At 39.9% G+C, this 288,358-nt stretch overlaps 16 protein-coding genes and 1 non-coding gene across 26 annotated transcripts in view; 9 read left to right on the top strand and 8 right to left on the bottom strand.

Moving 5' to 3' along the window:
* The first annotated feature begins 1,283 nt into the window (after positions 1 to 1,283).
* On the top strand, positions 1,284 to 30,432 carry LOC119739555 (serine/threonine-protein kinase H1-like). The gene is made up of 3 exons (XM_038214538.1): positions 1,284 to 2,349; positions 26,606 to 26,932; positions 28,650 to 30,432. The coding sequence occupies exons 1-3, from the start codon at positions 1,489 to 1,491 to the stop codon at positions 28,659 to 28,661; spliced, it is 1,200 nt and encodes a 399-aa protein (XP_038070466.1). The 5' UTR covers positions 1,284 to 1,488; the 3' UTR covers positions 28,662 to 30,432.
* Positions 30,433 to 31,725: 1,293 nt separating this feature from the next.
* LOC119739181 (pyruvate dehydrogenase phosphatase regulatory subunit, mitochondrial-like) lies at positions 31,726 to 42,315 on the top strand. Of its 2 annotated transcripts, none has more exons than XM_038214011.1 (17): positions 31,726 to 31,856; positions 32,558 to 32,849; positions 33,326 to 33,456; positions 33,909 to 33,990; positions 34,712 to 34,875; positions 35,176 to 35,297; positions 35,543 to 35,663; positions 36,374 to 36,526; positions 36,808 to 36,932; positions 37,565 to 37,757; positions 38,124 to 38,282; positions 38,703 to 38,839; positions 39,129 to 39,271; positions 39,528 to 39,735; positions 39,960 to 40,049; positions 40,333 to 40,515; positions 40,931 to 42,315. In XM_038214011.1, the coding sequence occupies exons 2-17, from the start codon at positions 32,602 to 32,604 to the stop codon at positions 41,273 to 41,275; spliced, it is 2,604 nt and encodes an 867-aa protein (XP_038069939.1). In that variant the 5' UTR covers positions 31,726 to 31,856; positions 32,558 to 32,601; the 3' UTR covers positions 41,276 to 42,315. The 2 variants fall into 2 exon arrangements, with proteins under 2 accessions (XP_038069939.1, XP_038069940.1); XM_038214012.1 differs by having other exon boundaries at positions 31,732 to 31,800.
* Positions 42,316 to 42,655: 340 nt separating this feature from the next.
* LOC119739182 (cyclin-D1-binding protein 1 homolog) lies at positions 42,656 to 49,200 on the top strand. Its single transcript, XM_038214013.1, has 7 exons — positions 42,656 to 43,017; positions 44,537 to 44,599; positions 44,932 to 45,093; positions 46,137 to 46,233; positions 46,894 to 47,041; positions 47,420 to 47,749; positions 48,446 to 49,200. Exons 1-7 carry the CDS (start codon positions 42,942 to 42,944, stop codon positions 48,611 to 48,613), a joined length of 1,044 nt encoding a protein of 347 aa, XP_038069941.1. The 5' UTR covers positions 42,656 to 42,941; the 3' UTR covers positions 48,614 to 49,200.
* Positions 49,201 to 64,352: 15,152 nt separating this feature from the next.
* LOC119739183 (sorting nexin-16-like) lies at positions 64,353 to 72,598 on the bottom strand. Of its 3 annotated transcripts, none has more exons than XM_038214015.1 (8): positions 72,323 to 72,598; positions 71,119 to 71,570; positions 70,747 to 70,833; positions 69,437 to 69,585; positions 68,574 to 68,643; positions 68,101 to 68,231; positions 67,640 to 67,780; positions 64,353 to 67,123 (listed from the first exon to the last, which is right to left on the bottom strand). In XM_038214015.1, exons 1-8 carry the CDS (start codon positions 72,339 to 72,341, stop codon positions 66,976 to 66,978), a joined length of 1,197 nt encoding a protein of 398 aa, XP_038069943.1. In that variant the 5' UTR covers positions 72,342 to 72,598; the 3' UTR covers positions 64,353 to 66,975. The 3 variants fall into 3 exon arrangements, with proteins under 3 accessions (XP_038069943.1, XP_038069942.1, XP_038069944.1); XM_038214014.1 differs by having other exon boundaries at positions 67,640 to 67,783; XM_038214016.1 differs by having other exon boundaries at positions 67,640 to 67,783; positions 71,119 to 71,574.
* Positions 72,599 to 73,562: 964 nt separating this feature from the next.
* Positions 73,563 to 82,866, top strand: LOC119739119 (deleted in malignant brain tumors 1 protein-like). The gene is made up of 12 exons (XM_038213947.1): positions 73,563 to 73,626; positions 75,359 to 75,682; positions 76,031 to 76,348; positions 76,459 to 76,773; positions 76,923 to 77,243; positions 77,693 to 78,013; positions 78,534 to 78,857; positions 79,407 to 79,733; positions 80,675 to 80,848; positions 81,088 to 81,255; positions 81,652 to 81,746; positions 82,798 to 82,866. Exons 1-12 carry the CDS (start codon positions 73,563 to 73,565, stop codon positions 82,864 to 82,866), a joined length of 2,820 nt encoding a protein of 939 aa, XP_038069875.1.
* A 3,328-nt stretch (positions 82,867 to 86,194) lies between these two features.
* Positions 86,195 to 88,046, bottom strand: LOC119739503 (branched-chain-amino-acid aminotransferase-like protein 2). The gene is made up of 2 exons (XM_038214477.1): positions 88,023 to 88,046; positions 86,195 to 87,123 (listed from the first exon to the last, which is right to left on the bottom strand). The coding sequence occupies exon 2, from the start codon at positions 87,121 to 87,123 to the stop codon at positions 86,233 to 86,235; it is 891 nt and encodes a 296-aa protein (XP_038070405.1). The 5' UTR covers positions 88,023 to 88,046; the 3' UTR covers positions 86,195 to 86,232.
* Positions 88,047 to 91,195: 3,149 nt separating this feature from the next.
* On the bottom strand, positions 91,196 to 105,325 carry LOC119739467 (lipopolysaccharide-binding protein-like). Its single transcript, XM_038214434.1, has 19 exons — positions 102,099 to 105,325; positions 101,790 to 101,929; positions 101,532 to 101,604; positions 100,076 to 100,428; positions 99,700 to 99,814; positions 98,179 to 98,307; positions 97,724 to 97,797; positions 97,276 to 97,372; positions 96,849 to 96,912; positions 96,271 to 96,334; positions 95,775 to 95,863; positions 95,316 to 95,495; positions 94,731 to 94,793; positions 94,031 to 94,198; positions 93,445 to 93,512; positions 92,872 to 92,914; positions 92,665 to 92,728; positions 91,768 to 91,844; positions 91,196 to 91,563 (listed from the first exon to the last, which is right to left on the bottom strand). The coding sequence occupies exons 4-19, from the start codon at positions 100,215 to 100,217 to the stop codon at positions 91,516 to 91,518; spliced, it is 1,485 nt and encodes a 494-aa protein (XP_038070362.1). The 5' UTR covers positions 100,218 to 100,428; positions 101,532 to 101,604; positions 101,790 to 101,929; positions 102,099 to 105,325; the 3' UTR covers positions 91,196 to 91,515.
* An 11,143-nt stretch (positions 105,326 to 116,468) lies between these two features.
* LOC119739180 (branched-chain-amino-acid aminotransferase-like protein 1) lies at positions 116,469 to 117,814 on the top strand. Its single transcript, XM_038214010.1, has 2 exons — positions 116,469 to 116,660; positions 116,885 to 117,814. The coding sequence occupies exon 2, from the start codon at positions 116,885 to 116,887 to the stop codon at positions 117,764 to 117,766; it is 882 nt and encodes a 293-aa protein (XP_038069938.1). The 5' UTR covers positions 116,469 to 116,660; the 3' UTR covers positions 117,767 to 117,814.
* A 9,722-nt stretch (positions 117,815 to 127,536) lies between these two features.
* On the bottom strand, positions 127,537 to 154,617 carry LOC119739120 (deleted in malignant brain tumors 1 protein-like). Its single transcript, XM_038213948.1, has 19 exons — positions 154,247 to 154,617; positions 151,144 to 151,467; positions 149,785 to 150,111; positions 149,016 to 149,333; positions 147,807 to 148,133; positions 147,166 to 147,489; positions 146,401 to 146,715; positions 145,642 to 145,968; positions 144,875 to 145,039; positions 142,978 to 143,130; positions 142,153 to 142,271; positions 141,231 to 141,750; positions 135,734 to 135,895; positions 132,668 to 132,991; positions 131,633 to 131,974; positions 130,876 to 131,187; positions 129,327 to 129,653; positions 128,689 to 129,012; positions 127,537 to 128,331 (listed from the first exon to the last, which is right to left on the bottom strand). The coding sequence occupies exons 1-19, from the start codon at positions 154,314 to 154,316 to the stop codon at positions 127,766 to 127,768; spliced, it is 5,646 nt and encodes a 1,881-aa protein (XP_038069876.1). The 5' UTR covers positions 154,317 to 154,617; the 3' UTR covers positions 127,537 to 127,765.
* A 1,849-nt stretch (positions 154,618 to 156,466) lies between these two features.
* Positions 156,467 to 167,872, top strand: LOC119739391 (poly [ADP-ribose] polymerase 2-like). Its single transcript, XM_038214326.1, has 16 exons — positions 156,467 to 156,655; positions 157,474 to 157,729; positions 158,384 to 158,590; positions 158,991 to 159,182; positions 159,864 to 159,988; positions 160,108 to 160,204; positions 160,777 to 160,955; positions 161,352 to 161,426; positions 162,473 to 162,696; positions 163,371 to 163,434; positions 163,950 to 164,084; positions 164,356 to 164,480; positions 164,725 to 164,824; positions 165,280 to 165,378; positions 165,553 to 165,677; positions 166,436 to 167,872. Exons 2-16 carry the CDS (start codon positions 157,480 to 157,482, stop codon positions 166,587 to 166,589), a joined length of 2,151 nt encoding a protein of 716 aa, XP_038070254.1. The 5' UTR covers positions 156,467 to 156,655; positions 157,474 to 157,479; the 3' UTR covers positions 166,590 to 167,872.
* LOC119739392 (mitochondrial ribosome-associated GTPase 2-like) lies at positions 167,870 to 179,492 on the bottom strand. 2 transcript variants are annotated; one of them, XM_038214327.1, is made up of 8 exons: positions 179,284 to 179,492; positions 172,853 to 173,041; positions 172,060 to 172,207; positions 170,909 to 171,024; positions 170,476 to 170,544; positions 169,928 to 170,077; positions 169,299 to 169,437; positions 167,870 to 168,809 (listed from the first exon to the last, which is right to left on the bottom strand). In XM_038214327.1, the coding sequence occupies exons 1-8, from the start codon at positions 179,434 to 179,436 to the stop codon at positions 168,403 to 168,405; spliced, it is 1,371 nt and encodes a 456-aa protein (XP_038070255.1). In that variant the 5' UTR covers positions 179,437 to 179,492; the 3' UTR covers positions 167,870 to 168,402. The 2 variants fall into 2 exon arrangements, with proteins under 2 accessions (XP_038070255.1, XP_038070256.1); XM_038214328.1 differs by lacking the exon at positions 179,284 to 179,492 and adding an exon at positions 173,798 to 173,902.
* Positions 169,705 to 169,777, top strand: Trnaa-agc. The gene has a single exon. It is a non-coding gene; the product is annotated as a tRNA-Ala (tRNA).
* Positions 177,084 to 197,211, top strand: LOC119739390. Of its 2 annotated transcripts, none has more exons than XM_038214325.1 (3): positions 177,084 to 177,103; positions 186,030 to 186,089; positions 186,616 to 197,211. In XM_038214325.1, exon 3 carries the CDS (start codon positions 186,678 to 186,680, stop codon positions 194,604 to 194,606), a length of 7,929 nt encoding a protein of 2,642 aa, XP_038070253.1. In that variant the 5' UTR covers positions 177,084 to 177,103; positions 186,030 to 186,089; positions 186,616 to 186,677; the 3' UTR covers positions 194,607 to 197,211. The 2 variants fall into 2 exon arrangements, with proteins under 2 accessions (XP_038070253.1, XP_038070252.1); XM_038214324.1 differs by lacking the exon at positions 177,084 to 177,103 and adding an exon at positions 178,927 to 179,175.
* A 1,662-nt stretch (positions 197,212 to 198,873) lies between these two features.
* LOC119739443 (biogenesis of lysosome-related organelles complex 1 subunit 4-like) lies at positions 198,874 to 203,226 on the bottom strand. Its single transcript, XM_038214398.1, has 5 exons — positions 203,073 to 203,226; positions 201,195 to 201,266; positions 200,884 to 200,985; positions 200,299 to 200,424; positions 198,874 to 199,972 (listed from the first exon to the last, which is right to left on the bottom strand). Exons 1-5 carry the CDS (start codon positions 203,187 to 203,189, stop codon positions 199,844 to 199,846), a joined length of 546 nt encoding a protein of 181 aa, XP_038070326.1. The 5' UTR covers positions 203,190 to 203,226; the 3' UTR covers positions 198,874 to 199,843.
* A 71-nt stretch (positions 203,227 to 203,297) lies between these two features.
* On the top strand, positions 203,298 to 254,857 carry LOC119739441 (NACHT domain- and WD repeat-containing protein 1-like). 3 transcript variants are annotated; one of them, XM_038214395.1, is made up of 12 exons: positions 203,298 to 203,389; positions 210,768 to 211,609; positions 241,168 to 241,562; positions 244,487 to 244,689; positions 245,229 to 245,484; positions 246,226 to 246,609; positions 248,949 to 249,289; positions 249,756 to 249,968; positions 250,340 to 252,073; positions 252,673 to 252,857; positions 253,742 to 253,866; positions 254,116 to 254,857. In XM_038214395.1, the coding sequence occupies exons 2-12, from the start codon at positions 211,554 to 211,556 to the stop codon at positions 254,328 to 254,330; spliced, it is 4,107 nt and encodes a 1,368-aa protein (XP_038070323.1). In that variant the 5' UTR covers positions 203,298 to 203,389; positions 210,768 to 211,553; the 3' UTR covers positions 254,331 to 254,857. The 3 variants fall into 3 exon arrangements, with proteins under 3 accessions (XP_038070323.1, XP_038070324.1, XP_038070325.1); XM_038214396.1 differs by lacking the exon at positions 203,298 to 203,389 and adding an exon at positions 208,689 to 208,870; XM_038214397.1 differs by lacking the exons at positions 203,298 to 203,389; positions 210,768 to 211,609 and adding an exon at positions 221,381 to 221,841.
* Positions 254,858 to 259,820: 4,963 nt separating this feature from the next.
* Positions 259,821 to 280,447, bottom strand: LOC119739444 (monocarboxylate transporter 13-like). Its single transcript, XM_038214399.1, has 5 exons — positions 280,290 to 280,447; positions 278,989 to 279,289; positions 262,448 to 262,588; positions 261,183 to 262,061; positions 259,821 to 260,959 (listed from the first exon to the last, which is right to left on the bottom strand). The coding sequence occupies exons 1-5, from the start codon at positions 280,383 to 280,385 to the stop codon at positions 260,808 to 260,810; spliced, it is 1,569 nt and encodes a 522-aa protein (XP_038070327.1). The 5' UTR covers positions 280,386 to 280,447; the 3' UTR covers positions 259,821 to 260,807.
* A 2,264-nt stretch (positions 280,448 to 282,711) lies between these two features.
* LOC119739357 (serine/threonine-protein phosphatase 4 regulatory subunit 1-like) overlaps positions 282,712 to 288,358 on the bottom strand; it is a 57,356-nt gene continuing 51,709 nt past the window's right edge. For all 3 annotated transcript variants that reach the window (XM_038214257.1, XM_038214256.1, XM_038214255.1), the window contains 4 exons: positions 288,122 to 288,237; positions 287,389 to 287,549; positions 286,667 to 286,803; positions 282,712 to 286,184 (listed from right to left, as the gene is read on the bottom strand). In XM_038214257.1, the coding sequence (XP_038070185.1) occupies positions 286,170 to 286,184; positions 286,667 to 286,803; positions 287,389 to 287,549; positions 288,122 to 288,237 (429 nt within the window). In that variant the 3' untranslated portion in view covers positions 282,712 to 286,169. The remainder of the gene's footprint in view (positions 286,185 to 286,666; positions 286,804 to 287,388; positions 287,550 to 288,121; positions 288,238 to 288,358) is intronic.

The following is a 288,358-nucleotide window of genomic DNA, read 5'->3' on the forward strand; positions in this document are numbered from 1 at the left end:
ACGTCCTTGTCGATAACAACTTATCGATTTCTTGTGCCTCAGCGTGTAAAACGGCCTTGGAGAAACTAAAAACCGATCAGCTTTGCACCGACTGGGCCAAGATTCGATAATTTACAATGACCAAGGGATGTAGAGGGTTGTCCTGAAGAGTGGGCAAGTTCGACCGCTTGATGACAGAAAAAGAACCGGTAGAAATGGTGACGTCATCGCTACCATGGCGGCTGCCTTTTCGAGGTCCCCGGTCCGAACTGAAAAGACTGAAACTGGGACTGGGCGTGGAAAACATGGAGAGAGGACAAAAAGGAGGGGGGGGGGGAATGTCATCTAGATACGTGTATTTGGAATTTGCGCGGTTTGGAAGTGAGAGAGAATTACATGGTATATTACAAATGGTCAGCTTCTTTCCCGTGCTCTGCAACAAAGTATATATTATTCTTCCTAAGGATTTTTCAATGTTTATATTAATTTTAATAATGGAAAAGAAAAAACTATTTTATTTTTGGCGTCTGCATCTATATCTCCTTCAAAACACCCTTAGGCCTACTTCAGCTCGATTTGGTGCCTCTGAAACACGTGACGATCAGCTTGCATTATTGTCACGGGTCGCAAATAAGTCGAAATATAATTACTCTAAAATAATTACTTAATTAAATTCATTTAATTATTCTTAAGTGAATAACTTTGCAATGTATCGATACAAAAATAACGATTGAAAATTCCTTGTTTGTTTGTTTTGTGAAGAAACCCGAAGATCGTTCAAGGTGAACCGACACTGGGGTATATTGTTAAGCTGTGTAACTGACATCGTAGATATTTCATAAATCATCTGACTGACAGAGATGCAGTTTTTATCTCTTCTTATAATTAATGCCATTTGCCACTTGGTGCAAACTCGAGCTCACGTCTATTGTGAAATGGATGAGATGGGTGTTTTCAGTTTTAATATTTTTCAAAGTTTAATTCCAGGGGAAAGACCATGTGGGCGGGGAACGAGGTGGAGGGGCATTGGCTCTTGAGGACAACCCTTTTATACAGAAACGTTTGCATATATAAAAGGGGAGAACATAGCACAGGCGGAATAGTGACATTATTTAATGGTGCAAACATCCAGGTAGAAAATGTGACCCTTGTAAGTTGTTCCGCCCACTGGTCCGCAGTTCTCTCGGCTTGCCTGGCTTCGTAGGAATCAAAAGTTGCTTGTACCGGAAGGACAGTGGTAAAAAGAATATTGTAGTCGTACACGCTCGAGCGCGCTTTACCCACAAGTCTCCGGATTCAATCACTTATGTTGTGAACCTGTTGTTCCGAACTCTCGCACGCAAAGCCGGTCAGTACACACGGTGAGATGGTTGCTGTGAGAGGAAGTTGTATTGTAGCACTATCTTTTCTCAAAATTCCAATCATGGAAGTCACAATTTCGGAGTGATCGTTGGTTTAAGTGTTCCCTGGCCGATGTAGAGTACTAGAGTACCGATCCATGGTGTAACCATGGGCTGTGGCGGTGGGAAACTCGCCCCAGAAACGCCAATAGATCGCCACATCGACTGGGTAAAAACGGTGGAAACCGGCGGTGGAGGGGGCCCATCGACTGTCAAGAACCAGTACCGGAAGAGTGAGGTGAGCAAAGTGCACCGCAAGCCCAAATACAAGGCCAAGTTCGACCCCCGTGTGACTGCTAAATATGACATCAAGGCATTGATCGGGACGGGGAGTTTTAGCCGAGTTGTGCGAGTGGAGCACCGGTCTACTCGCAATCCTTATGCCATCAAGATGGTGGAGAAGAGGCGAGAGGGCAAACAGTGCTGGGAGGTTGAACTCAATATTCTCCGTAGGGTACGGCACACGAATATTATACAACTCATTGAGGTGTTTGACAGTAAGGAACGGTTGTATATGGTGATGGAGTTGGCCACAGGAGGAGAACTCTTCGACAGGATTGTCTCAAAGGGGAGTTTCAATGAACGGGATGCAACCAGGGTGCTCCAGATGGTCCTGGAAGCAGTGCGCTACCTCCACAGTCTTGGGATAACTCATCGCGACATCAAACCGGAGAATTTGCTCTACTACCATCCCGGTACGGACTCAAAGATCATGATCACGGACTTTGGACTGGCGAGCTGCCGGAAGGGTACCGGCGATCAAGACGAAGCAATGAGAACAATATGTGGGACTCCTGAATACATCGCTCCGGAGATCCTATTGAAGAAGTCGTACAATCAGTCGGTGGACATTTGGGCAATCGGTGTCGTGACGTACATTTTGCTCAGTGGTAGAATGCCGTTTGATGACGATAACAGAACTCGCTTATATCGCAAGATTCTGAGAGCAAAATACTCCTTTGCACATGAGGTAGGTATAGATGCTTCAAGTTCAGTAGGAATAACCCTTTTCTTTACAGGAACTCTAGTTGTGAAAGTTACAACATCAGTTGTCCTTGAAGTTCCAACTTGTAGAAAGAAGTCCTGTCATCCACAAGATTGCAGGAATAATTTTGAATTTTCCCTTTTTTTCAGCAAGCAGGTGCACTGAACGATTTCTTCTATTACAAGATGTAATTTTATTTGATAAAAAAAACTTTTGTAGGAAAGAAAATGTTGCATCCTGACGCAACCCTTTTCATCATATCATCTCAAAGGAGGTCAGTCCTTGCAAAAATGTTGAAAAGACATGAATCTGGGACTGAGAAACATTTCCAATTTTGTTAGGAAATACTTTGAAAATATTCTTGACTCTCCATAGACTTTGTACACAACTGCTGAAGTGGTGTCTTGATTTTACATTCTTTCCAAAGTAAATTTCACCATTAATCAACCTAAATTTGGCAACAACAGTTTCATGATGAAAATGAAACTTCATTTCCATTTAAGGTACATATATTTATGTGCTAAACATTGGCCAATTATTTTTTCCTTTTGGGGCCAGTTTAAAGTTCTAATCGGTCACATTTTACCCAAAATATTGGTTCCCATTTTTTTTTAAACAGAATTAATTGTAGGGCCTATCCCTTGGATCCCAGTTGCGGATCCCGGAGGGGGCGCCGCCTAGCAGTGACCAAAATGTTCTCGAATATGGCAATTTTTCACTTGAGAGAGACCCCCCCCCCGGCACACCCCTCCCCCCCCCCCCAACCCCCAGCAGTAACCTCTCTGAATCCACCCTTGGGTTGTCCTACATGTATCTTACGTTTTTTCTTACTGTTGCCGGGTACTGACCATTCCTGGTGCTTAAAATAGACTGAATATTTTTGAGTAGATATTTTAATATCTTTGAACATCCGACATGATCACATGCACGAGCTGCATGCAATAAGCAGGTCGGGTCATGGTATAACATTCTCAAATAATCTCACATTTCACTCGAGTCATGTAGATAATTTTACTATTGGACAGTGATATTCCACACCACCAAAGATTAATGCAGAATATTTGAACCAACATGATGTGGACATGTTACATTCTGTATCTTTACATTGTGTGATTGAAATCAAAGGATATAAAAAAATCTTTGAACACCAATAATTAAAAGGTGCTTTAATTCCATAGAAAAAAAAGTAATCAGCAGTAATGGAAAAAACCCTGTTTATAGCTTTAATTGCAAAAACAAACTTTTGTTCATTGAAGCTGTCAAAATGTGAACCTTTTTTTTGGCTGATCATTCATCAAATCTTTCAAGATTGTAAATTGCAGAGCCTCCCATTCTATCCAAACTGTTACATTACGGAAGTGAGTGGGCCAATCCCAGCATTCTTAGGATTGCGTGCCAGTAATGACCTGCCCGAAGGCCCTACATCAGCAGACAACAATAGCAACATCGCGTGTGTCTCAGACGTACCACTGAGCAATTCATTGTCTCCCAAGTGTTTTGCCAGTGCGAAGTCAAAAATTCCCTCCATCTGCAAGTCAGTCACTCGGCTATAACCTCAATTCTTATTTTGTCTCATGTCTTATTTGAGTGGAGGAAATTAGGCTTGAGTTATTTGGAGACCCGGTTTGGGGTCGGATGCGAAGAAGAACAAGTCATACTTTTGAGGCTGCAAACTGGGCTCTGTGTTTGTGCTGCATTGTGATGTGCATCCTTAGGAGTGAGAGTGATTTGTGATCAGGTCTATGTGTTTGCTCTACGGTAACAAACCCTGCCTCTCCTCATTTCGTTTTACTCTCCCTCCATAACTCTCTTTCTGGCTTTCTGTTGCCGGCGGGCAGCGTTCGTTTGTTCTTAGCGGTGAGATGGCCATTAGGGTATTTTGAGGGCTAACAATGGCGGGCTGGTGAGGGTATTGTCTATTCGCACGCAAGGGAGTAAAGAGGACGTGGTTTGTTGGGGCTGGTGACTCAGGGAGAAATCTTCAAGGCTTCCGCTTCCATGGGCTTCTTGAGTCGTTTTTCTTGAGAGTGTGATCTCTGACGCCATACGACGAAGACGTACATGGCTCGAATCTTTGACTTTCTTGGAACTGTGGCACCTTAGGGGACTGATATTGAACACAGTGTCTCATGAACTGAATTGTGTTTTGATTTTCTGTAATCCAGATAGTCACAACTTCTGAGTTGAATCCTTTTTTTTGCATCAAACTCTGCAAAGTTTTTCAGTAGTTAGTGCCAATGAATTTATTTTGCATGATCCGTGATTTGATTCACAAGATTCAGATGAATTTACTCCCTACAATTAGAGAGTAGCCTTAATTTAAGTAATCTTGTAATTTTCCAATTTTTGTTAAAGAACTTTTGCTTTAAAGGCATATAGAATCATTTGCTTTTCATGCATTTTGTTAATTTCCAATAATCACACCACTTGAAATCCAAGAATGAAATGTTCAAAACCTAACCTGTTGAAGTTTCAGCTCAGTGAATTTTTAAATTTTCGAGGAAACATTTGAAAACCATGCACAAGTTTTTGACTGCAAAACATGATTTCTTAATTAGCACTCAAATTGACTGGTCATTGGAAAATTGGAAATCACTTACATTTCTTGATTTTCTTCAAAATGGCAGCAAACAAGACAGACTAATTCATGGGGGTTTAGTACTGGTATGATCTCTAATCAAAGTATAAAAGCTTTTTGATAATAATTTGGTAGGTTACTTTTTGGATAAATGCAAATGATCCTATAGGCCTATGCCTTTAAAGTCTGAAGTAGGCCCTATAAGAAAAATACACCTTGCTTTTCACTCATTGGATTCAAATTACTCATAATAAGTAGGTTTTATGATTAATGTATTCCAATCACATATAACTGTATTGGAAAGAGATCTTTAAAGTCTGTGTTTTGTTTTGTATGTTCAAGAATGTCCCCTGATACCTACATACAAAAACAACAACAAAAAGGTGTGCAGTTTAATCACAGTGCCATAAATAGCAGCAGCATAAAAGCAGAAGCCTTTAATGTCGTACTGCAAATTTAGTTTATTGGCCTACATTGTAAAAACTGATTGGTTGAAACTCACTCAAGGCCAGTAATTCACCACCAGTTGTTGCGGACTTTTTTTGAATTATGGAACTTTGTACTCGGCTTTTCTTCTTAGCCCTGTATTGCTCAAGCACAAAGTTTAAACCTGCAACCTGTAACCGTGGGCCTTATTTACGAGTTGGCCATTTTTGTCAAGTTCCCTGAGTTTATTTCATTAATTGTTAACTGTTGAATGAGATGGCCCCAGACTATTTATGCAGGCACAATGCAGCCTTATTTTACTGTGATTTTTTTTTTAAACATGGCTTTAAACATTGGGGAATGTTTAATTACACATTTTTGAAGCAGACTGGAATTTATTATATATTAACTTGCTTTCATCTCTCTTCGCAAGTTCCAAAAATTAAGATTTTACCTAACTTTCAATTCAATATGGCCGACTCGTGAATAAGGCCCATTACCTAAAGAAATCTGATCAGTAAACTTGTAAAGTTGGCTGTGCTTTCAAATTAGGTGTAGCTCCAATTTGTACTTTTTTCCTGTATAGTTTCTATTCCTCTGTTAAGCCATTCCCATTTCTAAATTATTTTTACAGAGAATTTTGAGACATTGTATGGTTACATGTTGCGTGCCCAGTTCGGTCAACTCCGCTCCACTTCAGTTTTCCTTTAGAGATTAGTCATTGGGCAATGGAGGTCTTAGTGTTGAGTTTCTATTGATATGTAAATGAGTTGCTTTGTGTGGTGGCCGAGACAACAATAAGTGGGCTATGGGTTGAGGTGTGAGGGGCTGTATTGGGGCCAACCCTACACAGGAGATTTCTGATCGCATCAGAATGACGTTGGAGTTGGTCAGTTTGGAGGGGTCAACTAGGGTGTAAATTGACATTTTTACTAAGGCTAAAGAATAAAGATATTTACTGTAACATTTCAAAGGCAAAAAGCCAAACACATAACTGCCAATTTGGGTATTCTATAAATTTGGTGTACACTTTTTTTCCTGTCCTTGTTTCATCTGACATCAATGATTTTATAAATTCTGATGCACTCCGTATTGCTGTCGTCCTCCAAAAGTGATTGTGAAGTACCCAGCAAATAAATGTTTGAAGTCATTCTTAATGATACGTGAATGGCAAATTTAAAAGTACCAAGGTAACAGGGACAGGAAAATGTCACACTTATAGCACCTACATTTTGTAAAATTGTAGAATGGCCCATACCAGTACTATAGCAAAAAAACATCTAAATGTGCTGGACCTTCCAATTGTGACAGTTTCATTGGAGAGTTTAAATCAAGCTTAAATCTATCGATGGGAACAAGGTATATGCGCTCAAATAAGTTCCTCAGAAACGTTAGTCTTTCTCTTTCATAATTCCTCTGTTTCAAGTGTTTGCCCAGCTACATGTACGTCATCCCGAAATCCTTCAGGGGTCTTAAAAAAGAAACTCATTGTTTGAATGCTTCAAGAGGCAAAAATCCCGCCATTCAGTTTGACTCCGCAAACCCCGTCCATCGCGTGACTGTACAGTACCTGAACAAACTGTAAAATAAACCATGTTTGTTTAGTTTTAAAATATTCCAACCAAAAGCTTTTGTAAACAGTTGCAGCTGCATAACTTGAATGTTTCAGCAAGTTCTTCAAGTCCATCCTTCGTGTTTGTTTTTTCTGCATACTCTTCGCAAACCGGAAACACTTCAAGCTGAGAATTGTAGAATATTCTCTCAGACTCATAAACTCAAAACAGAAAGTTTGTTGAAGAAACTAAAGGAACGGGAGCTAAATTTGTGTTAAAGTTCTTACGGAGGAGTATTTAAGCGATGCACATTCTAAAATGTGTTCGTTTGAGAAGCAAACATTTGCATTTGCCGGATTTGTTGGAACTTCGGATAGAGCCCTGCGATGGCAGCACATATTGACAATGCCAACAGGAAGAGCCATTGCATTGTTTAGGCCCAAGTTTCATGTTGTCCGCATTGCAATGCTTTTAGTCACAACATCTTTTTTGTTAGCCCAAGTTGACTAGTCCTTTTGTGTCATATAACCTCAAGAGCCTTAAAACCTTAACATTGTTTGACATGTTAATGTAGTTTTAAGATAAAAAGCACTCATTTGTGTCCATGCTCATTTTTTTTAAGCATGCATGTTGTTCTGCTGTCTTGTGTGTTGTTTATTCTGCTTGTTTGAAAGTTTGTGGCCTGTACACTAGAAATTTCTTGTCACTTTTTGTCACACACTGCAAAATCTTTGGTTTAATGGTTTTTTTTTTTATAAAGGTTTGACATATCGTTTACCTTTTTGACAAGTTAAGAATATCCAGTAACCAATGCTTTGCATATAGCTGCGCATACTATTACATTTTTCAAACATTGTTTTCGTGAAAAAGAAGCAAAAGACTTGCAAAACTGTGCATAATGATCCTCCATAGTTCAAACTTTATGGAGAATGATTCCATCAATTCATTTGTCAGTTAAAAGCAACCATTGTCTCAGAATGCTTCATTACATTCTGTGCTTCAGCGGATTAGTGGCCCTAAATATGAATAATTAATGCTGTGCATATAAAGTAACCAGGCTACAATGACGTGCCTCGTCATGTTGTTTGTTGCTGTTGAGTTTCGGAAGCACGTCAAGTAGACATACAAATGTAGCTCCTTTCCGATCAATAATTGGAAAACAAAGTTACACACCATCAGAATGTTCGTACTAGTAAAAGTACAAGGCGTTGGTTAAGGGGGCTTTGTAGTGAGAACTTAAAGCCCAAAACATTAAATAAAACTGAGTCTTTGTCGGCATTTGTCAAGGTAAAGTTTAGAAGCACAGGTGCTTGTAAAACAAAATGATGCAGAGATTGAGATCCTTTTTCAAACTTTGTTGAATGAGTTTTCATTTTGATTTTAATCTCTAAATTAATTTCATTTATTGTGTTTTTGTAATAGACCCAGCTTGTGCGCAATTTTAATGTAGAGCAATGTCCACCGCAATGCGGATGTGGTAAAAAGTTTCGTTTACATTTTATGGTTGATTGTGGTTCATGTAAGTGTATGTTCAACCGAGGTGACATTGGATTGGTGATGTATTCCTTTCCTCCACACCCCCCCCCCCCTCCATGCAAACAAAAATAGTCGGTATTATATTAGGTCAAAAAAAAAAGTCTCCGGTTTCTAGTATGGAGCTTGCCCAAAAAGTGGTGCGGCAACGCGGCTTTTTTTTTTTTTTTACCTGATTTTTTTGCTTCAAATGTCGGCTGATGACTGCAAATGGTGCCCGACTAAACTTAGTGCAAATATATGGGAGTCCAGAGAGGCCACATAAAGCTTATTCTCGACCATAACCCAATCTAAAAACACGTTAAAATTGTGCAGCAGCAGGATTCCAGTCAAACCAGTGAGTTTGGCGGTTTTGAGCATCATCTTTCATTGAAAAAAAAACCTTTTTCATTTTGCCGACGCGCATGTCTACGGCGACGCGCGCGCATACCAGAAACCGGAGACTTTTTTTTTTGGCCTTACACGCACATTGTGCTTTTCTACAATGTCCCTGTAGGAGGTACATGTACATTTCAGAGGTGTTTCAAAAGAAAGAAAGGAAAAACCACACAGGAAACGACATTCACTCCAGTTGAATTATATCATGTTCATCTTTTCAACAAACAGCCAAACGTGCCAACCCAGCTCATGCATCACAATGGACTGTTTTGTTCGCTTGCTCAATAGTGGCTCCATTGTACTATTGTGCTCTCCCCTGTAGGATTATTGTATTCCTCGAATTAAAATACAGAAAGGACAAAAATAGTGTGGTGTTGGTGGGAAAAAAAACCTCTTTTGTTGCGAGAACAAGGGGATTTAGTCAATGTGCTTTGAATGTGCTGCTTAAATGTTTCCGTTGCTAGGGATCTGGGGCAGTTGTATAGCATTAGGGGTAAGGCGGAGATTTTCATCTGTAATCGTTTTTGGAGAAAGCTTGTTCGCCTTGTTTTTTTCTCTTCTATCTGCTGGACATTAGTAGAGGAAAAATATAAAGGGCAAGGGGTATTTTATCCAAACTTGGCTAAGATTGCGTGTCTTGGGTATGCATACATGTACTTGTAGTTCATCAGGTTTCATGTTCTTTATGTACCATGTGTTGATGGTAATCTTATTTCATGCTAGTTGTCGTAAACAACACCTGACCAGAATATTGAAGTTCGTAGCCAAAACTGTTCAGACGCTATGGAGAGATAAACTTTTGCAATGAGAAGTTTTGTGCTGGGGAGATCGGATGTGAATTTGATGGTGGGTTTTGCTTTTCACTGGTGTAATATGCCCCTCCTAATACCCAAAGCTGGCGACGGTGCTGGTAGTAAAGAAAATCCAAGTTCTGGAGAGAAAAAATCCCCCAAAAGCCCACAATTTTCTACAAACTCATCCTTATTGTATAGGGCCTATTGCCTAAGTATGCCATTTTTTGGAGGGAGGATGGTTCCCTCTTTCTGTGCCAAATTAAACTTCATCCATATTTCACCGTGATTTAAGTTGAATTGTCTGCCATAATTATCAAGCCTAACACTGTAAGGATTCATCATTGCATTATCTGACATCACAATGCACAGCCATGATTAGTTTGTCTCAAGAATCTTAAGATAATTTTAAGATTTCTTAGATTTTAAGGTAAAGAAACTGTCCGCAACTTAAGCCTTAACATGACATCTGCATTCTGACCTTTTCTTTCCAAAAAGTTGAGCTCATACGTGTGCATGTTTTGGACTCAAAACTTTCACAAGCTGGGTTAATGCCAACGTTGTGAAAGGAAATGTAATGTCACTCAGTGACAGGGCCAATTTACCATGATATGTAATTAATTGTTCGGAGAATTGATCCACAACTCCTAGTCTGTAATCTCCTCAACCATTACTAGATGATGGATGTATAAGATTTGAAAAATACATTATCAGGCTTATTCACTGAGCTCTTAAAAGCCGTCATGGACATTACTTTACGCTAAAATTGCCCGGTTGTAAACAACCCTGAAGTACTACATCGTAAACAGTAATTTACAAAATAAGATAAACATTCACTGGAACCATTTGATAACTGTCGGCAATTTCGAGATTGAACACTGGCGGCTTGAAAGAGCAGATGATTAATGTAAAGACGTTTTAGTGGCTTCGCGGGTTGCGTGCGGAATCGTAACGGAGGTGTCGCACACGTAATTCCACACTGCGGCTCGGAAAGCAAAACGTTAGAAGTTGAGTGGAGCCGGTCCTGTAATGAATAGTGACATCATTTGGTGGGTTTCCCTTCCAGAACCACATTCCCATGTGGGAATAACAAGTTGTGGCCACACATACAGGTTATAAGATGCCCAATTTGCTTAATGAATTCCCATGCGTGATGCTTGAATCCCTAATGAGCATGAACAAGTGTTGGAGAGATTTAAAGAGGGTTGTTGAGGGTGGGGGTGGGAGGAGGGTTGGTAGTGAATTCAATTACTCGGGTAATTTTTTCTCAAACCTTGGATATTTGGGGCTTAAGTAGTAGATGGACTTGGATGTGATTTATATATGCATGCTTTGAAAACTCTAACTTTGAAAACCGTAAATAACCTGCACATAAGATTGTTTTACTCCTGGTTAGGGTTAGGATTAGGAATAGGAATATGTGCAGTCGGAACATAGGGGTGTTGGAACATAGAGGTGTAATGTGAAAACTCTGTGTTGTCTGTGAGCTTGTGGAAAAGAAATTTCAAGCTTCCTTGGTAAGGACGGCTTTCTTGGACTCAAATCAGTCAGACTTCTGATGCACTAAGTAAGCACGATCGAGGTTTATCAAGGTTCGAGTCCCATCCATTTGATTTTCTCACACAAACTCTTAAAAGTAGCATGGAGCAAGTTATGGAATTAGTGATGGGATGGGCAGAACCTATGCCTGGGACCTTTCCTTCTCCATGCTCGGAGAGATATTCAACCAGTAATATATTCAGTGGTACCGGTACATGTACTGTATGTGAACTTTCTGTGTAGTACAAAACCATTAACCTACATTATGAACAGACTTTGCGTACTTTGTTGTATTTTGTTACCCAACAAAGGCAAAATTGTGCCGGTTCATTTTCGGAAGCAGTCTACAGGCAGTGCAGGTGTGCATGCCCCCAACAAACTTGTGTGTGTGCTTTAGATCGGCGACGGAACAACGCCGCAGAATAGAAATAATAGTATATCAGTCATCAGCCGGAAACTCAATCTGCTTCGGAAAGGGAATGTTGATGCTCCCCCCTCGGTTTGACAAAACATAGGGGGTTAGAGGTGCTGCCCCCTAGGCTTTGGACACCCTTTGGTTCTTTCCGTTCCGATTTTGTGTGTTGGGGGGGGGGGTGTCTTCACAAGATGTTAGAAACGGCGCAGGCGACTTTCACTTTGTTCCAAGAGGCCATGGTTGGTTGACAAGTTTTGTAATTTACAGACTTCGAACTTGTGCCGATAAAGGAAAGACTTTCCATGCAATGACATTGACAGATGGACTTGTTCATTCCTATTGTTCATTTTGATGTCTAAAAACCAAGGTTCTTGGGATTGAAGTTACGTGTAAGTCCAAAGTTCAGTGGAGGGAGTTCTACTATCAGTTTTATGACTTAGTGTTCTCTGTAATGTACCTGCAAGAGTATTTTATTTGCAGACATTGACGTTGGAAACCATTAGCCCTAACCCCCTAGTCTTTTTTTTGCTAGGAACCATCCTCAATCCTCCAAAATCCTCCAAAATCTTTGCACTTACATTTGTACACAGGCCTGCCAACTCTCACGTATTGAGCGTGAGACTCACGCATTGCAGGTTGTTTTCACGCTCTCGCAGGATTTCTCAACCTAGAGAAAATAAATAAATAAAACTCAAAAATGATGTTTAAATGATGATCTTTTGCTAAAAAGAATTGGTTAAAGTGGTCAGAATTTGCCTCAGATCGCACCACAGAGCATCTAGAATCCAAACTTTTTCGGGATGACGTGTATCACGCAAAGGTTTTGATTCACAACAAATTAAATCAGACACATTTACTTTCCAAACCCCTCCCCCTCTCCCTAAGAAAAACAGGTGTTTTATGGAGACTTTACCAGAGAGAAAGACGGTGTTTATTCTGTCCCCGATTGCGTGACAAGAGAACAGAAGAAGGAACACAAGAGACCCCTAAGAGTCTAGGCAATGCCACCGCAGTTTAATTCCATGGTGTCAGCCACTGAGTATTGTTTGCTCCTATTGTGCTTGTCAAACCAGACCTATTGTTAGCGGCATAAAAGGGGATTGATGCTTCGAGTTAATTGATGCCGCGGCAAAACGCAGTTGGCAGTTTGCTGTTAAATTTTACTCTTTCGGTTGTTTTTTTTGTGTCGGTGCAATGTGTTCGGCAAGTTACAAAAGAGATTTAAACTTGATGTGTGTATCGAGAAATTCCGAATGTCTTTGGATTTTTTTATTTGATCCATGGTGTCCAACCTTGCTTAAACCTCTCTGCGCACCGAAAACATGCTTGAGGTTTTTCCTAATCCTTACATGACATGGGTCTTGTAAGATTTTGCCAGAATTGTGATTTTGGGGGTTTTTTTTGGTGGGGGGGGGGGGGGTGGAGGGGGTTAGAGTTATAAGCTTTGAGTATTTGATTTCATTTCATTTTGTGATCTTGATCATAGTCATCAAGTGTAGGCATCTGTCAAACCTTGGTTTTATCTGCAGCTCCGGCTTTAATCTGTAACTTCAGAGTCATTAGTACAACTTTGAAACCGGAGCCCTAGGCAAAGCCAGAGACGAGGCCATTGTTTGAGAAATGAACATAGGAATGCAAACTGCTACTATTTCACCGAAAATTTAACGCAAAGAAATATCAGTAAGCAATTGTGTTACTCATGAATCTTCAATTTTATTTGTGTCTGTCTTTGAATAAAGACAAAATGCCTAAAACGTTGTTTAGTCTTTTTTTGTCCTATTGGTGAGCTATCGTGCGTGCATTCATTAGTCGGGAAGGAATCAAATAAGTTCACGCTTACACATGACCAAGGATTGATTCCATAGGTAAACATTGCACAGGAAGCAACCGGATCAGTTTTCCGCGTCATTTAGCGCCGCGACACAGAAAGGCCGAATCACACACTTCCGTGGAGAAGTCGGACTACTTTCTGATCATGGTCGGGCTGAAATCTCAAACAATAGCTCACCTATCCCAAGTCTTATGGCTCAGTCACTTACATTCTTCTCAAGGATTCAAGTGTTAAATCTAAACATATTTGTTGTCGTTGGTAACAGCAATCAACAAGTTAATTGCATAACCTGTGTCACTCTGTTGACTGTTGTGCTCATTATACAATTAGCCTTTTTTGAGAGCAGTAGCGTAACTACATTGTACATGCAGGTCTGTTTGAAAAATTGTGAAAAATAGATTGGTTCATTAGATGGAATTTGTGTTGGAGTGATGTAAATTAATATTAGGTTTTGCGCTTCAGTTTTGTAGTCAGTTGGAACAGTTTTTTAAACTGCAGTGGGGAAAATTGTACCAGTTGGTTTGTTAACTCAGCTAACAAAAGAAACATTGAAAAGGGAAAAGTCGTCAGTTTTGACTTTTTGTTTCCACATGAACTTGGTGCTTAAGAGTTGAAGAATTCTTGGCTGAATGTGGTCTTCAAATTTCAAAACAACAAAACGCAGGAATCAGGGACAGGAAAATGGCACATTTGGAACCCGAATTGTATAGAATGACCCATGTGTCGACTCGAGTATAAAAACTTGGCTTGTGTTCTACATGTACCTTTTTCTTTTTGAATATCCTATTTCCTACAATAAGTTTGGCATTTTTTTGGTGAGATTTCTTTGACCCAAACCTTCAAAGAATACCAGATCAAAACACCAAGGTTTCCTCCCTGAGATTTCAGGACAGTCCATGGGAAAGTTGGACTAAGGTGAGCATAGGTCGTAACAATTAACATGAGGCAACCCACATGTTACTTATTGTGGTCCAGCAAATGACAAATTACTCGCTGAAACTTTAATTGGAAAACACCCCATGGGGCCCCAATTATTGCCGCCTCCTAGGGCTCTGGGGGAATTGTTTGGGACATTTACTTGGAACATAGAGCAAAGGACCTTACAGGTTAAAACATGGAGCTATTAAAACAGGATCCTTGGTAAATGGACATGTTTACCAGTAGACATGTCATCAGTCCAGCTCTGCAGATATCAATATTCGTTTGTTTATCAGTTGGGACTTGGGAGATTTTGAAACTCGAATTCAACAGAAGTAGGTCTAAAACAGACTTTTATTTAAAATTGAAAAGCAACGTTTTGAAAGCCTGCCAAAGAATGAGATCTTAGGAATTGAGTGTTTTGGAGGATATTTTGTAATAGGTAACCATACATGGAATATTAGGTAACTTTTCAACAAAATTAACTGGATGAATCTTGTAGGTTTGCATGGTGAACATGAACAAAGTATGGAAGGTTTGCGTATTAAACACCATGTGAACATTATCTCTTTTGAGATGTGTGGTTCTGAGAAGATCCAGTTGCTTTACATTGATGTTTCAGAACAGTGTGCTCTGTTCTGTTCGTCATCAGGAGACTCCTGTCTTAAGTCTTAAGCAAGACCTTTCTCTTTTATATGTTGATAAATATGGAAAAGTAGCCTAATGTTTTTGATTTGAATGACATCTGCAAAACTGAAAGTTTCAGTGAAATGGGACTGCAACAATCTGTAGAGCTGTGATGGAATGTAGGGCCTATAGGTCTACAATAAAAGTACAAATGCTTTATTTGAATCTCTTTTTATCCACTGGCTGTCTGGCTGTCACTTCACATCAAACATTTGCATTACACCAATTTGTTTCCTTTTTTTGTTTTCCTTTTTTTCCCCTCCTGTTTTGACTCTCGCAGAAGGCAATCTATTTTGGGCAAGCAACTTGTCACCTATTGTGTATCAACAAATGAAGAAAAAGTTATTTTTACAGAAAAAAAGAGAGCCTTGTGTGCATTGTATTTGCTGTGACTTTTTTGTTTTCTCGCTGGTAAATACACTCCCTGCCGTGTTGTTCTCCGACACTGTATTTTCTGTTGTGTGTGTCACGCAGAGTCTCTGACGGCTGATCAGAAAACACCCCCCCCCCCCTCGCGTGCAACCTGACCAATCCATTTTCCCCCCACCCCCCTCGGCCACCAGTTGACGTCTGAGTAGGAACAATGGTAGCTTAATCCAGCCACTGGCGTTCAAAGCTCCCAGTCTTCCTTGCCCCTCATCTCCCCCCCCCCCCCCAAGAAAAAAATCAGCACAGGTTCTGATTTGGCCCACATGCCTTGCGTGTGTACAGTATAGTTTACCAAAGCACCTGTAAGTGTGCTAGCGTGCAAAGAGCAGGTAGAGCCCGTAGGCTGCCTATTGTCCCTGCATTCCAAGCTTTGTCCGGCCACAAAGCCAAAAGACAAAGCTGTAGTCTGTGTTTGTTGTTCTTGAGGTGCTTAAAGTTCTTGCTCTGCACGCAACCCATGGCTTGCTTGACTGCACACGGTTCTGGCTCTAGACTCCTTCGTCCCACCGAACGGCCTCTCTGGATCTGACTCGTCTTGAGTCACAAGGACCAGCTCGGCTGTGTGGCATTGAGAGGCTAATCCGTGGTGCTGATGATTGGACTAGAAGGAGGGGGGGGGGGGGGGAACTGTTACAATCATTCAGTATGAGTTGGAAGTCCCTATAGTTCACCAGATTGCTTGAATGACGCAGTGATTCAGGGCTATTGTGCTTACTATTGTGCTTAATTTTGTGCTTACGTAAGGACCCAGTTGTTTGCTTGAAATATCTGATGAGCTGCACTTGTTTGAATGGGCTTGTAAAAAAAAACTTGAAAAAAAAAGTTTCTAAATATGGTTATATGGCTTCAAGGCTACGAATGTGGGCATTACATTGAAATCTTTCATCACAAGTACCAAATAAGGAGGTGCAGGGATACATTTTGAAACTTGGATGGTCTTCAACTTTTGCTCTACATGCAGGCCTTGATTATGATACATAAAGTTCTTCGAAGGGTGGAGAAATTGTGTTACAGATTAATGGATTTCGATTTCACAAAACACAAATTGAATTTTTTTTTTAGAATTAACATAAAAGTGACACACAGGTGTAAAACATTATTTAGACATGCCGATATAGGTATGCCTCTGACCTGCTGACCATACTGGGTATAGAGCCCTATCCCCTAATCTTTCTGATCCCTCTAAAGCCCAAGTCATCCATTCTGAACTTGTTTTCTTATAAGTGTCACATAAAACAGACCTAACAGACTTCAGCTGTCACTGAAGTAAATGTAGCTGGCCCAGCTGAAACGGTAGGTGGGTTGGAATGGGGGGGGGGGAGGTTCCATCTCTAACTTGATGGTCTTCAGTTTTTTTGAGGTATGCAAATAAATTCTGGATCTTTTTAAGTGGGGGTGGGTGCTTATGACAAGGTGGAAAAATGGGTAAAGGGATGCCACGGAAGGAGCCATCTACATGTATGCACAAGAAAAAATTCTGCTTTACATGTACTTTTTAAGGACCTTTCAGGGTTGCTGGTTCAAGAGGGAGGTGCCAGTAGTCAGATTGTACAAGTTTTGTGTTTCACATGCGAAAGTTAATAATGCTTTTAGGTAATGAAAAATTTGCAAACTTCAAAAAAATATATTGAATTATTATGAAATTTAACTGTAACAGAATAACAGTCTCAAGCATCCTGTGAAATCGTGGCACCTCGGTGTGCTGTCATTTTCAGGGAAAGTGCAATTTTTGTATCAGCTTCCAACGACGGTTGGCCGACCATCTTTGGAAAAAACTGATCTTTTGTTTTCTTCAAATACTGCCCCCAATTTATGTAGTCAGTCCACATTTTGTTTGCATTGGTTATACATCCATGAACAGATGCAAGCTAGCTACAGTAAATGTCTATAAATTGCTCTATTTTGTCTGAAGTAGGGTAAGGGAATCAGACTACGAGAACAGCAATTTTTTTTCTTGGTTTTTCCAGCATCTGTGAACACAAAACTAGTCGGTGTAACATTATTTTTGCTATAAAACAATAACCCCCAAATCCATCCATTTCTGAAAATTACAGCAAAAGCTGATCTATGTTTTATATAAGACAAAAGTTGTAAAAGGATTGACCCCATTTCCCAATTCACAAACCCTATACTTTATTATAACAACTGAAACTACGTAATACAAGTCCACCCATAGCCTTGACCAAGGCTATCAGCTTGTTCCCATACGAACTTGTTCCCGCTACCGCACACCGCGCGCGCCGCGACACAATCACTAGTTGTACTATACCGTTAGCCTCAACGACCCTTGCGTGTGCTTTGTGTGCATGTACGTACGCCCCACACACACTTCCGCAAACAGCCGTACAGTAAGTCGAGGTGGAAGATAGCCTTGACGCAACCGTGGCGAATTCCTTATGTGTTTCTTTATAGTTTCGACCGAAATCGGCCGAAAATTTCTGATGCGCATATATTACACGATATCCAATCAAAGCCCGTAAACTTTGACCCGCGATATACATATTCATGACCCGCAAATTACAGGTCCCATTTTAAACCATTTCTCCAGTTTTATTACAAACAAATAAAATATGCCGCTATATGAGTGAACAATTGTTCAAAATGATATATTTCCAATGTATTGCGAATTGGACAGTTCAAGACAGTCCGCCGACGTTTTGTCGGTGCAACAGCGTACATTATCACGCCGCTACCTGCCCGTGCTATTCTGACAGCGAATGTAGGGAACAGGTCAACTCGGACCCAGGTCAAATCGTACCCATTTAATCGAATGCAGGTTAACTCGTATCAATAAGCACCCGTATGAATTAAGTGCAAGAAACGAGCTATTGACTTTGAGATGGAAATATACGAAACTGTCAGGTACATGGTGAAAAAAAAACTCTCCCTGAATTCGTACCATGTGCAACATACATGTACATCTCATACGTACGACACATGTACATGTAGTTTAACGCGTACGTATGAATCGTATGTCGTACCTACGACATACATACGACATGTAAGTCGTAGATGTAAATCGCACGAGATACAAGTCGTTCTCACAAGATATGTTGTATGTACGACATAATCGACAAACAAGTCGAACATACGAGTTACAATTCATATTTTGTACACACGAGATATTAAGTCGTACTTATATATACGACTTCGTCGTTTGCGACATATATCGTACCCTGTCGACTCGACTTACGCACGACATATATATCGTACCGGCACCTGTCGACATTATGTCATATTTTTGATCGTACCCTGTCGATGTATTAGTCGTACATACGACATATAACTTATAAGTTGTTCATACAAGTTAAAATCAGTCTTACAGAATAAGTTTGCTGAAGGAGAGATACCCCTCCCCCCAAAAAAAAGTCAGCGGTAGATACATACTCAATAGTGTGAGCGCTTTTTTGGCCGCTGAACGTGAAAGCGCAGCGTGTCTCACTGCATGGCGCCAGCCGGGCCGGTGCCTACAGTGGACGGCCCCAACGTGGCCTCTGTGCATGGTGACATCGTTTTTGCCGGCGTGCGGTTTTGTACCGTTTGCTGTTTTTTGAAGGTCTAATTTTTCATCCTTTTCATTTCATTTTCGACCCAAACTATGTGTAACTTTACAAATATTATTCTACTATTATTTAAGATTTTAAGGGGGTGTTTTACAATAATTATTGTTACCACAGGGCCGTCTGGTTTATAAACCTTTGGTCGTATTATGCAATTTAATAAATATTCATATTTTTGTCAGCCGTTATCCAATGAGAGAAGACGATTTACCATAGCGCGAACTAATTATCATATTCAGCATACACGGTTGCGTCAAGGCTATCTTCTGCCTCGACTTACTGTACGGCTGTTTGCGTAAGTGAGTGTGGGGCGTACGTACATGCACACAAAGCACACGCAAGGGTCGTTGGGGCTAACGGTATAGTACAACATTGTGTTGCTGGGCGCGCCGTGTGCGGTAGCGGGAAGCGATATTTTTTTTTACACAACTATCTGGGGTACTTTGTGCGCTTTCCTATGGGGCTTGGTTTTTATAACCAGGCTTGAGTGGAGGCTACTATTTTTCAACTTAGTACGGATTTCGGACTTTATTTCCCTTTTTTTTTAAAATCCTCCAGAGCCTCAGATCAGGAAAAGAAAAAGGAATTTGCTGCTATACAAGTAGTATCCGACTGAAAAATAACGTTTTTAAGATACAATCCTATAACCTTGATTCAAGTCGCCTGAAAAATGGGTACCCCAGATAGTTGTGTAAAAAAAAATATCGCTAGCGGGAACAAGCTCATATGGGAACAAGCTGATAGCCTTGGTCAAGGCTAGTCCACCCACTGCAGCACTTCATTTCGCAGAATCGGGCTTTATTCTTAAGTCCTAGCCTTGTTTGCTTGGCAGATATAATCTTTTATCTGGCCTGCTTTTGCATCTCTCCAGGGTCTCAAGTCTTGAGTCAGGCCTACATATCAGGTCTCCAGGGACAACTGAAGCCTTTAAATACATTTCAAAGGATCGGTTTTCAGCAGTGGAACGGATCTTTTTAAACAAGGAGTAAATTCTCAGGAATTTGTGACCTGCATTGTTTGCTCTTGTCTGGGTAGCAGATTTGATACCACAGCACTTTCTCTGTGGATTGACATTGTAATATTTCACATTTTAGTAGGCACTTTCACATTATCCAAAATATCTGAGTTGGACCCAGGTCGAACTTGGAGATTTCCGGAAGCCCTTTCATCTATAGTGGTGGGAGAAAACGGAGAATTCAAAATCCTTTATCCAAATTATTTTCACTGATTTCACCGGAAGTTCCCATTCAGCTTACAGCCATGCCAACAAAAAGTGATGGGTGAGGTGCTGCATGCAACGGCCACCCATTGATTGGGTATAGTTTGTAGGATTCAGTGACCACGGGGCCTTTACAAAAACACTCTCTGACAAGGAACTCTCTGACAAGTTGAATGGGCAGGCTGTTCAAAAAGCTAAGAAGACAAGTAGGAAGTGAACACAGAGACGACAGAGCAAATTGGAGGATGTTCCAGTTGCTTTCTGTAGCCGCGTCACAAAAAATGGAAGGCTTAATTTTTTTTAAAGGTTGGTTCGAATATCCGGTTTTCAACATAAACCGAATAGTGGAATTCAAACCAAATTTTTGAAAATCGGGATTTCCATCCCACCACTACATTCTTCAACATGGTTTCAACATGGGTCTGGCACTTTCTTTAGGCAGGAAAAATCCAACCCTGGACGTGACCAGGCTCTACCAAGGTAGAAAATCCAAAATCTATCCCCTGAAGGTGGACCTTGTTGATTTCAACATGAGTGAGCGAGACAATACTGAGAAAAGGCCCAGTGCTTTAGGGGATATGCCGACTTGCACATGAAGTCCTTTATGTCACACTATTGTTGAAATCAATTTTATGGCCCAGAAAAATGTAGGTATACAATTGATGAAATTCTGTGGCCAACTGTTACCGTGTTTCAGGCACTGCTCATGCAATAACACTCGGCCCAGACAATACCCCAAAAAAGGAGTTCCTCGATGCAGCTTTGGACATTATTTGCATTCTTTTAAATCTTTTACAACCAACTTGTTTTGATTCTTGTCTTGGGTTTAGTCATGTGGTCTTGTGACAGCAAACCACTCAAGCAATTGGCTGAAAATATTGCCAAACATGCATTTTTCTCTGTGCTGCTCTAAAGTGCTCTTTTTACATCATAACAGGTCAACTGTCAACAATCTGCAAGTTAAAAAAAAAGGCCTGGCGTTTTTGGAATTGGCCATAGATGTTGCCCAATCTTCTGACCTCCTTTTGTGATTCCTGACCTTCTGAACTTTTATCCAGGAAAGCCCTCTTGATCCTTGGTTTTATGGTCTGGTCTCCTGAGACCTCTACCCTGATCCCCTTGTGCCTGTTTATGACAGGAGGTGACCTGATTTCTGTGGTTTGAGGTCAAGGGTCAAGGTTGAGCCATTGCCAAGCATTGTTAGTAACCATGGTAACATGTTTGTGACGGTGAGTGAGTAGGAGACCCATTGTGGCTGTGAATTGCTAAGTACAAGGGATTCTGATAGTACGATACACATGTTGGAATTCAATCACATTTATGAAAAAGCTGTAATCTGTTATTTGTTGTTTACATATAAGCTTCCCTCCATAATTGCAATGAAGTCTTAAATTCTTACAATGCGTATGTACCTTGAGTTGTTGGTGCATTGCTGATTTGCGGCACACAGATTGATGCCCCAAAAAGGTGCGCTTATAGGCATGATATTTTCATGTCCATCAGGGGTATGAAATGATTAAGAAATAATCATTACTTTTTATATTCCAAATAGCATGCTGTTTCTACTTTAGTAGATTGACACCTAAACGTATACTTGCTTGCTGTACTTGGCAAAGGGTATGAAGGATGGGGATAGGGACAGATATCTAGATGCCCCCTCTCCATCGGCAGAAGACTGGCGCAGTACGTTGCACTGTTGAAAGATCCTGGATCTATATCGGCTGACCCAAATTCTGTGCCCTTCACAGTCATTCTGTTCAGTCAGTAGGGATTGAGTTTCACAAAGAATGTCTGTCGTTGGAATTCCTGGCCCTTTTTTTAATATCAGTCTTAACCTTTCTCTTGTTATCTGCAAGCCAGTGTCGCAGACTGACGTTTACTTCAGGGGGGTGATCCAACCGGTATTCTGATTTATCGCTTGAGCGTGAAAATGTGCCATGCGATGGCCCTAAACTCGCAGGTGGTGCATTTCCAGAATCAAAATTGGACTGCAGACGACATTTTTCGGATTCTTTATGTGCACTTTAAATAAAAACGCATTCCCTCCCCAGCCTTTTCCTGTACCGGAACCAGCACACATTTGACACCCCGAAATTTAATACAGTTTATGGATGAGTTTATGCTCCAATTTTGTTGTTAACATTTTAAACTTTACTTGAGGGTGGGAACAAGCAGCTATCCTGGGGGGAAGAATTCTTCAAAAGTGTGTCAAAATTTTGCTGTGTTTGGACTTTGGACCACTACCCAATAGATCCCCACACCTAACCCCCTGGAAAGTGGAATGCCATACCAAAGACTCAAGATCCTGGGAAAAATTCATTCTCATATTTTGTACTTTCCCAATAGATTTTACAATTTTTCCAAGTTAAAATTTGAGAAAACTTATTGTGTGTGTACCAATCAACACCCCAGCCATTCAGAAAAAAAATTCAACATTTGTTATTACATATTTTCTTGCTTGTGCTGGGTTTCACAGTCGGACAGAATAGTTTACATTCGTGCCTGGAAGACCGGATGTTTTGTTAGGACTGGCGTGATAAACGCTACTTGTCAGCTTTGCGGTTCGACAGTGAATGCATCGCTGCAGCACTTGTAGTCATCCAAACCCACGCGATCAATCATTAAATCATTGCATCCTGCATGCTGGTTGGTTGGACAAGTTGAAGTTAGGGTCAGCCCAAAGCGTCCCCAGCTCTCGTATGTTTGTATCTCAAGAGTCCGTCTGTCGGAAGTGTGTAGCAAGTGCGCTGGAAGAGGACTTTGTGTGAGAGAGAGAAAAAATGTTGAATAATTTGTTTATACATGTACACATGTGCAGTGGAAATTTGCTGTGGATAGAAATGCAGCTAGTCTACAAAATACTTATACCCTCCTTGAACTGAAATACATTCTAATATGCCAAGAATAATGTTTCCATTTTTTGTACGTTGGCTCAATTTCTACTGAGTAGCAATTCTCAAAATTCCAAGCAGATTGGAGCTTTCATCAGTGCCTCTAACAATCAAACGCTTTTTGCTTAAATCCAAAATTCGCTGTTGTCACACACATTTACAAAAACAGGTGAAACATCACACAACACTGGAATTACTCCAAGACGATCAACACGTTCCACCGCAGTGTTTTTAATTTTTTTTTTTATACCAGATAAGGCCAGCTGGCCCCATAGTCACAAAATACTATTCAATTTATTTAGAATGGCTACACACTGAGCCGGATTTAGCTCATTACAGGGTAATCCTATACAACAGCACTGCCTGGCTCTATTCACCGGCCAACAACCAGGCTATGTCACAAGTGACAATGGGGGAGTCAGTCAGTCAGTCGGCGAGATAATACAAAGAGGACTCTGGAATGCCCATTTGAGAACAGCAAAATAAGCACCAGAAACAATGCAATACAGGGTGATGGTTGCTAGCCGAGATATTTTGCTTGACCTGGAACTATGACCCCTGGACATTCCGTGATTGATGCAGTGTTATTAGTCTAGCTGTCCGATAAATCCTGGGTCAGTAAAAATAAAGTTCAGTCCCCCAGCTGGGGGGGGGGGGGGGGGACAGGAATTCCAGGAACCCAGGTTATCAATTTAAAATCAAATTTTGCTAAGTAAAGATTTACAATATCCTTAGCAAAAAAACAGGTTACTTAATTGTAATGCTGTATACATACATATTCATATTTTGCATAGGAAATATCGCTTAGCACTTCCACAAAATATGAGTGCAGTTAATACCTTAATAGAATAAAGTGACAATTTGTCTTTCAGATACATGTATGTAATTTAATAATAATGGAATAAACAATTAAAAAGATTCTGGTACTTTGTGTGGTGCATATACTGTAGAATCTTAGTGTGCAACTGTGCATGTATACAACCAGATCAGGAAATATGCACTAATAAGGACATATTCACTAAATTTCTCTGTAAAGATTGGACTATACATTTATGTACAAAAGCATGTATTGGGATGAGTACTCATAATGAGAAGAAAAAACCTGAGATTATTAGATCACACATAAATTGTTTACAACATTGTTGACAGTATTTAGTTTTGGTAGGTCAATAAGTTTTAAACTGAATTTGACAAAGTAATGGTGGTTATTTTCTTTAAAACAAACATACACAAAATATTCGCCCAATAAACTCTTCCTGCATAAAAAAGAGTGTAGAGGAATATAATACACATAAAATATCACTGATTTAATTTCGTTCTGTAATTTTTCAAGAAGATTCATAGCTCGGTGAGTATTGTCACAACGTGATGTCCATTCGGTCAATGCCCGGACACGGCTGAAATGTCACCAAACTCCTCAAAAGGTCAAAGGTTACCGGCCTCAGGGGGCAGAAATCGTTTTAGTTCCACCTTGCCCGCTGATTTTTGGCCTTTTCTCCGCGGGAGGCAACGGTTGGAGACAGAAAACAACATTCCTCAAGAAAGATTAAAAATATGTAATTAACAGCTTAGATGTTGTTTCATGTCTTTAAAATCAATTTACAAATTTTAATTTTTTTTGTTGTTATTAAACAGAGGAAACATGAACGGGTGCTAAGCTTACTTAGTCATGTATGTTTTGTCCCATTTTATTAACCATTCTTCACACTTCATATCAGATAATTGAAATTCTTGTTCATCATTGTTAGAAATGGACAGGTTTGATAAGATAAAAAGCTGGAATGTCGGCCGCTGATAATAAACTAGACCAAAGTTGATGTCTATCTGAGAGTACGGGGCAATAGCATAAAAAAGCTTGAAATGAAGTTGACACTCATTTTGTGCAGTACCTGTATATCCCTGTCTGTGGAGTGTGGATTGTACTGTATGTTAATTGTGGAGTAAACTTTCTTGGGGCTCAGAATGGTCGAATTTGTTAGTGCTGCTGGCTGTCACTATTTCTTGTCTGGGTTACCTGAGATTCAAAGGTTGAACTTCTGTTCCTTGCTCTATGAACTTACAAATCGAAAGTTATGCATTTACAGCCCTGGGTTTTAGCCGCTTTTCTGATATTGAATCGTCCATGTTATTCTTCAGCTGTTGATTACACCAAAAAAACCTGAGCTTGGTGAATGGTGAGTTTTTATTTACCCAAAAGCTACTCCTTTCCAAGTTTTTTTCGCTGTTGATTTCCAATTGTTGGACAGCACACTGAAAACCTGTTTTTCTGTGGTTCAGAAGTAGCTTGGGGCTACCATCAGATCCTTGGCAAAAACCAACCGGACTTAATCTTGTTTGTTTCCTTGCGCTGACTCCAGACTTTCTCAGGACACCTTGAGAGGGCCTCACAGCACCTGAACCGACCTCTTTCTTGTAAACACCTCAGGAGAAAAGACGCAGGAGCGGACTTGAAGCAGTTGGCAACCCTCCAGATTTTTTTTCTTGTCTACCTCCATTCCTGGTACCTTTTGTTCCCTGTTAATGTTTGCCTATTGTTTTTGGCTGTCACGGAAGCGGTGTCGTGTTTCTCAACTTGGATTGGAGGCGAGACCCAAAGCGCTAAGATGCCGTAGCGGTCGATGACCAGTCTAGTCTGATACTTTCAGTGAACATAGGCCTGACCTAGTTTATATTGTTGATGTGAGGTCCACGTTGAAATGATTTGTAGTTGATTTATGACCTAAGGTATGTTTTTGTTTCACTTGATTTACCTGCTCTGTATTAATCTTTGTTTGGCAGGAAAAATGAAAAAAAAAAAATCTGACATATTGGTTCAATCCGAGTTCACAGTCTGTTGTGTAGTCAATCTCTCTTGTCTGGACTGGACCATTTTTTTTTTGTTCACATGATCTATTTTTGTTCCTCCACCTGTGAACTGCCATTCGGGTCGCCATGGAGACCGAGTGACCCTTGACTTGTTTGAGTGGAATATTTCAAGTCTTTGTCTAAGAACTGGGATGTGAAGTCAGCTTGGGCAAACAAAGCATAATTTTTGTTTCACCCCCAGCTGGTGTGACCTACAAGGATCACAGATATGTATGTTAAGACATGTTCACACTTTTTTTTTTTTTGGGGGGGTGATCTTTTAATACTTTGAGGAATCCTACCAATATTGCATTTATATATTGACTTGCTTTTGAATGTAAACTGAGCCATTTGCACAGTCAGTTTTTAGTGGTCACTTTCAGAGTGACAAGTTCCTTTCAAATTAAACATAGAATGCACTTGTACATGCCTGAGCACTTAGGCTGTGCATTAGTCCTAGTCCATTGCAATCATCGCTCATTTTACCCACTAGTCATCTCGGATCAGGATTTTTTTGCAGCATGGAACGTTGTTTTAATATGTATCGTGATATGTATCGTATCGTTTGGCATGTATTGTGATACGTATCATGACCCAGGTGTATCGTTTCAGCCCTACTATGTTTTGTATTGTATTTTTTATTCTGCAGCCATGGAAGGACATCACAGCATCCGGTAAGGACTTCATCGCCAAGCTACTAATCATCTCTCCTAGCGAGAGGTTACCAGCGGCCGAGGCTCTCAAACACCCATGGATTGTCACCAACGCTGCCCAGTCCAGCCTCAAAAACCTCCATCGCTCTATCAGTCATAACTGGCTGAAACGTACCTCCACGCGGAGCCGGTCAAGCAAGTCGGCGCGGTCAGCCCGGTCAGCTCGGTCCAACCGATCCAGCAGGTCCAACCGCTCAAACAAGTCGGACAAGCACCGAGTGCAGTTGAACGAACTCACAGATCTAACCAAAGATTACAAAAAGGTATGGTCCGTCTGAAGTTACGATACTCTGGTGCCAAATTAGTGGATGTAATTAGGACAAAAAATGGTTACACACAGAAAATACAAGTTGCTATAACTTTCCATTTTCGCAAAAAGCAAAATTTTCCAGCCAACTTCTGATATACAGCCAAACGTAACAAATACTGATTCGCACGAGTCATTCCAACAGTATTTGTACGATATTTCTTGCCAAAACCTCATATGTTTCAATACTCCAGGGTGTGCACTGGAGCGTAAATTGTACAACAATAGGCCGTGCACAACGGCCAATTCAAGATTAACACACGGTCCGCCTCCACAGACTTCTTGACGTCTTAACCCGTCAGCCGTGCTGTGTGTAAAAACAGCCAGTGCATGTTATTGTTATCACTGGTTAATAGCAAAATGAAGAGAAGATATTTGCCTAGCAAAAGCAGGGTTAGCAGTTGAAATGTGATGTGATATGTATTCCTTTTGACTGGTATTTAGCTGATGTTTACTAACCTAGTGCTGAAATTTGTGAAGCATTATTTTCTTAATGGGATTCCAAAAATTGGGCTCAGTCTTACTCTCATGCGATGCATGATTTTGGGCACAAAGTTTATAGCAAATAAAAAAAATTAAAAAAAATAGTATCAAAATTGTATCATTTCCAGTTTTTTTTCCCCATAATTGATTTTCTTGATAGTCTTTGCAAATGTTTTTTGCTTTTGTGGTTTAAAATAGAGGGAAATCATCAGAAATATCCCTTCTTGAATTAGGCTTAGTCTGAGCTGTGTTTGATCTGACATTGTGAACGTAAAGATAAAAGGTTTTGAATCTCTGTTCTGTAACATGGATCTGTGAAAGATAAAGTAAAATTTTGCCACAAAGACAGCTTGAAACCCCAACCACAAAAGACCCTTTTTGTGGTCTTGTCCTTGCCATATCTCAATCTAAAAATGGCTCCTTTTCAGGCCCCAAACTGATCCCTCGGTGTAGTTGCACTTTACCCATTGTTCAATCTCCGAGTGTATTTCCAAATAAAGAGATCAAGACATGATAAGAAAAAGTAAAAAAAAAAAAAAACACCTGAAAAGGATTGAGCTTGGTGGCCCAAGTATTTGGTTGAGATGCCTGAGGCTTTGCACTGTGTGAGCTTGGGTGCTAGCCAAAAAGTCCTGCAGTCCAGAAATACTGAAAAACAAGTGTTTTTCGGTCTCGCTTTTTCCAAAGGAAAAGACAGAGGACATGCCATTTTGAGTTTTGGTAGGATTAAAGCTCCGTGGGTGGATTTCTTTTTTCCCCGGACAAAATCAATCATTAAGGCTCAGTCTGGCTGCCTCTGAGGGTTCCCCCCCCCCTGTTATTGTGGGAGTATGTGTATTTCCCTGCGAGCACATTGAGATTATCCCGCCATACAAGGCTAGTTGGCCATAAAACCTCCCCCGTACCAACAAGTGATAAATTACATTTTGTGCTCAAAATCAGGACAATGCAAAATGAGATTTCATGAACCGTTGGTTCTGATCCTGTTTTGTGGGCTGAGTAAAATGGACCCAAAATGTTTCCATTCTTTCAAGCTTTTGATACAAAGAAAGGCCAAAAAAAGTGTAACATATTGAGTTTGAAAACTTTATATACAATGTATTTTACTTAAGTGTATAGATTTTAGCCTAATTGAACAAAAAATAAACAATGCCTATATTCATTTATTTTTTTTTTCTTTCTGTGCAAAGGAAACAAGGTAGCCTGAAGTACGACAAGAAGAAAGTCACACCGACAGTTCCCATCATGCACTGCAGATGACGGCAAGCTCTGGCGAGAAATTAGTGACTTTTTGGAGTCTTATACTGATTTGTCAACTTTGAGTTGTATTAGATCACTTTAGCCACCAAACCAAATGGATTAAAGGACATTAGGTTTTATGAGGGGGGGGGGGGGTGGTTACATTAATGATGGTTTGATGAGAAATTAAGGGAAAACTTGCAAAAAGTGTCCAACTGTTTTTTTTTATAATACAGTTCCTGATGTCCACTTAGTTTTGAGGTTCATTTTCAAAAGGTTTTTTTGGGGGGGGGGGGGGGGAGGTGCACTTATTGGCTAAATTAATCTTTTGGATTCATCCATTAGGAATTGAAAAATACACGGAAATACACATATGCCCAATTGCACGTACAAAAAAGAGAAATAAATCATTTTATCTAGGCTTTGAGGGTTTAGGGACTGCAAAGGTATTGAACAATATAAACCAAATCTGCTTGTTTTCTTGTAATATTCTGTACATAAGTTGTAATCAGTTTGTTAATACAGTGTCGTAATGTACATGTATGTATATCTACATAGTATTTTAGAAAAAGATATTTTTCACATAAGAAATTACTGTATCAATTTTTAAAAATCTATTTGGTTGCTTCATATATTTATATGTCACAAGTTGAACCAAAATGAACCATTTAAAGTTTTGTCTGCATTAGTTTTATGCAAGTGGGATCACTTATGATGTGATATGTCACATGTATTTTAAAGGCATATAGGATCATGTGCAGTAATCTACAATGTACCAAATTATTATTAAAAAGCTTATTTGGATTGGAGATCATACTGATACTAAACATCCCTTTACATTATTTTGTCCGGCTTGCTATCATTTAGAAGTAATCAAGAAATGTAGGCGATTTCAAACGATCAGTCACTTGACTGATTTCGTGACAAAATCGTGTTTCACGATCAAAAGGTTGTGCATGCTTTTTCACAGTTTCCTCAAAAAGTGTGTAGTATCCACTGAGCTGAAACTTCAACAGGTTTACAGGTTTTGGACATTCCTCCATGGATTTGAGTGGTGTTTTTCTTGGAAACAAATGATCCTATATGCCTTTAAGCATTTTCATCTTTCGGAGTAAGCGTAGTCTTTGCCTTGCTTACTGCTCACAGTTATTGTGAATTGTGCAAGTTTTGTTGAGCCAAAATGGAATTTCGTTCTTTGGCATTGTTCCATCTGCTCTCTAATCAGGAACCAGTGATCTCTCACTTTCAGACTGGTTTCCGCTCCAACATTTGAAGTCTTTAGTATAATGAGGAGCTGGGAACCAGTCTTCAGCTCTGCTTAATCAAACCTCAATTTCCATGGTATACGTGTATTGATTCCCACGTATAAATCAATGAACAGCCAATGTCTACCAGTGAAATCCGAGTGCCTGGTACCCACCATTCCCTGTGCCAAACAAACGGTATATGGCATAAAATGTTTAGAACAAATGCTGTGCATTTGCACAGCATTTGTGTAGATCGTTGCAACTGTGACAATTTGTTACAAAATGCCTTGGTGAGAAAAAAAAACCTATTATTTTTGCTTTTATTGAATCCATGTAATCGTTCCTTCTCTAGGACAGCATGATCCACATTTGCATGAATATTTACCTTTGTGAGAAATACATTTTCATATTTTGTTTCCAGTTAATGATTTGTAGAGCATGGCTTGACAGTGAGAATATTAAAACACAGAGATTAAAAAAAATTGAATTGCTATGTCTGTCATTTTATTTCCTTTTATTTTGTTTTTAATAACATTTAACATGATGTTAGCTTTACAAAAGATCAACAGAGAAAAGAAAATTACAAGACAGAACCCCCAAAAATACATGTTTTAGGCCAAATTAAAAAAAGACATGTTTTAGTGTCCCCGCCCACTTCCTTTTTGGAGGCCGCCTCCTTTTTTCTTTTCTTTTTTTTAATTTGAAGAAGAAAAAAAAACTGCAAAAAATTATAAATTTTAACAGTGACATCTTTTTGGCCTCTTTGTCTGTTGCATGTAGCCCATATAAAGCTGGTGTGTCTTTATCTGAGTCCAAGTGGCAGCCATTTAAAAACAAAGCTGGCGGCCATCTTGAAAAATAGCCTAGCCAGACGGCCGGTTGTTTTGGAAAAAAGTCGGCGGCCATTTTGAAAGGGCCTCCTCCTTCCTTTTTTTTTTCTCATAAAGGCAGGATGCTAAACATGTTTTTTTGTTAATTGGCCTAACTTCATAAGTTATAAAGTTTAATTATGAAAAAAAATCCACTAGGTTTAAAGGTTATTTGACTCGCCCATTAGCCAAACTTATTACTATCAGTGATGTCATGGATATAGCTTGCAGGGTACATTTCCCCTTTAACACAACTTAACGCGGTACATGACCAGATGACGAAGGGGCCTACAAAGTCAATTTACAGTAATCTTAAATTAGGACCCCGTTCCCATAGGTTGAAAGACTCACCAAAAACAACTGACTAAATGATACTTAAAAGTGATGTTCTGATATTTCTTGACACATCTGAACAGTTGGTGATGACACCTTTTTGAATATCAGCGGATTTAATTTTGTGAAAAGAAGGCAGGGCTTTGATTTTTGAGGGAAATTGTGGGTAAAAGGTAGCAACGGGCTTTCACTTGTGAGATTTACAAGAAAAAAAGTGCAGTATTAAAGAAAGTCACATTTTCTTTGAAAGTGCTTTCAAAATTACAACAAAAATGAGTTTATCTGAAGGATAAAGACTGGTTTAGCCTGCAAAAGTTTTGAACAGAACTCATAAAAACTAAAGAGGTGTCCTGATCGTGGAGGCCGAAGCATCCAGAAATACACTATTATTCTCACAGGTAGATGTTATAGAATGTCTGCTTAATTTTCTGTCAAGCTCGGTTTTTTTAAAGAAAATTCTGTCAACATGGTCAAGTTTAGCCGAAATTCGGCTAAAACGTTCACCGTTGCCAGCAGGCACCTGCTGATAGGCCGTTATCGGCGCGGCGCCCTCATGCGTCAAATAAAAAACTGGCTTATTTTTTGTGGGTGAAAGTACTGAAACACTGGCACTGACTGGTGCCGGTGGAAACTTTTGAGAATTTTCTCGGTTGATGAGTAGTCAACGATGCATGGCCTGATATTGTGATTTAAAGACTTCCAGTTTCAGGTACAATTTCACTGACAATTAACATGACATATTGGGTTTGTGAATGGTCCGTGGTGAATTGTGAATATTGTCCGAGACAGAGTGTGGGAATTATTTCCTTCCGTACCTCCACGCACGGCGCGGCGGCCGGCCAGTGAAGGCTTGGGTTGGGTGGGGCGGGGTCGGGCAGGGTAGGGGCATTTTTTTTTAGCATGTTGAGGGTGGGTGGAAGGGGTTTGAAAGTAAAGAGCGCATCTTTTACTCTTTCTCTTTTGACTTTGTACTGTGTTAATTGGATAGGCCGTCTAATTTTGTTGATTTTGATATTTTTTAATTGTTTACTTTTGTTTTCACTGGCAATAATTCGGTAATCCTTACTTTTAAGTTTTAGGACCCAGTTCCTATATAGGAAGGGAAAGACTCACCAAAACAGTTGACTAATTTTTTCTAAATGACACTCAAAATTGACATTCTGATACTTCTTGGCACATCTGAACAATTGGCAATGACACCTTCTTGACTTCTAAAGACTGCTTTAGCCTGCAAAAGTCACTTTGGAACTGGACAGACATCTGCAAAAGTCAGTTTTGAACAGAACTCGTAAAAAATAGAGGTGTCCTAAAAGTAAGGATTACCAATAATTCTCTACCCCTCCCCCACAACATCTCTATCCCCAAACTTTTTGTGCATTTTTTAAATGATCAGCTCTTTTCATATTTTAGGTTTCACAACACAAGTGACAATCAAGTAATTTGCAAGCTTGACAATGTTACGCACACAAATTGCAAGTTGGCTGACTCGGAGTCGACGAATACGACTTCCCAGCAGATATGTTGCAGACACCCCACAAGTCTACTTAACTTGCAGTAGGTTCAGCTCGACGTCGATTGATGAACAAGCCATACCCCAGCAGGCTAGAGTTGTTATCTGCGGAGGGGGCATAGCGGGTCTGTCAGCGGCCTACAACCTGGCCAAACTGGGAGAGACAGACGTTGTGCTGCTGGAACAAGGAAGGTCAGTCCAAGAACTGCCAAAAATCTACCAAAATCAGTTGCTTGGTTTTGAATGATTTTGATGTATTCAGAAAATGACTACTGCACAGACATTGTTGGAATTTAGTGGATTTGTTAAAGGAGTTCCTTTTCTTTTATGACGTGACATTTGGTTGCTTTGTGAGTTATTGTGATTGACTTATGAATGACTTGTGATTGACTTGTGATTGACTTGTTGTTGGCTTGTACTGACTTTTGATTGACTTGTGACTGACTTGTGACTGACTTGTGACTGACATGTGATTGATGTGTGATCAACTCTCAATTGACTTTTGTTCGATGGGCTTGTGAGAAACTGTTTAATTACTTATGATTGACCTGTGATGGAATTTTGATTAACTTGCGATTGACTTGTGATTGACATACGATTTACTCAGTTACATCTCTGCATATCTGTGTTTGCATCGGCGTTTTTAAGTCTCTTTTGTTTCTCTGTAGACTAACCTCTGGAACAACATGGCATTCACCCGGTATGGTCAGTCACTTCCGAAAGCCAGCATTGCACGCACTCTCAACCATAAGCGCCAGACTTTACAAAACACTGGAAGAGGAAACGGGTCTCAGTACAGGTACCGGTATGGTCTCCAAGCGGGAAGTCTAGGGCACAACGTGGACATGTTCTGGTTCATTTTGTGCATGTATGGCGTTAAGTGCGTACAACCAATTTTCTACAAAATATGCACAAATCTGTGGTGTAACAGGAACACGTCAAATTCTTAGACTTTTCAAATGTTATCAGAAAATATGAAAATGTCAATGACTCCCCCATGCATTCATCATACACAGCCACTACTTTAATTTCTGTATTACAAAAATTTGAAGAGGCGGGTTTTGTTTGTGTTTAAATGACACACATCACTGACAAGTTGATGATCTATACTCGCATTATTTGTTCCTTTGATAAAATGAAAACAGAATTTCCCTAATGTTTACATGTTTCGATTTAAAAGCAGACAATGCACTAATAATTGAGTTTTTCCTATAGTCTGAGAAAATGAAATTACAAACTTGTTCTTTGTAGGATATAGAGAGGTCGGATGCTTGCTCCTAGCACAAACCAAAGATCGCATGATTGACATCAAGAGAATTGCTGCTATGGCCAAGTAAGTAATTACTGAACAGTCGTTAATAAATTCCGCTCCAATTTCTTTGTTCACTTGTATTTCAATTATTGTTCAGACCAGATGCATAAAAGACTTTCACTGAATATCCATTCACAATCAATTTAGGTATCGTAAATCTTTTGTTATTTGTGCATTTTTTTTTCATTTGAAGCAACAAAAGTACTCCTAATTTAAAGAAGGGTGCTGATCAACTAACCTGATGAAGTTTCAGCTCAGTGAATGCTGTATATTCCAAGAAAACAGTATTCTAAGGATCTTGATTTCAAATCAAAAGTTGCTGAGTCATGTTTTGAATCGGACCTGAATTCAGCGTCCGAGACACGTTCTCACTGAGCCGATTGCAGCTACGCAATGTCACACACTGGACCTACGAATGATAGCAACCGCGAGCACATGTGAGTCATGTGCTTGTGCGCGTTTCGCCGAATTAAAAATGAACTACTAACGAAAATTTCTAAGAATGCGTCTTTAGACGCATCGTTGGAAATGGGGAGTTTAGTCCCATTACTATCTTTAAACTAAGTATGCTTTTCAACAATAATTACGTCAGTTACTTTTTTGGATCGCTGCAAATGATGGACTGTAGCTTTAAGATCATTGTGTGCACTCTGGGACCAGCTTTATTAGGCTTGCGTTATCTTGGTGACAGAACATAGCACATTTCAGTCGTGTTTTTGATGTGTGTTTCGTTTCCTCCAAGGACGAGGAATATGAACTGCTCGTTGATGGCACCCTCCGAGGTTCACTCCATTGTCCCGTGGGTAAGAACGGATGATCTTGAGGGAGCCATGTTTCTACCTGATGACGCTGTGACTGACCCAACAAACACTGCGTTGTCTCTGGCAAAGGGTGCTAAAAACAGAGGTTGGTCAGCGAGAGTCTTAACCATATTAGTTTATGTACTACATTGAACTACATGGTACTACATTGTACTACCCTTGGAAATAACACAGGGGTCTAAGCATAGCAAGAGGCACATATACCTTAAGCGGAAAAAGTTGCTTGAATCAGCGACATAACAAAAATTCTGTGGCATGTGTTTCGTCTTGCTTTTGGCTGTTGTTCTTTTAAGAGTGTGTTTGTTGTTGTCTTCACTTGGTCTGTTAGTTTGTTTGTCTGTTAGTGTGTCTTTTGATGTCTTGTTTCAAACAATTTTCTGGATAGGTGTCAAGATCTTAGAAGGGGTTCAAATCCAAGCTGTACTGTCGGAGGACGGAAAGGTTTCTCAAGTTCAGACGTCCCTCGGTGACATCCAATGTGACTACTTTGTCAATGCAGCAGGACAGGTAAGGAACTGTCAATGTGGAATGGACTCCATACAGGGACTGTAGAGGGCAGTATACAGCCTAGTTAACAAGAACGTACACATTCTGAAAAAAAAAAAAAAATTGAGCAATAGGGTCAGCTTTTTCAGTTTTTTTTTCCAATTTTGTCAACCCCAAACCAGCAATTGATTAAATGCTAATAAAATGTGTCATTACTGCCCATAATTATTTGAACCATTTTTGATTCATATTTTTTGTTGTTTCAGTGGGGTCGAGATGTTGGGTTGATGAGTCGTCCTACAGTCAATGTACCAATGCATACCAATGCACACGGATACCTGATCACCAAACCACTACCAGGAATGGATCTCAATCATATGACTCCATGTATGCACACACATCCATATTTTTATTTATGGGTGGCTTGACAAACACAAACTGATGTAATACAATGTAACAGTGACAGGTGCTAAAGGTTAATTACTACAATGTAATACAATGTGCTTAATACCTTAAAATGTAATACAATATAACACGGGTGCTAATAGTTAATACATTACAATGTGATACAATGTAACACATGTCCCAATGGTTAATACCTTACCATGTAAAACAATGTAACACATGTGCTTGTGGTTAATACCTTACAATGTAAATACAATGTGCTTCACACTTTACAATGTAATACAATATAACACAGGTGCTAACGATTAATACATTACAATGTAATACAATATAACACAGGTGCTAACGGTTAATACCTTACAATGTAAGACAATGTAACCCAGGTGCTAATGGTTAATACCTAACAATGTCATGTTCTAATGGTTATGTAACACATGCGCTAATAGTTAATACCTAACGATGTAACACAATGTAACACAGGTGCTAATAGTTAATACCTTACAATGTAAACCATGTAATGCAGCTTCTAATGGTTAATACCTAACAATGTACTACAATGTAACACAGGTGCTTATACCTAACAATGTAATTCAATAACAGGTTCTAATGGTTAATACGTTACAGTGTTATACACTGTTACACAGGTGCTAATGATTAATACCTACTCTCATCCTCCTTCAACTTTTGGACAGATGTCCGTGATTTTGATAGCCACATCTTGTTCCGTGAGTGGAGTGGTGGTCTCCTGTGCTGCCTCATTCCTCCTGTTTCCGTGCCGATCTTCCACGAAGGAATCCCAGAGAATTCGGAGTTTTTATCTCTTCCAGAGGACCCGGATCTTTTCAGTAAGTCTGTCAGAAAAATATTGTCTGATTTGTAACTCACAATTGGACCTCTTCGAGCATCCACTTTGAGTCACAATTTTTAAATTGCCACTATTGATGATTTTCTAAAATTAAGTTGCTCACTTTGGCCTTACATTCCGGACAGCCATTAATAATGGAGCTGTTTTGAAGCTCACGATGTATCTAGAGTTAAGGATCCCTTAGCTTTGGAGAATAAGCATAAAAACATTTTGACAAATACTATGACAGTGTAATTTTCTTTTCTACCTTCTTTTTCAAAGACTATGTAATGGAAAAGTTTCTCCACCGGATTCCATCGGGGGAGCAAATGGAAGTGCAGCAGTTCTTTCTAGGACCAGAGTGCTTCACTCCGGATACAAAGTTTTTTTTCGGTGAAGCTGCAGAGGTAACCATCAAACCGTCAAATCCAAAAATCTTTTTTAACCTTGACGGTGATACCATGAAGATATCAAGTAATGCCGGCCATTTTTAATTTGTCACGCTCACTCTGTATACACTTATGCATACCACATTACACTACACATGAACTCTGACCCTCCTAGATCTTTCAGAATCCAACAGAAAGGTTTGATTGGTTTTATTGGATCAATGAAAATTGAACTCCAGCCACTATTTCTTGACATGGGGCTTGATGCTCCTTGAAGCTTGGTAGGCACAAAGAGCTTGTCATTGGGTTCCTGCAAAGTGGAGGATTTTGTAGGATTGAGGAAGGTAGATAACCCCGCCACTTTTACTTTACATGGAGCTTGATGCTCCTTGAAACTTGGTAGGTACAAAGAGCTTGTCATTGGGTTCCTGCAAAGTGGAGGATTTTGTAGGATTGAGGAAGGTAGATAACCCGGCCACTTTTACTTTACATGGAGCTTGATGCTCCTTGAAACTTGGTAGGTACAAAGAGTGTGCCATTGGATTCCTGCACAGTAGAGGATTTTAGAGGACGTGGAGAAACGCCCACTAATTTTGTTGATTCAAAAATATGATGTTAAAGCTTAGCCTGTACTGCTGGCTTATTCCTAGATGAGAAACTACTACCTGATGACTGGGATAAGCATGGTTGGGGTCACCATGTCTGGGGGCTTGGGACAACTCTTAGCTGAGCTGATCGTTCACGGAGAGACTCTCCTCGGAAACTGGTCAGTCAACCCTCAACGCTTCTCACCGCAACAGAACAACAAGGCGTACCTTAGAGAGAGGGTTGCAGAAATCGAAGGTATATAGACTATTTTGGACACCACAATTCAGAAGCCATGTTGCTGAGATGGCACCATTGAGGTGTGTGTCCATTTTGGCAAGTTGTAAACATGTTTTAATTCTCTAAAATTTGGCTTCATTATCTACGATTTTATGTCCCTGAAGTGGAACACAGACCCACATTGAGCCAGACTCCCCAAATCAGGGGCCAAAATATCTTTTGAGGACAAAGACGAGGCCCAACCCAAGGTATGGAAAACCCTCTAAAACCGAGCAGGCAAACATAGCAACAATCTGTGTCGGTTAGTATTATGCTCTTCCCTCCAAATTCATTTTTTTTAAAACTTTTTCCTGTGGATATGACGTAACTTTTTATTTTGTTCAGGAATGCCCTTCAAAATAGGCTACCCTTTTAGGCAATTGCTGACGGCAAGAAACCTACGGTGTACTACGCTGCATGACCAGCATGTGCAAGCGAGGGCGGTGTTTGAGGAGTGCATGGGAGTGGAGATACCCCAGTTGTACCTGGGCGAAAGTGCCAGTGGTATGTTTCAATTTATCCATTCTCTGTCACTCTTTCTGCATTTGAAGTCTCACTGACATAAAAACTGTAAATATGTGTTCAGCTTGACTTTTTTTGTGTGAAAAATAAGTGGAAATGGACATTTAAACCAGGGATTCAAATTTGAGTTGTCTTGTTTCAGAGGCCATGGTTGAGGACATACAGAAATTCAAATTTGAGTGGTCTTGTTTCAGAGGCCATGGTTGAGGACATACAGAAATTCAAATTTGAGTGGTCTTGTTTCAGAGGCCATGGTTGAGGACATACAGAAATTCAAATTTGAGTGGTCTTGTTTCAGAGGCCATGGTTGAGGACATACAGAAATTCAAATTTGAGTGGTCTTGTTTCAAAGGCCATGGTTGAGAACATACAGAAATTCAAATTTGAGTGGTCTTGTTTCAGAGGCCATGGTTGAGGACATACAGCTAGGGACGTTTTACAAACCAGTCTGGTTTGATCAGGTCAAGGCAGAGTATCTAGCTTGCCGTGAGGCGGTCGCTGTGATCGATGTGTCGTCTGTAACAACATTTGAGTTGGAGGTATGAAAACTAAAAGAAATTGCTGCTGCTTATACTTCTATAATAAAGCCTGGCAAAAGTCCAGTTTAAAGGCTTATTTTGTTCATCATGCTTTTACAAACTGCTACTTTCAGTGCTTGTTTTTAGAATTCACTCCTGATCAGTAAAACAAACGACTAATCTAAGCCCATTCACAAAAAAATTATTTAGAATTGGAAAACAGAACTGTCATTTTTGCCTTACCAGAATGTTAGCATTGTTGAGTTCTCAGAACTGTTTAATGTTTGGCATTTTTTTCCTAATTTGTTAGGGTGAGATGGCAACATCCCTACTTCAGACATTGTGTGCCAATGACGTAGACGTTCCTGTAGGAAGTGTGGTGCATTCTGGGATGCTCAATGAGCATGGTGGTTATGAGGTCTGTTGCAGTGTAGCTCGCTTGAAGGAAGATAGGTTGGTCATTTTGAAATCCCATCCCCCCCCCTTTTCACCTTGCCTCGCGGCCTTTTCATAATCAGCACAAATGGAAATGCATTGTATCATGTTTTTATTGTGTCATGTTTTTACTTTAGACATTTGCAACAGTTGAACACATTTCAACGGCAGTTTTTACAAGATCCCTTCAGCTGTCTAAAACAGTTATTCCTTTGAGTGCTGTAGTCTAAATCAAATCTCAACTGATGGATTTTCATTTTGTCTTCAATTCTAGGTATTTCATCGTCTGTCCCACTATTCAGCAAGTCAAGGGATTTCACTGGATCACCAGGCAGCTGCCTAAAGACGGCTCGGTCAAGCTACGAGATGTGTCCGGTCAGTACACCGGTCTGAATGTCCTGGGACCAAAAGCCAGAGATGTCCTGCAGAAATTGACCAACACGCCACTCGACACAGCAAGCTTCAAACCAGCCTGTTACAAGGTCAGATGGAAGTTGTTGCTGTCATTGCTTGTCCATTACTGTCATTGCTATTTATGTAGAATAAGACAGAAGTGTCACTTCTCGTCACTGCTTGTCCATCTGAAAACTTGGAACTCTGCTTGGTCCTAAAAGCCCATCTTTTTAAACAGCATGCAAGAAAGTTTTAAGACAATTTAAAAATGGATGACTTTCTTTCAATTTAAAAATGTCTTCTTTTTTTTCAGGAGCTAAACTTTGGTTTTGCGTCAGGGGTTCGCGCCATGACAGTAACAGACACAGATGAGGATGGAATGATGCTGTTTATTCCTAATGAGGTATGGGAGTTGCTCTTCTTGAACTTCTGTGTTACCATGAATGTCTTGGGCAATTCTAAGAGTCTATTGTAATGGCTTTGTCATGGTGTATTGTAGATCTTTCTTGTGGAGACATTAATATCAGGAAGTGCATGAGTTCATACTTGGCACAAGGATAAACGGCGAATTGACACTTATGCCGCTTACAGTTGTAACTTCATTTTGACATCTTTCATAATGATAACCAGGCCAGCATCTTCAATCAAAGTATCAATCTTGATTTTCAACTTGTTTCTCCCTCAAGTCTGCCAGGCATGTATACGCCACATTGATGTCTGCCGGCAGCGAGTACGGCATACGCCCAGCTGGGTACCACGCCCTAAGATGGCTGACTGTGGAACAGTTCTACCCGAACTGGGGCGTCGACTTCGACAACGAACACACCCCGCTGGAAATTGGACATGAGACGGCAGTGAAATATGACAAAGTAAGATTTGGGGAGCAAGCAACGGGGGCCATTGGCTCTCCCACTTTTTCCACCGGGGTGGGGGGGGGGGGGGTGGGGGATCCTCTTGGCAGATCACAAAATAGTGTACCTAAGGCCCTATATTTGGATCAACATAAAAAAAGAGAAATTCTGTAGTCTATTGTCTCTGGAAGTAACAGGATGAAATATTCGCTTTTGATTATCAGGAAGGTCGACATATGCTGCAGTCCCCCCCCCCCACTTTCAAAATGTTTGCGCTGCCACTGGGAGCAAGTGTTGTTGCATGGTTCCTCATTTCAGAATAAACCTAAATACATGTATTTCTTTGCATAACTAAGTCTAAAAGTTGTTGCACATTCAGTTTGGATTTGGCATTTGATTGAATCTGATTTTTTTGTTTCTGTTTTGGAATTAGAAACTAGAGTTCATAGGTCAGTCAGCGTTGCTAAGGCAACAAGGTGAGGGCGTCCATCATCGGTTAGCCACATTCGTCATGGAGGATCACAAAGTGGACAAAGATCTCTGGTGTTGGGGCAGTGAACCCATCTATCGTAACGGTCAGTTGGCCGGAATGACCACGTCCAGTAGCTTCAGCCCCACCTTAGGCTCCATGCTGTGTCTAGGCTGGCTGAACAATACTGACCCTCAGACCGGTCAGACGCAAGTGGTCACTCACGACTATGTGACCAAGGCTAAGTATGAGATTGATATCGCTGGACAGATGTTCCCAGCTAAGGCCAACCTCTACCCACCTAAATAATTCACCAAACTTCATGGTAACAGTCTAATATCAAAATAAGTTGAAGAAATCAGGAAAAAAAGTTATCCGGTATTTTGACAAACTTGAATCTTGTTTGTTTTAACTTTTATTTCCTACAAAAGATTTCTTCCAGTTCAAAATCTGTACCCACCGACTGAATTCACCAAACTTTATGTGTAAAAGTCTTTGCAAACAATATGTCAAAGAAATCGGGGAAAACATATTTTATCCAGTATTTTGATTCACTTGAATCATTTTGTCTTTTTCATTTATCAGTCTAGAATTCAAAATTGTATTCGAAATTGGATGTATTTCTTGAAAGTATGCTTTTAAATGTTAAATCGGATTATATTTTTTATATATTGTTTTCTTATAATTTAATGACGGGAATCATGGTGATTGTGGTTTGTTTTTTTGATAAATTACACAACTGTACTCAGCTGCTTCATCTTTGTTAGCTTTTTGCACAGACTGGTCGATTCTGTGTGAAAAAAAATGCAAACTTATGTACTGCAGACTGGTATGTCAAGACAGTATTGAGTCCAAGACTTTTGTAATAAATAGTTAATACGGATTATTCTTTAAGAAACGTATTCCTTGTTGTAAATTTTCCAAAAGCCCCTCTTATGTAAGAAGCTATTATTTCCTACACATTAAGAAATGGTTTAAGGGTATTTAATTTTGATTAATGTTGAGTATGTGGAAGTGAGGAAAATGGCTTTATTTTTGTACAATTTTTTACGTATTTTTAATATGGTGCATTTTAAATTAAAAAAAAAATGGTATCTGGCTTTCGTAATTCACACTAAATGTGTATATATGCAAAACGACAGCAGTTTTATATTTATACAAAGATATCTTTTTGATGGACTAATGTTTCTGATCAAGTAATTAATGCTTGAAAATAGTGTTTGATCACAATTTGATTTTTAAGGTTATGGTGCATAATTTACGTTATAATATTTTGTTGTAATAACAGCCTTCTTGTTTAATTTTCAAAATTACTAAAAGCAAAAAATAAAAATAAATGATGGACATTGCATTATCAATTTGTTTAATTTCTGGTTTGTCTTTTTCTCTAGCTAGCATAGCATTTTAATAGTTTGCAACCGTACGCCCAAACAACAAAGATATCCCGAAAGTTGGGAACTTCTCAGCTATCGTTGGGATGATGCTTTTACGTGAATTTTAGTTAAATATAAACTAATAAAAAGTTAATTTACTAAATTCCATCGTTGACCTACAATCCCTCCGCCCACCAAAATTACAAACCATTTCCCCTCAATGTTCCTAATACATTTACATACCCTTCCCTCCCCCTGCCACACGCCCCGCCCCCGATCGACAAGAGCCGCCATACGTACGTTTATTGAGGGCGCTGTTTACAATTAGCAGACCACGCACGCATTTATTATGAAAATATGAGACGGAGTGTTGATGAAATGTGTTGACTTTTGCAAGTTCTTGTGCAATACATTCCCAATAAATTTACTTACTTCAGTTCTTGACATTGATAACTGAATTCGTACTTGGAGTTTAGACTGAAGCCACACTAACTTGAACTCGACAACGTCAAAGAAACATCTTCGAAAAATCTGAAAACTGTCAGTGTCACAGTGTCAATTGAACTTGAAGTTGTAAGATTATATCAGCGAGTCCTGTGAGTATGGCTTCATCACAGCTGGACAACATCTTTGATACATTCATTGAGAATCTAGATATGGTGATCAACAAGCTGAAGGGTAAATGTATTTTCTTTCTTTGCTCTTTTAGTTTTAAACGCCAATGTGGACATGGTGGAGGTTGGATATTGCCGAACCAATGATGGGTGTGGTGGGACCACTGGGATGTCGGTAACAGGTCATCTCGTAGCTTGGGCAACTCGTACCTTGGACAACTCGTACCTTCAACTCGACGTCATTATACCGAGTCGTACCTTGGACAACTCGTACCTTTGGCAAGTCGTACCTTCAGTTAAGACGACTCGTACCATCACGCGTAAGTCAAGTCGTACCGTCAATCAGGATAATGATCCGAGGCTGAATAAAGTGGACCGTAACTCATTGAAAGTGGACTGCTTATTAAAAAAAAGGTGAATCTCTTTTTGGTATGGGCTCTCTTTCCCCCCCCCCCCCCCAAAAAAGAGGAATTTATTTAGCGCGAAGCCGGCCGCGGCAGCTTACTGTGTGCGCGGCATGCCACGCGGCATCCGTGCAAAGTGACACGGTTCTTGCGCCGCGCTGACCGGTCAATATGGACGTCTGTGCACGGTGACATTGATGCAGTCTGCCGTTACGTTTAGAGACTTAGGCTACGTGAAAATATTATGGAACTGATGTTTTTATCCAAGATTCACGTCTTACCATTATTTTTGCAATGAATGACCATCATTGAGATGATATATATATATATGAAGAAAAAAGTGGCGTCAGGTTGCAACATTTTTCCTATTATTGATCCCTATAATCGCCTGAACTACTTTTTTTTTTCCCGCAAAAATGATAAGACGTGAATCTTGGACTGACAAATATTTCCAATTACACCAAATCCGCATCTGAAGTTTCTCCACTGTAAAATTCAATCTATCTTAACTTATCCATTAAAAACAGAATGGCACTGCCGCGCGCGGCGCGCAGCTCGCAGGCCGGCCGCTTCCGAGTCACCGGCATCGGTACCGCGCACGACCGACCGCTGCTCGCGCCCTCGGAGGCCGGCCCGCCAGGCCTAATGCGGAAAATCATGCTGCCTGGCAAAGCCATTAGATCTTGAATGTGGTTCTGTGAGATAGAAATTAACTTTGACTTGAAAAGAATCATATCCGGCGTTTCGGAGTCAAGGAACCACACACTAAGTCACGCACATACAGTGTACTCTACTTTTTATTCTGATGGTACGAGTCGTCTTAATTGAAGGTACGAGTTGTCCAAGGTACGAGTTATCCAAGGTACGAGATGTCCAAGGTACGAGTTGTCCAAGGTACGAGTTGTCCAAGGTACGAGTCGCCCAAGGTACGAGTTGACTCGAAAGCGGGATGTCGCACTAAAATTCTGAAATTTCATCTTTGACTTTTTTTTTGTGGAAAGAATATGTTTTGAAAAACTTATTACTTTTAGTCACACTGAGGGGGATTTAATGTAGGTTCCGCCTTCATCATTGTTCTAAAAAAGAAAATTTATTAATTCATATTTGACATGTTCAGGAGGCCTATAACGTTAACTTTGTATTTTGTTTTAAGACCATTTTATCAATATTTTTTGGCAGAAGAGGACTCGCCTCGACCTACATCACCTTCTTACAACTTAGAAGATTTCTGGAAGAAACTTGGTGAGTTTCTTTACAAATATCATTTATAATCTGCATACTTTACATGATATGTTAACTTAAAGTACTTCTTTGTAGACAAAAACATTGTTAAAACTAAAAGCATTGAACTTTTAAAGATGCGATTTGGAAAAGTAAAAAAAAAGAACATGCATTTGTCTGGTTAGAAGTTGGATGTAACTGGCAAACTTGTTTTTCTTTATGATGCTTTCTGTAAAGACATTTTTCTGTAAAGACTTTATAAACCATGTTGGTTTTGCCATACCACTTCTTTGTACAACACCAGATTCTTAAAATAGTTTCTGATATCAATGTTTTTTCTCTTTGCTGTACAGGAACTGCGTTTGAGTCCGTTTCAACGGAAGCCACAAAGCTAGCCGTTTGGTTTAGTAAGCCGCCATTACCCAAGCCAGACGAATGCCAGTCGCTTATCGCCAGCGTTGAGATGTCAGCCATAGCCTTAGTGTCTGCTTTCTACGGGCTGCCTAAAGAGAAAGGTAATGTAGAAGCAGTAAATGGTGCTAGAATTATGGAAACCAGCGGGCAGCGTGATACTTCCTTCCTTCTTTGAAAGTACAGTCTCATATGTATGAGGATAAATGCACTGCCAGAAACACCGGGACGAACCCCTTCTCTTAGTGATAAGTGTTACTGGGTTCTTTTACGTGCATTATACAACTCACGGGAACTGCGGCTGTATGTCCCATCCGAAGGATGAGGCAATAATGGTTAAGTGTTTGGTTAATTATAAGGAAACAAGTGTCAAGACCGAGACTAGAACCCACACTCTTCTGATCAGAAACACCAGAGCTTGAGTCTGGTGCTCTTATCCGAAGCAATAATGGTTAAGTGTCTTGCTGAAGGACACAGGTGTCAATTCCGGGACTCAAACCCACACGCTGATGATCAGAACAACCAGAGCGTGAGTCCAGAGCTCTTAACCACTCGGCCATGACACTCCATCACAAGCCCAGTCACAAGTAACAGGGGATGAACAGTATCAAAGGATTGCCATTTTCAGCTTATGACTTGTGATGGACTTGTGATGGACTTGTGATGGACTTGTGATGGACTTGTGATGGACTTGTGATGACTTGTGATGGACTTGTGATCCATTACAACACCGTCAGTGAGTGAGACACATGTGCAGTGTGCATGACCAACTTTCACGTGCCGAAACCCATAGCATCTTTTCAGTTGCAGTCACATGTGGGTTCTTCTATAAATTTCGAGTCCAAAGTGTGACATTTTTCCTGTCCCTGTTACCTTGGTACTTTGTAATTTGCCATTCAAGTATCATTAAGAATGACTTCAACTGATTTTTTTTTTGCATTTGTTGGGTAGGTTGTCTGTTATTCATAATCACTCTTGGAGGACGACTGCATTAAGAATTGCATCTGAATTATAAAATCATAGATCTTAGATGTAACAGGGACAGGGAAAAAGTGGACCCCAAAGTTGTAGAATGACCCATCATAGCATAATTCACTGTCTTGACATTTGTTCTTGTGCTCTTTCTCCTCCAATTATGACGAACCAGGAGTAATTCTCCGCAAAGGCACACGGCATGCAGTGACTGAAGTAGTGGAAGGAATGAAGGCGCTCACCAAGCAAATCAAAGATGACCATTATCACAGGTCGGTCTGTTTCTTGCAATTGCCAGAAGTTGGTCTAAATCTAACCCTGCATAACATTGCTTAGTTTGCAAACCAGTCCAGTACCCCCTCAACGGTTGCAAAGGTTGAGTTGGGGCAGACTACTGGGAGGGACATTCGAATGCATTGCCTGTGGCACCTGACTCTCGCGCCAAGACGCTCACGCCAAGACGCTCACGCCAAGATGCTGGTGCCTGACTCTCACGCCAGGATGCTCATGCCAAGACGCTCACGCCAAGATGCTGGTGCCTGACTCTCACGCCAGGATGCTCGCACCAAGAGGCTCACGCCAAGATGCTGGCGCCTGACGCTCGCGCGAAGATGCTATGCTTTGTGCACATGCAAAATAAGTCATGCATACTAAGCATCTCACACGCGCAAACCAAAGCGTACACATGGTGTGCCCCTCCCACCAGGGCTCTCAGAAGAGATCACAAAGCGCCCTCTATTGTGTTTGTTCACAGAGCCAATAGACTTATCGTTCAACCCCACAAGTCCATACTATTGCTGTAACACTGATCGAGCTGTCTGGCCAAATATTTGGGGATTCCCTGTTTCTGAATATCTTTGTTATGTTCTGTCTAAGTCAGAAGCTTTTAGGTTTAATTAATTGTCCTTTTTAAAAACAATTACAATAACCAGTAGTGAGAGCCAGCTGCGTCGGACAGGCAATGTGTGGGAGTGTTGCGATGCAATCAAGATGCTCCCAAGGAACAACAGGGATGCCCTCCTAGGAGTGCTGAGGGATGCGGGAGGACTTGTCAAAGATGCAGTGGAAGAACTCACAGAGGTATAAAAAAAATAGAGGATTTACTGACAATAAAGTAATTAACCTTCCTAGATCAAGTTCCCTAGGGAAAAACTATAATGTCTTGCAGTTCATATTTGAAGTGAAAAGTTTTCCAACAAGCTCTTGGAAAGCGCAGCACTGAGTATTCAATATATTTGGAATACACTAAATGCGCCCAGAACCTGTCCGAAACTATTCTAGTTGAGGGAAAGAATTAACGCTCTCCTTATTTAGTAATAGCTGTAGAGCCATGTAGCTATAGAGCTACGTCGATTGTCAGGATGTTCCCATGCAGTTGTAATTGGTGAAGACCTAGACAGTAGTTCTAAGAGATATGGGCAGGGCCATACTCAGAATCAATCACTCTCCACCCTGTAGCTCCAGGAAACAGGCGGCCAATCACAAGGCTGGGAAGACCTTGACCCGGTTATCAGCGGGACGCCCTCTAGTGACTCCAACCTGCAGGAGGAGGGCTGGAGCGAGCATGACAGGACCCTGCTCCCTCCCAGCATGGGACTCCTGAAAGCCGCCAAGTCCTGCGTCAAGAAAGTCTCTGGTGCAGTGCGAGCTAACGGTCAGTGGGAGGAGGAATCATTGGCGGCACAGCTGGATGATTTGGGCGAGATCGCTGAGCGGATCAGCCCGGCTGCCGACGACATGGTCATGTGCTTGTATCCACAAATCAGACATCAGGATGTCAGGCAGAACGTAAGCTCTCAAAATTATGATGACTAATTATTGCTGGAAAGTTACTCTATGAACCAGAAATATCTGGAACGCTTTTGTTCCAGACAAAATGTCTGAGACGTTAACCTGTCAAAACCACTAACGTTTCCGACATTCTATTCACCTAAAAATATCTGAAATGAAGCCCGTCAAGAAACTGGCCATGTTATGTTTCAGAAATTTCCCGGGGATTTCCAGGAAATTTCCAGGAAATGTCCAGACATTTGAAATGTCTGAAACAAAGAGGAGATTAAAAAACGGTGACTAAATGTATGAAATATATTCACCATTGTTCTCGTTTCAGACGTTTTGTCCAGAGCAAAAGCATTTCAGACATTTCTGATTCATAGTGTTATGACCAACTATTTCTTCAGTTGACGTGGAATATTTTCTGTTAACCTAATACCAAAATTTAAGGCTAGTTCATACTTCACACGAATGTCAAATCGAAGCAGATTTCATGGAGTCAAGTTTCATTTGACATTGGCTATTATCCTGGGGAGTTTGCGTCACGATGCAATTTGCATATTGAACCAGCCATTATGAACCAGCTGTTAAGGAGGGTTTTTAGTCGTCCTTTAAGTTGTTGTCCATTTAGGATTTTTGTCATCTTTTCAATTCACACTAAGCCCCTGTCTTCAAGACATCATTCACTGATTTTTGTTTTCTCTGTCTCAGGCTAACAAACTGGCTGAGGTCCTCCTGAGTCTTCTGGATAGAACCAAGACGTCTCATGTTGCTAAGGAGGCGGACAACGCCTGGCTGACCTTCCTAAGCAAAGCCGTCGACCACAACCTGGAGAAAATCACGCATCTGACTGCCCCTGCACCGAACGACGACACATAAGGGAAGCAGCCAAGCCCCAATGGACCAGGCAATGCATTTTAACTCATGTTATCTTAGCACAAGTCAGCTGGACATGCCAAGTTGCCAACCCACTCCAGCTGAAGTGTATTGGCAGATGCTTTGACTCACCAGGCAAATGAATTCTGGTGCGCATAAAAAAAATGCCAATAGAGGCCTTATTATCTGTCAGTCCGGTAATGATCTGGAGCCATATTCATGAAACCTTACTAACTTAGCAGCCAACTAGACCTTAGAAAGGTTTCATGAATATGGTGCCAGGAGGGATAAGGCAAAATGTTCCACCTGTTGGCTGAATATGCCAATATGTGTGGAGTACATTGGAGGATGCAAACCTCACTCAGCAAGCATTTCCTGTGGAATCATATGGATGTTCATCTGATGTTCAGAGGTTAAGCTTGGGAGTTTTGAATGCTCACCGCTGTGTCTATGTCCATGTCCAAGGGCATTCTCTTGGCGGACGTTGAAATGTTTTGGAGGGTGGTAGTAGATCAAGAGTTAAAGAATATTATTTATATAATCTGAGTGGTTTTTGAGACATATGTGGGTTCTCAGACAAAAAGGACTTTGTAACATCGTAACAAAGAATAGAGCCAAAGATGTCACATTCTCTAGTGTTTAAATGTATACATTATGTATACACCAAACTTGGTCGGTCAGGTTAATACCAGAAACAGACCACTTTTTTTGACAAAACAGGGCAAGGCACATATCCAAACAAAATTTCAATAATAAAATATGGATTGTATTTATTCATCTGTTCAGTCCTGATTCCAGTTGACGTTTTAGACATTTCATTTCTAATAGGCACACAATTTCTCTTGGAATTTTGGAACAATTTTCACTAAAAATTGATCACTTGGGATATTCCTAAAGAACAGCCATTAAGTGGTAGGCCTACAGTTGTACATCATTGGTTCTAAAACTGCTTGCAAAATGAAAAACCCTAGAAATGTCTGTAATAAAACATCAATGAAATAATATCTTTTATTAATGTTTTTCTTTTATTACTTTTTTGGTACCAATTCATAACACCCTCATCAGTAAAAGTACTTTAAGTACATGGAATTACAATTTTCCAAAGCAATAAACACGAAGTTACAAAGTCTACAATCTTGCTGTTTTGCGTAAACCAAATGTGAACAAAAACACGGCAATACAAGTACAAAGGACCAATGAAAAAGACCAAAAACAAATAAAACTTATGATGATGCTAAAAACCATAAACAAATACCAAATCATAATGCTGACTCAAAAATATACAAAATATTTGTGCCAAACACAGCTTTGCTTGCAGTGATAATCTGCTAGTCATTACATTGCGCGTTATTTCATGAATTTTTAACTTGGAGTTTTTAACTTGGAGTAAGTGTGTACTCAAATTTGGCAAGTGTTTTACTCCTTTTAAGGAGTTTTCTACAACAAAACATGAAGCACGCTAATCTTAAAGATTGTTTTGTTTACTCAACACGATTGCACCACTTTGGTAATACTTAATTCTGTTGTAATAGGAATGCTTTCTCCCCCTTCGCATTTAGTGACAAAAATGTGTACATGTATTAGACTTTACTAACCCGAATCCAACAAAAGCAAACACATTATTTGAAATTTTTTAAAGCATGCTAGAATGTTGCCAAACCCATCAAAACTAAAGCTTAGAATGAATGTCTGCAAAGCATACTTGTACATGTAAGTCTCGCCAGTCCACGTTCACTTTTTCTGTGAACGTCTTGGTACCAAACACTGACTTTATTGAAATTTATGTTTAAATGTACTACCCAATTGTGTGCGTGATCGGAAGTTGAGGTCAACAATTTTACAAAAGTCATCAATTCGAAATATTTGCAATACTTTATTTAATATGTTATATATATAAAATTGTAATGCCTTCTTTTCTTTCAAAGTACCCATTTATTGCCCTTGATTGGATTGGTCCTGTCAAGACACAAAACTAAATTCAAAAACTAGGATGCTACAAAAGCTCTATTCTCATTCGTAAAACAAAGCACAAAATTACAAACTTTTACAAACAATATTTGGCACTTTTCCGGCAACTCCAAAATTGTAAAGGGTCAACCTTGCATTTTCATCAAAATAGGGCAAAATTTGACTTTTCTTGGAAAAGTTAAATTGTAAGGGGTAAACCTTGCATTTTCATCAAAATAGGGCAAAATGTGACTTTTCTTGGAAAACTTTAGTTGTAAGGGGTTAACCTTGCATTGTTATCAAAATTTGACTTTTCTAGGAAATTTCAAGTTGTAAGGGCTTAACCTTGCATTTTCATCAAAATTGGGCTCAAAAAAATTGATATTTTCTGGGAAATTAAAAATTGTAAGGAGATAACCTTGTGTTTTCCTTAAAATTTGGCAAAATTGAACTTTTGTTGGAAAATTTAAATTGTAAGGGGTAAACCTTGCATTTTCATCAAAATAGGGCAAAATTTGACTTTTCTTGGAAAATTTGAATTGTAGGGGGATAACCTAGCATTTTCATCAAAATAGGGCAAAATTTGACTTTTCTTGGAAAACTAAAATTGTAAGGGGTTAACCTTGCATTTTTATCAAAATTGGGCAAAATTTGACTTTTCTTGGAAAATTTAAATTGTAGGGGGATAACCTAGCATTTTCATCAAAATAGGGCAAAATTTGACTTTTCTTGGAAAACTTTACTCGTAAGGGGTTAACCTTGCATTTTTATCAAAATTTGGCAAAATTTGACTTTTCTAGAAAATTTGAATTGTAAGGGGTTAACCTTGCATTTTCATCAAAATAGGGCAAAATTTGACTTTTCTTGGAAAATTTAATTAGTAAGGGGTAAACCTTGCATTTTCATCAAAATAGGGCAAAATTTGACTTTTCTTGAAAAATTTGGATTGTAAGGGGTAAACCTTGCATTTTCATCAAAATTGGGCAAAATTGGACTTTTGTTGGAAAATTTAAATTGTAAGGGGTAAACCTTACATTTTCATCAAAATAGGGCAAAATTGACTTTTCCTGGAAATTTTAATTGTAAGGGGTTAACCTTGCATTTTCATCAAAATAGGGCAAAATTTGACTTTTCCTGGAAATTTTAATTGAAAGGGGTTAACCTTGCATTTTCATCAAAATAGGGCAAAATTGGATTTTGTTGGAAAATTTAAATTGTAAGGGGTAAACCTTACATTTTCATCAAAATAGGGCAAAATTGACTTTTCCTGGAAATTTAAATTGTAAGGGGTAAACCTTGCATTTTCATCAAAATAGGGCAAAATTGGACTTTTCTTGGCAAATTTAAAATGTAAGGGGTAAACCTTGCATTTTCATCAAAATAGGGCAAAATTGGACTTTTTTGGAAAATTAAAATTGTAAGGGGTTAACCTTGCATTTTCATCAAAATTGGGCAAAATTTGACTTTTGTTGGAAAATTTAAATTGTAAGGGCTTACATTTTCATCAAATAAAGGGCAAAATTGACTTTTTCTGGAAATTTTAATTGAAAGGGGTTAACCTTACATTTTCATCAAAATAGGGCAAAATTGACTTTTCCTGGAAATTTAAATTGTAAGGGGTAAACCTTGCATTTTCATCAAAATAGGGCAAAATTTGACTTTTTTGGATAATTAAAATTGTAAAGGGTTAACCTTGCATTTTCATCAAAATAGGGCAAAATTTGACTTTTCTTGAAAAATTTGGATTGTCAGGGGTAAACCTTGCATTTTCATCAAAATAGGGCAAAATTTGACTTTTCTTGGAAAATTTAAATTGTAAGGGGTTAACCTTGCATTTTCATCAAAATAGGGCAAAATTTGACTTTTCCTGGAAATTTTAATTGAAAGGGGTTAACCTTGCATTTTCATCAAAATAGGGCAAAATTGGATTTTAGTTGGAAAATTTAAATTGTAAGGGGTTAACCTTGCATTTTCATCAAAATAGGGCAAAATTGACTTTTCCTGGAAATTTAAATTGTAAGGGGTAAACCTTGCATTTTCATCAAAATAGGGCAAAATTGGACTTTTCTTGGCAAATTTAAAATGTAAGGGGTAAACCTTGCATTTTCATCAAAATAGGGCAAAATTGGACTTTTTTGGAAAATTAAAATTGTAAGGGGTTAACCTTGCATTTTCATCAAAATTGGGCAAAATTTGACTTTTGTTGGAAAATTTAAATTGTAAGGGCTTACATTTTCATCAAATAAAGGGCAAAATTGACTTTTTCTGGAAATTTTAATTGAAAGGGGTTAACCTTACATTTTCATCAAAATAGGGCAAAATTGACTTTTCCTGGAAATTTAAATTGTAAGGGGTAAACCTTGCATTTTCATCAAAATAGGGCAAAATTTGACTTTTTTGGATAATTAAAATTGTAAAGGGTTAACCTTGCATTTTCATCAAAATAGGGCAAAATTTGACTTTTCTTGAAAAATTTGGATTGTCAGGGGTAAACCTTGCATTTTCATCAAAATAGGGCAAAATTTGACTTTTCTTGGAAAATTTAAATTGTAAGGGGTTAACCTTGCATTTTCATCAAAATAGGGCAAAATTTGACTTTTCCTGGAAATTTTAATTGAAAGGGGTTAACCTTGCATTTTCATCAAAATAGGGCAAAATTGGATTTTAGTTGGAAAATTTAAATTGTAAGGGGTTAACCTTGCATTTTCATCAAAATAGGGCAAAATTTGATTTTTTTTGGAAAATTTAAAATGTAAGGGGTAAACCTTGCATTTTCATCAAAATAGGGCAAAATTTGACTTTTCTTGGAAAATTTAAATTGTAAGGGGTTAACCTTGCATTTTCATCAAGATTGGGCAAAATTGGACTTTTGTTGGAAAATTTAAATTGTAAGGGGTTAACCTTGCATTTTCATCAAAATAGGGCAAAATTTGACTTTTCTTGGAAAATTTAAATTGTAAGGGGTTAACCTTGCATTTTCATCAAAATTGGGCAAAATTGGACTTTTGTTGGAAAATTTAAATTGTAAGGGGTTAACCTTGCATTTTCATCAAAATAGGGCAAAATTTGACTTTTCTTGAAAAATTTGGATTGTCAGGGGTAAACCTTGCATTTTCATCAAAATAGGGCAAAATTTGACTTTTCTTGGAAAATTTAAATTGTAAGGGGTTAACCTTGCATTTTCATCAAAATAGGGCAAAATTTGACTTTTCTTGGAAAACTTTACTCGTAAGGGGTTAACCTTGCATTTTTATCAAAATTTGGCAAAATTTGACTTTTCTAGAAAATTTGAATTGTAAGGGGTTAACCTTGCATTTTCATCAAAATAGGGCAAAATTTGACTTTTCTTGGAAAATTTAATTAGTAAGGGGTAAACCTTGCATTTTCATCAAAATAGGGCAAAATTTGACTTTTCTTGAAAAATTTGGATTGCATTTTCATCAAAATTGGGCAAAATTGGACTTTTGTTGGAAAATTTAAATTGTAAGGGGTAAACCTTACATTTTCATCAAAATAGGGCAAAATTGACTTTTCCTGGAAATTTTAATTGTAAGGGGTTAACCTTGCATTTTCATCAAAATAGGGCAAAATTTGACTTTTCCTGGAAATTTTAATTGAAAGGGGTTAACCTTGCATTTTCATCAAAATAGGGCAAAATTGGATTTTGTTGGAAAATTTAAATTGTAAGGGGTAAACCTTACATTTTCATCAAAATAGGGCAAAATTGACTTTTCCTGGAAATTTAAATTGTAAGGGGTAAACCTTGCATTTTCATCAAAATAGGGCAAAATTTGACTTTTCTTGGCAAATTTAAAATGTAAGGGGTAAACCTTGCATTTTCATCAAAATAGGGCAAAATTGGACTTTTTTGGAAAATTAAAATTGTAAGGGGTTAACCTTGCATTTTCATCAAAATTGGGCAAAATTTGACTTTTGTTGGAAAATTTAAATTGTAAGGGGTTAACCTTACATTTTCATCAAATAAAGGGCAAAATTGACTTTTTCTGGAAATTTTAATTGAAAGGGGTTAACCTTACATTTTCATCAAATAAAGGGCAAAATTGACTTTTTCTGGAAATTTTAATTGAAAGGGGTTAACCTTACATTTTCATCAAAATAGGGCAAAATTGACTTTTCCTGGAAATTTAAATTGAAAGGGGTTAACCTTGCATTTTCATCAAAATAGGGCAAAATTGGATTTTTCTTGGAAAATTTAAATTGTAAGGGATTAACCTTGCATTTTCATCAAAATAGGGCAAAATTTGACTTTTGTTGGAAAATTTAAATTGTAAGGGATTAACCTTGCATTTTCATCAAAATAGGGCAAAATTGGACTTATGTTGGAAAATTTAAATTGTAAGGGGTAAACCTTGCATTTTCATCAAAATAGGGCAAAATTTGACTTTTCTTGGAAAATTTAAAATGTAAGGGGTAAACCTTGCATATTCATCAAAATTGGGCAAAATTTGACTTTTGTTGGAAAATTTAAATTGTAAGGGGTTAACCTTACATTTCCATCAAAATAGGGCAAAATTGACTTTTTCTGGAAATTTTCATTGAAAGGGTTAACCTTACATTTTCATCAAAATAGGGCAAAATTTGACTTTTCTTGGAAAATTTAAATTGTAAGGGGTTAACCTTGCATTTTCATCAAAATTGGGCAAAATTGGACTTTTGTTGGAAAATTTAAATTGTAAAGGGTTAACCTTGCATTTTCATCAAAATAGGGCAAAATTGGACTTTTCTTGGAAAATTTAAATTGAAAGGGGTTAACCTTGCATTTTCATCAAGATTGGGCAAAATTGGACTTTTGTTGGAAAATTTAAATTGTAAGGGGTAAACCTTGCATTTTCATCAAAATAGGGCAAAATTTGACTTTTCTTGAAAAATTTGGATTGTAAGGGGTAAACCTTGCATTTTCATCAAAATAGGGCAAAATTGGACTTTTGTTGGAAAATTTAAATTGTAAGGGATTAACCTTGCATTTTCATCAAAATAGGGCAAAATTGGACTTTTGTTGGAAAATTTAAATTGTAAGGGTTAACCTTGCATTTTTATCTAAATTGGGCAAAATTGGATTTTCTTGGAAAATTTGGATTGTAAGGGGTAAACCTTGCATTTTTATCAAAATAGGGCAAAATTTGACTTTTCTTGAAAAATTTGGATTGTCAGGGGTAAACCTTGCATTTTCATCAAAATAGGGCAAAATTTGACTTTTCTTGGAAAATTTAAATTGTAAGGGGTTAACCTTGCATTTTCATCAAAATAGGGCAAAATTTGACTTTTCCTGGAAATTTTAATTGAAAGGGGTTAACCTTGCATTTTCATCAAAATAGGGCAAAATTGGATTTTTGTTGGAAAATTTAAATTGTAAGGTGTTAACCTTGCATTTTCATCAAAATAGGGCAAAATTTGATTTTTTTTTGAAAATTTAAAATGTAAGGGGTAAACCTTGCATTTTCATCAAAATAGGGCAAAATTTGACTTTTCTTGGAAAATTTAAATTGTAAGGGGTTAACCTTGCATTTTCATCAAGATTGGGCAAAATTGGACTTTTGTTGGAAAATTTAAATTGTAAGGGGTTAACCTTGCATTTTCATCAAAATTGGGCAAAATTGGACTTTTGTTGGAAAATTTAAATTGTAAGGGGTTAACCTTGCATTTTCATCAAAATAGGGCAAAATTTGACTTTTCTTGAAAAATTTGGATTGTAAGGGGTAAACCTTGTTTTTTCATCAAAATAGGGCAAAATTGGACTTTTGTTGGAAAATTAAAATTGTAAGGGGTAAACCTTGCATTTTCATCAAAATAGGGCAAAATTTGACCTTTCTTGGAAAATTTAAAATGTAAGGGGTAAACCTTGCATTTTCATCAAAATTGGGCAAAATTGGACTTTTGTTGGAAAATTTAAATTGTAAGGGGTTAACCTTGCATTTTCATCAAAATTGGGCAAAATTGGACTTTTGTTGGAAAATTTAAATTGTAAAGGGTTAACCTTGCATTTTCATCAAAATAGGGCAAAATTGGACTTTTCTTGGAAAATTTAAATTGAAAGGGGTTAACCTTGCATTTTCATCAAGATTGGGCAAAATTGGACTTTTGTTGGAAAATTTAAATTGTAAGGGGTTAACCTTGCATTTTCATCAAAATAGGGCAAAATTTGACTTTTCTTGAAAAATTTGGATTGTAAGGGGTAAACCTTGCATTTTCATCAAAATAGGGCAAAATTGGACTTTTGTTGGAAAATTTAAATTGTAAGGGATTAACCTTGCATTTTCATCAAAATAGGGCAAAATTGGACTTTTGTTGGAAAATTTAAATTGTAAGGGTTAACCTTGCATTTTTATCTAAATTGGGCAAAATTGGATTTTCTTGGAAAATTTGGATTGTAAGGGGTAAACCTTGCATTTTTATCAAAATAGGGCAAAATTTGACTTTTCTTGAAAAATTTGGATTGTCAGGGGTAAACCTTGCATTTTCATCAAAATAGGGCAAAATTTGACTTTTCTTGGAAAATTTAAATTGTAAGGGGTTAACCTTGCATTTTCATCAAAATAGGGCAAAATTTGACTTTTCCTGGAAATTTTAATTGAAAGGGGTTAACCTTGCATTTTCATCAAAATAGGGCAAAATTGGATTTTTGTTGGAAAATTTAAATTGTAAGGTGTTAACCTTGCATTTTCATCAAAATAGGGCAAAATTTGATTTTTTTTGGAAAATTTAAAATGTAAGGGGTAAACCTTGCATTTTCATCAAAATAGGGCAAAATTTGACTTTTCTTGGAAAATTTAAATTGTAAGGGGTTAACCTTGCATTTTCATCAAGATTGGGCAAAATTGGACTTTTGTTGGAAAATTTAAATTGTAAGGGGTTAACCTTGCATTTTCATCAAAATTGGGCAAAATTGGACTTTTGTTGGAAAATTTAAATTGTAAGGGTTAACCTTGCATTTTCATCAAAATAGGGCAAAATTTGACTTTTCTTGAAAAATTTGGATTGTAAGGGGTAAACCTTGTTTTTTCATCAAAATAGGGCAAAATTGGACTTTTGTTGGAAAATTAAAATTGTAAGGGGTAAACCTTGCATTTTCATCAAAATAGGGCAAAATTTGACTTTTCTTGGAAAATTTAAAATGTAAGGGGTAAACCTTGCATTTTCATCAAAATTGGGCAAAATTGGACTTTTGTTGGAAAATTTAAATTGTAAGGGGTTAACCTTGCATTTTCATCAAAATTGGGCAAAATTGGACTTTTGTTGGAAAATTTAAATTGTAAAGGGTTAACCTTGCATTTTCATCAAAATAGGGCAAAATTGGACTTTTCTTGGAAAATTTAAATTGAAAGGGGTTAACCTTGCATTTTCATCAAGATTGGGCAAAATTGGACTTTTGTTGGAAAATTTAAATTGTAAGGGGTTAACCTTGCATTTTCATCAAAATAGGGCAAAATTTGACTTTTCTTGGAAAATTTAAATTGAAAGGGGTTAACCTTGCATTTTCATCAAGATTGGGCAAAATTGGACTTTTGTTGGAAAATTTAAATTGTAAGGGGTTAACCTTGCATTTTCATCAAAATAGGGCAAAATTTGACTTTTCTTGAAAAATTTGGATTGTAAGGGGTAAACCTTGCATTTTCATCAAAATAGGGCAAAATTGGACTTTTGTTGGAAAATTTAAATTGTAAGGGATTAACCTTGCATTTTCATCAAAATAGGGCAAAATTGGACTTTTGTTGGAAAATTTAAATTGTAAGGGTTAACCTTGCATTTTTATCTAAATTGGGCAAAATTGGATTTTCTTGGAAAATTTGGATTGTAAGGGGTAAACCTTGCATTTTTATCAAAATAGGGCAAAATTTGACTTTTCTTGAAAAATTTGGATTGTCAGGGGTAAACCTTGCATTTTCATCAAAATAGGGCAAAATTTGACTTTTCTTGGAAAATTTAAATTGTAAGGGGTTAACCTTGCATTTTCATCAAAATAGGGCAAAATTTGACTTTTCCTGGAAATTTTAATTGAAAGGGGTTAACCTTGCATTTTCATCAAAATAGGGCAAAATTGGATTTTTGTTGGAAAATTTAAATTGTAAGGTGTTAACCTTGCATTTTCATCAAAATAGGGCAAAATTTGATTTTTTTTGGAAAATTTAAAATGTAAGGGGTAAACCTTGCATTTTCATCAAAATAGGGCAAAATTTGACTTTTCTTGGAAAATTTAAATTGTAAGGGGTTAACCTTGCATTTTCATCAAGATTGGGCAAAATTGGACTTTTGTTGGAAAATTTAAATTGTAAGGGGTTAACCTTGCATTTTCATCAAAATTGGGCAAAATTGGACTTTTGTTGGAAAATTTAAATTGTAAGGGGTTAACCTTGCATTTTCATCAAAATAGGGCAAAATTTGACTTTTCTTGAAAAATTTGGATTGTAAGGGGTAAACCTTGTTTTTTCATCAAAATAGGGCAAAATTGGACTTTTGTTGGAAAATTAAAATTGTAAGGGGTAAACCTTGCATTTTCATCAAAATAGGGCAAAATTTGACTTTTCTTGGAAAATTTAAAATGTAAGGGGTAAACCTTGCATTTTCATCAAAATTGGGCAAAATTGGACTTTTGTTGGAAAATTTAAATTGTAAGGGGTTAACCTTGCATTTTCATCAAAATAGGGCAAAATTTGACTTTTCTTGGAAAATTTAAAATGTAAGGGGTAAACCTTGCATTTTCATCAAAATAGGGCAAAATTTGACTTTTCTTGGAAAATTTAAATTGTAAGGGGTTAACCTTGCATTTTCATCAAAATTGGGCAAAATTGGACTTTTGTTGGAAAATTTAAATTGTAAAGGGTTAACCTTGCATTTTCATCAAAATAGGGCAAAATTTGACTTTTCTTGAAAAATTTGGATTGTAAGGGGTAAACCTTGCATTTTCATCAAAATAGGGCAAAATTGGATTTTTCTTGGAAAATTTAAATTGTAAGGGATTAACCTTGCATTTTCATCAAAATAGGGCAAAATTTGACTTTTGTTGGAAAATTTAAATTGTAAGGGATTAACCTTGCATTTTCATCAAAATAGGGCAAAATTGGACTTTTCTTGGAAAATTTAAAATGTAAGGGGTAAACCTTGCATATTCATCAAAATTGGGCAAAATTTGACTTTTGTTGGAAAATTTAAATTGTAAGGGGTTAACCTTACATTTCCATCAAAATAGGGCAAAATTGACTTTTTCTGGAAATTTTCATTGAAAGGGGTTAACCTTACATTTTCATCAAAATAGGGCAAAATTTGACTTTTCTTGGAAAATTTAAATTGTAAGGGGTTAACCTTGCATTTTCATCAAAATTGGGCAAAATTGGACTTTTGTTGGAAAATTTAAATTGTAAAGGGTTAACCTTGCATTTTTATCAAAATAGGGCAAAATTGGACTTTTCTTGGAAAATTTAAATTGAAAGGGGTTAACCTTGCATTTTCATCAAGATTGGGCAAAATTGGACTTTTGTTGGAAAATTTAAATTGTAAGGGGTTAACCTTGCATTTTCATCAAAATAGGGCAAAATTTGACTTTTCTTGAAAAATTTGGATTGTAAGGGGTAAACCTTGCATTTTCATCAAAATAGGGCAAAATTGGACTTTTGTTGGAAAATTTAAATTGTAAGGGATTAACCTTGCATTTTCATCAAAATAGGGCAAAATTGGACTTTTGTTGGAAAATTTAAATTGTAAGGGTTAACCTTGCATTTTTATCTAAATTGGGCAAAATTGGATTTTCTTGGAAAATTTAAATTGTAAGGGGTAAACCTTACATTTTTATCAAAATAGGGCAAAATTGAATTTTCCTGGAAATTTTAATTGTAAGGGGTTAACCTTGCATTTTCATGAAAATAGGGCAAAATTTGACTTTTCCTGAAAAATTTGGATTGTAAGGGGTAAACCTTGCATTTTCATCAAAATAGGGCAAAATTGGACTTTTCTTGGAAAATTAAAATTGTAAGGGGTTAACCTTGCATTTTCATCAAGATTGGGCAAAATTGGACTTTTGTTGGAAAATTTAAATTGTAAGGGGTTAACCTTGCATTTTCATCAAAATAGGGCAAAATTTGACTTTTCTTGAAAAATTTGGATTGTAAGGGGTAAACCTTGCATTTTCATCAAAATAGGGCAAAATTTGACTTTTCCTGAAAAATTTGGATTGTAAGGGGTAAACCTTGCATTTTCATCAAAATAGGGCAAAATTTGACTTTTCTTGGAAAATTTAAATTGTAAGGGGTTAACCTTGCATTTTCATCAAGATTGGGCAAAATTGGACTTTTGTTGGAAAATTTAAATTGTAAGGGGTTAACCTTGCATTTTCATCAAAATAGGGCAAAATTTGACTTTTCTTGAAAAATTTGGATTGTAAGGGGTAAACCTTGCATTTTCATCAAAATAGGGCAAAATTGGACTTTTGTTGGAAAATTTAAATTGTAAGGGATTAACCTTGCATTTTCATCAAAATAGGGCAAAATTGGACTTTTGTTGGAAAATTTAAATTGTAAGGGTTAACCTTGCATTTTTATCTAAATTGGGCAAAATTGGATTTTCTTGGAAAATTTAAATTGTAAGGGGTAAACCTTACATTTTTATCAAAATAGGGCAAAATTGAATTTTCCTGGAAATTTTAATTGTAAGGGGTTAACCTTGCATTTTCATCAAAATAGGGCAAAATTTGACTTTTCCTGAAAAATTTGGATTGTAAGGGGTAAACCTTGCATTTTCATCAAAATAGGGCAAAATTGGACTTTTCTTGGAAAATTAAAATTGTAAGGGGTTAACCTTGCATTTTCATCAAGATTGGGCAAAATTGGACTTTTGTTGGAAAATTTAAATTGTAAGGGGTTAACCTTGCATTTTCATCAAAATAGGGCAAAATTTGACTTTTCTTGAAAAATTTGGATTGTAAGGGGTAAACCTTGCATTTTCATCAAAATAGGGCAAAATTTGACTTTTCCTGAAAAATTTGGATTGTAAGGGGTAAACCTTGCATTTTCATCAAAATAGGGCAAAATTTGACTTTTCTTGGAAAATTTAAATTGTAAGGGGTTAACCTTGCATTTTCATCAAGATTGGGCAAAATTGGACTTTTGTTGGAAAATTTAAATTGTAAGGGGTTAACCTTGCATTTTCATCAAAATAGGGCAAAATTTGACTTTTCTTGAAAAATTTGGATTGTAAGGGGTAAACCTTGCATTTTCATCAAAATAGGGCAAAATTGGACTTTTCTTGGAAAATTGAAATTGTAAGGGATTAACCTTGCATTTTCATCAAAATAGGGCAACATTTGACTTTTCTTGGAAAATTTAAAATGTAAGGGGTAAACCTTGCATTTTCATCAAAATAGGGCAAAATTTGACTTTTCTTGGAAATTTTGATTGTAAGGGGTAAACCTTGCATTTTCATCAAAATAGGGCAAAATTTGACTTTTCTTGGAAAATTTAAATTGTAAGGGATTAACCTTGCATTTTCATCAAAATAGGGCAAAATTTGACTTTTCTTGGAAAATTTAAATTGTTAGGGGTAAACCTTACATTTTTATCAAAATAGGGCAAAATTGAATTTTCCTGGAAATTTTAATTGTAAGGGGTTAACCTTGCATTTTCATCAAAATAGGGCAAAATTTGACTTTTCCTGAAAAATTTGGATTGTAAGGGGTAAACCTTGCATTTTCATCAAAATAGGGCAAAATTGGACTTTTCTTGGAAAATTAAGATTGTAAGGGGTTAACCTTGCATTTTCATCAAAATAGGGCAAAATTTGACTTTTCTTGGAAAATTTAAATTGTAAGGGATTAACCTTGCATTTTCATCAAAATAGGGCAAAATTGGACTTTTGTTGGAAAATTTAAATTGTAAGGGATTAACCTTGCATTTTCATCAAAATAGGGCAAAATTGGACTTTTGTTGGAAAATTTAAATTGTAAGGGTTAACCTTGCATTTTTATCTAAATTGGGCAAAATTGGATTTTCTTGGAAAATTTAAATTGTAAGGGGTAAACCTTACATTTTTATCAAAATAGGGCAAAATTGAATTTTCCTGGAAATTTTAATTGTAAGGGGTTAACCTTGCATTTTCATGAAAATAGGGCAAAATTTGACTTTTCCTGAAAAATTTGGATTGTAAGGGGTAAACCTTGCATTTTCATCAAAATAGGGCAAAATTGGACTTTTCTTGGAAAATTAAAATTGTAAGGGGTTAACCTTGCATTTTCATCAAGATTGGGCAAAATTGGACTTTTGTTGGAAAATTTAAATTGTAAGGGGTTAACCTTGCATTTTCATCAAAATAGGGCAAAATTTGACTTTTCTTGAAAAATTTGGATTGTAAGGGGTAAACCTTGCATTTTCATCAAAATAGGGCAAAATTTGACTTTTCCTGAAAAATTTGGATTGTAAGGGGTAAACCTTGCATTTTCATCAAAATAGGGCAAAATTTGACTTTTCTTGGAAAATTTAAATTGTAAGGGGTTAACCTTGCATTTTCATCAAGATTGGGCAAAATTGGACTTTTGTTGGAAAATTTAAATTGTAAGGGGTTAACCTTGCATTTTCATCAAAATAGGGCAAAATTTGACTTTTCTTGAAAAATTTGGATTGTAAGGGGTAAACCTTGCATTTTCATCAAAATAGGGCAAAATTGGACTTTTCTTGGAAAATTGAAATTGTAAGGGATTAACCTTGCATTTTCATCAAAATAGGGCAACATTTGACTTTTCTTGGAAAATTTAAAATGTAAGGGGTAAACCTTGCATTTTCATCAAAATAGGGCAAAATTTGACTTTTCTTGGAAATTTTGATTGTAAGGGGTAAACCTTGCATTTTCATCAAAATAGGGCAAAATTTGACTTTTCTTGGAAAATTTAAATTGTAAGGGATTAACCTTGCATTTTCATCAAAATAGGGCAAAATTTGACTTTTCTTGGAAAATTTAAATTGTTAGGGGTAAACCTTACATTTTTATCAAAATAGGGCAAAATTGAATTTTCCTGGAAATTTTAATTGTAAGGGGTTAACCTTGCATTTTCATCAAAATAGGGCAAAATTTGACTTTTCCTGAAAAATTTGGATTGTAAGGGGTAAACCTTGCATTTTCATCAAAATAGGGCAAAATTGGACTTTTCTTGGAAAATTAAAATTGTAAGGGGTTAACCTTGCATTTTCATCAAAATAGGGCAAAATTGGACTTTTGTTGGAAAATTTAAATTGTAAGGGGTTAACCTTGCATTTTTATCTAAATTGGGCAAAATTGGATTTTCTTAGAAAATTTAAATTGTAAGGCCAAAAAAAAAAAGTCTCCGGTTTCTGGTATGCGCGCGCGTCGCCGTAGCCATGCGCGTCGGCAAAATGAAAAAGTTTTATTTTCAATACAAGATGATGTTTCAAAACCGCCAAACTCACTGGTTTGACTGGAATTCTGCTGCTGCACAATTTTAACGTGTTTTTAGAAGGGGTTATGATCGAGAATAAGAATTATGTGGCCTCTCTGGACTCCCATATATTTGCACTTAGTTTAGTCGGGCACCATTTGCAGTCATCAGCCGACATTTGAAGCCAAAAAAAAAAAAAAACAGGTAAAAAAAAAAAAAAAAGCCGCGTCGCCGCACCACTTTTGGGGCAAGCTCCATACCAGAAACCGGAGACTTTTTTTTTTTTGGCCTAAGGGGTAAAGCTTACATTTTTATCAAAATAGGGCAAAATTGACTTTTCCTGGAAATTTTGATTGTAAGGGGTTAACCTTGCATTTTAACCTTTTAGGATATAAGACAAATTAAGCACAAATACCTTTTTTATAAGCACCAAATCTGCTTGGTTTGCCGAGATGGAATCCAAGGCTGAAACTTGAAGTGTTCCAGCAGAACAAACCGAAGCCACAAGAAAGCAGTCATGAAAAAGTGATGTAAATTTTCCCTGTATTTCCCCCTCGCCAACTTCGATCTTTTCTTGGCTCATGAAAATTCTCAGGATTTATAACACTAAAAATATTCACTGTTAATTATTTAAAATCTATTGCAATGTTACACAATAAACCATCGCTCGATAATTGGTTTATAATACATGTACAGTGTACTCAAAAAACACATAACACCACATAAATTATACCCTACAACAGATTGCCTTGACCACTTCGCGCCGAGATTATTTTTGCCAAAAATTTCGCCAAAGGAGAAATTTTTTAGCCAACTTCTGATAAACAGCCAAACGCCACAGATGCTGATTCGCAAGAGTCATTTCAACTGTGTTTGTACGATATTTCTTGCCAAAACCTCATATGTTACAATACTCCGTGGTGTGCACTTGAGCGTAAATTGTACAACGGTGCACAACGGCCAATTCAAGATCAACACACGGTCCGCCTCCACAGACTTCACGCCTTCACAGACTTTGTACGTGTGTACAAAAGACACGAGGAATCACGCGGAGGCGAGTCGAGGCAATCTTGATGTTTTCACACAATACAGCCAGTGAGTGTTATTACGTCCTCCGACGCGAATTGGTTAATGGCATTATAGGCTCCGTGCACAAGTACCCCCTCAATGTTTATAAATGGAGAGTTGGGAGGGCCTCATGTTTAAACGCATTGCAGAGGGCGCCTGACGCTCATGCCAAAGCGCTATGGGGTTGTGCACATTTTTTTCACAACAAAAGCACATACTGTGTGGCACAAGTACACGAACCAGTACGCACGGTCGTGAATTTCTATATGCTCGAGGACAATGCTTTGTGTTCCCCTTTGTCCCTGTAATATAACACTCTCCCATAGACTAAGCACATAACCGTATGATCGAGGACCATTTTAAACAAAAAACCCAACGCTCGAGGACTGAATGGATCTTTTGTTCTCTTTTTGTGTGTCTGTCCTCGAACGTAAAGCCATACAAGAGCGCACACATTGTGTGTCCTTCCCATGGGTGCTCTCAAAAGAGGTCAAAGAGCGCCCTCTATGTTTGTGCACGGCGTCTATAGTGGTTCCAGAAAGTGTACTACTCACAGGTAAGCATTGCTTTGTTAAACGTGACTCAAATTACATATATTAATTGAAAAATCAAAAGGCAAGACAGGTTATTTTTCAAATATACACAGCTGTTTGCATTTTTAAGTAATAGCAAAATTTAAGAACCACAAAATATAAGTTGATATTCATTTTTATCCTTGTTCGATACTTTACAGGCACTTTTAAGACATACTTTTATACAAATTGTTATATTTCATTGCATTGTTGTGAAGGTGCTTTTTTGATTAAACGCTATTGTGCATTCACAGATATTGTTAACCTTTTAATATATATACATGTAGGTAAGAGTGCATGATGGGTAATTTGTGACAATCATCGCTACTCTCAGATTCTCCTTAAATTGGCTAGAAAAGTTTGGTCGTAATGATTAGAAAACCCCAAATCCAAAATTGTATTAGTTTGGGCCATGCGGTATGCGAGATATTTAATGAACTTTTGACTTATGTCGATGAACTTTCAAGACTGAAAAGATGAATCTATATCAAAAATAATTTTGTGATCTACTGAAGTTACATAAAACATTTTGGTTTTTTTTAAAGCGGAAAAGATTGTGAGATCAGCACTGGTTGAAAGCATCCTTTACTTAATGTTTACTTCGCTCAATTTCTGCTTCACTGAATTGGAAGCAAAGCAGATACTTTTTTACGTTAAGAGCTTTAATTTAAATAAAAATCATCTTTATCTGATATTACTGGCAGTGCATGTTGATATCAAAATGACATCCAAATTTCAAGTTTTCTCAAACGACCAAACTTTTTTAAGCTTGGTTTAACGCAAATTTAAGAAAAGCGCTAATATATCTCTGGCATTGACCTCAGATGACCTTTTGGCCTTAACTGATTGATATGACCCTGTTTTACATATTCAAATGTTAACAATACTTGACAACAGAAATCATAAATCTTTCGGTTTTATTTAATCCCGAAAATGCAGAGAGGCGTACATACATAGGAGGCCTGTATGGTAATTACCAAAATCTTACTGCTGGTCGATGTTGGAAATGTGTTTACTTTAGAAAAACACAGATACATCACATAGATTGCTCACGTACCAAATTGCACTTGCACAAAACAAAACAGCACCAAAAGACAAAACAAACACACAAAATGAAAAAAAAAATCACCCTTTTCATGTACAACATTACATGAATATTTTAAGCACTGCTGGAACTAAAAAAACCAAAAGTTTATCGGATCTTATTTCCCACCCCAAAAAGGGGCATTTTGGAGGAATATTTAAGTTTTCCAACCCTGATTTTTAACAACCTTGCAGTTTTTAGTGGGGATGCTTCCATGGTTTACCAGCCACCCCAGCACCATTGCTTACCTCCAGTCAATCTCTGGCGATTCCCTTCGTGCAGGAGGACCCTTTGTTGCCGACTATGTGACACTGATGATGTTGTTTGTCTGTTGGTCGTCCTGTCTCGTCCCACCCTGTTTGTGACCGGTCCCCTTCCTTGGTGTCGGGGAAGCCTTGCTTTCTGTGTCGTTGGCTGAAATTGAACCCTTGTTGAGCGACGTTTCTGGACTATAAAAACCACGAAAATCAAGTTTAATATGAGCAAAAGGCCAACACACGAAAATTTGTCGATGATTCAACACAACTCTAAAAGGAAATGAGACAAAAGTGAAGCTGGAGGTAAGCAGGCACTAAAAAGCCACGCCGTGTCAGTAGATATGAGGTCCGCAGGCCCCAATCTTGAGAAATAGCATAATTCATTACAAAGATCAAATTACCACCCCCCCCCGATAAAATAATGAGAATGGTACAAAAGATGATCAAGCCTGTTTTAGACTTCATTTCAGAGTCAAACAAACAACAGTATTCTGCAGATTTGAATTATGTTCATGAAATGTTCAATATCTGAAACAATTAGGAGCAACTGTTGGGGTCTAGTTAACGGAAAATGTGTTCAACTGTCTCAAACCAAAATCTATTTCGGTCGTACTAAAGTATAAAACAGGTGTCAGTTTGACACCCCCCCCCCCCCCCTCGTTTAAAAAAAAGGCAACAGGCAAATTGTGATTGCCTGTGTAGGCATACCTATGCTGAATTTCTGACTGTGGAAATGACATCGACTGATCGGCCTCGGCTTGGGAATGAAGGTCGCCCTCTATGGTCGAGCTTTCACCAGAGACTGGGGTGGAGGAGTTCGGAACGTTCTCAGTTTTACTCTTACCACCACTGCTACAGAAATGAACGAAAACGTTGCAAGAAAAATAAATTAATTTGAAGGTTCAAGATGCATTTTAATCAATGCTAGCAACAAATAAACCAATAAATCAAAAGGAGAATTGAATCAGCACATTTTCCATTAATTTCCAAATTGACTGGACCCCACATTCATCTGACCACTGCGCTGGTGTTGTGCGATTCCCCTGCCTGCAGTTTCAAAAGTTGCTAATTGTTTATGCTATGAGTGTCGCAGTGAGTGATTTCATATACAATTTTGCAAAGCAAAATTCGGTTTTGTTTGTTTATTTCCAGACTGATTTTTGCGGTACCTGTTTTGCAGTTGACTGATGTGTTCTTGAGCAGTTTCTAGTTCGGCACTCAGGGAAACAATCTGACGGTCTCGTTCGGCTAATTCCAGGCGGAGGTTGTACACAGTCTCATCCAACGACTCACACAATGCCTAAGGACGTATCATGGCAAAAAATGCGATTTACTTCTCAATGTTACTTATTTATAGAAGGGTCTACAATAAGGTCTCAAGAAGGCCACTTCATAATTGATTTCTAATGCATAATAACCTGCAGTTAATGATAGCCTAGTGTTGTTATTTTTGATAACACACAAAAACAAATACATTGTGAAGCTTGTTATATAAAAACTCCAACTGAATAAAACAGACACTGCCACAGACCTTGACGCCTAGTTACAAAATGAAAACACATCAAGGCAGGGTTTGTGCCTCTCAAGGCACCTCTCTGTTTTTTTGAATCGTTAAAATCAGACATGTTTCACTTGCACTTACCCTACTTTCCTCTAGATTATCGTAGGGGCCGGGCGGATCGTCTAGACAGAGAAACTCCCTCACTGGACCACTAGAGTTGAAATATCAGAAATATTCAAACATATATTTCAAACAGCAAAGTTTATTTAAACTACTATGACTTTACAATAATTTGACCAGCATAATGGCATACAAACTTAATTGATGGCCCATTTACATAAGTCTGAATGGATTATTAAAATTGGCTATTGAGCAACATTTACAGCTAAGTAATTTGAAATCTGAGCCTAGCAAATTTTATTTAACATTTTTATTTTTAAGAGCACTTTTGGTCCATTGCAGGGTTATTCTTATTGTCTATACATGTACATAGGCTTAACTATGTGTGCTCATTAAAATGCGCTTTACACTGTACAAAAACACCCTTAAAATGAAAGAAATTTGTACATAAAGGCCATTTCTGTTTTGTTTTTTTTTGGACGGAAATGCATCACAGAAACATCTGCCTCGAAATTCGCCAAAGTTGAAATGTGTTCAACTTTGTGAATTTGCAGTGTGACTATTTGCTGTGACATCACAAATTTGCGCTTGCGTTGGCTTTCACATCAAGTTTGAACCGGCCTTGAAGGTGGTGTTAAATTTGCCCCCCAACAATGGCTACAGTTTGTGGACTAAGCATCTATGACTACTACTCAACTAAGTACAATATCTTGTGACCAATGATGCTATCGATGAAAGCATCTATGACTACTACTCACCTAAGTACGATATCTTTGTGACCAATGATGTTATCAATGAGAGCATCTATGACTACTACTCACCTAAGTACGAAATCTTTGTGACCAATAATGTTATCAATGAGAGCATCTATGACTACTACTCACCTAAGTACGATATCTTTGTGACCAATGATGTTATCGATGAAAGCCTGCAGGCCCAGCTGCCGGTCCTCCAGGAAGTTGGGATCAAAGTTGCTTCCAAACCACCTCTTGGGTGGCAAGGCCAGTCTGAAGATGGGGAAGATATGTCGCAACTGCAAAAGAATCAACAAAGGGAAAGGTTGTTACTTTAAACAATTCTGACAATGTATTAACCCTAACCGCCCTGAATCCTCCAAAATCCTTTTTGCAAATTGGAGGAATTTGCAGGATTGAGGTTACATGGCAAAAGTGCGTTGCTGATTTCGGAGTATGCACTGTGACAAGGTCTTGGGCCGGACCTTGTGTTGTTTATGCTCAGCCGTGCATAAATTTAGTCCTTGATTATACTTGACATCCTCCACACTGCTCCAGGATGTCACTGCCTCTGCCTCAGCCTATTGACAGACATAGCCGGAGGATTTTGCAGGATTCAGGCAGTGGTCAACTCTCCACGGACCAAATTCAAGAAATAACGGAGGAATTTGCAGGATTGAGGCTATATGCTATTTTTCCATGAGGCCAATTGGAGGATTTTGCAGGATTGAGGCTACATCCTAGCAAAAAGGCCTAGGGAGTTAGGGTTAAGGGAATAATTGTGTGGCAGGGCAGTTTTAAATGTCTGGTTTATAACAGGGTAGGGGCCGGGCTGCTGATAATGGCCAGACGGCGAGGGCCATTATTGGCAACCAGGCCCCTAGCCGGGTTTATTTCAGATGTTTACAACTGCTCCACCACACTAGAAAATTTTTCCAACAAAATTGGAAATGTTTCTCTGTCCCATATATTCATGTCTTATCATCATTTTTGCAATGACAGACCTTCATTGAGATGATGTATGAAGAAAAAAAGTGGCATCAGATTGCAACATTTTTTCCAAAATAAGTTTAAGGGCAACATTCAGATGATGTTTTGTCTATGTTTAGGCCAATTCTGTGGTGCGAGTCGTGTGGTTTGCTCGACATGTCATTCTCCTCATAGATATAAACAGATAATAACAGTGCTTCTCAAGCACCCCGTTGTAGTAGGCGGCAAGGCGCGTACTGTGCACATGTGGCACGAGTGCAGCATCTTGAGACCAGTTTTAAACATCGCTAGCCGGCGTTTCAACGGCCATTTCAGACCACCCACGTGACAGGGTATTCGATACCAGTCTTTTCGTCACTTCAAGCAAGGTACAATTTTTTTATTTTTTTTTTATTTTGCAAGGTGTTTTTCATTTCAGGTAAATACCAACATTTGTTCCCACATGCCTTTAAACAGTACAAGAGTCTTACCTTTGCGTTGACTCGCACAAAATCTGTATACCTGCGGAATAAGAACCAGCTGTCCTGCTCTGACTTTCGGACAAGGATCTTGAAAACCTTCAAAGAATAAGAATTCATCCAATTCAAAATTTACAAAAATTATTTTCAATCTGTCATCCAGTGCTCGATTGACTGGTCAAAACAGAAAATAAACTGATAGAACAGTCTAAAATGTTTTTGCAAAAAGAACCAAGATTTTTTTTAGAAAACATGGTATATTCCTCCGGTACTTAGTCCTTTAAAATAAAGTATTTTCTGTGCACATTCCATGAATTTCATATTGATTCAAATCATAAAACCCACGCCCATTTCAACCAAACTGCTCCGCAGCATCCAACCTACCGTGAATTTAGCTCTCTGTTCCATGACTTCATAGCCAACAATCGGTGCTCTGAGAGTGATCTCTTCCCCGGCCGGATCCTCCACAGCGACATTCACGCACGTACCCACGCCAAGACTGCTGGCACTGTAACCCGAGCTCCTGTGTTGGCCGCTGGTACCCGGCGCAGCAACCAGTCTACCGGGTAAATTCCTGGGTCGCTGTGCTGCGGAGGAGGAATTCGGGGTAGATGTCATCAAGGTACTGGCCTCCGGCTGGCCGTCGACAATTTCCCTGGGTAACGATTGGACGTCTGGATCGTTAACTGACGACGGCATTGACATGGACAGAGCTGCCAGGGCTGCTGCAGTTTTTTGAGGACGTGTTTCTGACGATGCGTCCACTGCCACATCTGTCATTGCAGAAGTACCATCAATGCGTTGGTGATCTATTTCTCTTTCCATTCTTTCACAGGCTACCTGAAAGTATCAAAAAGAATATATCCATAGAAATATACTTCACTGAGGAGGAAATAGCCAAACATTTGAGACAACAGAAATTGGAAATATGCTTTATATAAACCTAGTTATAGGGGCGTGGGAGCATCACAATGCTATATTGCAAAACACTTTTTTGCATGCACAGCTTCAACACTATTAAATTTCATGAAAATCTGATCCAGTGACCAGTGTTTGTGTAAAATGAACAATTTTGATGGAAAAAATATTTAGTTTTCCATAACCCTAACCTTCCCAACTCCATCAAAATCCCCCCCCCCCCCTTTTTGGGGGGATATTTTGCAGATAAGCCGTGTGTACCAAGTCCATCAAGATAATAATATTATGATTATTAATTATCAATATTAATGTTGTTCATGTTGTTAATGAGGCGTATTAAACTAACGGAAAGATTCCCATATCTGGCCATCACTTATCACCCTGTGCACAAACCCTATGAGAGTGAGACTGGTCTGAAAATTTTTAAGTGTTTTCTCAGTAAATAGGGCCTACTTAAATATTTGCCCTGCTAAATTGGACTTTTTATGACATATTGTCACTTTCTGATGGCTGACGATAGGTCACTGAAGGGACAATTTAGTGATGGCCAGATATGGGAATCTTTCCGAAAAGTTGAGCATGTATTCATAATTGTTAGTTCTTGGCTACAGAATGGGGCTAAAGTAAAAGTAAAACTAAAGCTAAGTAAACAAAGGAAATAAGCACCAACCTTTTCTAGGACTTGGCATAAAATAACCGGCCAAACATGCCAAAATGTTTCTCAAATCCACCGTTGTTTAAGGGGTGGTCAACACATGAATGACACTTCAGGACCGACGAAAGTCAAAATTAAGTAGTCGTAATGCTGATGATACTAATACAAAGGTCGGGACGTCCTAACAATGAATTTTGTATCTATTAAGCGGCACGGTATGTGATTATTGATATTTTTTGTACGCACGGTACGGAAGTAAAACAACAACAAAATCACATGTCAACCCAGATACCTAGAGGGCGCTATCGTCTGAAGGTGGACTTGTATGGTGGCCCCAACAGAACACCGTAGGTGTGATTTCTTTCGCGACGCTGTCAATTATACGGAATCGTGCATGTATTTTGGGAAAATATCGAAAATATCCCTCAGTACATATATTTTCTTTACTTAAAAATACATATGCATCCAATATGACCACATTATTTGTGGGATGTTTACTGCCTGAAATAGATTTTCTGTCAGTGAAGTATAATATAGCTGCATGCAGTGTAAAGAAAAAAAAGCATGCACTAAATAAAGGTTTCAAAGATTCTCCGCGGAGCACAGACGTTTTCGAGTCGATCCAGCCGTCATTTTCCGGCGGCAGATCTGCTCCCGAAGTTTACCAAGAGGATCAGGAGGCCGCGCCCATGGGCATTTGAGCATACCGATCGGGGTGAGTGTGTGAAGGCAAAAACGGCAGGGGGCGCCTTCAACCCCTCTGCCTCCGAACGCGATCCAAACCCTTGGATAAAGGAAATCAGTGTAACTAATTTAAACATTTCCAATATAACTGGCAGGATTTGCCAAATGCCACGTCAAAATTTGCTGATTAAATAACCTAAAGATTAAACTACTGAAAACATGTCATTTGGTTGTACATGCAATCATTTCCCCCCTTTAATATTTCAATTAATATCGATCCATACCGGTGGAAAATGATTTGGTATTCTGACCAAAATACAAAATACGTGTAATTAAAAAAAATAAATGACGTGTGTGCGTCATGGACATTGTGTTAATACTTGAACTTTGGTCTGTTTGCCACGATCAGGCTTCATAAGGTCAATCACGACAAAAGCTCCACCTATGGAAAATTGTCCTTTATTTGTCGCAACAAACTTTTAGTCTACGAGAAAAGCTTAAAGAACTCGGGTGGAAGGGGATTTTGCTGCCGTTTCTAGATAAAGTAGAGGTCGGCATTTTGAGAAAAAAAATGAAGATACTGATGTTGATGGCCGTTTTGATCACGCTCATCGTGGGAACGTGGGGCCGACTTAGTAAGTATGATTGATTTCTAACAGTTCAATTCACAGGCTAGTCTGTAGTTATTTTTCTTATTTCAGTCTTATTTTAACTTTTAACCGAGTATAGCTCTTTCACTTTCAGTGGAAACCACTGGGCTCCCATGGGGCCCCAGTAAAGAGAAGACAGTGTGAAAAAACAAGTTTTAGAGGATGTGACCTGAAACTACATTCTGCGGAATATAGAAAGGGCCGATTTATTGGTCAAAATCTATAGGTCAAGAAGCGGTTGTCTTGCATAATCAGCAACATCATCTGCTCAAATATCATAGATCATGGCTAAGGATGCAGACCAAAAAGTAAATAGGCCCAAAATTGCCTACGCGTGCCTTCACTGGCAATTAAATTTTGTTTGCTATTAGACATTTTGTGGGCCATGATAACTTGAAGGATTGTCAAAAATAGGCCGGGTGGAGGCCGTGCACTGGATTGCGAGCATGTATTTCTATGTGAAATTCGGAATTGGTGCCATAAGATTCCGTGCTCTATTTTGCAATGGGGCGTTGCCATCATTTTTCAAAATGGCGATGGGCCACAGGACTAGTTAGGGGTGATCATCTCTGGATAAAAGTTTCTCTCAAAAGTAATCGGATTACCACTCAAACCTTGAACAGAAAATGAAAGATGATGAAAAAACTGTAATTTGATGGGTGTCTCAAACACTTTGTGTAGAGTTATGAGTATTTTTAAATAATTTGTGTTAGTGCGCATAATTATCAGGGAGTCGATTTACTGGTTTGCACAGTAGAATTGCTGGTGGACAACTTGTCTCCCTGCAGCAATATGGTGTGATTTCATCTGAGAAACTGGGACAACATAATGCGGAATTTTTTTGCCTCTGGAGGGTATCTATAAGTCAACTTTAACGTTGGTATTTCCACCTTACGCAAGGAAAATATTCTTTGCCTTTCTTTTCTGAATTTCAATCTGCAAAATCTAATCAGCATTTGCGCAGTGACATATGTTGACGTCAACGCGATTCTCATTAGGATTTGAAGCAAAACGAAAACACAAAACCAAAACTGAAAATATAAAGATTTTGCCTTTGGACCAAGATCTCAATATCTCTGTTATAAAGATAGCATGTTGATACAGTCATGCATTGACGCAAATTGCAAACTATGGTCTAAAAGTATCAGAGTCAAGTGAAAGATATAAATGGGTATTCAATGTTTGGTTTCTGATAAGCGACCGAAAAACATTAGGTAGCCTGCAGTGGCATACCATCTAGGTGATAGGCTAGTGCACTTTTTTCACGACCACAAAATGCGCCACCTATTGTCCTATAGTGCCTCAGATTGTCGGGTTGAACAGCGCCGCCATAGGAAATAGTGCCCAGCCACCCCCCCCCCACCCCCACCCCCCCCCCCCCCCACTCCATTCAATTTTACAGGTGGAAAAATCCCTGTCTACCTCTGCTCGTCCTCGAGGGGCAACATAATACAATAGAAATTTTAGAAATAAAATTGTTCAATAAAACGCCTGGAAATTGACCTCATGAGGTACACAATTTAACTTTAAAATACCAAAATAACTACAGTGTACCTGATCAGCCCAAATAAATACAACTATAACACGAAAGTGATTCAAAAATTATAACTATTTACTCACCCTATAATCGCAGTCAAACTAATATCAAGGGAACACATGCGGATTGCATTAATTTGTTTTGGTATGCATTAAACTTTGTTTCAATATTTTCTTGTAGAGGACTATGATGTACGTCTTGTGCAAGGACACCTTATTACTAGGGGCCGGGTGGAGGTGTACATGAACGGTTCTTGGGCAACCGTCTGCGGTAACGATTGGGATATGAACGATGCAATCGTAGTCTGCCAACAGTTGGGCTTCGGCATGGCTGCGTCAGCCCCAGGTGGGGCGTATTTTGGCGAGGGCAAAGGGCGGATATTGGACGTGGACTGTACGGGGTTAGAAAGCAACTTGTCTGGCTGCTCGGTGACGTTCAACAATGTGTCATCTTGCAATCACTCCCAAGATGCTGGCGTCGTCTGCCAGGGACCCAAACTGCCGAGTATGTTGATCTATTCCCCTCACATAATATGTTTTTAATTACAATTTCAATTTTATTTTAAACAAAAATTAAAGAAAAAATAAGAGCTAATCAGTTCCCGAACAAATGTTTCATTATACTGGCACAATTTTGAATTACATTTCCACAGCTTTTGCAGAACTTGTTCCACTCTTTCATCCTACCAGAAAAAAATAAAGAGTCCTCCAAATTTAGTTAACTTGGTCAAGCGGAACTATCGTGAATACTCGTACTCGCAAAGCCATCGATGTTATACATCTGTAAAAGTATTAAGCGTTCTGTTTGCATAATCGAAATCATTATTTCCTTCTCTGTCAACTACCTCCTCAGGTCAATATGACTTGCGTCTCGTTAATGGTAGCACTGGCGTATCGGGTAGGGTGGAGGTGTATGTAGACGAATCTTGGGGGACAATCTGTGACCATGGATGGGACATCCAAGACGCTACAGTGGTATGCCAACAACTGGGATACGGCATGGCCTCAGCAGCTGAGTCTAACGCTCACTTTGGCCAAGGAAGCGGCGACATTGTTTTTGATGATGTTGCCTGCACAGGGACGGAGACACATCTGTACGGCTGCCCGCTAGATATGAATAAAGACTGCAGCCACTCGGAGGATGCTGGCGTTATCTGTACTGGCAAACCTGGTAAGAGACCATTCTGCACGTCCTCGAACAAAACCGAATCTCCATGAAAAAGCTGTAAACGGATGCGCCAAAAAAATGCAAAATTATGTTCCTTTTTCTCATTTTAATAGGTATACGAAATTTCGAAGGCCAGATTCGTCTCGTGAATGGTACCGATAACCTTCAGGGGCGCGTGGAGGTGTACGTAAACGAGACTTGGGGAACAGTCTGCGGAAGTGGCTGGGATATCAACGATGCTACGGTTGTCTGTTCGCAGTTGGGCTACGGTAAGGCTGTATCAGCATATGCTGGTCAAGGCAACGAAGATGTAGCATTAGATGGCGTCTCATGTGCAGGGCTAGAGAGTAGCTTACTGGAATGTCCACGGAACTCCAACGTCAGCTGTACCCAATCCACTACCGCTTGGGTTACCTGTGCACTCCCAGGTAGGTAAAAAAGGGACTTCTTAATTAAGACCAAATCCATTTACCTGCCTAATTTATAGCAGAAAGCTTAGTGCTTAGCACATTGCTAAATTAATCAGTCACATGCTGATAACACTGCTTGGCTTTATACTTTGTTCAATTTCTTTTAGAGAAATTTGACTTACGGTTGAGGAACGGCAGTAGTCATATGGAGGGCCGGGTGGAGATGTATTTAAACGATGCTTGGGGAACAGTCTGCGATGATGGATGGGACATGACAGATGCTACCGTGGCATGTTGGCAGCTAGGTTACGGCAAGGCAACCTCAGCCCCTGGATCGGCGTTCTTTGGCCAGGGCAGCGGGGACATAGTTCTTGGCAATGTTGACTGCAAGGGGACAGAAAAGCAGTTGGGTCTCTGCAAAGGCCAGGAAAGCGACGCTCCTGTCTGTCTCCACTATAGAGATGCTGGGGTTGTTTGCAGTCAACCAGGTACGATCCAGGTTTCTTAGAGGGATGGAACTCTGGTGCTTCATTTCTGTCAAAGTCTGAAGCACTTCAGTTTATTGTTATCCCTTGTTTGTCAGACCATGATGCCAGTTATCTGCAGCAGCAGCTCGAGATCAGCGCAATCTGGTTTCCACCCACACCCATTTGTACTCCTGGGTGGAGAGAGAGGAAAGTGAAGTAAAGTGTCTTGCCCAAGAACACAAACAATATGATCCTCATCAGGGTTCACATTCACGCACCATTGTACATTAATCGGACACATATTTACATAATGCCTTGCCTGCCAAATAGTGTTTTGATATTAACCAGCTGATTTTTTCGTAAGTGTATCAGATTGTTTCACATTCAGTACCATTTTTAATTGCAGTCACTTCGTTTGGCTCCACAGGTAATTTCTGATGTATCTTAACTTCTTGTCTTTTTTTCCTCAGACGAATATGACATAAGACTCATCGATGGAAGCAACACTATGGAAGGCCGCGTGGAAGTTTATGTGAATGGTAGTTGGGGAACGGTCTGTGATAATCAATGGGGGATGAATAATGGCGAAGTGGTGTGTCGGCAGTTAGGCTTTCAGAGTGTTACTGCAGCACCCTGGTCGGCATATTTCGGTCAGGGCAGCGGGGATGTTGTTCTAGATAAGGTTGCCTGCAAAGGTACGGAGAGTAGCTTGCAGTACTGCCCAAAACAGAGGAACACCACCTGCAAACACTGGCAAGACGCAAGTGTCGTCTGTAGTAACGATCCTACTGGTATGCAACCAATTCAACCTTAGACGTCCTCCCTCATAACTCAGCACCACAAGTCAATATCAAGTCATCACATGTCAATCACAAGCCACCATAAGTCGAATCACAGTCTCATGGTCACAAGTCATCACAATTCAATCACCAGTCAGTTGCAAGCAAATCGCAAGTCATCATAAGTGAATCACACACCATCACAAGTCAATCACATTGCCATCACCAGTCATCAAAGGTCGAATCGCAAGCAAAACTATATGGAAATTTAATGTCGTAATACTCACCCCGTTACTTAAGTCAGCCACAAGTCATTCAAAACTTAGTTGCAATTAATTCAGTCACAAGTCATCCAAAATCAACCACAAGTCATCAAAGGTCAATCACAAGTTATCACAAGTCTTAGGAATTGCTTGTGATTGACTCGTGATTGACTTTTCATTTACTCGATTTTGTTTTTTTTAACCGAGCAAAGTCGATATAAGATGGCGCCGAACTTAGTGTCTGTCTGTCTCCTCGTTTATTTCTGTAGAGGAATATGATGTTTCTCTCAGCAATCTGGTGCCTGATGACAGCGTTCCACAGGGTACTGTGGAGGTGTACGTGAACGGTGTGTGGGGCACAATCTGCGATGATGGGTGGGATATCAACGATGCTTCGGTGATTTGCCGGCAATTGGGTTACGTCAAAGCATCCTCGGCCCCTGGATCGGCGTTTTTTGGTCAGGGCAGCGGGGAAATTGTTCTTCACAATGTTAACTGTACAGGCATAGAGAACAACTTACGTGACTGCCCATCAGAGACAACTAACAACTGCAACCACGCTGAAGATTCTGGTGCAAAGTGTACTTCGTTAGGTAAAAATTGCTCCGCAATTTGGTGGAAGTGTCCGTGGTGCATTATGTATTTTGTTTTATTAGGGATGGGGCGTTGAGACCGATAGGGGATATTTCCACACCTGAAACATGAGCCAATAGCGCTTCTTTCATTGGTCAATGTTCCAGCGCTTCAACAGCTACCCCCTGGAAGTGTAAGGAATTAGTACCAAGATATGTAACGGTTGTAACCGCCCGTCAGTTGCAAGACTGTAGCCCTCACGACAGGCGAATTAGTGCATATACACGCATTCATGGGAGGGATTTCCAACGGAACTTTGTCGAACATTGATAATTGACGGATGACGAGGTATAATAAAAACAAGCAATGCATGATATATTTCAAGTAAGTAGTGTGAAATTATACTGCATGGTCCCTCGGTGTTGGTTGATTTTGACTGAACCTTCCTCCGCTTCGTGTTGGGAGGCGGTCAAATATCAGCCAACAATTCGAGACCATGCCCTTACCATGTTAACTGTGCACATCTCAGTGATGATAGTGACGATCTCCAACGTGTTTTGATATTTTAGAGCTATATGACGTACGTGTAGTGAATGGTAGCAGCGCTATGGAAGGCCGGGTGGAAGTGTACCTAGGCGGTTTTTGGGAAACAGTCTGCGATGACCAATGGGACATCAACGATGCTACGGTTGTGTGTTGGCAGCTTGGCTTCTCTAAGGCCATCTCAGCCCCGGGATCGGCGTATTTTGGCCGGGGCAGCGGGAAGACACTTTGGACGAAGATGGATTGCTCGGGGGCGGAGGACAGATTAGAAGACTGCAATAAGGGACATGATACAAGTACCTGCACTCCCAGTGACAATGCTGGGGTCATCTGCGGTGAGGACAAACCAGCAGGTATGTCTATTAGTCAACCCCCCCCCCCCTCCTGAGGTGCATCTTCATCAGCCAACAGTGCGCAGTCATATTGTCAGTTAGAAAGCATTTATTTTTGTTAAAGGCAGTGTACATAAATATTTTTGCAAACATCAAAAAGCAAAAGTATGAAACTATTATGAAATACCGGTTGTTAGTTAATTATAGTCTAAAACATCCTGTGAAAGCATGGCACCAAATGGTGTGCTGTCATTTTCAAGAAAAGTGATTTTTTTAAAAATTTGTATCGATTTCAAACGATGGTCAAAACCCGACTTTTTTTTGGAAATACTGCCCTCAATTTACCAAATTTAGTTAGTCAACATGTTGTTTGAATCCTACATACGTGAATAGGTGCAAGGCTTTCAGTCTGGTTCCCTGACCTGACAATCTATAAACTGCTCCGTTTTGTCTGAAGTAGGGTCGATCAGGGAACCAGACTACAATAACATCACTTTTTTTCCCAGAGAAGGTCAGTGTATCCAGTGCCACACCCAAGGAATCCCCCTTTTTTTTTTAGTCCCACAGTTTAACCGTGGTGATGCGTATGTGGCTTATTTTCGAGTAGTATAATAGGGGCAAATGGCGCAACTAACGTCAAAATAGTCGTCCCCCCCAAAAAAAAAAAATCTGCGGCAGCATTTTTGAGAAAAAATCTAACTTCTAAAAAAGATTGAAAAAAAATTGTGAGCGCCCCCAGCCTTATCATGGGTGCGCCACTTTACTAGTGTATCAACATTTGTCATAACATAATAACCCCGAAACCATCCCTTTCTGGAAATTACAGCAAAAGCAAATGTATATTAAATTCGACAAGAACACTCAGGGGCCTAGACACGGTTAAAGTACCCTTGCCCAATCACCCCGGCCGTTATAATGACAAAACTCAGCTTTTAGTTTGTTTTACCTTTACTCGTATACAGAAGAAGGATCCGTGCGACTTGTAGATGGGGCTACACAGTACGAAGGGCGCGTGGAGATACATCTCAACGGTCGATGGGGCACAGTTTGTGATACTGATTCGGATTGGAATAACAACGCGGCTAATGTCGTTTGCAGACAACTGGGTTATGGAAATGCCCTATCCTCTGGAAAGGGTAAGTGATGGACAAAACCCGCCTTGTTAAACTTGAATTGACGTTTGACGAGTGTCCAGAGACTTTCTTATAACTTTTTGTTGTTTTAATCGACGTCGACCTAAGATCTGTCCTGTTTCAAGAGGAATGTTAATTCCTACCTTCTTTGCTCAGTGCAAATATGCATTAAAAAAGAGCTGTTTTTACGGTGAGCTGAAATCTTTACGATGACACATTCTCCTTTCCTTCTCTGATTTCAGTTTACACCAACGTGGGAACTGGCGCCATCTTGATTGACAGTGTTGTATGCTTCGGGTCTGAGTCGAGGTTGGAATATTGTGGGTACGACACGTCTATGGTACGTTTCTCTTGTACACATCAAGATGACGTTGGAGCCAGATGCAAAGAAACACCAGACGTACCCGGATGTAAGTATGCCACTGGAATAGACCAAAGACATCAGCCTCATTCACGTGGAAGAGGTCATCAGGCAACGACCTTCTCTGTATTCTAATTGGTCTGTTAAAGTTTTTAAGTAGTGTGAACATATATTTTCTACTTTTAACGATCTTTCAAACCATTATTTTGTGAGAAAGGTAGAGCCCAAAAGGGCCACATTTCGAACGATAGTTCCCTTTAATGATTAACTCGCACTCTCACACATACACTGTGCTGTTAATAAGTAATGCTCAATTTTTTTCAACTTAGATGTTGTTGTATTGTGCTTGGACGTTCATATGGACCAAATGTTATCACACCACACTGGGCTTAACCTCAGGGATCCCTCACTAATCATGTTTCCTTTTTTCTCCTTCTACTTGAAGCCGGGCTTTCTACGCAAAACATCATAATCATTGTTGTTTCGTTGGTGTCAGTCATGGGCCTTGCATCACTTGCAGTTGTCATCTATGTGCGACGGGTAAGTACGCTACGACTTAACATAGTCCTTACAGGTCTACATTTAACGATCTTTCCAACCATTATTTTGAGAGAAAGGCAGACAGAGCCCAAAAATTGTTTCAGACTCACGTTAATGTGTTGTTTCAAGAGGCCACATTTTGCTGAGCAAATTTTCACCGGTAGAAACATATCACCTTTATTGCAGCATATATGATTGAAGCAATTCAATTGCTTTACTTCAATCTACAAATACAGATCGACCGTTGTAATCTTGTTTATTTATAAAGTAACATATAAAATGGCGTCCAGTACCCATGAAAATGGTTTGTTTGTTTGTTTGTTATATAGCGCCCTCTGTCGCTCAGGAATATGGCCTATTGGAAATCTTTGGCCGTCACTACTTGTCATTAGCGGTGCTTTAGTCGAATTCCTTTTTGAAGGTTAATCAAAGTAAAATTGAGGACTTATGAATGGAAATAAAACTGGACACCATGGCGGGTTGATGATTTAGATGAAAGGTACACAGTCGTCCGCAGGACACCAACGTGTAGCTCTCGAGAGAGGAATTTAGGTGTCCGTCTTTTGGAGCGTTCCCCCCCCCCCCCCACACTATACAGTGTAATGGGCCAAAGTGAAAACCACTCTAAAAGGTTGCAACTTCACTCTTTCAAAGATCCAAATTCCGCACTATTCTTTTCTACTGGTGCACTCTTTTGAGGATAATGACTTACCCTTCAGGAGAAAATGTTTCAAAGTTAAACTTTTCTTTCCAAGCTATTTTTTCCTTGCGTATTTTCAACCACAGTTAATGTTTATCGGTCGAATTATGAGCTAGCCTTTAGTCAAGTCCCACGCGCTTTACCCGGACACGTGACGCAACCCGGATGCTGGCACGTAAAAAAAAGACTAGCCACGCGTCAGGTAGACAGTAGACACGCACGCCTGATAAAGGCTAATTATGAGCCAACTTCGTGTTCTTGCATCCCAAGCTGTTCAATTCACAACACACCATAAAAACATTGGTGAGCGGGGATGAAAAATGAATTTCTTTGTATTTTCTGCCTCCACAGATGAGACGACGGTCAGCCAGACACTGTGATCATGCGACATTGATCCAAGAGGAATACTGCCATCAATAGACCAGTATACCAATATTGAGTGGCTCAGAGTGAAATGGGAGGAATATTATCGCACTAGGTAAAGTTTGGACTTTTTCATTTCACGAGGCTAAGCCGATCTGGAAAAGTCCAGATTTTACCGAGCGATAATATTTCTCCCAGTACAGAGGCTTATTCTCACCCAAGTAAAGGAGTTTTAACTCTTCTGAAACAATAGAGTGTTGGCCAGAGAAACCCCACAAAACCCCTCAAAACCCTTACTGCTGGCGGAAACGTACTGGTCAACAAAATCCATTACTGGCATTCATTATAAAACCATTCTTGTAAGTATGTACATGTAATCGCCACCTTAGGATTCTAAACCTATCCATTGAAGGGTCAGTAGTTTTAACCACTGAGTCGCCCCAATTGTTGTACTCTTGAATATCGCTAACAAATTGGAAATGTTTCAATAATTAGGAAAGCATTTACTATTAAAGTTGGTTGACTGTATAATGCTAAAGACAGTTTTTTATATATAGGAAATTGATAAAAGACCCACTGTCACAGAGTGACTTTATTTTAATAAAACGAATTTACTCTTTATTGGTTGTAGAAACAAGTTTATTTTTATGTGGCCTGAATCTAGTACATTAGAGTTGTAGAAACAACATTTATTTTATGTGGCCTGAATCTAGTACATTGGAAGTTGGAATTTGGAATGTGTTTTATGTAGAGGGTAACACAATGTACTTTTATTGAGGCTCTCATACCCAACATTCCGGGGATAGCTCACCTATCCCCGGAATGTTGGGTATGAGAGCCTCAATAAAAGTACATTGTGTTACCCTCTACATAAAACACATTCCAAATTCCAACTTCCAATGTACTAGATTCAGGCCACATAAAATAAATGTTGTTTCTACAACTCTAATGTACTAGATTCAGGCCACATAAAAATAAACTTGTTTCTACAACCAATAAGGAGTAAATTCGTTTTATTAAAATAAAGTCAAGGCTAGCCAACATATGTTTTATGGAGCCTGTGACGTTTAAATAATTAAGCCACACCTAGTTTGTTATTGGTCAATGGGGCTTACGTAATACTCATGTGAATTTTAAATAGGCAATGAGAAGCCTGAGTGGACAGAATAAAATTATCATGTTAATTTATGCATAGGACTAATTTTATTTTGGGTATACAAGCGTGGGCAACTGTAAGGGAAAGGACTTGCTAAGAGAAATTCCGAGTAGAAGGCAGTGGCCAGACTCGAAGTGATTTTTGAGACTAAGAAGCCAAGGGAGATAGGGCAATGCATAGCCAGCCTGCGGCAGAGCTAATGAGAGCTCATTGAGTCTGAACTAATGAGAGTTCACGAACCAGCGTATAGAAAATTCAGCAGCGTATAAGCCAGGAGTCCTTCAATTCCTGTAAGTTAAACTATAAATGTAATTATTGTTGTATTAAACTTTGCTTAATTTATTCATTTTGTGGGAAACATAATATCACTTTAATAACTGGAGACTAATTTTTATGAGATTTTGGAAAGATGTATGAAATGTATTAAGTGTGAAATGTATTGGCTAGAACTTGGCATTAATTTTGTATAAAATACAATAAGGCTTATATTGCATAAACAAACGACAAGTGTTGGCCTACGAAGGTGCTAGTTGCGTTTGAGGAAATTTGGCCAAACACATAATTTTGTTACGCAGAAATGTTTGGATATTTTGGCGAACAAATCTGATATTGCTTGATTAGTTATTGTACAATATTAACATATTGGCAAACTATATAGAGAACACGTCCTTGTTATTGCTATGTTTTCAGGGCTTTTAATCTTGGTTTTGGGATTGCGTCTCCGTGACCAGAGGAGTGAGACCGGACCGCAGCGGCGGGACCAGAGGACCGTGTGGACTCCGCTGGCCAAGTGGGAAAGCTACGGGCATAGCGCATTTGCTGGACACGAGACAACAAGAGACACTCGGACACTTCTCTGTTCTATGCTGTAACTAATATTTGTGATTGTACTAAATACTGGAAGTTGCCCCTTAATCTGAATTCAATAAGGAATATAAATCGTGTGTATGATAAGTCTGTAAATAAATATAAATATTGTAAAGAGAAGAGTGAAGGCCTAGTTTTCTCTGAGTGTCAGTACTGTTTATTGGATGGTGACTATAACCAAAGGTCCATTTCATGGGGTGGGCAAACCCTGGGATGTGACACCCACACATCTAAGTGCAGAGTATGCACGTTACCACATTGACCAGAGCTGACATTATTTTGTGTTAGATAACCGACATCCATGCTGGGAAGATGTCTGGTGTTTTGATGTGAATTTTGTTTTATTCCAAAAACACCTGAAAACAATCCTGAATATATTTCAATATTTGAGAGAAGACAATGTCACCTAAATTGGTCTGAAGCACTACAGATAATTTGCACAAACATCTAGGTGCGGATTATTTAAAATAAATGACCAACGTTGACCCGCATAAGAAGGTACAAACAGTATTTGAAGACTACGGAATAAATTATGAAAAACAAATCAATTATGCGTCTACAAAACAAGAAATGTTTTACTTGCCAAAAAAATTATAATTTTATTGCTTAGAAACGTTTCAGTTGCGTATAATTCTAAAAAGACATTTCATTATCTTTATCGACAGGCTTTGTTTAGTAAGTAAAATATTTTTGATGTCAGTGACATATAATGTATGAAAAATTAGGTCATAAAACATGAAATGCTTCAAATGATATATGCTTCACATGAGTATAATAATTTGTCTACTTAAATTAATATTACATCATTATATACGTTGTCCAGTAGAAGTATAAAGGTCCTCCTTCCGTGGAGCTGAAAACAACATCATGGTCCCATTTTTTTGACAGTTGAGTTTATTTGTTCCGTGAATATAAGTCTGTCAGTTTAAGAAATACAGTGGGGGTGCGCCCAATATCATCTGTGCTGAAACTTTAGTGAAAGGTAGATTTTTTTTCTCCGGTGACACCTGGCCTCCATAAAATAGAAAACAAAAAGCGGGGAGGTGGGTGAAGAGGGGCATCTTCCCAATGGGGTCGCTTTTCACTTTTCAAAACTGACATCATGGTCAATATCAGACAATAGGTGGCGCTATTAGCTTTTCCTGGTTCGTTAAAATAAACAGCCAATCGCAAAAAAAAACAAAAAAAAAACTGTCGTTATCATTAACAGAAAACATGAAAAAAGGCACTATGTAAAACCCACTATTCATGTTACCGTAACTTATAGGACTGTGCTCTTCTCCCGGTTCCCAAATTTCCAGTGGGGGACAATATATTATGGGGCCCCTTGTAGCTACGCCGTTGCAAACGACTCCCCCCCCCCCCCCCCCCCACCACCCTAAAAAAAAAAGCCAAACAATCTACTTTTCAGCTGTCAAGCGCCGTGCGTGCATTTTGTTGTAGTAAGGAATGGAAGCATCGACACAGCGAAGGATGTCAGGTGACAGAGAACGGCGATCTGGTAGAGGGCGTGGCTTCGTAAAACACGTGCTGTCAAAGGCAGTATTGTACATATGCCCGACCTGGTTTACCTCTAGGCAATGCTTTGCGACTACCCATTCCCGAGTGATGGCATCACCCGCTTCCCAGCTCAGAAGCCTCTCCTCAAAAGGCATCCCGATGACCTTGAAGAGAGCCGAGAGGATACCCTTAGGGTCTTGAAGAAGGTCATCCGCATCGATGATGATCACCTCTTGGTTCCGGGTCTCCTTAAGATACTCGATCAAATCATTTATCTCTTTATAACCCCGACCTTCAGGGAACAGTCCTGGAGGCAGTTTATCAAGCTCATACTCATCCATCGACACGCGTCTTATCTGCCGAAACAGTATCTTCCAAGATGGGAAGACCTTCAAAGGATTGCGAATTAGGACAAGATGCTGGTAGTTCTCAGGGAGGAACGCAAAGCGATCTGAGACAGTGTATGCCATGTCCTTGCAGAGAATGAACTTCTTGCCATCGTGGGTTCCTTCAAGTTGCTCCTTCACCCACTTATAGGTGCACTGAGAAGCATCGAACCATCCTACGAACTCCTCCTTCAAGGCTGGATAGCTGTCCCCTCTCTCATTGGGGGAAACACTTTTATCAGGTCCCATGAAGTATGCAGTTAAGTACGGTTCGAAGAATACTTTGGAGTCTTTAACGAAGCTCAGACATTTGGTCAGGGCAGTGGAGGTTGTGCGAGGGGTGGTCCATATCATCAACCGTACCTGTTGCTCCTTTGGGGAGGGAGATTTCTCGCAGTTGGCCATCTGTTTTGGAATAATCAAACTCTCAAAAATGTAACGACGACGAACGACAAACATGTGACAGGCGTGTTAACACACAATATTAATTGTGTAGTCAAATGAAACCTTCCTATTATTAAGGGGGACAAAATTGGGGAAAAAATATCGGGGTCCGAAATCTGCGCCTTGCCACGCTGTATGTACATGATCAACAGAGTTCGTGGCCATTTTTCTGGACAACACTCTGGTTGTTTACATGCAAACAAAATGTTAGGGAATTGTTCGCATCAGTGATGTAGTGCCTTGATGCTTGGACTTTAGGGCCTTGGCCTTGGCCTCGAGGCTTGAGGGCAAAAGCCTTGGCCTTGACCTTGACCTTGAGTGATCAGTGCCTTGCAATTTGAGTCAAGGCTCTTCAAGGCCCAATGATTTTTGCATTTTCCAGATAAATTTGTTTGAAATTTTGCTGTTGCCATTTCAATCGTGTTACCATGGAGGAGGGAAACATATGGAGGTGTTACCATGGAGGAGTGATTTTTGTTCTCCTTTCGGGTGAGTTTTGCGTCTTAAGAAATCATCCTGCAGGCATAGTTTTTAATCAACTTGAACGTTACAGGGAAAATATCAGACTTTACTCGGGGATGTCTTGGTCAAACATGAATAAACCACATCCCGCCTACCGCGATAGTCCACCTCCGTGCGCACCGAGCATGTCTATTTTCATAGTACACGGAATAACCACCGTCGGATTTGTTTTATATCAATTTACAAAAGTCGAGTGCTTGTACACCACCACACAAAAGACTGGACAATTGGGAGGTCGAGGTTATAGCATAGTGGGCAGTCTCTATTGAATTGAGCGGGAAACGTGATAAGTGCATGTACATTGTACCGCGATTATATAGGGCGTCCATCCTACTTACCGTATACTATTTTGACAAAAAGAATTAACGTCCAACTTGGCAGTAATCCTCAAACTTCGCACGATGATTCCACACGGACGTTCAGCCAGACAACTTTCCTCCCGGAACTTCGAAAGTGGTACTCTCTGAAACTTCCGAAAATAACTCGTGCATGGAGTCTTAGTATAGCGCGAACTCAGCTCGCTTACCGTGCAAGCTTGTAGTACCAATGTCCGCTGAGGTCATGGTCAGCAGTAGATTGGCCGGAGTTAGTATACGAACCAGTTGCTCCTTCGGGGCCCGGAGGGCCGGGGTGCACACCGGTGAATAGGCCTAAATCCATCGCGCTATTTAGCCATGTTGTGGAGGGGTCGTTTTTCAAGATGGCTACTTTTCCGCTTTGGGGAAAATAGGGGTCGTCTTCTTTGGGTGAGAATTTCTCGAAAAGTCAATGGTCAACCCACCAAAAATTGAAAGGAAAATGAAAGATGACGCATGGATCATCATTTTTCTGTGCAGCTTGAATACCTGTGAGAGTTCTGAGTGTTTTTAAAAGAATTTTGAAATATGCGCTTTTAGCACTTGTGTCTTTTGGACTTTTAATACAATCGTACTTGCTCTCAATTTCATCACGATAAATAAAGTCTATTTCTAAAAACAGTTTATTTCTTATACAGTACGTTTCAGTGCATTAGTTTTACAAGTTTCAGGTAAAATCAAGTAAGGAACTGTGTGTAAGTTGTCTTGGCAAACGACACGCTTTTGCCCCGGCTTCGGATCCAACTCAGACACGCCAGAAATATTTTGGTATTAATACAATTTGATATTACAGAAAAAAATATTTTCTAGATTTTGCAATTAAATTTGCAAGCGAACCAGTTTACGAAATTCAACAAACATCCCTATAAATTCTCAGCTGTCAAGCACCGTGTGTGCATCTTTTTGTAGTAGGACATGACAGCATCGACACAGCGAAGGATGTCAGGTGACAGAGAACGGCGATCTGGCAGAGGGCGTGGCTTCGTAAAACACGTGCTGTCAAAGGCAGTATTGTACAAATGCCCGTCCTGGTTTATAATGTGGTGCTTTACAGTGGCGGATTTTTTTTAACGATATTTTTTTCAGTAACTATTTCCATAAATGGTTAGAGAGTTCTGACATGAAAAAAGAAAAGAGAGCCAAGCTCCAAAACCACGACAATGTGCCGTAAAAATCGGCATATATTTTCCAGTTTGTATAATGGTAAGTTTTGAAGAGCGCCCGCCCCCATTTGGAAGATGGGTACCAGCCCCCCCCCCCCTTTTTTATTTTACGGAGGCCAAGTGTCCAGAGAAGAAAAAAAAAACGTCTACATTTCGGCGCGGATGTTCGAGTGTGGTTGCCTCCCCCGACATCAAAAGCTGGGTACGCCACTGGAGCTTTATAGAAAATTAAGTTGTAAATATAGGAAAATGATTATTAGAAAAAAATTATAAGTGTGGATGATATAATTATTTTAACCAAAAATGATCAGCACTGAACTTTGTGTTAGAAAATTCAAGAAAGAATCAAAAGAAGGCTAAGCGAAATCTGTGGAAACGTTTATAAAAAATATATAGGCCTACACGCATTGTAAAAAGATATTTCGTTTTCTAAACAAAAGCAAATGCTCTGCCAGTTTGAAAGAGAGTCGAGGGCGGATCCAGAACACAATTTTGGTCCCCCCCCCCAAAAAGTGGGTCAACAAAAATTACGGCGTGGGGTTCGGGGCCCGCTTAAGGGCCCCGAAATTTTTTTGGATTCTAGATGCTCTGTGGTGCAATCTGAGGCAATTTCTGACTACTTTAACCAATGTTTTTTTGAGGAAAAGATGGTGGTGTACTCATTGCCTGCCTTTATTGCGATGTCACATAAAACAAAACAAAAAAAATGGTTTCGTTAGGGGGGGGGGGCGCCATGGCCCCCCCCCCCTGGAAAGAGAGTCAGTTAGAAAAGTATAGAAGTGCGAATAAATTAAAGCAGTTTTGTTTACAAGTGACTACTACTGAAATTTGCAAAAGGAAGTGCAATTGAATAAAAATCAAAAATCCATGCGGCAAACAATAATCAAATGATACCGGTACTCTTTATTCTTAACAAACCACAGCTTCGCCTGCCTAATTTGTAAAAATGTGATTCAGAAAGTAATCGACGTGAAGATAATTCAAAGCAGTTTTTTGCAAATTTACCATCACTGACAGTTTGTTTAATACAGTGCACTAATGAAGCAAAGTCATTGCGAAATACATTTATATATGGAAACAATAATAAAAAGAAGTTTCATCTGCTGAAAATGTCCAAGCTCTTTCATTATTTTGCAACGAAACAATATAATGATGGACACATGCTTACGAAGGCCTAGGCTTCTGTAATTTTAAGTAAATAAATTAATTTCATATGATTTATTTCAAATCGAACCTTCTTTCCGGACGCCACCGTTTTTGTATTTCGGACTACAATTCATTAAAATAACATAATGTTATGTTCATAAGAGTTCAACAGCAAGAATTATTAAGGTTATAGTGAAGTGAATTTTTCTTAGGAACATATTTTCTGCAACCTTCTACTCCTCTTAAATGTATGAGAAATATTTAACATCCATCTTTGGTTAATTCTATCAAAAAGTGCACTTCTGCATGTTTTTCTGGACAACTGAGGGCGCTGTTACTGTGATGTCATTCGGGAAGAAACTGTTCGGTTTAGGAGTTTTCTGTTCAAATTGTGAACCAAAAAATGTGCTTATTGGAAATATTTATGAGAAAGGTTTGCTCATTACCTTACTGCCATGTACTGACACAACGACATATCACCAAAGAACATTTACGATTATTATAGGGAAATATCCAAACTTATGGCAACTTTGGTGTTGACATAGCTGCAACATTGAGGTTTCTGCCTAAATTACATCACATGTTTGCTTATGAATATGGAAATTCGCAAAATACCCTTGAAAATGGCAAAACGAAAATAAGATTAAACGGGACACAAAGGTGCATTTTAAGGATTCCATTACACCAAAATTACATTAAATTGTTGTCAAATTTAGTTTTCAATTATAGTGGTATGATGCCTTCTTCATTAAAATAGCTCACTGTGTATATAACTTAGTGCCACTCTTCTTACAAAAAAGTTTATTGTGCTTTGGTTAAAACCATATACATTGTTCGTCATCGATTACACGATACAAGGACAATAATTCTCATCTACATGCACGTTTCTCAAACGTCATTCTGCAATAATTTACAGGCTTTGGATAATGTTTTACAAACATACAAAAACCACCTCAAAAAAGACCCAATAATTGATATAACTATCTGCGTAAATGCGCTGTTTCATAGTTTCTAATCACACTGGAATTATATTCCATTTCCAAATGAACCATTTGTAATGGCTGTAATATAGATGGCACGGGCCGCATTTCCATTAGACTCAGACGAGTTTCTATCCAATTAATTTGATCTTATGGACCCTGTGCTATCTTCCCGCTCTAGAGCAGTTAAGCTGAAGAGGTGAATTTGATGTCAGCAGCAAGTTTGATGAAGCCCTGGAAGAGGGGGAAAAGAAAAGAAAATGTAAAAAACAAAATCTCGCATTTAAAAAACAACTTTGCTGTACTGTACCCGACTCCAAAAATCGTCTGAATTCAAGACTTTGATCACGTGACACCGTTGCATATGGTTCATAAAACCCCCACAAAAAAAACCCAGAATTACACACAAACAAAGAAAACAAAACCATGTGATCATACCTTTCTTTGCTTGAGGACTGTATTTTCCAACTTGATGTTAGGACTGTCAAGCAAAGGGAAACCCTTCTTTCCTTCATCTGTTTAAAGACAAAAAAGGCAAAAATGTAATTGTGAAATTTGTTTTTGAAAACATCACTACGGCCTTCTGAAGTATCATTCGAAAGGGCCATGTAAACAAAAACAAGGACAAAAATGGCCTCTGAATCTTGTTTGAAATGATGATTCTGTAGAGGGGACATGTTCCCTTAGTCTATGGAATATCCCCTTGCACGGGCAAGGTTCTTTAAAATGTCATTCGAGGAGATTTGGCAATGACTTATGCAAAACAAGACTGGTCTGGACATCTACATTCTGACTATTTAGTGGGCACCTTCTGTATCCGTTGTTGTTTTACAAATCTATTGACCAATCAACAGCTTAGTCCACAGTTCTGATCAAAATGACGTCACAGTTTGTAAAATCGACTCCGATTGGCTGGCGCGCGGAGTCGCATAACATTTGCATGTTAGGATATATCAGACGTTAGACCGTGGCTCTGCACACGTGAATGTTTGATCCTCAGAATAATGCTTTCTGCGCCCCTGAGCTAAATTGAAAACAAAAAATGTTACCCCTCCCCTCAAAAAAAATTGTATCAATAAAAACTACAGGAAACGGTGAGTGCCTTCATATATTTCGCCAGAGGGCAAGTGTTTTTTTCTCTATCACTTGGATAAGTAAACATTATGTGCATTCATTGTATAACTAAAACATAATACGAAAGAACACTCTTTAAGACACCTGCAACGCATGAGGTATAAACCTTAATGAGTTATGACTAAAATGTTAACAGTCTATTAAAAGTCCGTGTTTATAACGAAACAGGAAAACAAATAATCGTGAATCGAAGTCACTTACCGTTGATCCATGGAATGAGGTAGAAACTTGTCAGGGCGTTTACTGCCTCACTGATCGGTTTCATCTAGAAATTTACAAAGACAACGGGCAGACAAAAAATATGGCTGGTCAAAAGTGGAAGCAAAAATGCATTCAGTAATAGAGTAGATCTTATGACCATACGTCCGTATCTGATTTTTTTTCTTCTAATTTTCGTAAACTTCTTACCCTGATATTTCCGATGGCGGTTCGTTTCAAAGCAACAGCAACACTAAAAACAAAACACACGATATTATTTGATCAATAACGACAAATCTCACAATACTAAATGGTGGCAGAAAAAAAACAATGTTAGTGCCCATTGTCATTGTCACTATGGGCGATAATTTCAAAGTCACTCAAATAGAAACAATTTCAGAAACAAAACAGATTTTTTTATTTCATATTTCTTGAAACTATTTGAAATAGGCCCTATCTTTTCCTATTTTAAGATTTTGAGGCTTTTTTCACTTGTTATTTATTAACTTCTACGTATTATTTGGAGCTCCTAAAAAGACATACAAAATAAGCCTTTTTTAAGTTAAGAATATTTTTACCGACAGTTGAAAGTGAAAGTATTTATTGCATTATATTTCAGCATCACCCAAAACTGCCAGTACATTTCTTAGTAGTAAATGTGTATCTGTGCATTTTATCGTGTCTTATGTACATCCCGGCTCGCAAACTGATGGGGTTATAGTTTTGAAGTCTTAAAGTAATCGTCCATAGTGCACCTTTTCAGACCAACTTGTCGAGACTCACCGCAAGGAGTCGGTCATCCATTTGATACTTCTGCCATCACTCGACAGCAAGGTCGATCCACTGATGGTCTGTGAGCAATAAAGAGTATAAGGTTATCAGCTTCTTTGCGTGGAATGGCACAGCAAGGCTTCATTCGCAAAGAATGCTTACTTGGCCTTAGGCTAGTTGGTTCCCTTTTGTGTATTTCTTTTTTCTGCGAGGGGCCCAAGGGCGGATCGGGGGGGGGGGGGAAGGCCAACGGGGACTATGCCCCCCCCCCCTCAAAAAGAACTCGGTGTTTTTGTTTTTTAATTTTTTAAGTGACCTCTCAATAAAGGCAGTCACTGCCTATACCACCATCTTTTCCTCAAAAACTTGGTTAAAGTGGTCAGAAATTGCCTCAGTTCGTAGAATCCAAACATTCTTCGGGGCCCTTGAGCGGGCCCCGAACCCCACGCCGGAATTTTTGGACCCTCTTTTTGGGTGACCATCATTTTTGTTGGTCCCCCAAATTGTGTTCTGGAACCGCACTTGCAAAGGCGGGGGAGGGGGAGTTTCTTTGCTCGAAGGTGTCATTTTTTATTGGTGCAAATTGTAAATCGCCTACCGAGTTCAAGGTGAAGAGATACTTCAGACTTTTGCTGGGCAAGGTGACGAAAAAATCCAAGTCAACCTTAAGGGAGACGTTGACCTGGCCCTCGCCGAAGTTAATCGCTGGCGGCGCTGTCGCATTGGCGTTTACTTGCATCAGCATGTTCGGATACTTCTGGGACACCTGCAAGAACACATGGATGGATGATGTCCGAGATATTATCATGGGATGACAAAAGCTGGATTTATCGTTTTAACTAAATATTTGACTGTCGGCGAGGTTTGGAATACACAGCAGCTTATTCCAGACTGAAAGCACTCTGTTAAAAGACATCATTTTAGCAACCAGCCTGTTAGGGTGTTGCCGAAAGGGGTGGGGCACAAGGGGTGTGGCCGAAGGGGGCGGGACCTTCCTCCTCGGAATTTCACCACCACCTCGAAGTTTCACCACATCGACATACAAACCACTTAGGTGCCCTCTGTCCGTTATACCTCAATAAGCACGACATGCAATTTAAACAATGTTTGAAGATCCAGGGGGAAAATGATGACCATACATTTTGACTTTAAGAAAGGTGATGCCTGCACCAAAACCAAGGCATTTATGTCGAAGCGAAAATGCAACATCATTCCTCTACTATATCGATTAGATCAGCAAAATCAAACCTTCGATCTGGACAGGTTTTGGTGGGCTTTTACAAGGTAACTTTACTTACATCAGGCAAAGTAGAACTCACAAGGAACGAGGAAGTATTTAGGTTGTATCTACCAGGAGGCAGCTGTAAATAAAAAAAAAGCAAATCCAATGTGACTTTACCTTTTAAAAACATTGTCTAAAATTTGATAACGAGACGTCAGAAAACGGTAAATAATGGAACTCGGTAGGTTTTTTTTCTGCAGTTAAACTACTCTCTTTTTGCCATAGAATGCAAATTCACTCCATTAATAGTAAGAATTTACTAAAATTGAAATTTTAAGGAAAAGATAATTTAAGTGAAATTTATTCCAAACAGGTTATTGAATGGATCGAGTTTTTACTCGCGAAGTAATAATTTTTCAGTCTACAGTTAGTGATTTCTAAAAAAAAATGTCCTTCTAAAAATGTCTTTTAATTGAATTAATTAATTTAAGTTTTCAATGATTAAATTTCATCAAGTACTTTTACTATAAATGAAAAAGGAATAAGCGTCCTTAGTTAGAAAGAAATTGGTTAACAGCACTAGGTAAATGTTTTAATACATATCTTTTTATTTTTTTAAGGCAGCCAAAATGAGATAAAAATATCTTTGCAGTCAATTTACATTGTCCTGTGTAACGGTGAACCTAAACCTGCCCGCCTCGTAGTACACGTTGGCAGCTGTCTGGAACAGGTAATCGGTGACCCAGAGAAAAACGTGCCGGGAAACGTCAGGATCCGACGGTATGACGGGCACTGTGTACGGCGCCTCCTTACGGGGCGAGTCCCTCAGAAACACCTCTCCCTATTGGCAGAAATGTTCATAACGTCATCATCGTGTCATCATCGTGTCATAATAATTAGTCAAATCAAGTGTCAAAGTAGTGGGCAAAACAATAATATGCATGTATGGGATGAATACCACTAAAACGTGACGTCAGAGGTCAGAGGAGGTAGTCAACGGGGAAAATGATTCAAACTTAGCACAGCTTTTAACAGAAAATACCGAGACCTTTCCACACATCTTAATAATATTTTGATCAATTGTTTTGTTGGAACGGATAATTGCAGTTTCTATGGTCACCTTGTGGGCGGTGTCGACGTGGCCGGAGAATTGGGGAGTTGTCACGAAGGAGTAGTCAATCACGGCCCACTGGTCGATGATGGCTTGGGCTGGAAGAAGGGGTAGAATACATGAGAATCATGGACATCTAGAGCACAGCTTGAAGTGTTGATATCTCTATTTTGTTTAATGAACAGTTAATTCTCTCTTGTTCATAGGGGGAGCTTCTTTAAGGTGGCTTGTTCGTTTGGTCCGAATTGTCTTAGAGTTTTCATTACCATGAAATATAAGGTCCACAAATGGAGAAACAAAAAAGCTACACGTGGAGACACCAAAATGTTGTTTTATGCAAGAGGCCAGTAGAGATAGCAATAACTGTGATGAGGGGCGTATAATGAGGGTTTTTTTGTATAGGGAACATCTGGTTCTATATATAACAACCGGAAGATAAATATAGCTTTGGATTTGTCAATTTAAAAAGAGAATGAATATCCTCGATCGTGAGAGTTGAACTTACTTTGCAGATTGGAAAACTGCCTCTGTAGATCCGTATTGACCTCGCGGGTTATCATGGAACATGTCTGTCAAAATCAATCATTTTTGAGCTATAGGTTAATACTGCTGATCATCTTGTCAGGGAACGTGTGCTTATTAAGGGCGGGTTCATATTTTGTTCGAAAGAGAAAATGAACGCGATTTCGTGACGTCACGGCCTATATACAGAAATGCAAAGTAGGACTCACTTAAATTCCAAAGGCTTTCGCAACAAAGTAAAATAAACATTCCCTGCGTATACAGGAGGGTATGTTATACGCCTAAGTGTTAATGCGAATTTGAACTTTAACATAGTTGATAACAATTCTGAGATTGCAATAATGTCAGATTTTGATGTGCGAATACTTGCAGTGATATCACTAATTCGCGTTCGCGCCGAGTTTGTCATTTGTCCATCGATTTTCTTGTTTGCATTACAGAGAACATTCAGCTGTAATTCTATTTTCATTATTCACCATTCCCCTCTTGATGTTGGAGCTAATAGTGGGGTTTAGTCTCTCCTTTGAAATCAGTGTAAGTTGTACTATGTCATCAACATACCTGTTCGTTGAGCGCACCTTTGATGGAGTTGCTGATGCTTCCAGAAAACATATTGTACAACCAGCTGAAATTGTGGACAATAATAAGCAGCTTTAAGTGATCAGTGAAGTTACATTTTCCGTTGCAGAATATAGCATAAGCCACACTAAAGGCGGTGTATGTCTCATCAAGGTTTCAGTCTCTATTCAACTTCAGTCATTTCTCGATGTATGAGTTATCAACTGGTTTCTTAGGAACTTTGGAAAGACTTGTTTTCTGGTTTAGAATTCCATTATTGAAAATTACAATTAAATATTTTTTTTATCAATTGGCCATGTATCAGCTCTGCCTCTCCATTAACCAAACATTACAATGACCCACAAGGCTTACTTATTGCACTTTTGTTGATCACGAAGATGCATGTTTCCCCCTTTTTATTTAGGCCTACCTGGCACCTCCATGAAACGTGACGTGAACCCTGCCCGCATCGAAGGAACAATCGGAACCGGTCGAGCTGACAGTTGGGCGTCCAGCCTGGTCCTTGCCTTAAAAATATCCAAATATGTCAAGAAGTAACATTTGGAGTTTGACAAGGAAATGTCTTTGTTGTCGCATGACCTTTAAAAGTTTCTCACAACCTCGGACCCCATGCTTTGTGCGTCGTAAAGTGTTCATCAAATTTCCTCCATCACACTAATATTGTCTCACTATGGGATTCCTTGCAAGAATCCAGCTATCTCTCTCCATGTAGTTTATCACAACGAAATCTAAAAGATTCCGTCTTGAAGTCTAATTTCATTTTTCTCTATATTGTTGTATAGAGCCGCCATATTGATTATGAATGGTCTTTGGTCGTTTAATTACGGAATTTCATTACATTTTCGAGTTCGACTTACCAATTCTGAGCGTCAGGTCGAGAGAGGCGCCGGACATGCTTGCATCAAAGCTACCACCATCTCTGATAGGAATGCTATTATATAGCAGAGATAACATAGTGGAATTATTGTGATCAACTCATTTAAATTACTTCATTTCTGTAAGTTTTACGAGGTCGAATAAACTTTCACGGTTTTGTTTTGTTGATCAATTCACAAGAATAGAAAATTATTGGTACTAAATAAATTGCGCGAATTGCTTCTCGGTAAATTCGTGACCCCTAAATATAGGTGGTTTTTCAAATGAAAATGGAGATTAAATTTGAGTGTTTGTTTTTCCGGGTCCAACGCCCCCAAAGCACACAAAATACAAATTTAAACAAACAGCGGCAATTTAAAATCATAACTATGATATTTGGAATCTACAGGAGATAATATCTTCTCTAAAACCCAAGATGGCGGTGTCAAGGTCTTACATCCAGTGGTTTCTGTAATGCCAGTCTCCGGTCGAAGGCACTGTGATCCCGCTGGCTCGCAGGACGAGTCCGACTCCAGATTGGGTGGTGAGTGTGGCTGATGAGGTGGCGAAGCTTGTGATTCGCATGCTGGACAACAGAGTCATGGAAAGAGGGGGAAAATAATTGCTTTGTGGTAGTGAAACCCGAGCATGAAACTCAACAACAATAAAAATTATAGGCCAGCCCATTCAAGCTGGTACAGGAACAGTCTAAGTCAGAGTGCACGAAACTCAATTCAACTGATTCAGAATGACTATAGGATAGCACTGCTCGGTTCCCCTTCAATACCCCATACAATCATAAGTCAATCAATCAGCCAGCCAGCCAGCCAGCCGGATGGTTTCAGATGGGACCAGAAAAAAAACCACGATGCTATTTTCTCGAACTAAAAATGTAGACAATACTTGGTGTAAATCTCAATTATTTCAGTTGAATGCATAATTGTATTATATTGAATAGCAAGAATGAGATATACCAGTCCTACATTAATTTTGGACAATGACACACAAGGAAGTCATTTTCAATATTTATGGAATAGGAAACGAAAGAATAAATCCATTTGCCTAGACAAACACGCATGACCCGAGATTTTGTTTGCTTACGGAAGAGAGCGTGCCAAATCATATTTTCCTAAATGAATACGAGTGACTATCAAATAAATTTGACAAGAACAGCTCTATTGATAGTCATGGGTGACGAACATTGTGTTTCTAATGTTTATTACAATTGACTGCTGATAACAGTTATCCACGGAGTTTATACATGTAGTTCTATATACCCTTACGGCATCATTTTTTCGAAGGGGGGGGGGGGAATTTTATACATTCCCCCCCCCCCCAAAAAAAATTGCCCGTTTGGTTATTTTTGAAAAACCATGAAGTCAATTTTAAAATTGTTTAATTGTGCAGATAAAACTTATCCTTGGCCTAAACCCCTATGAGTTTCATTTAATTTTCATCACGCCTCACTAAACAAAGATCAATTGATCACACTAACATTTTTGGATCATATGACCAAGTTCTTTGCCTTATTCAATTTCAGTACTGTGTTAAGTAGGCTGTGTAAAATCCTGCATGTTGTGAAAAGGGCTGCGGTTGGGATTGGAATCATTTGTCTGGCTATTGTCATGGCAAGACCTCAGTTTAATGCTAAAGGGCAAATGATTCCAATCCCAAACCACATCAGCCCCTTTTTCACAACATGCAGGATTTCACACAACTTTAATACATAGCACAGCACTGAAATTGATCAAGGCAAGGAACTTGGTCACAGTGTCCAAAAATGTTGTGGTAATCAGTTGATCATTGTGCAATGAGGCGTGAGGAAAATTAAATGAAATTCATAGGGATTTAAACCAAGGTTAAGCAGTATCTGCTCAAACATTTTTTTTTTCAAGTTTTACTTCATGGTTTTGTAGTTATTTCAAGAATAGTCAAACGGACACTCTTTTTTTTTTAGAAATACCGTAGTTTTTCTTACTTTGAGATTGTGTAGTCAATGCCGCCAAGAATAGGCACATTAGCCTTGCCACTGATATCGGGGATTGACAGATGTTTGATTTCTTCCTTCAGAATGGCTAGCCCAGCATCTCGCACTGTCGAAAAGAATGAAAATCAATTCATAAATTACACTATGCTGTGTGGATGCAATTTTTTTCGTGACACCATCACCCATTGATGAGCGCATGATGAAACCTTGAGAATCACTGAACTGTGCAAAAATCCTGCACAGATGGCGCAGTTCATGAACTTTAGCAACACTGAATTCACTCATTTCAACTCCAGCCAAAAAAAGCCTTGCCTTGCTCAAATAATAAAACACCCTTGTAAAGAAAGTCAATCAACCTTGTACTTACGATAATTCAGCCCGGACTGGCTGATCCTGGCTTGGAAGCCGGGACGCGCTGTGGCTTTGGCCATGGAGCTATAGCTCCATGCTTTGACAGATGGACCCATACACACCGCTATCAGCAGGAACAGGACAATCTTGAGCACCATGGCTACCCGCAACACTTGACGCGAAGTTCAAAGGCTTCGGTGATGACCAGCACGCGGTCCTCTTGCACTATACCGTTCGAACACTGCTTGGGACGGTATCAAAGCCTCGGCGACTCGGCACTGAGTGTTCAAGATCGACGGTGGATGTTGGTGGGTTGAAACCAAAGCTCCGTCTGCCTTGAATCTTTCCGCTCGGGCGTTTATCAGACCACTGCAATTGCACAATGTCTGGATGTGAACCAGGGAAATCCCGCAAGAAGTACATGTATAAAGCTATGCTGAATGGACCGATCCAGTGAGCACCGCCCCATTGTGTTCTGACCAACCACAGCCGTGATTTATGTCCGACGTGCGTGCACAAAAGTCCGACATGCGTGCACGCGCGTATGATGCGCGCAAGGAAAATGCAGTGTGGCATTGGAGAGGAGCACGTGTTTATTTGCCAGGTGCGCAGTGGGAGGGGCTTACTGGATCGGCCCATTACAAAATGCGAAGATGGGGAAGTTCATGACGAAGTGTTTGGCTAAGAACATCTATTTCCTGGGTGATTCCCCAAAAACCCTTACCTCACTGTCATGGGATGTTGTTATCAAGATGTGTACTTACATCGCCATTGTCCCACCGAATAAAATCCCACGGTTCCGCAAGGTGTACAATAATACACCTTTTGTTAAACTCAAAAGGTGCAGTTGACATTGGAAAATCCCATTTTAGTACAGACTGCCTTTGCTTTGATTTGATTCTATTGTCAATCACCAGTCACCAGATCGTATGTTGCAGTGACATATCAATCTGACACAGTCCATGTAGTTCCTGTTAGTTTTGTGTTGGGTAAGAGTCAAGGTGTATTGGCCAACTATACACTCAACCAAAAAAGAAAGTCCCCCCTTCCAATACTTTTTTGTCTAACTCAAAAACTACTGAGCACCTCTCGCTCAATTAACGACTAATCAGTACAGAAATTCATTAGCAATCCAGCCATACTCTTTATTTGGCCCAAAACGGTAACAATGCGTACAAATTAATGCAATTTATGACAAAATGATACCGAAAACAGTTGCACTTTTGTATACGTGCATGTTGCGGTTCAAACTCACCTTGCAAGTGCACAAAAGTGTAACTTTTGGGGGGCACCATTTTTCGGCATCATTTTGTACACATTGTCACTGTTTTCGGCCAAACAAAGAGTATGGCTGGATTGCTAAGGAATTTCTGTACTGATTAGTTGTTATTTGAGCGAGAGGTGCTCAGTAGTTTTTGGATTAGTAAAATGAAAAACGTATGGGAACTTTGAGGAGCCATTGTAAAACTTACAGTTGAGTGTTGCTACGTTTCGTGTTGATTCCTCCCTAGTGAATAACTGCACTCAAGAGGAAGCAAGTGGAATCTGCAAAGATAAAAAAAATAAGGTTGAATGTATTAAATTGTTTGCAAGCGAAGCACAAACCACCTATCGGATTGATGCACGTACAGTGGCTACATCATAAAAAAAATGGACGTGCCACTGCCCGAAGATGAAGACAAAAATTGAAAAAGAAAAAAAATACACACTGAATCTCTTTTTCTATTTACCTCAATAAGTGGTGAAGACTTGCTCTGCAAGCAGGTCATCAGTTCTTCCGTCGGTCCTCCTCCCTGCTTCCGGTTCCTTGAGATTCGGAATCGATTGTGACTTCGTCCAGAATGACATCTCATCTGGTAGACTCTCATTTCTGTCAGAAGATTAGAAGGAAAACGTGTAAGGAAAATGTGTGTGACACTAATGCGCCTGATGGTTTTCTTTTAGTAGAACCACTTTAAAGTAGAACCACTTTAAAGTAGAACCACTTTAGACAACCTAAGACGTTTTTCGAAAGGAAAGTATATCATTAATGTTTATACCCAAGAAAGCAGAAATGGGATGCCCGGCAAGCAGGGTCCTCAGTCATCCGTTGTTCCTCCTCCCTGCTTCCGGTTCCTCCGCATCTGGCCGGAACAGTCGGGCTTCCATGTCCCCATATCTAACTGCAAGTGGCTAAGAATGGACTTACAAAAAAGAAGAAGAAAATGTCCACCTAGCGGAGCTAGGTTAGGTCAGTAAATATACAGTGATTTCTTGGTCAAATTAGTGACCGGTATTGTGGCGAAACAAGGGAAAATGTGGTCCTTACCTGACCACTAATGAAAGATACAACCATAGAAAAGAAATTGCAAGGCCTAACTAGGTATAGACTCATTTAGTGGCCCTTACCTGGCCACTGTAATAGGTAGTACCACAGAAAAAGGGAAACTTAGTTAAGTCTTCCCTTCCAAGATTACTAGGCCTAACTGGCTGCGCAGTCTCATACATACAGACGGTGAAGGTAATGTAATTAGTGGCCCTTACCTGACCACATCGTTACTAGTGGCCCTTACCTGACCACATAGTAATGGGTACTACCGTAGAGAAAGGGAACACGTAGGTAAGGACTTACTCAAGATGAATGGGCATACTGGTCGCGAAGTTCCAGTTTGCCAAAAGCAGCGCGCACCTGTTCAGAGGGAAACAATATTCACATTGCCGACCTGAGTGTGCTGATCGGACTTATCGGAATTGAGAAGTTATGTCGATCAAAAACCTCACTTGTTTTGCAGGTCTTAAAATATATCAATGAATCCATTTTATTTTACTCTGTATAGACTCAGACGACACTTCACAAAGTGATTATGGGGCGTATCCAATATAACAGGTGTCATCAAGCTTAGTATCATTGTCACCATGGCCCTAACACAACAATTATAGGCATATTACCGATTGCTGTGGATCAGATTTAATAGATCGGATTTATTGGAATGGAAACGGTTAATGTCAATCAAAACCTCCACTTGTTTTGCAGGTCTTAAAATATCAATGAACCTAGTTGGTTGTACTCTGTATAGACGCAGATGACGATTCACAGAGTGATCACCTGATTATTAGCAACATTGTCACCATGGCCCTAACACAACAATTATAGGCATATACCGATCCCTGTTGATCGGATTTAATAGATCGGATTTATTGGAATGGAACGTTAGTGTCAATCAAAACCTCCACTTTTTTTACAGGTCTCAACGATTCCATTTTGTTTCACTACTTTATAGACTCAGACGACACTTTACAACTGTGCATCCGACGTAATAGGTGTCATCACCTGATTATTAACAGCATTGTCACCATGGCCCTAACACAACAGCATTACCGATCTTTAATAGAAGTTAACATAAGAACATTATACTATGTCAATATGACATATTAAGGATCAAAGACTATTTCATGTCACAAAATAACTGTGGATACACCATCTCTGTGATTGCATGTTACACAATCATTACGTCAAGTCTACTCTGTAAGATCTGCACACATGGCCCTTTACATGCACATCATGAAGAATAACTCTCGGTGTTATAGTTACGAGGGCGGTGCATGGCGTTGCAATTGAGGAAATTACTGCAAATATGATAGATTTGTAAACGTGCATGTCCCTAGCGTATTTCATTCAATGAATCCCAATTAACAAGTCAGGGATACACAGAATTCATACACAAGAAAACTTAGATCTAGATCTTAAACTTCAAAATAGCTATGGAAACGTATTACATTGTTCTAGAGAATTTTACACAATGAAACTCACTCAAGGTGGAAAGAAGGGACAAGTAGTTTGCAAGGAATACATGTCCGGCAATTACAGAAGTTTCTATACAAAACGAAGGAAGTACATCACACGACCCTGCAATAATTTTGCATAGGCCTAATACGATTAAAGGAATTTAAGACGAAGTAAGATTAGTTTACATGGCCCTAGAATCCTGTAACATAGTCGGTCACATCACAGAAGAAAACACAAGACATAATATGGGATTCGCAGAAATTTCTTCGAAACGGCGATGAAAGGTTTTGTAAACACATGGCCCTAGATTTATTTTTTACAAGGAGTATCAACGTAGAAAGACGAGAAAACATATAGATATGACTAAAATTTCAAAGCTTGATTTTTACACATGGCCCTAAAAAAATGTCACAAAGGGAAATCGCAACAAGTGTCAACAAGTCGTCAATTGTCATGCAGAAGGTGGAAGATTAAACAACAACTCAAGTGCAAATGTTGCAATTTGGAAAAGAAATACGCAAAACGGCGAAATAAAATTATTGCTACACATGACCCCACCATACTTGCCTAAACAAATACTTCAAGCTTGGCTGGTGGTGGTTAAACCGTTTAAATACTCTTACCCATATACATGTACACATTTTGTACTCGAACTCGTAGTTTTGTACTCGTATATCAATTTTGTACCCGTGCACTCCATCTCGAACTCAATATCGTTTTTCGGCGTACTCGAATCTGAAATCGAACTCGCGTATTGTTCGCACTCGAGCTCAAATGCGAACTTGGTTCGCACTTAAACTCGAACGCGAATTCGTACCCCTTGTAGCGTTTTTCGCACTCGTACTCGTCTTATTTTTGCCGAACTCGAAATCAAACACGAACTCGTGTAACTTCGTTCGCACTCGAGTTCGAAACCGAATTCGCACCCGTGTAACTCTCGCTCAACCCTCTCGCTTAACGCACATATATTTCTAACTCGAACTCGTGTAATTTTAATCGCACTTGAGATCAAACACGAACTTTGTTCGCACTCAAACTCGTGTTACTTCACAATCGAACGGTTCAATGGCACGATCAGAGAATATTCTACACAACATCATATTTGCAAACGTCATGACCCTATATTAGTTGACAACATGATCTTACTGAATTATACATTATGGAAATTTAAATGTAAATAGTGAGATTTGTGTCCATGATCCTAGATATTTACAATTTATTTTTAAACCGTGATCTCACGTGCAGGTGGCTATTGCAAGGAGAGTGGTGTGTCATTCGAAGACGTTTCTACACGAGTGAAAGGAACGTTTCAACCCATGGCCTTAGTTATTCTGTACAGGGAACAGACACTAGTTGAATTTTAAAAAGTTAAATTATTGATTAGAGAAACTTCCACAAAACGACTAAAAGCACACACATGTCCCTAGATTTTGCCACAAGAATGGGTTACACACACAGAAAATCGGTCGGATGTGACAAAAAAAGGGAAATTTCTATCAAACTATACAAAGACAGATTTGCGCACATGCCCCTACAATATTGTATCTCGCCTCTGTCCACAACCGCATTTGCTTTCCGTACTCAATTCCAAAAAGAGGGCGCACTCATAATATCTGCTGATTTCGATTTTTCCGTATCCGATAATCCGACATTTTACAATCTTAATACTAATTTCCGTTAACAGCGAATTTTTCGTTTTCACATTTCACAATTGGTATTCCAAACCGGTCGTTTACTATTTTTTTCAACTCAAGAATGTAAGAGATGCAACACCAAATCGATGATATCGCTAACACCGTACATTAATTTTGTGTTTGCCGTTTCGATTTTTTTTCAGGGTAACTTTTGTTTCCGTTTCTTCTACTTCGACGACCGATGATTTCAAGAATTTATTTGGCAGTGTGCAACCGCCTAATTTCGTGTTTTAATCCGTGCCCGCGTAGGTCGAGATCTGTGTTATATTTTCTCCTTACACATATCGGACAAATGATTGACAGTCATTTCATACAATTTATCATTCAGATATTGTTTTGCGATTGAAAGGTTCGGCAACTATAATCGTCATTGATTTTATTTCACCCTTCGAATTTAAATGTCATTCTTTTAAAGTTCATTTCAATCAATGGAGAGCGCGCTCCTCAATTCGAATACATAATTATTTTCGGAAATCGTGCATGACTGACACCGGACAACGTTCGCATTTCGTAAATCTTCGATCTATTTTGCACATCCAAGCGGCGGCAATTTTATTCCTTTCCCGCCTGATGCTTGGTAAGATTGGGTCTTGAGAATCATGCGGAGAGGTTCCTTGGAATTATGTTTGTCTTCTTTACAAAACACAATATCTTACTGGTTTTAAACCTTTATACATGCATGAATAATTCTGTTGAATTAATTGTTGGCGATGTCACCCATCAAGGGTGTCGTGTTTCTTAATAGTAGCACCCATCAAGGGTGTGGCCTTTCTCAGTAGAAGCACCCATCAAGGGTGTGGTCTTTCTCAATAGTAGCACCCATCAAGGGTGTCGTCTCTCTCAATAGTAGCACCCATCAAGGGTGTCGTCTCTCTCAATAGTAGCACCCATCAAGGGTGTTATACAAAATATGTTACTGGTTTTACAACTTTATACATAATAATTCTGTTGAATTGTTGGCGATGAAGCACCCATCAAGGGTGTGGTCTTTCGCAATAGTAGCACCTATCAAGGGTGTCGTCTCTCTCAATAGTAGCACCCATCAAGGGTGTGGTCTTTCTCAATAGTAGCACCCATCAAGGGCGTCGTCTCTCTCAATAGTAGCACCCATCAAGGGTGTCGTCTCTCTCAATAGTAGCACCCATCAAGGGTGTTAAAGCAAAATATGTTACTGGTTTTACAACTTAATACATAATAATTCTGTTGAATTGTTGGCGATGAAGCACCCATCAAGGGTGTGGTCTTTCTCAATAGTAACACCCATCAAGGGTGTCGTCTCTCTCAATAGTAGCACCCATCAAGGATGTCGTCTTTCTCAATAGTAGCACCCATCAAGGGTGTCGTCTCTCTCAATAGTAGCACCCATCAAGGGTGTTAAAGCAAAATATGTTACTGGTTTTACAACTTAATACATAATAATTCTGTTGAATTGTTGGCGATGAAGCACCCATCAAGGGTGTGGTCTTTCTCAATAGTAGCACCCATCAAGGGTGTGGTCTTTCTCAATAGTAGCACCCATCAAGGGTGTCGTCCCTCTCAATAGTAGCACCCATCAAGGATGTCGTATCTCTCAATAGTAGCACCCATCAAGGGTGTTTAAGCAAAATATGTTACTGGTTTTACAACTTAATACATAATAATTCTGTTGAATTGTTGGCGATGTAGCACCCATCAAGGGTGTGGTCTTTCTCAACAGTAGCACCCATCAAGGGTGTCGTCTTTCTCAACAGTAGCACCCATCAAGGGTGTCGTCCTCCTTGAGGTAGCACCCATCAAGGGTGTCGTGTTTCTCAAAAGTACGATGGCGGTATTCCAATAGACACTACCCAACATGCAACAACCTACAGGTTTATTTCGACAAACTTTAAAAGGAATGCATAATTACCAACTTTACACCATTATTTTTAAAGGCAATACTTTTTCTTTATGGTTTTACAACTTTATACATTAATAATTCTGTTGAGTTCTTGGCGATGTAGCACCCATCAAGGGTGTCGTCTTTCTCAATAGTAGCACCCATCAAGGGCGTCGTCTCTCTCAATAGTATCACCCATCAAGGGTGTCGTCTTTCTCAATAGTATCACCCATCAAGGGTGTCGTCGTTCTCAATAGTAGCACCCATCAAGGGTGTTATACAAAATATGTTACTGGTTTTACAACTTTATACATAATAATTCTGTTGAATTGTTGGCGATGAAGCACCCATCAAGGGTGTGGTCTTTCGCAATAGTAGCACCCATCAAGGGTGTCGTCTCTCTCAATAGTAGCACCCATCAAGGGTGTCGTCTCTCTCAATAGTAGCACCCATCAAGGGTGTTAAAGCAAAATATGTTACTGGTTTTACAACTTTATACATAATAATTCTGTTGAAATGTGGCGATGTAGCACCCATCAAGGGCGTCATCTCTCTCAATAGTATCACCCATCAAGGGTGTCGTCTTTCTCAATAGTAGCACCCATCAAGGGTGTCGTCGTTCTCAATAGTAGCACCCATCAAGGGTGTTAAAACAAAATATGTTACTGGTTTTACAACTTTATACATAATAATTCTGTTGAATTGTTGGCGATGTAGCACCCATCAAGGGCGTCGTCTCTCTCAATAGTATCACCCATCAAGGGTGTCGTCTTTCTCAATAGTAGCACCCATCAAGGGTGTCGTCGTTCTCAATAGTAGCACCCATCAAGGGTGTCGTCGTTCTCAATAGTAGCACCCATCAAGGGTGTTAAAACAAAATATGTTACTGGTTTTACAACTTTATACATAATAATTATGTTGAATTGTTGGCGATGTAGCACCCATCAAGGGCGTCGTCTCTCTCAATAGTATCACCCATCAAGGGTGTCGTCGTTCTCAATAGTAGCACCCATCAAGGGTGTTAAAACAACATATGTTACTGGTTTTACAACTTTATACATAATAATTCTGTTGAATTGTTGGCGATGTAGCACCCATCAAGGGCGTCGTCTCTCTCAATAGTAGCACCCATCAAGGGTGTTAACACACAATATGTTACTGGTTTTATAACTTTATACATAATAATTCTGTTGAATTGTTGGCGATGTAGCACCCATCAAGGGCGTCGTCTCTCTCAATAGTAGCACCCATCAAGGGTGTCGTCGTTCTCAATAGTAGCACCCATCAAGGGTGTCGTCTCTCTCAATAGTAGCACCCATCAAGGGTGTTAACACACAACATGTTACTGGTTTTACAACTTAATACATTAATAATTCTGTTGAATTGTTGGCGATGTAGCACCCATCAAGGGTGTCGTCTTTCTCAATAATAGCACCCATCAAGGGTGTCGTCGTTCTCAATAGTAGCACCCATCAAGGGTGTCGTCGTTCTCAATAGTAGCACCCATCAAGGGTATCGGCCTTCTCAATATAGTAGCACCCATCAAGGGCGTCGTCTCTCTCAATAGTAGCACCCATCAAGGGTGTCGTCTTTCGCAAAAGTAGCAGCAATCACGGGTGTTCATACACAATAATTATGTTACTGGTTTTACAACTTAATACATAATAATTCTGTTGAATTGTTGGCGATGTAGCACCCATCAAGGGTGTCGTCTTTCTCAATATAGTAGCACCCATCAAGGACCTCGTGTTTCTCAAAATATAGCACCCATCAAACTATTTTCTATTCTCCAACTGGCATTATTATTCTCAAAGCACTAGGCCTGAATGATTCTAAAGATGGAAAGAATTTATAATTATTTTCATTCCCCTTCCTCGCTTTCCGCTCAGTTCGCAGTACGCTATAGCTCCTTAAAACTTCCAAATATTTATTATCCACACTCGATCCCAGCCATGATTAACATTTGAATTGGCTATACATTTTCCTTAAAGGGAATATACAACATTTGCAAACATCGAAAAATAAAACTACCAAGTTTTTGCGAAATACCTTAATAGGATGTTGGTAAATGACAGTCTAAAGCATCCTGTAAAATTATGGCACCTGGTATACTGTCATTTTCAAGAAAAGTGGTATTTTTGTATCAATTTCCAACGCTGATCGGCCGATCAGCGTTGGAAACAACTGGCTTTTTTTTCAAATACTGGCCCCAATTGACCATTGCACTTGTTTGCAATCGATTACAAACCTATGAACGGGTACGAGCCAGCTAGACTGGTTCCCTGACCTTACAATTCCCCAATGTATGTAAACTGCTCTGTTTCTTCTTATATGGAGTCAGGGGACCAGACTACAGGAAAATGATCGTTTTTCTTGGTTTTTATAGCATTTTCGAACCCAAAACCTCCAAAAAGTCAGTGTAACTATATTTGCTTTATATTTCCAACCCCCCAATTCCATCCATTTCTGAAAATTACAGCAAAAGCAAATGATGTATATTCCCTTTAAACTTTGTCATCGACTTCCCCTTTTATTATAGTTTAAAACAGTACAACATATCAGGTTTTTCTTCTTTCAATAGTTAACTTCTGATTCATATTTTCATTTTTTGTTAAGTTCATGTGTAATTTTTAAAGGCTGTGTTTATGATTTTTATTCAGATAAAATACTATTATTTACAATAATTATATTTACAGAGCTTCGTTGTAGCCATGAGTTAATAAGATCATTTTTTGTGTCTCGGCAGGTAGCCATCTGTCATCTGTTTTTAATTAAGTAATTAACTGAGTTGGTATCTGCAAATATAAATATACATATATCGTAAACCCGTGACCAGTTATCTCGGGAAGACGATATATACAAGATATCACCAACCCGAGAATATTTTTTCCCGGAAAGACGATATCTCTGAAGATATCACCAACCCGTCATGAAACATTATCTCGGGAAGACGATATCTACCCTAAAAGATATCATCAACCCGAGAAATATTTTTATCCCGGAAAGACGATATCTCACCCACAAGATATCATCAACTCGTGAAATATTTATATCTCGGGAAGACGATATCCCCCCTACAAGATATAATCAACCCGAAAAATACTTTATCTCGGGAAGACGATATCTCACCTACAGGATATCATCAACCCGAGAAATATTTTTATCTCGGGCAGACGGTATCTAACATGAAAGATATAGTAGCACCCATCAAGGGTGTCGTTTTTCTTAATAGTAGCACCCATCAAGGGTGTCGTCTTACTCAATAGTAACATACATCAAGCGTGTCGTCTTTTGAAATAGTAGCACCCAAAGATATTATTAACCCGAGAAATGATTTTCATCTCGGGAAGACAATATCTCACCAACAAGATATCATCAACCAGAGAAATATTTTGTTTCCATGGAAGTCGATATCTCACCTACAAGATATCATCAACCCGAGAAATAAACTGTTATCTCGGGAAGACGGCATCTCACCTAAAAGATTTAGAAGCACCCATCAAAGGTGTTGTTTTTCTTAATAACATAGCACCCATCAAATGTTTTGTCTTTCTTAATAACAAAGCACCCATCAACGTGTCGTCTTTTCAAATAGTATTAGCACCCATCAAGATATCATTTATCTAAGAAATATATTTATCTCGGAAAGACGATATTTCACCTACAAGATATCATCAACCCGAGAAATAGTTTTATCCTGGAAAGACGATATCTCACCTACAAGATATCATCAACCCGTGAAATATTTTTACTCTCGGGAAGACGATATCACCTATACGATATCATCGACCCGACAAATATTTTATTTCGGGAAGACGAAAAACTTTAAAAGATTAAAAAATAATTTTACCTGCAAGACAACATGTTTGCAACCTGCTCCTAAAATGTCCTTCAGTGATACATGTTTAAAGATCCTATTAACCCATGTGCCATTCAAAAGCTCTGATATCCATATCCACTGATTTCAAAACCTAATTTTATAAAAAAAAAAAATCCCAGATATTATTGTAATTAATTGTCAATCCTTGGAATGCGTTTACTCGGAAAAAAATGTTTAATTGACTAACTTGTATTATTATCGTTTATGTATCGAACTTAGATTACCAATTAGTTGCTATTTTTCTTCCTTTTTGACCGACTTGGAAAATTTATTTTTTTTAGAAAATTTTCATGGTATTTTAATTATTAAATTTGTACACCATGGCTGTGCCAGGCTATGATTATGTTACTGTTTACGCTGCTGCTGGTGTCATCGGCTGCCTGTGCGCGCCATGTGCCTATACCCTACCCCACCCCGCCTTAATCCTACACCTTAACCTTATAAAGTCGTAATCATTCATTTAATACAATCATAATCTTTGGATTATTTTCCTTCTTCCAAACGTCGACTCATCGCTGGTTATCCATCCTCAACAGCAGATTTTCTCCAATTATTCTTACGAGCTTCAAATATTTCCGTTGGCTATCTTTTAAACCCAAATTTATACAATCATAATCAAAAACATTCAGCCGTCAATAAATATGTTGTCTTCAACTGTCTTCTTGAACTTAGTAGCATTTATAATATGTACAAGTTACCTTTAAAAGTTAATGGTGTAAAGTTCATTATTTTGAGCAATTTGAAAAATAATTTGAAATCTGTGGATACTGTATCCATAAAATTGATGTTGGTCCATTGGAATGCCGCCCTGAGTCTAAATAATATACTTGCATTAGATATATCGTGTCATAAAAATCCGTTGGCTCCGTTGTTAGCTCCTCGATTTCATGGTGTTCAGGTTTTTCAAATTTATGTCATCTTTCAAGAATAATATAAAAGCTCGAAGCTATTTCTTCTCATAAGTAAGTCTCTAAACCAGTAATTTTAATACAATTATAACAGCAAAGGCAAACTAAATTCCAAGGAACCCTCCTATTCAAACGAATATATAAACTTGTTTACTCCAACGTTTGAGTAAATCTCTAAATGCCCCTCTTTGGAATGTCTTTGAAAGTTTAGCAACAACGGTGCACCTGGCCGCATACCGCGCGTGGCCGTCGACCAATAAGAATCAGCGGCGCCTATGACCACGCCCAATGCGCCGGGCGCCGGCCACGTGCGGCCTACGTGACCGACTCGCGCCACTCGCTAGTCGTTTTAAATGGCTTTTGTAACCACGTGTACAAAAGGCATGTCAATCAAACAAAAAAGCCACGGTGTATTACACAATTGTGTGTAAAAAACTATGGATTGTGCGTAAAAACTATGGATTGTGTGTAAAACCTATGGATTGTGTGTAAAACCTATGGATTGTGTGTAAAACCTATGGATTGTGTGTAAAACCTATGGATTGTGTGTAAAACCTATGGATTGTGTGTAAAACCTATGGATTGTGTGTAAAACCTATGGATTGTGTGTAAAACCTATGGATTGTGTGCAAAAACTAGGAGAATATCAATTTTCACTCACCTCGATATTTCCATTAATACAGTGGGACTTACCCCCGACGAACTCCAAAAGCTTGACGAGTATTTCCAAAACCGTCATTCAGATCATTCGACAAAATTATGAGTTCACACAAATCTCATGAGTGCATTCAGTTCAGTTCAGCACAAATTGAGTCTTCAAATGAATGCAGTTGCAAGGTCCAGTTCAGTAACACAACACATTTTTATGACAAGTTCTGTAGGCCTAGGGCCTACAGCAAAGTTCAAGTCAGTATTTGTGACGACGACCAAACAAGTCGGCGTCGAAATGTTGCAGTGGCCCCGTTCATAAGGCCGGATTTTTGGTCGACTTGCCACACTCCAAGCATCCAAAATCGTCGTTTTTCGCGCACGGGAAGACCCCATGGTAAGAGTTTCCGCGTTGGTGTATGGCTTCCAGTTGGACGGCGCGGCCGATTCAAGACAAATGTAAACGTTTTGCTTGTGCAGTCATGGTACAGTGAGCATGCAGATAGGTCACATGTCGTGAATATTTTCGCCTCGCCCACTGGCACCTACGTGGGAACTTAAATCCGGCATTGACACGTGTGTAATGGCAATTAAAGGCGTGGCCAAGTAATTCGGACACGGATTATGTACGACACGAGCTGAAAACGGGAGGAATGCCTCCCATTTCCGAAAATGCCCGACGTTTGCCGAACTGGCGTTTTGTGGACATTCTCGGATAGCGCCTGTGTATTTCTGGGTATAAAAGACATTTTATTTACCTGCCATGCTTATTTTTTAAAAATGTGTTGAAAATTAATATTCATTGCTGGTATAAAAAAAACCCATGAAATTCAATGACAATTTTCTGAATCAAGTATATACGCACTCGCATCGTGTACACCAGGGCAGTAGCGTATCCAGCTTTGGATGTCGGGGGGGGGGGGGGGGGGGGCAACCGCACATCCGCACCCAAATGTAGATTTTTTCCCCTGGACACTTGGCCTCCACAAATTATAGGCCCCCCCCCCCATACCCATTTTCACGGCGCATTATTATGGTTTTTGAGCAGGTTTTCTTTTTTTTGGGAATGAAATGTCGGAACTCTCAAACTATTTATTGAAATAATTGCTTAAAATAACTGTGTGAAACAAAATCCGCCATAGTGCCCCCTCTGCCCCCCCCCCCCCCCCCGCCTCTGGATACGCCACTGCACCAGGGGCCGGGGCGAGCTTTGCTGGGTTATTGTAATTCTGATGATGGTTACCTGTAGTCTGAGTATCACCCGTAAAACTCCCGAGTCGAAATTGACCCAGAATCTGCGTCCATATCTGCATATCACTTTTCCAGGTCACAGTTACTCTTTTCTGGTCAAAATGAACTTTTTTCTGGGTCAAAAATGACATATTTCTGGATCATTTTGACCTAGAAAAGCCTCATTTGTTTGACCCTGAAAAGACGGCAGATATAGACTCATATCGGCCTCGGGGTCAATTGACCCTGGAGTCTTTAGAGTGCACGGAGCCCAGTCTCCTGTTTAACGTCTGATATATATCCATATATGATTTATCCATGTCTATGACGCCACAACGGTGAATGACCGAAGACCCGACACATAGAAAGCGCCCGCTGATTGGTCAAAATCTAGAGGTCAAGATGCGGTTGTCCTGCATAATTATGCAACGAATCTGCTCTGCCATGGTCTATTACATAGACTAGGTTACCTGGGGGTATTCCAAAATTGGGAGTCGTTTCCATTTCGGCTTAACCTGCAATGGGTCCTAACTTTGAAGATTCCAACAACTCAATATTGGCCGATGTTTCTTACAGAAATACTAAAGTATGTGAGGTAATGGAGGTAGGAATAGAATTAATTAAATTTTTTATTTGGGTTACCTGGGGGTATTCCAAAATTGGGAGTCGTTTCCATTTCGGCTTCACCTGCAATGGGTCCCTAACTTTGAAGATTCCAACAACTCAATATTGGCCGATGTTTCTTACAGAAATACTAAAGTGTGTGAGATATCATGGAGGTAGGAATAGAAGTAATTAACTTTTTTATTTGATCGGAAATAAGGATATAACCCCCACCCCCACCCCCGGATTTACGCCCCTGGTCCGTCAAACCTGTACTCTGACTGACTGACTCCCCGACTCCCCGATTGACCACAACTTTTGAATCATGTCTCGCCTTGGTTCAAAAGCTTAAAATAGGATTAACACGAAACGAATAGCTTAATTCGGCCCATTTGAATAGCACAATGGAAAGTTTCCACTGAATACCCATTAATCGATTGAGAGGAATTTTGTCGTTTTAATTGTCGATATTAGTCAAAATTTGCATAGAAGTTAAGATTTGAAAGTTTTCATGCTGAAGATATAGCCATACAATTTACGGTAATTGCACCATGTACCAAATCTCTGTGGTGAGTGAGGTTTAAAGGTTCACGAACGAGATTTGTGAAATGGAGCAACCGCAAACCTTATCTTATTGCTTAGTAATTGCTGATATTATGCTTTAATCCAGCTTTGGTAGGCTTGATATAATTACGGTTAAAAAATGGGTCCTATTTGCCTGAGAAAGTGGAAGGATGCCACCTGTAAAATAGCTACATGCAGACTTGGGAACTACCACTTTTCCGGAGGTGATTTTGTTTTGGTGTGAATATTAAAAAAAAAAAAAAATGCAATGTAGTCTACCCAAAATTGAAAAGAAATGAAAACATGAAGGACAATACACTATGATTTAATTTTGGTTTGAGAAACCCCAGTGATGTTGGCTTGCATGTTAGGCCAAAAAAAAAAATATGTCGGTCTCTGGTCAGCGCGCGCGTCGATTTTAATCATGCGCGTCAATCTTTTTTCCCCCAAAATGTTCCATGGTAGCTTCAACAGCGCCCTCTATTACCGCACCTCCTCATTTTTTTTTATTTTTTTTTTACCAAAGAGCACCAAGGAATGGGAAATTGCACCAAGGCAAATGATCGAGAGCACCCAGGAAAATTATGGAGGACACCAATTAATGTACATGAGGACACCAAAAAAGCAAAATAGTAGCCCACCCTGTCTGTACAATCCAAGCTTGAAGAAAAAAAAAGCAAAAAAAGAAAAGAAAAAAAGCCGCGTCGCCGCGTCAATTCCGGAACATTGGTCTGACCGGACCAAAGACCGAATATGTTTTTTGGCCTTATTTGGCCTAGCCTTGACCAAGGCTATCAGCTTGTTCCCATACGAGCTTGCTCCCGCTACCGCACACCGCGCGCGCCGCGACACAATCACTAGTTTTACTATACCGTTAGCCTCAACGACCCTTGCATGTGCTTTGTGTGCATGTACGTACGCCCCACACACACTTCCGCAAACAGCCGTACAGTCAGTCGAGGATCTTCTGCCTCGATTTACTGTACGGCTGTTTGCGGAAGTGAGTGTGGGGCGTACGTACATGCACACAAAGCACACGCAAGGGTCGTTGGGCAAACGGTATATAGTACAACATTGTGTTGCTGTGCGCGCGGTGTGCGGTAGCGAGAACAAACTCATATGGGAACAAGCTGATAGCCTTGGTCAAGGCTATATTTGGCCCTGAGCTTTGTTAATTTGACACTGATTTCAATGGGGCTTGAATTGGTTCAGTGCACCCTTATGGAAATCAATTCATGCACATCACTCGCACCACGTTAAATGCTGCGTGTACGCGCCATCCTGTGGACGTGCTGTACATTGCACTCATTATCTTCCGCTGTCCTTTGATCAGAGGAATGCGCCACAGGTGCTCAAAACAAAAACTAACTGCTCTGAGCTGCGTTATCGTCTCGGATATTCTGAGTGATATTGCACAGAAATCACGAACATCAACGTCATTGATCGCCGTAAGGTAGGCTATGAAGACCGTCGACATTTTTTATGAAGTTTGGTTTTCAATATTTTTGAAACCTCGAACTGAAATCATGACACAAGAGCTGTTATTGAAGGTTATCGATTGATGGTGTATGAGGCTGGCAAAACTCACTGAATTATGTGTTTTGAGTGTTGACATCCATGTTAGTCGTTCATATCGTCGTCGTTACCTCTTTTGTGATTTTGATTATTTCAAAACAGATGGCCGGCTGTGAGAAATCTCCCTCCTCGAAGGAGCAACAAGTACGACTCATGATATGGACCACCCCTCGCTCAACATCCACTGCCCTGACTAAATGTCTGAGCTTCGTTGAAGACTCAAAAGTATTCCTTGAACCGTACGTAGCTGCCTTCCACGTGGGGACTGATAAAGGTGCTGCCTCCCATGAGGAAGTAGACAGGAATACGACACGGAAGGAGGCTGTAGGAGTGACCGATGATTCTCAGTTCACCTACAAGTGGGTGAAGGAGCAACTTGAAGAGACCCACGATGGCAAGAAGTTCATTCTCTGCAAGGACATGGCATACGCTGTCTCAGATCGCTTTGCATTCCTCCCTGAGAACTACCAGCATCTTTTTCTTATCCGCAATCCTCTGAAGGTCTTTCCATCTTGGAAAAAAGTGTATCATCTTGCAATGGGCCGTTCGATGGATGAGTTTGAGCTTGATAAACTGCCTCCAGGACTGTTCCCTCAAGGTCGGGGTTATAAAGAGATAAATGATTTGATCGAGTATCTTAAGGAGACCCAGGATCAAGAGCCGATCATCATCGATACGGATGACCTTCTTCAAGACCCTAAGGGTATCCTCTCGGCTCTCTTCAAGGCCATCAGGATGCCTTTTGAGGAGAGGCTTCTGAGATGGGGAGCAGGTGATGCCATCACTCGGGAATGGGTAGTCGCAAGGCATTTCCTGGAGGTAAACCAAATCGGGCATATTTACAAGACCGCCTTTGACAGCACGTGTTTTACGAAGCCACGCCCTCTGCCCGATCGCACTCCTCTGTCACCTGACATCCTTCGCTGTGTCGATGCTACCATGCCCTACTATGACAAGATGCACGCCCAGCGCTTGACAACTTAGTCTGGTTCCCCGACCTGACAATTTCCCCCGACGTCTACACGTCTAAATTGTAGGTCAAGCAGCCTCCGTGGCTTAAAATAAACATGACGACATTGACGGCCCTTTTTCAAAGCTCGGCTTCGTTTCCAAATTCGCTTTATCACATAAAGCTTTTAATGTTCCGATCATTTTTTTTTTAAATAAACCACTTGCTTCATATATCATACAGTTATGATATACAGTTTAATACTTCTGTAAGAAAACATTGACTAATTTTGACCTGGAATCTTCAAAGTTAGACACCCAAACAGCACTGTGAGCAGGCGGAGCCGAATTGAGACCACGCCGAGTTTTGGAAAATGCCGGTAACGGTCGTCAAATTCAAACTAGTGCATGACGCAGCAAAAAGTTCGCCCCTCGTATACGATCCGAGTGCAAAATCGTCGTTGAATTTCAAGTTTTCTAAATAAAAGCAATAGATATTAATTATCAACTATATAGCTAGTTTTTTTTAAGTTTTTAATAAGCAATTAGCAGTTAATAAAACCTTTATTGTACTCGGACACTATCCGATAGTCGACGAAACTTAACTTGTCGGTCTTCCTCTTTTATGTGATAAAATTATGTGATACCTCACCAACAAGTATCTTTTAACGAAATTCAATCAGAATATTTATCATTTTTTAAAAAAAATGTTTAGTTGTTGTGTTACTTGTTGGTGTCCCTGCCACACTGTACGATGGTGTAGCCGTGCGTTATGCACGTGGATTGATTACTTTCGTTTTGACGGGGACTTTACTGAATAGAGTCTGGTGACTGTACATTGAAATTTCTTTGAATAAAAGTCGAATCGTTCATTCATGTGCACTTGTTATGCAAAGCAGGGGCAGTGGTTCAAGGATATCTATGTCGACTTGCAAAAAGTGTGCAAGAACGCGACTTGAATGCTTTTATGTGTTCACAATACAAAATGTACAACGACGCTGTTTAGATATTTCACTGTGTGACAGTGAGAAACTTAAGAATCATAATGGCGTCAGCGATACTGGCTGGGGAGCTCTTGCGTACGACTTTCTGTACTTTGGTACTGTTGTTTCCAGGACAATTGTGTGTACGGTAACCCGACGTACCCAGATTTGTAAAGACGAAATTGCCGACCTCAAACTTGTTAGTGCCATATTTGGCAACTATATGTGCGTTATTAGTTTAATTAAACAAATGAACAGCTTAATTAAACATAGTACCATTGAAGGTACCTGAAAGTAAACATAACAGCATAGAAGACCGACAGACGGCGACAGCCCCCCCCCCCATGAAACCTTGTCGCCCCCCCCCAGTCGCCTCCCCACTGAGGTTTTGAGTTTCTAAAAAAATTATCATTGATCTACATGACGCCCCCCCCCCATACATGTTCCAGCCCCCCCCCCCCCCCCCCAGCGCCCCCCCCCCCCCGAAAAATTCCTGGCTACGCCACTGACAGTACATACAGGGGACGAAGTTGAAAAAGAAACACGCATCGCGATATTGGAACGTTTGCGCGTAGTTCAGGCAAGTCAAAAGATCTATCTTTCTTTTGTTTTTTATCTTTTTTTCTATGGAAAGTGAATTTCGATTTTCAATTATTTAGCTTGACCCACCCACCCACAATTTGGAAAAAAGATCGAAATTTTAAAACATTGAAAATTCTGAATGGCCCCTAAGATTCATCAGGAATAGTCGGAATCTTTTGGTCTGGGAACCAGACTATTGACAACTCAGGAGTAGTTGTTCATCGTCCATGGTGTATCCGCTGTGTACAAGACGTATTGACTGACCGTCACCCATTGACTTAGCCTTGTTCAATGCGGTCTCTCGGCTTTTTGTCGAAGGGAGATAATCGGGCCCTGCACCCACAATCAACGCGGCTACGTGCGTGTACCGCCGACCCTTGTCCGTACGAACGGTTACGCGGACTAGCTCATGCATGTACATGTACTGTGTGTGCGTGGCTGTTGTACGAGTACGTGTGTGTACGTGCGTACGTACAAGCATAGCCTCTCGCTGTACAAGTTACTTTCTCACTAGCAGCGTACGGACATCGATATGTGGGGTCCTACTAAAGCGCGTCAACAAGCGTCAACAAGCGTCAACAAGCGTCAACAAATTTTAGTAGTCGTTAAGTGCGCGTCAACAAATTTTGTATAGGCCTTTGAACAATAAAAACAGCTTTATATGGTAGAAAAAGCAATACTGAACATCTTCTGCATATCAATTAAAGTTAAAATTATTTTAAAACTTGGTTTTTTGAACGCGAAATGTACGACGAATTTGTCGATAAAAGTAGGCCGCCATCTTGTTTGGATGGCGCTGTAGACTTCGCGCATGCGTAGTATTGCTCTTTACACTTCACGCATGCGTAGTACGGCTAGCTACACATAAACAAGATGGCGGCCAACTTTTATCGACAAATTCGTCGTACATTTCGCGTTCAAAAAACCAAGTTTTAAAAAAAATTTAACTTTAATTGATATGCAGAAGATGTTCATTATTGCTTGTTCTACCATATAAAGCTGTTTTTATTGTTCAAAGGCCTATACAAAATTTGTTGACGCGCACTTAACGACTACTAAAACTTGTTGACGCTTGTTGACGCTTGTTGACGCTTGTTGACGCGCTTTAGTAGGACCGGATATGTGCACGCAATGCCTTGCCAAGTTGATTAGGGATTTTCTTATAGGCAATTTTTTTTTATCGGCGAATCGATAAGCCCAACGCCTTGGTAAAGGCTACCATTGACTCGGGTAAACAGTATTAGGTTGTGCCCTTCACCGACGTTTATACTCAGTCGATGAAACGCCAAACCTATTATTGATTTACATCACCCTGACGCAAAAAGAGTGGATCCAGAACAATTTTTTTTTTTTGGACGGGGGGCAAAAAAAATGGTGGTCCCAAAAATTAGTGGGTCAAAAAAATTACGGCGTGTGGTTCGGGGCCCGCTGAAGAGCCCCTAATTTTGTTTGGATTCTGGATGCTCTGTGGTGAGACCACTTTAACCAATTTTTTAAGGACAAGACGGTGGCGTACGCAGTGCCCGCCTTAATTGCGACGTTCACTTCAAACAAAAAATGGGTTCGGGGTTTTTTTTTTTTTGGGGGGGGGCATTGCCCCCGTTGGACACCCAGGCTCCGCCCTGAATAGTATTAGGCTTCCTATCAAAATCATTAATCTCTCATCAACACAGTTACGGTGTCTCTCAGAAAATTACACAAAAGGTTTTTTTTTAAGAAGCTGAGGCATTTTTGTTTAATAAAGAGAGTGATAGTTTCTATAGAATCCGCATAGATTTATTCGACTTAATTTCAATAATGTCAATCACAGTCAGTAAATTCTCTTTTCACAGAACATCGCATGGAATTATGCCGTTAGAGGAGTTTTTTTACAGGGCGAGTCAAATAGACAGTGACTACATGAGAAAAAAATATTTAAAAAAATAAGTCTCGCTCCATTTAATAAAAATAACATAGGGATAAAGTACATATTGACTAGTAACTGTGAGAATTTCATGTAATTTGCGTACTACGTTCACAAGTTATGTCTATTTTAATACAAACGTCACAGAATTCAGCTGTCCACCAGTGGTCATTTACCGTTCAAATACAATGAAACAAGTGCCTTTCCCTGTCTTCACGAATGAACGAAAATTGCACAGGAAAACAGACAAAAATTACTACTATTATATTAGAAAATAACATTTCTTCCTGTTCAAAACACAAAATCTGACACTAAAAATAATATTTCAGTCTTGACAAAAAGATTATAAAAATCTCAGTTGTATCTGAATGTCTATGTGTAATCTTTGGTTTTTTGTACTGAGCTCTATATTCATAGCGTCCATGGCATTCTATGGACAGCGGTAAAATGGATTTATTTTTGTGATATTTTGATAACGTCTCATGACATGGATCAGTTTCAGTTATATATTTTTTTTCAAATGAGTGGAAAACATGTTTGTCATATGCTTTGTTGGTGTGTCAAATTTAATTGCTTTTTGAGCCTTGACTCGGCGGAGGGGAAACTTTAATCTTAAATGTGGGTCACTTTCTTTTTGACCTTATAGTTAACATAGATCCCACATCGACTATTCTTCTTAGGAGATAGTTTTGGTTTTCTAATCTCCTAATTACAACTTTTGTTTTTGTTTACAACATAAAGTAACATTTTTTAACTATATCCATAATTTTGAGGAGGCTGTTTTGTGGGTCTTTTATGGTACATTATTTTCACAAGTTTTATTACTAATCAATTCTAAAATATACTAAACTAAAATTATCTGCACGCATGGATTCCTTTGTTTAAATTTCATTATAATTTGCTGGCAGACAAATTTGGTTGGTGTTGCTCACTCCCCTTATGTACAAAACATTGGAAATATTTCCTGGTCGAAATACAAGATTATATCTAGATTATTTGCGATTTAAATATAGCCAAGAAAGTAATTTATTTCTTTGGACGCTTCATCTTGGTTTTTATTTACATTACTTTGCTGAAATTCACTACATGTAACATTGCAATTTTCTTGATATATATATATAAACACTAGAAACATCATGTTAATTTTTGCACTTTATTTAGTACCTTTATATTAATCTAAATAACATTTGTATAATTGCAACTTTTTAAAAATATTTTAGCATCATGTTAACTTGCGCCAACTACTTTGGATACACATCATTTGTATGTATACCCAAAACAGTGCCCTCAGTCAAGAATAAAGCCCTAGATACAGTTGCTTATTACCTTAATGTTTACAACGAAATTGGATTTCGAGGGTGATTTGGTAAGGCAATGGATGCTGATTAAATGACAATAATAATAATAACAATGAACATTTATATAGCTCCGGTATCTGCCAGGTGAGATGCTCATGATTCATTTTACATCAATAAACAGTTATGATTTATACAGCAAAATTAAACAAACTGAAAAAACGTAAGGTGAATATGTCTTAAGAGATGATTTCAATAATTGCAATGAAGAACACTTGTCGTAATTCAAGTGGAAGATTGGTCCAGAGTTTGGGAGCAGCGTGTGAGAATGAACGATCCCCCCATGAGTGATGTGTCCAGGGGACAATCAGCTGTAGTGTTGAGGCTGAATGAAAGCTGCATGACGGTCTGTATAGTTGGATGAGATCTGACATGTAAACTGGTGTGGGTCCATGGATTGGGCCAGCATTGATGTTTGATAGAGAAGTTTATTCCTTTAAAGTGGATTGGTCAGAGGTTTGGTCAGAGGTTTGGGCAGTAGGCTTTTGCTGGGCAGCTGGGTTCTGCTGGCCAGGGTAGGTTTGCTGGCCTGCAGGGTTTAGCTGACCAGTAAGATTCTGCTGACCAGTAAGATTCTGCTGGCCAGTAAGATTCTGCTGGCCAGTAAGATTCTGCTGGCCAGTAAGATTCTGCTGACCAGTAAGATTCTGCTGACCAGTAAGATTCTGCTGGCCAGTAAGATTCTGCTGACCAGTAAGATTCTGGCCTGGAGGATATTGCAGGGTGGCTGGATAGCCTTGGCCCGAGGGATATGATGGATTGGGCGTGGTGAGGTACGGACCACTAGGATGGGCCTGGGGACGGTCCGATGGGTGACCGATGACGTCACTATACTGGGGAGGCAGGTCACCTCCATGAGGGTCATACATTGCGTGGACAAGCGTCGCTCTCATTCCATCACCGGTCATCTGACCTCCACTCACACTCTATCAAAAAAAAAGACATTACACCAATGTTTTTTCCTTCTTGCAGATTTTTTTTTATCGTTTTCGAACAGTGGCTTAAGGCAAACGTTCTCATGTTTGCAGAAACAGGAAAATGACCAAGTCTGCTGAAATAACGCGTTGTTTGTGGTACAACGCTTGAAAGACTTTTGATCATGGTTTCTGAGTTTTCAAACACTCGTGTCATTCTAAAAGAAAACCACTACAACATAATGATCACTGCAGTTCAGCCCTTTCTCAAACTTTAAACTTTGCAGCTCAATTTTAATTTGATTGCGGACTCGACTACAATACAAAGAAATACCCCCAAAAAAGAACAAAATTGGTCGGAGGTAACTGTTCATCAGAGGTCAAAGTTCAGAATGTTGAAAGAGGAAGAAACATTTACCTGCGAAGCGCAGGAACGTCTGGACGAGAAGCGCCAATACTTGATGGCTAAAAGGACGAGAATGCCAGCTGCAAATACCGATCCAAACACAATGAAGGCAATTGCAACAGCAGACAGAGCTACAAATGGAAAGATAGAACAAACGGATCTGTCAGGTAAAGTCGGGTGTTACATGCAACATTTTGTTATCATTAAAAAATGTGTCTTTGATCACATTGTGCATATCTCAGCTCACAAAAAAATGAGATTATCATGCATTAAGCAGAGTAAACGTGTGAACATAAGAGCCTTTACAGACTTTATTCACAAGTCCTCCATATTAAATTGAAATATTAAATATTAAAGAAATGAATTAAAGTTCATAATACAAAGTAATACCAGTCTGCTGTGATGATATGCATAATTTTGCATCTGTGATTAAACATACCCAAATGATTTAAGCCAAATTTAAAAAAATCAGAGGCTTACAGAATGCACTCCAATTATCAAATAGTTTGGCACCATCCCATTCAATAGTTTACAATTTATAAAAGAGATTTGGGAAACACAATCAAAATGGCATCTTCGTGAATCAGGTCTATAAGGATGCAGGATGGGGATAGAAATAATTGATTGACAATACACCACTTCACAACAAACAAATCTCGCTTGCACAAAAAATAGAAAAGAGCAAGCGTGTCATTTGTCTCGTGACATCTGAAGCCAGGTCAACTGAAATATTTTACTCTTAGACATTAGACATTCTTTCCTACTTGAGAAATGGGCCAAGATTGTCTTCATGCGCAATGCCTGAGTACATATCCATTCTACATCTCTGTCCTACTTACTTCCGGGTGCATTGCATTTTGCTCCAGCATCGTCTGTGTGGGTACAGAAGGAACTTACTGACGTGTCGTATGAGCAATACCACAACCGACTCTCTCCCCCATAGCAGAGAACAGAGTCGATCAAAATGGCACCAGTTCCCACTTTGGTATACACTAAAATTCAGGGAAGGAAAAGACAGCATGCGTCAGTGTGAAGAAGGAACACTCACGTTCCTTCAAACATGAAGCCTGATTTACTTTTCTAATATAACAATAAGCGTGTGAGAGGGCCTCGCGGTCACCCTCGGCTTACAATGCTCCAGCAGACAGCGGATAATTGCAGCGATTACCAAGTGACTGCTGGACTCGAGCGCTTGACCAGAGAAGTTAAAGGTCACTACAACCCTTTGATGGTTAGGTGCGGCAGTGAGGGATCTTTGATTATTATTTCTGGCAAAGAAACTTAAGTTCAGCCCAAAGCACACGTAACTAAAAGCGCTGGAGAAATCTTGAGAAATATTGGTCCTATCGCTGACTAAAAATCATAGAAACGGGGTTGGCGGAATTAAAGTTTGCCGAACATAGAAATAGACTTGCCCCAGCCTCTGAAGGACCGGCTGAGCTGACACGATGCTTTGATCGATACGCCATCCAAATACCCGGATCAAAATAGGTGCTACCCCACTTGCACAACTCTTCCTCTGGTGGTTCATGCTTTCTGCACACAGACTCCGCTGCTGGCAGCTTTACGTATAGGTTATGACTAAAGCCCTGTCCGCACTGGACTTTTTTTGGTCAAACTAACCGAGACTATGGGTACTTTTCCCATTTTAAGTCCAGTGCGGACAGCCTAGGACGTTTTCCTCTCGGTTAATTTTCCTGAGTCCAGCGGTTACTTTTACTGGCCAACTGCTGCCCAGGAAAACTTCCCACGCGCCCAGGAAAACTGATCAGGTCACTTTTCCCGAGACGATAAGTCCAGTGCGAGTCAGTAAAAGCGGCTCAGGAAAGCGTACATCCGGCCCGAGTGCCCTGTTATGCATACAGAGACCGCACGAACCCGCACGTGCAGTGGCCGAACATTTTGTAGAAACACGCTGCGGTGTATCATCAAGTCCGAGCGGTAAAATCTCGTTAAAATATATATTTCAACGGACAAATACACTGTGACAGCTCGGTTACTTCTCCCACGCGGTCTGGGTAAATTTTCCCGTGTCGAAAGTCCAAGTTCGGACAGTGGTCACATTTGACCATTTCTCATTTTACCATCGTCTCGGTAAAACCTTCCAAAAAAGAAAGTCCAGTGCAGACACGGCTTAAGTTTGCAGTTACTAAATGTTGATGTTAGGAGTTAATTACAAACCAACAAATATGACGGGTTGTTTCGTCAAGACTCAAACCAACGGTGACTTTTGGGGAAGGAATCCAAAGGAAAGGTTTGTGTGTTTTATCGTTTATACTCACCATATGATGCTGCATCTCCAAAACCAAGTTGTTTGCAGACAACATCAGCCGCGTCATTATCCCAACCGTACCGACCACAAACTGTCCCCCATCGACCATTCAGATATATCTCCACACGCCCTTCATACTGTGTACTACCATCCACAAGTCGCACAGATCCTTCTCCTGTAAAAGTAAACCAAAAATGTACGCATTATTTCCCTTCCAGTCGCCTATAAAGCAAAGACAAAAACTATTAATGGGATCGGCGAGGAACCTGTCATATTTCTAGTCGACTGGTCGAAATTCCCTGCAACAATGAAGGGCAATTGATGACCAGCATTCATCGTATGCGCAGGGCCACCATCTATATCCGAATAGGTGTGGGTGGGATGGGAGCAACATACATCTTGTACGAAAGGGTCATGTAACATACGGAAGAGTAAATACTTTGTCCAATGAGAGCTGAGAATGCGTTGACCCCAGATCATCAGGTAAACAAAAATCGTCCAATGAGAGTATGCATCAGAGCCCTCAGTGATAGGGTGGAGACATGTGATATCACGTCTCTCCTTTAAAGATTACGCGAAAATTTAAGATTACGCAAGAAGAAATTGCTAAGCACAAACACACATGCCCATGATTGGCCCTTATGGACTGCACAGTGCCTGAATAAAGCGTGGGTCATTCGAATAAGCTGCGTGCTCCCATGCATACAAGAATTGTGCGATCAATATTCGCTGCAGTTCGTTTTGGGCAGTGTAACATTGTCATGCAGCAATTTCCTCCTATACATCCATCCTTAAACACAATAGAACAACTTTAGAAATCAATCCAACCCATAAGGGAAATGCTATGGAGTTTGAGATTTCAATAGCAACAAGCGTTTTCATGAAGTGGCAAATTTCAGGCGCGTGCGATGTAGCGTTTGCCTCTTCGTGAAAACGGTGACGATATAAATGACGTCATCATAAGACGATCAGATTCACAATTACGACCCCTCCAATGAGTGTTGACTTCTTTTTTTTGGTGAAGTGCAAAGTAATCCCATGAAAACAATTGGACATACCAGCCATTTCCTCTTCACCGCAGATGACGCCAGCGTCTTCATAATGACTGCAAGAACCCACAGAAGAACTCCAATGACAGCTGTCCAGGGTGCTTTCAGACCCTGTGCAGGCCACCTCTGTCATAGCTATCTCCCCGCTGCCCCGGCCAAAGTACGCCGATCCAGGGGCTGAGATGGCCTTAGAGTAGCCAAGCTGCCAACACACCACCGTAGCATCGTTGATGCCCCATTGGTCATCGCAGACTGTTTCCCAAGAACCGCCTACGTACACCTCCACCCGGCCTTCCATAGCGTTACTACCACTCACTAGATGTACATCATATAGCTCTAAAAAAAAAAAATGAAGGGAAACCGTCATAAAGCTGTTTCCCAAATTGGTCTTAATCCAGGCAGACCAGACTGACCGAACCGACTGACTAAACTGACTGACTGAACCAACTGACCGAACCGACTGAACCAAACTGACCGATACGATCAACATTTATTCTGATTATATAATCTATGTGATATCTTAAGAGTTTACTTAACCAATTTGTGGTAAAATGAAGATTGCACATGACACTCAAATGGTACAGTGAGCTTCAGCGGATTCACACTGGTTAGTTTTGAGATTTTTTTCAGATTTTTTTTTCGGTTTTGAGATGTTTATTTCCTGGACTCCGTCGATCGTACAGTGTACGTTGACAGAGTCTTTAATACAAGCTATTAGTCGCCAATACCCAAGGAGTGAAACTTTGTAGATAGGATAGTAACCTAGTGATTTGCAGATGATGCCAGCATCTTCAGCGTGGCTGCAGTCGGTGGTGGTATCTAACGGACAGTCATGTAAACGGTTTTCTGTGCCTTTACAAGCAACATTATCGAAAACTATTTTCTCAGTGCCCTGGCCGAAAACAGAGCTAACGGCTGACTTAGCCTTTGTAAAACCCAGCTGTCGGCACACAACTGTAGCATCGGCGATGTCCCATCCATCATCGCAGACTGTTCCCCATGCTCCGTTCACGTACACCTCCACACGACCCTCTTCATCGGTGCCGGCACCCCTAAGACGTACGTCATATTCCTCTTTTTGTATTTTCCTTATGTCTAAAAAAACAATCTTCTTCACTTTAGGTAATGTTTTTTTTATTAACTATCGTTTTCGGGTAATTTCCAATTCTGTTCCTATGTGCCTTTGGATTCAGGCGCATCTGCTACCGTCATAAAGCGAGACGCAAATTAGACCCTTTCGAGGTAATTGCAGAGCTGTCATCGAGTGACAAGATAGTCGCATGCCAATCACAAGTCAGAGCAGTTCACAACAGGGGTAGAACAATGACAAAGAAAAGCCTTTGTCACTTTTCCGCTTATTAATAATTCGTCACTTGACTTGAGACCGGATGATTGTGATCGACTTGTGATGGACTTGTGATTGACCCTTGATGACTTGTGATGGACTTGTGGAGACTTGCGATGACTTTCTGTGCGAAGTTCAACTATACCTACCTGGTGGATCGATGTTACTACAGACAACGCCAGCATCTTGGTCATGTTGACAGATGGGATTCATGTCCCTCGGACAGTAACCCAGCCTGCTCTCCGTTCCACTACAGGCAACATTACCTAGGGTGACGTACCCGCTGCCCTGTCCAAAGTGTGCCGACCCTGGAGCTGCAGTAGCCTGTTTGAAGCCCAGCTGCCGACACACCACGCTTGCATCATCCATATCCCAACTATGATCACAGACCGTGCCCCAACGACCATTGACATAAACCTCTACGCGGCCTTCCATAGAGTTGCTACCATTGATAAGCCGTATGTCAAAATCACCTGAAAAAAAGTCAGACACTGTGAACTCAATCAAAGTGTATGTGTAAGCCAATTTGATTTGATTATAATCACCCTTAAAGAGTAATTAGGTTTAGCCAAGCGGACAACAACTGGTGCATTAATGTGACAGCTTTCTTGTCAAATACAAGTCCCTGTTCAGCATAATATAAACAGACGTTGCGAGTGAACAACGTGACTTTTGTCTTTTCACTAATCATGATATATTCAACCTCTTTGATCAGTCATTACATCATCATCAACTCTTTCTGTCAGGTGAGACATTCAACCTCCAATCCTTCTTACTTTGGCCATACCTGGTCGAGAACAAAAAACCCCAGCGTCCTCATCATGTGTACAGAATTTGGTGCTCCCGCGTTGGCAATCATGTAGGCTGTTTTCTGTCCCCTTGCAGCCAACATTGCCAAAAGCTATCGTGATGTTCCCGATGCCCTGGCCCTGGCCAAAGTATCCCGATCCGGGGGCTGAGGTTGCCTGGCCGTAACCTAGCTGCCAACACACCACGGTAGCATCTGTGATGTCCCATCCATCATCACAGACTGTTCCCCAAGTACCGTTTTCGTATACCTCAACCCTGCCCTCTAGATGGTTGGTACCGTAGCGCAACCGTAAGTCATGTTCGTCTAAAAAAAAAACAAGAGTATGCTTTAGTTTAAACGTCCCAAACTGAAGAAAAAAAATGAGCATGATGCTGGTACATTCAGAGGAAAGTTCACATGCATAGCTAGTTCACTTGGCTAGTGAATCCGCTAAATTCCACACATTTCATGGCAAAATAATCGATGGGGGTATAGTTTAGGGAGGATGATTTCTAAAACATAAGCATGTGGTCTTTTTCTCACGTTGAGTCTTTTCTACACTAAGGTGTGTGGTAGACAAGCTACATAAGGAAACACCCTGTGGTGGACTAGTTTGCCGAAGCAGCTAAATTGCCTACAGTACATAGACTTGAATAAGATTTGTTTTACGGCGGTAGTGTAGTGAGGGTTTGCAGTGCTACCACGTGGAAGAACCTCTTTTGAGAAGACGTGAGAAGACACACAGAATACGTACCGACACACGTAAATTATTGTAATGTGTAATGCATATTCATATCAGTTGAGATGAGATTATTTAAAGTAATTGGTATTAATCAACATGCATGTTGGGACTGAGGACGCACAAAGCGTCCCCACAAGCCATACCGCATGCTACACGTATACCCTGGGACGGTACGTTGTATCTGTCCTAGCCCCATAAATGTGGCCTATTTACTGGACTGCCTCCGTAAACATAGGCCACACATCCACATGTACAAAAATCGTGTCGACGGAGCCAAATTTTGATTTTCACATTTAGGCTTAGTTTGTAGGTTTTTTTTGCTTTAGAAGCATACTCACCCTCTTTACAGGCTAATCAGAAAGTGCTGCCTTTTTCAGATGTCTAATTTTTGTGAAATTTCATGTTGAAATTTTGATACGCAAACGTGTAAAAATGAATCTGGAAATTTCACGAAAAATATACATCTGAAAAAGGCAGCACTTAGTCTGATTAGCCTATAAAGAGGGTGAGTATGCTTCTAAAGCAAAAAAACCCTACAAACTAAGCCTAAATGTGAAAATCAAAATTTGGCTCCGTCGACACGATTTTTGTACATGTGGATGTGTGGCCTATGTTTACGGAGGCAGTCCAGTAAATAGGCCACATTTATGGGGCTATATCTGTCCATGCTGCGCTGGTACGCGGTAGGCGAACTAAGCCTAGCAAATCACAGACTCCATTTCAAGTCTATACTGAATATAATAATAACCGGCTTACCGGTCGAGCTGTTATGCAATGTACATTGCATTGTATCTTCTTACCTACCTGGGAGAGCACAGGTAACCCAGGGGGTAAGGGACTGGGTACAGCTGGTGTTGGCGTTCCGTGGACATTCCAGTAAGCTGTTCTCTAGCCCTGCACATGAGACGCCATGCAATGCTACGTCCTCGTCGCCTTGACCAAGCTTATAATATGATCCCTCAGCCTTAAAGCCCAACTGCGAACAGACAACTATAGCATCGTGGAAATCCCAGCTATCGCTGCAGACTGTTCCCCACTGAGTCTCGTTATTAGCAGATACGCCTACCTCCACTCGACCTTCTAAGGTATTGGTACCGTTTACAAGACGTATCTGACCTGTGTCATTATGATTGGATACAAGAAAAGAAACCACATTTTTAAATATTTATTTTCATTATTTTATTCAATGTTCAGTACAAGAAGGTCTGATCACCATGATCAAACCTTTGGTGACATTTTGAAACGATCATCATTGTGATTTTGGCATTATCATTTACCCAGAAAGCATGGTCATGGTGCTTAGTATTCAATATTCTCTCAAATAGATCAAAATCACTTGCTGAGAACATATCTTCGGATTAACACGATATGTGCATCTTAAATTTTGAGATATTTCTCTCATCGACTCCATCAACGTTTAGACAGTCAGAGTACATATGATTATTGTCAGACCCTCTAAAGCTACGCGATCCTATTTGACGCACTCACCTTTAATTTGCATTTTGCCAACGTGCGCGCATGCAAAGTGTTATCTGTGCAGATGATGGAGGATCGAGCATACCTGTGTAATTGTTTCCAGCACAGATGACCCCAGCACTAACAACAATATGATGAGACGTGCAGGACCAGGGGCTCCCTACATGTACGTAGTTCAGCAGGCAATCCATCAGGCGTTCCTCCTTCCCAGTGCAGGCAACCACAGCAAAAAGCACATCGAAAAAATCCACGCCAAAATAAGAGTCGGGAACAACTGCCAAGGGTACACCATACCCCAGCTGCCTGCACACGACTGTGGCATCATCCAGGCTCCAATATTCATTGCAGATTGTTCCCCAATTATTGCTGACGTTGACCTGCACCAGACCCTCCAGAGGGGTGCGACCACCCACTAGACGTAATTGACCTAAAGTGACAATTTAAAGAGGCAAATGAAAGTTTTATTTAGAACCTTTAAAACAGATGTAAGCTACAGTTGTTTCCATATGAGTAGAGTTGCACGTTCGATCTGTCACTGTACTGTATGGGCGTGCGCAAACAAGACCAGAATTAGAAGCCACCAGAATTACTAGAAGCTTTTAATGCGGTGGTGTCACACTCAATTACTGTCTTTGTTCTTGAAGACAAGGCGCACACGCATTTTGGTATTCCTCATTGGTCGGAGTAGCCCGCGGTTCATGCGTATACTACCCGAGTGCGAATCGCGCCTGGTGCCACGTCCTGCAAAAAAATGGCTGCCACCGGATTTCCCGAGCGCGTTTACATAATTATGACGAAGTCATAACGAACCGCGGATTGCCCCGTGGACGAGACACGTACATCGCATGTGCCTACAGGTTCGCACGCTTATGGCGTGAAGTATGCATGTATGGTTATCTGAATGTGCACAAAGTAGAGCGTCTTCGCGCGAGTGTCAGGCGTCGTCAGTAATGCGTTCCAGTGTCAGTCCAAGCGGTCTCATACTCCCCCTCTCTCGCTGTTAAGAAGTACTTGTGCACGGAGCTGAGAATGGCTTCTGGAAATGAATGCTTTTTGAACTGAACGAACACTCATACATGTGCTATGTGCAATTTATAGTTGAAAACAACGATAGACCTACCGGTGGTTTCTCCAGTGCAGATGACCCCGCCATCATCATTGTGGTTGCAAAGATTCCCAAAACTATTTGTTAACTTGCAGCCTCCAGATAAGTCTTCTTCAAACCCTTGGCAGTCCACGTTCAGTATATTCCCTTTACCTGGGCCAAAGAATGCCGATCCAGGAACCGATGATGCAATGCCATAACCCAGTTGCCGGCAAACAACGGTGCCATCATTGAGATCCCACGAGGCATCACACACTGTCCCCCATGATCCGTACCGGTATATCTCCACCCTACCCTCTAGAGCGCTGCCACCATTCACAAGACGTACATCATAGTCGTCTAAAATAAAACAAATAAATGAATAAGAAGAAATTAACTGACATAGGCCTAAATGAAATGGAGACAGTGCTTCTTGAATATAGCATGATTATGGACATGTTCTCTTGTCACACACACAGTGTTAGCTAGCCCCACTAGTCATGCTAGTGTCGCTCAGGTACTGGCTGCAGAGCTGTACCTATAACGCCCCGGCCACACATGATGAATTTTTTTTATTATTATATTAATCATTTATGAAACCAAGGATTCCTCAAAAGCGCCCCACTGTAGCTCGCAAGCCTGAAGAAACCTGTGGAGAGAAGACAATGAGAAGAATTTACAGTTTTAGAGGTGGGAGGAAAAGCTCAGAAGAATATTCTAGGGAAAACCCACGGAATCAGGCAGGGACTGAAAACCCAATCCACATATTGGCCCAGGCGGGATTCGAACCCGGGTCACAGCGATGGACTAGGCGAGGAAAGTACCGCTACGCCAACCTGACTCCACCATGCCCATGGTAGCCTTCCTCAGAAGCATGGTCTGAGGAAGCGGTCAACCTTTGTGCGCACAAAACATGCGAAAAGTTTACAGGTTCAAATCTCACTCCAGTCAATTTCTCTGTTCTACTTTGAAATTTGTTTTTCGTGAGTAAACAACGAAATCCAATAACACAGACACCCCTCCCTACGGCACCCCCCCCCCCATAAAAAAAACACCAAAGACTTAAATGCCTCATAATCTTTCTCAAAATCCAGTCCAGTGTTGGAGTCGAGTCCTCAAAGCCGAGTACAGAGTACTCTGAGTACTTTAGGGACCCAGGGCTGAGTCCAAGTACACTGTTACGAGTGCGAGTACATTCAAGGCCGAGTACTGGGCCGAGTCCAAGTACCTAAATCCGAGTCCGAGTACAATATCAAAAAAGTACCCACAAAAGTTAATAAATAAAGTTAATAAAATAAAAACAAACACAACATGCAATCCACTCTTTTTTAACATCTGTAATAAACAACATTTATTAGTGTAAACAATGTAAAAATAAACAAAATACAACAAATTCATCAAATCAGTGAATGAATTGGCAGTTTTTTCTTAAAAAAGAAAAACAAGAGAAATCATGGATAGCTGGGTAGACACCTGAAGTGTTGGCACAGTATTGTGGATACCTTTTCACAAAAAAGCCAAAATTAACAAAACCAACCAAAAAACGAGGCTTAAATTGCTGGTTGTTTGTTACATATTGAAAAACTGTGAAGCATTGGGGAGGCGGGAACTAGACTAAGCCGTAATACAGACTGTAACCGCGCCATCGTGCTTTCATTGCATTCCAGGTTGAGCAATGGAATCGATTAAAATTGATGTGTACTCCCGAGTACTGGGGTCGAGTACCGAGTACCAAACCGTCCAGTCCGTGCAAAATTCGAGTACAAAGAATCGAGAACGGGCCAAGCCCAAATTGTTTTTGAGTACTGATAGTCGAGTACAGGCCACGTACTTGTGTGTACTCGAGTTGTGCTCGAGTACCAGTATGAGTACGCTTACTCCAACACTGGTATCCACTAGGCAAACAGTTATATAGGTCTGTTGTAATGTATCCCAATTAAGATTCTGAGTAATTTGTTGCTTATAAACAAAAAGTAAGACAAAACTGATCGCTTCTAACATGAAAGTACACGTATAACACTGGCTGTATACGTAAGAGCTAGGAGTCTTGGATTTATAAGGCCCTAAATTTATCCGACAATCAATGGTTCTTGGTCAATTATCTGAAAGTAAACATGGAATACTCATTATCAGACACTTGACTCCAATATTTTGGAGTCTGCCCTGGTTAATTAACGTGTTGACACACATCCACAAGAAAATTCTTTTAATGCAATGTGCGTCAGTACCAACACGGAGATAGCAGGGGAATAAAGTCCCAATGGAAAATTTTGGATTTCAGTTTAGTTTCGCTTTAATGCACTGTCAATCTCCTAGTCATGTGATACATGTATGTCACACGAACAGTCACATGAAGAATCACAGGGAGGTGTGATAAGATTTTTTTGAGGTAAAGTAGCTGTAAATCGAGGCTGTCTCCAAAGAGTCAAGTTAAAGAGAAATGCAACCATAGAATCCAATATTGCTGAAATGATTGGAAGGGCGTCAAATATCAGTGTAGTGTACTCGTACTTGAGTACATTTCTTTGGTACTCGTACTGGTATGAATGTACTTGTACTCTTACTCTAGCTTGCTGTTTTCCCTCAAGAATTTACCCCCAAAATTCCAGTGGTATATGCAGGGAAAGAACCAATTTTCTTCTGTTTGGGAGGCCTCTGCATTTGTTAATGCCTAGTTCGACAGCAAAATAAAAGCAGACTTTAACAAAACAAAAGTGAACTGAACTTAATGAGAATTTAAGGGATGGGAATGTTCAGCATGCTATGCCACTGCACTGAGGTATTTTGCTCATATTCAAGGAAAATCCCGGTACTACATATTATTGGTATTTGTACTCTTAGAAAAGAATATCCTTAAAAAGAGAGCTGCCATATTGCTCGTCTCATAAAACAGAATGTCATCACATGTGCTTTGAAAATCATTGTTTGACGATCCAAATCAACGGAATAGAAACCAAATGCACAATCAGAAAGTAGAAGTATCAAATAATATGTGCATATGGAATCAGCAACATCAACAACTGTTAATATACATGTAGTACTATTTTAGTAGAATATTCATAAAGAGACTAACTTAATAATTTATATAGCGTGACTACTAACCCTGTCCCCACACATCCACGACGACAGCAGTCAAAATGCATACAAACGCTACCAACTTCATGATGGCCATGCACTTAAACGTTGTCACTACTGACTGCACTGCAAATGCTGCAAACCTTTCTGGTGCAATACAAGAATGTTGCCGGCTGTAGCTTGATTGTGCTTTATATCAGCACGGACTGAAGTTCAAGTATCACATCACACACACCCTTATTTGCTGTCTAACCTTTGACCGTTTTAATAAAATGCACTACAGATGTTGGTAATCACAACCCAATCATGCATCCGTCTATAGCTAATCTGCCCCATCTATTGGATCCACTTTAGGCCTAGATTATCCATGTACCCAATCCATTTAATCCACTGTACACCAATATTCGATATTGTAATTAAGGTGATGGTTCTGGTGTTTCCTACCTCGAGCCATGGTAATATCATCCTAAGGTAAACCAATTAATCCACAGAAGGTAATCCAACCTAGTAATCTTGCAACCAATCTAAAGGTAAAGGTAATCTTTAAACCAATCCCCTATAGGTAATCCAACCAAATCCACAAAATGTAATCCATCCAATCCTATGAAGGTAAGCCAACAAATCCCCAAAGGTAATCCAACCAATCCCCGAAGGTAATCCAACCAATCCCTGAATGTAATCTAACCAATTAATCCCCTACAGGCCACCAAATAATCAGGTCACAAATTAATTCTCTAAAGGTCACTAATCAATCCCTAAAGGTAATCCAAACAATCCATAAAAGTAAAGATAATCCAACCAATCCCCCTGCATCCAACCAATCCCCCGAAAGTAATCCAACCATCCCCTAAAGTATTCAACCAATAAAGGTAATTCTACCTCCATGATCCAACCAATTCTGGGCCACCAGATTATGCTACATCCCGTAATCCAAGTCAATCTGAGGGGTACTTTGTCCACAGCCACAGAGTCCACCGGAGTCAGGATGAATTCTAGCTTGAGTAACTCCCGTTCATATAGCCCGACTGCGTCTGGCTGTAGAGTAGGCGATAGTACGTAGGCTACTGTACGGCCAGACGCACTCGGGCTACAGTTCATCATGCTCATCGCTTATTCCTCCATGCTAGAACTATACTGAAGGACAAGCATGCAAGGCGCGTCACTCATCACTGTAAAGTAGCAAACTCACTAGGCCCCCTTAAATGGCTTTTATTGTCAGCTATCTTGCAAATAGATACTTACCCCATATTGATCATGTTTTATAGCTCCATGATCATACGGACGGATTTTATCTCCCAAGACCATGGCGCTAAAATGCCAAGACCAACTAAACTTGGCAACCAAAGCAGCGCTCCCAGGCTGACTGCGCACGTGGCTCACACTGAACACGTGTCACGTGTGTGACATTTGCACGCGTGCATGCAGTTGAGGCACGGCGCGCGACTCGACTGTAAAGTGTAAGTGTTTGCTTTTGCCGTGACAGTTGTGGGCCACCGTAGGTACGGTACCCGGAGTCTAGTATTTTTTACAGGGCCAGGGCCAACCTCGTCCCCAGTGCTTACTTCATTTCCAACCGCGTTTCCAATAGTAAATGAGAGAGCAGGTAGTGGTGGGCGCGTACTGCTCGACACCCTGGGGACGAGGTTGGGCCAGGGCGGCAGCGCACATGATGACGTCACAAACTTGTTTTGGCATGTTGAGCTCGCGCGGTTTTTTTGCAGCTTCATAAAACAATTTCACATTTTCATCTGCGGGCATACTCGTTTTGGGAGAGCTAAAGATTTATTACGGTAGCACATTTCAGGTTTTATTTCGCTTTCCCCAAGCAATCTTTTAGAGGTAAGTTGAACGACACTGATGGACAATTTTATGGAGCAAAGTCCAATAATTAATGTTCACCGTGTAGAAATAGCCTTTACTGGTTATGGTAATGGTATAGCCCTGGTGGACTCCCTTTCCTCCCTACGTTAGTCGTATTGCAATGAAGACTTCGTCCAACCTGGGCTAGGTAATGGTATTACACATTACAGTCATTTTTCTAGTTCCGGATCTCAAACATTATGCTTTTGGCTCAACTAATCCACAAATTCAAGTGACATTGTTTAAAAAAATTACCTCGAGCACGTAACACGGATAAACTGCAGCCTAATTATAATGTGCCATATTTTGACACATTTAAATACACAATTCCAGGGGTTGAAATCGTGCAAGGGTTGAGATCGTGCAAGGCATGATGGGAAACAACTAGCCCGACTGCGTCTGGCCGTACTTTTTACTATCGCAAGCTCTGTAGTACGGCCAGACGCTCAATGCTTCCCCACAGACTGAATTTTTTTTCACTCTGATGTAGCGATTTTGCTACAGATTTTGATCAAGATTATCTTCTCGTCTAGTCCGAGTAACTTGGACCCAACTTATCGCCTTTTTTAACATTTGGACATGGTCTGGCGATGTCCAAATGTTAAAAAAGGCGATAAGTTGGGTCCAAGCATGGTCCAAGTTACTCGGACTACTTCTCGTCCAGGACAGAAATATCCAAAGTTAAGGTTCTTAGTCGTAGAGGGACTCATACCTTTTTGAAAAAAATGTTCTTTGGTCCCAATATTTTCATCAATCTGGCCAAAAGACGACTTTCAGTCATCATCTTCCACAAATATCACCCTGAAAATGTCCTCCATGCGATTTCAAAATGGCGGCCGCGTTGTAATGTATGCATTATGCGGGCATGCTTAGGCAAGATAATGAATATGCATCATAGTTTATGACGTTTGTCGGGCGCGTGGCGCGGCTGGCCGCGTAATTTTTTTTCTAGGAGGGTTAGGGGCAATGTCATGAATAATTCAGTTTTTCCTTTGAATCATTGCAAGACTTAAGTTCTTGTCTATTTTCCCCTTAATTTAAAATTATCTCAGTGATAAATTTGGAGAAGAAAAATAGCTGATGAAAATGAGCAGCGACGACGTGGATTCGAACCAGGGATCTTTGTATCCATAGCTCATCTCGCTATCCACTAGGCTACTGTGTGGTAGCTCAACGACAACCGTTCTTTAAAATGCTTTAATGTATTGTAACTAGTTGAGTAAACTAACAACAATGCTGTTGATGTCATTGTCCGTTCTCATGGATAAACATGACTTATTCATGACATTGCCCCTAACCCTCCTAGGAATAAAAATTACGCCGGCTGGCCATACAAACATGAGGTCATGAACTAAATAATGCTTTTTTTTTTTTTTGCTTTTTTTTTTTTCTTCAAGCTTGGATTGATAGACAAGGTGGGGTACTATTTTGCTTTTTTGGTGTCCTCATGTACATTGGTGTCCTCCATAATTTGCCTTGGTGCTCTCGATCATTTGCCTTGGTGCAATTTCCCATTCCTTGGTGCTTTTTGGTAAAAAAAAATTGAGCAGGTGCGGCAATAGAGGGCGCTGTTTGAGCTACCGCAGAACATTTTGGGGAAAAAAAGATTGACGCGCATGATTAAAATCGACGCGCGCGCTGACCAGACACCGACTTATTTTTTTTTTGGCCTAACAATAATATAGAATTTATTTAAGCCATGCGAAGAAAGAAAATGGCATCCTGCTTTTTTAGAAATATCATCTTTGATTTCACAATTCATGTGGTAAATATGCTTGAAAATCAGTCAGTGAATTCTCTTTTCACAGAACGTCGCTTGGAACTATCCCGTTACAGGAGGTTTTTTTTTTTACAGGGCGAGTCAAAAAGACGGTGACTACATGAGAAAAAAAAATAAAAACAAATATGTGGCTCGCTCCATTTAATAAAAATAACATAGGGATAAAGTACATATTGACTAGTAACTGTGAGAATTTCATGTAATTTGCGTACTACGTTCACAAGTTATGTCTAGTTTAATACAAACGTCACAGAATTCAGCTGTCCACCAATGGTCATTTACCGTTCAAATACAATGAAACAAGTGCCTTTCCCTGTCTTCATGAATGAACGAAAATTGCACAGGAAAACAGACAAAAATTACTACTATTATTTTAGAAAAGAACATTTCTTCCCGTTCAAAACACAAAATCTGACACTAAAAATAATATTTCAGTCTTGACAATTTTTTTTTTTAAATCTCATTTGTATCTGAATGTGTGTGTGTGTGATCTCTGGTTCTTGTACTGAGCTCTATATTCATAGCGTCCATGGCATTCTATGGACAGCGGTAAAATGGATTCTTTTAGTGATATTTTTATAACGTTTCATGACATGGATCAGTTTCAGTAATATATTTTTTTTTCAAATGAGTGGAAAAACATGTTTGTCATATGCTTTGTTGGTGTGTCAAATTTAATTGCTTTTTGAGCCTTGACTCGGCGGAGGGGAAACTTTAATCTTAAATGTGGGTCACTTTCTTTTTGACTTTATATTATTAACATAGATCCCGCATCGACTATTCTTCTTAGGGGGTAGTTTTGGCTTTCTAATCTCCTAATTACAACTTCTGTTTTTGTTTACAACATAAAGTAACATTTTTCTAGTGTTTATATATATACCAAGAAAATTGCAATGTTACAAGCAGTGAATTTCAGCAAATAAAAAAAACAAGATGAAGCGTCCAAAATTAATTTTCTGGGCTATAATTAAATCGCAAATAATCTACATAAAATCTTGTATTTCGACCAGGATATTTTCAATGTTTTGTACATAATTGGAGTGAACAACACCAACCAAATTTGTCTGCCGGCAAATTATAAGGAAATTTAAACAAAGGAATCCATGCGTGCAGATAATTTTGGTTTAGTATATTTTAGAATTGATTAGTAATGAAACTTGTGAAAAGAATGTACCATAAAAAAGCCACAAAACAGCCTCCCCAAAATTATGGATGTAGTTAAAAAATCATGTTAATTTTCGTAGTTTATTTAGTACCTTTATATTAATCTAAATAAAAATTGTACAATTGTAACTTTTAAAAAAATACTTTTAGCATCATGTTTAACTTGCGCCAACTACCTTGGATACACGTCATTTGTATGTATACCCAAAACAGTGCCCTCAGTCAAGAATAAAGCCCTAAATACAGTTGCTTATTACCTTAATGTTTATGACGAAACTGGATTCGAGGGTGATTTGGTAAGGCAATGGGTGCTGATTAAATGACAATAATAATAATAACAATTAACATTTATATAGCGCCAGTATCCCCCAAGTGAGATGCTCATGGCTCATCATACATCAATAAACAGTTATGATTTATACAGCAAAATTAAACAAACTGAAAAAACGTGAGGTGAATATGTCTTAAGGGATGATTTGAATGATTGCAATGAAGAACACTTGTCATAATTCAAGTGGAAGATTGTTCCAGAGTTTGGGAGCGGCGTGTGAGAATGAACGATCCCCCCATGAGTGATGCTTCCAGGGGACAATCAGCTGTAGTGTTGAGGCTGAATTAAAGCTGCATGACGGTCTGTATTGTTGGATGACTGATCTGACATGTAAACTGGTGTGGGTCCATGGATTAAGGGGCCAGCATTGATGTTTGATAGAGAAGTTTATTCCTTTAAAGTGGATTGGTCAGAGGTTTGGGCAGTAGGCTCTTGCTGGTCAGCTGGGTTTTGTTCGCCAGGGTAAGTTTGCTGGCCTGCAGGGTTTAGCTGACCAGCAGGGTTTAGCTGACCAGTAAGATTCTGCTGGCCAGTAAGATTCTGCTGGCCAGTAAGATTCTGCTGGCCAGTAAGATTCTGCTGGCCAGTAAGTTTCTGCTGGCCAGTAAGATTCTGCTGGCCAGTAAGATTCTGCTGGCCAGTAAGATTCTGCTGACCAGTAAGATTCTGCTGACCAGTAAGATTCTGGCCTGGAGGATATTGCAGGGTGGCTGGATAGGCTTGGCCCGAGGGATATGATGGATTGGGAGTGGTGAGGTACGGACCACTAGGATTGGCCTGGAGACGGTCCGATGGGTGACCGATGACGTCACTACACTGGGGAGGCAGGTCATCTGTATGAGGGTCATACACTGCGTGGACAAGCGTCGCTCTCATTCCATCACCGGTCATCTGACCTCCACTCACACTCTGTCCGAAAAAAAAAGACAATTTACACCAATGTTTTTTCCTGCTTGCAGAATTTTTTTTATCGTTTTCGAACAGTGGCTTAAGGCAAACGTTCGCAGAAACAGGAAAATGACCAAGTCTGCTGAAATAACGCGTGGTTTGTGGTACAACGCTTGAAAGACTTTTGATCATGGTTTCTGAGTTTTCAAACACTAGTGTCATTCTAAAAGAAAACCACTACAATCTAATGATCACTGCAGTTCAGCCCTTTCTCAAACTTTAAACTTTGCAGCTCAATTTTAATTTGATTACGGACTCGACTACAATTCAAAGAAATACCCCCCAAAAAGAACAAAATTGGTCGGAGGTAACTGTTCATCAGAGGTCAAAGTTCAGAATGTTGAAAGAGGAAGAAACATTTACCTGCGGAGCGCGGGAACGTCTGGACAAGAAGCGCCAACAGTTGATGGCTAAAAGGCCGAGAAAGCCAGCTGCTAATACTGATCCAAACACAATGAAGGCAACTGCAACACCAGACAGAGCTACAAATGGAAAGATAGGACAAACGGATCTTTCAGGTAAAGTCGGGTGTTACAGGCAACATTTTGTTATCATTAAAAAATGTGTCTTTGACTTTGTGCATATCTCAGCTCACAAAAAAAAATGAGAATATTATCATGCATTAAGCAGAGTAAACGTGTGAAAGTAAGAGCCTATACTTTATTCACAAGTCTTCCATATTAAATTGAAATATTAAATATTAAAGCAATGAAGTAAAGTTCATAATACCAAGTTATGCCAGTCTGCTGTGATGATATGAATAATTTTGCATCTGTGATTAAACATACCCAAATGATTTAAGCCAAATTAAAAAAACAGAAGGCTTACAGAATGCACTCCAATTATCAAATAGTTTGGCACCATCCCATTCAATAGTCTACAATTTATAAAAAAGATTCGGGAAACACAGTAAAAAATGGCGTCTTCCTGAATCAGGTCTATGAGGATGCAGGATGGGGATTGAAATAATTGATTGATAATACACCACTTCACAACAAACAAATCTCGCTTGCACAAAAAATAGAAAAGAGCAAGCGCGTCATTTGTCTCGTGACATCTGACGCCAGGTCAACTGAAATATTTTACTCTTAGACATTGAAAATTCTTTCCTACTTGAGAAATGGGCCAAGATTGTCTTCATGCGCAATGCATGAGTACATATCCATTCTACATCTCTGTCCTACTTACATCCAGTTGCATAGCATTTTGCTCCAGCATCGTCTGAGTGGATACAGAAGGAACTTACTGACGTGTCGTACGAGCAATCCTTCAACTGACTCTCTCTCCCATTGCAGAAAACAGAGTCAATCAAAATGGCACCAGTTCCCACTTTGGTATACACTAAAATTCAGGGAAGGAAAAGACAGCATGCGTCAGTGTGAAGAAGGAACACTCACCTTCCTTCAAACATGAAGCCTGATTTACTTTTCTAATATAACAATAAGCGTGTGAGAGGGCCTCGCGGTCACCCTCGGCTTACAATGCTCCAGCAGACAGCGGATGATTGCAGCGATTACCAAGAGACTGCTGGACTCGAGCGCTTGACCAGAGAAGTTAAAGGTCACTACAACCCTTTGATGGTTAGGTGCGGCAGTGAGGGATCTGTGATTATTATTTCTAGCAAAGAAACTTAAGTTCAGCCCAAAGCACACGTAACTAAAAGCGCTGGAGAAATCTTCAGAAATATTGGTCCTATCGCTGACTAAAAATCATAGAAACGGGGTTGGCGGAATTAAAGTTTGCCGAACATAGAAATAGACTCGCCCCAGCCTCTGAATGACCGGCTGAGCTGACACGATGCTTTGATCGAAACGCCATCCCAATACCCGGATCAAAATAGGTGCTACCCCACTTGCACAACTCTTCCTCTGGTGGTTCATGCTTTCTGCACACAGACTCCGCTGCTGGCAGCTTTACGTATATAGGTTATGACTAAAGCCCTGTCCGCACTGGACTTTTTTTGGTCAAACTAACCGAGACTATGGGTACTTTTCCCATTTTAAGTCCAGTGCGGACAGCCTAGGACGTTTTCCTCTCGGTTAATTTTCCTGAGTCCAGCGGTTACTTTTACTGGCCAACTGCTGCCCAGGAAAACTTCCCACGCGCCCAGGAAAACTGATCAGGTCACTTTTCCCGAGACGATAAGTCCAGTGCGAGTCGTAAAAAGCAGCTCAGGAAAGCGTACATCCTGCCCGAGTGCCCTGTTATGCATACAGAGACCGCACGAACCCGCACGTGCAGTGGCCGAACATTTTGTAGAAACACGCTGCGGTGTATCATCAAGTCCGAGCGGTAAAATCTCGTTAAAATATATATTTCAACGGACAAATACATACACAGAGAAGAGAGATCACGTTCTGAGAATTAATTTGCGGAAATTCTCTTTCTCCACCGATGTATGTTATTTTCTACGATCCAAATTCGTCCTGATACGCTACTGTAGTCATGCACAGAACATCATGGTCCAGTACCGTGCGTAGGCCGTAGTCACTGGTTCCTGGCCCACATCATAGCTTCGATTCTGTAAGCATGCGATGGGAACCAACGAACACTGATGGCACTGGTGCCGCACGGAACATCGTACAGCAGCATGGCTTTGACAAAGTGCATCACAAATGCGTCAGAATTATAGGCCTTTTCGTCAAGATTTAGCGTGTCAAGATGAAATAACATCGTGTAAACGATTATGTTGTGCATGCAAATGGCGTGTGTAATATTGCTGTGCGTAACGGCGGCTGAAAATGTGATCGGCAATTTGTTTTCTGTGTACGGTGAGTCATTATACTGACACTGTGACAGCTCGGTTACTTCTCCCACGCGGTCTGGGTAAATTTTCCCGTGTCGAAAGTCCAAGTGCGGACAGTGGTCACATTTGACCATTTCTCATTTTACCATCGTCTCGGTAAAACCTTCCAAAAAAGAAAGTCCAGTGCGGACACGGCTTAAGTTTGCAGTTACTAAATGTTGATGTTAGGAGTTACAAACCAATAAATATGACGGGTTGTTCCGTCAAGACTCAAACCAACGGTGACTTTGGGGAAGGAATCCAAAGGAAAGGTTTGTGTGTTTTATCATTAATACTCACAATATGTTGCTGCATCTCCAAAACCAAGTTGTTTGCAGACAACATCAGCCGCGTCGTTATCCCAACCCGACCGATCACAAACTGTCCCCCATCGACCATTCAGATATATCTCCACGCGCCCTTCATACTGTGTACTACCATCCACAAGTCGCACAGATCCTTCTTCTGTAAAAGTAGACCCAAAGTGTACGCATTATTTCCCTTCCAGTCGCGTATTAGCACAAAGCGTATTAGCACGAAGGGGTGTATTTTAGGGCCCACGTGCAGAAGAGCTATATCTGCGCGTACTGTACACAACATGCATTGACTCAGACCGCAGTAGGGCAAATCTGCGCGTACTGACTCTAGCATTTTCACGAAGGGGCAAATTTCACAGCCAGAGGGGCCAATTTGCTAATTGGTGGTTTTTTCGTTTTCATGAACAGCCACTTCTCTTAATTGATTAATTCTGCAAAACTAATCACCTATTTTACTTAAAGTTTGCTACATTTAGGAAGATTAGAATCTCTTCTTTTCTCTGATACCTAAATCTTGCATATTTTATGCATCTTTACGTTTCAAATTGTTAAATGAAAAAAGACCAACTTTAAACAAAATTTTCTCGAATGTTTGTTCAGACAGTGAAAGACTCAATTTTCCACTTCGTGAAAACAGTGACGATATGAATGGCGTTATCATAAGACGATTGGATTCACAATTACGACCCCTCCAATGAGTGTTGACTTTTGTGAAGTGCAAAGTAATCCCATGAAAACAATTGGACATACCAGCCATTTCCTCTTCACCGCAGATGACGCCAGCATCTTCATAATGACTGCAAGAACCCACAAAAGAACTCCAATGACAGCTGTCCAAGGTGCTTTCAGACCCTGTACAGGTCACCTCTGTCATAGCTATATCCCCGCTGCCCCGGCCAAAGTACGCCGATCCAGGGGCTAAGATGGCCTTAGAGTAGCCAAGCTGCCAACACACCACTGTACCATCGTTGATGCCCCATTGGTCATCGCAGACTGTTCCCCAAGAACCGCCTACGTACACCTCCACCCGGCCTTTCATAGCGTTGCTACCACTCACTAGACGTACGTCATATAGCTCTATAAAAAAAAAAAATGAAGGGAAACCGTCATAAAGCTGTTTCCCTAATTGGTCTTAATCCACGCAGACCAGACTGACCGAACCGACTGACTAAACTGACTGACTGAACCAACTGACCGAATTGACTGAACCAAACTGACCGATACGATCAAAATTTATTCTGATTATATAATCTATGTGATATCTTAAGAGTTTACTTAACCAATTTGTGGTAAAATGAAGACTGCACATGACACTCAAACGGTACAGTGAGTTTCAGCTGATTCACACTGGTAAGTTTTGAGATTTTTTTTGGAATTTGTTTCTCACGGTTTTGAGATGTTCATTTCCTGGACTCCTTTGATCGTACAGTGTACGTTGACAGAGTCTTTAATACAAGCTATTAGTCGCCAATACCCAAGGAGTGAAAACGTTGTAGATAGGATAGTAACCTAGTGATTTGCAGATGACGCCAGCATCTTCAGAGTGGCTGCAGTCGTTGGTGATAAAATACGGACAGTCATGTAAACGGTTTTCTGTGCCTTTACAAGCAACATTATCGAAAACTATATTCCCGGTGCCCTGGCCGAAAGCCGCAGAGCTAACGGCTGACTTAGCCTTTGTAAAACCCAGCTGTCGGCACACAACTGTAGCATCGGCGATGTCCCATCCATCATCGCAGACTGTTCCCCAAGCTCCGTTCACGTACACCTCCACACGACCCTCATCATCGGCGCCGGCACCCCTAAGACGTACGTCATATTCCTCTGAGAAAGAAAGCAAAGAAGAAAGTCGTTACCAGTATATTAAGATCATTTGCTCTTTTTGTATTTTCCTTATGTCTTATAAAAACAATCTCCTTCACTTTAGGTAATGTTTTTTCATTAACTTTCGTTTTCGGGTAATTTCCAATTCTGTTCCTATGCCCCTTTGGATTCAGGCGCATCTGCTACCGTCATAAAGCGAGACGCAAATCAGACCCTTTCGAGGTAATTGCAGAGCTGTCATCGAGTGACAAGATAGTCGCATGCCAATCACAAGTCGGAACAGTTCACAACAGGGGTAGAACAATGACAAAGAAAAGCCTTCGTCATTTGACTTGAGACCGGATGATTGTAATTGACTTGTGATAGACTTGTAATTGACCCTTGATGACTTGTGATGGACTTGTGGAGACTTGCGATGACTTTCTCTGCGAGGTTCAACTGAATACCTACCTGGTGGATCGACGTTACTACAGACAACGCCAGCATCTTGGTCATGTTGACAGATGGGATTCATGTCCCTCGGACAGTAACCCAGCCTGCTCTCCGTTCCTCTACAGGCAACATTACCTAGGATGACGTACCCGCTGCCCTGTCCGAAGTGTGCCGACCCTGGAGCTGCAGTAGCCTGTTTGAAGCCCAGCTGCCGACACACCACGCTTGCATCATCCATATCCCAACTATGATCACAGACCGTGCCCCAACGACCATTGTCATAAACCTCTACGCGGCCTTCCATAGAGTTGCTACCATTGATAAGCCGTATGTCAAAAACACCTGAAAAAAAGTCAGACACTGTGAACTCAATCAAAGTGTATGTGTAAGCCAATTTGATTTGATTATAATCACCCTTAAAGAGTAATTAGGTTTAGCCAAGCGGACAACAACTGGTGCATTAATGTGACAGCTTTCTTGTCAAATACAAGTCCCTGTTCAGCATAATATAAACAGACGTTGCGAGTGAACAACGTGACTCTTGTCTTTTCACTAATCATGATATATTCAACCTCTTTGATCAGTCATTACAACATCTTCATCAACTCTTTCTGTCAGGTGAGACATTCAACCTCCAATCCATCTTACTTGGGCCATACCTGGTCGAGAACAAAAAACCCCAGCGTCCTCATCATGTGTACAGTATTTGGTGCTCCCGCGTTGGCAATCATGTAGGCTGTTTTCTGTCCCCTTGCAGCCAACATTGCCTAAAGCTATCGTGATGTTCCCGATGCCCTGGCCATGGCCAAAGTATCCCGATCCGGGGGCTGAGGTTGCCTTGCCGTAACCTAGCTGCCAACAAGCCACGGTAGCATCTGTGATGTCCCATCCATCATCACAGACTGTTCCCCAAGTACCATTTTCGTAAACCTCAACCCTGCCCTCTAGATGGTTGGTACCATAGCGCAACCGTAAGTCATGTTCGTCTAAAAAAAACACCAAGAGTATGCTTTAGTTTAAACGTCCCAAACTGACAAAAAAATGAGCACGATGCTGGTACATTCAGAGGAAAGTTCACATGCATAGCTAGTTCACTTGGCTAGTGAATCTGCTAAATTCCACACATTTCATGGCATAATAATCGACGGGGTATAGTTTAGGGAGGATGATTTCTAAAACATAAACATGTGGTCTTTTTCTCACGTTGAGTCTTTTCTACACTAAGGTGTGTGGTAGACAAGCTACATAATGAAACACCCTGTGGTGGACTAGTTTGCCGGAGTAGCTAAATTGCCTGTAGTACATCCGGTTCGTTAGTGTGACGTCACCTCCAGCACTTTCTGCACGATTGGAACCGGAAGTTAACGCAGCTCGAGCGTTTGCAGCCAATGGGCGCTAGTAATCAGGGTACGTGTGCGCGCGTGTATGACGTTTTTACTATGAACCGGATAGACTTGAATAAGATTTGTTTTACGGCGGTAGTGTAGTGAGAGTTTGCGGTGCTACCACGTGAAAGATTTTGAGAAGACGTGAGAAGACACACAGAATACGTACCGACACACGTAATTATTGTAATGTGTAATGCATATTCATATCAGTTGAGATGAGATTATTTAAAGTAATTGGTATTAATCAACATGCATGTTGGGACTGAGGATGCACAAAGCGTCCCAACAAGCCATACCGCATGCTACACGTATACCCTGGGACGGTATGTTGTATCTGTCCATGCTGCGCTGGTACGCGGTAGGCGAACTAAGCCTAGCCAATCACAGACTCCATTTCAAGTCTATACTGAATATAATAATAACCGGCTTATCGGTCGAGCTGTTATGCAATGTACATTGCATGACTGGTATCTAACCTACCTGGGAGTGCACAGGTAACCCAGGGGGTATAGGACTGGGTACGAGTGCAGCTGATGTTGGCGTTCCGTGGACATTCCAGTAAGCTGTTCTCTAGCCCTGCACATGAGACGCCATGCAATGCTACGTCCTCGTCGCCTTGACCAAGCTTATAATATGATTCCTCAGCCTTAAAGCCCAACTGCGAACAGACAACTATAGCATCGTGGAAATCCCAGATATCGCTGCAGACTGTTCCCCACTGAGTCTCGTTATTAGCAGATAGGCCTACCTCCACTCGACCTTTTAAGGTATTGGTACCGTTTACAAGACGTATCTGACCTGTGTCATTATGATTGGATACAAGAAAAGAAACCACATTGTTAGATATTTTTGTTCCATTATTTTATTCAACGTTCAGTACAAGAAGGTCTGATCACCATGATCAAACCTTTGGTGACATTTTGAAACGATCATCATTGTGATTTTGGCATTATCATTTACCCAGAAAGCATGGTCATGGTGCTTAGTATTTAATATCGCTTTCAAATAGATCAAAATCACTTGCTGAGAACATATCTTCGGATTGACACGATATGTGCATCTTAAATTTTGAGATATTTTTCTCATCGACTCCATCAACGTTTAGACAGTCAGAGTACGTATGGTTATCGTCAGACCCTCTAAAGCTACGCGATCCCATTTGACACACTCATCTTTAATTTGCGTTTTGCCAATTAACGTGCGCGCATGCAAAGTGTTATCTGTGCAGATGATGGAGGATCGAGCATACCTGTGTAATTGTTTCCAGTACAGATGACCCCAGCAGTAGGAGAATGGCAGGAGTCGCCCCCTGAATGTACGTAGTTCAGCAGGCAATCCAGCAGGCGTTCCTCCTTCCCAGTGCAGGCAACCACAGCAAAAAGCAAATGGTAATCACCCATGCCAAAATAAGAGCTGGGAACAACTGCCAAGGGTACACCATATCCCAGCTGCCTGCACACGACTGTGGCATCATCCAGGCTCCAATATTCATTGCAGATTGTTCCCCAAGTATTGCTGACGTTGACCTGCACCTGACCCTCCAGAGGGGTGCGACCACCCACTAGACGTAATTGACCTAAAGTGGCAGTTTTAAACAGGTAAATGAAAGTTTTATTTAGAACCTTTAAAACAGATGTAAGCTACAGTTGTTTCCATACGAGTAGATTTGCACGTTTGATCTGTCACTGTACTGTATGGGCATGTGCATGTCAAGGGCGGATCCAGAACACAATTTTGGGGGGGGCCAAAAAAATTTGTGGTCCCCCAAAAAAGTGGGTCTAAAAAATTACGGCGTGGGGTTCGGGGCCCGCGAGGGCCCCGAAAAATTTTTGGATTCTAGATGCTCTGTGGTGCGATCTGAGGCAATTTCTGACCACTTTAACCAATTTTTTTGAGGAAAAGATGGTGGTGTACTCATTGCCTGCCTTTATTGCGATGTCACATTAAAAAAAAAAAAAAATTGGTTTCGTTTTGGGGGGGGCCATGGCCCCCTTTGGCCCCCCCCTGGATCCGCCCTTGGTGCATGTGTGCGCAAACAAGACCAGAATTAGAAGCCACCAGAATTAGAAGCTTTTAATGCGGTGGTGTCACACTCAATTATACTGTCTTTGTTCTTATAAACACAAGGCGCACGCGCATTTTGGTATTCCTCATTGGTCGGAGTAGCCCGGGGTGCGTGCATACTACCCGAGTGCGATTTGTGCGTGGTGACACGTCCCGCAAAAAAATGGCTGCCACCGGATTTCCCGAGCGCGTTTACATAATTATGACGAAGTCACTAACGAACCGGATTGCCCCATGGACGAGGGACACACCGCATGTGCCTATGGTTCGCACGCGCTGGCGTGAAGTATGCATGTATGGTTATCTGAATGTGCACAAAGCAGAGCGTCTTCGCGTGAGTGTCGGGCGTCGTCAGTAATGCGTTCCAGTGTCAGTCCAAGTGGTCTCAAATTACGTCTACTCCCCCCTCTCTCGCTGTTGAGAAGTACTTGTGCACGGAGCCCATAGCTGAGAATGGCTTCTAGAAATAAATGCTTTTTGAACTGAACGTAACACTCATGTGCTATGTGCAATTTAGTTCCATGAAAACAAAGATATGACCTACCGGTGGTTTCTCCAGTGCAGATGACCCCGCCATCGTCATTGTGATTGCAAAGATCCGCACTGCTATTTGTAAACTTACAGCCTCCAGATAAGACTTCTTCAAACCCTTGGCAGTCCACGTTCAGTATCTTCCCTTTACCTGGGCCAAAGAATGCCGATCTAGGAACCGATGATGCAATGCCATAACCCAGTTGCCGGCAAACAACGGTGCCATCATTGAGATCCCACGAGGCATCACACACTGTCCACCATGATCCGTACAGGTATATCTCCACCCTACCCTCTAGAGCGCTGCCACCATTCACAAGACGTACATCATAGTCATCTAAAATAAAACAAATAAATGAATAAGAAGAAATTAACTGACATAGGCCTAAATGAAATGGAGACGGTGCTTCTTGAATATAGCATGATTATGGACATGTTGTCTTGTCACACACACAGTGTTAGCTAGCCCCACTAGTCATGCTAGTGTCGCTCAGGTACTGGCTGCAGAGCTGTACCTATAACGCCCCGGCCACACATGATGCATTTTTTTTTATTATTATATTAATCATTTATGAAACCAAGGATTCCTCAAAAGCGCCCCACTGTAGCTCGCAAGCCTGAAGAAACCTGTGGAGAGAAGACAATGAGAAGAATTTACAGTTTTAGAGGTGGGAGGAAAAGCTCAGAAGAATATTCTAGGGAAAACCCACGGAATCAGGCAGGGACTGAAAACCCAATCCACATATTGGCCCAGGCGGGATTCGAACCCGGGTCACAGTGGTGGAAGGCGAGGAAAGTACCGCTACGCCAACCTGACTCCACCATGCCCACGGTGACCTTCCTCAGAAGCATGGTCTAAGGAAGTGGTCAAACTTTGTGCGCACAAAACTAGCGAAAAGTTTACAGGTTCAAATCTCACTCCAGTCAATTTCTCTGTTCTACTTTGAAATTTGTTTTTCGTGACTAAACAACAAAATCCAATAACACAGACACCCCTCCCTACGGCACCCCCCCCCCATAAAAAAAACACCAAAGACTTAAATGCCTCATAATCTTTCTCAAAATCCAGTCCAGTGTTGGAGTCCAGTCCTCAAAGCCGAGTACAGAGTATACTCTGAGTACTTTAGGGACCCAGGGCTGAGTCCAAGTACACTGTTACGAGTGCGAGTCCAAAGCACCGAGTGCGAGTACATTCAAGGCCGAGTACTGGGCCGAGTCCAAGAACCTAAATCCGAGTCCGAGTACAATACCAAAAAAGTACCCACAAAAGTTAATAAATAAAGTTAATAAAATAAAACAAACACAACATGCAATCCACTCTTTTTTAACATCTGTTCTGAACAACATTTATTAGTGTAAACAATGTAAAAATAAAAAAATAAAACAAAATTCATCAAATCAGTGAGTGAATCGGCAGTTTTTTCTTAAAAAAGAAAGAAGAGAAATCATGGATAGCTGGGTAGACACCTGAAGTGTTGGCACAGTATTGTGGGAACTTTTTCACAAAAAAGCCAAAATTAACAAAACCAACCAAAAAACGAGGCTTAAATTGCTGGTTGTTTGTTACATATTGAAAACTGTGAAGCGACGAGCGAACATAAAAAGCATGAGCTTGGCTGGTTCCTGATTCATGCATCCTCCAGTGCTACGACTTCAAATGCAGTAACATTGGGGAGGGGGAACTAGACTAAGCTGTAATACAGACTGCAACCGAGCCATCGTGCTTTCATTGCGTTCCAGGTTGAGCAATGGAATCGATTAAAATTGATTAAAAAGAAATGTAATCGATGTGTGCTCCCGAGTACTGGGGTCGAGTACCGAGTACCAAACCGTCGAGTCCGTGCAAAATTCGAGTACGAAGAATCGAGTACGGGCCAAGTCCATTTTTTTGGAGTACTGATAGTCGAGTAGTTGTACTCGAGTATGAGTATGAGTACTCGATCGTACTCCAATACTGGTATCCACTACTCTAGGCAAAAAGTTGTACAGGTCTGTTGTAATGTATATCCCAATTAAGATTTTGAGTAATTTAGTTACTTATAAACAAAAAGTAAGACAAAACTGATCGCTTCTAACTTGAAAGTACACGTATAACACTGGCTGTATACGTAAGAGCTAGGAGTCATGGATTTATAAGGCCATCGGACAATTAATGGTTCTTGGTCGGTTATCTGAAAGTAAACATGGAATACTCATTATCAGACACTTGACTCCAATATTTTGGAGTCTGCCCTGGTTAATTAACGTGTTGACGCACATCCACAAGATAATTCTTTTAATGCAATGTGCGTCAGTACCAACACGGAAATAGCAGGGGAATAAAGTCCCAAATTTTGGATTTAAGTTTTAGTTTCGCTTTAATGCACTGTCAATCTCCTAGTCATGTGATATGTCACATGAAGAATCACAAGGAGGTACATGTATGATAAGATTTTTTGTGGTAAAGTAGCTGTAAATCGAGGCAGTCTCCAAAGAAATGCAACTATAGAATCCAATATTGCTGAAATGATTGGAAGGGTGTCAAAAGTGTACTTGTACTTGAGTACATTTCTTTGGTACTCGTACTGGTACTCATGAGAATGTACTTGTACTTTTCTAGCTTGCTGTTTTCCCTAAAGAATTTACCCTCCAAAATTCCTGTGGTACATGCAGGAAAAGAATCAATTTTCTTCTGTTTGGGAGGCCTCTGCATTTGTTAATGCCTATAGTTCGACAGCAAAATGAAAGCAGACTTTAACAAAACAAAAGTGAACTTAATGAGAATTTAAGGGATTGGAATGTTCAGCATGCTATGCCACTGCAGGTATTTTGCTCGTATTCAAGGAAAATCCCAGTACTACATATTGGTATTTGTACTCTTAGAAAAAAATATCCTTAAAAAGAGCCGCCATATTGCTCGTCTCAAAAAACAGAATGTCATCACATGTGCTTTGAATATCATTGTGTGATGATCCAAATCAACGGGAATAGAAACCAAATGCACAATCAGAAAGTAGAAGTATCAAATAATATGTGCATATGGAATCAGCAACATCAACAACTGTTAATATAGTACTTTTTTAGTAGAATATTCATAAAGAGACTAACTTAATAATTTATATAGCGTGACTACTAACCCTGTCCCCACACATCCACGATGACAGCAGTCAAAATGCATACAAACGCTACCAACTTCATGATGGCCATGCACTTAACGTTGTCACTACTGACTGCACTGCAAATGCTGCAAACCTTTCTGGTGCAATACAAGAATGTTGCCGGCTGTGGCGCGGCGAAGCTTGATTGTGCTTTATATCAGCACGGACTGAAGTTCAAGTATCACATCACACACACCCTTATTTGCTGTCTAACCTTTGACCGTTTTAATAAAATGCACTACAGATGTTGGTAATCACAACCCAATCATGCATCCGTCTATAGCTAATCCGCCCCATCTATTGGATCCACTTTAGGTTATCCATGCATCCAATCCGATATGATCATGTTTCTGGTGTTTCCTACCTCCAGCCATGGTAATATCATCATAGGTAAAACAACCAATCCACAGAAGGTAATCCAACCTAGTAATCTTGCAACCAATCTAAAGGTAAAGGTAATCTTTAAACCAATCCCCTATAGGTAATCCAACCAAATCCACAAAATGTAATCCATCCAATCTTATGAAGGTAAGCCAACAAATCCCCAAAGGTAATCCAACCAATCCCCGAAGGTAATCCAACCAATCCCTGAATGTAATCTAACCAATTAATCCCCTACAGGCCACCAATTAATCAGGTCACAAATTAATTCTCTAAAGGTCACCAATCAATCCCCTAAAGGTAATTCCATAAAACTAAAGTTAATCCAACCAATCCCCCTACATCCAACCAATCCCCCGAAGGTAATCCAACCATCCCCTAAAGTATTCAACCAATAAAGGTAATTCTACCTCCATGATCCAACCAATTCTGGGCTACGTACCAGATTATGCTACATCCCGTAATCCAAGTCAATCTGAGGGGTACTTTGTGCACAGCCACGGAGTCCACCGGAGTCAGGATGAATTCTAGCTTGAGTAACTCCCGTTCTTATAGCCTGACTGCGTCTGGCTGTAGAGTAGGCGATAGTACTGTACGGCAGGACGCACTCGGGCTACAGTTCATCATGCTCATCGCTTCGGAACTATACTGAAGGACAAGCATGCAAGGCGCGTCACTCATCACTGTAAAGTAGCAAACTCACTAGGCCCCCTGAAATGGCTTTTCATTGTCAGCTATCGTGCAAATAGATACTTACCCCATATTGATCATACGGACGGATTTTATCTCCCAAGACCATGGCGCTAAAAATGCCAAGACCAACTTGGTAACCAAAGTAGCGCTCCCAGGCTGACTGCGCACGTGGCTCACACTGAACACGTGTCACGTGTGTGGCGTTTGCACGCGTGCGCGTGCGCGACTCGACTGAGCTGCAAAGTGCAAGTGTTTGCTTTTTTTACAGGGCCAGGGCTAGTCTGGTTCCCAGACCAAAAGATTCCGACTATTCCTGATGAATCTTAGGTCAGGTAGCCTCCGGTAATACAATGTATTACAATTTACATCACGTGACTAAAACGGGAGGAATTCCTCCTTTTTCCGAAACTGTCCGAAGTTTGCCGAATTCATTTCGTCGACAATCAGATAGTGTCCGAGTATTTCCGAGTATAATATAGGTTTTATTAACTGCTAATTGCTTATTAAAAACTTAAAAAACTAGTTGATAATTAATATCCATGGCTTTTATTTAGAAAACTTGAAATTCAACGACGATTTTGCACTCGGATCGTATACGAGGGGCGAACTTTTTGCTGCGTCATGCACTAGTTTGAATTTGACGACCGTTACCGGCATTTTCCAAAACGCGGCGTGGTCTCAATTCGGCTCCGCCTGCTAACAGTGCTGTTTGGGTGTCCAACTTTGAAGATTCCAGGTTAAAATTAGTCAATGTTTTTTAACAGAAGTATTATATTGTATATCATAACTGTATGATATATTAAGCAAGTGATTTATTTTAAAAAAAAATTATCGGAACATTAAAAGCTTTATGCGATAAAGCGAATTCGGAAACGAAGTCGAGCTTTAAAAAAGGGCCGTCAATGTCGTCATGTTTATTTTTAGCTACGGAGGCTGCCTGACCTACAATTTAGACGTGTAGACGTCGGGGGAAATTGTCAGGTCGGGGGACCAGACTAGGCCAGGGCCAACCTCGTCCCCAGTGATTCACTTTATTTCCAACCGCGTTTCCAATAGTAAATGAGAGAGCCGGTAGTGGTGGGCGCGTACTGCTCAACACCCTGGGGACGAAGTTGGGTCAGGGCGGCAGCGCACATGATGACGTCACAAACTTGTTTCGGCATGCTGAGCTCGCGCGGTTTTTTTGCAGCTTCATAAAAGTTAAAACAATTTCATATTTTCAACTGCGAGCATACTCTTTCTGGGAGAGCTAAAGATTTATTACGGTAGCACATTTCAGGTTTTATTTCGCTTTTCACAAGCAATCTTTGAGAGGTAAGTTGAACGACACTGACGGAAAATTTTATGGAGCAAAGTCCAATATTGTTTACCGTGTAGAAATAGCCTTTACTGGTTATGGTATTACACATTACAGTCGTTTTTTTTCTAGTTCCGGATCTCAAACATTATTTAGTCTGCTTTTGGCTCAACTAATCCACAAATTCAAGTGACATTGTTTAAAAAAAATTACCTCGAGCATGTAAAACGGATAGGAACGAGGTTGATAAGACATAGGCTTTCGGAGATTGGCCGGGATTGATTTGTGCATGGCGCCTGGCTAAGAAGTATTGCAGTGAAAACGATAATGGAGACAGGGAACCAGACTTAGCTCCCGGCTAGTGTCAGACATGTCCGTCAAACCAATCACAGGGCGCTTTGATTGGTCGTCGTGGACTGGAGATGCCCAATCAAGACGCCATGTGATTGGCCAGTTGAGGGACCTTGCCATGGCGACCAATAAAAAAAATCTGATGATTTTGGTGGCTTTTCAGGTAGAACATTAACCTTCAGGTTGAAGTTTGTGTAAGAAACACAGCGCACTTGTGAAACTGTATGGTAACCACATCGTGTGCATGTCTCTCTATGCTGTGCGATGTATTTGGTTACTATATCAATTTCAGATGCACGCTGTGGTTTCAAACACAAACACAACACAGCTGCGACCTGACAGTTATTTGGAGCTGAGAAATAAATATATATCCTGGCTCTAAAAGAATCCATCAACTTATGGCAGTGTAGGCTAGGCTGCACCCTCGCATCGTATCGATATGATATTGATTAATTAATGTTAATTTTTTTCTCACTGGGTAAAGTTTGCCATGGCAACAGATGGTGAAGAGGATGTAGCTATTGGTTGGGAGTGGGAGGGGGACAAGCAAGTCTGGACGGCTTTCTCGGCCGAGCACAACGACGCGATCAACGACGCCCATCGCAACGGAAAGAAGAGCGTGAAGCTGACGGCTAACGACTGTAAGATTGAAGTGAAACTAAATGAGATGGTTCAGCGCAACTGCAAGACGGGATGGGAGCGTAGGATTCGTGGTGGCATAAAGGACCAGACTGGAGATTGTAAGCATTGGATCAGGCAATTTTAAAAATCATTTTGAAGGTTTTCCCCTTTAACCTAGCCCTAACCCTACCAGAGAAGGTGTAAAAGTCTGTGGGACTTTGCTGCATTGAGCCATCAACACCAGTGCATGAACGGCCAATTTCGAAAAAATCAGAGCTAGTGCCGTTGAACAATAACACAGTTGTATCCTGTAGCAGTTGGCAACTGCAGACTCTGACATCGTTTGGCCATGAGACTTTTGATCAGATACTGTAGATGATGTTCAATAATAATTAAAGAGAGAAAGTCCAACTTAGATGCCAGCTAAGGGAGAGGGAGAATCTTGTCTTTTTAATTATTTAGTGTGTATGAGCATGTAAACACCAGCAATCATGGACTAGGGACACAAGGGTTAGGGCACAAACAATACGTCCACGATTGACCAAACGTCCACGATTGAAATTCATGTACAAAACCAATGAGAGCTGTTGCTAAAAAGTACAAACAAAGGAATGAGGATTAGGAACAATTGGGGGTCAACGATTGCCAGTGTTTACAAAGATTGTGTGTGAAGGGTTAGGGTGTTGCAGAATTGTGGGTGGGTTGAATTGACAATTAATTTTCAGTCTCTGCAGCTTCTTTGCCATAAACCACGCCATTTCCCCCCTTCACAGTTTTTGTTTGGCAGTGGCAGGACGAAAAGAACAGGTGGAACGCCTACAACGTGTCAAATTGCACGGAGATTGAAGAGGCCCATCAAGGGTCCTGTGACAGCGTTGACTTGGTCATAGCCCAACGAGCCTACACGATGGATCTGAATGCCATGGAACAGGTCAACCAGACCACTAAAGTGAAACGAAAAGTCCAGCGATTACAAATAGGTATGACAATTTAGGTTGGGGAAGTAAGCTGTTTTCATTGTGTATGATTACAGGTTTTTAGTTTTGCAATACGCGAAAGACATGTTCGTTAACTGGATTAAAATAAGGCTTGAAATGAATCTTCAAATTTGGCATCTGCATGCAGTTGCGAAAGAACGATTACTTAAGTTCCGTCCCCAAGTTTTGGCCAGTCACAGCCAAGATTATGCAAATAAATGTTGGACAAAAGTCTGACACGCGTGCTCTTGCTTTGGGTGGGGAGGTAACTTGTTTTTATAAACACTTGTTCATTCATTTGCAATATAGTGCAGCAAAATGAGGATTGTTTTAACCTTCAGCAAATTCAATGAAATTTTTTTTGGAAAAGAAGAGGTATTTAATTTTTCGTTATTGGCTGCAGATTACAAAGTGCCACCATCGGAACAGCCCACCAAAGCTCCGTCAAGGAAGAGGGCCCAGTCTAGTACAGCCAGTAAGCCCTCTACAAGCAAAGCTTCCACTGTGAAGGCGGAGCCTGTGGATAAAGAGGAGGAGGAGGAAGTCAAACCAGCCAAGTCTGCCAGGAAGGGGAAGAGTCAGGGACCAGGCCAAGGTAAACTGTAAACCTTGTGTTGTAATAACCGGTGCCGGGTCGATTGTCAGGAATTTGGCATAGCTGGTTGTTGCATTTTTAGGAAGCGCTAAGGAGTTGTAATCAAGTCCCACGTCAAATCACAAGTCAATGAAATGCTCATATTGTGCATTTCCGTTTCGGGCATATCGGCTTCGATAATGCACCTGTGTAGAATACAGATGCAGATATGCAAATAGCCATACAAAAGCCGTACAAAATTTTGAGTTTTCCCATAGGTCTGTGTACAAACATGGATGCGCCCAGCAGGCATCACTTTGTACATTGTACATCGAGTCAGCGCTCCGGTAATTTAATGTAGCTCTATGGTCACAAGTCAAATCACAAGTCAATCACAAGGCAAATCACAAGGCAAATCACAAGGCAATCAAAACTCGGATAACAAGTTAATTATAAGTAAAATAACAAGTCCATGACAAATCAGATCATATTGTCAATCACAAGACCATCCCAAGAGAGTTAACATGAACAGAGGATGAACAGTGCATGACAAAAGAAATGTTCTTGTCGCAAATTATTATGAAAAGCTTGTGATCTGACTTCAGACTGAAGGACGCGTGAGGGGCTTGTGAGTACTTTTTGGACTTGACGCCAGCCATGACAACATTATACATAATCGTCGTTTTGGCTTTACTCACGCAGATGTCAAAACTGTTCGGATCGCCACCGGCCACAAGGTACCAGTTGACAGTGAATGTTACCAGATGCATGGAAAGGCACACGTGTTCATCGACGGAGACGACATCTATGACGCAATGCTCAATCAGGTACGCTAAACAGAAACTAATTGCTTAGCTGGTTTATGTGTGAAACAAATGATTAATTTAGCTAATAACCTGTTTTTGCTGAGCAATTAAGAATTGTTTTTGTTTCCCTCCTTTTCCAGACCAATCTGAAGAACAACAACAATAAATATTACATCATCCAGCTGCTGGAGGAAAATACTAAGAAAATATACTCCGTTTGGTTCCGCTGGGGACGAGGTAAGGTGTTATTTATTAACCCTAACTCCCTTGGCATTTTTGCTAGGATGCAACCTCAATCCTGCAAAATCCTCCGCTATTTCTTGAATGTGGTCCTTAGAGGGGTGACCTCTGCCTGAATCCTGCAAAATCCTCCAGCAATCACTGTCGATATGCTGAGGCAGAGCCTGTGACATCCTGGAGCAGTGTAATCTGGGCCTATATTTATGCATGGCTGAGCATAAACAACACAATGTCTGGCCCAAGACCTTGACACAGTGCATCCTCCAAAATCAGCCATATTCTACCTGAAAATTGTACGTGTGGAGTTAGCGTAATTAAAAACCAGTTCACACTGTGCTTGAAATGTTTGTAAAATCTACAGCTGGTTCTGAAACAGTGACAAATATTGTGAGCGGAATAGAGAGTTTGGACCATTTTGTGGTTAAGTAATTATTGACGTCCAAGAAAGAAAATCATTTTCTTGTTCTGCCTTCAAAAAACATTCCTCTCTGACTGTGAGTCATGTAGAAGATAACATACAGCTCCGGGCATAAATGGGTGCGTAAGTGTGTCTTGTTCCTTTCGTTTAGTTGGAAAAGCCGGTCAGAACTCCATGGTAGCCTGCGGTCATGACCTGACGGAAGCTAAGAGCGTGTTTGAGAAGAAATTCTACGACAAGACGAGGAACGAGTGGTCATTTAGAGACAGCTTTGAGAAGGTTTCTGGGAAGTATGACATCCTGAAGATGGACTACTCGGTTGATGACAAGGTGAGACCAAAATTTAAAATATATTGAATTGCAAAATGCAAAAAGTAAAATCTCACATAAAAGATGAATCCTATACTCTTGAGAAACAAATGCAGATGTCTATAAGAAATAGAACGTCTTGTAAAATCGGCAATATATAATGACTAATAATATATATAATGCTTTGACACATGAGTTTGTTATAACTTTGTATGAAATATACCTTATATTTGTTGCTCTTTTGCAATTAGTCTAAAAATCTCAATTGTTAGAAATAACAAAGCCTGGTTTTTTTAAATTGAATGAAAAGGACAAGAATGTTTGCCAGTCAACAAAAAAGAGCGATTAGTTAAGGCAAGTTGTGTGGAAAACAAAAAACATAAAGAGAGGGGTGTGTAATTTTTCTTGTTTCTTCAGGGCAAAGGAGACGAACCTGACGCGGGAAAGGTGAAGAAAGAGAAAGTGGCTTCCAAACTGGACAAGAAGGTTCAAGTAAGTGGTTCATAATCGGAGCTTATATTCATAAGACTCGAGTTCACATTGCACTTATTTTGGTAAAACCAACGGTGACTGTTGTCAAATTTACGGAGACTGTTTTGTCAATTTGACCAAATTAAGTCCAGTGCGACAAACAGTAAACTACCCAAAGTGTCAACTGTCGATTGTTAGTTGTACAGTCTGCAGTGGTAAGTTTTATAGGGACAACTGGGTCACAAAGGGATTACATTGTTAGTTTTACATCAATGAAACCTCCGTGCGGACAGAGGTTGTAAAGCTAATGTTATGAATTACGTGACTTCCCTGTAGGTCAAGTAATAAGCACACGTTGGCCTACAAACTGTATTTGAGTTTGTACTGTATTTCTGCTGTGTGCTGCAATATTATTTTCTCCCACAACCGCATCAGGGGTTAGGTGAAAAGGTCAATAGTAGGGCGCCCTCATCAGATTCTAAACAAGAACGGTATGGCAACATTTATGCAACGAACGACTTTCCACGGGCTGAAATTAATCCACGTGCGGACACACGGTAGAATAAATACAATCGAATGTTAACAGTAATAATAATAATACCGGATATTTATAAAGCGCACGTATCCACCAGGACTGGTGCTCAAGGCGCTACATCATTATTATCCCTGCTCATTGGGCACATGAAGCATTCCAAATACCATCTCAGCTCCCTGGGGAGTATACAGCTCGATGCAGCCTGTTAGGCGCAAGGAAGCTAATTCAATCACAATAACCATCTCTGCCCTCACAGGTACCCATTTACTCCTGGGTGGAGAGAAGCAATGAGTGACAAAGTGCCTTGCCCAAGGGCACACGCACCATGACCCCGCCAGGACTCGAACCCACAACCTGCAGCTTTACCCGCAGACCACGAATCAGTGCCCTTAACCACGAGGCCACAGCACTCCACAGTCACTTGCAGTAACTTTTTACAAAATTAAATCCAATGCGAACAAAGCTTAAGTCACTTATGAGTTAATTTTCCCCCCCCCTTCACTCTCACCCCGCCCACCCCCTCCCTTAACAGGATCTGATCCAGCTTATCTGCAACATCCAAGCTATGGAGGACATGGTGGTAGAGATGAAGTATGACGCACAGAAGGCGCCGTTGGGCAAGCTGACGCAGGATCAGATCAAGGCCGGCTACTCCGCACTCAAGAAGATTGAACAGTGCATCAACAGCAAGACGGTGGGCGACAAACTCATCAAGGCTTGCGATGAGTTCTACACCAGAATCCCACACAACTTTGGGTAAATTTCAAAAACAAAACGTGCAGTTCAGCAAATCTTGTCTCAAAGTTTGATTCCTCTTGCGACCTTTCTTAACTTTAATGACTGGAAAAAAATTGTCACCTTTTTTAAGATCTTGCAAGAAAACTTGTCAGCAGTAAGGATGGAAATCATCGTTTAGTTTGGTGACATCATGTGAAACTTTAACGCACCATTTATAGTTGAAAACCTGTGATGGACGCTTTAACGAGGCTGATGCCTTCCCCAGTATGTGAACGTGAACATTGAAAACTGGAAGTCGATCGTGTGAATACAAGATCCCATGTTTGAGGAAATATTGAAAGAATATAATAATTGTCGTTAATTTTTAATATGAATAAACTTTTATTAAAAAATTAAACACTGTTTAAACGTTTCAACATTCAGCCAACGCTTCACATAGGCTGCTTTAATTTCTGCCCCAGTATTTCTGCGACATCAAGCTGATAATTGAATCTAAAAGCAAATCATATCAAAAAAATATTTCACATATAAACTGGTCAATGTCTTTGTCTGTCATAAAAGCTGTCAACAGAGGGCACAATTTACAACATTTTTCATGTTATCAGTCAAAAAGAATTGTATTTGTTCTTTTGCATTGCATATAATTTTGATTTTGTCACACGAAATTGCAAAGTGTCCTTTTTTCTTGGCAGAATGCGACGGCCACCAGTTATCAAAACGAAGGAGGAGCTGAAAGCAAAGATAGCATTGCTAGAGGTAAAAAACTAGAATTTCTTACATGAAAGCATTTGAAAAATCTCATAAACCATGAAGTACCACAAGATACCTCATTGTCTTGCTGCAATTTGTGTAAACAGTGTTGTCCAAGGTTTTCTCTTCAAAATGATTTGTAGGTTAATTGCCATATATTGGCCATTTTTCAAATCTCGGTTTCATCTCCAGCTCTGCCTCTGGCTTTGCCATCAGCTGCAGAATAAGTCAGGAGCATTTAATGCTCAAATCTAATGAACATACTGAACACACTCTGCTATTTGGCTGCATATTCTGTATGATTATATAACGAGCCTGTGACTTCCAAGTCAGAAATGAGAACTCCTGAATCAGAAGCCTAACGCCAAAGCTGTAAATTTGCCGAAGTTTAAAAAACACCATAATGCTTACACTGTGAGCTGGACTTGGTAAATTGTACCTGCCAAGAAAAGCTGTTTCATCAAATGTTCATATTTCGATGCAAAAAATGGATCACTGCTCACGTTTTGTTTTGCTTTTAGGCTCTGGGTGATATTCAGATTGCCATGACGATACTTCAAGATATTGGGGACGTGACAGAAAACCCCATCGACAGCCAGTACCATTCCCTCAAATGCGCGATGAAGCCTGTAGATAAATCACATTCAGATTTCAAGGTATGTGTTACCCCTGCCTCCCCCAGCAATCAGTCAAAATGAAATTGCTAGCATACAATATAAACAATGATGAAATATAGCCCTGGTTCAGTTGGTGGTTGAGTTGTAAAGACATCGGTACTTTTAAGCAGGAGGTGGTGGGTTCAATTCCCAACCGAGTAAGTTCATAAGTTTACCTCAAAAACCTGCGAGATTTTCGAAAGAAAGAAAGCAAATAGAAAGTGTCGCTTAGTAAGTTTAAGTAATAGTGAAACTTGTTTGCTTTTATCAGATGATTGAGCGCTATGTCCAACAGACGCACGCCAAGACTCACAATCAGTACAAGATGGCAGTCAAGGACATCTACGATTTGGAGAAGGAGGGTGAAGCAGCAAGCTTCAACGATGTCGGAAACAAGTAGGTTTCTCACCAATAACCTTACCTCCCCAAGGCATTTTAGTTGAGAACCTTCCTAAAAACCTCCCAAGTCCTTAATTGTATCGGAAAGTAATGGCACGTACCTTGTACTTTCCCATGTCAATTTATTTCAAAGTTACTACTTGGGGATTTGAGTCTCTCTGAAAATATATTGTCAGTCTTGCATTAAATATTTGTCCTGTCTCCTGGCTTTCTGAAATAACTGTATTTATTTTGTTTTTAGGATGTTACTGTGGCACGGATCTCGTCTAACAAACTGGGCTGGTATCCTGGGTCAAGGTCTGCGTATTGCACCACCCGAAGCACCGGTTACCGGTTACATGGTATGTCAAAGGGATTTGATTAAATATTTGATACAAAATAGGTACATGTACTTGTTTTAGTTGCATACTTTTGGGTCCATTTTACTCCCCTTTTAATCATTTTATTGGCATTCCAAAAGTGTTTCAGGGCCTTTTAAAGTTTTTGTGCTGTTCCAAATTTCCATGATCAGAACAGTGATACCATCTCAAGGCAACTTCATATTTCACGCAAACACAAATTAGAAGCAATTTTGACGTCACAAAACCTTAGCAGCAAAATTCAAAATGGAACAAATACTTGCAATATTCAAGTTCAAACCGGCCTTTAGGTGTTCAGAACCTTACACAGACGATTCAGTGTCACAACTTCAATTTCATTTACTAAACGAACTAAATCTTCAGAGTTCTACTGCCATGGGTGCACTGTAGAATGGAACGTTCGATTGACTTTTTCACATTGTCCTTTCATCTCGTAGTTCGGTAAGGGCGTCTACTTTGCCGACATGTCGTCCAAGTCTGCCAACTACTGCTTCGCTACCAGGTCAAAGAATGACGGACTGCTGATGCTATGCCAGGTGAGTCTTGCGTCAAAATGAATCTTGTGCCTCCTGCTTTCCCATCATGGTTTGCCCAGTCACAGGCTTCCCCCCCCCCCCCCCCCCCACGAACTCTTTTTGAGGAATGTTGAAATATTGAAGGAATTTTGAAAGAATTGTCCCCACAGATTTTTATCTTCATTATATTTCTAGGTTGCACTCGGGAATTGCAATGATCTCCTAGCAGCTGATTACAGTGCAGATAAGCTACCTCCAGGCAAACAAAGCGTCAGAGGTCTGGGAAAGATAGCACCAAATGCGAGCTCCAACCATACAATGTAAGTCTCGTTTATTATCTTTCAAAGTTGCTTGGGACATAAAAACAGTTTTCCCCACACAACTTTCAGAATGCAGGGCATTGAACATGATGTTAAATGAACAGAATATTGAACTGATGTCCCAAAATGAGGGGCCTAAAGTCTCCGGAAAAAGAAGGCCAGATACAATGCTGTGATTTGGAAACGTGCATTAGTCTGAACATGTGAAACTGGCTGCTCCATTGGTTTGTGTACAAAATGAGAACACGTTGCCTACACTGATCACAGTGTAACATAGCATTGAAAGGGTGTTTTGGTCAACCAAAGATGACATAAGTCTGTTCCGAGTCAATATGGCTCATCAAGCCAGCATTTATGTCCGGTTTCCTTGGCCTGAAATAACTGAGAATATTTCTATTGCCTCAGATGGGATGCCAGTCCATCACAGGTTACTCGCCAGCTCATGCTGGTAGGTACTGATACTCCTTAGTGGAGAGAGGCAGTGGGGGTGAAGTGGCTTGCCCAAGGACACAGCATATGACCAGTGGCTGGATTCGAACCCCTGACCCTCTGATCATGAGTCACAAGCCCTAACCACTAGGCCACACTCCCCCTCTCAACCATTGATACTAGCAAGTATTCTAGTAAACTGGCCAAGTGGATTTTCCACACTTCATAAATGTACAGTTTAGGTGACCGAGCTTCCGTAATGACGACCCAGGGCCCAAATTCATAGAGTTTGATGTTTGACGCCGTGTTTGTTCCGGCTTGATTTTCAGGGCGGACGGCACCGTCGTTCCCGTAGGCAAGGGAACAGACACTGGAGTGGTCAACCCTAAGGGCTACACCCTCAACTACAATGAGTTCATCGTCTACAACACCAACCAGATCCGAATGCGCTACTTGGTCCACATCAAGTTCAACTTCAACTAAGCAGAAAGTAGTGTTCAATTGTACGTCATGCTGCAGATTATAGTTACCTGCGTCTTTTCATTTCAGTGCTAAAAAGGGCCCAATTTTTCTGAGCTGTCAAGCAGATATTGTTCTGTAAATTTATGTGCTTGACAAAAATCATAGGGGAACCATGGATTGACAACTTACATGACTTGAACTGTAGGTCGTTAACTCGTTTCTAATTGTTTCCATCGTTAAGACTATTCTGTGCTCATATAATAAAATGAAATCGGTCGCATCTATTCGGCAGGCAAATCATTTCTGAGAAAAAAAAAAGGCTCTCCTGGATTTTTTTCAATTGGTGAATCTGTAATAAGTTAATTTCTAAAGATATTTGAAATTGCCACTCTTCATTGCCGTCTGCTCGTAGTTCCCTAGTATGCTGGTATAAGATGGCATTGAGCAGTGAACTTCCGTCAATCGTGTTGCTGGAGCGCCCTCTTGTGTTTGAAAAAAAAATTATACCCTGATATGGCTCCCAGTATTGTTTGGGTTTTTATCCATTTTTCTGTTGTAAATAGAGGAAGTTAGCTTTATGTACTTTTATTACTCATGAGATGAGATTGTTTAAAAAAAACAAGAGAATTGACTAACTAGTCATAATCAATGGTAAAGCTATCTGACGAACCTTTCAGACAAAAGCCTCACCGTGCAAGTCTCTAAACGGCATACTTGTTGCAAGTTAGTAAAATGTTATGGTCACAGACCATAATAAATATCCAGTTTAACCTCGTTCTTTGAGACATCAAGCTTCTGAATCTGAAATTTGGACAGCTAGAAGTTTCCAGGGATATAATCTGCTGCCTAATCTTTAAAAGTTAACTTAAGTTAAATGTTTGGTTTGTGTCAACTGCTTAAAATTTGTCAGAATAATCCATGATTATTGTACTTCTTTCATATATATCCAAGATATATCCAAGTTGATTGAGTTATATAGAGGATAAAGCATTTCACCATGTACATTGATTAAACTTGTAAATATGGATGATCTTTTGACAAAATAGTGTAATTTTACTTGATAGTTTTGATAAACAATTTTCTCAGTGTTGAAATTGTTAAAATGCCGAGCAGATAAACTCAGATGTTATCTTTAATTGCACAAAATTAAAGATTTGTTTTTCATCAAAAAAAAAAAATAAACATGGAATTCATATAATAAAACTTTTCTTAACTGAAATTGTAAGAACATGTATTCAGACATTTTTCTTGGAGTAGTTAAAATTGTCTACTACTTTAATGAATAAAAGCAAAAACAGCCATTTCAAATTGTAATTTTGGTTCTTTATTATTCTGTTGTCATGAACCATTCCTTGACATCAGAGCTCTAGCAAGTATGCAAATGATGCAATTTGTTCCTTGAAAATTCTCAAAGTAAGTCGGTTTATGAGAAACAGGAATGCCCATTGGGTGTATGCTAGATTTCAAAATGCTATATTTCCTGAATCTAAAATATAATGAAAAATATAATGAAATGAACGGAAGGATTACAAACTTTGTCATCCATTCATAATGCCAACTGTGTGTGTAAAAAAAACAAGCTATATCAATGGAAATTCAACTTCTCAAGCAGCATCTTTTAGTGGACCAACTGTTAATGGACCCTACCTTCCTGTCAATCAAACGGTGTGCATTGACCAATTAGATCAGTACCTTTGGTCAGGTGATCAAGGTCAAACCAAGGTGGGCGGGGCTTACTGCCGAATCTCAAACGGCCCATTGGGCTCCCACGGACTGAAAGGTAAAATCATGACCGTGCCGAAAAGTCAGTCTCGCCAATCCAGGCACTAACTCCTTATAAGATTCGCTTTTCCTCTTCTTTCACCACATTCGGTACCAGTTTGTCTTTCATATCCTTGTCGTACAGTTCCCTCAAATGCACTTTCAACTGGTCGATGTTGGTCTGATAGTGAGCTGAGATATCAATGACAGGCAGTTCCACATTCTCACGGAGTAACCTCAGGTTTTCCGCTGCTTCTGGTAGATCTATCTTGTTAGCGACCACGGCGTGAGGTCTTTGTGACAACCCTTCTTGGTATTGCTCCAGTTCGTACTGGAGATCAGAGAGCTGTGTCCAGGGTTCCTGGGCCGAGAGGTCTAAGACGTAGAGAAGACAACGGCAACGCTCGATGTGTCTGAGGAATGAGTGGCCCAGGCCGCGGTTGAGATGAGCTCCACGAATCAAACCGGGCAAGTCGGCAACTATTGAGGGAAAGTCAAATATACTCAATTATTTGTTTGAAGCACTTGTAAAACTGCCAAAATTCAGGGCAATTTGCTGAAATTCAGGCAAATTTAAAGTTTGGGACTTTTGGGTTTGAAAAATGTCTGTGCCATCACCCCCACCCCCACCCAAGTTCACAAAAGTTTCACTGCCACTGACTCCTGGCAGAGTGCTAGATAGCAACTACAGAGGAACAGCAATAAAAAGTAAGAATTTGATAAAATTTTGAAAAGTATCGAAAACTGAAAATTTTGCTTGGCTCCCATTGGTTGCACATGCAGCATCCCTATTTGTCTTGCAGAAAACCTACACACTTTTTCAAACTCTGGCCTGTAAGGCAACGCCCGAATCAGGCATTTTGGTGGCTAAGGCTTCAGTTCTTATCTTTCTTTTGTTCAGTGGCTAAAAGCCGTAGCCATTGACAATAACGCCCATCTTGGACACATCCTAAGAACAAACCTCCTCACCTGCAACTTGTTCCAGGTCGTTATATTCCACCATCCCCACGTGGGGGTTGAGTGTTGTGAAGGGGTAGGCAGCCACTGCAGGCCTGGCTCGGGATAACGCTCGGAGGAGAGTGGACTTGCCGGCATTGGGAAACCCAATCTGGAATAAAAATAGCATGCGACAAATGTGACAAGATTATGAGATTTGAAGGTTTGCATGGTGGAAAGATACTAAGACAAGATAAATTTGCGGTAGCACCATGTGAATAAATCTCTTTAGTGAGTATGTGTGGTTCTGAAAAGAACCGGAGGGACTCAACGTTTCGAACAGTATGCTCTGCCCGTCGTCAGGAGAATGAGGGATTATGACTACTGACTAGCACCCCTTCAACAAAGACATTGACAAAATGGGGAACCGCCAACGTAGGACTGGATAGCTCAGTTGGTAGAGCACCGGAACAGCAATCCAGACGTTGCAGGTTCAAACCCTGCTCCTGTCAAATTCTCTGTTCAACTTTAAATTTGACATGTGTTTACTCAGAGTGAGGTTGCTTCACAAATATCCCCTTTTGTCATATGCCATATATGGCGGGGGTGGGGGTTCGGTGGGGGTGGGGTTCGGTTGGGGTGGGGGGGGGGGGTTATCTCACCAGTCCAGCATGTGCCATGGTACGTAGCTCCATAGACACCTGTAACTCCTGACCCTGGATGCCTCGTTCTGCGATCCTAGGGGTCCTGTTAAGCGGTGTTGCAAACGATCTGTTCCCCCGGCCTCCCTGTCCCCCACGTGCAAGGATGAACTGCAACGCATGGAAAATATGCAGAGAACATTGTCAGGAATATATAACAACCTGCAAAACCGCAGAATATTTCAAGATGCGGTGTATAAACTTTGTGTGGTATTTAATCTAAATAGTGTAAATGGTGTGCAGGCAGGGACTGCTCTACAAAAAAAAATGTTTCACAAAACTGAAAGAGTAAGGAATTTTCAGCATATAAACAACTTTTTAGCTCTCTCAATTGCCTTAATTTTAAAACAAATTGTCCCACATATTAGACGATACGTTTTTCAAAAATATATCATTTCCATTTTTTGTGTGTTAAATTTGGTCCAGAACTGTGCCTGGCTTGACTTGTGATTTGACTTGTGATAGATTTGACGAAACCTCTGTCGGTTGGCTGCTATGTCTCTTCTTACCTGGTCTCCCTCTGAATCGAGATCTGCGATCACCGTTTTGCCTTCTTTGACAACTGTCCCTATTGGAACCTGCACCCAAACATAAATACTAAATATGAGCTACACCCTGGTACAAATCACCGTTCTATGGGGCTTTACAGAACTTATCCAAATCTTCTTCTGATGCACTTTCTTCCCAATTTGTCGTCTTTTTTTGTTTTAGCTCCCGATATTTCTGGACATTTTGTAATTGCTGAGCACAAATTTCCAAACATATATTCTGCAAGAAAAAAATTATCCAAATTATGTAGCAATCAAGTCCTCAAAAATTTCTCATTTCAAGCCGTTTGTTTTTTGCCTCCCAGCCCGAAAACTGAAGCAAGACTGTTTTTGATTAAGACGTCTTTGATTGACTGACCGACTGACCGACTGACTGACCGACTAGTCTACTCACTCTAATGATTGTGTGGTTGCCATTTCTTCCGCTACTGTTGTTTTTCCTGCCCGGTTCCCCATGCTGTGCTTTATACTGTGAACGGACAGGCTCCAATGATTTGACATGCCGATCAGCTGGAAATTGAAAAAAAAGCAACTTTGAACACATGGACTGGGATAGAACTGAACTAGCATTTATCAGAAAATCACACCAACACTCTACCTAAGGCCAAAAAAAAAAGTCTCCGGTTTCTGGTATGGAGCTTGCCCAAAAAGTGGTGCGGCGACGCGGCTTTTTTTTTTTTTTTACCTGATTTTTTTGCTTCAAATGTCGGCTGATGACTGCAAATGGTGCCAGACTAAACTTAGTGCAAATATATGGGAGTCCAGAGGGGCCACTTAAAGCTTATTCTCGACCATAACCCAATCTAAAAAAACGTTAAAATTGTGCAGCAGCAGGATTCCAGTCAAACCAGTGAGTTTGGCGGTTTTGAGACATCATCTTTCATTGAAAAAAAAAATGTTTTCATTTTGCCGACGCGCATGGCTCAACGACGCGCGCGCATACCAGAAACCGGAGACTTTTCTTTTTGGCCTAAGCTACTCCTATACATTGGTTGTCCCCTTCAACAAAGACACTGGCAATTTGGAAGCGTATAATCTTTAGGGGCTGATAGCTCAACTGAACGAAGCAAGTACGGTGCTCCAGAGATTGGAGGTTCGATTCCTACTGCAGTCAATTTCCTTGGTCAACCTTATTCTGGTTAAAAGTCCACATAGTCAGATTCCCTTCATGTGATGATATATAAATCAACTGGTTCAACTGTAATGATTTTACACCATTTTGATAGTCCAAATCTTTTGTTCTCCTGTTAGTTTGCCAGTTGTAAAACAAGACTCAACAAATCTTAGTAAAACTGGTCCGCAACCAACTTGTGTAAAGGGACTAGGTAGTCATCCGAGTCAAATTTGAAGGGCCAAGGAGACCAATCAAATGTGTGGGTTAAGGTGAGGTTTAAACAAGTCTAGGTCACAAGTGACAGTCAGTCAGTGAGTCCGTGCGACAGGTACACGGACGACTCTCGGCTGGCCCTCTGGGACCAGCAAGATCGATTCAGTCCTGCTTCAAGTGTCCAGTTTAGCTTCAGATTCTTTGGATGCAATTCTTACCTTCAAGAATGACATGACCACCATTCCCTCCGTCACCTCCATCAGGTCCGCCAAATTCTTTGTGAGCCTCTCGTCTCAGCGAGATGCCTCCGCTTCCACCGTTGCCTGCCGCCACACGGACTCTTCTCCAATCAACAAATCGCCTGGTCTGAATTACAAAACCAAAGGGATCAAATAAATCTAAAGCATGAAAATGAAATTAAAACAATCTGAAAAAAGGGGAGAGATAAATGTATTATATCCCAGAAATACTATTTTATGTATAGCTAAATGTTCAGGTTTCTTTGGTTGTTTTTATTATTTAGTTTATGTTTGTTTGTTTGTCTGGTTTTGTTTTTGTTTTTTTTTGTTTTTGAGGGGAGGGGTTGAAGATGAATTAAGCGATTTAATTTAGCAGCAAAAGAAACCCATTGCAATGATACATTATTACACCCTTATACATATTCATGAGCAAATGCAGTCCTTCCATTGGTCAGTTGTCTAGGAAAAGGAAGTACAGGTGTGTAATACATTCCCTCCACTTTTTTTGTAAACACAGCCGACTAGCTTAAATTGCTATTTTTCAAAAACACATTGTCAATTAACTTATTTATTTAATCAGCAAAAGAACCCCAGGGTTGAACCATGTAAATACACCTCATACATATTCATGACCAAATTCAGCTCTTTCAGAAATCAGTATTCCTCAATATATATTCAAACAGGTCAGGGATGTACAAAAATACTTCACTACTATTATTTTGTTTTTGTATACACTATTTCATTATAAACACCGCACGTTGTGATCACATACCAGTTGCTTTTCTGACAAGTCCGGTTTCCCTGTGGGTCTGTTTTTTGTTGAGTAGCAACAGGCATCTACCTGATTGGCTGACCTGGCAGCCAATCGGGTGCCTGATTGACACGCTGCTGCAAGCTGATTGGCTAGACGGCTGAACAGAAACCTTCCAATAGCAAGGGGACTGGCCATCAGGAATGAATACTACAAATTAATTGAAAAACATGAAATTGTTTTATTTCTCTCTATTTTTTTTTAATGGCTGTGCCTGTTTGGATTCGGAAAGAATGTTGGAATCTGACGCCACTTTTCTCTTCATAATATATATCATTTTAAACTTAATAAAGGTTGGTCATTGCAAAAATTGTTTGAAAAGACATGAACCTGGGACTGAGAAGTGAGAGACATTTCCAATTTTGTTAGGAAACCTTCTACTTTACTTAGAAAATTGTCTTGACTACATACAAGGCTTTGTACACAACCGTTTGGATACTATTGTTTACTTCATTCTATTTCCTTGACATTCACTGAGACAATATATGATGACTTCCGTGGCGGAAAGATTCCCATATCTGGCCATCACTAATTTTTCCCTTCAGTTACTTATCTGTCCTCAGAAAGTGACAATATGTCATATTCATAAAAAGTAAAATCTAGCAGGGAAAAATATTGAAGTAGGCCTATTTACTAAGAAAACGTCTTACTCTAGTCTTTACTCTTAGGCCTAGAAATTTTCAGACCTGTCTCTAGCTGGAGTTACCCAGCCCTGAGTTTTATCATCTGATCATTGGGTTGTCTAATAGACAACCCAATGATAAAACTCAGGGCTGGGTAACTCCAGCTAACCTGTCTCATATAATATATATGGTTTGTGCACAGGGTAACAAGTGATGGCCAGAAATGCGTCAGGATGCAACATTCTTTCCCAAACGATATCTGTTCAGCATTTTAAATACTTACTCCGAAAACTCGATGTATTTTCAGAAAAAAAATACAATGACATTTACAACACTCGGTCTATTGGTCCATTCAGCTAAATTGAAGTCATTGTATATTGCGCCCTCAAGCGACCTGTCCTTATTGTAGAGTTCGTGTAGTCACGATGTATATTATTTGCATTTTTGTCTTTTTAGTCAATGGGGGAGGGGGGAGGCACTGTAGGGGATTTCTTTTTTTTTTGAAAGTCGGAATTACCAAACCCAATATTGAATTTGTATGGGCGTCGCCAGGATTTTTTTCGGGGGGCAAATTCCGTCCAAATCCTTGTACTTTCGCTAGCATAATTCATTTTTTTTTCAAGGGTGCACTGGGCGGGGAACATTTGCCCACCCCACCCCCATTGCCGACACCCCTGCAGACGCCCATTTTGCTAAATGTAATAGAAAATATGACTTCACACCTCTTTTTCGCGGTGAGGACGGAGCAAATGGGAAAAGTTCACAAAAAAGACAGAGGAATTTCATGGAAATGGCCAGGGGACTATTAAAATCACCCCCCAAAAAATGTATGTCATGCAATCTCCAGTTAATTAAGTCCCCAGTAGCAGATATAGAAGGGGGGGGGGGGGTAATTGCAACCAGATCACCCCTGTTCACTTCAGCCACTAACTATAATAATTATGAAACTAGTGACTAAATACGACAAAAAAAATAATATTTTGCTGAAGTTCCTGATGAGTTTATTCTTGAATTGCCAGTTATAGAGACGCAGGAAAAATCATCTTAGATTTCGACATTTTTCGGGGTGCGGGATGCCTTGGACCCTATTTTAATTAGCTGGGCCTGCCGACACACTTTACACTCAACGCCCCCCCCCCCCCTTATATCCCCCCAGTTTCTTGATAGCTAGATCCGCCCCTGACCCCTAGCCCCTTGTGACGACATGATGACCACAAATTGAAACTGACGCCGAATACAGTTAAAGTATACCCCACCCCAACGGAAAATTAAGGAAAAGAAGTATGCCTATACAGAAAAGAAAAGAGTCTATTATTGTAATTTTGAATTTAATGTAAATTTATCAGACTGAGAAACACCCGGCCTTAAAGGTACATCTTACAGATTTGTAACGTAGAATAAAGTCTATAACCCTGAATTTCTCCCTTTTTTCGAATTTTCCACGGCCCACTCGAAAATGTAGAGATTTGTGTTCGCCACACCCTCCCCCTCAAACTTTCTCGTGTCGCTTCTCGCTGACTTTATTGCGCCGTGCCCTTTTAATTCATTCTGTTGTGAGTCGGCTACAGAAAAAAGTCCTGGCCAAGTGCTATAAAATCAGAGGTCCGTGTTTATAGATATCCCATCAGTAATGATATCGAGGAAACAAAATGACAAATTCCATGTTTATATAAAGCCAAGTCCAGAATAGCATAAAAAGCATTTCACCTACAGACTCTACCGGAGGAATGCGGTGAGGATGTAGATTTCGCAATTGAGGTACGGGGAATTCCGCTCTGGAAAAATACTCGCAATTGCGCGCATCATAAAAAAATTCTCACTCTTGTACCTCGAAAATTACACTTATGAATTTGTAAAACGTTCAAGTTGTTTTACCAGCAAAATTTTCTGAAGCTTCATTACTTGTCCGGCTGCTTGGGCACTGTTTAATTTGGAAATCCAGCACGTATTTCTACACTAAACTGGAAAATTGAGATTTCTTTTTGGTGTTTGGAATGCAATGAGTTTTAGGCGTTCCGTAGCACAACGAAATCGCGGGACTTTCCCTTAGATGATGTCATACGACCTGTGCATAGTGCGATCGAGTATCATGTAAACGGGTTAGCATTATAGCAGCTGAAGCAGAATCATATCCTTTTACAACCATGTGAAAGAACTGTGCTCGACCCAGCATTAAGATTCAAGTCCACAATTAATTTGAGAAGTAGATCAAGCAAAATGTAAGTATATTCTCACAATGCTTTTTTCTTAATCTTTTGTTAACATTTTATTTGCCACTTCATGCGTTTTGTTCAAAGATTAATTTCCACTTCGGGAAAAAGAAAGCTCAGTCGGAGAGCTAGAGTTAAATCGAGTCAACTTGCATATATGGTTAAAAGTAGCTTTGCCCTTTCCACTTTCTTTTCGTTTGAAGCAACACTTAATTCCCTCAAAATGTTAAGTACGGTGCATAACAATTAACTTCTTGCTGTTTTAGCTCAATGGCTGCTATAAATGTTGACAAAACAGAAAACAATACGCACCGCGTTTTTGAGGTCTGGGCGTCTAAAAAAACGAACCTTCAAAACGCCCTCTTTTTCACAGCTCAAAAAATATATATCGAAAATATCGATACCTAATTTGGAGAGTATAGTTCATTAGCTTTTCAACAACGAAAACATCTTTCCCATAAATATTTATTGAGTTATGACCAATTCAAAATAAGTGCAGATATTTCAATCTGTCCACCTTCTCAATTGTCATTTGTTATAGAATATAATGGATTTGGGGTGAGGGTAGTTTTGCTTTCTTTAATGCTTTATATTTGGTTCAATTTTAAGTTGTTATTTTTTCAACAGTGGTAATTTATCCTTCAGTTTGGAAGAAATGGTAGTCTCGAAAGGACTGTTTGGTTAACTTCTTAGATATTTACTGTGCTGCTCTGTCTCTCTGCTCTGTTTCACAAAATAATGCAAGTTTCGGCATGTGTTTTTATTGCAGCAGTCAAAATATCAGTCGCCGTGGACAAAATGAAAAAAGCGGTACTTATTTTGAATTGGCCACAACTAAATAGATATTTCCCCGATTGGAAAGATGTTTTCGTTGTTGAAAAGCTAAAGGACTTTACTCTCTAAAGTTTTTTTATAACTGTGAAAAAGAAGGCACTTTGAGGTTTCGGTGGTTTTTTTTGAAGACACCCTGGTAAATAAAAATTGTGCCTGCGGGCCCAAAAACATGAAGACTGATCATGAATTAGCTCAAGTGACAACGTAGCCCCATGCAGACACACCTCTATTCGGTTGCCTTAACTTAATTGCACGAGCTATGAATTTAAAGGTCTTGAACTATGAGCCGAATATGAGCACGTGCATTAATGATTATGTGGGCCAGGGAATTCAATGCAACGCACACTATACAACGTCAACATGGCGCGGCCTGTGGTAAGCCAGACTACATAACTTGTGCAACATAATTGAGACACGTTTGCATTTCACAACATTTTATGGTTAGGGCCTACTTGAATATCGCGTATAGGCAACAGGCATTTTGGTTGTGTAGGGCGACCGATGCAGCAAGAGAGTCACGGATTTTGCCAGACAGAACCAAGCACGTGAGTAAAGCATCGCGAGCCGAATTTAATCATTTGTTCTGAAATGAGTAACAAAATTGAGGGATGGAGAAGCGACAGTTTCGACTGAATTGAATGAACGACTGTACATCAGTGGCGTATTTAACTATGGAGGTACCTCCATGATTAATTGGATACAATTTTAATTGCAGGGGGAGGGGAGTGTGGGCGTGTCACCTTCGGGCTCATTATTGGAGGGAGTTTGGAATGGGTTTCAAAAAATGTCAAAATATGTGTTCCCTTCTCCAGCAGATTCTGAGGGGGGGGGGAGAAGGGGCCTAGACCTCGACAGGGTAGGGCAGACATTGGCCCTTTGTCCCACCCCTTTACGTCACTCGTGATGTATGGTTGATTTGGTGTAAAGCTTACCAAATGGCCAAAGATTAGGTCGCGTAAAGTTGACGAAATAATGTGATCACTAGACGAGAAAGACCTAGGCATGCCTTGACGACTTGAACAGCACTTTGTTACAAGTCAAGGTGCACTTATTATTATTATTTTAAATATTATTTAAAATTAAAAAAAAAAGGTTTGTGTGTGCGCCACGGCGCATGTGCGTACGTACGCTTCTTTGCTCATGAATTTGTATTTGGTTGTGTACCAAATTATACGTTGACCGCGTAAGTATGATCATTGACATGTCGTCATGATTTTGACGTATAAGTCTTCTATCAAGACCATGTTGGTTTTTATTCAGAGAAAGCAGATTTTTTTTAGATATTCACTCGTACAGGATATTTCACGTTTGCAGCCAAAATCGGCGCATGAAGCGAATGCTACACCAAAACACATGTGCAAGTAGCCACACATCTGAACTATGATACTATAACGAGGCACTCCCTTTTTGAATGCTTATGTATTTTGATTTTCCATATACATTCGCGTTATATGGTATACTTATACTTCTTTTCTGACACCTGAGGGCGCTGGTACTGTGACGTCGTGATAACATTGTTGTAATGTGACTCGATTAACATGTTAAAGACATCCTTTAATATACATTTAACTCGTTTTCTGACATCAAAAGGTACGCTTTGATGTCACCGTGGGCACTTGCTTTACATTTTGTATTATATAATAAAAAAACTAACAAAAAACTAACAAACATCACCAACAAACAAACAAACACCCCAACAAACAAACAATAACAGTCAGTGTACATAATTACGTAGCAGTTTGTACATTCGAAGAGGCTGCCATAAAATGTAATGAAAAGAAAATCCCACCAAAAAATGGCAAAAACAAAAAACCTCACCATTTATGAAATACCAAAAGACGGCATGATTGGGGAAGCCTCATGCATGGAAAAACCCACAAACGAACGTCGCCAAAAGACACAATATATAGTCTATTTTAATATATATTAATGGTTTGACCTATAATTATGGTGATATGAGTCGACACAACAAATATCGTCATCGTGACGTCTGTTTCATTGTTACGGAATAAACTGCAATATTCGCATTGGCATGGCAATCTTAACTCAAACCCAAAAATTAAAAATCACTTTTCAATATTTGTTTGCAAACCCGATCATTACAGTTCTAATCTGCCATAAATAATGGCTCCATCGTCATTTTTATTAATAGTAGCCATATGCAAGACGATTGAGTCACCATAATTCATAAGTCGCTCTCATAGAAATAAAATACGGAGCCATTATTCCAGAGCCTGCCTACGAGGCAACTTGCGATTGGCTAGTCGACTCCACACAACAGGCAGTTTTTCACGCTTGCTTGCACCTAGTGCAAGGTACGTCACCTGCCTATTGTGAAGCGATAACCTTTTGCTTGGCGTCGTGTGTTGTGTATGATATGAGCGCATAATACACGTGCACTACGCAACAGGTATTAAGCGGCCTTCGGTCTGGAAACTTCCTATTCAATACGGCCAAAAAAGAAACCATTATTACGCACACGTATCTGTATACCATGCCTACAGTGCGGGACTTTTGTGACTGCATGTACGTGCTATTTATAAATCCAGTGATGGTGGCAACTATGTTTTTTGAAAGATGACAACATCCACACACTAAACGGCAACGAGACTGCATGGTGCGTATTGGTATTTGTTTTAAGTGCGAAACAAAATACTGTGTAAATTATAACACAATGGCTTTTGTTTGGTTTGCATATAGGAGCTGTAACCAAAGCTGTTCTTACGTGTGTATGGTGGGAACGATCGAAAGCTTTAGTCTTGTTGTAGGCCAAGGGCAAAGTGATCATGCCATAAGTCAACAGGTTATATAGTATCGCGCATATGGCTCCATGTTCATATTTCGTGTCATGCATGCACGTGATGTTTACAGCGATCATGTCTAATGCAAGCCTGCTTGAATGATATGATATCGATGACTTAATCGGAAAACATGACAGCAACACACACAATCATGATTCCCTTCATCGCACACATGTGCTCATGTACAAAATGAACATTGTTTTCCCGGCATGATTGCGTTCGGTGTATAGCCTATACTATGGTAGAGAATTTGAAATGCAGCTAACCATGTCATGATCTCAACATGTTTAATGACGCATTAGCAACGGATGCGCTGTTGAAACCACTTTATTGCATTGAATGATGTTCTTCATTGGGCAACGCGGCCAAAGAGATTAAATATTTCAGTGCCGACTTATCTTAAATTATGTAGTCATGATTCAGACGGCTCGAGTAGAATCAGTAATCCGAATATTATAATAGACACAAAAAACACTGTACACCGAACATTGTATTAACTATTATCATCCGGAAATGAGCAGTGACATCCGTAATGGTGAACTCAGTGTAATCCCGTGCAAAACAGTTAAAGCTACATAAGCAATTTGAACACAAAGAAATTGACATCACATAATGCAACTGAAAGGCAGTTTTATTATGGACGGGAAAAACCCCTACACTGGTACTACAAAAGGACTGCTCTCTTGTTTCCAAGAATCATGAAGTAAGGTACGTGACACGAAAATTGAGGTTGGGGCCGTTGGGGGGGGGGGGGGGGCAAAACTATGTTCCGTCCGTGATGAAAGAAGTTACTTTTTTTTTATTAAGTCGCATCACCCATGATGATAACAGTATCTTATTTCTATAGGTGCAGTTCTTTTTTTTCTGTCAGAATGTTTTCGTTATGTATTCCAACTCGGTTCAGCAAGTGCAATTGTATACACCTTGATAACGTGATATGCGTCAAGAAAATGGCTATATCAGTTTACATAATTGCAAAATCACCATCAAGATCATGGAGATAACCAGTTTGCAATACGCGTGCATTGAAGTTAAACTTGCAATGCAGTGGATGTAGCCTATGTTGAAAACTCTGAAAGTTTCATCGGGCCAAGTCCAAAGGTTTAGCATATATTGTGTGCTCACCCCTGACTTTTGCCCATTATCATCAACCCCGTGCAAACACTCGACAACAAAGTAAACCTTTGTACCCATCCACATGACTTTTAAAAATAAACTTGATTCCGTTTATGTTTGTGCAATCTGTAAAAATGGCGGCCACAGAAGGCAGCTTGGTTGAGGCCTAGGCCTACACACTGTTGATTTCATTTTCAGTTCGATGTGTGACGTAAGTATGGAAATGAACGCATGCATGCATACATGCATATACGAATATGAAAGCAAAAGACAACGGGTAAATAATTATACGTTATTCAGTGCTTGGTGTATTTAATGTGGGCAGTAAGTGAATAAAAATAGCGCCAGTGTCAATAAAGATCAACAGATGATCAAGGTAGGTCTGAGTCGTGTTTAGTTGATGGGAACGCTCGTCGGATATTTTAGGGGTATGTGTTTCATTGATATTCGCTATTTTATTGGTACGTTACTTTTGCCGTTAAATGCGGCTGTCATGTTGTGATTGCATATAACATTGCGATTAAAAAGACTGACTTGCAAGCTTAACAAAGAATCACGTAATGTATAATTTCAATAGCGTGATATGTTTACGCACTCTGCGTTATTAGGGACTGAACAGTGGTGCAGAAAATAAAAAAGACTGCCTGTACCTCAATATGCTTCGTGTTTCAGAGAAATATTAACATTAGCATGGAAATTAATGACGTCGTCATGACGTCTGTTAAGGTTTCAAATATCATGATTGATCTTTTTGGCAAACTTCCTAGCATGTTTAATGACGGTAAACGGAGATGGGTAAACATGCATATGAAAAACGTACACCTTTAAGCGAATTTCTCGCACCTAGACTTTATTCCAGCTTTAACTTCGGATTCAGATTCTAGCTCGGAGCATCAGATATTAAGTGCGCTCTTGGAAAGGCTAAATTCAGGTTAGCTAGCTAGGTGTTTACGTGCCAAAGTTGACGCGGTTTTTCTTCAATTGTCCAAACCAAACAAAAAAGAAAGAAAGAGAAAAGTCACCAGGGCGGTAAGTGGACTTTCGTCCTGCGTTCGCATCAAAGTCAAATGAAGTGGATCGTTAACCCACATAATTTATTACTGCTTTAACCCAAAGCGTAACTGGGGTCCACTTTGCTGGGTGGGTGGGTGGGGGGGGGGGGGGGGGGGGGCAGGTACCCTATCTCCTTAGTTGCACCTTTTAGTTCACCTTTCACCACCACCTATATTTCCTTATTTATACCGAATTGCAAAGTGAAGCAGCTCTTTCTTATGCAGTTCAACATTAAACAACGAAGTGCCGCTGATACTCATTTTTTTGGATGAACAACAACAAGCCTTTTTGAAATTATGGCGGATACAATATAAGGTTTGTATTTCGTTTGAGTTAATTTGGGTAAAATACAAAGCGGTTTACCCAAATCAAATAGCTCCCCGTTATTGTGTCCACATTATATACTTCGAGAAGGCTTATTGTGTCAATGTAGGCTCTATACCGCCATCGAAAATGAGAGGTGACGTTTCATAAATTATAGTTTGCTACGATCGATGTGGTCTGATGAAACTAGCCTTTTGAATCTCTGCATTAATTTGGTGGGGTGATTATTGTTCCACTGTACTACGTATTGGTAATACTCATTTAAGCAGTCTTCCATGACGGCCATTATTGCAAGTATAGCTTGTTGGTCGCATACGACACATTAAAACACCGTGTGGGCCATTCTGCCAATTAGAGTCCGTTGACTCAATGTCAGTCATTGTTTGATAACAACAAAAAATCATCCCTTTCAAACTGCCAGTCAGATTTTTTTCCAACACGTACCGCTGTGACGATTTTGATAAAGCTCAGGTCAACATGCACCAAATCAGTCTGGAGCTTGGCGAGTAATTAGCAGGGCAAATTTGGTATCATTAGTTCACCGTTGACGTCATTCATTGAAAGCAATCCACCTAATTAGTATTATAGGTCTCGACACTCCTCAACGTTTCGAAACTGACATAGGATCGTATAATGGCGGTCAAAATGACTTGTGATTTGTGCCCATGGATCTATACATGTAGGCCTACTTGACTCGTGACATGCTTTTGCTGATTTCGCTTCCCATATGGTTGAGTTTCGCAAGTTTTTTTCTCGCAGCGACCTAACTGGTTTCCGGTACACGACAACAGTATTCCTCTTGGTAAGAATGGTCCCAGCCGGTATGTGAGTTATAAAAGTGGGTCGGGTTGCAGCTCACCGTTAAGGGGAGTTGTTATTGACGAAAATTACATTAGCCTAAGTTGGGGTACACATGTTGAATAAAATTGGGATTGTTAAACATAATTGGCCCGCCAATAATAATTTCCCCCCAAAGGTTTTTCACTCCAGGGTTTTCGCCCATCCCGTAATTAGTAATGTCTTATAAACATGGTGTTTTACTTTAACTTGTGTCGTGGATATAGCTTTATTTCTGTAATATTTCTGAAATACTTGTATTTGTAAGTATTAATGTTCGCCATCTGTTTTACCAATTCATTTTTTCTTTTGTTTTACATTATGTAATCATGTGTAATATACGTAGGGCCCCAATGGAAACCAGTTTTTAAACTGTTTGGGCATACACTAGGTAAAGAAATGGAATGAATGAATAAATAAATAAAAGGTATAATGGACACTATATTTTTCAAACATTCAAAAATCAAACTGTCAAAATATCACGAAATACCCCTACTTAATCGTATGTAAATAAAAGGATTAGGGCCTAAGCATCTGTGAAATCATTACACCTTTAGTATGTTGGCATTTTCGACCCACGAGTAGCAACGGAAACATAATGCTTTCGCGTCGAAAGATGCATTTTCACTGTTTTCTAAAAAGTATAAGCTGAAATTTCGACAGGTTAGTTTTTTTTTACTAACCTGATTCAGACTTATTGTATTGTTGTTCCTTGAATCGAAACAAACCCACCTGTTGCCAATGGTGACCATTACCTTTAGGCTACTATTGTAGGTTTGATAAACAATAATAAGAATTGCTAATATTTTACCGAATATATTCAACCATCGATTGGTCTGGAAAAAAATAAAATAACTTCATCTTCACATAATTGCAGAGTAGGCCTCGTATCGGGTAGGCCCATTGCCGGTTTTATTTCTGGCCTTTTTACAGTGTTTTGCAAGAGTCTGTGATATTTACAAGTCGGGCATATTTTCATTGTGCAGATTTTGTCATGCGTGTAACCACACGGGGTAAAAATATAGCAGGCCGGGTAAAAATACAATAGTCTATAAAGTCAATTCAACTCAGGTATACACCACCGCATACGGCCATACGCCATTGTGCTGTGCTTCTAAAAGCAAAGCGTGTAGCTAATAAACACTTTTCCCATGACCAAGGTGGATTTGTCCTTAGTGATCGAATGCACTACTCGCGAACACGCCGGGAAAAAATTGCGGGTAAATGTGCTTAATCGTCGCGGTAATAATTTGGCGTAGGATCGATAGTGGCTGGGAGATTTTAATAAGTTCCCGCGCGGAAAATAATAGCCTTTGTATTAAAAAAATGCCGTGCGTCTGGCCTGCTGGGATCAAGCGTTCTCAGTGTAGCCAATATTAAAGCAATTAGTAATCGTTGCAGTGTTCATCAATTAAATTTAACCAATTATTAGATTAATCAAAATGTTCAGAAAAATTAAAAGCCTCTGCTACAGAAACACTTGATATTATATAGTCAAAATTATTATCGTTATATTTCATTATCACTTTGATATCATTTAAAAAAATATCATTTCACCGTCGGATTAAACGATTAAGTCCTTAAACACTTTCTTTAAATTTATTCACAGTTACCATTTTACGCTCGCGATTTTAAGGTTGCAAAACAAATGTGTTTTGAAATTTATTAACGAGAGAACCAGTGTGCACCGTTTCGCAGGTATTGAGCATCCCCCTTTAATTTGAAAACTTCATTTACGTAATCTCATGTAGAGAAGTTGACCTCACGAAGTTACGATACTTGATCCCGGAAACGACTTTTCCGGGAATCTTTGATACACACACACACATACCAATCTTTCTTTGAATACTTTCGACCCGCGTTTTTAAAACAATCTGAATTGAATTTACTTTATGAATGAAAAAGAATGATGTTAATCTTTTTAACTTTAATTCATGCATGGCTGATCAACTGTTCGGAGGTTTTTGTTTTTGTTTTTTTTGGTTTTTTTTCGTAGGGGTGTTTGTTTGTTTTTATTTTTATGATTAATTATTTTTTATGGGGGGGGGGAGGGGTGGCCTGCCTCATTGCATCAATATTCCAACATTGCATTAATATTCCCATGGAGGAATAAGAATGTTCTTATTCCTCCATGATATTCCTGGGTTTCGGATTCCAGAAATAATTTACAGATCGCTTATATTTTCAAGCATATTTACCACATGAATTGTGAAATCAACGATGACATTTCTACAAAAGCAGGATGCCATTTTCTTTCTTCGCAATATAATTCTATATTATTGTTAGGCCAAAAAAAATAATAAGTCGGTCTCTGGTCAGCGCGCGCGTCGATTTTAATCATGCGCGTCAATATTTTTTTTTCCAAAATGTTCCGCGGTAGCTCAAACAGCGCCCTCTATTGCCGCACCTGCTCAATTTTTTTTTTACCAAAGAGCACCAAGGAATGGGAAATTGCACCAAGGCAAATGATCGAGAGCACCAAGGCAAATTATGGAGGACACCAATGTACATGTGGACACCAAAAAAGCAAAATATTACCCCACCTTGTCTGTACAATCCAAGCTTGAAGAAAAAAAAAAGCAAAAAAAAAAAAAAGCCGCGTCCCCGCGTTAATTCCGGAACTTTGGTCTGACCAGAAACCGAATATTTATTTTTTTTGGCCTTACATTCCCAGCATAATTATTATCCACATGTATTGCGAAATACCGGTGAGATTTCCAAACACTGGCAGGATATGCCATGTATTTGACAGCGATATCCGCTTTTGGAAAATAGACAACATATGAGAGTGACCACGATACGGATAGGTCTATCCGCTGTCCGGAAACAGATCGAGGACATCCGATACTTCAACAAAATGTTTAAACTAGTGAGGGTCTGCGGTAACACCATGTGGAAGAATCCCTTTTCAGAAGATGTGTGGTTCTGAAAAGCCGGTTGGTTGAAACTCTACGTTCGACGTTCCGATCAGTATGCTTTAGATTAGAAGGCGATCAGAGCATACTGATCGGAACGTCGAGTTTCACAACCATTCCGGTCTTTTCAGAACCACACACCTTCTCAAAAGAGATTCTTCCACATGCATGGCGCTACCGCAAACCGTAGTTTACATATCGCAGTGCAAAGTTACAAAAGCTTATTTAACAAACTGTTTGATACCCACCACGATAAACCTGGCGTGTTTATATCCCAAATCATTGCTATCAAATTCTCTTCAAACGACTAATAGTTTCACCACGTACAGTTTGCCATTTGTTAGTTTTCCAAAGACTCTTAAAGTAACCTACATGAGACACCACAATAAAAAAAACACTTTATTTCTTCTTTGTTTTCTTTACAGATTATGCAGATAAACAGGCCAAGCTGGTCGGCGATGGATAGATGTGGATAATTCTTTTTGGTATGTATTGAGTTGGGTTATTAATTGGCTTTACTTTTTTGTTTGATTGACAACTTATTACACGTTAAGAAATGGGTGATTTCATAGAATAGAACGAGAAGCAAAGATAGAAATACAGTGTCTGTCATACAACCAAGACTATTGTAATATTAAATATTTAAGATGATTATTGAAATACATTTTGAGTTGTTTCTGTAGGCCTCATTCTCATTGTGCTCAGATCACTTCTCACCTCCGGTTCTTATCGGAACCACACCTCTTCACAAAAGTCACGTGCCCGCAAATTACCCAGTATTACTAATACTTTCTCCTCGCCTATAATTTCCATTTCAACAGATTTATAATCTTGAAAAAATTATAAAGGAATTAATAGTTTTCGATTTGTGCACTAATGAATTAAAATTATCGAGTTATTTTTGTCATGTTTTCTTCATATTCGATGGAATTTAAGTACTATACCATAATAATTATATAAATTGACTTATTACTCTGATTTGTACTCAATTAATCTTGTTATCGTTTACAGAGAAATTATGCAAAGTACCGTGATACTGAGCTATATCAGCCTGGACTTCATGCATTGGAAGCATGAGCAATGACTGGCCTGGACCAACCACAACCATGAACTCCAGTGATGAATATTCATATCGTGAGACCAGCCTCCCGATTGATCCATATGAATTTCGTGAGACCAGCTCTCCACATGATGAATATGCATATCGTGAGACCAGCCCTCCAAGCGACAGATATGCATATCGTAGGAGCCGCCTCCCGACGAAGGAGAGCATGTTCCTGCCCTTACTTGGGGATTCCCCGGAAGATTCGTCAGATGGAGCCGACAGGGCCCAGAGGGCACCCACCTTGAGCCCCGTGCTGCTCTCCCCTGGCAGCACCACCCAGAAGCTCATCGCAGCTGGGAAGATCAAGAATTGCATCATCCTTCTACAGAAGACAAGTTTAGACCACAGCTCCTTTAGACATCTCACAGATGAAGCGACAGAGACGACCACGCTGCCTCATGAGACTGAACCGAGCAAAGATCTCCCTGCGGACAGCGCAGAAGAGTCAGGAGCAGAAGTTACCAGTTCTCCAAACTGTGAGCAAGACAACGAATTTGATTCTGAAGCATTGGATTGTGCTAAAGATCGGTGTGCATCAAACAGAAATATCTTTACTAGTTTCCTAAGTGAGTGGTCTGATGTCAAAATAGGAGACAGCACGACTGTTGAGGATCGTTCTGATGCAGAGAGCACATCAAGTACAATAATTGATGATTATACGGAAGATACAAATGGAATATCCAGTAGCAAAGAAATATGTCCATCGGTAAGCAGTTCCAACACAATCGATCCAATCACTGACAGTCAGTCAATAAACGGAGATGACGAAGTCGATCAGATGATGGATAGTCGATCAGTAAACGGTGATAATACAAGCTATCAGATAACCGATTATCAGTCAGAAATCGGTGCCAATACGATCTGTCAAATCGTTGATTGTCGATCAATAAGCACGGACAACATCGTCGATCAGACGACTGATTGTTGTTCTGTGAAAAGTGACACTGAAATAAATTACGTCGTAAATTATGGTACAATAGATCAAAACACTGATTGTCGATCAGTGAATGATGATATTGCAACAAACCATATCCCTGAATGTCATACAGAGTTGAGTACCACAACATACAATGATAACAACTGTCGATCAAGAGATACTGACCCTGCGGAAGATCGGACAGACAGCACCGTAAGCACAGTTGATCAAATCACCGACTGTCAATCATTCACCAATACCGACGTGATCGACGAGTCTCCCGTACCAGACATTTTCAAACGACGGTCGTCTTGGAATGACGATCTGATGAGTATTTCATCCACCGGCTCGAGCGAAACCATTAGATATCCCCTATCTCCTGGGGAGAATTCCCAAGAAAGATTTGAAATTTCCGAAGACGACCAGTGCTGTGTTGAGCCTGAAATTCCCAAAGATGCCGAGATAGCAGATAGAGTCTGTGACGAGCCTCCTTGTTTGGAGAGGCTGGAATCTTTACCAACGCCCGGCACCTGCCTTGATCTCCCGCCGCTGTTAAGCCCGCCAATGCTGACAAACGTCAATGATGACATTCATTCCGAGATGGGGAACCGTTCTGCCAGTCTCTATTTCAGAGCATCCCGAATGGCGTCACCCAAAGGGCCGCCAAGTGGCCACACCAGGCAGGAGTTGAAGCTCAGCATGGAAACAGCGGAACCACCCGTAATTTGTCCTGTAGGTATGACTGAAATCACTTCCCACTTGAACCAAAAACAATTAGAACCCATTAAACCCGATGAGCACATGTCTCCTGTTTCGATTGAGGTATTCTCATCTAATTCAACGGAGTGTAGCAAGACGCACTCCGAAAGAACTGAATCTTGTAGCGATTTGAAAGATCCCAATCCATCAAAAAACATTCACAATGAGTTGAGAGGTATTTCATTCGATGCATATGTGTCATTTCCTTCACCACCCACCGAGACAGCGACTGATGGTCAAGGAAGTTTTCAAGAGACGTTTCCAAATCTGATGGATTCGAGGCAAGCCCAGAAAGACAAAAGCGAAGAAGAAACGCCAGTCTCTCAAGAGGACCAGTACCAAGAGGTTGAATATCAAGAGATGTGCTTTCATGGTGTCAACAGAAGTGACGCCTGTGTCAACAAAGACGGGATCGATATTCCTCGACATGGCTCGGCTGCAGACCTTCAAATAACCGAGGTTGTCTCACTGGGAGAATGTACACCAGCAATGGGACATGAATTGCCAAACAATCTAGGGGAAAAAACAGACTTTACACCAGATATGATGCCTTGTACTGGTGTGGTTGGACAAAAAACAGACAGCACGGCGTCTTCTGTGGATCAAGGTTCCTCTGTCCACGAATGTTCCATTTGGGCTGATGACTCGTTGGATTCTGAAAGTGAAGCATCTACAGACACGGCTACTTCAATACACCCTTTCTTGTCTGACTCTGAAACTGAGAGGGCTGTTGCGTCAATCTCAGACAACCAGCAGCCGGATTTCCACAGAGAACAGGAAAACATCTTCGACGGTGGCATCCAAGTGGCTGAAGTTGTGATCGATCCCCAAGATGAAAATTCCAGTCCCTCTACCGACGGAGTTGGAATTATGTTCTCTCTGGATAAGACGATGGAAGAACGGGACAGCGAGAGTCATAACTCTGATGGAATCCCGAGCGACACTCTGGAGAATGACCAGGTTGATATTTGTCCAACTTCTGGCAATGTAATACAGACTTCGCAAGGTATCCAGAGTATCCAAGCTTCTCAATCCTATCCAGTTGCCGAATCAGTACATGAGAAACAGAGGGAAAGTCCTCCCGAGTTATCACTTAAACCGGTCGCGGAGCAGATATTCCAAGAACAGATATGTCCCGCGGGTGAAGAGAATTCGACCGAAGAAAAGGGAAAAGAATCTCAACCAGTGGAATCAGATGGACACACACAGAGGCCACCAAGTCGGTATCAGGCAGAAAACGTGCGTGAAAGGTCCGAAATGTTCGTCCCAATACAAACAATGCAAACGGCTGAAATTCAAGTCAAGGATATTTCACATACTTCTCAAATACCTCAAGGTCCAGTTTTGACGAGTGATATATTATCTCGGCATGCTAACCAAGAATTGCTGCCAAGAGGAAATATTCTCAATAATAATCAGAGTGTAAGCAGCTCCCATACTGACCGTTGCCAAGAGATTACGGTATATCGGGATGCCAGCAGCGTCAGAATCAACTCAACTGAAGTCAACCCAACAAGTCAATTGCAGACCTCGGCCCCTTTGAACAGAAATCAGAGTCGTTCTAGTGATGAAGTGAACGGCACGGGCAGGCTTACTAACAACCCTCCCTTTCTTCCCTCCGCGTCGCTTGAGATGGACACTGCCATTTCTCTGGCATTAATGTCCGAGATGGCTTCATCAGCTGGAGTCAAGGAGCCGAGAACTAATCAAGTTACTGATAAGGATAAAGCACCATCTTCTTCGGCATCATCTGTCCGTTATAACAAATCGGTAGACACAAGGACCCGCCACCTGTCTGCTCCTCGAGTGTCAGGCAGCATTCACCGTGAGGAGACTCCAGACGTTGCCACACCACAGAGACCAAACTCTGTGCACGGTGCCTCAAATCATGGCATTGGACGTTCCACAGAAATCCCTCCCGGGAATCAAAAGACATCATCTATGACCGCCAAAGGGCGTAAAGATGTTGGATACGGAGCTGGGTTCACAATTGTGGATTCATCCGGCCCGATACCACTTGCACCAGACAACGGCCTGTTTGATGAATTGAAGCGGCGATTGATGCAGGATCGCGGTGTTAATCTGAACCCAGGACAGCCAGCAAACATACTCCAACCCACAGCCTGTCAGAACCTGCCCGACTCGGCGATTGCCTACCAATCCAAGAACCGTCCGTACGAAGGGTGGAGCGGGATTCCAGTTGAGTTTCCAGATGGTAAACGTTTCATTGCCTACAATAGGGAAGCGTTTCATATCCTCCCACTGAATCAGCTTGGAAAAGGAGCAATCGGGTTGATTGGAACCCCTGATCAGTTCCCTACAGTGTCAAGCAACAATCCATCTCAGTTTGGTGGTGCTGTACAAATCATTTCGTCCCAGGTACCACACACGATACCACAAAATATCCAACTGCAGATGCCCAATACAGTTCCAAACCCGTCCCAGGTACCACACACGATAACACAAAATATCCAACTGCAGATGCCCAATACAGTTCCAAACCCTAACTCATATCAGCTGCAGATGGGATCAAATATCATGCATTCAAATCCTTCATTCCCGGTCGCTCAACAAATAGTTCAAACCTTCCGACCTCCTCCTTCCACTCCAAGTGCCGAATCTGGACTACGCAATGACTATCAACAACAGTTGCCTCCTGTTGATGTTCACAAATCTCTCAGTTTCTTTAGCTCAAAAGCACAGCAAATGTCTACCGACCATGTACAGTGTCCACCAGACCAGATTTCCATTAACAGGATGAGTCACGACTTTGGACGTTACCAATCTTCTGTCAGCTTCCAAGAAGCTTGTGAAGGTAGAACAGCCCCTCCTAGGCAATCCGTACCCATTCCAGTTCAGGGTGTAGCTCAAGCAGCTATTGCAGTGACATCAGAGAGAGGTGAGAGATACACAACAGAAGAGCAATCCATAGGAAGTGAACACCCTACGCTCCCAACAAGCATGACTAGTTCTACTCAACCTCGGAATCGTCCGGACACTGCCACTCAGGTGAGACGTGATAGCCGGGAGAGCTTTCGTACCAATCAGCAGGTACATGGAGCAAGCATGCATGCCTCAGAATGCACTAAGGATTGTGTCGAAGCTCAGCAGCGCTTATTCGGGAAGGCTAGGGGGTCCGTAGCTGCCGCTAAACCTCAAAAGGGAGGGAATTCCGGCCATGGGGTATCCGGGATTAACTCTACAGTTTTCGAGCAGAATGGGAGTAGATGTCAGGAGAACATTCCTGTAGAGCATCCGCGCTCACAAGCTACTGGAACCCCAACAAATACCTCACAAAGTGTGGGACCGGGAGCCAGTGCTTCCTCTGTGCATCATCTCCCAAGAGACGGAAATGTTAGTGACCGCAACATAGGTATCTGTGCACCTGTAACAACGGAATCCGTGGATTCTGGAGGCCTTCCTGGTAGGCCTATGTCGGCGTCTTCGTACATGTGCGATCTTGCAGAAATAAGCAGGAGACATACAATGAATCAAAACATGCATGGCAACCAAAAATTACCACTTCAGTTGCAGAGGGACAAAGTACCTGCCGAAGGACACGAACAAGTCACAAACAGATCAATGGCAAATGCCACCAATCATGCATCACAGGAACATCCGAGTGGAGCCATCAACACGGGTGCCAACCAGAGACCTGATAACCAGGATCAGGTTGCACAGGCTGAAAACAACGACCGCGCTTTAGTGACAACTATTCCCGATTTGTACTGGCAAGAAAGTGCCTTTCTGAAGTTTCTACCAATCGATCTGGCCAATTACCTCATTAAGCAGCGTGAACAAGGGATACCCATTGCCGAAGCAGCTCAAGCACTGCTTGCAGAGAGAGGTGAGACAACAGCAAGACAGCAAAAGAGAGTTTGGCGGTCTACGATCCACTACAAATCATCAGATGCTTCGCCACACAGTGGTGTCTCCAGCAGTAGTGTTTCTGAGGCATCTACTCACCCAACGCCCTTGCCGTACAACAACCATCAGAGAGCCAACAAAGCACATCCCTCTGTATCGAGAGACATTTTACAGCAGTACAGTCACAATACCAGTGTTGACAATTCTATCAATCCTGAGGCTCAGCAACAGCTCACAAAAAAATCTCAAGGTTTGCAAATAATTCCAGGAATGACCAGAAACTTCTACAATCCGCCGCCCTCTGTGACTCCTTTACTGGAAGCTGATGTTGTTGCGGAAAGTAAATCAGTGGAAGCAGGGAGTATTCAGGCGCAGACAGATATTCTTAACAGTCCAGAAGACAGTGATTCAGCTCTGGATCTAAGGACTCGGACTTTAGGAGGCGATGTGGTAGTCTTTGACGAAGACCACCCGTTGATATCTCAGTTCTCTTTGTCCAACACCAACCTCTACCACAGAGCCTACACCGCAGGGGAGCCAGGCCCCATCCGGGCATCTAGTCTTATCAACCTCTCGTCAGCCGCGATGGTAGGAGCTCCGATTATGGAAAAAAGTTTAAGCCCTACTCAGTTGCTGATCAGGAACAAACTGCTTGAAAGGAGGTTACGAATCCAGAGCAGGTCGATATCAACTCCGGACATCCTTCAGGGTTACTCGTACCCTCCCACGAGTGGAACGACAGTTGGCGAATCAAGTATTCAACCAAGAAACGTTTCATCTCCCCAAAACACTTCATCGCCCCCTTATCATGTAAGCGATAATCAAAGCCGTGAAGTTGGACGTACGCCCAATGTTGCCTCTTCACATACCGATGTTCAGTGTGTTGGCAGTGTCAACAGAGCTATCCAGAGGGAAATCCAAGGCGAAGTCGTTGCGCAAAACTTGACAATCGCCGACAACCGCGAACCTGTTTCACAGTTGAGTACATCAGCACACTACCCAAAGATGAAGGCTAGCCTTCAGAACAGGTGGGTGACGGAGACCGTCCACCCCACACCAGTGCCGGGCAGTGATCGACAAGAGAATGCACCTGCTGTGGACCAGAATGCTCATCAAGTACAGACGGCCCAAGACAATGTCCACACTTCTGCCCCCACCTTATCTGCAACTGCCATCGCTGTTGATCAACCAGCTCATTCCATAGTAGGGAGCTCTTCAGATCATGCTGCCATGCAACCATCCACTTTACCAGTTGAGGTGGCCCCAAGCGCATCCACACAAGTAGCTTATGTGAATCTGAATATGACGGGGCTAACTAGGACATCTCAACCCCCAAGAAAGCGCAAAGCTGCGGAGGTATCCCCTGATCGGGCAACTTGCCCATTTTGCTCATTTGAAGCTGTGAACAGCTGGGGTCTGCGCACGCACGTCAACCGGATACACTTCGAGAAATACTCTAAGCCTGCGCGTGGAAATGCAAAACCAAAAAGAGGCGGCGCAAAGGTAGCATCAAGAGTCCCCCGTGGCAAGACTGCCACACAGAGAAGTCCCAAAATATCGGCATCTAATGTACAGACAAATCTCAACGGACAACCAATAACTGCACCTATTCAGTCGGTTCCTCAGACAGACGGATCGGTCCCTCGTACTTCAGGTTATAATGATGTTCAAGGTCGCACCCCACAAATCGTTTCTGGTCTGACTACAACAGCTAGCATTAATACTACCCCGGCATCTTCATCAGCGTCTCTCCAGCCAATGCCCACACCAGCATATGTTCCCTACACTGACCATCGTCAGACCGATACATTACACACAACCGAAGCCACGTCCCTAGTCACTCATGCGGTGACCAACAGTAGTCACACCGTCGAACCGAACACAGCCCAGCAAGCGGACGAGCAGCTTCACTGCCGATATTGCAGCCTACCCTTCAAGACTTCCCAGGACCTGCTCATCCACCTCAAATTCCAGCACGCCAACACCAAGGGTCTATACATGTGCTTCAACTGTGGCTACTCGACCAAATCCAACTCCACACTCATGAAGCATATTCTGAAGTGGCACGGACGGGCCAAAGGAGACGACAAGACGTTCAAGTGCACGCAGTTGAAGTGCAAGGAGTCTTTCTCGACAGAGGATGAACTACAGCGCCACTACAGTTCACACGAGGCTCAGCGAACGTACGTCTGTGAATTATGTAACGCCAAGTACAAACACATCACTGGACTGAGGTACCATCAGTCGCGCCACACTATAAACTACCCTCACAAATGCCAGCAGTGCGGTCTCAAATTCAAGTCCACGGGTATGCTGCAGCGACACGAGTTCCAGAAGAAGCACTTTTCGTCCTGAGTGAGAGCCAGGTCTCATGCATGTTTTTGAAATCTCTGCCGGGTTTTTTGTAAGTGTTCGGGAACACAATGTTGTCACGTTGGGGGTCTTGGACACAACACCTTGGGGATAATTGAGAACTTCGATTCATCTGATGATATTGATGTTTCTTTTAATTGATGTTGCGCGTTTGTGATTTGGTGGTTGCAGTGACGTAGCGACGGGGTGGAGAGGGGATTGGGCTGGGTGGGGTGGGGAGGGGTCGGGATGGCGTTCGGCGGGGTGGGGTTTGGTATGGTGTGGTTGGATGACTGGGTGGGGTGGGGAGGGGTCGGGATGGCGTTCGGCGGGGTGGGGTTTGGTATGGTGTGGTTGGATGACTGCTTGACTGATGGAGCTGAGGTGGATATGAAAGTCCACATACTACAAAAAAGTGGTGTAAGTAAATATTTTATCCCTAATGGTCGATGGGAAATCACAAGCGGAACAACATTGGTCACTGATAAATTATGAATGGGTGATGGCGAAAAGACTGGGCCACGTTTCTGTGCCAAAAAAACCCCTAAAATCAAATTCGACAACTCCATGTTGGGGGTGTTCTGGGATGGCATATTCAATAAGTATGTGGACTAGGGTATAAAGACAATGAGCGTGCGACTAGACATTGAAAGAAAAAGAATGCATTGAAATGAGAATACACGGGTGAAACACATTTGAATCAAGTCTAAAATTAAAAGTTTGCCCCCACCGTGGTCTTCAACAATACAAATATCGTTTTCATTTTCTCCAAACGAAGTTTCAGTTTGTATGTTTGTATTTTTACCAAAAAACCCCCTTTGTTTTTAAATTTCTTCATTTGTTGTCTCACTAAAGAGGGAATAATCATGGGTATAACTAGAAAATAGCTATTTAAAAAAAAAAGAAATCGGGGTGAAACTCGACACGGCACGGGGAGAACAACTCAAAAGAAATTTTGTGGGAAACTGGACAACTCAAACACAAAACCTAAAGGTACATGTACTGACGACTAGTGTCGGTTTAAAGTTGTCTCTAAAGTACATACAGAATCCATGCGATCAGGTAGGGAGTTACACCTCGTGATGGAGCAGGCGGGAATCGAACCCAGGCCACCAAATGTGGGAGGCGAGAAGATCGTCTCGGCGCAAACGTGACAATGTTGGAAGGTAGACGGAACAGAAAGGAAAGGGTTATCTGGTGTAAGAGGATCGTCTTGAAGCCTGTGAAACTACATCCTATTATATATGAAAGCCGACGGAAAATTTCATGTTTGTTATTCTATATAAAAAGAGAAAGAGAGACAGACTGTTACGAAAACCCAATTGCAAATAAATTTTGGAAGAGGCTAAGTAGCAATACAAAATATGCTTTACTTGCAACATAAATCAAGTTTAATTTCAAAGAATACTAAAAGCTACTTAATAAGACACGAGTTAGTTTTGTGCCGGAGCAGACAATTGCTAACAACGAATTGTATATACATTTCATGCGCTAAAGATGTCATTATGTTAATACTGTTGGGCCTGATGAAAGTAAAACCAATCCACATTTGGGGGGGGGGGGGGCTGATAATGTACGAAAAGTTTCTCCAAGGCAAATCGAACAAAATGAAGACATAAATATTCAGTACCTTTCAAGACGATTTAGAACTCATTATTGATTTATATAAATCCGATTTACACTGTTATTTTGTATATTTTGTACGAAATGTTGCGAGCTTGGTTCATATTACGGTTAAATGTTTTGTAGCTGGACAATAATTTTAAATTAATATTCTATATTTGCTACGCATCATTTGAATACGAAGTTGAGATGATGTACATATGATTCATTTTGTATTTTGTATTCAATATCGCTGGTTTTTCCACACTGTATATAAATGGGGAAATACGTTTTTAAATACTTTTGTACATACAAGCTTGAAATGAAATTTGATGTTTAGTACGTTTGAATAATGAACTGTAAAAAAAGAAGGATGCATTTAGGCCTAATGTAATTTAAACAACGCGCTTTGTATATAATGAAAGAAGGCATTGCTTTTCAAATCTCTTTGCAAGTAATCGTATATTATAATGTATATAAATCAACATGCAAATCTGAAACCATTAGTCTTAATTGCCAATTTACAAAAGCTATGCCTCGTATAAAGGATGAAGCCACTCTGCTGAAATTTTGCCCCTTGAAATTGCCGCTTCATAGCAAATTTGGTTAACATCTTTTATTTTTTACTTAATCGTTTTGTTAGGAAAAAAACCGTTTCGGGAAGTCACAAAGAAATCTGGAGTTTCAAGGAATCAATAGTCATTAATATTACAATTATTTGAAAGTTGGGATACTAGAATTCATTTTTGTCGTAGAAACGAGGGACGGAAATCGGGTGGCAGTGATGTTTATAAGCTACCGCAAGTAACTTTCTGGACGGGTTTTGTATAAGAGTTGACCTATAGCGTAGACTTTGTTATTTGTATGATTTTGCTTGAAATATGTTATGTGTAACCATGAAATCTGTAATCTTTTAAATTGTCTCTAACAATGTGTGTCCAGATAATGCTGTTTGCTGATTCCAGTGGCGTGTGTACATTATAAATGTGCTTTACTTTTATCAAGACGATGTGGTTTGCGTGTATTTTTTGTGTTCTTGGGCAAGACACTTTACTACGATGGCCTCTGTAGCTCTCCATTTAAATGGGTAAGTATTAGTGTGGAGACCAGATTGCGCTGATCTCTAGCTGCTGCAGAAAACTGGTCTCATGGCCTGATGAACAGGGGTAATATTTGTGAAAACTTCAGTACATGTATAGGCCCCTAAAGCGCTGTAAAATAAGTTATTTTCTCCCCCGATTCATACGGTGGCATCGGGTTCGGTAATAAGCAAATTATTTCCCTTCTTGGCCGGTAGAAAAATTCAATTTCGGGGAACGGATTTGACTGGGGCCGTATCATAAGTCTGACGCCTCCGAGGTCCGACGCCTCCTAAGTCCGAAATGTCGGACTTATGAGGGTGCACACCGGTAAATAGGCCTAAACTCATCCGCCGAGCTCACGAATAAAAGTTATACCCTCAAAATATTCTATATTAGAGAGTTGTGAGAGCCATAAAATTGGGGAATTGAAGGCAATGAACCTCTGACCCGGACTTGGGGCTTCCAATTCTGAGCATTTTGGAAACAATTGGGCTCGAAAGTGGCGCTATTTTGCCATGTTGTGGAGGGATCGTTTTTCAAGATGGCTTCTTTTCCGCTTTGGGGAAAAATAGGGGTGGTCTTCTTTGGGTGAGAATATCTCGAAAAGTCAATGGTCAGCCCACACAAAAATGAAAAGAAAATGACATGTTGATAATTATTTTTCTGTGCAGCTTAAATACCTGTGAGAGTTCTGAGTATTTTTAAAAGAATTTTGAATGGGCATTTAGCACTAGTGTCTACGGGAATTTTAATACAAGGTTGCACCCATGAGGCGTCGGACCTATGAGGCGTCGGACTTATGAGGCATACATTCCACCTCATAGGTCCGACGCCTTCATGAGTCCGACGCCTCATAAGTCCGATAATGGACAAACGCTGTTTCGGACTTATGAGGCGTCGGACCTATGAGGCGTCGGACTTATGAGGCGTCGGACTTTTGAACGGACCCCATTTTATCAAAACACCCAAAAAAAACTTTTCTCTCTCTCTCTCTCTCTCTCTTTTTAATGACATAAGGTATAGGTCAAGCTGACCAATTGATACAAAATTGCGTTGTGACATTTAGATTTCATCTTTGCGAGAAAAGTAAGGTTTTCCGGATTCAAACTATCAAACGAGAGTTCTAGGATTTCATGAAATTGCAAAACACGGAAATGTAAAGAATAACACTTTAAAAAAAGGCAAATTGTCATACGAGTGAATGTATTGCTTCTCAGCCATTTTTGCGAAGCACATAAATAGTGTTACGGAAATCATGAAAACAGTCCTAAGATATATGTTTAAGGAGGCCACAAGTCATGGCGGACACTCGAAATTCCTCCAAACTCCATCCAAATTCTTCTGCTATAATGTGTAAAGTTTATCCCTTTTATGAACTAAATAGCTCCCGAGGATCGTCATATTCTGCTTGTCATATTCTGCTTGTCATATTCTGCTCGTCATATTCTGCTCGTCATATTCTGCTTGTCATATTCTGATTGTCATATTCTGATTGTCATATTCTGATTGTCATATTCTGACAATAATCTCCACAACAAGAACCAAACTTGGGCACTGCTTACAATTTCACCCACACATCATAAACCTCACTTTCGTCAGCAACATATTTTTTTATTTCATAATTGCATGTTTATAAAATCAATGCTAAAATATTTGAGATGATAATTTATCCCTCTGCACTAATTCTAAACAGCTGCTACTTAAATATATACAAGATTGCATTTCTGAGCTGTTGTATTCATTCATGTCATTCCACATTAACAGTCATTCACCATGGTTGTTGATACTTAATAATTATTTGGCCACATTTTACTAATTTTGTTTCAAAGTTACATATGTGACATCACCAGTGAATAGAATTTTGTGCACTCTGGGACCAGTTTTAACAGGCTCGAATTCCATTTTTTTCCTTCAAAGATGAATGAAGGGCAACGGTAGACTACGCTACAACTTGCCAGTTTTTGTTGTGGTGGCAAAGTCACTAACATTCATTTAATGTGTGAAGCTATGTGGTATGCATATGCAGCAGATTAATATACTTTATGCACTGGGAAGCCCTTTTGGTCATGTTCCCTGAATGTATTTTATCAATTGTAAACTGTTGAATGGGATGGTACCAGACTATTCATGCGTTCCAAGCCTCACATTTTTTTTAACGTGGCTTAAAACATTGGGGTATGTTTAATAACAAATTTTAAATTTTTCCTCCGAGCAAACTGGCATTAATTTTATGTCGTTGCTTTTATTTCTATTCGAAAGTTCCAAAAATGAAGGTTTTATCTCGCTTTCAATTTAATATGGCTAAATCTTGAATAAAACCTATTGAGACACAAAACTGTCCATACAAAAAAATCTATTTTGGGCTCTTGCATACAATCTGAATGCACTTACAGTGCAGTATTTTGTACAGAAAAATAGAGTTCATGGCTGTTCAATGTCCAATCTCCAACCACACAATCACCTTCCGAAAATAGTACCTTGTATTATCAGCTAGGGTCGCGGGATCAGATATTTTGATTTGATAAAAGAGGACCAGGACCGTGCCTTCATTTCGCATCACGTGTTCTCGCTGTTTGCTTCGGGATTTGGTGTTGCTTCAGCTGGCTCTGCCTTGATGTAATCAGAGGTTTTGAAAATCTCCAGGGGGGTGAATTTCTTTGGCGGTTTCGGACCTGTACTCCTTTTCTGAAAGACAAAGAGTTATACAGCAGAAATGAATTGATAGTTGAGCATCTTTAACGTTGAGCATTTCTTTAAAAATAAAATCAGTTTTTTGACCCCAGTGACCCCATGATGACCTTTGACCCCAGTTTGGTGACGTGACATGTTGGGCTTGGCTACTGATAATTTCGACAAAGTTTGGTTGAAATTGGTCACAATATGTGGGAGGAATAGACAATGTCAACGTTTGTTACTAACTAACAAACAGACTAACGGACAGCATGATGATTCGTTGAGCTGCTATCCCGCAGCTAAAAACAAAACAACTAAGAGGAGTGAATTGTACAAACCGTGGTGAAGACCGGCAGGGCACTCAGCAGGTTCTTGATGGAATGCAGAGTTCCTTGCTCTTTCTCAACTTCATTCACTTCCTCTTCCATGGTTGCGACATTATCACGGACGACACTAACAAACTCCTGTACAACAAAGCAGAATAAACACAAAGAAAAGGGACTTAAAAATCATTTCTTCATACTTGAAGAGGCAACTTTTCTTCTGAACATTTCTGAATAATTAAAAGGGTCCACGGAATGATTTTTTTAAAATAAAAACTGATCATAGTTCTTAAGTTCCTTTAACAAGGTTCCGTGCACATTATGGAGGTTTCTCTGATATTTCCCTGAGAAATTTTCACTTAAATGAGGTTGCTGGGAAGTCAAGAGGTGGTTGCTGCAAAGCAACTAAGATACTGATAATTAAAACCTTTTTTTAATCAAACTTTGTTTCTGATACTTCCATTTCATTTGGACTTCAGAGACTTCTAAATAGTTCTAAAATCAGGGATGAAGCCAATCCTGGAACAACCCCAAGTTATTATAAACCTCCATAGCGCCCTCTTGGTGGGATCTACAGGTCTTTGAGTCTAACGCACTCACCTCGAGTTTATCGATTCGGTGGAAGATGGCTTTGATTTCCTGAGCTTTGGCGTGGATACCTGGGAGACTTCTGTTCAGTGACAAGGAGGAATCTGTGCGAATCTACATTAGGGACAGAAGAATGTGGAATGGAGATGCAAGTGAATTCTGTGAAGGTTCTATGTACTTGTTTTGACTTTGCCAAACCTGGCTTTAGTTTTTCATCACTGTTATACTGAAATGAAATTTAGCCTTTCTGTCAGTTTTATTCACTACTTCAATCGCTGGTGCAACATTTTACAGTTTACTGGTAAATTTATCATATGTCTCACCATGTCTACAACGGCACAGAATTCATCCAGTCTCGTTAGCATTTCTTCAATCTTTTCATCCAGTTGCAGTTTCTTGAGAGGAAAGAAAAACCAATTGAAAAGGAGGGAGGAGGCGGGTTGAAAAAATTGTCAACGGACTACCCTGTGCTTAGACTTGAAATTTGCCCGGCCGCAACAGTCTGCGTATCGCCTGCCTAAAGGCTAAATGTATTGTATGATCTCAGTCATATTACTACAGTACAGTGTTAAATACAATGCAGTGGATATTGTTATGGCAGTTGACTGTCTGGCTCCCTGACCTAATTGTATTTGTTGTGCCCATTCTTGAAAATCACGCATTCTCGAGAATGGGCATGCACATTCTTGAGAATGTGCAACTGGATCCTTCCTCAATCTTGGCAAAAAATAACTCTTCCAGATTGAGCGCACATTCTCGAGAATGCGCGACAAGATAACGGTCTTGTCGATGCCGAGCACCGGCTGCGCTTGGCAAGTCTAGCTGAATCCTCGTTCACTGATTCTCAATAATTATACTGTTGCAACGCAAGGCGCTGAAAAGTTGAGTGGATATGATAAGTAAAGGCGTATTAATATGGGGGGGGGGGGGACCGGGAAAATATAAGAGACATAATAATACTAGTGCAAAGAATTCTGATTTTTGGGATAATAAAAGCGGGGGGGGGGGGGGGGGGGGGGACGTAAGAATGAAGAATGTGAAGAATGAGAATGAATACTGCGACATCCCATAGTGCTAATGCTATTTCCCATTTAAATTGCCACCAATTTATTGTTCACATCCCACCATAACGTCGCAGAGCTGGATTCTATCTAGTCAAAAGAGCAATTTTGGCAGCTTCTGGACATCGTTTTTTTTTCGTGGCACGCATATGATACATGCAGGGACTTGTAACTTGTCTAGCCTAAACAAAGCACTTCCCAGACTAGTTCCCAGTCCTCCGTTAATACAAAACTTCCCATAGTGGGCAGAAAAAAGCAATAATAACAGGTTTAATTTGATTCAAATTATCGTAGTTATACGAGTACAGAAGCATAGCACATTTTCTTTCCTCTTTATATGAATTGTTTCCCTTTTAACCGCTATACAATTCATTTAACATAATTATGTCGTGCAATGTTTGTTAAGATTGGGCAAAATTCATAAATTGTGCACGTGATATTCCCACCCAATCTTAAGAATGAGCGCTCATTCTTAAGAACGCGTGCTCGTTCTTAAGAATGGGCGCTCATTCTTAAGAATGCGCGCCCATTCTCGAGAATGTGCATGCCCATTCTCGAGAATGCGTGATTTTCAAGAATGGGCACAACATATTCAATGTCAGGATTTTTGGCTCCTCGAACAGTATCAACCAAATGGTTCTCGCACTTTATTTCCCTTTTAACAAACCCTCAAAAGCCACAGATTACGAAGAAGACAATGAAATCTGTTTCACATAAAAAGTGGGATTTGATTAAAAAACATGAAAGTAAATGAAAGTAGACATCCTAGAGCCCTATAAAAGTAAAAAAAAAAAATAGTTTGGCATTTGTTTAGGCTGATTTGATCCTTAACCAATCGAGCTACCAAAGCACTCTGGTTGGTAGGGCAGTCATAAATATTCAAAAAGATTCGTGATGGTGTTTTTGCAATGCCGTAACGATATCAGATGAAAATCGCTTTAATTCGGCTGCCGTAACGCTAGCCACTAACGCTAGCCACAATCCTGAGGCTGCGTACAGTACGGTCGGCCAGCCACGGCCGGCCACGACGACAGTGCACACTCACTCAATGACTCGAACATTAAACTGGATTTTTACTGAGAAATTTAGTTTATGAATCAATATCCCAAGACTTCATAAGTTATCTATCAAATAGCTCACCTCCCTCTGTGGATCTACCATTACATATTCCGCATAATCTCTGGCGGTTTCTTCCAAAATTTCAGCGGTTCTGTCAGGATCGCAATCCTTGTTTTCCTCCGTCACGGGGTCCGACATCTTGCTTTAAGAATCTCTCAACACTAGGTGGCGCTACAACACTTTACTGGCCTAAAATTTCACGCGACATTTTAATTTTCACTGCTTGAGCGATCGTGATGTTTAATTAGTTAGCCCTGCCTCATTGAGTGTTTAGGCTGTATTTTCGACTAGACTTCACCACTTGCATGTTCTACAACAGTCGAACGCAAACTTTACAGGTAAGCATTCAAAGATTTTGGTTCTGTTTTAACGAAAGTAAATGGAGTTTTACTCATGTTGAACGGATTGGATTGTCGCAACACGTCGTTGAGGAAAAAGTCAAAACGCTGTTCCCATGGTTCCGTTACTGCAGTCTAGTGTAGTGACTGAAAATCACTCATCATCAGACTGGTTATAAAGCATGGAGCTAAAAGTGGGACTTGTAATACAGTATCCTTGTGTCATAGGCCCAACCTCATTTTTTTTTTGCCAAATGAGACTTTTAATTTACGCAGTGGCTATTGTTACGGCAGCCGTAACGCATTTCCCATTTTCTATCGTTACGGTAGACTGCAACCTGGCAACTTTTATAAAAAAAACATGACAAGAAAATATAAAATTAGAAGGAAAAAAGTGAATTTGAACTTTATGAAATTCGGACTTTATTTCCCTTTTAAAAAAAATCCTCCAAAGCCTCAGGTTAGAAAAGGAAAAAAATTCGAGTGCAAAACTGAGATTCGAACCCGCAACCTCGCGGTGCAAAATCCTACCCTCTATCGGCTGAGCTGGCGCACTGCTCGATAAAACGTGGAGAAACAAATAATTATATACCCGCGTGCGTATCAAAAAAATATCGTAGAGGGCGCTAAACAACGAGTGCCGTAACGATAGCCACTTCGTTTAATTTATATTGCAAAGATATTGGCGACCGTGTACTACACGGTGTAGACTGTAGTGTTTAGTTTCAATCAAAATTAGAGTGAAGTCTGACATTGTCTGAAGAGTGTTTTTTATTACTAAAAAATGACCTTTTCAACTCAAAGCAGACTTCTCTCAATAAGCATGTAATGACACCTTTTTGTAATTTTTGAACAGTTTCTTGTGGTAGAAGTTACCATTTTCCTACGCTGTTTACGGTTGGTGCCGTGCGATTCAGCGCGTCTCGAGCGTTCATGTATGGAGGAAGGAATAGACTCACGGTACATCGCGCGGTGATCGCCATCTTTATTTTTGTGTTGCGTTTTGTCATTGTCATCGTCATTTTACCCCCAAATTTCCCTCAAAAATTCAAAACTCTGCCCTTTATCATGTTTATCTATGACATACATGACATACATGTACCTACCTGCGTGTTCTTAATGTTGCCAACTAGTTTGGTAGGGAAAGATTTCCATACGAAGTTCACTCATTTTCCTCTGTATTGACTAACAAGCCCCCAGATAGCAATTTCATGTCATCAAAGTCAATTTGAGCAGTGAGAAAATACAAGCATTTTCTTAGAAAACACTTAGAATTTTTCAGTCCAATCTCATAGGGTTTGTACACAGGGTGTTGAGTGAACTTCGTATATATGGAAATCTTTCCGGTGGTAGGGCAAATAATTTAAAAGTGGGTTTCGTTCCTAAGGATGCTTGAGACTATTATTATTCACGTACAGTCAAGCAAGGTATTTCGTGTCATAATAATTTGGCAGTTTTGTTTTTTGCTGTTTGCAAATGTTAACCCTAACCGCCCTGAATCCTCCAAAATCCTTTTTGCAAATTGGAGGAATTTGCAGGATTGAGGTTACATGGCAAAAGTGGGTTGCAGATTTCGGAGTACGCACTGTGTCAAGGTCTTGGGCCGGACCTTGTGTTGTTTATGCTCAGCCGTGCATAAATTTAGTCCTTGATTATACTTGACATCCTCCACACTGCTCCAGGATGTCACTGCCTCTGCCTCAGCCTATTGACAGTCATAGCTGGAGGATTTTGCAGGATTCAGGCAGTGGTCACCCCTCCATGGACCATATTCAAGAAATAGCGGAGGAATTTGCAGGATTGAGGCTATACGCTATTTTTCCATGAGGCCAATTGGAGGATTTTGCAGGATTGAGGCTACATCCTAGCAAAAAGGCCTAGGGAGTTAGGGTTTTAATTACCTTTTAAGTTACATGTAGCTAGGAAGGCCTGAAGTTTCACTCCCATCAGCATTTTCTCAGAGCCAATACTTGAGAAAGTACGATAAAGCATGCTGTACAAGATGTGACATTTGTTTACAAAATGGCATGTTGTGGTCACGTAATGCAACAGTTTTACTCATTCATCCGTAGTCACCACACCTTTTGGCAACATGATAACACATGAAGAAAGAGTAATGAAAAGTTCAATAAAAAAAGAGCCACACTTTTTGAAATTAATGTTTATTGCAGACTGCCGCGAACAGACATACAGACATAAAACACATTACGTGTGCGTTGGTTCCACTGCCGCTGGAACAAACTTTTGTCAGGGGGTGCTGGAATTTCTAAAGGACGGACAAAATTAATACGGAAGAGGAGCGCAAAGCCCTTACGTCGTGGCTTAATTTGGAATATGGATGATCTTTGGTACGGTGCAATCTGAGGCGATTCCTGGCCACTTTCATAGTTTACCTTTTTTAGCAAAAGTTTTTTTGAGATTTAAGACAATTTATTTTATTATTTTGTTTAGGATATACTATTGCTCTTAAAAACCCTGTATTTTTATCTCCATTTTTGGTTCCATTTAATTCTGGAAAAAGAATTACGCATGACATCGCATGTAAATATTATTGTTGCAAGGCTGCTTTCTTACATTTAGTAAGAGATTTAGGGCCCGCTTTAAGGCCCCGGAAAATGTTGGATTCTGGATGCACTGTGATGAAATATACTGGTAGTATACTGAAAATTATAAAACCCGAAAGGATGTCATTTTGGTTTCAGTTAAAACAAATGGTTCAACTGGAAGCAGATGAATTTCTGTTCATAAAAATATTCACTTAGTTCTAACTCACCAAACGATGTGGCTCTCGATATACATATTTGCAGTGTTATTTGTTTGTTACAGGGAATGGCAAATATAAAAGACTAAAAGACATCTAGACATAATGGGTCTCATATTTCTCATAAACTTTATTTACCTTTCTTTAATAATAGACATAATTTGCGCCATTATTTGGGGCTATAGGCAAGGATTTATCGGTCTACTGAGTTTTTATGAGGAAAAACTTGCAGAGGGTAAAACATGAATAGTGTTTTTCTATTAAAACGAAACTACATTGCAATTGGCGTAAAGCATGACTGGTTTAAATCAAAGCCCGTCCCACTCCTATTAGGTTGGGGATGTGTGTTCACCTTGCTTTTTGTTAATGTTGAGTACAGAATGCTTGCATCGTCAATGAAACTTTTAAATGAAAAGAAAAACCTTCATGGGAAAACTATGAACATTTGCCCCTATTGAAAGATCGAATGAAAAAAATCCTGGCAAGCATAATCAACTTTGCCACCATTGTCATGGCCGAGGTTATTGCTTTCGGGTCAAAGCTTCCAGTGGCGGAATATCATAGACATGTCATGATTTTAGATACCTTGAGAGAAATATCGATTCTGCACTGCCTGAAGATTTAGAAAATACCTCCTCTTGACATTTTACAGTGTTTGTGCTAGACTTTCGAAGCGCCATGCTTAACCGCTGGAACACATTTTTGCCCAGGAGTAGGGGGTGCTGAAGCATATTCCAACACCCCAATCCCAATAGTTGGGGGAGCTGCAGCACCCACAGCACCCCCCGTTCCCGCGGGCTTGGTTGGTTCTAAATGTAACTTACTCATATTGTTGAAAGTTTCATTTTGGGGGGGGGGGGGTTTAGTTACAGTTGTTTGTAGATTTAAAATAATATGGAATTAATTAATGTATGCAGTTTTTGAGGATCTTATTTAAGTTTAAGATTGGAGGGAAAATTTCAGGAGAAACTTTGGGGACGATTTTTTTTTCGATTTCAAAAAAAATTTCACCAGATATGATATGAAGAAACGAACAGGAAGTTTTCAACGTGAAAATCCTTTCTATTAATTTTGACAGGCATACATGTACATGGTGACCTCAAAAGAAAATGCAACCCTAAAACATTTGCCTTTTGAAAACAAAAAGGGATAGGTGGCTTTTTATGTTTTGGGTATCAGATTAATGCTGAGAGATTTTTCTTTCAAATGCTGAAAAAATCATGAAAATACCACTTTGGATTGCTGAGAAAATGCCAATTACGTAAAAGTACCATAGTCATTGTTCATCCTGTACACAAGAACTTCAAACAGTGAAACATTTGACTGTAAGCCTACTTTCAATTATCCTCGTTTGTGCAATTTCTTTAATATTTTGACATATTTATGATGCTGAAAAGGTTTTTTTAAAAAGATGAGATTCTTGTTCAGGTGGAAAACAAAAGGTATTTCCTTCAAATTCATTTGCACCCTTGTCATATTATGTGTTGTTTTGTACTTAGGATTAGGACATGCACAAATAAGTACAGTGAAAATCCCTTACTGTGGTAATTGTTTGAGTACAGGATGAAAAATGACTACTTTTACGTAACTGGCATTTTCTCAGCAACCCAAAGTGTATTTTCATGATTTTTTTCAGTATTTGAAAGAAAATGTTATCAGCTTTAATCTGATACCCAAAAAATAAAAATCCACAGATCCCTTTGTTTTTTAAAGGCAAATGTTTTAGGGTTGCATTTTTTTGGGTCACCCTGTATTCCATGAACATTGCAGGCACGAGATATAACTTGTGTGCTGTCCCCATGTGTAAATGTGAAGACACTTCCAAAACAGTTTATCTCACTCTACTGTCGTTAAAACATCAATCAATTAATGAAGTCCGGCCATTGTCATTAAAAATCCCCAGATCATATGAATACATCAGGATATCATTATGCGATAGCTCGTAGAAAAATACTACAAAACCCACGTGCCTGGAAAGACAATATACATGTACCTGTCACCATGACGACAAGTTGCATTGTCACCATTGACGTCATAAACAGTAGGCAGCTTAGACATCCCATTGTGCGGACAGTTTGCTTTCTATTCTTAAACTTCTTCTTTTCTTTTTTTGGAATGGGGGAGGGAAGCTTGTCAATTCTTGTCATTGTTATTGTGTTGACTTTGTAGGATCAGTAAAAGGCACTTATATGTACCGGTAAGCCGACTTGGAGATGAAAGAAGTGCGTGTGAACGAAGGATGGTTGTCATTCCAAGTGGGAGTACATGTACAAATGTACACGGGAGTGGGATTTTCATCTAGATTTTTTCTGGTTGACGGGTCTGATGCCAGGCTTCTCCTGACCAGTTGTAATCATAAGATGCAGTGTTTGTAGCAGGCTTGGAATTTCTTGTTCACTGATTCACAAAAAACAGTTTATGCTTATCTACACGTGTACATGTATGTATTTAGTGTAGCACATAAAATGTAACAAAACTGGAATGACACAGTCTGATCCAGGTTATCATATCATACGTCGTGGTTTGTACGCAAGTGTAGCACATAAAATGTAACAAAACTGGAATGACACAGTCTGATCCAGGTTATCATATCATACGTCGTGGTTTGTACGCAAGTGGACTGTGGACGAGTGTTTTTTTAATTGATGGTTGTGTGACTCAGAGCTTGGTTCTTTTCTTCATGCTAAAACAACTGCAAAGCGAATTTGATATCTCTGAAGGTAGGTTCATACTAAGAATGATGAATGTGAAGTAGTGACTTTGATGTCGCAAACATGCAATTCTCCCGAATTGAAATGTTTTGAGGAAACTTTGACGTGACGTCATGTTTGCGTTTGCATCGAGTACGATCACTCACATGTAACATTCATATGGCCAAATAAAAAAAAACAAATATGTTTAGCGTCCCCGCCGGGCTTCCTTTTTGGAGGCCACCTCTTTTTTTTTTGAAAAAAAACCCTGAAAAAATAATAAATTTTGACAAAACAGTGACATCATTTTGGCCTCTTTCTCTGTTGCATCTAGCCCATATAATATGTCATTTTCTGAGTCCAAGTGGCAGCCATTTAAAAAGAAAAGATGGCGGCCATCTTTGAAAATAGCCTGGGCGGTCGTTTTGGGGGGAAAAAAGAGAAAAAAAGGGCCTCCTCCTTCCCTTTTTTCAAAAAGGCAGGATGCTAAACATGTTTTTTTTTTAAATTTGACCTAACATGCAGATTTTTCCTCTGGAGTTAAATTGTGTTCAAATTTTATAAATCTGCAGGGCAATTAATGACAGGGTATAACAAATTTGTGATTGTCGCTGTCACCCTGAGTATGAACCATCCATAAGAGTGGGACATCAGAGTACATGTAGGTCCATTGAATAATACTGTCGGATAAAAGAAATCTTGGATTTTTGGTTTTTTGTTTGAAAGTGTATTTATGTTCTTGTTTTGAAGAGAGTTTGAAGCTTTGGATGTTTATTGTTTTCCGTCTCTCGGGGAAATTACCCGAGATTTTGTGGCAGCTGTTTCTTCCAGCTGAGTAGTCTCTGTAAAGGTCGGCTTTTTTTTTTTTTTTTTTTTACAGCTCAGTGCAGATGTGTCTTTCCAAAAGGTTAAATTATACGCTGTGTGATGTATTCAAGGCAGCGTCAACATCTTAATTAGACTGATTGTCTTGTCTTTAAAGGTTACCCATTGAGTCTCACAATTTTTTTTTTGTGAGACCTGTGAAATAGATGTTTTGCTGACATGAAAAAGATTTTATCTGACCAAGAAGTGGTATTTAAGTATGTACAATATGTAAAGTATATAGTCACAGATTATCCATTCCTAGTGTACGTGTGCATACAGTATACTGCAGTTTTTATGGACATAACTGAAATACATGTGTGAAAATAAAATTAAAATTGGTAATTAGAGGTACAATTGGTGCCTGCCTGTGCACCACTACAGCATATACATTTTGTATCTAGTTTGTCCTGTGAATCTCGGACATGACTGCCAATATCTCCTAGTCTGTAGTCACTGTTTGTAGTTCAATTTGACAAAAGTATGGTAATGGAAAAAACCATCATATTATGTTTTAAATTGACCTATTGCTGTTTGCGAGTTAGCCACGCCCCTTAGACAACCCTATGGAATTTTGTATGTACATGTACATGTTAAGTTTTGTTTGTCTCAGATTTTGTGCGTTCCGCGTCCATTTGTGTAATTGAACAATATTCCACAAGCTGCGTTGACGCGATTCTACCGTGATAGGTTAATTACATATTTAACCCTTGTTTGTGAACCTTTTAACATAGAATTCTGACTAATAAGTCGTCAAACCATCAGTGTTCCAACGCTAATAGGGCCTAAACGTCTGTGCTGAAATTATTTCTTCCTTTAATGTTTGTAAATTTTTGTCTGTGAATCGTTCTGAAATTCTGTCCAATATCCGTATTTATACTATTTGTTTTGATTTCATAGATTTTTGTGTGGTTTATTTATTAAGCCACACGATACCTAGATTATAAATACCCACACGGATCTATAATTTTTGTAAGCGCACATAGTGGAGGTACATGTTAACCAATCATTATTGCCATGGCACTGTGGGATAAACAACGGATTTGTCTGGTTTCTGTTACAGCTGAATCGGAAGCCGTACACCATCTCTTGCTAAAGCCTGCCGAGACAGCTACTGTTCTGCTGCCCTACTGCATGGGAATTTTAATGAGTCCAGATTTTTTTTTTTGGCTGTCAGCGCTCAACATGCCAAGCAGATGTCAATGAGTCTACTTTGTACATCTAAGCCTCTACGATATTCAAAGAGGGAATAGTGGACGTGCATATGATATTTAGCTTTGCCAGAGTCAGTGAGCTGAGCCATATGCGTATTACAGATGTATAATTCAGCTATCGGACAGTTGAAGGCATCATCCATTTGAGGGACCTTTATCTGCACGTTCTTGTGCCGTCGGCCATTCACACATCATTGGCTGTTCATCTTCTGATGAGGTTATCGCTTATTTATGTCCACTGACTGAATAATGGATCGTTTCACTGGAAACCTCATCAGAGCCGCTGAGACAGACTGAGAACTTCAGAGAACTTCATTGCCATTCGCACTGCTGCACACCGTACACGCGCACATAATCTCCTCTCGACAGGAGTGTGGAGAACCTTTCTTAGAAGGAAAGAAAAAAGAAATCGATTTGACTGAGCTGTGAACTCCTCACTCGTCAAGTCTGAAATCCGCCCCGCAGCGTCCCGTGCTCGGATTCACCTTCAGTGTGTGCTGAGAGAAAGAGGAAGATTTTGTTGTGATTGATCGCCGACAATGATCGGGATGCTGTTGTGATTAACTACATCTACTTGATGAGGCGTCCATGGATTTGCAGATTTAGGAACTAGACTTCTTTCCCTGGACAAAAACATGGGCAGCACTTGCTCATCCTCACAGAGTGTAAACGGCGAAACCTCCAACAAAAAGTAAGATTTCATTTTATTCTTTGTGTTGTTTCATTTTTGCAACCCGTAATGAGGGGTTAATAATCTCTTTTCTTTTAATCTGACCCAAGCCTGCCCAAAGTTGCATTTTTGCCGACTTGGTTTTGGCGTAAGTCGTGTTAGTCACAAATGGTGGCTTAATTAACTTTTGGCAGCACTTAAGTCTTACATACAAGTGTACATGTACGTATATGTAAGCTGCATTTCCATGTGTGTATGTTCATTCTGTTTTGGATACCTTAACACAACAGTTATGTAGTTTGGCATCTGTTCCCAAATACCAGATGTTCCCCAACCCTAAGGATTTTGGGGAACATACATGTAGGTATTGGGGAACATCGGGTAGAACTTGTTTAGAATAGGCCTAAATACCCATTTTAATCTTTGGGGACATGGAAGAATACTTGTGTTGGCACTCATTTAACAATAAGATTGCCAGCAATTGTATGTTTAATCATTTCCACACCAAATCGTCCAAAATCCGAAGTTGGTCTGTAGCATTTTGACATAGACTGAGTACTGTACAACCCAGCCACTTTTGGTCTTGATGTCCTCAGTATTTAAATTGAGAGCAGAGATGTGTCAATGGATATTTACTGCACAGTGTGAGGTTTTGGCAAATTTAGAAAGCTTCTGGCATGACTTACCGGGTACATGCATGTGTACATGCCTTCCATCACCAAAAATGAAGAAAATTGGCTGGAGAATATGATCTCAAGTTGACTGCATTCTATGAGTACTGTATGAAACAAAAATATATTTCACATTGTACAGAATGTGAAATATGATAGCTGATAAGCTAAAAAAAAAAGTGAATTCATACCATGCCTACATGTACTGTGTAAATTCTATAGTTAACTTTTTATCCAAAATAACAATGCACAACATTACTGGAAAAAAAATGGACTCTTCCATGTCCATTAACTTGTCTACCTGAAGAGAAGACTGATATTTTGATTCTGTTAATTTACAATTTGTGGCGGGTCGTGGCCTTGAGAAGCTGAAAGGCTTTGTCATCTGCAACGGTTTCTTGTGTGGTTTGTCGTGTGAGTGCGTGCGTGCGTTATTTGTGCCCATCCTTTGTGAGAGGAGCAATTTGCTTGATTTCATTTGCAACTGTCACATTTGCCGGACAGAATGGATTCCTAGGTTTTTTTTTTTACTTGTCTGCGTCCCCTGAGGTCATAATGTGATTAGGAAATATACCGCTTTTCAGAGTGTTATATCGCTACAATTTCATACAATAGACGAGCATGTAGGCCTACGGTTGACGTCACTGGACAGTGCATGAACAATATGTAGTACATGTATGTAGTTGGATAGGTACATGGTGTAATGCGTACAATGTGTGCCTGAATCTGTTCAAAAGGGAATAGGCCTAAGTACAGTCATGTGACTGCACAGGGTTCATCAATGGATTTTTACAACAGTTTATAAATTTGGGACTAGATCCCACGAAATGAGTCTTCTTTAAGACTCATTTCTTTTTAAACTAAATTGTTTTGAATGTGCAGAGGAAAGAGCATACATATAGGTTTTGTTTCCAAAATGTGAAAAATGCTATTTTGTTACCTTTTAGAATCCTGATTGCAACTTTTCACTTTGGAAATAAAAGTTTTATATTCTACTAGACTTTATCTTGATATAATTGACCCGGTTTGACATCTTATGCAGATGAACATTGTAAACTATGCACAAAGCTGAAAAATTGACTATTCCTGTAGACTTCCATTGTGCACAATGTGCAGGATTTGTAAAAAGTTCTACATACTGAAAAGTATGTATGTAAGTCTGGCGACTTGTGACTCATATTGCTAGCCTGGGTTGGGTCACTTTTATCATACATGCAAACGTTTTCATTGTTGTACCTTTCATGAAAACATAAATTATAAAGTATGTATGCAAATGTGCCATGTGTGCACACATGTTATTTTCGCACATGTTATTTCCGGGTACATTTCTGGCTTTGTGCAAATTTGTGTATACAGTACTAGTACACCTACAGTGTGTGACATGAATGAAGATGTTAACAGCTTGAAACTTTCATCTTTAAAGCTATATAGTCCATCATTTGTAATTAGTGCATTTTGTTCGTTTGGAGCAACAAAAGTGTTCAAAATCTAACGAAGGATACTGAACAACTTACTTGATGAAGTTTCAGCTCAGCTTCAGCTTCACATTCCGAGAAAAACAGCATTCTAGGATCTCAATTTAAAATCAAAAGTTGCTCAATCATGTTTTGAGTTGTTTTGAATTGCAGCTTTACGCGATGTTGCGCACTGATCCAACGAATTATAGCAACATCGCGCGCCTGTGCGTCATTCCAATGCTTGTGCGCGCTGCGCCGAATAACAAAACGAACAACTAATTTAAATTTTCCTACGGTGCTTCTTAAGAAGCACCGTTGGAAATGCCTTCTTTCGTTGATTTCTTCAAAATGAGAGCTTGCCAGAAAGGATAATTTCACAGGGAGTTTAGTCCCCTTACTATCTTTCAACCAGTATGTTTTTCAACAATAATTACGCCGGTTACTTTTTTGGATGGCTGCAAATGATGGACTCGGGCTTTAATGTACTGATATTAAAATCAGCCATGCAGTGGGTCGCTTGATGAGGTTTTATCAGGCAGAATGATATGGAACAGCATAGAGCATTGCACAATGCACACATCTTGAACACAGCCCCTGGGCCTGTCAACCTGAATGGCTGATGTAATAACGCATAATGCCTTGATGGAGAGTGATACGGTGGTGTACTCTGAAGGACCTATCAATTCTCTCATTTGTACCCAACAGGCAATAACTGTACGTGAAAATTGTACGTGTACCGGTAGAACAATACATATTCAAGTCTTTCAAAACCTTACAAAATTTTGTTGTAAAAGTGAGTTGATTTCAATTCATAATTGCGATTGTTGGAACCGATATTGGGTAATGGACCGATCCAGTAAGCTCCGCCCAGTGCGCACATGGGCAAATTAACACGTGCTCTGCTCCAATGCCACGCTGCATTTTCCTTCTGCGCGCATCATACGCGCGTGCACGCATGTCGGACTTTTGTGCACGCACGTCGGACATAAATCACGGCTGTGATTGGTCAGAACACCATGGGGCGATGCTTACTGGATCGGTCCATTCCAGCGTTATGACAGGCAGTGTAACGTCCGTGACCGAGCCAATTAACCATGATACCTAATTAATGATTCAGAGAAAGGATCCAAAACTCCTAGTCTGTAATCTCCTTGACCATTACCAGAGGATGATAATATTAGAAAAATACTAAGAGCGTGTAATCTTGTCTCCCCAGTCCATGTATACTACCAAACACCGACTAGTCTAGTCACAGACTCCCGTGTTTGAATTAACCCAATTAACAAAAGTTGAGGTCAACAATTTTCATTTTATAATAACTTGTAATATTTTCAATAGGCCCTATGCTTTGAATTGTACAATGTATGGCATTCTTTTCTTTCGAAATACCCATTTATTGCCCTTGATTGGATGGCCAAAGTCTGGGCACAAAATAAATGCAACAAACAGAATGTTACACACTTTGTAGATATACACCGGTACATGGTGCCCGGATGTGCTGTATTCTCGTAAAATCTTGCATTTTTTTTTAGCCCTGAAAGGCTCAGTCCCAGACATTACATAACGCGGAATTGCCAATTTTTAATGTTTTTTTTAATATAAATTTCATTTCATTATTGATGATAACATCTGTGTTTCAAGCCCAAAACCTTAGAAATTTCCTACAAAGCTTTGAAAATAAGGAAGTGGGACAAACAAAAAGACAGATCTATAAATTTATTAAAATATTGTCAATACCAGTTTTCTGAAAGGTGGGAGAATGATTGATCATTGAAACTTCCATTGTACCGTAGGTATCAATTATAAATTTACAAAAATGACAAAACAATAAATGAAGTGTCATGAATCAAGACAATGATTGATCAATTGATAATTAAATACATGTACTTGCAGGCCTGCAGCGTAGGCAGGGCTGTATTTCAGAAGGCAACATATTTTTGAAACAGGTTTGAATTTGAAGTAAGGAACTTGAAGATAATTTTTTTTTTTTTTAGTTTCATCGAAATCATAACTGAACCCTTGGCAACAAAATTACCTTCCTAAAAAGCTATAGAAATGATTAGTGGATGTTTTTTAACCCTAACCGCCCTGAATCCTTCAAATTCCTCTTTGCCAAAGTGAAGGAATTTGGAGGATTGAGGTTACATGGCAAATGTTCGTTACTGATTTCGTGAGATGCACTTTGTCAAGGTCTTGGGCCAGACCTTGTGTTGTTTTTGCTCGGCCATGCATAGGATTGGATTATGCTTGAAATCCTCCGTACTGCTTCAGGATTTCACTAGCCAAGCCTCAAGATATTGACAGTCACTGTAGCAGGATTTTGCAGGATTCAGGCAGTGGTCACCCCTCCACGGACCATTTTCAAGAAATAATGGAGGAATTTGCAAGATTGAGGCTACCGGTATATGAGGCCAATTGGAGGATTTTGCAGGATTGAGGCTACATTCTAGCAAAAAGGCATTGGGAGTTAGGGTTAAAATGAAAAAAAGTCATTGCTTGCTTGTATTTTGCTTGTATTTGAAGAAAAAAATGACTCTTGAATGTTTAAAAGCTTGGAGGATGGCAGATGACTCACAAACATTTATCAGATTGGGCATCATGCCAATTCCACAGAAAGAGTTACTGTACATTGCCACTGCGATAAGAAACATTGCTTGGCTTCACATTGGTATGCGCGACACCGCTGTGCTCCTGCTGATATCTGCATTGTTATCGCTGGCACTGCAGTACATGTACATTTGCTTCGCCACAGCGGTTTCAGGTATCACGCAGTTAGCCGCAAAACAGGCCAGGCAGCACGGCATTCATAATTTCTGCCCGGGATGAGACATGTTTTTCCCTCCTTTTTTTCAGAAACAGCTGTGGCTTTTCCCACATCCACCGCCGATATTGATTTCAACGAGATTCAGAAACTCAAACGTGTTTTGTTTTTGTGTTTGTTAGTGACCAGGTATCCAGGCAACAGCACTAAAATACAGAGCTTGATGTATTAGGCACGAACATGTAATTATTCGTGTTAATTAAATGACAGCTCGCTGCACTTTACAGTCTGGTTTTATTATCTTCATTTCAGACTGATGAAAATTACGTTAACCTGTTCTTAAATGTATTATATTTGTTTATTAATGTTTAAACTGTTGAAAGGAAAATGAAATCTGAAATGTGATTTGACTGCATTAGCCAGAATTAATTTTTTAAATCCCGGAATAAAAAGAAGTCAATTTTTTCCAAATGTTTTATGTTTGTCAATACGTAGTAGTTTGTCAATACTTGTACACGTACGGTAGCAAGGTGTGCTATGCTACAGTTGTAACAATAAGATTTCTGCATTTGACTCATTAGCTACCGGTAGTATAAAAATTGAAATTAATAAAAATGAAAAAGGTCCCAATACAACCTTAGCATGGCAAGTCAGAAATTAATTTAATCAAAGTGAAGGTAGATTTAACACAAAGCTCCATTTTAAAACTGCAATTGTAAATGAAAAAAATTCTAATATGGGCCAAATTTAATCAAAAAAGGCGATTAACCTGAATACGTTTGATATTTCCCCTCTAGCAAGCTAGATCCATCTTTGCTGGCTGTCTTAAGATCCTGGACAGGAAAGACCCATTCCCCGGGTAATTTTGAAGAAGATTGGAGCCCCATGCAAGTGATAAACCGCATTAGCAATTTGAAGGGGGGGGGGATTTTAAAGGGAAGATGTGTACAACGTACTATGCATGCTGGGTTTTGGCAAATAAAGCATGACTGCACATGAGATTACAATGTGATGTTTAAATTTGCTTTTACTTTTGGGTCCGTGTACATGTGTAGGCAAGTACACAATGTACATCTTCGGTGCACAAAATAGGATGTCAAATAACTTCCATACATTTAAGAGGAGGAGAAAGTTGCCTGAAATATGTTCCTAAGAAAAATTAATTGCATTGCCCCTTTAATATGACACCATGTGCGTGTACAAGTGTACATGTCATGTACACCTGTTCAACGTGCAGGTTGTTAAATTTTACTGCGCAACAAAATCAAATGTAATTCATTTAAATGTATTCAAAGATATTCACTTGAACTCAAGCAATAGAGTACCGAAGTGAAACATCATGCGCACAATGTGTGTGTAAAAGACATTAGCGCGTGATTCAGCCCGTGAACCAACACGCGCGCGTACTCCATTCGTTTGTACTACACTTTTTGGTTCTAAATGACGTCACATTTCGGTACTCTATTAAGCCGATGATACAAATCATTTGGGAAAGTACACGTAGTATTAAAGCTTGATCCATATGACTGTATACATGTATTTCAAACTGTATGTAATTAAATTACAGTAAATGGTACAAAAACGAAACTGCCCGCCAACTTGCCTTGCTGTGTTACTGTGCCCATGAAGGTATGCTGTGCCTTACCGGTACATCCTTAATTAATTTACATGCGTGGATACAATTCACAGGTGCACCTTCTATCTTTTCCCATCACGCTGGTGGACATTTTCTGAAATCAATTTTGCCTAGATGATTATGATGAAAATGATGTCAAGTACTGTGCAACTGGCAGGTCAAATATTGAAAACTGATTGAATTCAGGGCAACAATGGTTTATTGTTGGGGAATAGGCCTTAGAGAGTCAAACTGGACATTACATAAATTGTGTTTTTTTTTATGTGGTACGGCTTTGTCAAAATATATTAATCACAATTTGACATGATTACACTGTACAATGCTTCTAAGTAAAACTCAACCAGCATACATGTATATTAAGTAAATATGTAAATGCTGAGAATAGTACCTGGAAAAATACAATATCAGAAAGCCTTATCATTGAAATAGCAGTACCTGTTTATTAATAACAGTATATACAAATAACACCTTTAACTTAGTTTAAGCACTTTGTTTCTTTTTACAAAATCATATCCACTTTGTTAACTCTTGAAAATGCAACTTGCAGTTTGCACGAATGTGAATGCAAAGCAAATTTGACATCATGAAACATTGGCTGTGAGATTCAAGTTGAAATATGTTAAACTTTTGTGAATTCACCGTGCAAAACTTGCCAGGATGTCGCAAATTTACATTAGCGTTCACTTTCAAATTCAGTGTGGACTGTCCTTTAAGCATTTTTTTTAAAATCGTATATTAGGCCCCCTAAAAAAGTTTTCGGTTTCTGGTATGGAGCTTGCCTCAAAAGTGGTGCGGTGACGCTTTTTTTTTTTTCTTACATTTTTTTCTTTAAATGTCAGCTGAATACTGCAAATGTCAGCTGAATACTGCAAATGGTGCCTGACTAAATTTTGTGCAAAATATATGGGAGCCAAGAGAGGCCACATAAAGCTTGTACTCGATCGTAACCCCATCTAAAAACACATTAAAATTATGCAGCAGCAGGATACCAGTCAAAATAGTGAGTTTGGCAGTTTTGAGACATCATCTTACATTGAAAAAAACTTTTTTCATTTTGCTGGTCAAAGCGCATGGCTACGGCGATGTGCGCGCATACCAGAAAGCAGAGACTTTTCTTTTTTACTCAATTGAAAGTGCAATTCCCTTTTTTATTCACAGATGCTGTATGTGCCCAGGTACATACAGTTTAAATGTTTGTCATGGGCGTCGCTAGATGTGGAGGTGTCAACCCCCCCCCCTCCTTAATATTTTTGTTGGCAAAATCATGTCTCCGTTGGCAAATTTGCTGGGTTGAAGAATGCCACCTATTGTCCGATACTGTCCATGATATAGTCTGGTTCGAACAGCATCCCTATAGGAAGATTGTATCCAGCGCCCCCCCCCCCCCTTCGATTTTGCGTGTCTGTGAAAAATCCTGTCTACCTTTTAGCAAGAATGGTCTGTCGGTAGAATTGTCACACCCCACCCCCCTCTCTGAGCCCCCCATTCAAAGTGGTCTGGCAACGGTACATGTGTAGTATTGCGCCAGCTAATAATATCCAGCCAGGCCTTTGTTTACTATCAATTACTGTCAGTTCTAATCCTGGGTGTTGACATTCTGGCTAAGTCAGCTCAGCTCAGTTAATTGCTGCTGACATTTACCAAGACAATTTATTGACAATTAACCCACTTTGAGAATCAAAATATCCAGTCTGGCTGCCTTGCAGATGTAGACTGTTTGGTTAAATATAGCGTCACAGCATACATGCATGTTTAGTTGGCTGTGGAAAGGGTGTGTACATTCATTGTAGTACACGCACCTGTAGAATACACGCACAGCCAAATTTGGAAAGAAAAAAAAAGTGTTTCATCAAATTTATGGAAGCACTCATGCACACATAATGTTTTATTGTTGACTTATCCAATTTCACAGCTTATTTCCTTGATGCTGAAAAAAAAATTGTGTTTACAGTAACGCGACCGAAAAATTGTTATAACCACATATCACCAAAAATTAAAAAGAGTTTATTTTTTACAGAAACAATCATTCTTCCCCCTGTGAGTTTTTGTGTGTTATTGGTTAATCAACTAAACAAAAAATGTTTAAATCCATTTCCAAATTTCCAAAATGTTTAAAAGAAACCTGAATTATAAAAATAGTTCAGGACGTCTTCAAATTTATTCAATTTTTAAAACCTTAGATTACATTATGGGTACACATACGTGTAGTTAAGTTTTTACTTTTTCAAAAACTGCCCGCTATTAATTATGTCAATCATTGTTGATTTATCATGTCAATCACGCTGATCTGCAGTCATAATGGGCAGCCCTTGCAAAATGGCTAAACTTTTAAACGGTTCATAAAATATTTGCCAAACGTTTACAAAATAAATGCAAAGTCACATACCTTATTCTGTAGCCCTCCCTTCCTTCAGTTTCCACAAGGAGGTTTTTTCTTAAGTATTTTATGAAATGGTAAAATAAATTTGAGGTTTAAAGTGCGACTTTTTTGCTGCCCCTATTACCTCTGAACTTATTAGCTTGCCGCTCAGGATATCATTTAAAACGAGTTCAAACTATTTTCATTAATTGGATAAATGTGCTTTACATCATCACTCTTAGGCACTTGGAGTGCATCCAGAGCTTACAAAATTGTACCTGTCAGATGCAACAGGGACAGGGAGAAAAATGGATCCCAAATTCATAGAATGAATGAGAACTGAAGAAAGCAGAGCTCAGCCACTATTACATGTATAGTTTATACATCTATATGCCTCTTAAAAAAAGGGTCATTAGTTTCCTGATATTGAAAGATTTTAGACTATCCCTTGTAATCCATGTAATTCTAAGCAAATCGGGGAATGACACAGATGTTTTACAGACTGTTCATGCATGCATGCATGGATATCCATGTACAGTGTATCATGGATGATTTACTATAATGTTAACTGTTAATGTAATACATGAAGCCCTATGATTTGTGATCAGCATACATCACAATTGATTACATGTGGCATCAGTAGCCTGATGCCTAGCCTGACATTCCCCCAAACCTGTTTGCTGCCCTCTGTCAGTGGACTGTGTCCAACCAACAAACAAGCTGCCATGGTCGTCGCCATGAACACCCACAATGCACTGTGGGGGTTTGTGTGTATTGCACAGTGCATTGTGGAGTGTGGTAGCTAGCATGCACAGCAAAGCTCTCTACATAATCATGCAGTGGGCCCTGTGTGCCACTGAATAATGTACTGGCTGTATGCATGCAGTACGTGTAGTGTGACATGGGACATGTACATGTACATGAAGGGGCTGGTGGGGCATACTGTACATAAAATTACTGATCTTGCAGTGTCTTGGATAGCGCCTTGTGCTGGGGCCTGTTCTCTGGCAATATGCCACAGTATGTTATCCACATCTACATGATACCTTCTCATGATGAGACCGTAGCTTGTGGATGAGCATCTGTTGTCTGTTGGCCCCGCCTTCCTCGTCAACTCAACCCAAGATTTTGGGCCGAATTTTGGGCCGTCTTGAGAGGAGCTTGCTGGGACAGGGAGGAGACATCTGTCCCAGCGTTTGGGGCCTCATTGTGGGTGGATCGTGGAGGCGAATTCTCTCCTACACTGGGCCACGGTACCCCTTGCCGTGCCCGTGGGGCACATCACTGAATCAGTGGGGTCCCTTTTTGACTAGCCGGCTGTTCTGGAGACTTTGTGTCTGCCTGCTGGACTGATCATCATGGGTACCTGGTAAGTCATTTAGATTTTGGCCTATGCCAACTTGAACTTGGACTATTTTGCTTCGTGGTTTTTTTTTTATATTTGGACTGCATTGGGTTTATATTCTTAATCGTAAAAGTGAGTTGGTTGAAGGAAAGAGATAGTGTACCAACTACCATCATGATGCGTAAGGTATGGTAAATATTCATCAAACTATTATTTTGCAAACTGTACTCCAGCTGTCATTTAATATATTGTTTGACGATTTGTCAAGTCTCCCTGTGAAATACATATATTATGTACAACAGAATCTTCCAAAATACACGGTCATCTATTCCTACCTCCATGGTACGTGAAGCACCTTTGAAAGGATCAGATGTTACAAGACCAGTATACTTACTGGTGGGCTATTCCAGTGTAATGACAGGAAGTGTTATGTCCATGACAGAGCCAATAAACCATGATATGTAATTAAAGCCAGAGTCCATCATTTGCAGCTATCCAAAAAGTAACTGGGGTAAGTAGGCCTACTGTTGAAAGACGTACTTGGTTGAAAGATAGTAAGGGAACTAAACTCCCTGTGAAATTACTCTTTCTGGCAAGCTGTCATTTTGAATTAATCAACGAAAGAAGGCTTTTCCAACGGTGCGTCTTAAGAAGTACCGTATGAAATTCAAATTAGTAGTTCATTTTGTTATTCGGCGAAGCGCGCGCAAGCATTGGCACGACGCACACGCGCGCGCGGTTGCTATAATTCGTCGGACGAGTGCGGGACATCGCGTAGCTGCAATCGGCTCAGTGAGAACGCGTCTCGGATGCTGAATTCAGGCCCAATTCAAAACATGATTTAGTAACTTTTGATTTGAAATCGAGATCCTAAAATGTTGTTTTTCTCGAAAAATGCAGCTGAAGCTAAGCTGAATCTTCATCAGGTTAGTTGTTCAGCATCCTTCTTCAGATATTCAGCACTTTTGTTACTTCAAACGAACAAAATGCACAACTTACAAATGATGTATACCTTTAATGATTCAGAGAAATGATCCAAAACTCCTAGTCTGTAATCTCCATCTATGACCATACCAGTATGCATTACTAGATGATGAACTTTATTTGAAAACTACAGTTTCGCTGTCATGGACATTACATAGTGCTGGAACGGCCCTGGTGGGGTGCGTGGTGCCCCTGGTTTGCACTTACCTCGTGTTTTCACCAGAGCAGGTGTTGTTCACTGATGGAGAATGCAAAAGAGCGGGTTGTCAGACTTTACAAAACAAGCAGACGGGCTTGACCCTAGACAAATTCTGCCAAGCGGCCTCGAGCGCAAGGATTAGAAGTCTGACAATTTCTAAATTGTCCTGGTAAAATTTGAATCGAAGAGAGAAAAACTCTTATTTTCTCTCCTTGCAGTACCCCTAAATTAATGAATGAATGTCTGTCGAATAAGTTGCAGCGTATCAGTTGTTTTGATTAGGCAAATCTACCGGTGGTGGGAGGGTCCTATAGTACTAGTTCCTCGTGTACACAGTAACATACATGTAGACATGCACATTGGGCATGTACATGTACTGTAAATGGCCTATTTGGATCTGCTAATATTAATAAATTTGTTATGACTGTGTAAACTGTGTTTTGATGAAAGAAATCAGAGATTTCAAAATTCGGTAATCCTAATTTTTTTCAAACTGAATAAAAGTTATAAATCTGATTTCACTGGAAGTTCCCATCCAGCTGACAGTCATGCCAACAAATAGTGACAAGTGAGGGGCCTCATGCAATGCCTTCCACAATGATTGGGTATAATTTGTGGTCAGTTAGTGACAATTTGGTCTTATAGTTAAAAACACCCCAGAGCTGTCATGTCAAAAACATGGGTAGGAACTCTCTGATCAGTCGAATGGGCAGGCTATTCATGAACCAAGAACACCACTGACTGAATGCTGTCACAATCAGATACTGTTCAGCAAACTGGGGGATGTTCAAGTTATGTTCTTAGCTTGTGTCACAAAAAACAAACAGCCTAATTTTTTTTAGGTTGGTTTAGAATATCTGGTTTCCAAAATTCAAGTAGAACTCAAACCGAATTTTAAAAAATCTGGATTTTGATCCCACCACCAGTGAAGAGAGAGAGAGTGTCACAATAACAAGATAAGATGGTTCCCAACCAACAAAGCTGCACATACACTTGTATTTAGGGCTTGAACTTTGAAGGAGTCATTGAGATGTAAAAAGAAGGGAAAGTGTTTGGTACTACATTGTAAGTAACAACAGCAGGTCGCCCACAGATGGTGTCCAGCCCCATCCAGGAAATCACCAGGGGTCATGCCGACAGTGACCCTGTCCTTTGAGGTCATTTAATCCCCTGCTATTATAGGATCTCATTAGTGCTATTTTTGTAATTCTTTGAAAACCAAGCGGCTACAGTCTATAGCAGGTAGATAAATCCATGATACTGATCAATCGCTGATGGTAATCCTTTGTTTGGGAAGTAATGCAGGAGGGGGTGGGGAGCTCTGTGGATATGTGACGCCCCAACTATCGCATCGGTCCCAACTATAGTTGGGACTGTCCCAACCATAGTGCGGCAGTTGGGTCGGCCCAACTATAGTTGGGACTGTCCCAACTATAGTGCGATAGTTGGGTCGGCCCAACTATAGTTGGGACTGTCCCAACTATAGTGCGATAGTTGGGTCGGCCCAATTATAGTTAGGACCATGTATTCGTCTGCATGCATGTTGCAGGGCTGCGGGCCTGCCACGTGGCACTGCCTAATTGGATGAGTTGTCCAGCTGGGTTTTATACTATAGTCCAGCAACATTTTGCAAAATTCAAAGATTGGGGTGGCCGGCCAACTATAGATGGGCCCCACCCATAGCTAATGTCAAAGGTCCCAAGTAAAGTTGGACATGTAACAGAGCTGCAGGGAATGTTTTATAGTCGTACATGTATCAATGTAAACTATAGTTGGGACCGCAAAATAAAAATATTGCAGTGGCCCAACTATAGATGGGCCCCACCCATAGATAATTTCATTGGTCCCAAGTAAAGTCAGATGTGTATAAGAGTTGTAGGGAATGTTTTATAATCGTACAACAACGTACACTATAGTTGGGACCGCAAAATAAAAAGATTGGGGTGGCCCAACTATAGATTGGCCCCGTCAATAGCTAATTTCAGTGGTCCCCAGTACAGTCAGATGTGTATCAGAGCTGTAGGGAACGTTTTATAGTTGTACTTCAATGTAAACTATAGTTGGGACACCGCAAAATAAAAAGATTGGAGTGGCCCAACTATAGATGGGCCCCCTTGATGACTCCCAACTATAGTTGGGCCAGCCCAACTGTGGAACTACATGTACAGTTGGGACCGTCCCAACTATAGACTGTCCCAACTATAGTTGGGACAGTCCCAACTATAGTTGGGACCGATACCATAGTTGGGGCGTAACAGATATAAATGTTGTTGTCTGTCCTGCACTAGTCTTGGTGTAAGCATGGTTTGGATTTTATGCCCCCTACTTCAGCCGGTCCCAACAAGTGCAGCGGTAGAGGTCACCATCAACAAGATGTATCAAATCCTCAGAATTTGTCTTGGGAATTTTGGCAGCACTACCCAGGATATTCGGAGGATACCTTTGCTCTTGTGCATTAGCTGGAATGAAGCTCGCATGAGGTACATGTACAAATGTATGCTGAAAGTTCCCAACACAGGATTTGATTAATTTTGTCAGGACCATAACAATATAGTCTTATCAGTGTCAGAAATACTTCTATAATAATAATAATAATAATAATAATTACCCTGGATTGGACATTTGGGAGACATTCCCATAGACTTGTGCACACATTTTTTCAAACTTCAATGTGCCCTAACCCAATATTCCCTTGTCCTTTTTTCACGAATTTCGGTATGTTTACTAATGAGACCACGAGCAACAAATACAGTATAACCTAATTGCGACAATAAAATTGCGCCTCTATAGGGGGGCTGTGACATTAGGGAGACATAAAAATGTCTCCCTAATGACCGATGTCTCCCACTGTGCGATGAAATCACGATAAGGTGTCTCCTTATGGTAACTTTACACGTTTAATATAACCGGAAGTGTACCATTAGGGAGACATTTCCATAGACTCGTGCAAACGTTTTTTTTCTGACTTTCCTGACCCCTTATCCTACCCACACAAATTTTGGTAGTTTTACTAATTGGACCATAAGCAATCTATCTAGCCTACATGTCTTTGCGACAGTAAACGTTGCTTTTAAATAGGGGCTGAGGCATTAAACTTAAAGAGACATTGAAATGTCTCCCTAATTCCACGTCTCCCAAAGGTATAACTTGACGCTAAGGTGTCTTCCAAAAAGTATAACTTACGACGGTAATGATTAACATCTTTATTCGTACAAGTTCATGGAACAAGATACAGAGTAAAAAAAAAAAAAAACTACCCAAGTACCGGTACTGTACATGTATAACAGAAGAAATATAAAAATCAATTGATACAATTGACACAAATTATTTTGAAGACATCAGTGTAATTAAAAATTCCACATTCAACAATGCTGTCTCTAACATAATGTCCCTAAAGCCCGGTTCATACATGTACTTCATGCGAATGCGAAGCGAATTTGACGTCGTGAAACATTCGCTGCGAAATTCGCCTGAGTTGAAATGTGTTCAACTTTTGCGAATTCGCAGCGCGAATACTTGCCATGACGTCACAGATTCGCGTTCGCTTTCGCGAATTTCGGTATGTTTACTTATTAGACCACGAGCAACAAATATAACCTAATTGCGACAGTAAAATTGCGCCTCTATAGGGGGCTGTGACATTAGGGAGACATAAAAATGTCTCCCTAATGACCGATGTCTCCCACCGTGTGAAGAAATCAGGATAAGGTGTCTCCTTACCTTTACACGTATAATATAACCGGAAATGTACCATTAGGGAGACATTCCCATAGACTCGTGCAAAATTTTTGTGTCGGACTCCCCTGACCCCTTATCCTACCCACACAAATTTTGGTAGTTTTACTAATTGGACCATGTGAGCAATCTATCTAGCCTACATGTCTTTACGACAGTAAACGTTGCTTTTAAATAGGGGCTGAGGCATTAAGGAGACATTGAAATGTCTCCCTAATTCCACATGTCTCCCAAAGGTATAACTTGACGCTAATTATTTTGAAGACATCAGTGTAATTAAAAATTTCACATTCAACAATGCTGTCTCTAACATAATGTCCTTAAAGCCCGGTTCATACTTCATGCGAATGCGAATGCGAAGCGAATTTGACGTCATGAAACATTTGCTGCGAAATTCGCCCGAGTTGAAATGTGTTCCACTTTTGCGAATTCGCAGCGCGAATACTTGTCATGACGTCACAGATTCGCGTTCGCTTTCGCTTTCGCATGAAGTATGAACCGGGCTTAAGGACAGACACATTTGTAAAGGTATGCTATCATACCTGAAATTGAAAGGAAAACCTAATTTTTTATGGGAGGGGGGATGTCTTCTCAGTTTTGTATCTCGACCATAAACTTCGTTTTCCATCTGGTTGTGGGATAAATTCTGAGATGTAATTTTCACAAAGTTATCACAAGGAGGGTGCTACATTTTCTTTGGTTTCGTTTGTCATAATGTGCTTACTAGTGCCCTTGATTGGACCAGTCTCCATCACTGAGTGAAGCATCGAGGTTTTGTCACATTTGTTTTTTTGTTTTCACGCTTCATTTAAATCTGCTTTTGAATAATTTTTTCCCCCCTTTCTCGTGAACGATCTGCAATATTTTTGAGGAAATTGACCTAGACTGCAATTTCCGGCCAGATCTATACAACCTCCTCCCTTGGTTAGCTCTCCCTTTGAAAAGTGTGAAACATTTTTTAATAATAAGGTGACGCCGCTCGCTTTAATTTGATGATGAATTGAATGCTTGGAGGCGCGACCAGCTTGCATGAAGAATACGCTGAATGTGGTACCGTATATGAAGCAAGGCTGGTGAAGTGAGGGATGGGCAAATTAAAATCGATTCCAAACTCGGAATTGCATGCATGACTGTTCGTTTTCTGAGGAACACCACTCCAGTTGTATGGAGAAATTTTGAAATCAGGTTTTGGCTTTCACTGACATACATATGTACATGAACTGGTATGTTCTTAGCAGTGTATGCTCAGTGCTGTCCGATAGCTTACGAGAATAGACTTTGTGCATGAACATAGAGGGCGCTTTGTGACCACTTTCGAAAGCTCCAGTGGGTGGGACACACCGCACATATGGCACCAAGTACCAGTGCGCACAACGAAATTTACTCTGAATATAAACATGAAGTCTCTTTGCGTGGGCGACAGCAGCAGTGCATTTGAATGTCTCTCCCATTGGTGTCCCCCTGTCACATGAAAATCCGACTCCTATGAAAATCAGACCCTATTTCCCTATTATTGGTTAATCCCTCGCACGTGACAGGTCATTCTCCCGAAACGATCCTAAAAATAGCATACATGTAGTATTGTATACTCATGCGTGTGCAGTACTACCAATGAGTCCACATTTCATGGAGTCAGATATTCACGCTCAACCCCAACTCTCCTTTTGTAACCATTCAGATGGTACCAGTACTTGTACAAAGAGGCCATACATGTAATGTACATTGTAACTTCTCAAGTTTATCAGTTGGGACTCGAACCCATGACCTCTTGCTTACATGTACTTCTTACCACTGAGCTTGCATGAGTTGGCTTGCCAGTCCAAATCTTACATGTACATGTGGTAGGGTAATCGCTAGTCAGGCATGCAAGTTTTCCTCGGATCAGCTGATTTCCTCATTTTTTGACCTCCCATGTGTGTCATTGAAAACAGAAAAACACTGTACAAAGTGTTGGAAAGATTTGAATTTCCACTTTTTTGTGTGACTTACCAGTTGCATGCCTGGCTAGTATGAGAATATATTTTACACAGGGAGTTTATTGCCATTACTATCTTTAAACCAAGTAAGCTTTTCAACAGTAATGTTGTCAGTTAGGCCCAGACCCATAGCCAGTGGGGTGTTGAAGGACCCACCCCAATTCAACATGGGTCCATTTTTTTAGCTCTCCATTTTGTAATTTTACCGGCATGAGATTTTTCAAAAATTAGTCTGAAATCAGACTTTGTGAATCTGAGAGATATCAGTATTGAAAGCAATGCATCTTACAGACCTTTCATCCAATTTTCAGATTTTTAAAAAAATTGACCTTCATTTTTCCAATAGCAGTCAAAATGAAATAACATTCTGTCACGCTTTGATATTGAAATTTGAAGTATGTTTCAAGCCCATTTGATAATTGAAATATCTATACCTTCATTATTTATGTATGAGAAAAAATAAACAATAAATAAAAACACACAAAGGTCAACTTTAAGTAAAAAAAGACCCCCCCCCCCACCACCATTTTGCCCCAGGCTTGCTATCTTTCAATTAATAAAGTTCTGCATATAACATGATATTGAAATTTACTAAATTGAGGTTTGTACATGTACATCAAGAAGGGACAGACTAATACAAAAATTAAAATTATGATTTTCACAGTCAAGTACATGTATATGTACCGGTACTACAACTTCAATTGATGTTTCATCTTTTCACAATTTTGAAACACAAAATAACGTATGCAAAACAGAGTGGTAAATACAAATTTGCAAGGTACCCCGGTACTTTGCCTTAATCATTTTGACCCACCGTGCTGCATTATATACCGGTATAAGGGGGGAAAAAATTGTACTCATTCAAACGATCATAATGTATTTGCTTGTACCCGGTATACTGTGTGCATACAGGGATAACCTGTACATGAATTGCACAGTTTTTCAAGTAGTGACACTCGGTCGTAACTAACCCCCTTATATTTACATTTTTCCATTTTTGCCATAGTTACAGTATTTGATCCACTAAACGAGTCTCCTGTTGTCGCCGCTCGCTTCAATCCACCAGACAATTAAATAATCCTTTTATGCTACCCCCATCGCTTTGAAGTGTTTTTCTCCCCACGTCTGTGATGTCAAATTTACTCTGTTGGGCCTCTTCAAAATGGTTGTTCTTTAAAATCTCTCGGCTCTCACTGCAAAGTCTGACCATAATGCGAGTATGGATAGTGCGGAGGTCAGACCCTCTAAAAGGAAGCCACAGTCGACGAGCATCAGCAAGAGAAATCTAGGGATGTTGTAAGGGAAAGAAAACAGAGCATGAGTGGAGAAAACCCAAGATAGAGACCTCAAGTGCAGAAGAACCTGCAAAACGGAACCAGAGTGTCTTAACTCACACTTTAGCTAACAAAACTCTCAAACATTACCGTGGGGTACCGACTAATTCGCCAGTCCAAGTTTGATGCCCTGAGAGGGAAACTGACACAAAAACTAAACCCCCCCCCAAAAAAAAACCATGTACATGTAGGCAGTGTTTGAGCTGCCAGATCTGTACACTTATACACAGCATGAAATTTGCTGAAGCAAATAGGTGAATCCATTTTTGTTCATAACAAAATAAGTGGTAATTTGGTAAGTATTTAAAAAAAAAAACATGTTTGTTGGCCAGGCCTTAATGTCATCTTCTTAAGGTGCCTGTTCAGTTTGCATCAGAGAGTGAATTAAAGTCATTTACATTCAAAATGAAACATAAAGTGAGACGATTTTCTCCATTGTTTTGCAGGACTTTTTTAATCAGTAGTCTGTTGTCATGACTTGTAGAGATATATTAGGTGATTTGTCAGTTGCAGTACATGTATTTGTGGTTGACAATTTGTTTCACAGTTTGGCCTGTTTTCTCGTACATGTCACGCTCTAATTATCTCAGGGTTTTTTTTGAGTCGCAGTGCACAGTATTGAGAGTGGCAAATTGTCTGATTAGGAGAGTGCCCTGGTGGCCAACGGTAACTAGGCCAAGAAAGCAAACGGGGTCATTGTTCACATGCACAGCATTGACGTCACTGGTACTAAGTCTCTTGTTTGCCCGGCGCCCTGTCTTCTTTTCAACCAACACGACTCTCTTGTGGCTTATTCCTCCATGCTCCAACCCAACCACAGAGACGACTAAGGTGAAACAGGTATTGAAAAGGAAAGGAGGGGATTGTTCACAGGAGGGAAACTGAGATGAAGTGGGTATCAATAGGAGTCATAGCATGAGGTGGAGAGCTTTTGTTGGGGCTCCTAATCTGAAAGTGGCGATATCAGGGGCCTTGGTTGTACTGTGGAGCTCCATGGTTGTACCTACTCTATGTGTGTGTTTACCACACACAGTGTTTACATGTAGGTTAAATACATGTAGTACTTGTGCACATGAACATATTGCCAGTGTGCAAAACATGCCCCATGTAACATGTACATGAAGTTTGTTCAAAATTGTACTCATTTCGTGCCATTCAAAGTACATGGATATTGTACAAATGTACATGTATGCGTAGGGTACCTGTATAGTACTAATACGTACATGTACATGTACATGTACCATTTAAATGATGTCACTTGATACCTTGTTTTTCATTTTGTAAGTGTGGACACCCAATTTTCAAATGATGAATTGTGGTGCATACAATTCCTATTCATTTTGATGTTAAAAGTTTAGTAAGTTTTTTCCCTCTAATTCCTAAATAGTTTCACCTTGATTATTTGTTGAAAAAAATTGTGCTGGTCAAATGGTCACATACCGTTATTGAACACAAGTTATTTTTTTCTTCTAAAAATGCTCCTTTTCTGACCTTCTTGAATAAAATTAAATGTTATAATACCAGCAGTTTTGAAAGGGCAGCTTGGTATCATCTTTAAAAAATCTGACTTTACTCAGTTTTTGTTTGTGTATTTTACCAATTTCTCCCCATGTGTTTCCATTTATTGATATTCATTTATTTGTCGTTGCTACAAGATCAATGATTGTTTGGTACAAACATCAAACACTCTTTTCTCTAAAAGATTTGGCATTCTTTTATCCTGAGATAGAATTTCCTTATAAATATCGTACATGTAAGCATGTAATGTGCTTTCTGTTTAATAGTAATACACAGATACACAATAAGCATTGATTTCATCAAACTTACAGTTACAGGCAGTATCAATGAAGAGAAATGCCAACAGTTGAATTTGTAAATTAAAATCATTTGTAACAATTTCATCAATGTCAGTTATATCCAAACACCAATTAAGACGGATGCTCATCTGTTCATGTACATGTACATGTACATGTATGTGCAGTATGCGCAATACACGATAGATGTGTGCATTACGGTTTGCAGGTCATCTTATAGCCAGGGCTCCGGTTGTGCCTGCCTGCCTGGATTGAAAGCCCTGATCCAATTTGCATGGCTCTGACTGTCTCAGCGTGCCGAGGGCAAGGGACACTCCCTAGGTGGCTCAGATGAGATGCCAGCCAATTGCTGGCCCTGCGCTATTGCACATGCATGCATAACATGGAAATTGCAAGAACATGCATGTACGGTACATGTACACATACTATACTGCATGAATGTCCATGCATGTGCTTTCCCCCATGCATTTGCATGCATCTGTGCGTGTGTAGGCCACATGTATATTAGAATGTTGGATTTTTGCTTATACATGTAGCATGAAAGCCAGGTAATGGGATATACCAGTACATGTATGTAACTAACAGACTATGTGTACAAGCACATGTACATACATGTACATGTACACATGTTCTAAGGTTAAAAATCAACCTCCCCATGTGGGCAAACATTAAGTTGATGAGGCCTTATCGAAGGAGTCGTTAAGGAAGAATTGCTGGCAGAGCTAGGAGACATGTATGCATTCTTTGACTAAGGACCTGCCCGCCTCCTTGCATTTTAAGGCCCACGTGTGTCTGTTGAAAATGTAACGGGAAGAAAAATCTGGAGCAAAATCTATCCAAACTTTTCCCTGGATACATGATGAACATGAACATGTTACAAGCGTGTGTTCACCGTCGATTGTGGACGTCCTATTGTCCCTCTTTTGTTTGTACTCTTTACTTTTTAGGAAGACTCCCATAGGTTTTATACATGACCCCAATCGCGGACGTATGCTGGGAATCGTGGACAATATTGTTCTCTTTTGTTCTCTGGTATTTTTCGTCCACGGTTTGAAAAGATGAACACATACATGTACATGTACATTTTGTTCACATGGCACAATTAGATGCTTTGGAACTGCTTTGGAAAAAATTGGACCCCAAATTTATGAAATAACCCACATATAGCTACCTATTTTAAGTTGTACAATGTATGTGTCAAAGGCCATACTTTATTTCTCTCCATACAATGTGTGCATTTATTATTTCGCACTGAGCCTCCATGTACATGGTAGCCAGTATTGTGCACATCTATTGTAATTTGCTGTTCCCATCAGCTCCCTCCCATTCACCTTGCTCCACCATTTATCGATTTGACACCGTCTTCTATTCTTCTTGTCAAGGTGACTCTAAGCCTTACAAATCATATGACCATAGTTGAGATAATGTCACCTGCAGTCATCAATAGCCAACGTTGCTTTTTTCCCCCCCCACATTTTTTTAAGCAAGGATTATTGGCAATCTAAAGGTTGCGTTTTTCAGAGTTTGTCAGACTCCAAAGTCAGACAAACTGGACAGACTTTGTGTTCAAATTGTATTATAATATTTTGGGGCAGTTTGGTTTTTGAGTGTTTGCAAATGATCCTGTATTCCTTTAAGTAAAATGAGGACATGCTGTATGTATTGCAGTGTACACAAAAGTACTTTGTATAATACGTAGTTTGTCAAGTAGTTACTCAGTTCCAACGATATCATGTCCATGTCCATGCACAGCACAGAGATCATCGATGCCGGAAGTTTTGCATACACGGTATATTGGCACTCAACGTTGACAACTTCATTGGTGTATAAGCGTTACCTTGGTAACAGGGTTAGCACAATGAGCCATTGACGTCATGAGAGACCTCATCAGTAATTCACACGGATCACTTCATGGAAGCACAGTGTATGGCACATGTATACAGCACATTGTATGCATAATGTTCATGATCATGGAATATACACAATTGTACTGAAGATGATGCCACATACATTACTATATTTGGACAATTCCACAAAATTATAAACCCTGGTGAAATTTCAAAATTTTCCAAATGTCACAAATGTTGAAGCTTATTATCTGTACTTTATTGAAATACATGTGTAGTTTGTTTAAATAACAATGTTCAGTTCAGCTGTTACCTGCAAATGACAAAATTAATTAATGGGTACACAAAAATCAATTTGTCTGAGTATGTCAGACATCATGGCGTTTCAAGCCGATTTCTATACCACAGCAAAAATTTAAAAATGGCCAGGAATAATTTTTTTAAATCAATGTAGTAACTGACTGATACGTTATTTTTATCAAAAATTAAACAAACTTTATGATAATTACAAATGTATGCACACTGTTGAATTGTTCAAAATGACACTGTGGAACTGCCCATTAGGCCAAAAAAAAAAAGTTCTGCTTCCGGTTACCCTAGGTACCTACCCTATTTTGACAGCCCCTACCCTAATTTTGTTTTGGAAAAAATGAGGAAAAACCCTGAAAATCATCAATTACTACCTTTTACCCTTGACTACACACAGACACCTCCATATGACTGTACACACACAAAAAATTGCGAGAAAAAAAAAAATTCCCTACCTACCCTTTTTTCAAATGCCGTGTAATTCTAATGCCTTCTTTGAATTCTTTTAAACCAAGTTCAGTTTTTTTTTTCGGAAATGAAATAATAAATGACATTATTCAATTGTTAATTTTTGTTTTTTATTTTAAAATTGCTAAATATGAAATTTAAAAAAGAATTGCTGGAGCAAGTTTGTGAGGTCCATGAATACAATGTATTTACGGATACATTGACATTGAGTTATAAACACACTGGGCAAACAAAAAATTTAACAAAAATAGGTGAAATTCCTTCCCATTTCCAATTGTGTTCTTATACTAATACCTTAATTTATTCAATATTCCAGCTTTTCGTGACTACATGTAGTTCGACCCTGCTCATTTGAGCAGTTTTGATCCATCACATTTGCTGCGCATTCATTCATGCGAGACGTTAAAAAATGTCAAACCTTCTCATTCTCCTGGAGGGTCTAGCTGTAGGGCCCAAGTTTGACATCTTAGGCAGGTCATGTCACACACTTTCCAACCCCTTTTTTCTCCTCTGACGTCTCCATTCCAGCTAGCTCCCCATGGAGTCGGCCCCAGCATTTCCTGACGTCATTGGTTGCTTCACTTACCGTTAACGCCTGAGACTGTAATTATATTGGTTGCCATGGCAATCTGACCTTGCCAGCCTTTTATGGTCGGAGATCCTGATGAAAATTTCATCCAAGTATTAAGGAAAAAAATCGATGTTTTACAGGAGGTCTGCTTAGCTTTGCTCCAAACCCACGGACCTCATCACAATTGTCCATTGTCTCCCTTTTTGGTTTTTATTATAAATACAAGTACATGTATATCATAATCTGTTTTGTTTAATGGCAATTTATAAGCAGAGAACGAAGTAAATTTAATGACTACACTATGACTAAGTCAAAATCCTTCTGAAACACTGCTATTAAAATAGAAACCTAGTTTACATGAAGGTGCATGTATGAACATGTACATGTACATGTACAGTACGGAGGTACATACATGTACATTCGGGGACATTCCGAGGAACAAGCAACACATGTATGTATCCATCTAATGACATGGGCATTGATAAACCTTATTCACATTGTGCACCAAACCAGATTCGAACCAGGGTCATCTGAGCTTGAAGTCAAGGAGAACGACTTTTCTAGACCAACCTCACACCTGGGAAAATTATTATTAGGCCAAAAAAAAAAATACTCGGTCTCTGGTCAGAACAAAGTTCCGGGATTGATGCGGCGACGAGGATTTTTTTTTTTTTTTTTTTTTTTTTTTCAAGCTTGGATTGCACAGACAAGGTGGGGTACTATTTTGCTTTTTTGTGTCCTCATTATACATTGGTGTCCTCCATCATTTGCCTTGGTGCCCTTTATCATTTGTCTTGGTGCAATTTCCCATTCCCAGGTGCTCCTTGGTACAAAAATTTGAGGAGGTGCGGCAATAGAGGGCGCTGTTGGAGCTACAGCGGAAAATTTTGGGGAAAAAAAAGGATTGACGCGCATGATTAAAATCGACGCGCGCGCTGACCAGAGACCGACTACTATTTTTGGGGGGGGGGCCTTAATGGTAATTTTTAAACATTTTTACTCACATTTCTCTGCCAAAAATTACACCTTCTACCGGTACCTATCATGGATGTATGTGTACTACTGATTAACATGTATTCATGTGTACATGTAAACTTAGCTAAATTTTCTGTTTTAGCCTCTGAAGAAGAACTTGCTAAGTTCGCAACGTCAGGCCACATTAATTTTTAGATTTAGCTAAATTTTATATGTATTTGCCCTGTATTATTATATGACAAACTGCTTATTTTTGTATTTGAGGGTTTTAAAATAGGTTATGTCAGTCTGTATTGTCGGATTTTACATGTTCCTCTGCATATTGTCTATACAATGCACAGCATCATGTGCAGAATCCATAGTTTATAAGATTTACTAGAAATATTGCACAGTAGGCAACAGTGTGACTGGCATGTTTTATAACGTGGAAATATTTAGTGATAAAAAAACCAATTCAATATTAATTTGAATGAGAGACACGTAAGTGTATTACACAATTACAATAAATTTACCCATTTACAAACATACACGAACATCAACCAATGAACAATTAGTAGAATATCATCCGTCCCCCTCCCCTAATGTAATATGCAAGAGTTAATGAGTTGTGCGGTCGCAACGCCAGTGGAGAGAGAGAGGCACCCATGTGAAATAATGATGAGCAAATGCCAGAAAACACTGGGATTGGCTCGGGTCACTCATTTACCGTTGTTGCCAGTAAGTAGGGGTGTGTGACGTCAGCGACTCCAAGCGGAGAGCTGTGCAGGCTACACGTACCGTACCGTACGGTGTGTGCGTCTGCGTGTGATATTGACAGCCAAGCTAGGGATCGTCTGATGATGGTGGTTTGCCTGTCTGTTGGCATTTTTTCCTCTCGCTGTTTTTGCATTGTAATTTCCAGCGGGTTTTCTCTACATCCGATGTGCAATTAGTGCAAGCAGTTCTGATAGCCAGGAATCATAAAAAAGGTAAAATGTTTTGGTGTACAGACAGTTTCTGGGTTCCTTCTCACACAACACATACACTTGTACAATTTACTCATTTTAGTATTGTACAAATGTACAGTAAAATGTGCATCACCTTCATTTGTGCGTCATTAGCATCAAATACATTTTCTGTATGCCGGTACAAGTACCGTACATGTACATTTTTGTACAGGGTACATGTACATGTACCTAAGTAGTAGTAGGGGACATGTACATACTGTACAATATGTGCTTGTAATTGACAGCTGTTGTGATGTACGTGTAGAATTTTATTCATTATGAGCAAACCAACACAGACAACTGGTACTATTCTTATGAGATTGTGATAATCTGAGAATCAAGCAGTAGGAAATTTACATGAACTAATTTTGGAAAAGGTAGTACAGTCTCGCCCCCCCCCCCCTTTTTAATTCTAATTTCTGCATTTTACAAGTCATACTGTGAATGTTAACATGCTTGGTTTTGCCTGCCTGCCTGCCTGCCTTTTGTCCATCTCGGGTTTAAAAAAAGGACCAAATTTAAGTGTAATTTAAGCAAGACCGACACTTTTGGTCCAAATTTCTCCCCAAACAGATGTGCTTAATCAGATTGTACAAGTAGCCTTAGGGTGGATGGAACTCAACACTTTAACCAAGTAAAAACTCAAAATCTGTTTGCTAGTTAATTTTGCACTTTGCTGTACATGTACCGGTTTGTACCGTATGTTCCGATAATGTCACCATCTGATGTACCGGTAGTGCTTTCTTGGCTACAAAAAAATGATACACGTATAGGCCTAATTATTTTTTTTTTAACTGAAAAAGACAAACTAGGGCGGGGCTAGGATGATCACAAAGCCTTCAGCATGTACAAGTCGTTATATTGCTATTCTGTTTGACATCTTATTCATTTATTCTTATTTGATAGCTATTAATTTATGACGATTCGTTTTTGTCTGAAGTAATTCGAATGTTGTGTTATATTTGTACTTTATTGTAAATCATTCACATTTCAGCCTTTGGGCTGCGACGAATCGATAATAAAACCCCTGAATTGAGTGTTCCGACTTCCATAATTTTTTAACTAAAGATGGTACCAGCATGCGGTTTACACAGCAGTAATGCTGAGATTGTGCTCTTTTCAAATCTGTAAAAAAAAAATTAAAAAAAAGTGACAAGGGTCGACAAACGACTCATTTAGCTTGATCACATCACAAATTATTTGCAAATGAGAAACTTTGATGTCACGGCAAGTATTTTGCGCTGCAAATTCGCAAATATTAAACACATATCAACTTCGGCAAATTTCGTAGCACGCGTCTCCTGACGTCAAACTCCCTTCCACATTCACGTGAAGTATGAACCAGGCTTTAGTTATTGCGTCAATGGATTTTATCAGTGGAGGAGGATTTTCATAGTTGAACGATCCTTCTCATCTCATCCTGTCGGCGAAGATAAGAAATAACCCAGAGGCTTGGGGCCATTGGATTATGGAGAGATGTTGCAGATAATGCACTGTAATGCCAGCAGGTATCGGTACATGAGTGATTAGAACCATTTGTACATGTAGCAAGGCAGTTTACACTGTGAAACGGTCGTTTTTCCTCCAGCAAAAATACCCAAAAGGCCTCGTTATTAAAAGCAGTAATGGATGCTGAAGACACTTACATGTTCTTCACAGTGCTTGTAAACATTACAGTAATTTCATGCAATTCTCTGTGTATCATTACAGCAGTTTTTCTTAACGTTTGGCCCAACATGACTATAGATCTAGGAAATGTTCCTTTAAAATCTTGTGCTTCCATACATTTTTTGTTTGAAGTTTAATAAGGCAATTTTTTTATATCCATGTATGATTTCTGATGTACGATAATTACATTAGGCCAAAAATATGTGTATGACACACCCTTTTTCATATCACGCCAAGCGCATTTATCTCTCTCTCGCTCTCTCTCCTTCTGGCTTGAAGGTTAGAAAAATAGAAAAATTGATACTGCCAAAATTAAATAGTTTATCCCTGCTTCCACCCGACACAAGACGAAGAAAAACTGCCAAGACAGATCAATATCTGGTCTAGTTATTTGATCCCCTTGGAGTGAAGGCTGCGCTACGGAGCCTTCACGTTACTTGCCTCTGATTGGTGAAAGTAGGGGGGGGGGGGGTTGAAGGAGGAAGGGGGGGGGGGGGTTGCAGGTATAGAGAAAGACTTAATTTGGAAGCAGTTAATATAGTGATGGCTCAGACCTGTTTGTCGGGTGGGTTTTATGATTAAAATTTATTGATATCGCATCTCGTGGTTGATTGTATTTTTGCTCAAGGTGATGTTTTCCGTTAATGGCTGAAGGACCTGGAAGAATTTCATTGCCATTCTGGGAATTAAAAAAAAAAAATGGGTTCTTTCAATTTGATCAGTGACGGGGGCTGTGAAGTGGGCAGGGATGTTTTTTCAGCCCAGTTCTCAAAAAGGTTTCTACATGTATGACCTGTAGACATACCTTAATATTTTTGAAAATTTTGAAAGAAACCTCCGTAACCCTAACCCTTACATTGGCTAGTAAGAACCCTCCTCCATCCTGCAAAGTCCCCCAATCGCATCATGTAAACATTGGATTCAGCCTCAATCCTCCAAACTTATCGGTTATTTGTTTAATGGAGGGGTGACTATTGCCTCTTATTTACTATTTTGCTGATTTGCGTCCTCATACACCTTGGTGCCCTCCATTTGCGTTATTGCCCTTCCCCAGGTTGAGCTGCCCACGAAAAATTTGAGGCGGTGTTGTAGCTACCATGGAAAATTTGAAAAACAAATCTTCGACACACACGATCAAAATCGACAGGCGCGCTGACCGGAGGCCAACAATTTTTTGTTGTCCTTTTAAAGGGGATTTTTTTTGTAGCCCTGCCAATATGAACAGAGGGTCCACAAAAGATTGTTCATTATAGTGGCTATTAGCTAAAGAAACTCTCAGCCATCAGTGCTCTACTTGTATGTAATTGAACATAACATTTGAGTATGAGAGCAAAAGAAATGTGTTGTAGCCAAATGTTTGGTAAAAGTGGTGCACATTATGGTGGCCTTTAACTGCAGTCAGAATCCATTTGTGGAATTGTAACAAAGAGTTTGCATGTCCCAATAACTGCATCTTATAGAAGCCTCGCGATTATGGACAGTGGAGTTTCCAATGATAACATAAGACACCTCCTCCTGGAGTGAATACGTGTACATTGACCCTGTCCCAGTTGTTGTGTCATTGGATGCACGGCCGTCAGCGACACCCCCTGACCTTTTCAGAACATTTGCCATCTTATTCCATATTACAAATGGCTAACAGATGGTGTGCCTTCTGGAAGACATAATGTGCTCTGTAAGTATCATTGCACAGTGGGTCTGGAATGAATCGCCAAGACGTTGCAAAGATAAGCATCACTTGCTTGGCAATCACAGGAGACTAATTTCACTTTAGACCCAAACTCAATTCTGCTCATCATAATGTTAGAAATACTTTTACATGCTGTATTAAAGTGGCATGTCTTGAAATTCAAACTTCAACGAAAACCCTAACTGCAAAATTGTGTGACAAGGTTTCTGTGTATTATGAATGAAAAGTGTGTATCAGACCCACATTGTCTTAGTATGAGTTAACCACAAAAGATGACTGGCCAATTACTAAATTGGCAACCTTATTTAAGAAAGGTACTGAGTGCACATTGCATGTCCAACTTGTGTACATGTACACAGTTACGTTGCATGGGCGTTGCGAGGGGGGGCGAGGGGGGGGGCAAGGGGGGCGCTTGCCCCCTGGAAAACGAAAAAAAAAAGAGGGGAAAAAAAAAAAGGAAAAAGAGGTGCGAAGCCATATTGCTGTTAATTTGATCGGGGGGGGGGGGGGGGTAGGGCAAATGCTTCCCAGCTCATGCTCGGAACAATGGTAAATTGAGAATATAATGAACAAATTAAGGAATTTGGGGGGAAAATTTGCTTCAAATGCTTCCCCCCCCTTGGAAAAAATCCTGGCGACGCCCATGTTACATTGGCCAAGTAATGTATGTTATATACCTGGTACGTACATTGTTGATGTCACGTTGCATTGCTAACTCGTTGTGTACATGACAGGCAAGCCAATTTTCTTATTTTGAGATCAATGCCTAAGTTTGTTTACTTTTCTTAATACAGTATGGGAAACCGCCGCAGTAGCCACTCCTCCAACGAAGAGAAGGACAAAGAGAAGGAGAGAGAACACCGCTCCAGCAGCAATGCCTCCGCAAAGACGTCAACCCAAGCCCAACAAGAGAAGAAACACACCAACCCACCCCTAGCCCCACCCCAGCCTGCCGAGAGCCCACCCTCGCCTCAAACCCCCGCCCCGGGGCCTGCACGCAAGACCACACCTCCTCAGATGTCACCAGCGATGACCAAGCCATCTCAGAAGTCCAGCACCGGCTCGTCGCTCCCCGATCTGGCTTGCTACAGCGAAGATGTTAGGAACATGCTGCTGGGCAAGGTGGCTTTGGTGAGGTGCAAGCCGCAAGCTAAGATGGTCAGAGTCTACATCAGTGCTGCTTCTGTAGGTAAGATCACTACTCATCTCTTCACATCTTGTCAGAAGCCATTCCCGAAACCTTGACTCTGTCCCAACTTGGGCTTCATCTCTGCCTCCAGCACCATCTAGTAGTCTTTATTGTCTCAACCAATTGGCAAAAGTGTCGACTTTGGCAACATGCAGTACGTTAATGTTCTAAAATTCAAACATGCTCCAATATTGTGCCAAATTTACTTCCAAGTAAGGAACATAAAATCTTCTGAAGGCATACACATGTATATGAAGACAAAGACGAGGTTTGAAAGATGAGGTTTGAAAAACATCCCCAGAAAGGCACCTTATTAATCAGTGAGATTTGAAACTTTGAAGATTGAAGGTTTATGGTTGCATCACCTGAAGATGATTAGATGATCGAGTCATCAACACACTTCATACATTTTTTGTTTCTAACATGTCTAAACTTCATGTGTACACACATTTCATATTTCAAATTCAAAGAGGTGGTTTCAAACAGTATTGACCTACATGTATCGCCGTTTGCTAGTTAGCCACACCCCTTAGACAACCCTATGGAGTTTTTATACATTAAGTTTTGTTTGTCTCAGATTTTGCGCATTCCGCGTCCATTTGTATGTAATTGGACAATATTTCACAAGCTGCGTTGACGCGATTCTAACGCGATTCTATCGCGATAGGTTAATTGTTTCATATCCCTAGAATTGTCACGTTTAATTCCTAAATCCTACTTTGTGTTTTTTTCATCACATGATAATGTTTACATGTATATATATGTAGTACAAAACCAAACCCACAATTTTCCCAAAATATAGTTTACATAACGTGCAATCTTGTGTTGTTTACGCACATTACAAATTCTAGTTATGTCTCGTCAAAATCTCATCTTTGAAGGATTGATTCTAAAGTATTGATTGTTCAAAATTGAAAGCACCAAGTCGCGCGTTAAACACATCGACCGCAGTCCTAGAATTTGAATCTCCCAAACAGTGGGAGATTTAAATTACAAAATACCGGTACTAGGGTTGAGATCGCAAGGAATGGTGAGAACCAACATGGCGCACCAAGACCGTATCCGTGGAAACAAGTTTCGAAACGATGAGGACAACTGTCCAACCTGGTGCCCTGTCTCACATTGCCCCTGCCCCCCACTGTAATATTACACCCTGGTTCCTTACCAAAAATGATAAATTCATGTCGTCACTGACCACAAATAAAAACGGTTCCTTACCAAAAATGAAAAATTCATGTCGTCACTGACCACAAATAGTGTTCTCAGAAATACAGATGTAGACCGATCAATAAATGTCCCACACTGCCGGTGCCATAACCACTTAACGTCTTTGAATCTCCGTCTAAATTTCAAGGTGTTAACCACATCAGAACACTGATAGTGTTACATGGACTTACGCTCCTGTGAAACCCCTCAAAAATGGCACGAAATTCTCAATGTCACACTTGGTAAACTTTTCAAATAATTTGATCACTATTAAAAGTCAGGTTGTCTTTCAGCTATGTTTGTTTACGTTTATGTGCAACAAAAAAAGTTGAATTTTGGCTTCATTTTTAAAGTAAACAAAAGCTTTGTTTGCAAAGTGCAGTTATTGGCCTGCTGCTAAGCATGTGTACAGATGTCCTTACATGTACATCATTTCAATTATATCGAACAGTATACACGTACATGTGGGTACATGTATGCGTGGATCAAGTTAAAAAGAAATGGGAAGTACAAAATGTACCATGTATGAATTGTAATGGCGAAATACAGTGTCTAAGTAAATTACAAAAACTCTAATGTGGTAGTTACATGTACAGGTCTGTGTACAAAAAATTAGTTTGATGAAATCCCACATCTACATGTACTGGTGTATTACATGTACCGGTACATGCATACTGATATTGGTGTGGTACAGGTAAATGTGAAAAGTACAATGAACCTGATAAAAAAAAAATGAAATCGGCAAGACTACAGTACACTGCGGGGAAAAAATGAAAAAGAAAATATGAATAATTCCGGACCCATTCTCGCCTTTATTCCATGTGAATAGTTTATAAGTCACCATTATCATCATCATCGTCGTCGTCTGTGCTATAATGCCACTCCAGTCTCCCCATCGGACTGACGCTTAATTGGTTGAAACAACAGACGCTGTCCCTTCATCGCTCATACATCCACTGAACCCCAGATGTATGCTATGATGCAACATCCGAGGCTTAAAAGGGACATTATCATCACCGTGGTGACCGCATCTCCCCCCTCCTCTCTTTAAGCTCCCCGCCTCATTAGAATGGAAGGGCTCTGCTCCAGGGGCTGAGATGCTCTACCTTTGACATTTAGAGTGCTCGGGCTGCGGCGATGACAGGCAATTTACAAAAAAAAAAAGGTGGGGGGATGGAAAGAGAGCAGCGAGAGTGGGTTGATGGTGCATCACGGTGAGACGGGGCAAGAAAGATGCATATCATTAGCGGTGTCTAGGCTTCTGGCTTGTGTGCTGAACCCTGCTCTACATTTTGTTGATGTTTTGAGGGGAAAGGGATGGACATGAACAGAATGGGGATACAATTTTATTTGGGAAAATGTCATGAACCCCATTAGGTGATACTGTATCTAATATCCAAGTGCTTTGATATTAAAATGCTTTCAAATCTATGGTCAGAAAATCCAGGCATGCATGAGGTCTAGGTTTTTATTAACCCTAACCCCCTAGGCCCTCTGGCTAGGATTCAGCCTCAATCCTCCAAAATCATCCGTTGTTTCTTGAATTTAGTATGTGGAGGGTGACCACTGCCTCAATCCTCCAAAATTTTCTGCCAATTACTGCTATGGTTTGAGGCAGTGTACGAATGGCGTTTACAAGCAGTGTGGATGAAATACGAGAAAACGTTAAAATAAAAATGAAATTATTATTGGAATGAGAATTTTGTCTTGTATTGCAGACTCGGAGATGGAGAGGAATGCGCTGATGGAACGCGTCTACCCCAAGCTACGAGACCACTGCGCCCTCAGTGGCTACGAGTTTGAAGCCATCGACCTCTTCTGGGGACTGTGGGATAACAGGCTGAACGACGAGCGATTCTTGGACCAGTGTCTGCGAGAGATCAAGCATTGTCAGGCCGCCTCCACCGGACCAAACTTCATGGTAATTGGCTAACACTTCTTTGGAGGGTGACATTAGACACCAAAACTTCTCCAGATTAGTTTTTGAGCTGTTGTGTGGACGTAGAATCCAAAAGTTGTTCAGACAAACATGGGACAATCTGACTGCTAAATGCTCAATGTCTGAGCTGTAATTTCTACTCTGCCCAAAGTTCCTAAAAAACTCAAAAAGGGAGAAGTTTAAAATCAGTCTCTTGACCATCTTGTGTACTGTTCAAATAAATTCTCAATAACAGAAGGCATTCAAAATATAGTGCGTTACTAAGCATTTTTAGTAAGAAAGCCACCTATAAAAAATCGTCTTTGAAATACTAAGCAAAGAAAATACATTTCAAAGCCCATTCTTTAAGTATTTTTTTTTTAACCTCTGAGTCCTTGTTGCCTATTTGGCATTGTCTACTAGAGGGATGTCAACTTTCCACATGACAAACTGTAGATGCAGCAGGAGTTACGCCAACATTGGCAGCTTTTTTTTTATAGTAAACTGCTTGCACTAGAAGTCAAGTTCTTTTTTTATTTCAGTCTTTCCTGAATATGAAGTACGATCGATGCAAGACGCCCATCCGTGTCCTGGCCTCAGCCTTTGACCGTCTCCTCAAGAAGGTTGCAGAAGATGATGACCGATCCCTGCTGACCAAACACTACCTACTGGACTCCAACTCGGTACCCCCGGTCTACCTGTTCCAGGGGAACGCCTCGGAAGACGAAGCGGAGAGGATCTGTGAGATCTTGAGGAGTTCTTGGGGCAAGGAGGAGAAGGAACGCTACATGGCTTCTGGTGAGTCTTGCTATTCCTGGAAATTATCATCATTTTGACAGGATCTGTCAAACCAGACGCTTCTGGACAGAGCTTAAAATAGATATGACCAGAAAACAAAGTGGGGTGATTTTTTTAAAATTAATATTCAATATTTTGATCCTAATATTTGAAATAAACAATTGAAAGCTTCAAACCATTATTTTGCCTCAAAAGGTGATTTTTTTTGGGGGGGGGGGATTCATAGAGGTGCATCAGTTAAAGAAATGCACAACCCAACATTGTCACCTTAGTAATATCACAAACTTCTAGTAGAAATAATTTTGATGAGGAAAGTCCATTTTCAAAAATTTAACCATCATTGTAAAGGGTAAGATCTTTTTTAGCTGGACTCAAAAAACGCACTTTGACCAAAAGAGCTTGTTTTTGACAGAACTGTCACATTTGTGAAGCTGAGCCTAACACAGGATGATCACATAAACCTCTCTGAGTAATCCCCAAGTGCCATTTCCTAGGTTTTCAGTATTACTCCAGTTGCCAGCAATCGTGACTCTGGGCGAGTCCATGACCACATGGCACATACAGGTTTAAGGCTTCTGACTAGCGCCCCAGGAACAAGAACATTGACAAACCGGGAGACTGCCAACAGAGCACTTAATAACTAAGTTGGAAAATCACGGATCTGTATTGCTTGCAGCAAGTAGTTGTGTGTGGCTGATGATTAAGCATTAAAGGTGTACTTCTTTCCGTTTTCATCCTTAGTTTCAGAGACAGAGATCGACGAGGGGGTCTTTTCCCCAACCAGCGTCAGCGACGCTGTCATCTGGCTGCACCGTCGCTTCACCCGCATCGACCCTAACGACGATACAGCCGGCATCTACTTAGACCTGTTGCCTGGCAACAAGGAGGCGGACACCCACTCCCACGAGCAGCTTGCCCAGCTGACCAAGAGACTGGCTGCTAAAGTCAACGAGGGGAACTTCTTTAAGTTTGATATCCCTTGGAGTCCGAAGGGTTTAGACCCGGATGGTATCTCAACTCACGCCAAGTACATCGATGACATCTGCAACAAGACACAACAGATTCTGACGGAGTTGATCGACAGAGCAGTGGCTGAGAGGCTGGAGGAAGACGTCATGGCAAAGAGTAAGACTTTGTTGATGTCTTCTATTTGATGGTCTGTGATTTTTGGTTGTTGAAATTTGTATTGGGTGTGATGTTTGTTGCAAACTTGGTTTGTTGCAAATGTAATGGTGGCAGACTGCATGAGCTGGAATGTTTGTTGCAAATTTAGTGGACTTGGAAGTGTGTTGTAAATGTCATGTGATGGCATCTTTGCAAATTTTGTGGGCTGGTAAATTTCATGAGTCTGTCATTTTTTTTTAGGGGGGGTGCGATATCATGGGTTGTAAATTTTATAAGAACTGTATAGTCATTGTTTTCATCGGAGGGCTTGCGAGAACACAACTTCGCAAGTTTATTCATGGGTTGTGATGTTTGTTGCAAACTTAATTAGTTGCTAACTTGTTGATGGCAGATGTCATGAGCAAAAATGTCATTTTAAATGTTTTAATTCTAAAAAGTAAATTAAAGTTTTCACAATGCTGAAGATTGTTTTGGTCTGTATGATGACCATAAAAAAGTATCCCCAAAAAAGGGAAAGTAAAAACCTAGCCAAAAAACTTGCAGCTTATGATAGCACCAGCGAATAATTATGTCTTTGTTGCTTCACTTCAATTTTTATCAGTTGGGTTTCTGTTTCTAAACTGTGGTTACATCCTACTGACAGACGTCTTTTATAGTCACATTCAATTCAATTCAATTCAATTTATGTAAAACGTGAAACTTGTCTCTTAGTTCTGCACATTCACATTAAAAATTTCACATTCAAACCATAAAACATATACATACAAAAAGACATATGAAAAAACTGATGAGAGTACGCGTAACCACAAATAAAACAAACAAATTTAGCCTAATGAAATAAATAAATTAATAAAAATTCTGGCTTGATGGAGCTACATGTATAATGGCATAAAGCCTTTGGCACATGAATGGGAAGGGAACATTGACAATGATAATAATCTTCTGATAGCCACAAAACCTCAGATTTATCAAGACTCAATTGCATATCCTACATTCACGTCTGAAATATATGTTCTATATTTATGCTAATATCTTGTATCTGAACTAACGATTTCATTATACATGTAGTCTAAGCAAGAGATTCGCCATAATGCAATTAGGATCAGGACCTGAATATCGACGTTGTTTTCAATTTGACACCAATCTCCCCCCTCCCCCCACCCCCACACACACATACTTCCCCCTGCTGAGTCAAGTGAAGAATGTATTCCGCAGCATTATGCCGTTAGCCCCCGAGGGCAATTTAGACATTTGGAGGCAATAAACAAGACGAAGCCATGCACAGAACTTGTCCGCCGGCCCAGGGAAAGGCTAGCTTGAGCTCTTACATGCTATATCATGTACAATGTACATGTACATGTACATATGGCAGACCATGTCTTGAATGCAGGATTGCAGCAGGATGCGCATGTACTTGAACATGAATGAGTCACCAATAAAATAAAAGAATGAAAAGAAAGCTGGGCATCATACAAATTGACTCCACACCATTGTACTTTCTTTGTCTGTGAAATAGGTAGAAACAAATGGGGAGGACTCATTCAACGATTGATAGCGGGCACTGGTTTCTTTTTTATCCTTATCTCTTTTATTAATACCGGTATGTCACAAATCTGTAAAGGTTTTATGGGAGACTTTTGCCTTTTCAATTGTTTACGTCATGTTTAAGCTAAAACGTGCATGCTCAATATGACGCAAACAGTGGGAAAAGGACCGGTTTGTTTGCTGCCACCAACGTCTCGAAAGTCTTCCATTCGATGAGTAGCATCGATTTAAAAACAGTCATTTTCACTGTTCTTCAGGGATAACTAAAAAAAAATAAACTTGGATCCTTCTTGGTTAACAACTTGGCCAATGAAAGGTACATTTTTAAGTATCATGGTACTTAAAAACAAATTCACTTTTGGAGCTGTGGAGGTGTTCCATGTCGTTTACGGAAGCTGAAATTATCAGAAAGTTGATGATCGCTTGCCATGTTTGTCTGAACAAATTGCATTCTATTTAGTGGCATGCATTGGACAAGTAACAGTTAACTGTGCTAACTCATTTTGTCTGAGCAGTTTTTTGTGTCCAATTCCACCTTCAGATATATGAGGTCGGGTTCAAGGTCTGTTTTGAGTAAGGGTCAAAATCACAGGTGAAAGCATCATGGGCGGGACTTAACCCGTGTCCAAATGACTTGGCTATGGCTTGACATTACACACGTGTCTATGGTAGCGGCTGCAGCCACTTCGGTACATTCGGACAAGGATTAATCAATAGCTCTAGACTAGATGTTTGGACATGACCTAATCATAATTTTATTGTTTCCCGTTTCTCTCTTATCTTCTCTTGTCCAGAAACGCATCAGAGGCTATATCAAGAGTTACAGCACCACACGTTGCTTGCACAGAGGCACTCAGAAACATTCCACGGCCAGACAGACCTCCTGAATCGGGTCCGGGACTACCTCGGTGGAGACTCCCAATCGCCCCTGATCCTCCATGGCGGGGCGGGGTCAGGCAAGACGGCGCTGGCGGCCATGGCTGTCAAGCTGTGCAGCCAGGTCCTGCCGCTCAGCGCCTGCGTGGTGCGATTCGTTGGCGCCACACCGGAATCCTCAACACCCAATCAGCTCCTGAGGAGCGCTTGTGAGCAGATTGCTTACTTATATGGAGAGCATATATCCATCGCATCCAAGGTAAGTATTTGAAAGATTTTTTCAGAAACTCTTGTATAGACTGTGTACAAGTAAAGTTACCCCCTCCCCCGCCCATCTTCAGTGAAAATCATTTTATAACTTCGGATCATTTTGTTTTGTGCATTTTTACATTTGAAGCAACAAAACTGCTCAAAATCTTGAGGAGGGTGCATTTACAACAAACCCAATGAAATTTAAGCTCAGTAGATACGATACATTTTGATCAAACAGAGGAAACCATCAACCTATTGTTTTAGTCGTGTAAGTGGATTCTGTTGCTATCGCTTTCTGTTCAAAATTCGCCGTTTCGTATTTTTGAATTGCACCCTCTGGTAAATCAGTACTTTGGACATGATTCTCATTCAGTCGGGTCGTGTATGGACACAACATGGACACCCTGTTTTATAATTCAAGACAAAACCGGATACACAAATTTCAAATGCCGTCTGGATTCTTGAACCAACAGGGAGCGAACCGATTAAGCAAAGACCTACCAACGCTCCTGAAACGCGTGACGGAAGACCGCCCTCTAGTGGTGGTTCTGGACGGCATTGATCAGTTCACCTCCACAGGTGATAACACTGCTGCATTCAACTGGATCCCGGACACGTTGCCTAGCAACGTCAAGATGATACTTACAATGCGAGGAACGGACTATGAAGGATTCACGCATCTCAAGGTAAATATTGGTATTGTAATAATGGTCAAAGTTTTGAAATAATTGTTCATATTTGTTCAACCCGATTTAGAATTTTTTTTAATATTAGCATTTTAATATGGACTGACCAAACGTGTGATCTGAATATTAATTAGCAAATTAGCTTGGATGCCAATCCAAAGTTGGGACAAAAACAAAACAAAGTGACAAAATGGAAAGTTGCCGCACGACAAAGTGACGTACCGGAACAGTGTATCATGTACACTAAGTCTTTGCACTAAACATTTTTCGTGGTACAAATTTTTTTTTTTTCAACATGTTATTGCTGGCAGTAACCCAAGCTTTTTCAGGTTAAAGATGGACTATGACAGTTTATTGTTCTTTCTTGGCAGAGTTTATTGCGGGACAGTGCAAGCTTTGTGGAGGTACCACAACTTTCTGGAGCGGACTCCACCAAAATGTTTGAGAGCCTTCTGAAGGCCCACGGACGGACATTATGCGACACCCAGGCCAAGCTCCTTAAGGATGCTGTAGCAGGGTGTCCTACGCCACTCTACGTCAAGCTAGCTAGTCATGTTGCTTGTACTTGGCGTAGCTATGATGAGAGTAGCTCAACCAAGCTAGAGAAGGACACTGGCGCACAAATCAATGCCATCTTGGACAGGTTAGAACGGAGGTACGGCAAGCTGGCAGTCAGTCACTCGATCGGTTACTTGTGTGTGGCGCGGGACGGTGTCTCCGATGCTGAAATGAATGACTTGTTATCTTGCGATGATGCCGTACTGGATGAGCTCTACTCCAGCAAGAGACCGGTGCTGCGCAGGGTACCAGCATACCTGTGGATTGCCATCTGTCAGGAGCTGGCACCGTTTCTCTCAGATCGCGTGGTGGACGACCGGTGTTTAAGAACTTGGGCTCACGTCAGTTTGCGGGAGCTAGTCTGCAAGCGTTACTTGGCTGCCACTCAGAATAGGATACAGCTGCACAAGAATATGCAGGACTACTTTCAGGGTCGCTGGGCTAAGAGTAAGAAGAAACCCTTCATTAAGGAGGGTGGCATAGAGGTCCTGATGGACCGCTATGTTCTACCCCAGCTGGCTAGCTATGGCAGCTACCCAAATCGGCGGCGCTATCATGAACTCGTCTACCATGCTCTGAACAGTGGCGAGAAGAAATTCGCAGATAAGTACATTTGGGATTTGGAATGGTTGCGGCGCAAGTTAGAACACTGTGATGTCTATCGGGTGATGGAAGATGCCATTTTGGCTCAGAGAAAGGACCCAAACAACCTTGACCTGCAACTGTTCCTGGAGTTCCTTCAAGTCTCAGCCTACGCCCTCTCCACGGACGGCTCGCAATTATTCACCCAGCTGAGGCAGCGACTTAGCGGAGGAGTCATGGAGAGGAAAGGCTCCAGCTATCCCAAGATGCAACAGATGTTTAAGCATGCCGCCAAACCCCCAGTGTGCAATTTTTTCCCATCGCGGGACTGTTTACGCAGAATGGAGGCCAAGTCACCGGACGAATCGGAACCAACGCTCAAGCCCATCTTAACAGGGTTGTACAGAGTGACCAATAGCAACACTTTCATGGTCTCGGTCGCTTCGGAAGAAGGCGAAGTCAAAGTCTGGAACATAACCACGCAAAAGTGCGTTCGGACATTACGCAACGTGACGTGCCCTCGTGACGTGCAGTTTATTGACAATCACCGCGTGGTGGTCCTCTGCAATCGGGAACTTCTCATTTTCAACCTGGACATGGGTACATTCGACACCAAACTGAAGGGCATCATGAACCAGAAGATGCCGTACTACGGCATGAGCGACTCTGAACACGTGGTGGCGCTCTCTCGAAATCGCATGTACGTCAACATGATCAATGTAACCAGCGGCGACGTGGTATCCACCTTCAAGGTTGGTGAAGACCGGTTCCTTAACAGCCTGCTAGTGAGCGCTAACGGTCACCGGTGCGTGTGTGGGGATGACACTCAGAAACCCAGTCCTCTACTCGTCTGGGATCTGACCGCCAGGAAACTGATCCATGATTTCCGGATCAACCAGCATGAGTTTGTCACTCGTATGGCTGCAATCTCCAACGATGGTCACTACGTTGTCTCAGTCATCAAGGTTGGTTCTGTTTTTTTTGTTTTATTTTCAATCATCCATCCCTCTGTGAAGCAATTTAGCGCATTCATTTTTAACTTCTGCTTCAGTCGGCAGTTCTGCAGCAACATCTTTGAAAGCAAATCAATTAGGTTCAATTCAAGTTTAACCCTTAGCTGAGAAATAAGCCTAATTGCATGAAATTGCCTCAGTGTGAGTGCAGAACCTTCGTTTATCAGTGAGCTTAATTCAAAGGATAGAAAGAAAATTTGGTTTGTGCACAGGTATGAGGATTCTGTGCTTAAAGAAATGGCACAGAATTTTTAGCTTGTAGTTGAGAAAGTTAATCATACAGTACGTGCAAAATTGGAATTTTTGGGGGGGGGTAATTGGGTGTTTTTTTTTATTTCTGTTCATTACTGAACTTTCACAGTCATAAGGGCCAAATTACAGTTCCATTTACAAGCAAGTTTGTTACACTTCTTAAAAAAAATTTGAAATAAGATGGGAATGACGTTAAATTCATAAATGATGACATAAAAAAAAACAAGGACAGTCACAGTTAAAATGGAGCTTTATCTTCATTCCTCACAAGTCGCTTATTATTCTTTCAATTTTGCCAGGAGCTGGATGACCCAAGTCGTAATTTCATCATCGTCTACGACCTCCAGAGCGGTCAACAGTTCAAGAAATGGAAGCCACTGTCCAATACGACCTGTGTGGCCATCTCATCGGAAGGGCAGTGCGTGGTCAACGGCTGTGAAGACTGCTCTCTCCTAGTCTGGGACCTCTCCTCGGGATCACTCAAGTAAGTAGTCGCCCTATTTTAAAGTTGCTGTCGCCGTCCTGTTTTCAATATAGATTTGTTTTTAAATGGTTATGTTTTTAACAATTCTCTGCCAAAGTGTGACGTCATCTCCTTCCCCAGGTCAGACTCACATCTTTGACAAAAGTTCACGCGCATTCCATAACGACAAATTCCGCGATGACACATTTCACGTACGTTTAACACGCACAATAACAGACAGCAATTTTACATGGTATTTTTATAGAACAGTTTCACACATTAGTGCCTGAAAGGGGTGAAGTGTTTTACAGAAGATTGTCACCCACATCAGTTAGAACCACACCTGTGATTGTTTTTGCGCACCAGGGGAAATTCAAGCCAGTTATAAAACTCGGGTTTACAACCGCCATATCAAAACACTTGTGTTCACATTATGCCGCTGCAGTGCACGTGGTAACCATAGTTGTCGTTGACCTCTAAGTGACGTCACAACTTCGACAGCGAATACAAAAGTTGTTAAGTTTTTTTAATGAGACATCAAACAAATTAAGCTACTCAGGTTTAGTTATGAACTATTTACTGTCCAGATTTTGAATTAGTTGCAGATCGATAATAATCTGGGCATATCTGTTTGTGCTTCATGGGTGCAAAAGCAACCCGAAATGTATTTTCAGAGGTTTGAAAACATCAAATTTACAAAATAAATATCTTCTTCCGCTTAAGTAGAACAATACAAATTGAAAAATTTGTGAGAGAAAAAAATCAAGTGTGTTGAATAGATTTTGAATTTTGCTCTTTTTCCCGAGAAAAACCTCTTTTAAGCTCCACCAAATTGGTCATGAGTAGCACACAGATTCCATCCCTCACAACTTTGGGTGTCTTTTTTTTGTTGCCATGGTGATCAGGTACACGTTAGAAGGTCACACCCATTCAGTAGACAGCATCTACCTGAGTGAAGACGGAAAGCGATGCCTAAGCAACGATTCAACGCAGATGGACAGGAGCCTTCACATGTGGGACCTTCAGCAAGGTAAGGCAGTGTTGTAGTTGTGTCCAGGTACCAGACCCAGACAATAATAAATCAAATTAGGTTTTGACCTTCACCGACGTCGGTGAAGGGCAAAACCTAATTTGATTTAGCAAAACAAAGACCTGATTCTGTGCATTTCCCCAGAATTTCTCTCTAAGGTTTTCCTCTCATCTCTAAAACTCTAATTTTCTTTCAAAATTTCTTGATTTATAAATCTTTTTTTGGTTGGTATTGTGATTCATCTTTCAGGTGTAAATATCGCGACGTTCACCCCAGACTACCCAATCAGCTGCTGCCAGATATCAGCCAACGGGGACTGTGCCGTGATTGGCCTACCCGGACAGAAGTCCATCATCACTCTGTGGTTACGCTCCAAGGACCTGGACACGTCTAGAGAGGACAAGAAAGCCTACGGTGATGCTTCACGGGCAGGCAACGAGTACGACATGAGTAACCAAGTCTAAAAACAAAATCAAAATCCAATTTAATTTTTTTGTTGATCATTTACATACCCATTGTTGTCGTGAAATGTTCTTGTGTACAATTCTTAGTGGGCTCAAACTAACATAATTGCACCCTGAAAGATCTCCCTCCAAGGTGAAACGGAAATGCATAGTCGGCGCAGATGTAAGGGTTTTATGACTGAGGACTAGGGATGAAGGGTTTCTTAAGACAACAAAATCCCGAGGACCTGAGCCCAAGTCCTTGGTAGTTCCTGTGTACAAACAGAAAAAAGGAACAACAGAAGAGAAGTGTTGATACTCAATAGTAAAGCCAGACTGTGTGGACTTGGTCACAGGAGTTGTTTCATGGGTTGCGTTTTTGGATTTGTGGCCAAATCGGGGAAGGGTTAGGATAATCGTCGTCTCGAAACGGTTTCTATGTGGGCTGCTGCAAACTAGACATGAGTGTCTGATCGTCAAGTTGAGATTCTGTAGAGAAATGTGATGTCGAGGGTGCACAAGAGTTCTGTGCTCAAATTTTAAAAAAATAATAATACAAAAAAATACAATGAATTAGTTATCGGTAGTCAAACAATTTGTGATAGAAATTGTCTTGAGATGTACTTTCATCTTTTTGAATGGAGTTTTTATCTGATTTAGTGTGCTAGACCTAAAATTTAAAAAAAAACCTGACTTTGTGGTCAGTGGTAAACATTGCTTCAGCTACAAGCAAAAACATAAAAAAGTATTGGTGTTGCAAGAACACGTGTTAGTACATGGTATATCATTGTGTAAATACATAGATATTTATCGTTTGCAGATATCTAGGTAGGCTTTTTCCTCGTGTTTTTTTTTTAAGTAGATGTTATTTCTGTATAAAGCTTGATGCTGCTAAGAAACCGAACATGTAAATATCTTGTAAGGGTGCGTGTGCGTGTGTGTGGACTTTTATTTGCTACAATCGACAGGACAATGTTCGTTTGTGTTCCAAGTTTTTATTTCTTCTTGGTGTCAGGTAGGACGTAATTGTGAAAAAATACAAATTCAGGACGATTTCGTTTTTATATTTTTAACAGTACTGTGTTGATGGAAATGCTATAGCTATCCAGAGTTATAATTCAGTCAATCATTAGTCAGTCATAAGTCAATCATTAGTCAATCATAAGTCAATCATAAGTCAGTCATAAGTCAGTCATAAGTCAATCATAAGTCAATTATAAGTCAAGCATAAGTTAATCATAGGTCAATCATAAGTCAGTCATAAGTTAATCATAAGTCATTCAAAAGTCAATCATTAGTCAATCATAAGTCAATAATAAGGTAATCATAAGTCAATCATAAGTCAATCATAAGTCAATCGTAAGTTAATCATACGTAAATCATAAGTCAATCATAAGTCAATCATAAGTTATGTCACAAACAGGATGATAATTTGAATAGCCTTTGACTTGACTTGAGGCTGGGTGACTTGTGGTTGACTAGTGATTGTCTTGTGATTGTCTTATGATGGGCTTGTGATTGTCTTGTGATGGGCTTGTGATGGGCTTGTGATGGATTTGTGAGGAATTGAAAACACATCTGTAGCTATCAGTTATCATTAGGTCTGGTGTCCTAATGATTTTCATGCAGTTGAACCATAATATTCAAAACTCTCCTGTCTGCCACGCATGGAACATCCAGCAGAACCACACATACTTAATTTCTAAAAAAAAAAAAATCATGTTTATTCTACTTAATTTTTGTTTTATTCCCTTTGTAAATTCTGTATGAGCTTTGTGCATAAACAAAGAGGGCGCTATTTAACATTACAACAAGAGTGTTGGAAGGACACCTAGCTGGTTCACGTGCACCGGTTACCATTGAAAACCTGCAGATACCAACTCGCTAAAGATGGTGCCCAGTGGTCCTCCAATGCTGGTGCCTATTCAGATTTTCAGCATTGACAGGGTACTTGAGCACAGAGACTGGATTTCTAAAAACTGCCTATGATTGCAAAATATGATCATGCAAAATCAAAAACGGAATTCAAAAGATTATTGACTCTATCATGACATGCGCCTTCAACCGAAATTCACTCTTTATGATCATACAACAGTACTTTGGGTTCGTGGAAATGATTTGAGCTAACTCACAAACACTGAAAATACCTGTTTGAACAGTATCTTTATCAGAACAGTTACAAGAAAAGGACAACGAAAAATTCAGCAGAGGATACCTGAACGAAGAAAGGATGATCTCATGTGGACAGTATAACTAATATTTATGTGACCTCATGACTAAGTTGTACATATATCTGATAATTCGATTATGAATAGTTTGAAATGAATGTTTCATCATTAATGAAGAGATGTTTACTTATTTTCATGTGCTGCCCACCACGACAGAGATTCCTCGGTGCGTTACGCACAGAATTGTATTCAGTATGTTTCACATGAATTTCTACCAGCTGCGAAAGCAGTGCTACAATGCAATTTCAAAACCTTCAATTGTTTTTTTCCCCAGCCATTTTGTTGTGCAAGCATGGGCACAAACCTTACAAATTGTGCTTTGAAAAACCTCTGTACTGCTCATTTTTCAGTGAATATAAGAACGAAAAATTTTGGAGAAAAAACTTAATTTCTTATCTGATGTTTTATCTTATTTTTAATGTCATCGATCGGTTGAGTAATCGTTACATAATACTGTAGATTGAACACCTCGTAGTTTCATGTGGTTGTAATTTATTGATCTACCGAAGGACAAATTAATCAAAGTATCGATTAATTGATGAATCTATTACCCAATCGGTCTATCAAAAATCGAGCGGCTCGTATAATTCAAAGATGGAGAATCATTTTGGGTTTTTTGGTGATGAACTGCACTCATCCAGCAAGACGCGACTTCTAAAGGAATATAAATTGAACCTTCTGTGTTTCTCTCTGTTAAAATAAATATATTTATAGACAGTACTTCTTTTTGTCTAAACGCCTGTTAATTTAATGAATATTCAATGGTACGAAAATACTTCTTTTTTTTCATGCTACGGGTTTAATATATTGTTGTGTATAGACTCTAGCCTCTGTAAGTCGACTATGGACAACCATGCCAAATTTAAATTGTATGAAAATAATTAAGTGAGGGGGAAAATATATGTATAAATGTTAAAAAAAAAAAAACCTAACACTGAATAAACAGTATTTCTTCTCAAGTGATAAGTTGACGAACTCGAATAGTCAAATAACGGTTAAGCTGATTGGAATTTTGTCGGAGAAACTGCTCCATTTGGGGAGTTCTTTGTTTTAGTGTAGCGACAAAACTTGGTTCGTGTATTGGCCTTGGCTTGGGATCGCCGATGAAGGCGCAGTTATTGTGCCGGATTAGTTTTATCCCCTTTTTTTAAAGGAAGATAAGCCTCGAAAGTTATAAAAGGAAAACGAAGTATCACGTGCATGTTTTAGTATTGTTCGGTGAACTGTTGTATAAAATGTATCTTCGTCATTTCTTGTCTGGGAGAATTTTTTTTACCTTCATTAAATTTCTGCTTTTGTCCGTGTTTGTGTACACCATCCCTTAGCTGTTGCTTGACCTTAATTCGAGGTCACCTTGTTGGTATGATCACTTGGTATTCCTCTTTATAATTGGTTCGATAGGCTTGACTGGCAAGCTTTCTCTAGATGAATCGATTCTTGCGTTGTAGCTCAGCAACTTTCGTAGAAACGACGCTTATGAGTCTTACTTTTGCCAGTTAAGCCCTTTTAGTACCAATATGACAATCGATGCCAAGAACTTAATACTCAAAATGTCATGGACTGCTTATTTATTACTAGTGGTGCGGCATAGCCACAATAATGCATAAGTATTGTGCAAATTGTGATAAAAGCATGAAACATCACATGTTGGTTCTTCATGCCATGGCATAATTTTTCAGATATGGAGACATTTCATATTTGACCTCTGGTGACCTTTAGAGGTCAATGAACTTTGCATACACTTCTCATAACTTTTGTTCTTTAAAAGTTCACTTTCCGATGACCCAAGTCTATGTCATAGGTCTTCATACAATTAAAATAATGATCAAATGTGGAAAAATTCATATCTGAATCACTGTAAGAGAGTGATGCTTGTCCGATGTGTCGCTTATATTCTTTCATGTTAGCGTCTGCCCTTATCAATAGGAAAATTCAGATCGGAGGTCATGCAAAAAATTTCTTTGGGGTCTGACTTCATGACATGTTGTAGAATAATTATTAAAATGCACTCCTTTTGCTCTGATTAGACTTCGGTCATGAAAAATGCCATTTGGAAGATTAAACATGATAAATATGAAATTCTTTTCATAGCATGAGCCACTTAACATTATGACTTTGGGCTTGAAAAAACATTGGGGTTTAAAGGGTATATCGTATGAATAACTATAGATAGAGTTAGTGCAGTCAACACAAAGGTCATTGACCTCTGGAAGGTCATCAAAGGTCAATTGTGATTTTTTTTTTGCATTATTTTGGTTGTTATTACATTGTATGAAGACTAGACTTAGGTCAAAGCAAAGTGATATTTTCAAGAACAGTAGGTATAAATACAGTTTTCAAAGGTCATTGACCCCACAAAGGTCACCAGGGGTCAGATGTGAAATGCCTCCATATCTCAAAAAATTTTGTCATGGCATGAAGAACCAACATGCGAAGTTTCATGCTTTAGTCACAAAGTGCACAATTCTGTCCCTATGCCGCACTACTATACGGGAATACAAGTACAGTCTCCTGAAATAACGCTTGTCTATCTCATTATATCTCCAGGAGGAGAGGTTGTCGAAAACATCCCAGGCCGATTTCGTGGAACTTGTAAGCACAAACGTTACTAAGCACAGAACACATTTGCTTATACAATGTAATAGTTACTGGTTACCAAACAGAATATCATGCGATTTGTACTGCTTGTAACTGGTTCCCCGCGGATTTTACTAAGGCCATAAATGTGCTAAGCAGCGTTTTTCTGCTTACCAGTTCATTGAAATTCGGCCCTGGTCAGTGAAGGTCATTTTATGGAAGCGCAGAGTCTATTTCCCCTCTACCTATTGTCGCTCTACATTTTAACACTATTGGTGCAAGTGTTCTGTCTGGTCGTCGAGTTATATTTCCAGTGTTTTCTCCTTTTGCTGAATTAAAATTACAAGCTACTACATTCCAAAATGTAAAAAAAGACTGCGACTTTACAATGTGGACGCGTGCACGGTGTCTACGTGCATTTTGCTCTACCGTACATTATAGCCGTATGCTGTGTATTCATTATACGTGGAATAAAAAGATGAAAACAATGAAGAATTGTCTCGTGTTTTCTTGTTTGACTTCCGTTTGTGCTCGACCACAATTCTTTGCGTTTCCGTACGAGATTCTGTACACCACGTCGACCTGTATCAACTATATCATCCATCGATGAACACATCCCGGCCGGGGTTTTTTTTTTGGGGGGGGGGAGGGGTAGAGTTCACGGTTAACAGACAAACAGCAACAGTGACACCGACAAACAACCCTGCAGCTTTCGAGAGCCAAGGAGTATATTTTTTTGTGTCTCCAAATAACCGCAAATTAAGATTAAATAAAGGCACTTCTTACTAAAATGTTTGCCATTCCAACTAGCCTATCAAACACCCTTGAATTTTAACCAACTCATCACAAAGTACCCAGAATATGATTTACAGAGAAAAAAATATACACAAATATAATAATTGCACCATGAATTTTCAATTGTTTCCAAAGGAATGACAGTTAACTCCCAGAATATGATTTACAGAGAAAAAATATATACAAATATAATAATTGCACCATGAATTTTCAATTGTTTCCAAAGCAATGATAGTTAACTCCCAGAATATGATTTACAGAGAAAAAATATATACAAATATAATAATTGCACCATGAATTTTCAATTGTTTCCAAAGGAATGATAATTAACTCCCACCGACTTGGGCTATACCTGCTTGGGGTGTATATAACTATAGGGATCAGACGTTCCAGATGAGATTACTCGAGTTTCCACTGTAGGCCTATTGATTCTTTTTCAAACTATTTCAAAATTCAATGTAAAATTGGAGTGATTTCACTCTATATTGGCCTAGGGTGTCCCCCCCCCCCCCAAAAAAAAGAGAAAAGTGTGCAAGCAGATACTCTTTAATTTCTTAACATGAGTATTTCATCTTGACGGAGCACATTCATTATACTCTTGTGTGTGTACCTGCATGATCAGTGAAATGCCATGGCAATCCGTAATCAGTGAAATGCCATGGAAATACTGCAGTTGACTCACCAGAAGACACTAAAGTGAGGAAGAAACATTTCTCACAAGACGCAAAGCCTTTCTTTGTTTTGTGTTGTGGAGAACAAGGCATTAGATTGCACATAATTGACCAATCAGAAGATGGGAAACGGATGTTGTTAGGGGAAAAAGATTCGCGCCCCGCTCGACATAGAAAAGCCCAGTCGTGTTTTCTTTCTGTGATGCCATTTCAGAGAGTCGATTCAGTTACTCGGCACTCTGAACTGAGCGACACACCCGTCTTCTTCGGTACCATGACACCACAGGTTGCGGTAGAGAGACGGCAGCCGACACGATGAAGAATATCCCGATCAGATAAAAGGCAGTGGTATAATCACCCGTTACGTCTCGTACAAAACCTGAAAACACAGACAAAGCAACCAAATTAATAATAATAAAAAATATGCAAAAATTATTTTTTTTGTTTATCGCACCACTTTTTTTGCTGTTACGCCGAATTCGTCATAACTCTCAACTGCTGCACAGACCGTATATCGAACCCAGCGAACAACGTGATTACCAAAACCTCCAAGATGTATTTTGGTAGCAAATCAGGCATAAGAGATACCTCAATGTACTTACCGATTAGATAGCCTCCTGCGATGGTACCAACACCGTTGCAGAACAGGGACAGCCCGAAGGCAAGAGGAAGTTGGTCAATATCAACAGACTGACGGAGTATCACAGGCACAAGAGGAAACAGGGCACCGCTCGTTACCCCAAAAGAGGTGATGAAGATGACCTTTTCGACGTAAGAATCCACCACAGTAATGAAAGTGACCGAGAGAGCTGAAAGGAGAAGGCAGGCTTCGAACATCCAGTAAGGCCTGATGCATCTGATCTTAAGGACCAGGCCGTACGTGACTCGCCCTATCACGCCCCCGATACCGAAGAAAGACAGCAGACTCGAAGCCTGCGTGGGATCCAGACCCGACGCCTGGCCGAAGTTGGTGATGTGGAAAATGACCGACGAGCATCCGACTTCCAGTAAGAAGCAGGATAGGTACAGCAGAAGTAGCCAGGGTGTGTTCCCAAGCAGTTCGCAGAGTCCAAACCTACGGCACCTACGGCAGAGCGATGTATTGATTTCAATTTCACCAGAATCACTTGATTCCTCTTGTTCATTGCACCAGTCGTTGTCACCGGTATGACTGCAATTCCTTTCCTGTTCATTAGTTTCAACCTTCCTTTTCGGTACCGATCCTGAACGTCGAGTTTTGTATCTTGATGCTGGACGCATCAAAGCCCCCATGACGACCACGTTCATCACAATAGCGCTCTCTATGACGAAACTTCCTCGCCAGCCATAGGTGTTGATAAGGTATTGCACAAGTGGCGAGAAGGCAAAGACGCCAGCTCCTATCCCACTGAAGGCAATACCGTTAGCAATGGCATGGTGTGTGTTGTAATACTGACCCACCATAAAGACCAACCCTACTTGAATTAATGTACCACCCAGACCTGCAAGCCAAAGAGTCGAGACGGTGCCATTAGGAAATTTGGTCTCCTATGATATCTGCTGTCTTTTACCTTAATGGCCAGAATAATAATAGTCACAAGTCAGGAGCGTACCCGAGTCTTTGCAGCACGAGTTATCCGGTTAATTCAAGCCATATTGACTCGACAATTTACCTGACAAATCTTTTGTTCACCTCTCTCCATGCATCGATAACTAGGAATTTTAGTATTAACTAACACTGGCAAATAATCTCAAAACAAGTTTGAAAATCAGGGGATTTGACTTTTGGTTACAAGACACAAAAAGTAAACAACTTTTATCATAAAAAGTCTATATCAAGCGTTTCTTTTTTTTTTATCGAAATGTTATTTTCGGAGGGATTACATACCCACAAGTCCAAGACACAGGAAAAGGTAGACTGAGTTGTTGGTGAAGGATGCTATACCGGTCCCGATCGCCATCATGACTCCTCCCAGCATGATGGCTCTCCGACATTCAAGCTTCTTCACGAAGAAACTACTGAATGGACCTGTATATTAAAAGTTAACACGACCAACTTAAAAACTGAGACCTATTTTATGAAGCCCGGGAAGGGACAGGGTGGAAACTTTTGGGGGAATTTTCTAATTCGTTCGCACGAATTGCTAATTCGTTTGCACGAATTGCTAATGCGTTCGCACGAATTGCTAATTCGTGCCCACGAATTGCTAATTCGTTCCCACGGAATTGCTAATTCGTTCCCACGAATTGCTGATTCGTTCGCACGAATGCTAATTCGTTCCCACGAATTGCTAATTCGTTCCCACGAATTGCTAATTCGTTCAAACGAATTGCTAATTCATTCCCACGAATTGTTAATTCGCTCCCACGAATTGCTAATTCGTTCCAACGAATTGCTATTTCGTTCGCACGATTTTTTTATTGGTTCCCACGAATCACCAACTCGTTCCCACGAATTACTAACGCGTTCCCGGATCCACGAGTTCGATGTAAGGGGGACTTCCGGCACCGTGCACCCCCCAGAACTAACTTTCACGAATGTTTTTGGATGCCTTTTAGGGTCTTAATTTTTGGGGTGCCTTTAAGGTCATATTTGCGGCCGCCATCTTGAATTAATTAACAATCTTATTGATGCTATTATCACACTATTTGGCTAATATAGGTTTTCCCGGCCAACTTCACCAATTTTACATTCCAACTCGATTTAGATACTAATATATCAATTAAAAAAAATTCTTATTTTCGCCAAATTTCATTAAAAATGTAAGGCTAAACCCTTGCAATTTTTGTCAATTTTGGTCCAAAAATGAAATTGCTCCAAACTCCATGGAAAGACTCCTAAAGGCCCCTCGAACACATTCCAACTCGATTTAGGGACTGATATGTCAATTAAAAGAAATTCATATTTTCGCCAAATTTCATTAAAAATGTAAGGCTAACCCCTTGCAATTTAGGTCAATTTTGGTCAAAAAATGAAATTGCTCCAAACTTCCTGGAAAGAATTCTAAAGGCCCCTCGAACACATTCCAACTCGAGTTTCAGACAGATATATCAATACAAAGAAATTCATATTTTGGCCAAATTTCATTAAAAATGTAAGGCTAACCACTTGCAATTTTTGTCAATTTTGGTCAAAAAATGAAATTGCTCCAAACTCCATGGAAAGACTCCTAAAGGCCCCTCGAACACATTCCAACTCGATTTAGGGACAGATATATCAATACAAAGAAATTCATATTTTGGCCAAATTTCATTAAAAATGTAAGGCTAACTCCTTGCAATTTTAATCAATTTTGGTCAAAAAATGAAATTGCTCCAAACTCCATGGAAAGACTCCTAAAGGCCCCTCGAACACATTCCAACTCGAGTTTCAGACAGATATATCAATACAAAGAAATTCATATTTTGGCCAAATTTCATTAAAAATGTAAGGCTAACCCCTTGCAATTTTTGTCAATTTTGGTCAAAAATGAAATTGCTCCAAACTCCATGGAAAGACTCCTCAAGGCCCCTCGAACACATTTCAACTCGATTTAGGGCAAATATATCAATACAAAGAAATTCATATTTTGGCCAAATTTCATTAAAAATGTAAGGCTAACCCCTTGCAATTTTTGTCAATTTTGGTCAAAAAATGAAATTGCTCCAAACTTCCTGGAAAGACTCCTAAAGGCCCCTCGAACACATTCCAACTCGATTAAGGGACTGATACGTCAATTAAAAGAAATTCATATTTTGGCCAAATTTCATTAAAAATGTAAGGCTAACCCCTTGCAATTTTTGTCAATTTTGGTCAAAAAATGACATTGCTCCAAACTCCATGGAAAGACTCCTAAAGGCCCCTCGAACACATTCCAACTCGATTTAGGGACAGATATATCAATACAAAGAAATTCATATTTTGGCCAAATTTCATTAAAAATTTAAGGCTAACCCCTTGCAATTTTTGTCAATTTGGTCAAAAAATTAAATTGCTCCAAACTCCATGGAAAGATTCCTAAAGGCCCCTCGAACACATTCCAACTCGATTTAGGGACAGATATATCAATTTAAAGAAATTCATATTTTGGTCAAATTTCATTAAAAATGTAAGGCTAACCACTTGCAATTTTTGTCAATTTTGGTCAAAAAATGAAATTGCTCCAAACTCCATGGAAAGACTCCTAAAGGCCCCTCGAACACATTCCAACTCGATTTAGGGACAGATATATCAATACAAAGAAATTCATATTTTGGCCAAATTTCATTAAAAATGTAAGGCTAACTCCTTGCAATTTTAATCAATTTTGGTCAAAAAATGAAATTGCTCCAAACTCCATGGAAAGACTCCTAAAGGCCCCTCGAACACATTCCAACTCGAGTTTCAGACAGATATATCAATACAAAGAAATTCATATTTTGGCCAAATTTCATTAAAAATGTAAGGCTAACCCCTTGCAATTTTTGTCAATTTTGGTCCAAAAATGAAATTGCTCCAAACTCCATGGAAAGACTCCTAAAGGCCCCTCGAACACATTTCAACTCGATTTAGGGCAAATATATCAATACAAAGAAATTCATATTTTGGCCAAATTTCATTAAAAATGTAAGGCTAACCCCTTGCAATTTTTGTCAATTTTGGTCAAAAAATGAAATTGCTCCAAACTTCCTGGAAAGACTCCTAAAGGCCCCTCGAACACATTCCAACTCGATTAAGGGACTGATACGTCAATTAAAAGAAATTCATATTTTGGCCAAATTTCATTAAAAATGTAAGGCTAACCCCTTGCAATTTTTGTCAATTTTGGTCAAAAAATGACATTGCTCCAAACTCCATGGAAAGACTCCTAAAGGCCCCTCGAACACATTCCAACTCGATTTAGGGACAGATATATCAATACAAAGAAATTCATATTTTGGCCAAATTTCATTAAAAATTTAAGGCTAACCCCTTGCAATTTTTGTCAATTTGGTCAAAAAATTAAATTGCTCCAAACTCCATGGAAAGATTCCTAAAGGCCCCTCGAACACATTCCAACTCGATTTAGGGACAGATATATCAATTTAAAGAAATTCATATTTTCGCCAAATTTCATTAAAAATGTAAGGCTAACCCCTTGCAATTTTTGTCAATTTTGGTCAAAAAATGAAATTGCTCCAAACTTCCTGGAAAGACTCCTAAAGGCCCCTCGAACACATTCCAACTCGATTTAGGGACAGATATATCAATTTAAAGAAATTCATATTTTCGCCAAATTTCATTAAAAATTTAAGGCTAACCCCTTGCAATTTTTGTCAATTTTGGTCAAAAAATTAAATTGCTCCAAACTTCCTGGAAAGACTCCTAAGGGCCCCTCGAACACATTCCAACTCGATTTAGGGACATATATATTTATACAAAGAAATTCATATTTTGGCCAAATTTCATTAAAAATGTAAGGCTAACCCCTTGCAATTTTTGTCAATTTTGGTCAAAAAATGAAATTGCTCCAAACTTCCTTGAAAGACTCCTTAGGGCCCCTCGAACACATTCCAACTCGATTTAGGGACAGATATATCAATACAAAGAAATTCATATTTTGGTCAAATTTCATTAAAAATGTAAGGCTAACCCCTTGCAATTTTTGTCAATTTTGGTCAAAAAATGAAATTGCTCCAAACTTCATGGAAAGACTCCTAAAGGCCCCTCGAACACATTCGAATTCCAGTTTGAAACGGATATATCAATACAAATAAATTCATATTTTGGTCAAAATTCACTAAAAATGTAAGGCTAACCCCTTGCAATTTTTGTCAATTTTGGTCAAAAAATGAAATTGCTCCAAACTTCCTGGAAAGACTCTTAAAGGCCCCACGAACACATTCCAACACGATTTAGGGACTGATACGTCAATTAAAAGAAATTCATATTTTGGCCAAATTTCATTAAAAATGTAAGGCTAACCCCTTGCAATTTTTGTCAATTTTGGTCAAAAAATGAAATTGCTCCAAACTCCATGGAAAGACTTCTAAAGGCCCCTCGAACACATTCCAAGTCGATTTAGGGACAGATATATCAATACCAAGAAATTCATATTTTGGCCAAATTTCATTAAAAATGTAAGGCTAACCCTTTGCAATTTTTGTCAATTTGGTCAAAAAATGAAATTGCTCCGAACTCCATGGAAAGACTCCTAAAGGCCCCTCGAACACATTCCAAGTCGATTTAGGGACAGATATATCAATTTAAAGAAATTCATATTTTCGCCAAATTTCATTAAAAATGTAAGGCTAACCCCTTGCAATTTTTGTCAATTTTGGTCAAAAAATTAAATTGCTCCAAACTTCCTGGAAAGACTCCTAAGGGCCCTTCGAACACATTCCAACTCGATTTAGGGACATATATATTTATACAAAGAAATTCATATTTTGGCCAAATTTCATTAAAAATGTAAGGCTAACCCCTTGCAATTTTTGTCAATTTTGGTCAAAAAATGAAATTGCTCCAAACTTCATGGAAAGACTCCTTAGGGCCCCTCGAACACATTCCAACTCGAGTTAGAGACAGATATATCAATACAAAGAAATTCATATTTTGGCCAAATTTCATTAAAAATGTAAGGCTAACCCCTTGCAATTTTTGTCAATTTTGGTCCAAAAATGAAATTGCTCCAAACTTCATGGAAAGACTCCTAAAGGCCCCTCGAACACATTCGAATTCGAGTTTGAGACGGATATATCAATACAAAGAAATTCATATTTTGGTCAAAATTCATTAAAAATGTAAGGCTAACCCCTTGCAATTTTTGTCAATATTGGTCAAAAAATGAAATTGCTCCAAAGTCCATGGAAAGACTCCTAAAGGCCCCTCGAACACATTCCAACTCGAGTTAGAGACAGATATATCAATACAAAGAAATTCATATTTTGGCCAAATTTCATTAAAAATGTAAGGCTAACCCCTTGCAATTTTTGTCAATTTTGGTCCAAAAATGAAATTGCTCCAAACTTCATGGAAAGCCTCCTAAGGGCCCCTCGAACACATTCCAACTCGATTTAGGGACAGATATATCAATACAAAGAAATTCATATTTTGGCCAAATTTCATTAAAAATGTAAGGCTTACCCCTTGCAATTTTTGTCAATTTTGGTCAAAAAATGAAATTGCTCCAAACTTCATGGAAAGACTCCTAAAGGCCCCTCGAACACATTCGAATTCGAGTTTGAGACGGATATATCAATACAAATAAATTCATATTTTGGTCAAAATTCACTAAAAATGTAAAGCTAACCCCTTGCAATTTTTGTCAATTTTGGTCCAAAAATGAAATTGCTCCAAACTCCATGGAAAGACTCCTAAAGGCCCCTCGAACACATTCCAACTCGATTTAGGGACAGATATATCACTACAAAGAAATTCATATTTTGGCCAAATTTCATTAAAAATGTAAGGCTAACCCCTTGCAATTTTTGTCAATTTTGGTCAAAAAATGAAATTGCTCCAAACTTCCTTGAAAGACTCCTTAGGGCCTCTCGAACACATTCCAACTCGAGTTAGAGACAGATATATCAATACAAAGAAATTCATATTTTGGCCAAATTTCATTAAAAATGTAAGGCTAACCCCTTGCAATTTTTGTCAATTTTGGTCAAAAAATGAAATTGCTCCAAACTTCATGGAAAGACTCCTAAAGGCCCCTCGAACACATTCGAATTCGAGTTTGAGACGGATATATCAATACAAAGGAATTCATATTTTGGCCAAATTTCATTAAAAATTTAAGGCTAACCCCTTGCAATTTTTGACAATTTTGGTCAAAAAATGAAATTGCTCCAAACTCCATGGAAAGACTCCTTAGGGCCCCTCGAACACATTCCAACTCGAGTTAGAGACAGATATATCAATACAAAGAAATTCATATTTTGGTCAAATTTCATTAAAAATGTAAGGCTAACCCCTTGCAATTTTTGTCAATTTTGGTCAAAAAATGAAATTGCTCCAAACTTCATGGAAAGACTCCTAAAGGCCCCTCGAACACATTCGAATTCGAGTTTGAGACGGATATATCAATACAAATAAGTTCATATTTTGGTCAAAATTCACTAAAAATGTAAGGCTAACCCCTTGCAATTTTTGTCAATTTTGGTCAAAAAATGAAATTGCTCCAAACTTCCTGGAAAGACTCTTAAAGGCCCCACGAACACATTCCAACTCGATTTAGGGACTGATACGTCAATTAAAAGAAATTCATATTTTGGCCAAATTTCATTAAAAATGTAAGGCTAACCCCTTGCAATTTTTGTCAATTTTGGTCAAAAAATGAAATTGCTCCAAACTCCATGGAAAGACTCCTAAAGGCCCCTCGAACACATTCCAACTCGATTTAGGGACAGATATATCAATACCAAGAAATTCATATTTTGGCCAAATTTCATTAAAAATGTAAGGCTAACCCTTTGCAATTTTTGTCAATTTGGTCAAAAAATGAAATTGCTCCAAACTCCATGGAAAGACTCCTAAAGGCCCCTCGAACACATTCCAACTCGATTTAGGGACAGATATATCAATTTAAAGAAATTCATATTTTCGCCAAATTTCATTAAAAATGTAAGGCTAACCCCTTGCAATTTTTGTCAATTTTGGTCAAAAAATTAAATTGCTCCAAACTTCCTGGAAAGACTCCTAAGGGCCCTTCGAACACATTCCAACTCGATTTAGGGACATATATATTTATACCAAGAAATTCATATTTTGGCCAAATTCCATTAAAAATGTAAGGCTAACCCCTTGCAATTTTTGTCAATTTTGGTCAAAAAATGAAATTGCTCCAAACTTCATGGAAAGACTCCTAAAGGCCCCTCGAACACATTCGAATTCGAGTTTGAGACGGATATATCAATACAAAGAAATTCATATTTTGGCCAAATTTCATTAAAAATTTAAGGCTAACCCCTTGCAATTTTTGTCAATTTTGGTCAAAAAATGAAATTGCTCCAAACTCCATGGAAAGACTCCTTAGGGCCCCTCGAACACATTCCAACTCGAGTTAGAGACAGATATATCAATACAAAGAAATTCATATTTTGGTCAAATTTCATTAAAAATGTAAGGCTAACCCCTTGCAATTTTTGTCAATTTTGGTCAAAAAATGAAATTGCTCCAAAGTCCATGGAAAGACTCCTAAAGGTCCCTCGAACACATTCGAATTCGAGTTTGAGACGGATATATCAATACAAATAAATTCATATTTTGGTCAAAATTCACTAAAAATGTAAGGCTAACCCCTTGCAATTTTTGTCAATTTTGGTCAAAAAATGAAATTGCTCGAAACTTCCTGGAAAGACTCTTAAAGGCCCCACGAACACATTCCAACTCGATTTAGGGACTGATACGTCAATTAAAAGAAATTCATATTTTGGCCAAATTTCATTAAAAATGTAAGGCTAACCCCTTGCAATTTTTGTCAATTTTGGTGAAAAAATGAAATTGCTCCAAACTCCATGGAAAGACTCCTAAAGGCCCCTCGAACACATTCCAACTCGATTTAGGGACAGCTATATCAATACCAAGAAATTCATATTTTGGCCAAATTTCATTAAAAATGTAAGGCTAACCCTTTGCAATTTTTGTCAATTTGGTCAAAAAATGAAATTGCTCCAAACTCCATGGAAAGACTCCTAAAGGCCCCTCGAACACATTCCAACTCGATTTAGGGACAGCTATATCAATACCAAGAAATTCATATTTTGGCCAAATTTCATTAAAAATGTAAGGCTAACCCTTTGCAATTTTTGTCAATTTGGTCAAAAAATGAAATTGCTCCAAACTCCATGGAAAGACTCCTAAAGGCCCCTCGAACACATTCCAACTCGATTTAGGGACAGATATATCAATTTAAAGAAATTCATATTTTCGCCAAATTTCATTAAAAATGTAAGGCTAACCCCTTGCAATTTTTGTCAATTTTGGTCAAAAAATTAAATTGCTCCAAACTTCCTGGAAAGACTCCTAAGGGCCCTTCGAACACATTCCAACTCGATTTAGGGACATATATATTTATACAAAGAAATTCATATTTTGGCCAAATTCCATTAAAAATGTAAGGCTAACCCCTTGCAATTTTTGTCAATTTTGGTCAAAAAATGAAATTGCTCCAAACTTCATGGAAAGACTCCTTAGGGCCCCTCGAACACATTCCAACTCGAGTTAGAGACAGATATATCAATACAAAGAAATTCATATTTTGGCCAAATTTCATTAAAAATGTAAGGCTAACCCCTTGCAATTTTTGTCAATTTTGGACAAAAAATGAAATTGCTCCAAACTTCATGGAAAGACTCCTTAGGGCCCCTCGAACACATTCCAACTCGAGTTAGAGACAGATATATCAATACAAAGAAATTCATATTTTGGCCAAATTTCATTAAAAATGTAAGGCTAACCCCTTGCAATTTTTGTCAATTTTGGACAAAAAATGAAATTGCTCCAAACTTCATGGAAAGACTCCTTAGGGCCCCTCGAACACATTCCAACTCGAGTTAGAGACAGATATATCAATACAAAGAAATTCATATTTTGGCCAAATTTCATTAAAAATGTAAGGCTAACCCCTTGCAATTTTTGTCAATTTTGGTCCAAAAATGAAATTGCTCCAAACTTCATGGAAAGACTCCTAAAGGCCCCTCGAACACATTCGAATTCGAGTTTGAGACGGATATATCAATACAAAGAAATTCATATTTTCGCCAAATTTCATTAAAAATGTAAGGCTAACCCCTTGCAATTTTTGTCAATTTTGGTCAAAAAATTAAATTGCTCCAAACTTCCTGGAAAGACTCCTAAGGGCCCTTCGAACACATTCCAACTCGATTTAGGGACATATATATTTATACAAAGAAATTCATATTTTGGCCAAATTTCATTAAAAATGTAAGGCTAACCCCTTGCAATTTTTGTCAATTTTGGTCAAAAAATGAAATTGCTCCAAACTTCATGGAAAGACTCCTTAGGGCCCCTCGAACACATTCCAACTCGAGTTAGAGACAGATATATCAATACAAAGAAATTCATATTTTGGCCAAATTTCATTAAAAATGTAAGGCTAACCCCTTGCAATTTTTGTCAATTTTGGTCCAAAAATGAAATTGCTCCAAACTTCATGGAAAGACTCCTAAAGGCCCCTCGAACACATTCGAATTCGAGTTTGAGACGGATATATCAATACAAAGAAATTCATATTTTGGTCAAAATTCATTAAAAATGTAAGGCTAACCCCTTGCAATTTTTGTCAATATTGGTCAAAAAATGAAATTGCTCCAAAGTCCATGGAAAGACTCCTAAAGGCCCCTCGAACACATTCCAACTCGAGTTAGAGACAGATATATCAATACAAAGAAATTCATATTTTGGCCAAATTTCATTAAAAATGTAAGGCTAACCCCTTGCAATTTTTGTCAATTTTGGTCCAAAAATGAAATTGCTCCAAACTTCATGGAAAGCCTCCTAAGGGCCCCTCGAACACATTCCAACTCGATTTAGGGACAGATATATCAATACAAAGAAATTCATATTTTGGCCAAATTTCATTAAAAATGTAAGGCTAACCCCTTGCAATTTTTGTCAATTTTGGTCAAAAAATGAAATTGCTCCAAACTTCATGGAAAGACTCCTAAAGGCCCCTCGAACACATTCGAATTCGAGTTTGAGACGGATATATCAATACAAAGAAATTCATATTTTGGTCAAAATTCACTAAAAATGTAAAGCTAACCCCTTGCAATTTTTGTCAATTTTGGTCCAAAAATGAAATTGCTCCAAACTCCATGGAAAGACTCCTAAAGGCCCCTCGAACACATTCCAACTCGATTTAGGGACAGATATATCACTACAAAGAAATTCATATTTTGGCCAAATTTCATTAAAAATGTAAGGCTAACCCCTTGCAATTTTTGTCAATTTTGGTCAAAAAATGAAATTGCTCCAAACTTCCTTGAAAGACTCCTTAGGGCCTCTCGAACACATTCCAACTCGAGTTAGAGACAGATATATCAATACAAAGAAATTCATATTTTGGCCAAATTTCATTAAAAATGTAAGGCTAACCCCTTGCAATTTTTGTCAATTTTGGTCAAAAAATGAAATTGCTCCAAACTTCATGGAAAGACTCCTTAGGGCCCCTCGAACACATTCCAACTCGAGTTAGAGACAGATATATCAATACAAAGAAATTCATATTTTGGCCAAATTTCATTAAAAATGTAAGGCTAACCCCTTGCAATTTTTGTCAATTTTGGTCCAAAAATGAAATTGCTCCAAACTTCATGGAAAGACTCCTAAAGGCCCCTCGAACACATTCGAATTCGAGTTTGAGACGGATATATCAATACAAAGAAATTCATATTTTGGTCAAAATTCATTAAAAATGTAAGGCTAACCCCTTGCAATTTTTGTCAATATTGGTCAAAAAATGAAATTGCTCCAAAGTCCATGGAAAGACTCCTAAAGGCCCCTCGAACACATTCCAACTCGAGTTAGAGACAGATATATCAATACAAAGAAATTCATATTTTGGCCAAATTTCATTAAAAATGTAAGGCTAACCCCTTGCAATTTTTGTCAATTTTGGTCCAAAAATGAAATTGCTCCAAACTTCATGGAAAGCCTCCTAAGGGCCCCTCGAACACATTCCAACTCGATTTAGGGACAGATATATCAATACAAAGAAATTCATATTTTGGCCAAATTTCATTAAAAATGTAAGGCTAACCCCTTGCAATTTTTGTCAATTTTGGTCAAAAAATGAAATTGCTCCAAACTTCATGGAAAGACTCCTAAAGGCCCCTCGAACACATTCGAATTCGAGTTTGAGACGGATATATCAATACAAAGAAATTCATATTTTGGTCAAAATTCACTAAAAATGTAAAGCTAACCCCTTGCAATTTTTGTCAATTTTGGTCCAAAAATGAAATTGCTCCAAACTCCATGGAAAGACTCCTAAAGGCCCCTCGAACACATTCCAACTCGATTTAGGGACAGATATATCACTACAAAGAAATTCATATTTTGGCCAAATTTCATTAAAAATGTAAGGCTAACCCCTTGCAATTTTTGTCAATTTTGGTCAAAAAATGAAATTGCTCCAAACTTCCTTGAAAGACTCCTTAGGGCCTCTCGAACACATTCCAACTCGAGTTAGAGACAGATATATCAATACAAAGAAATTCATATTTTGGCCAAATTTCATTAAAAATGTAAGGCTAACCCCTTGCAATTTTTGTCAATTTTGGTCAAAAAATGAAATTGCTCCAAACTTCATGGAAAGACTCCTAAAGGCCCCTCGAACACATTCGAATTCGAGTTTGAGACGGATATATCAATACAAAGAAATTCATATTTTGGCCAAATTTCATTAAAAATTTAAGGCTAACCCCTTGCAATTTTTGTCAATTTTGGTCAAAAAATGAAATTGCTCCAAACTCCATGGAAAGACTCCTTAGGGCCCCTCGAACACATTCCAACTCGAGTTAGAGACAGATATATCAATACAAAGAAATTCATATTTTGGTCAAATTTCATTAAAAATGTAAGGCTAACCCCTTGCAATTTTTGTCAATTTTGGTCAAAAAATGAAATTGCTCCAAACTTCATGGAAAGACTCCTAAAGGCCCCTCGAACACATTCGAATTCGAGTTTGAGACGGATATATCAATACAAATAAATTCATATTTTGGTCAAAATTCACTAAAAATGTAAGGCTAACCCCTTGCAATTTTTGTCAATTTTGGTCAAAAAATGAAATTGCTCCAAACTTCCTTGAAAGACTCCTTAGGGCCTCTCGAACACATTCCAACTCGAGTTAGGGACAGATATATCAATACCAAGAAATTCATATTTTGGCCAAATTTCATTAAAAATGTAAGGCTAACCCTTTGCAATTTTTGTCAATTTTGGTCAAAAAATGAAATTGCTCCAAACTTCCTTGAAAGACTCCTTAGGGCCTCTCGAACACATTCCAACTCGAGTTAGAGACAGATATATCAATACAAAGAAATTCATATTTTGGCCAAATTTCATTAAAAATGTAAGGCTAACCCCTTGCAATTTTTGTCAATTTTGGTCAAAAAATGAAATTGCTCCAAACTTCATGGAAAGACTCCTTAGGGCCCCTCGAACACATTCCAACTCGAGTTAGAGACAGATATATCAATACAAAGAAATTCATATTTTGGCCAAATTTCATTAAAAATGTAAGGCTAACCCCTTGCAATTTTTGTCAATTTTGGTCCAAAAATGAAATTGCTCCAAACTTCATGGAAAGACTCCTAAAGGCCCCTCGAACACATTCGAATTCGAGTTTGAGACGGATATATCAATACAAAGAAATTCATATTTTGGTCAAAATTCATTAAAAATGTAAGGCTAACCCCTTGCAATTTTTGTCAATATTGGTCAAAAAATGAAATTGCTCCAAAGTCCATGGAAAGACTCCTAAAGGCCCCTCGAACACATTCCAACTCGAGTTAGAGACAGATATATCAATACAAAGAAATTCATATTTTGGCCAAATTTCATTAAAAATGTAAGGCTAACCCCTTGCAATTTTTGTCAATTTTGGTCAAAAAATGAAATTGCTCCAAACTCCATGGAAAGACTCCTAAAGGCCCCTCGAACACATTCCAACTCGATTTAGGGACAGATATATCAATACCAAGAAATTCATATTTTGGCCAAATTTCATTAAAAATGTAAGGCTAACCCTTTGCAATTTTTGTCAATTTGGTCAAAAAATGAAATTGCTCCAAACTCCATGGAAAGACTCCTAAAGGCCCCTCGAACACATTCCAACTCGATTTAGGGACAGATATATCAATTTAAAGAAATTCATATTTTCGCCAAATTTCATTAAAAATGTAAGGCTAACCCCTTGCAATTTTTGTCAATTTTGGTCAAAAAATTAAATTGCTCCAAACTTCCTGGAAAGACTCCTAAGGGCCCTTCGAACACATTCCAACTCGATTTAGGGACATATATATTTATACCAAGAAATTCATATTTTGGCCAAATTCCATTAAAAATGTAAGGCTAACCCCTTGCAATTTTTGTCAATTTTGGTCAAAAAATGAAATTGCTCCAAACTTCATGGAAAGACTCCTAAAGGCCCCTCGAACACATTCGAATTCGAGTTTGAGACGGATATATCAATACAAAGAAATTCATATTTTGGCCAAATTTCATTAAAAATTTAAGGCTAACCCCTTGCAATTTTTGTCAATTTTGGTCAAAAAATGAAATTGCTCCAAACTCCATGGAAAGACTCCTTAGGGCCCCTCGAACACATTCCAACTCGAGTTCGAGACAGATATATCAATACAAAGAAATTCATATTTTGGTCAAATTTCATTAAAAATGTAAGGCTAACCCCTTGCAATTTTTGTCAATTTTGGTCAAAAAATGAAATTGCTCCAAAGTCCATGGAAAGACTCCTAAAGGCCCCTCGAACACATTCGAATTCGAGTTTGAGACGGATATATCAATACAAATAAATTCATATTTTGGTCAAAATTCACTAAAAATGTAAGGCTAACCCCTTGCAATTTTTGTCAATTTTGGTCAAAAAATGAAATTGCTCCAAACTTCCTTGAAAGACTCCTTAGGGCCTCTCGAACACATTCCAACTCGAGTTAGAGACAGATATATCAATACAAAGAAATTCATATTTTGGCCAAATTTCATTAAAAATGTAAGGCTAACCCCTTGCAATTTTTGTCAATTTTGGTCAAAAAATGAAATTGCTCCAAACTTCATGGAAAGCCTCCTAAGGGCCCCTCGAACGCATTCCAACTCGATTTAGGGACAGATATATCAATACAAAGAAATTCATATTTTGGCCAAATTTCATTAAAAATGTAAGGCTAACCCCTTGCAATTTTTGTCAATTTTGGTCAAAAAATGAAATTGCTCCAAACTTCATGGAAAGACTCCTAAAGGCCCCTCGAACACATTCGAATTCGAGTTTGAGACGGATATATCAATACAAAGAAATTCATATTTTGGTCCAAATTCACTAAAAATGTAAGGCTAACCCCTTGCAATTTTTGTCAATTTTGGTCCAAAAATGAAATTGCTCCAAACTCCATGGAAAGACTCCTAAAGGCCCCTCGAACACATTCCAACTCGATTTAGGGACAGATATATCAATACAAAGAAATTCATATTTTGGCCAAATTTCATTAAAAATGTAAGGCTAACCCCTTGCAATTTTTGTCAATTTTGGTCAAAAAATGAAATTGCTCCAAACTTCCTTGAAAGACTCCTTAGGGCCTCTCGAACACATTCCAACTCGAGTTAGAGACAGATATATCAATACAAAGAAATTCATATTTTGGCCAAATTTCATTAAAAATGTAAGGCTAACCCCTTGCAATTTTTGTCAATTTTGGTCAAAAAATGAAATTGCTCCAAACTTCATGGAAAGACTCCTAAAGGCCCCTCGAACACATTCGAATTCGAGTTTGAGACGGATATATCAATACAAAGAAATTCATATTTTGGCCAAATTTCATTAAAAATTTAAGGCTAACCCCTTGCAATTTTTGTCAATTTTGGTCAAAAAATGAAATTGCTCCAAACTCCATGGAAAGACTCCTAAAGGCCCCTCGAACACATTCCAACTCGAGTTAGAGACAGATATATCAATACAAAGAAATTTATATTTTGGTCAAATTTCATCAAAAATGTAAGACTAACCCCTTGCCTTTTTCAAGTTTTGGTCAAAAAATGAAATTGTTTCAAATTTGCTTAAAAAGATGCTGAAGGGACCCCAAAGCGTATGCCAATCCGTTACATATAGACCGATGAGCTTTTTAACACAAAATTTATCCAATGTTTGGAGAAAAGTCGTTTTTTGGCCAAATTTCATCCAAAAGGTAAGGCTTACCCCCTTGCCCTTTTTTTCAATTTTTGGCCAAAAAATGATATTTTTTTAAATTTGCTGAAAAAGATGCTTAAGGGACCCTTAAACACATTCCAATCCGATGTATGAACGTATGAGCTTTTTTTAGACAACATGTCGACAAATATTTCGGGTAAAATCAATTAAAAATGTTTGGAGAAAAGACCTTTTTTGGCCAAATTTCATCCAAAATAAAAATCAGGCTAACCCCTTGCCGTTTTTTAATTTTTGGCCAAAAAATGAAATTGTTTCAAATTTGCTTAAAAATTTCGTTCTGAAATGGGATGCCCAAGAATCATCGGAGCTGATCATGGAAAAGAAAACACGCACATCCGACGGAGGCAGCTTTCTCTTCTGAGGAGTCAGCGTCACTCGTTTGCTTTAAGACAAGAGTTTCATGCGAGAAACCAGTCAAAATAATCAAAGAATTGAGTGTTGGTGGGGCATGCTTAGAAAACAGTCCACTCCGTTTCGGATGGACCTCTTCGCCCATTTTCGAGGCAATGCAAGGAGCTTATTGCAACATTGAAATGCAAAGCTTTAAAATTGCCTGGTTTTTTGTTTGTTTGCTAAACCTGACGATTTTATAATACCCCACCAATAAACTTGTTCAAAACATAATAATAATTGAGGGTTCTTTTCTTTACATCTATAGACCGGCGCCTTTGAATGGATTCCAGAGATAGCGCGCGTTATAAATACTGTAGCATTATTATGGTGAAAGCACTGTCAAACGGGTTGCCAAAAAAATCCGACAAACTACGGTCAGTTCATACGGGTCTCCTAACATGACGGTGACGGTATTTTGAACACGAATTTCCCGTACACTTAACGGTAATTTGCCGTAAGGTAATGGAATACCAAGTGGTGTGGCGTCGGGGCTGGGTGCAGGGGTAGGGAGCTAGGTTCCAGTTACGGCAGCTTTGAGGGGGTTCTGTCTTTAACACAAATAGTGGTTTTCATACAATTTCAGGTGAAATTGAAATTATCTTTAAGTTGTAACACGCCTTCCGTGAAAGTTGTAATGTAATTTTTATTTACAACTATTTACAGATCCCACAGAAAGGGGGAGAACTTTAGTTCCTGGTCAACACCGCAGGGTTAGCTGCTTGTTTCTCCAAATTCTCCAACATCAAAGCATAACGGCCTTGACAGCACAATGATCAACTTTGTATGCGATACCTTGGGTCTATAATATTATGCAATTAGTTTGTATTCGAATCACAGCTTTTAAAAACGGTGCTTGTGAGGGTTTGAAAGGAGAGGGGTTTGAAAGGTTACGGCTACAAAAGCATTATGACGCGTCAGGGCACCAAGTTTTATGGAAATTCACGTAGCACGTTCTTGCTTGTGACAGACCGGGCAATTATGGCAATAAACCGTTTTTAAAAAATGGGAAATAGACAGTGTTTTACGGGTTTTGTTTACAGCGTGCACTTCATACACTTCAAATTTCCTGCATGGGCCCACGTGAACTTTGCATTTATTAGGCCTTATTTTGATATTCCCAACTTACCGGCCAAACACAAGACTGCCAAAGCAGAACTCGTCACCCATCCTAGCTCAGCGGACCCTACCTCAAACTCCTCAAGGAGAATGGGCATGTAGATCCCGTGGGTCTGGATCGAACCCATCTCGAAGAGAAATGCCATGAAGGAGGCGACGACCACGACCCGCCCCCACCGGCGCGACCACGGCCGGGCTTGGGCGGGGAGACGCTCTCTGCGACCGGATGGCTGATCGCGGTCGTCCGCTTCGTTCTCGCTAGAAAGTTCGATGTCTAGGTTAGCCATTGTTATCGATTCTCCTTCTGGAATCTTGTATAAAAAAAAAACAAGAGTAGAATGACAAGGAAAACCTCATTCAGTGTGAAGTGCCTTCGCAGATCGATGATCAATCTATGGCCTAGCCCCAGTCTACTAGACACAACAACAGCTCAGGGTGGAACTTACGTCTATTCTAATGATACATCCTTTCCTATGAACACAACACCAAATTAATATACAACATATATTACCATATATAGGGTACGGCTTGCCAAGGGGCAGTCAACCAGTTGGAGCTGGCTCTTTAATTGTTTAATTTTAAACAATAATTATACAGATATTCAATGTAATCGTACAAACTCCCGAATAAACCCACTGGATTAATAACCAGGGATAAAACTCGATGAGCAAAAACTCTGGAAAACCTTGAGGTTGCCAGCAAGACAAAACGTTTCGAACGTTTACATAAAGCTATTTTTTTAAAGCTGATCCATTCTCAGTTTGTTTTTAACTGACCTGACGGTCGCAAGCTAGAATGATCCCCCACGCCTTCGCCTCGTACGTTCTACGTACATTCTATGCACGTCTTTCATATTCAAATTTGACACACCCTTTCCACCCTTATACGCACTACCGCCTTGCGGATTGCGGAATTCATTCCTCAACCGATTAGACAAATTTTGCCTGCTATACAACCGTAACGCAGGCAAAGATAATTCCTACAGAAGCCAGGGAAGCTACTTCAGTGGAGTCCTTTACACATGGTGGTTTAAGTCAATTAAGGCTCCATGAGATGCAGTTGTCTTCAACCCTAAGGGGGCCTACTAACACAATTGTATAGGGATGCTGCTGCTAGCCACCACGCGCATGCAACCGTATATCCCGACTAGTTGGTTTGCAGTGCGCTACAGATACATGTACATAATTATACACTAACATCGCTCCCCTTTTATGACAAATGACCCGAATTAGTGGCTACAGCCGGGATGAACACAATGTTCCAATATGGAAGCTACCTCCGACGAGGCCGCGGCTATAGCTGTTGACGTACCTTCGTTTCAGGTCGACGTGGTAGCACTATTCCTTCCTGCATGGTAGCACTAAATTGATGCAGACGTGTGGAACTATCACAAGTATAGTCAGCCATTCATTGTGTTCTCTGATATCCGGTTCACGTCTCTCCGTCTGCAAAATTTTAGTTATAGCCAACCATGCATGTCTTGAGCAAATATATAGCAAATCATATTAAAATAGTAGCCATCGAGCTCAAACATCATATTTGTTATGCACAATAGTACCCTGTACATTGTACCTTGAACTTGTAGATCAAACTCCCAGACGGTCCACCAGGGACTAAAAAGCCCTGTTCGCACTTGACTTTTTATTGGTAAAGCTTACCGAGACTATGGGTACTTTTCCCATTTTAAGTCCAGTGCGGACAGCCTATCAGTTACTTTTCCTGAGTCCAGCGGTTACTTCTACTGGCCAACTGCTGCCCAGGAAAACTTACCAGGTGCCCAGGAAAACTGACCAGGTCACTTTTCCCGAGACGATGAGTCCAGTGAGGACAGTGCGAGTAGGTAAAAGCGGCTTGGGAAAGCGTACATCCGGCCCGAGCGCGAGTATCATGCATGCAGAGCGACCGCACGATCCCACACGTGCTGTGGCCGAACGTGCTGAGGAAACACGTACGCGGAACCATAAGTCCGATTGGGTTGAAACGTTGTACATACATTATAGGAAGTATCATTGATATCAAAGTATCAAAGACCAATGTTCTGTTCATCGAACAGACATCATAGACCCCAAGAACGAACACAAATGACACCACAGGGGGCGCTATTCAAGATATACTAATGAACATCAAATGTATTGATATACATGTATTTGTTATTCATAAATACCTCAGAAAGTTTAGCTATTCCTATTGCCCGTCACGTGGCCGGTCTTATCTTAAACGGATGATAAAGACATGGCTAGCTGGTCTTAAACACTTTTCAAGTGTCACATAAAATGTGGACTCCTAAAAATCCAGTGCCTCTTACCGTTTTATTGGTTGAACGTTCACAATCCTCACGTAGGCATGCGCAACACTACCAGCGAGTCGAAATTTTATAGTTCTAAATTAAAACGCAACGCCCCATGTGCGTTCTGCGCGACATCGCGCAGAACATGTTACGCGCGCGTCAATCTCCATAAAAGGGTTGTTTACATCTTACTCGCCAGCTGAACACTCCATTATTTTGCTAGAGGGATGTTTCAAAAAGCATGAAGTGAACTTGTTGAACAAAATCGGGATGTTTTGAACGAATTATTTGATTTTATTTTACCGAAAAGGTATTTATGAATGGGAATAAATATGTGCTCGGTCGGTATTTATCACTCTGTTTAAGACCGCTTAGAATCTGGGTGCTGATAATTACCCTCGCCTCCGGCTCGGGTAATTATCAGCACCCAGACTCTAAGTGGTCTTAAACAGAGTGATAAAAACCTCCGGAGCACACATTTATTTCCTTATTAAAGTTGCATCCCCGTACTGTTTTTTGTTTTTTTGAGTTTCACTGCGAAAAAAAAATATTTTTTTTCAATTGCTCTTTTTCCTGATAAATTCAAAGTTATTCGTTTTTACATGAGATATCAAACGAGAAATTTACAGTTAGTTATGGAATTATTTATGCACACAATTTGAGTTAGGCTAGTGTGACCGAACAAGGATTTGGCTCTCGAATGGTGGGGGGGGGGGGTAAACTTTTTGTTTGTGCAAAATAAAAATCCCTTTATTATAAGGGTTGCAGAAGTTCAGCAAGTATTTTTTTCCCCGTTAAAAACGCGTTTTTCGATAAGAGTGCATACTTGAATGAACGAATGACGACTTGAAAGCGCAAGAGTTTTCGATTTAGGCCTACGGTGCGTACTAGGCGCATGTATTCGGTGCTTATCTCGAAATTGCCTTAATATTTGCCAAGCCATCGAAACCAGATGATGGCCTGGCGAACCAATTTTTCAAGGGGGCACTGAAGGCAACTGATATGTTTTGGGGTAATTCAAGTTTATAATTTGGGTGGGTGGGGATGGGGGAACCGGGGGCGACATCCACTACCCCCCACCCACCTTAATTCCATCTGGCTTGCTGTCATTTAGAAGAAATCAAGAAATGTAGGCAATTCCCAACCATCAGTCAATTGCCTTCAATTTAAAGAGTGCTTTTGACAAAATCATGTTTCGTGATCAAATGGCTGTGCATGATTTTTCACTGTTTTCTTGACAAAATGTAGTATCCACTTAGCTGAAACATCAACAGGTTGGGTTTTAGAACTTTTTTCTTTGGATTTTGACTGACCAGTGTTATTTTTGGAAATAAACAACATGCACGAAAGACTAGCGAGATTTGTATCGCGCATTGAACTCGCCTGGAAATACAAAACGGTGGATCTTAACTCCTGAAACTCAATAAAAGTCTTGGCACTGCAGCATTTAAAACATTTACAATAGTTTATTCACAAGAAAGGATCCTGCATAATTGTTACATGTATCATAAAATAAAACAATTTTAAACAGACACCACTAATCTTTGCAGTGGAAATTTATAACACACCTAATTCTTTTGGTTTACCTTTTTTAAGGGATTATTTTATCCAATATGGACTATATGTTAAAAAAAAATTACAACAATGAATAGAATTATGGTAAAACTTTGCGAGTAAGTGCATATAAAGCAATTGCGAATGAGAAAGACAGGATTTGAAACCCGATGAAGTCGGAGGATGTACGGAGATTTGAACATTCGTCTTGCAAGGACGAACGACAGGGTAGGGAGTGGTCACTGAACACAGTACGACCGTTACTTCATTCCTGCTTTGGTTTCAGCTTGCCAGACGCCATTGGTGGTCATCCTACCGTAACAGGAACCATGGGCTTCTGCTCAAGGACACCTAACCTTCTCAATCACTTGTAAGTTTTCTTTAAATTATAAGATTCTGTTGTCCTTCTTTTGGTTCCTGTTGGTACAAGTGAGCTCTGCTTGTATCAATTGCGCTGGCTGACTGGACGGTCTGTTTGAGGAGTAAGATAGCATCCACAGATTTTGTTAGATAGCATCTATAGTCTACATGTTTCTAGCTTTCTTTTCAGAAATGTCGCTGAACTTTCACTCAAACAATCATGTCCACAATCTTTCTTATTTCATATATGCACCATCTCACCCCCCCCCCCCCCAAAAAAAACTATACCAATATGTCAAAATAGAGTTTAAAATCTCACAAATACTGTTAGTTTCTTTGCCTACGTTATCACAGATTATACAGTAAATATATCTATAAATGTTCTCCGTCAGTCAAAGGTCGAAACTCATGAATTTATTTTTGCTTTAAATCATAAGTATCTATGTGCATTTTATACATTGCATACATACACTTTGGAATAAACATTTTACAGCTACTTTCCACTGAAAAAAAGGTCTTACCAATTAAACCAAAAAAAAAAGACATTTATTAACCACATATTTAATTACTTGAAAAAAAAAGCCCAGACATCCATTGTATGAGAAACACGCCCTCAATAAAAAGAAAGACGTGGTAATGAGATTTTAAGGCTGAGGCTTTCCGATCACTATGAGTGGCACAATCTTTCTGAAACAAAAAGTTTCGGAAGGATCAGTGAGCAACCAAAACAATTCTTTTTGACTTCAAAAACTTAGAATGACGTACCTGTACGTTCATTATCCCTACGCTACCCTGCTGTCCATTCACACAATTTACAAAGAGAAAGTCAAACTTTCAAAATTATACAATCCCTTCCAACAAAGCCCTCCAAATCATCTGATCGAGCTTGTCGTATCGGAGACTGTACCACCAGCATCAGGATGTGAAAGCCATGATATAAATTAAAAAAAACAGCACCACTAATGTTTACAAACCACACAATTTACTGCACATTTTACTAATAAAAAAAATTCAGGCTTTACAAAACCACAAAAGCCTTCTCATTAATCATTCATGCACTGTTTACGGCCAACCCGGCATCATCACTTTCAATTAAATAAACGACCAACTGCCAAGGCTACATTTTAAATTTGTTATGACTTCTGAGAATTCTACTTGATTATGCTGTTGAAAAAAGGCACTTTTGTTTAAATTTTCATTTGGGGGACCTTCAACATCACAAACAAGACGACGTCTTGAAGACAAATTTGCAGCTGACTTAAAAGAGGAAGGAAGTGTTCAGCATATTTTTGCATCTCAATTGAAAAGACGGAGAAGACGGAGAAGACGTTAAGTTCAAGACACAGGTGACATGGAAGAGCTTTTCCGGGAGGTAGGACTGGGCATGAGGTCCATGCATGTCCAGTAAAAGGCATGCTCCATCGCACTAGGGCTTTCCTCTACATTACATGATGTTACAGGGATGTGCACATACATTGTACAAGGCAGTTCTTACTCTTCAAGAAAGCGAACGCAAATTGGTGACATCACAGTCAATACTTGCACTATGAATTTGCAAATGTTAAACACACTCTAGCAAAGTTTGCTAACAAATTTTTTTGACGTTAATTTTGTTGTCAATTTGGACTCACGTCAAGTATGAGCCTTGGGTGAAAATTGGTTGTACGTACTCGGTGTAATGTGGCCCTGGCACTGCCTCTTATGGGCAGACAAAGAGCGCCACCTATAGTTCATACACGGAGTCCATTGGCCTGAAGTGAATTCAAACTGTACGATTCAAAATTTGCATATCAATACAAGTTATAGAGGAGTGAGAATAATATGGTCAAACTAAGGAAATAAATGCATTGGAAAACATTTGTTGAAAATTTTTTTAAACTATGTTGCAAATATTTTACCTTCCATGGTCATCTCATGTAAATGTATTTTATAAACAAAACAGGAGAATTCATCAATCGTTTTATATTCCTGTCCACCCCCTCCCCCCAAAAAAAGAACAGTAATTGCCCATTTTTCTACTTTGTATGACTTTTATGAAGGTGTCAAATTGAGGGGAAAAGTGTGACAAATTGTTCTATAAAACGACCCAACAGTTTTCTAAAAAAATCAAGATTACCAAAAAAAAAAAAATCAAATCAGTGGCGCAAATGGACCATTTGAAATTCCAACTGATTTTGCATAACCAAACAAACTACCGTGTACAAGACAAAATATGATAAACCATTTTGAAAGAAACAATTCCATTATAAGGTGGGCAGCTTTCTTCAAACAGAAATACTGGTAAGTTGGACTAATGCATCCCTGATATATTCAATACGTTCTGAGATGAAGGTGCATGTACAGTGTATACTATTTACTTCATAAAAAAACAAATACTTTTTAAGACATCGTAGTTATGACTAAAATACTTTTCCTATACTCAAAACCTGCTTAATAATGTTACTCCATCTGAACAAATCTATAACAATCCCACTTTTGTTTTTCATATTTGTTCAAATGGTGAAGTTTAAATATTTGAGATGTTTTGTTGATTTTGGGGAACTATTTTTGTTCGAATATTTGCACCATGCATCTACATCTATCCCTGACAAATAGGTTGAAGAGAATAGAATCATGAATAATTAGAAAAACTAGGGGAACAATTTTGTAAACTACTTTCAAATCTGGGGTTTCTTTTCTTACCTGAATGTAGCATGAAAATATTGCTTTTGTATTTTGTGATTTACATACTGCAAGACACAATCATGATTTGTTTTTCTTCAATATTTCAAGAATTAAGAGACACATGGACGGTTTCATATCAAATCTTGAAATTTTGTTGCGTTAATTACAATGTCATTCTATTCCTTATCTTAAACACTGATAAGAAAACAAAATGTCACTTTTAATGCAGCTGTATGACGTCTCCATGGTAATATCATCTCCTTGGTTACGCAGCATCCATGGTTACTCCAGATGTCTTCAGCCAATGAGAATGAAGGTGGCTTCTTTTATACCGGATGATCCTGTTGAATGTATCCAAATAAAATCTGTTAAGTCACAGAGCAACAGACCGATCCGTGAAGCCCCATTCATGATATTCAGACCAAGCACAGCCATGACTGACCCTCCAATCTGTGCCAAGTTGTCCTTTCAGTCAAATCAAGCAAGTGACTGTTTTCAACAGTTAAGACTTCCCAGCCTACACAAATCAGGATTGACTAGCTTGAACTGTTTAAGTAACTTGATACAGCTATGCTTTGACTCCGGGTGTGTGATAAAACAGCTGTGACCACAACTTGCCTGCTTTGTCTGTTGACTGAGTTTGACTAGTCACAGTGCTTGCTTAACATATGATCTGAATGCTGGTGACTAGCCTTTGTGAAAAGTATAGCACAGAAGTGAAAGCGAATTTTGACTTTATTTTGATATGTACGTGATAAAAAAAAATGGTCACATTAAGGAAAAAACACCCTCACAAAAAAAAAATTGTTTCGGGAGAACTTACAATTTTCTTATTGTGTAGATTGTTGGAGAAGTTATAACTGCTGAAGAAGCGGACGTCTTGATCCACATCTTTCTGAAGCTGACCCACCACATCCATCATCTTCTCATAGAAGGGATTAGCCATGGATTGGTAAAAGTCTGAAGGAAGATCAGAGATAATCAGTGATGTAATCACAAGCAGGATCACAAGTCAATCACAAGACTCTTATCAGTCCGATCATAACAGGGATTCTCTATGGACTGGTAAAAGTCTGAGGGAAGAAATCAATCACATGTCATCACAAGTCAATCACAAGTCAAATCACAAGTCAATCACAAGTCAAATCACAAGTCAATCATTGATCAATCACAAGTCAATCACAAGTCAATCATTGATCAATCACAAGTCAATCACAAGTCAATCGCAAGTCAAATCACAAGTCAATCACTGGTCAAATACAAGTCAATCACAAGTCAATCATTGATCAATCACAAGTCAATCATTGATCAATCACAAGCCCATCACAAGTCAATTGCAAGTCAAATCACAAGTCAATCACAAGTCTATCACAAGTCCATTGCAAGTCAATCACAAGTCCCTCACAAGTCAACCATCAAGTCAAATCATAAGTCAGACTACCAGACATTCTTTTTCCCAAAACATCATTCAAAACTGACATGGTATCCAATCAATCTGTTACCAAAAGTAAATGCCTATCCAAAATAAGACGGGTTGAGACTTACCGATTGGCAGTAGATTTTGAGTGAGAAGCCTGGCGAGTGTGATGCGTACATTAGGGATAGAATCGTTGCCTAGACTCAGTAGACTCGGTAATAAATTCTGGGCAAATTGTTCATCCTCTACGGACTGGACTTCTACAAGATTCTGACATAGATGAATAAATCTGGATTGCAGAAGGAAAATGACAAAGGGAGATACAAGTCAGAATTAGTTGACGAGTGATGTACCAGTAAGCACAGGAATTCGAATTAACTTCGTGTATATGAAAGTATGGGGACCCATGTTTACAAGAATTGGCTTATTTTGAGTCCCCTCACAAACTCTTATTGTATTAAACCCGTAAGTTATATCACTGTACTGTTCATTCATGATTTGGTAGAAAGTCAACCATGAAAACAATGACACAAAATGAATACGAAAAAAAAAAAAAATTCTATGTATATATATGCTTCTCCATTCCGGAGTACTCATACCATTCTTTTGTTTTGTAAGCATCCCTTCTAACAGTTAGATGAATTTCTGTTAACTTTGCGATTCTGAAAATAAAATTTCTGGCGAAGATAAAATCAAGTGGCCTGTAATGTAGGCTACTTTAAAGAGCAACGCTATCATTGAGTGAAATTCCATATAGGCTAAAGATTTAACCACAAAAAGCAAACAAATACTCTAAAATGTAGGTATCCAAATCGGAAACTGGAATTCAAGTTTAAATATTTTAAAACAAAGCCTACTCACGTTTGTCTGCCGAACCAGCGATCACTGTTGGCATACCTAGTGATGATTCCGTCGATGAAGTTTTGTCTTAGAGTCTGGTCGTCGGCTGTGTTTATTCTCTTCATGATCACTCCAAGCTGAAGACAAAAAGAGTCCAAAAGTCAATAATCGTTAAGATGGAAAAAATTTGATTAATTTCAAAGACACAAGGATTCAACATCTCAGTCATCACTGATCAACTACAGTACTAGCTTGATT

This window comes from Patiria miniata, unplaced genomic scaffold, assembly GCF_015706575.1.
Source record: "Patiria miniata isolate m_02_andy unplaced genomic scaffold, ASM1570657v1 HiC_scaffold_30, whole genome shotgun sequence".
NCBI lineage: Eukaryota > Metazoa > Echinodermata > Asteroidea > Valvatida > Asterinidae > Patiria > Patiria miniata.

What these genes read in the sequence shown, in the direction of transcription:
- LOC119739467 (XM_038214434.1), bottom strand. Translation starts at nt 100,217, where the DNA reads ATGGTGCTCAAGATTGTCCTGTTCCTGCTGATAGCGGTGTGTATGGGT. An exon ending in TCACCGTTACACAGGACAAT is followed by an intron (nt 94,794 to 95,315) that starts GTAAATTGACTG and finishes TTTTATTTACAG; the next exon opens with CTGCCTCCTGGTAGATACAA. An exon ending in ATCTCTTCACCTTGAACTCG is followed by an intron (nt 93,513 to 94,030) that starts GTAGGCGATTTA and finishes TATTGCTCACAG; the next exon opens with ACCATCAGTGGATCGACCTT.
- LOC119739443 (XM_038214398.1), bottom strand. Translation starts at nt 203,189, where the DNA reads ATGTCGGACCCCGTGACGGAGGAAAACAAGGATTGCGATCCTGACAGA. An exon ending in TGGTAGATCCACAGAGGGAG is followed by an intron (nt 201,267 to 203,072) that starts GTGAGCTATTTG and finishes TTTCCTCTCAAG; the next exon opens with AAACTGCAACTGGATGAAAA. An exon ending in CCCTGCCGGTCTTCACCACG is followed by an intron (nt 199,973 to 200,298) that starts GTTTGTACAATT and finishes TTTGTCTTTCAG; the next exon opens with AAAAGGAGTACAGGTCCGAA.
- LOC119739441 (XM_038214395.1), top strand. Translation starts at nt 211,554, where the DNA reads ATGGGCAGCACTTGCTCATCCTCACAGAGTGTAAACGGCGAAACCTCC. An exon ending in CCACCGGACCAAACTTCATG is followed by an intron (nt 244,690 to 245,228) that starts GTAATTGGCTAA and finishes TTTTTATTTCAG; the next exon opens with TCTTTCCTGAATATGAAGTA. An exon ending in GGAACGCTACATGGCTTCTG is followed by an intron (nt 245,485 to 246,225) that starts GTGAGTCTTGCT and finishes TTTCATCCTTAG; the next exon opens with TTTCAGAGACAGAGATCGAC.
- LOC119739119 (XM_038213947.1), top strand. Translation starts at nt 73,563, where the DNA reads ATGAAGATACTGATGTTGATGGCCGTTTTGATCACGCTCATCGTGGGA. An exon ending in TATCTGTACTGGCAAACCTG is followed by an intron (nt 76,349 to 76,458) that starts GTAAGAGACCAT and finishes TCATTTTAATAG; the next exon opens with GTATACGAAATTTCGAAGGC. An exon ending in TTGTCATCTATGTGCGACGG is followed by an intron (nt 81,747 to 82,797) that starts GTAAGTACGCTA and finishes CTGCCTCCACAG; the next exon opens with ATGAGACGACGGTCAGCCAG.
- LOC119739180 (XM_038214010.1), top strand. Translation starts at nt 116,885, where the DNA reads ATGGCCGGCTGTGAGAAATCTCCCTCCTCGAAGGAGCAACAAGTACGA.
- LOC119739120 (XM_038213948.1), bottom strand. Translation starts at nt 154,316, where the DNA reads ATGGCCATCATGAAGTTGGTAGCGTTTGTATGCATTTTGACTGCTGTC. An exon ending in GGTTTTTTGTTCTCGACCAG is followed by an intron (nt 129,013 to 129,326) that starts GTATGGCCAAAG and finishes ACTTTTTTTCAG; the next exon opens with GTGATTTTGACATACGGCTT. An exon ending in TAGTAACATCGATCCACCAG is followed by an intron (nt 128,332 to 128,688) that starts GTAGGTATAGTT and finishes AACGATAGTTAA; the next exon opens with TAAAAAAAACATTACCTAAA.
- LOC119739183 (XM_038214014.1), bottom strand. An exon ending in AACAGAGAGCTAAATTCACG is followed by an intron (nt 70,834 to 71,118) that starts GTAGGTTGGATG and finishes TATTCTTTGAAG; the next exon opens with GTTTTCAAGATCCTTGTCCG. An exon ending in ATCAGTCAACTGCAAAACAG is followed by an intron (nt 67,784 to 68,100) that starts GTACCGCAAAAA and finishes TCATTTCTGTAG; the next exon opens with CAGTGGTGGTAAGAGTAAAA.
- LOC119739391 (XM_038214326.1), top strand. Translation starts at nt 157,480, where the DNA reads ATGGCAACAGATGGTGAAGAGGATGTAGCTATTGGTTGGGAGTGGGAG. An exon ending in TTGGTTCCGCTGGGGACGAG is followed by an intron (nt 160,205 to 160,776) that starts GTAAGGTGTTAT and finishes CCTTTCGTTTAG; the next exon opens with TTGGAAAAGCCGGTCAGAAC. An exon ending in GACTGCTGATGCTATGCCAG is followed by an intron (nt 165,379 to 165,552) that starts GTGAGTCTTGCG and finishes TTATATTTCTAG; the next exon opens with GTTGCACTCGGGAATTGCAA.
- LOC119739390 (XM_038214325.1), top strand. Translation starts at nt 186,678, where the DNA reads ATGAGCAATGACTGGCCTGGACCAACCACAACCATGAACTCCAGTGAT.
- LOC119739555 (XM_038214538.1), top strand. Translation starts at nt 1,489, where the DNA reads ATGGGCTGTGGCGGTGGGAAACTCGCCCCAGAAACGCCAATAGATCGC. An exon ending in AATACTCCTTTGCACATGAG is followed by an intron (nt 2,350 to 26,605) that starts GTAGGTATAGAT and finishes TTTATTCTGCAG; the next exon opens with CCATGGAAGGACATCACAGC.
- LOC119739503 (XM_038214477.1), bottom strand. Translation starts at nt 87,123, where the DNA reads ATGGCCAACTGCGAGAAATCTCCCTCCCCAAAGGAGCAACAGGTACGG.
- LOC119739392 (XM_038214327.1), bottom strand. Translation starts at nt 179,436, where the DNA reads ATGATCGCTGTAAACATCACGTGCATGCATGACACGAAATATGAACAT. An exon ending in TCGATTCAGAGGGAGACCAG is followed by an intron (nt 170,078 to 170,475) that starts GTAAGAAGAGAC and finishes CATGCGTTGCAG; the next exon opens with TTCATCCTTGCACGTGGGGG. An exon ending in CGACCTGGAACAAGTTGCAG is followed by an intron (nt 168,810 to 169,298) that starts GTGAGGAGGTTT and finishes TTCCCTCAATAG; the next exon opens with TTGCCGACTTGCCCGGTTTG.
- LOC119739182 (XM_038214013.1), top strand. Translation starts at nt 42,942, where the DNA reads ATGGCTTCATCACAGCTGGACAACATCTTTGATACATTCATTGAGAAT. An exon ending in AGATTTCTGGAAGAAACTTG is followed by an intron (nt 44,600 to 44,931) that starts GTGAGTTTCTTT and finishes TTTGCTGTACAG; the next exon opens with GAACTGCGTTTGAGTCCGTT. An exon ending in CAGTGGAAGAACTCACAGAG is followed by an intron (nt 47,042 to 47,419) that starts GTATAAAAAAAA and finishes TCCACCCTGTAG; the next exon opens with CTCCAGGAAACAGGCGGCCA.
- LOC119739181 (XM_038214011.1), top strand. Translation starts at nt 32,602, where the DNA reads ATGTTACGCACACAAATTGCAAGTTGGCTGACTCGGAGTCGACGAATA. An exon ending in AGAATTGCTGCTATGGCCAA is followed by an intron (nt 33,991 to 34,711) that starts GTAAGTAATTAC and finishes GTTTCCTCCAAG; the next exon opens with GACGAGGAATATGAACTGCT. An exon ending in GAGGGTTGCAGAAATCGAAG is followed by an intron (nt 37,758 to 38,123) that starts GTATATAGACTA and finishes TATTTTGTTCAG; the next exon opens with GAATGCCCTTCAAAATAGGC.
- LOC119739444 (XM_038214399.1), bottom strand. Translation starts at nt 280,385, where the DNA reads ATGGCTGACTATACTTGTGATAGTTCCACACGTCTGCATCAATTTAGT. An exon ending in CACGTCGACCTGAAACGAAG is followed by an intron (nt 279,290 to 280,289) that starts GTACGTCAACAG and finishes TTTTTATACAAG; the next exon opens with ATTCCAGAAGGAGAATCGAT. An exon ending in CCTGTGTCTTGGACTTGTGG is followed by an intron (nt 262,062 to 262,447) that starts GTATGTAATCCC and finishes TTTGGCTTGCAG; the next exon opens with GTCTGGGTGGTACATTAATT.